Source organism: Poeciliopsis prolifica, unplaced genomic scaffold (assembly GCF_027474105.1).
Source record: "Poeciliopsis prolifica strain line A6 unplaced genomic scaffold, Auburn_PproV2 SCAFFOLD056, whole genome shotgun sequence".
Taxonomy (NCBI): Eukaryota; Metazoa; Chordata; class Actinopteri; order Cyprinodontiformes; family Poeciliidae; genus Poeciliopsis; species Poeciliopsis prolifica.
In genome coordinates this window covers 155,120-376,269 of record NW_026562431.1, presented here as the reverse complement: position 1 = coordinate 376,269, position 221,150 = coordinate 155,120, and the positions used below count along the sequence as shown (strand labels likewise).

General features: G+C 39.9%; 20 protein-coding genes, 1 long non-coding RNA gene and 2 pseudogenes across 32 annotated transcripts; 15 read left to right on the top strand and 8 right to left on the bottom strand.

Annotated features, from left to right (window-relative positions):
- Window positions 1–315: 315 nt before the first annotated feature.
- Window positions 316–6,000, top strand: LOC129379177 (beta/gamma crystallin domain-containing protein 2-like). Its single transcript, XM_055059827.1, has 6 exons — window positions 316–369; window positions 454–702; window positions 1,000–1,280; window positions 5,164–5,257; window positions 5,366–5,608; window positions 5,691–6,000. The coding sequence occupies exons 1-6, from the start codon at window positions 361–363 to the stop codon at window positions 5,967–5,969; spliced, it is 1,155 nt and encodes a 384-aa protein (XP_054915802.1). The 5' UTR covers window positions 316–360; the 3' UTR covers window positions 5,970–6,000.
- Window positions 6,001–8,872: 2,872 nt separating this feature from the next.
- LOC129379242 (gamma-crystallin M3-like) lies at window positions 8,873–9,698 on the top strand. Its single transcript, XM_055059939.1, has 3 exons — window positions 8,873–8,955; window positions 9,049–9,291; window positions 9,377–9,698. The coding sequence occupies exons 1-3, from the start codon at window positions 8,947–8,949 to the stop codon at window positions 9,650–9,652; spliced, it is 528 nt and encodes a 175-aa protein (XP_054915914.1). The 5' UTR covers window positions 8,873–8,946; the 3' UTR covers window positions 9,653–9,698.
- Window positions 9,699–14,013: 4,315 nt separating this feature from the next.
- On the top strand, window positions 14,014–14,859 carry LOC129379238 (gamma-crystallin M2-like). The gene is made up of 3 exons (XM_055059936.1): window positions 14,014–14,128; window positions 14,218–14,460; window positions 14,542–14,859. The coding sequence occupies exons 1-3, from the start codon at window positions 14,102–14,104 to the stop codon at window positions 14,818–14,820; spliced, it is 549 nt and encodes a 182-aa protein (XP_054915911.1). The 5' UTR covers window positions 14,014–14,101; the 3' UTR covers window positions 14,821–14,859.
- A 2,937-nt stretch (window positions 14,860–17,796) lies between these two features.
- Window positions 17,797–18,685, top strand: LOC129379234 (gamma-crystallin M2-like). The gene is made up of 3 exons (XM_055059931.1): window positions 17,797–17,896; window positions 18,038–18,280; window positions 18,357–18,685. The coding sequence occupies exons 1-3, from the start codon at window positions 17,864–17,866 to the stop codon at window positions 18,633–18,635; spliced, it is 555 nt and encodes a 184-aa protein (XP_054915906.1). The 5' UTR covers window positions 17,797–17,863; the 3' UTR covers window positions 18,636–18,685.
- Window positions 18,686–23,674: 4,989 nt separating this feature from the next.
- LOC129379236 (gamma-crystallin M2-like) lies at window positions 23,675–24,497 on the top strand. Its single transcript, XM_055059933.1, has 3 exons — window positions 23,675–23,770; window positions 23,843–24,085; window positions 24,179–24,497. The coding sequence occupies exons 1-3, from the start codon at window positions 23,738–23,740 to the stop codon at window positions 24,455–24,457; spliced, it is 555 nt and encodes a 184-aa protein (XP_054915908.1). The 5' UTR covers window positions 23,675–23,737; the 3' UTR covers window positions 24,458–24,497.
- A 4,630-nt stretch (window positions 24,498–29,127) lies between these two features.
- On the top strand, window positions 29,128–29,938 carry LOC129379235 (gamma-crystallin M2-like). The gene is made up of 3 exons (XM_055059932.1): window positions 29,128–29,203; window positions 29,289–29,531; window positions 29,620–29,938. Exons 1-3 carry the CDS (start codon window positions 29,171–29,173, stop codon window positions 29,896–29,898), a joined length of 555 nt encoding a protein of 184 aa, XP_054915907.1. The 5' UTR covers window positions 29,128–29,170; the 3' UTR covers window positions 29,899–29,938.
- A 3,027-nt stretch (window positions 29,939–32,965) lies between these two features.
- On the top strand, window positions 32,966–33,787 carry LOC129379232 (gamma-crystallin M2-like). The gene is made up of 3 exons (XM_055059929.1): window positions 32,966–33,063; window positions 33,144–33,386; window positions 33,464–33,787. The coding sequence occupies exons 1-3, from the start codon at window positions 33,016–33,018 to the stop codon at window positions 33,740–33,742; spliced, it is 570 nt and encodes a 189-aa protein (XP_054915904.1). The 5' UTR covers window positions 32,966–33,015; the 3' UTR covers window positions 33,743–33,787.
- A 7,556-nt stretch (window positions 33,788–41,343) lies between these two features.
- On the top strand, window positions 41,344–42,163 carry LOC129379233 (gamma-crystallin M2-like). Its single transcript, XM_055059930.1, has 3 exons — window positions 41,344–41,440; window positions 41,522–41,764; window positions 41,838–42,163. The coding sequence occupies exons 1-3, from the start codon at window positions 41,393–41,395 to the stop codon at window positions 42,114–42,116; spliced, it is 570 nt and encodes a 189-aa protein (XP_054915905.1). The 5' UTR covers window positions 41,344–41,392; the 3' UTR covers window positions 42,117–42,163.
- Window positions 42,164–43,215: 1,052 nt separating this feature from the next.
- On the top strand, window positions 43,216–43,969 carry LOC129379176 (gamma-crystallin M2-like; annotated as a pseudogene).
- Window positions 43,970–46,227: 2,258 nt separating this feature from the next.
- LOC129379247 (gamma-crystallin M2-like) lies at window positions 46,228–47,051 on the top strand. The gene is made up of 3 exons (XM_055059944.1): window positions 46,228–46,317; window positions 46,399–46,641; window positions 46,726–47,051. The coding sequence occupies exons 1-3, from the start codon at window positions 46,270–46,272 to the stop codon at window positions 47,002–47,004; spliced, it is 570 nt and encodes a 189-aa protein (XP_054915919.1). The 5' UTR covers window positions 46,228–46,269; the 3' UTR covers window positions 47,005–47,051.
- A 2,207-nt stretch (window positions 47,052–49,258) lies between these two features.
- LOC129379248 (gamma-crystallin M2-like) lies at window positions 49,259–50,077 on the top strand (annotated as a pseudogene).
- A 1,670-nt stretch (window positions 50,078–51,747) lies between these two features.
- LOC129379237 (gamma-crystallin M3-like) lies at window positions 51,748–52,589 on the top strand. 2 transcript variants are annotated; one of them, XM_055059935.1, is made up of 3 exons: window positions 51,748–51,827; window positions 51,925–52,167; window positions 52,261–52,589. In XM_055059935.1, exons 1-3 carry the CDS (start codon window positions 51,798–51,800, stop codon window positions 52,534–52,536), a joined length of 549 nt encoding a protein of 182 aa, XP_054915910.1. In that variant the 5' UTR covers window positions 51,748–51,797; the 3' UTR covers window positions 52,537–52,589. The 2 variants fall into 2 exon arrangements, with proteins under 2 accessions (XP_054915910.1, XP_054915909.1); XM_055059934.1 differs by having other exon boundaries at window positions 52,258–52,589.
- Window positions 52,590–54,396: 1,807 nt separating this feature from the next.
- LOC129379241 (gamma-crystallin M3-like) lies at window positions 54,397–55,273 on the top strand. Its single transcript, XM_055059938.1, has 3 exons — window positions 54,397–54,500; window positions 54,611–54,850; window positions 54,941–55,273. Exons 1-3 carry the CDS (start codon window positions 54,486–54,488, stop codon window positions 55,214–55,216), a joined length of 531 nt encoding a protein of 176 aa, XP_054915913.1. The 5' UTR covers window positions 54,397–54,485; the 3' UTR covers window positions 55,217–55,273.
- A 3,768-nt stretch (window positions 55,274–59,041) lies between these two features.
- Window positions 59,042–59,974, bottom strand: LOC129379240 (gamma-crystallin M1). The gene is made up of 3 exons (XM_055059937.1): window positions 59,905–59,974; window positions 59,544–59,795; window positions 59,042–59,457 (listed from the first exon to the last, which is right to left on the bottom strand). Exons 1-3 carry the CDS (start codon window positions 59,911–59,913, stop codon window positions 59,182–59,184), a joined length of 537 nt encoding a protein of 178 aa, XP_054915912.1. The 5' UTR covers window positions 59,914–59,974; the 3' UTR covers window positions 59,042–59,181.
- Window positions 59,975–61,452: 1,478 nt separating this feature from the next.
- Window positions 61,453–62,350, bottom strand: si:dkey-57a22.15 (uncharacterized protein LOC795575 homolog). Its single transcript, XM_055059825.1, has 3 exons — window positions 62,317–62,350; window positions 61,942–62,207; window positions 61,453–61,789 (listed from the first exon to the last, which is right to left on the bottom strand). Exons 1-3 carry the CDS (start codon window positions 62,348–62,350, stop codon window positions 61,517–61,519), a joined length of 573 nt encoding a protein of 190 aa, XP_054915800.1. The 3' UTR covers window positions 61,453–61,516.
- A 2,542-nt stretch (window positions 62,351–64,892) lies between these two features.
- On the bottom strand, window positions 64,893–67,769 carry LOC129379130 (gamma-crystallin M2-like). Its single transcript, XM_055059742.1, has 3 exons — window positions 67,734–67,769; window positions 67,394–67,636; window positions 64,893–65,883 (listed from the first exon to the last, which is right to left on the bottom strand). The coding sequence occupies exons 1-3, from the start codon at window positions 67,740–67,742 to the stop codon at window positions 65,611–65,613; spliced, it is 525 nt and encodes a 174-aa protein (XP_054915717.1). The 5' UTR covers window positions 67,743–67,769; the 3' UTR covers window positions 64,893–65,610.
- A 1,236-nt stretch (window positions 67,770–69,005) lies between these two features.
- LOC129379127 (gamma-crystallin B-like) lies at window positions 69,006–71,238 on the bottom strand. Its single transcript, XM_055059739.1, has 3 exons — window positions 71,144–71,238; window positions 70,820–71,062; window positions 69,006–69,474 (listed from the first exon to the last, which is right to left on the bottom strand). Exons 1-3 carry the CDS (start codon window positions 71,216–71,218, stop codon window positions 69,202–69,204), a joined length of 591 nt encoding a protein of 196 aa, XP_054915714.1. The 5' UTR covers window positions 71,219–71,238; the 3' UTR covers window positions 69,006–69,201.
- Window positions 71,239–72,065: 827 nt separating this feature from the next.
- Window positions 72,066–73,369, bottom strand: LOC129379128 (gamma-crystallin M2-like). The gene is made up of 3 exons (XM_055059740.1): window positions 73,164–73,369; window positions 72,711–72,953; window positions 72,066–72,446 (listed from the first exon to the last, which is right to left on the bottom strand). The coding sequence occupies exons 1-3, from the start codon at window positions 73,173–73,175 to the stop codon at window positions 72,171–72,173; spliced, it is 531 nt and encodes a 176-aa protein (XP_054915715.1). The 5' UTR covers window positions 73,176–73,369; the 3' UTR covers window positions 72,066–72,170.
- A 5,719-nt stretch (window positions 73,370–79,088) lies between these two features.
- On the bottom strand, window positions 79,089–81,650 carry LOC129379125 (shugoshin 1-like). Of its 2 annotated transcripts, none has more exons than XM_055059737.1 (3): window positions 80,273–81,650; window positions 79,998–80,112; window positions 79,089–79,457 (listed from the first exon to the last, which is right to left on the bottom strand). In XM_055059737.1, the coding sequence occupies exons 1-3, from the start codon at window positions 81,555–81,557 to the stop codon at window positions 79,361–79,363; spliced, it is 1,497 nt and encodes a 498-aa protein (XP_054915712.1). In that variant the 5' UTR covers window positions 81,558–81,650; the 3' UTR covers window positions 79,089–79,360. The 2 variants fall into 2 exon arrangements, with proteins under 2 accessions (XP_054915712.1, XP_054915713.1); XM_055059738.1 differs by having other exon boundaries at window positions 79,998–80,109.
- A 10-nt stretch (window positions 81,651–81,660) lies between these two features.
- On the bottom strand, window positions 81,661–83,454 carry LOC129379129 (uncharacterized). The gene is made up of 4 exons (XR_008608147.1): window positions 83,394–83,454; window positions 82,406–82,476; window positions 82,158–82,293; window positions 81,661–82,082 (listed from the first exon to the last, which is right to left on the bottom strand). It is a non-coding gene; the product is annotated as an uncharacterized LOC129379129 (long non-coding RNA).
- Window positions 83,455–84,818: 1,364 nt separating this feature from the next.
- Window positions 84,819–117,259, top strand: pikfyve (phosphoinositide kinase, FYVE finger containing). Of its 9 annotated transcripts, none has more exons than XM_055059851.1 (43): window positions 85,259–85,505; window positions 86,401–86,597; window positions 90,289–90,456; window positions 94,142–94,251; window positions 94,881–95,052; window positions 95,208–95,415; window positions 95,711–95,737; window positions 95,894–95,983; window positions 96,951–97,107; window positions 98,026–98,183; window positions 98,279–98,390; window positions 98,483–98,630; window positions 98,703–98,867; window positions 100,772–100,834; window positions 100,932–101,061; window positions 101,713–101,893; window positions 103,159–103,233; window positions 103,372–103,479; window positions 103,560–103,700; window positions 104,257–104,383; window positions 104,447–105,264; window positions 105,364–105,771; window positions 107,028–107,128; window positions 107,203–107,274; window positions 107,345–107,516; window positions 107,603–107,781; window positions 108,906–109,019; window positions 109,114–109,222; window positions 109,298–109,452; window positions 110,318–110,414; window positions 110,784–110,841; window positions 110,931–111,059; window positions 111,142–111,262; window positions 111,427–111,522; window positions 111,602–111,682; window positions 112,270–112,361; window positions 112,458–112,517; window positions 112,903–113,079; window positions 113,166–113,269; window positions 113,354–113,482; window positions 115,480–115,741; window positions 115,828–115,902; window positions 116,916–117,259. In XM_055059851.1, the coding sequence occupies exons 1-43, from the start codon at window positions 85,462–85,464 to the stop codon at window positions 117,029–117,031; spliced, it is 6,306 nt and encodes a 2,101-aa protein (XP_054915826.1). In that variant the 5' UTR covers window positions 85,259–85,461; the 3' UTR covers window positions 117,032–117,259. The 9 variants fall into 9 exon arrangements, with proteins under 9 accessions (XP_054915823.1, XP_054915824.1, XP_054915826.1 ...); XM_055059850.1 differs by having other exon boundaries at window positions 86,398–86,597; XM_055059848.1 differs by lacking the exon at window positions 85,259–85,505 and adding an exon at window positions 84,819–84,966 and having other exon boundaries at window positions 98,483–98,867.
- A 1,333-nt stretch (window positions 117,260–118,592) lies between these two features.
- On the bottom strand, window positions 118,593–183,388 carry raph1a (Ras association (RalGDS/AF-6) and pleckstrin homology domains 1a). 2 transcript variants are annotated; one of them, XM_055059787.1, is made up of 20 exons: window positions 183,187–183,388; window positions 158,390–158,441; window positions 144,388–144,522; window positions 144,193–144,301; window positions 143,940–144,076; window positions 143,611–143,844; window positions 143,269–143,421; window positions 142,968–143,129; window positions 138,305–138,379; window positions 132,458–132,535; window positions 131,143–131,217; window positions 130,598–130,682; window positions 127,125–127,246; window positions 126,984–127,049; window positions 126,735–126,878; window positions 126,541–126,651; window positions 126,244–126,342; window positions 125,718–125,838; window positions 125,280–125,410; window positions 118,593–123,637 (listed from the first exon to the last, which is right to left on the bottom strand). In XM_055059787.1, exons 3-20 carry the CDS (start codon window positions 144,520–144,522, stop codon window positions 121,325–121,327), a joined length of 4,350 nt encoding a protein of 1,449 aa, XP_054915762.1. In that variant the 5' UTR covers window positions 158,390–158,441; window positions 183,187–183,388; the 3' UTR covers window positions 118,593–121,324. The 2 variants fall into 2 exon arrangements, with proteins under 2 accessions (XP_054915762.1, XP_054915763.1); XM_055059788.1 differs by lacking the exon at window positions 138,305–138,379.
- A 30,116-nt stretch (window positions 183,389–213,504) lies between these two features.
- On the top strand, window positions 213,505–217,828 carry cd28 (CD28 molecule). Its single transcript, XM_055059974.1, has 5 exons — window positions 213,505–213,634; window positions 214,614–214,861; window positions 215,707–215,863; window positions 215,943–216,100; window positions 217,151–217,828. The coding sequence occupies exons 1-5, from the start codon at window positions 213,562–213,564 to the stop codon at window positions 217,253–217,255; spliced, it is 741 nt and encodes a 246-aa protein (XP_054915949.1). The 5' UTR covers window positions 213,505–213,561; the 3' UTR covers window positions 217,256–217,828.
- The last annotated feature ends 3,322 nt before the right edge of the window (window positions 217,829–221,150 follow it).

Sequence of the window (221,150 nt, the reverse complement as noted above, 5' to 3'; positions counted from 1 at the left end):
TAACTATAATAGAAATAATGAGACTTATAAATTCAAACTATGGAAATGTTATTTTAATTTCTTACAGTGCTTTTTATCCCGTTGACAGCAGAGTCCCAGCTGATACATTTTCTGTTGTCACCCACCTGTATCCCATAGGGCAGCTGCTGCAGTTGGCACTGCACCAGATGCATACACACTGGAATAATAACCATTTAGAGTGTGATTTAGCAATCATTATAGCCCTGTACACTACGCTGCTGAGTAAGATATTCAAAACAATGGCTCCATAGATCATTTAACCATGATGATGAGTATAAAAGTGACAGAGTTTGCTTTGCCCAAGTACCACTGCAATCAGGGACAGGACTGACTACCAAAATGGGCAGAGTAAGAGAGCCTGTTGGACATTTGTTACAACATAAGCAGTTAATTTCCTACCAGATCATATCTAACACCATTTTTTGCTTCCAGATAATCTTTTATGAGGACAAGAACTTCCAGGGTCGTTCCTATGAGACCAGCAGCGACTGTGCAGAGCTCACCTCTTACCTGAGCCGCTGCAACTCCTGCAGGGTGGAGAGCGGCTGCTTTATGGTCTACGAACGCTCCAACTTCATGGGTCACCAGATCCTGGTGAGGCGAGGAGAGTACCCTGACAACCAGAGGCTCATGGGGATGAGTATGAGCGACTGCATCCGCTCCTGCCGCATAATCCCCATGGTAACAACCCATAATCACACTCTGCATCGCCGTACGTTTATGTAAGGTTAAAGAGCTTTCTCATGTGAATCACATTTTGATAGACAATCATGCACATTGTCTATCTCAATGTGCGTGAGATAGACACGCACATTGCTATGTTCTCCTGTGTATTTGATATGTTGTCAACTAATCATTCAACGTCCTATACTTCTAAGTGACCTTTAGAAAGATATTTATTCTTCTTTATGCCTGTTTTAATTCAATTTGCACTGTGAGTAAAATATTTCCTGAAAGTAATCGTGCTTCCTCTCACAGCACAGAGGTCCATTCAGGATGAGGATCTATGAGAGGGAGAACTTTAGTGGTCAGATGAACGAGCTGATGGACGACTGTGACTCCATCCAGGAGCGTTACCGCATGTCCGACTGCCAGTCTGTCCATGTGATGGACGGCCACTGGCTGCTTTATGAGCAGCCCAGCTTCAGAGGCAGGATGCTGTACCTGAGACCCGGAGAGTACCGGAGCATGAGGGACATGGGAACGGGCCCCATGGACATGCGGATCGGCTCCATCGGACGCATCATGGAATCCTGTTAGACAGGACAGAAAAGCTCGTGTTGATAAATTGACTCAATTCAAATTCAAGCCATTTGAGTTTACTGGGATATTTTGGCTTCAAATCTGAGATAAACCCACGAGAAATGAGCTGTTTATGTCAATAAACAGTTGATTCTGCAGTGAGTCCTGATTATTGTATCAAGCAAACTAAGTAACCTAATTCACCAAACATTAAAAAAATCTATAAGTTTAAAAGCATGTTGAGATCTTTTTTTTAGTTTCTAGTTTCAAGAAGTATTTTTCTTTGTTTCTCTTTACTCCCATTCTGCCATCAAAATGATGACGTTTCACTTCAGCGGATTTTGCAGATGTCAGTGCAAACTGTGAAGTGATTGTATGGTTTCCTTATCTGAAGGAGACAATGAAACCCAACAAACTACTGGAAGCCAAAGACAACAAGATGAACTCCTAAAGGATGAACTCATTTCTTTTCAGATTCATTATTTCTGCACTTTGATCTGTGAAACAGTCAAGCAGTATCATGTTAACAGTCTCTTAAGACTAACAAAACACCACACAGCTGACTTCACTTCTGGAGAATCTAGAGGAAAACAACTGACTTACAGTACAAGTTGATCAATCAAGTCTAACAATATTTTTGACAAAATGTCAAACAACAAAAATGGTGTGCAGCTGTAAACCACAAATACATCACCTTTGAAAAACAATTGCTTTGAAAAAAGGACTGGTATTTGCTGACTATTTTGTCTTTTACTTTGCAGTTGAAAGCAAAACCTTTCAAATGCGTAAACTCAGAGCACGCATTCCCGGTAACACTGTATTTGAAGGAGTGTGCATAAGACTGATATAACACTCATAAACATGAAGGAATTTTCATTAATGTCACAAACTCCATTACTGTTGTCATACTAAGTTGTAATAAAACTTGCATTAAAAGTGTCAATACATCACATTTTTAAAGTAGACTAATGCTATCAATCACTGTTCTCCATGGCAACACTTTTACTACAACTACCACTATTAATTCCATCTGCTAACTCACCACCAGGTGGGTGGAGTATGTGTCTGAGTAAAATGCTTTTATACCCAAATGTGGGGATGCGTGATGAAAATCTATCCATCCTAACATAAAACAGCACAGTTTTAATCAAACAGGAAAGTTCAACGGCTCAGACACTGTTTGATCAAAGAGGGAAGGACTGAGACAGATTTAGGAAAAATAATGCAGCACTAAAACATTTACACAGAAATGTCAAAATGTTCACAGCACCACACAGACTGGCCCAGATAATCTGTTTAGACAGTTTATCAGGAAAAAAGCTGATTTGGGGTCAGATTCACATTAAGCACTAAACAGGCCACCTGGGATTGCAGAACAAGTGTGAGATAGTGATATGATACTGATCTGAGACAGGAACAGCTGTTAAGTTCACATGTGTACAGAACGATACTTCACTGTCTGTCTGACATGATTAATGTAATGAACAAAGGAAAGTCTTGAGGATTGTGCACAAGATGTTTTCTTGTATTTAAAGTAATACATTTATTTTTATTGAAGCCACATCCACAAATCCTGAGCAGGGCACATAGGTAAATATTGAAGGTTATAAGCCACCAGGAGGTTTCACTGCAAAAGTCAAAAGATCTTAATAAAATTCCTGCTTACCAGGATGTGATCAGTTTCTACCTTTGAAACCTGCTGTGATCTAGGAGCATGCCTGTCTTACTTTACCAGCAGTGGTAATGTTTCAATATAAAATCTTGTTCCTGATTAATTTAAGTAAAATCAAAGCTTGCTCAACAAGCAAAAGACAGGACAAAACATGATGCTCAAAGCTTATACCAGATAATTTATTTATCCATGCCACACTGCACTGATGCAGTAATTCATGAACAAGTTTTACAGAAGCCAGACATTTCTGTTTAAAGATTCCTTTTTATGGATTTTATGTAATATTTTGAGACAAATAATTCTGGCTGTAAGCCATAACTATCAAAATGAGAAGAAATAAAGGCTTGTCAAATTTCTACTCAATGTGAATCCATAAAATGTGACTTCAGATTTGAGTGACAATATTAATTTAAAATATTGAACTTCTTCGGGACAGTTTTTGCAGCTGTAGCTAATTGTATTTAAAACAGATGTTCTTGAAAATATAATGTGATTATTAACAATAGCTAGATTGCTCCACAAAGATTCAAAAACTTTAATTTGTGTTTAGTAATATATTTCCAAGGCACACGCAGAAAAATGTTAAAAGGATCCAGGATTAGTTGAACACGTTGGTCTAAATATGTTGCAATTTTTCTATTACATAAAAAAATTGCTGTTTTTGATACACCAAAACTCATAGTTACTTCAAAAATGTACATCTTTTGTTATATTTATAGCGGTCGCCATTTTTTTAACTGATGGCTTGATGACATTATTAAGTCCATTCTGTACTGGAATTTACGGAGTAACCACAGAAAGGCTAACTTTACCCAAGCAGTTGCTCATCATATTACGTTTGACTCGTGTCATTTTAGATAATGCCACACTGTGTCACTATTGGCTGTAATTTTCAGAAATAAAAATAAAAATTGAGGCGAATCTAGATAACTTCCCACATGAAAGAAAGGAGAGCTCAATAAAATTCCTGCTTACCAGGATGTGATCAGTCCAACGAAGGACTTAATCTAGACCCTGGATATTTCTCCACAACAATTTGAGTCATTTATACCAGCAGAACTAACAATAGTTTTTATATCAAAAATAAATCTTTAAAATATAAGGTCTATTTTTATAACTAATTGTGGATTTCTTTGACAGTTATTCATTCTCTTTTCTATCTTTTCTACAATGCTTGTTTCAATCTGTGTGTTGGCAGAGGCTTATGAAACGTGGCACACATCATTTATGTAAAATGGAGCATTTTGTGAAATACACATTTTGTTTGAGCAAACACCTCCTACATATTTATTCGTAGCAACTTGAATGATTAATCAGTTTTTAAGGAAATGAACTGCAGGTCATATGCACCTTGGCTCTTCAACAAAGTATTTAAGTGTGCCCTAAAATCAACCCTAAAATCAGACTTTTTGTCAAAACAAACACCAAATACAAGGTGAAAGCACCACCAAACCTTCTGTCCATTATCACAATGCACTCCTGAGCACATCTGTGTCATCATTGCCAAAATTTTGTCTATGTTCATTAAGGTCAGGAAGACATATTACATATTAAAGTGGATGAATCACTTTAACCTTATTAAATGACAGCCTTCTTATCGAACAAAATGACGGGAAGTCATCCATTTTGGATTGTAGTCTCAAAGTTTAGGTGTAAACTCAAGGAGGTGGCAAGACTTGAAAAAGCCAGAGTTGCTCTAGGCCTGCAGATTTAAATTTGCTGCTAAAAATTCCATTTACATACTTCTTGTAATGGCTTTAAAAGTAGCAATATCTGATTCCATTTGGTTTATTGTTTTGATTTGTCAGTATGAATTGGTTCAGCCAGTTCTCAATCCTTAAAACGCAGATGCAATCTGCATGGTTTTCTTGAAATCTCATCATGGATGTGAAATATTTAGTTTTATCTCTGAAGTAACTGAAGTGAAATATTGTTTTGTTTGAAATGTATTAAATGTAAATATTACATTCTCTAGTCCAGAGTTTTGCTTTGCTCATAAAAATATAACATAAAGCAGTCCAGGTGTCATATTAGGTTTAGAAGCTTCTCGTTATTTTTCATTATGCCTAGCAACAATGCTGTACGTATGCAGTGCATGCATTTCCACCAGAAGAGCGTAGTGCTGGATAATGACCCTTTAATGCCCTGGCAGCGCTATAGTCTTTTATGGCATGTTGCTGAGTGTGGACTTTACACAATAGAAGCCCAACATACATTTTTATTTTCAGCAAGTATAAAAGTAACAGTAGCCAGTGCCAGGACCACACATCAGCCACAGTTCAGTCCTATAGGAACCAACTGAAGTGTAGGATCATGGGCAAGGTAAGTTGATCATAAAAATGATCAACATGTTCAATAAAATGTGACGATGCCAAATTTATATTTGTATTTTTTTTTAACTGATTTCAGTTGATGATTTTGTCTTCTCAGATCATCTTTTACGAGGACAGGAACTTCCAGGGTCGCTTCTATGAGACCAGCAGCGACTGTGCAGAGCTCACCTCCTTTCTGACCAGGTGTCACTCCTGCAGGGTGGAGAGCGGCTGCTTCATGGTCTACGACCGCCCAAACTACATGGGAAACCAGTACTTCATGAGGAGGGGCGAGTACGCTGACTACATGAGCATGATGGGAATGTCTGACTGCATCAGGTCCTGCCGTATGATCCCCATGGTACTGCATCTCATTTCTACACAATGTTTTATTTTTACTGGCAAAGCATGATCTAATCTGGGTTTCTCAAATCCTTTTACAGTACAGGGGATCCTACAGGATGAGGATCTATGAGAGGGAGAACTTCGGTGGTCAGATGCATGAGTGCATGGACGACTGTGACTCCTTCATGGATCGCTATCGCATGTCCAACTGCATGTCCTGCCATGTGATGGATGGCCACTGGCTGATGTACGAACAGCCCCATTACAAAGGCAGGATGATGTACCTGAGGCCTGGAGAGTACAGGAGCTTCAGGGAGATGGGATATGGAGGAACCAGGTTCATGAGCATGAGGAGGATCATAGATTCCTACCACTAAATTCCAATAAAGTTATCCATTCTCTTTTCTATATTTTATACAATGCTTCTTTTTTTACTTCTGGAAAAGTTGCAAGGAGGGTACAATAAATCCCTCTTTGCAACCTCAAGCCTCCTTCCCTGCATGTCTAAAGTATTTCCTTGCTACCACATAACTGATATAAATAACATATTGATTACCAGGCTTCAGCAGAACTGGATAGAATGCAGAGGAGGTCATGTAGTCTTTAGAATCTTCTGGAGAACAGAGACACATTTAAAACACATAGGTCAGTGGGAGCTCAGGACCAACCACCACATTCAATCAATAACCCAACTCTGTCTCTTAACGGTTAAATAAACTGTTTAACCTTAAAAATAGATGATAATTTTGATCTAATAAATGCTAATCTTCAAATTGTCTGCAAATCAAATGACAGAATAGATTCTTAATAAAAATTCTTTTCTGCTCACTCCCTTGCAGACAAAGATTAAAGAGTGATTCCCAATGTTACTGTCTATCCATTATGTACATGTCATCACCAGGTACATACCTACATTAATTCCCTAATACTGATGTGTTTCCCTATATTTACTTTCTGTTTTATGAATTAAAAACAGCGATCTGACATTTTCTTACAAATAAAAGATCAACTGCTGTCAAATTTAACCTTCAAATTACCTGCTAATTCTTGTCATTCAATATTGTATTTACATTATGCTTAAGATACATTGTTGCAATAAGACTTTGAAAAACACTTCAATATTGATCAAATCTGAGTTGACATGTTTGGAAAAGGAATCCCAAACTGGAAATTATTCAGCCATCCAAACCAGAGTGGAAGAAGAGCCTGGAGACAAGGGATTATAAATATATACTTATAGTTTTATCTAAATATTTTGAGCTTTGCTATGATAGAGGCAAAAATGACAATACAAAGTGTCTAAATTGTCAAAATCTCCTCAGCAATATATACATAAGCCCTTAAAAAATATTGTTCCAGGTCATTGTAATATTGCGACGCCTGTTAAAATAAGAAGCACTATTAAAGCTAAACAACACGATAAGGGCAATCAATCCTATTGTGGTTTTTTTTACTGTAAAGTGACCTTGAGTGTCCCAAAAGGTGCTTAAAATAAAATTTATTATTATTATTATTATTATTATTATTACCAAATGTATTAACTTTATCTGGGGCAACATTGGCTCAGGACGAAGGGGTTCAATGTGTCACTCTTAGGTTGGTAGGTAGGTTCAACTTTTGTTGTAGTTGTTTCTCTCTCTCTCTGTAGGTGACATTATAAATCTCTAGATCATCAACATGAGAAAATAGAGTGAAATTAGTGACTCTAAAATGGTTCATATGTGTGTCGCGTCACCTGAACTGTGGTGAGGTACATTTGTATCTTTATAACTAGAGGTAAAGATAATGTACCCTCAGTTATAATTAAAACAATATGGGCTCATGGGTTTAATCCAGGCTAAAAGGATCAAGTTTTTAATCAAACAAACATATTGAAGTGATTTATGGCTAAGCTTTTGAAGAGTGGTTTGAAAACAATCCGTCTCAAAAATGTATGGCCTGTCCATTCCCATCTAACCTCTGTTGGGTTGCAGGGCCTGGACAGTAATCATGAACGATTACACTCAGAGACCAAGAATAGAGAGAGCAACCTCTTTCATAAAGAGAACATGTAAACTCCACACAGAAAGCCAATGCCTGGGATTCTATCACAGTTGTTGTGTTCTCTGGTTGTTTTCTGACCCACATGCAGAATAAAGCTCAGGCCGCAGACTAAAATACATAACAATTTACAATATTCACAAAGAAATGTGCATTGAGGGTGTTTATGTTTGAGACATGTATGTTTGAGACTTCCGGTGTAAGTCAGTCATCAATCACTGAATGTTTTTCTGAAACGTCTTATTTCCATAGCAACATGATGGTGGCTACATCCAATAACAGGTATCCTCTGAACTGTAATATGATTCACACTCAACTAAAACACATTCATATTTAAGGGTCACAGCAGTAGGACTATCACCCCAACTGCTGTAATGTGTATATCTGATTAATTTAATGTTTTGTTTAATTCTGCAAACAAAGTTTGAAAAAATTAGAGTCAAACTTATTTAGTTTTTATAAATGTTTTATTGCTAGCTTTAGAAATTCAGAAAGTGACTTGGTGTAGATTACAGGGACCTCAATTAACCTGATCCTTTTATGATCTTATATTATCAAAATATTAAAATCTTAGTGGAACTTTATGTGAAAATTGTTTGCACCCAGAAGCAGGTTGGTTGTTCAAGATTTTTTCTTCTTTTTTGCTACATATTCATAACATAGCCTATTATCCACATGGTAGGGTGGTAGTCAGCTGTTTCTCTGCATCAAGGTCAACCAGTCCATTACTAACATTCTGAAAACATCACCACCACTTACAGATATAACCAATTTGACTTTTTATTCATTCTCTATTGTTCCTCAAAGATGTGGAAAAACTGTAACAGTTTAAAAGTCAACTCTATTAGTCATATCAAATTATCTTGATGCATGTGAGCTATGCATCAACATACAGTGCTTTTGTACAACACCTAATATCAAAATGCATTTAGTGTACAAACAACAGATGAAACATGTCTTTCTCTATTTACTGTCATAAAATATTAATACAAAAGCAATTTCTATTTTTCTTTGCTATTAGGAGTAACATCAACATCATTCATGAGGTCATCAACTTCATACAAACACAATTGTCAATAAAAAAATTGTTTTCAAAAGAAATTGCTAAACAACGTTCATGGCCCCACTGCTATATGTGTAAGCAACTCAAAATGCTCTAAGGCTTCAATAGTATTTTGCCAGGTCAGGAATTTGAACAATAGAGGGGAACACTGTCTTTGTCTACTGTCAGGTATAAATGTAAGATACTCAGCCAGGCAGGGTATCAGTTCATCTACAGTACTCTGAGTGACCTGACAAGCCACCACCACCACCATGGGCAAGGTAAACATTTTTACATCAATGGTAGATTACCTACAAGACTCATCTAGTGAGGCTTAATCGCTGTGATATCTAAAAAAAACTTTTTGCTCACAGATAATCTTCTACGAGGACAGAAACTTCCAGGGTCGCCACTATGAGTGCATGAGCGACTGTGCTGACATGTCCTCCTACCTGAGCAGGTGTCACTCCTGCAGGGTGGAGAGCGGCTGCTTTATGGTCTACGATCGTCCCAACTACATGGGAAACCAGTACTTCATGAGGAGGGGCGAGTATGCTGACTACATGAGCATGATGGGCTGGAGTGGTGGAATCAGGTCTTGCCGTATGATTCCTTCGGTATGTATTAAACAATAAGTTATTAATTTCTAAGACTGGGGCAACTAGAAACTGGATTCTCATTATGTTTATATGCTCCAAACAGTACAGGGGATCCTACAGGATGAGGATCTATGAGAGAGAGAACTTCGGTGGTCAGATGTATGAGATGATGGATGACTGTGACTCCATCATGGATCGCTACCGCATGTCTGACTGCATGTCCTGCCATGTGATGGATGGTCACTGGCTGATGTACGAGCACCCCCACTACAGAGGCAGGATGATGTACATGAGGCCTGGAGAGTACAGGAGCTTCAGGGAGATGGGATATGGAGGCATGAGGTTCATGAGCATGAGGAGGATCATGGACATGTGCTAACTGTACAATTTTAATGTCATAAAATAAATAAAATGGTACACATTTATTGATATGCCTAAAATGTTTTGATTATTGTTAGTGATAATTATTTTCATCAGATCTGGGCTTAATGTTGGTGTGATAAAAGAAAAATTATCTTAATTTAAACTTTAGATTACAGATTTATGTGAAATTTGAACTTCAATTTAAAAATTGTTGTATTTACAAAAATGTTTCTTAATTCGAGAAGTTTGATTTTTAATACTTATCACCTAAAGGTAAAGGTAATTTTATATATGTAGAATATTTTCACCAACAAGGAAATTAAAATTGCTTTATGGGCTTTAAAAGGAAATACAAACAAAATAACAAACCAATAGAAAGAGTAAAAGAAGAAAAAGCTGATAATGTTAATCCAAAGTAAATAAACTAGATACTAGATATAGATATTCAAGGTTTCTAGATAAGTAAAAGTAAGTATCCTCTGGCCTAATATCTACTCAGCATTGGGGAAAAAGTTGTCTTCCAATATTGCCCTGTGTTCAGTTCCATCCATTTTCCCCATCAACTCTGCTGAAGAAAAGCACACCCACAGCATGATGCTGCCACCACCATATTTGACAGCTTGGATGGTGGGTTCAGAGTGATGTGCAGTGCTAGGGTTTTACATTTCGGCTAAAATTGTAGCTTCTTCCACATGTTTGCTGTGTCGCCAACATGAGTTCTGTCAAAAACTACTAACGGTTTCCTTTTAATAATGGCTTTCTTCTAGCCACTGGTCCATAAAGACCACATCTTTGCAGTGAAGGCTAATAGTTGTCCTGTGGGCATATTCCCCCACCTGAGCTGTGGATCTTTGCATTTGGTCCTGAGTCATCAGGAGCCTTTTGGTTGAATCTCTAATCAGTGCTCTCCTTTCTCAGCCTATAAGGATGGCCTCATATTGGTAGCCTTACAGTTGTGTCATACTCTTTTCTTCTCCGGATGATGGATTGAACAATGAAATGTTCAAATCTTGGAAAGATTTTTGATTGCTTAAGACTTCTTTAAACCTCTCCACTGTTTTCTCCTTGACCTGACTGCTTTGATCCTTGGACTTCATGATGCTGTTTTGTCCTCAATTTTCTCTTAACAAACCTCTGAGTCATCAAAGAGCCGCTGGATTTGTACCAATATTAGATTAGACAAGCGGACTCTGTTTAGTCATTAGCAATCACTCAGATGAAACAGCTGAATACTTTTGCACACTTTTCAGTTTTTAATTTTTAAATATTATTTTAAATCATGAATAATTTTCTTTCTACTTCATAATTGTATACCACTTTTTTGTTGATTTTGTTCATGTTAAATTCCAATAAAATATATTTATGTTTGTGGTTGCAATGTGAAAAATGTGGAAGAGTTCAAGGGGTGTGAATATTTTGCAAGCCAAGTTAGTTATGGGAACATCACTGATTTCATTTATATTTCAATGATACATTCTAGTTTTGTTATTGAGAACGATTGATCTTTCTCAGAAGACTGAGGTAGTCATGAAGTTCCACAGGATTTCCTTACCCTGTATGCTCATGTTGAAGTAAAATAATTTGACAGCTGAATTCCCTACTCTACTATTGGCAATACATTTCTATCCTTCCATTTTCTGACATGGTTATTCCTTTTGGGGCTACCAGGTGTGCTGATGTCTATCTCCATCAGTGAGCTGGTGAGGCAGGGCAACACATAGACAAACAGGACAAATAATCATACATGCACTCACACCTAAGGAGAACGTAGAGATCAATCAACCTGACAGTCATGTTTTTGGACTGTGGGAGGAAGTCGGAGTACCCGGAGAGAATCCACGCATGCACAGGTTAGTTCTGTGCAAACTCCAGGCAAAAATTTAATCCATGACCTTGTTGCTGCAAGGCAACAGTGCTACCCACTGCGCCACTGTGCAGTCCCCACTTTGCTAGCCATCAATCCCAATAAATCTTCGGTACTATAATGACAAGCATTCCGGAACAACATAAAGACTGGATGATAGTTATTATGTTGAATCATCTTAAAATCTTATGCAAACTGTCCGGTCCTGTGATATCCAAACTATCTATTCATTTTCTGTTTTCTAGTGGTAATGTAGTTTAAATGATCAGAATAGATCAAATGGTAAAAGAAAGAGTTAAAAAATAAAAGCATTTAAGCTAAATAAGACAGGTCAAAATAATAAAACTACAACCTTAAAACATTCAAATATGTGAACAGCGTGACTTTGATTATAATTTTCTGTCAGACTTTCAAGGTACTAATGCCCCAGTGGCAAAGTTGAAATGCATTTCTGTCTTTGAACACAGTAAGAAAAATCAGTAAAAGTTCTCCTTCATCATTACTATGGTTGATTGCAGTAAGAATGTCATTTGAAATTATAGAGAACTAAAGTCAAGAGGTAGGCTCATCAGATTTATAATGATGTTGAGCCAGGGATTCAAATAGTCATATAGCTTCTACAAGGTATTGCACACAGAAGAGGAAAAAAAAAACTCCACAGGTTATTTCTCCAACCTTCCCACAAAGGCAGTCCTTAGGACTTCATTGGGAGAATCAACGTTAAGACATTGAAAGGTTCAAATTAATTTGGATGTTCCTGATATCTTCCAGTCTTCAGCACATGCCACTGCACAGCTGGATACAACTGGTTTGATTTAAGAAACAAAATCTGGGATGGCCACAAAGACGGAATGGAAATTTTAGTAGGGCAAAGGAATGACTGATAGAATCTATTTCTATCAAAGTAAGAACTTTTACTTTGATAGAAAGTAAGACATTGTAAGACATTGTTGCAATTATACAACAAAAATTAAATTTAGCTGAAATCTGTTTATTTTGATAATGAGAACGGGTTTTGGCCCGATGTTGATACTGGGGTGATGTGCTCTTTCTGGTTTTAGCAAGAACACAAGCAGCTGAGCTCTGAATCAGAGCTGTTTTATACAGAGATGCAAGACACTTGTCATTATGCAACAAACATTAAATGCATGGATGTGTTTTTCAGAATCATCCAAACATCCATTTTCTTACACCCTTGTCCTGAGAGCAGTCAGGAGGGGTGCTGGTGCCTATCTCCAGCGAACGTTTTGGGTGAGAGGCAGGGTCACCCTGGAGAGGTCGCCAGTGTGTCACAAGGCTTTATAAGAATCATTTGAGGGCATATTCTTTAGGTGTCCATCATCTTGGTAAGAGAGACCCAATCGCTAAGCATGTCTGGTCCCTTCAGGTTGAAATATCAGACAGCCCAACTGGAGTTGTAAAACCCACATTGAATCATCTAGTGGTGTCCATCACCACTGCAGGGGTTGACACAGACAGTAAGCAGGTTTGGTCCCTTCCAGTCAACAGGCCAGCCAGGATAGTAAAAACGACCCTTGTTCCCTCATTTTACACCTTTAAATGGCATAAAATTCTGAGTTTGTGTTTTTCCAGACAAGTTAAATTGATGTCCAATTCTCAATTTTCCCAGGGCACCATTCCTGCCGGGAAATAAACCAGAGCACAGGACACAAGACTTACAAGAATAACACGTAATGTGAAAAGGCCAGGCCCAGCTTTCTCCAGAGCAAAATTACTGCTGGGATTTAAATCAGAACACAAAACAAAATTAGACATGATGGGACAACCAGACTTGGCCACCAGAGATTTAAACAAAATAATCAAGACTTACATACAAAAGTATGTATCTGAGTACTATGGAGTCACAACAATACACAGGCTAGCAAATTTCAGCTTCCAATTGAAGTTTTCCAAGAATACAAACTGCCAAAAAAAATACAATTCCTTTCAGTTTATTTATTTAGTGCCAATTCACAACAAATATTGTCTCAAGGCACTTTATGAAAAAAATACAATTTAAATATCAATTCAATCAATTTCAATTGATCCCAGTTTTCAAACAGTATATTATGCTCAATGTTATTAGAAGATTTAATGAAAACAAACACATTACATCAAGTCATGACCTTGCAGAACTCCTCCTGCATGAGAACATAGCAACAATTGCTTACATTGTGTTGTTGATATAAAAAATATTTCTATTCCTTTTGTGTTCTATCTATGACAGAAAATTCAAATCAGAATCATCAAAACAAAATATGCCACCATTAAACACAAGAAAGAAATTTTAGATTCGCCTTTAACTTTATAAACTAATAAAGGTCAGATAACCCCTATGGGCACATTATGTGCCATAGGGCTGGAACATGCAATTTTTAACAGTCACATGGCTTAGTCTATTCACATGTTACAGTCACGGTCAAAATGCTGGACGTACATACATGATAGGAAGGCTTTTCCAAAGAGAAAAAGGTTGCTGAGTTGAGAGTTTTACAAAAGGGGGTCCAGTAGTTCTCTACATTTGCTCAGGTATAAAAGGAAAACGTTTAGCCAGGTAGGAATGCAGTACAGGAGCAACACAACCACTCATCAGCAGCCAACATGAGCAACATGAACATGAGGGGCAAGGTACAAAATCTTTAGTTAATTAATAAATGCAGTTTTCATTTGTCAGTATTACGCTGTATGATTTCAAAATACAATTTTCTCTTACCCAGATCATCTTCTATGAGGACAAAAACTTCCAGGGTCGTCACTATGAGTGCATGAGTGACTGTGCTGACATGTCCTCCTACATGAGCAGGTGTCACTCTTGCAGGGTGGAGAGCGGCTGCTTCATGGTCTATGATCGCCCCAACTACATGGGAAACCAGTACTTCTTCAGGAGAGGAGAGTACGGTGACTACATGAGCATGATGGGCTGGAATGACTGCATCAGGTCCTGCCGTATGATCCCCATGGTAGGAAATTTCATCTCTACATAGAATATACTTTTTCTAGCTACAAACCCAATCTGATGTTTGTTTGAAAATGTTTTACAGTACAGAGGATCCTACAGGATGAGGATCTACGAGAGGGAGAACTTTGGTGGTCAGATGCATGAGTGTATGGATGACTGTGACTCTTTCATGGACCGCTACCGCATGTCTGACTGCATGTCCTGCCATGTGATGGATGGTCACTGGCTGATGTACGAGCACCCCCACTACAGAGGCAGGATGATGTACATGAGGCCTGGAGAGTACAGGAGCTTCAGGGAGATGGGATATGGAGGCATGAGGTTCATGAGCATGAGGAGGATCATGGATTCCTGGTACTAAATGTGTATTCTTGAATATCAATTAAATTTTTCCAAACTACTAGTATCTTTGCTGTGGTTATTTATTAAGTGAAGGGCTATCATAGCAACAGTATCACAAAAATACGTTTATTTTCTCAATGATTAACCACACTTTTTAGGACTTCACGTTATCTGGCTGCATCTAGAACAAGACATTAAAATTTTGACATCTGAATTACAAAGGAAAGACTACAGACTCAGTTGGACAAGATGAAGCAAGTGAATTTGTCTTAAAAAGCAGGATGTGCTCTTATCAAAGACACATGAAATAATAAAGTTGTTCTGTTGCAGTTATGTTGCATATCAGGTGACAAGTAAGAGTTACAAAGCAATTTTGTAAGATGTCAAGATGACAAAATCGAGAGTGACAGTCATTATCCAAACAAGAACATTCATAGAGCCAGCATATAAAACAGAAAATGAAGGACTCCACCGGAGTTCACCATGGCAAAACAAAAGGAAAAGACTAATTGTCAGTAATCACAAGTGCTTGGTGAGAGCATTTAGGGTTAGGTAGCAAACACTTTTTACTGTAGGGCATGGTGGATTGCTTTTCTCTAAATAAATGTAAAAAATTCAGAAAGGCACTTTATACTTACTCTGGTTATTTTTTTTTTACTTAAAATTAATCTTATGAACGGAAAAAATTAGGTGTAACAAAAAGTAGAAATCTGAAAGAGAACAAATACTTTCTCACAGCATAATATTGACGTTCTTTGAATTTTTCCATATTTTATCACATTACAGCTAAAAAGAAAAGCATTTGTCAGACAAAACACAAAGTGCTGTGAAGTCGAAGGAAAAATTCACATACTGCATCTTTCAAAATCCATGCCAATCGAAGAAAAATAAGTCAACTCAATCAGAATGGATTGGATTGAGCTATGTCAGTGGAAATTCAATTTAAAGCAGGAGAATGAAGAAGACAAACCTGCCGAACCGCATCTATAAATGAATGCATTTCCTTGCTGTAATTACTGTATTTCCACAATCTCCATCCAAGCCAACTACCTTCCAATGGAGCATAGGTATCCATGTCAGATACCTGTAAAAATATTTATGTTACTGCAATATGAATGAAGTAAATGAAGCCTTGACATAATTAAGAAGTTAGCTAAAGGGCAAGTCAAGAACATCACTGAATGCATTTGGATAAAATAACAACAATAATTATAATTATAGCCAAAACATGCAATACAGTTATATCCTCAAGAAGTCAGCTAAAATCTAGCACACAGAGCCAACATAAGCAGAAGACTCAATTCTATTATCAAACCAATGTTCAGGACATCATCATCTACACACACAATTCATGTCTAAAATAAGCTTTTGTCATTTTATTAACAGCTTTGTGCTTTGCTGTGTACTTAGTTTCCATAAAGAGAAGGAACTCACCCCTCAGTCAGACAAACTCTTTTGGGAAACTCTTAATAATACTGGATGTTGCTGAAGTACTCATCCATAAGTGGTCTGTACGAATAGACTTTCCCCCACTTTACTGGGAACATTCCAGAGAAAAATAAAGTTTAACCAGACACTTCGAAGGGGCTTCAATGGCGGAGGTTGATGTAAGGAATTGTGTGCATCAATACAGGATAGAATCCAACACTTTGATTTGCCTCCTTGCAACTTTGACATAACTGAACTCGGACTACAAAATTGCTGCAAGGTTAAAAATGGCGGATTAGCAGAAAGTCAAGACAATATTTAGCAGTTCCATAGCAAATGCACTGACGTCAAAGACAAGAAAACATTATAGAGAAAAATGAACAGACTGAAAAATGAAACCCAAAAAGTATATGAAAACACTATCGTGCACCGGGGGCAATAAATGTCTTTATTTTTCTCTTCTGGAAACTCAAAATACTGAAAAAAATCTATTGAAGGGCTGAAAATAAAATTTTTGTATGGTATGTCCCCCTTAACACTGAAACAAGCAATGAGAAAAAAATCTAAACCAAAATCATTAAAAAAGACTTCAACAATCCTTGAGTCTTTCCCACAGTTGACAATCCGCCCTGACTGTAGCATCTGAACTCCATACAAGCACAACCTGTAATGAATTTGCCAATTTCATTACAAAGAATGTTATAAAAGTAGTGTTGATGCTGATCAACAACAAGAAATTCAGAACTATGAATTATATGTCCAATCAAAACAAATGTACACAAATTGACAATATTATACTAACTTCGCCATAAAAACTTAAAAAAATATAGAAATCAGTTAAGCTCTTCTTTCTGCTGTCTTGATACAACAAAACTGAAGTTATTTTATCATGTTTGTTTGATTTAACAGGGAATGATCAATTGTCAACACAAAGCTCCAGCTACTATTGCTATCTGGAGCCTAACCCAAAAAATGGATTGAGTTATGGACTCACACCTGACCCTTCAGAGAGACATACAGACTATACATATATATAACACTAAAATCCTACTTTTAATCTATGCTACAAACACTCCTAGACAATACTACCATCATATGGCAATTGAACTGTATTCAACCTTGTTAAAAACAATGAAATTAAATTATCTAAATTCAAGATACTGACGTGAACTTCAAAGTGTGTACAATGAGATGAAAATAACATCGTAGCTTTTTTTTTTTCAAATTACCCAAGACAATAAGACACATAAACATGTGCCTCCAGAGCATATTACACAAAACATGGTAAGGTATAATACAAACCTAAAAATATGTGAAGTTTGAAAAAAAGTCTACTAACAAAAACACAAAATAAAAGGCATTAAAAACTATTCTTTACAGTCCCATGCCTAATTTCCATGTTCTAAGCACTGTTTAAAGTGCTATGTATATGACTGACAGGTTTTTCTAAAGCCTAATGACAAAACCAGGCATGTAACCTCGGCATACTGTGCAGCTCTATGGTAAGTTACTGAGTTGGCATTTCCATAAAAGGGGGCCACTTACTCTTTACATTTGCTCAGATATAAAAGCAAAGAGTTTAACAGGTAGAAAGTCAGTTCAGGAGCAAGAGCAACCACTCATCTGCGGCCATCATGAGCAACACTGACATGAACATGAGGGGAAAGGTGCACAGTCCATTCTTAAAATTCAAATAATTATTTTACTTCTGGTCACTCAGGTCATTTTTCCATATATTTATTTTTATGATACTGATTCTTTAACTAGTATTAAGTTTATAGTGCTGATGTTATTTCACTCTTTTTCAGATCATCTTCTATGAGGATAGGAACTTTATGGGTCGCCACTATGAGTGCATGAGCGACTGTGCTGATATGCAATCCTACCTGAGCAGGTGTCATTCCTGCAGGGTGGAGAGTGGCTGCTTTATGGTCTATGATCGCCCCAACTACATGGGAAATCAGTACTTCTTCAGGAGAGGAGAGTACGGTGACTACATGAGCATGATGGGCTGGAGGGACTGCATCAGGTCCTGCCGAATGATCCCCATGGTAAGTTAGAATTTAGAATTCAACTATGAACATAGGGACATCAGTTATTAAAATTTGTATTCCAATCCTTTTACAGTACAGGGGATCGTACAGGATGAGGATCTATGAGAGAGAGAACTTCGGTGGTCAGATGCATGAGTGCATGGATGACTGTGACTCCTTCATGGATCGCTACCGCATGTCTGACTGCATGTCCTGCCATGTGATGGATGGTCACTGGCTGATGTACGAGCACCCCCACTACAGAGGCAGGATGATGTACATGAGGCCTGGAGAGTACAGGAGCTTCAGGGAGATGGGATATGGAGGCATGAGGTTCATGAGCATGAGGAGGATCATGGATTCCTGGTATTAAATGTTTATTGCTCAGTGCCACTAAATAAAACCATTCTGATGAACTAAAAATGCCGTCAGTATTGTTGATGTGAACATAGTATCACAAAGTAGCATCACACAATTTACTTCTGTTACTTTCTTTGTTTAAGTATTTTTAACATATAATTATTCTTCTGCTCTGAGTTTTCGCATGAAAACATTCATCCCATTATCACTATTCTTTTGAATAGTCACCTTTTCATCGTTCCAGTCACCAACATGACTGGAACGATGTTGTTTTACCAAAATGTTTTTATGGATGGGTACCAGGTCTTATTGGCATTTTGCTATGATTGATTATTAAAAAGAGGGCTAAACAAGCTAAACACCAATTATCACACTTTGAAGCACTTGGTAAATTTCCACTAAAACAAAACAAAGTATCCATTTTTAATTTTGAGATTTACAAAATCTCTTAAAGGACAACAGAATACATCCAACACACAACTTGCTTCCTAATTGGTTTTTGGTTTATAAGATCTTCCAAAACATTTACAATTCAAGTGTCTACAAACAGCTGTGAAAACAATGTACATAGCATACCGGCAAGTATAACTGTTGTGATTACACAAAGGAATCTGCATGCCTTCAAACTGTTCATATAACAGTGGTAGGTGGATACAGTGTGTTTTGAAACGTGATAAAGGGATTATTGTCTGTCACTACGTATTGTCTATTCAAATTTCCTCATTGTGTTGTCTTACATAAGTCTTCTAGGGGATTGTGTCACATGGAAATGTGCCACATAACCCTTTGGACTCTTTAGGCCTCCATACCATGATGCTGAGTCAGGGATTTATACAATGAGAGCCACAGATTCTTTGAGTTAGATCAGGTATAAAAGTAGCAGTTAAAACAATACAGCCGCTAATGTAGCTTAACTCCATTCTCACAAGAATCAACACTCCCACCACAACTACAGGGAAGGTCAGAACACTTGCCCTTTTTCTACTTTCCACCATTTATGAAATTTCCCATATCTTATTTAAAATTGATAATATTAATTCACTTCTTCCTAGATCATCTTCTATGAGGACAAGACTTCCAAGGCCGCTCATATGAGTGCATGAGCGACTGTGCCGATATGTCCTCCCTCCTGAGCAGGTGACACTCCTGCAGTGTGGAGAGTGGCTGCTTTATTGGATATGATCATCCCAACTACATGGGAAACCAATACACAATATTTTCAGAAGGGGCAAGTACGCTGACTACGCTGAGTATGCTTAGCATGATGGGCATGAGAGACTGCATCAGGTCTTGCCGTATGATCCCCATGGTAAACTTCTGAGGATTTCTAAGGTGACTGTTGAGAGATTAAAAATGAAATCTACATGTGATGTATTATGTTTTTAACGGTACAGGGGATCCTGCAGGATGAGGATCTATGAGAGGGAAAACTTTGGTGGCCAGATATATGAGATGTAGGAAGGATGATGTACATGAGGCCTGGAGAGTACAGGAGCTTCAGGGCGATGGGATATGGAGGCATGTGGTTCATGAACATACGGCGTATGGTGGAAATGTAAAAACAAGTGTTTGTTATTAACACTCAATAAGTAAATTAAAGTTTCACAATGTTCCATCTTGGTTTATTAGATTTAATTTTAATACAAAAAAATAAAATATAAATATATATTGTGCCCATAAAATATAAATATATATTGTGCCCATATTGGCTGCTCTTCCATGGAACTCCAGAGTGTCATACAACAGCACGGTAGAGGTCCTTGATGCTCAAGACTATATAAGCATGACTTTTCCAAACCAAAACAGCTGTCCACTTCAGCAACAAACACAACTCCCTTTTCTCACCACAGTAATATAGGATTCAGACCTATAGTCCAATCAAGACTCTCTTTCTTTTGTTAACTCAAAGTGTGTTAACTGTAGAATGTTTGTTAACTGTATCAGCCCAGCCACCTGGCTTGCATCCCCTTTCCTCTCTGTCGATGGTACAGCAGTGATGTCAGGAACTGAAGGCTGAGTTATAGTTTCTTTTAACAGTTCTGGTTGAGCGTTTTTGAGCCAAGACATTTTGAGCCAAGGGGTTTATAGTTAAGGTTGCACATGGTGCTGCAACACGTTGTTCATGCAGCATGTGCTCTGCGTACCATTTTAACACCCGCTACTGTGTGCTCAGTTCAACGAGTCAACCATATGCACCCAGCTGCTGCAGTTGCTAGTTGCTCCAGGCTCTGAGTTGAACTTGATAAAGTGCCAAAATGATCTGATCGCTCTCCGTGGTTTTGAACTGATTTGAATTTGTAATGGTTTATCATTAGTGACCGGTAGCCTGACGTTTCTGTTGTTCTCTTGGTTTGTTGTACTTCATGTCAGATGGATTTCAGATATAGTTGCTGTCCATGATGTTGTCTATGGGGCATGTCTATGTTGTAAAGTTAAATTATCATGAACTTTATTATTTGGGTATAAAGGGCCCGGTCATTAGCTCCCCGGCCCAACACCGACTTCTTCCGCTACTGACCCAGTGTATGAACTCACCTGTAATATCCAGCCTCCAATCTCATAGGCTACAGAGATGGGATGACTGGTTGGTCCAGTTCACAGTCATCAACACCGAAATCCCAAACAACAATCATCAAATAAGTCTGTTGAAAAGAATTAATTTAGTTTTTCAAACTAATTGATTATATTATAGATTAGAAATAAGTAAACAGCAAAGATATAGAAACCAGAACGAGCTTCCTGTTCAAGATTTATAAGACAAGGGCTGTTGTTAAGTGAAAAACAGGGGTGTCTTGTCTAAATAAAATTGCAGATTTAGATTTTATAAATTTGAATAAAATATTGTCACAGGAATGTTGCTCAGGCTGCAATGCATTCTGGGTAAATGGTGTTTAAAGGTCCAACTGCCTGGCCCCTCCAGCCAAAGCAGTGAGGAACGTTATTCAGCCTTTTTAATTTGAACTGCAGCTCTTTAAATAGATTGGCTTGTAGAAATCACAAGCGGTATTGAATGTGAGGAGAACCAAACTGAGGAAATCGATAGAGTTGGCCGAGGTAATGATGATGAGAAGAAGCGGACAGAGTTGGCCTTAGGAGCTGGTGTTTTACTGCTGCCTACATCTTCATAAATGAAACAATGATTGACACTTACCTGACCTGTGAGATCTGGTAATTCTATAGCTTTGTGTCTGGTTCAACAACAGCTGTTGAGGGTCCAAACTTTGTCCAGTGTTGGTTGTAGTTTCACATTCAGGACCGGTGTTCTAGCTCCTTCAGCTAGAACAATAGTGATAGCTCCATTAGCGCTGCTTGTATTTGAATAATCCATGTGTCTGTCCCATATTTGTATGACATTTAAAGGATCTGGAACTTTTGTTGTTTCAAAGCACTGGTTTGCACAGTTAATCCCATATGGGTGAAATTTTATGGATGATACTCTGATGTCCCATTCTCCTTAAGGCAGCATGGAGTTCCACCATCAGAATTTGACAAACACTGAAGAGAAGTGTCATGATTGACATAATTGCAGTTCTATCCATGTTTTAATATTGCAGAACACTCTCTTTTGTAAATGGTTCAAAGATTTGCTGTACATTTTTTATCTGGTCATTTTGTGCCAGATTTAACTAACATAAGAAAATTGAACAGAACAGGAATATTTTTTTTCCACTCTGATTGGCTGCTGTCAGGCTACCGATTTTAAGTGGAATCCTCATTCATTACATTTTTGGTTAAAATAATTTCTATTCATATGGCTTTTTTGTTCTCTGGGAAATTATTTTTAATGATAAATACAGAAACAACCACAAAAATCAAGACACCAACAATAGTGACAGTAATATTACTAGTAAAATAATATTCAGTAATATCCTACATCTTCTTTGATGGGGGGCGCTGATGGACCTGGATAATGGATGGGAGGGAATGGCCCAAATAAGGTTGAGAAACACTGATCTAAAGAATTAATTGAAAAATGTATTGTCAGCTTATAAAAGTTTATAACGCTTATAAAAGCTTGAATAGTCTTTCTCCCTTGTTGCTCCAACCGTATCTTATCAGCCAACTTGCTGATAAGATAATTGGCTGCTCTTATCACCCGTTATCAGCCAACTATCTTCTTTTAGTCGATCCAAAAACAAGGCAAAAGTTGAAAAGAGATAAAATCTTTTCTGTTGTGACCCTCAAACTTTGGAACAAAATAGTACTAGACATTGTACATGCATCTTTGCTTTCCTTGACTAAGTCTCTTTTAAAAGCAAATTTTTTCCATTGTCTTCTATTAGCTGTGGCTTGAAATGGCCTTATGTTTTCTCTGCTCTATTTTTGAATGTTTAAAATATTTGTGTATTTTGTTTGCTTGTCTTTATTCGTTTTAATATGAGGATGTACATCATTTTGGCAAACTTGTTTTTAAATGTGCTTTATGAATACACAATTTGGATTTGAAAAGCCCAGCAATTTTTAATTTTTTTTTTATTCTCATATCTTTTGTGACAGTAAACCATGGGGGTAGCTTATGTCGGCTATGAGGGAAATATTAGTTAAATAATGATTTCTTGTTATTGTAGCCAACTTAAATTAAGACAAAGTAAATAAATTAATTAACATAGCATTTATTCATCAATGATTCCCCCACTGGTTGACTGTTAATTCATTTAGTCCTTATAATTAAATACATATTTTATATAATATTAATTTGTGATGAGTGGATACTTTTCTCCAATGAATGTAAATTATAAAATGTTTTGTTACAGTGTTTTCAATATCACAGCAAAACATAAATTTTAGAAAACCACTGAATAAACATGATATACCTTACATACAAGATATAGACACATTATTATTAAGTCACATGATTCAGCCTATTGACATGTTACAGTTTCAGTTCAAAATGCTGCTTGTTCATAAATGACAGAAAAGCCTTTCTAAAGTCCAAAGAAAAAAAAAAGCTAAACATAACCTTGGCATTCTGTGAAGCTCTATAATATGTTGCTGATTCAGTGGTTTTGTAAAGGGGCAGTCACTGGTGCTGTACATTTGCTCAGGTATAAAAGCAAAGGGTTAAACCAGGTAGGAAGGCAGAGCAGAAGCAAGAGTAACCACTCATCAGCCAACATGACCAACACCAACATGAACATGAGGGGAAAGGTAGGGAATCCTGAAGAGATGAATTAAATATATATTGTCAATTGAGTTAAATGTTAATTCTTTCTTTCTCAGATCATTTTCTATGAGGATAGGAACTTTATGGGTCGCCACTATGAGTGCATGAGTGACTGTGCTGACATGTACTCCTACATGAGCAGATGTCACTCCTGCAGGGTGGAGAGCGGCTGCTTCATGGTTTATGACCACCCCAACTACATGGGAAATCAGTACTTCTTCAGGAGGGGAGAGTACGCTGATTGCATGAGCATGATGGGCTGGAGTGGTTCAATCAGATCTTGTCGTATGATTCCCATGGTGGGTTAGAACACATCAGGTTTGTAAAATTGACCTGAACTGTGATGATACTGAAACAAACCTTTGATATTTATGATGCAATTCATTTTACAGTACAGGGGATCCTACAGGATGAGGATCTATGAGAGAGAGAACTTTGGTGGCCATATGCATGAGTGTATGGACGACTGTGACTCTTTCATGGATCGCTACCGCATGTCTGACTGCATGTCCTGCCATGTGATGGATGGTCACTGGCTGATGTACGAGCACCCCCACTACAGAGGCAGGATGATGTACATGAGGCCTGGAGAGTACAGGAGCTTCAGGGAGATGGGATATGGTGGCATGAGGTTCATGAGCATGAGGAGGATCATGGATTCCTGGTATTAAATGTTTGACTTCACTGAATAAAAGTAATTCAAGCAACTCAGATTGTTGTCAAGATTATTGGGCTACTGAAGGGTTAACTGTAAGAAATATGAGGCACACATCTGAACTATTTTTACAGAAACAAAGGTATTAAACATAACCAGGAAGGGCAGAGATAAAATGCATGGAAAATTTATCAGAAAGTGATATCTCCCAAGACTCCTTGTCAGTGCCACTGAATATCAGTTAGTTCAGTTCGAACTGATGGCCTATAAAAATGCGTCTTTTACCAAGGTGTCACACAAGGAACATCTCATAATAAGCAAAAGCAAAGAACTCTGTCAAGATATTGATCGATCCATCCATGTAACCATCTGTTTTCTTCCTCTTACCGAGAGTCGATTTGTGGGGGCAGCAGCCCAAGCAGGGAGAACCAGACTTCCCTTTCCCTGGCCACATGGGAAATCATAAGATAATTCCCAGGCCAGCCGAAAAACATAGTGCCTCAAGTGTATCTTTGGTCTTCCAGAGACGCAGTCCTAAAGCTACCAAAATGAATCACCTCAACACCTTGACTGCACCTAAAAATTCTGTTCATAAAAGTTATGAACAGCTTTGGTATTAAAGGTCAATCTTGGTAGAGTCTAATTCTTATCAGAAACTTACTGCCGGCAATGAACATCAAGCTCTGACGTTAGTCATGCAGGGACATCACAGTCTGTATCAAAGGGCCTAGTATCCCATGCTCTTAGAATGTACTTCACATACCCCAGAGGGACATGGTCAAACGTCTTGACCAAGTTCACAAATCACTAGTAGACTGGTTAGGAGAACTTCCATTCACTTTTCAGGAACCTGCTGCAGAGGTGGTCCACTGTTTATGACCAGAACAAAAAACACACTGCTCTTTCTGAATCTGAATTTCAACTAACCAACACACACTGCTCTCCAGAACTCCTGAATAAACCTTACCAGGAAGGCTTAAGAGTGTGACCCTCCGATTGCTGGAAAACACCAACCTGGTCTGCCAATCCAAGGGAACTGTCCATGCACTATTATGTGGACAGTGGATGTTATGAGCCAGCACAAACCCATACAAAAGAGATTGGCTCTTTTTTCCCTGAGTAAAAATGAGCCAATCTTTTCCACCCCCAGGACTGAACACCTGGGAACCTTCAAAGATATGCTTGTGAGATTGAGGAAGTCTTCAAAGTTTTGTGCCCAACGACCCACAACATCATGAGTTGAGGTCAGTGGCACACCATCCTCACTATAAATAGTGTTGGTGGTGCACCAACCCCTCTCAGGGAGATTGGTTCCAAAACCAGAATCATGTGTCCAGGTGAGCCAGGCTATTTCTGGCTGGAACCTCTCAACCTCGCACACCAGCTCAGGTTCCTTCCCAACCTAGCTCTTTGGACATTATATCTCCCAAGAGTCACTATTGGTAGCCAAGGATCAACCCACCAAATTCCCTGCCCTTGAGGACCATTGTGTGATCCCACATTGCAAGACCTTAGAAACCTTATAACTGCAAAACCTTCTGATGGCATTGTTAACAGAAGGATTTCTAAACTTTTGATCATTCCTATGAGCACTGTTTGGGCATCATGCAGAAGTGGAAAGTATGAAATTTTTACCATAAACTGGCCATGACCAGGTGTTCTTCACAAAATTTGTGATGAGTGTCAAATATTATCAGAAGAGTTGTCCAAGAGCCAAGGACCTGTAGTGAAGAGCTGCCAAAAGACATGTAAGTAGTAATTGTTTTAAAGAAGACAATAAGCAACTCCTTCAGCAGTCTTAGCTTCTAAAAATTGCATGTACGGTCACCTGCACAACTCCATCACATATTGAAGCTTGTATGACATTGCTGCATTTGGACAAGTCTCTAAAGTACATAGTAATTTCAGATGACAGCAAAATTGAAATCTTTGGATGCCGTAACACCAACCATGCTTGAGTGACACTATCATCACATTGTCAATGAATGCATTAACTTTCATTCATATACAAGTCAATACATTGACAGTACACCATCCCCACTATAAACGGTGTTGGTGGCACACCAACCCCTCTCAAGGAGATGGGTTCTAGAGCCAGAATCATGGGTCAACTATGAGTGAATTGACTTGCATCGATATGCAAGCCAATGACTTTATAATACCAGGAGGCCTACAGTTAAAAACAAAGAAACAACATACTTTGTTTGCAACACAAGAAAAAAAATTTTATAAGCCCACACATTTTTATAAGTGTAATAAATAAATTAGAGATCTTCTATCTTGGGCTGAGCAGCTCCAAACGAGTGTAAAGAAATGCCAGATGAAACAATGGCAAAACATAAAATGAAATTCTGTGGTTAGTGTGAAAATTTATCATGTACAATTGTGTTGAAAAATGTATCTGAAACAAAGATCCTACAGATCAAGCATTAACCAGGGCTGGGGGTGGTTAGTACAAAAAAAAAAGAAATCATAAGACAAGAAGGTAAGAATATATACTTTTACAAACATTGGTCTGCATAGCTTGTAAAAACTGCATTCATTGAAATTATTCAGGGTATTTTTGAAAGATATAACTTTTGGTTTATTGAACTTAAGCATTTAAGTGTAATCAAAACTCAAAAACCAAACAATTCTATGATTTTTTTTCATTTTCACAGTGCTGTGTTTTTACCAAAAAATATTCAAATTGACTATATTTTTAAATTTTATCCTACAATTTTAGTTTAGAAACACAATTTTATCTTGTGTGAAACATATTTAAACATATCTTGACTTGTGTGAAACATATTTAACAATAATACAGTTAGGGCCAGAAATATTTGGACAGTAACACAATATTTGTGAGTTGGGCTCTGCATGCCACCGCATTGGATTTGAAATGAAACCTATACAACAGAATTCAAGTGCAGATTGTAACGTTTAATTTAAAGGGTTGAACAAAAATATGTGATAGAAAATGTAGGAATTGTACACAAACACTCCACATTTTAGGAGCTCAAAAGTAATTGGACATATAACATAACCCAAACAAAAAAGTTTCTCAATATTTTGTTGTGAATCCTTTGGAGGCAATCACTGCCTTAAGTCTGGAACCCATGGACATCACCAAACGCTGGGTTTCCTCCTTCTTAATGCTTTGCCAGGCCTTTACAGCCGCAGCCTTCAGGTCTTGCTTGTTAGTGGGTCTTTCCGTCTGAAGTCTGGATTTGAGCAAGTGAAATGCATGCTCAATTGGGTTAAGATCTGGTGATTGACTTGGCCATTGCAGAATATTCCACCTTTTTGCTCTCATGAACTCCTGGGTAGCGTTGGCTGTATGCTTGGGGTCATTATCCATCTGTACTGTGAAGCGCCGTCCAATCAACTTTGCAGCATTTGGCTGAATCTGGGCTGACAGTATATCCCGGTACACTTCAGAATTCATCCGGCTACTCTTGTCTGCTGTTATGTCATCAATAAACACAAGTGACCCAGTGCCATTGAAAGCCATGCATGCCCATGCCATCACGTTGCCTCCACCATGTTTTACAGAGGATGTGGTGTGCCTTGGATCATGTGCCTTTCCCTTTCTTCTCCAAACTTTTTTCTTCCCATCATTCTGGTACAGGTTGATCTTTGTCTCATCTGTCCATAGAATACTTTTCCAGAACTGGGCTGGCTTCTTGAGGTGTTTTTGGGCAAATTTAACTCTGGCCTGTCTATTTTTGGAATTGATGAATGGTTTGCATCTACATGTGAACCCTTTGTATTTGCTTTCATGGAGTCTTCTCTTTACTGTTGACTTAGAGACAGATACACCTACTTCCCTGAGAGTGTTCTGGACCTCAGTTGATGTTGTGAACGGGTTCTTCTTCACCAAAGGAAGTATGCGGCGATCATCCACCACCGTTGTCTTCCGTGGACGCCCAGGCCTTTTTGAGTTCCCAAGCTCACCAGTCAATTCCTTTTTCCTCAGAATGTACCAGACTGTTGATTTTGCTACTCCAAGCATGTCTGCTATCTCTCTGATGGATTTTTTCCTTTTTTCAGCCTCAGGATGTTCTGCTTCACCTCAATTGAGAGTTCCTTTGACCGCATGTTGTCTGGTCACAGCAACAGCTTCCAAATGCAAAACCACACACCTGGAAACAACCCCAGACCTTTTAACTACTTACTTGATTACAGGTTAACGAGGGAAAGGCCTTTTGAGTTACTTGCAACCTTTGGAGTCCATTGTCCAATTACTTTTGGTCCCTTGAAAAAGAGGAGGCTCTGCATTACAGAGCTATGATTCCTAAACCCTTTCTCCGATTTGGATGTGGAACTCTCATATTGCAGCTGGGAGTGCACTTTCAGCCCATATTATATATAAATTGTATTTCTGAACATATTTTTGTCAACAGCTAAAATAACAAAACCTGTGTCACTGTCCAAATATTTCTGGCCCTAACTGTATGTTTCACACAAGTTATGCACAGAATTCTTAATGGTCACATGGCTCGGTCTATTGTCACAAGCACTGTTCAAAATGTTGCTTGTAATAACAGAAAGACCTTTCTAAAGACTAAAAGACAAAGAAAAAATTGTGTAACCTCTGCACTCTGTGCAGCTCTATAGTAACTTGCTTAGTTAGTAATTCTGTGCAGTGAGGGTCAGTGGTTCTTTACATTTGCTCAGGTATAAAAGGAAAGGGTTAAACCAGGTAGGAAGGCAGAACAGGAGCAAGAGCAATCACTCATCAGCCAACATGAGCAACACCGACATGAATATGAGGGGCAAGGTAGGGAATCTTTAGATGACAGAAAAAAAATATATTTTGCCTTTTACCAATGGTGCATTTTAATGGATGGTTTTCTCTTTCCCAGATCATCTTCTACGAGGAGAGGAACTTTATGGGTCGCCACTATGAGTGCATGAGTGACTGTGCTGACATGTCCTCCTACATGAGCAGGTGTCACTCCTGCAGGGTGGAGAGCGGCTGCTTCATGGTCTATGATCGCCCCAACTACATGGGAAACCAGTATTTCTTCAGGAGGGGAGAGTATGCTGATTGCATGAGCATGATGGGTTGGAGGGACTGGATCAGATCTTGCCGTATGATCCCCATGGTGGGTTGGAAACTTAGGGTTTTATTGGTCATTTGAATTGTAAAGCTTAAACAATAGCGTGTTACTTTTAAAATATTTTCTTTTACAGTACAGGGGATCCTACAGGATGAGGATCTACGAGAGGGAGAACTTCGGTGGTCAGATGTATGAGATGATGGACGACTGTGACTCCATCATGGATCGCTACCGCATGTCTGACTGCATGTCCTGCCATGTTATGGATGGTCACTGGCTGATGTACGAGCACCCCCACTACAGAGGCAGGATGATGTACATGAGGCCTGGAGAGTACAGGAGCTTCAGGGAGATGGGATATGGTGGCATGAGGTTTATGAGCATGAGGAGGATCATGGATTCCTGGTATTAAATGATTGACTTCACTGAATAAAAGTAATTCAAGCAACTCAGATTTTTGTCAAGATTATTGAGCTACTGAAGGGTTAACTGTAAGAAATATGAGGCACAAATCTGAACTATTTTTACAGAAACAAAGGTATTAAACATAAACAGGAAGGGCAGAGATAAAATGTATGGAAAATGTATCAGAAAGTGATATCTCCCAAGACTCCTTGTCAGCGCCACTGAATATCAGTTAGGTCAGTTCGAACTGATGGCCTATAAAAATGCATCTTTTACCAAGGTGTCACACAAGGAACATCTCATAATAAGCAAAAGCAAAGAACTCTGTCAAGATATTGATCGATCCATCCATGTAACCATCTGTTTTCTTCCTCTTACCGAGAGTCGGTTTGTGGGGGCAGCAGCCCGAGCAGGGAGAACCAGACTTCCCTTTCCCTGGCCACATGGGAAATCATAAGATAATTCCCTGGCCAGCCGAAAAACATAGTGCCTCAAGTGTATCCTTGGTCTTCCAGAGATCCAGTCCTAAAGCTACCAAAATGGATCACCTCAGCACCTTGACTGCACCTAAAAATTCTGTTCATAAAAGTTATGAACAGCTTTGGTATTAAAGGGTAACCTTGGTAGAGTCTAACTCTTATCCGAAACTTGCCCAATTTACTGCCGGCAATGGTTCATCTGTTCCTTGTAAATAGTAATCAGATGTTATAGCATATATGTAGATCAATAATAGACATACCAATGTGTAAGTTCTACATGCAGAAAGAATCATTTAAAACAGACATCCTACTTTATATGTACACAAACATTTTTTTTGTCATTCACAGATGTGGCACTATGAAAGAGGTATGAATGAAAATACTAGGACCCTATAGTGAGAAACTACCATTAAAATGTTAATTTCTTATTTTTACCCTAGGTCTAGTCATTTTTTTGTGTGTGTGTGTATGTGTCAGGTATTTTCTGTACTAGGTTATCATGTTTCTTTAGTCAAAGTTATTCTTTAGTATTCTTATTTCCTGCACCCCTGTGCCACTTTCTCTTCCTCCTCTTCAGCCTGGCTGCTGCTCTCACTACTCACAGCTGTAATCAATTAGCTTCTCTGCTCAGGTCTCTTGTCTAGCGCCCAACCTCCCAAGTATTTAAGCCCCTCATAGAAAGACACAACTTGCTAGTTCATCTTGTCACTCAAGTCACCTCTACTTGTAGATTCACAAAAAAAGACATACAAAAAACAAATTGTACAATAAAGACAAAGTAGGAGCATTGAAATTATGTGGAGTAATTATAAACAGTGTTATCCAATCCTAAGAAATCTGCATCTGAGTAGGATATCTTCAGAAAATATGCATGTGATTCAGCAATAAAAAATAAAACAGACTTCATGTTTCAAATGACTATGTAGGCAACCATAAAATATACTAAAAACTCAGCATAATGTAAAAATTAATGGAAGAAGAATAATATTGGTCCAAATTGTTAATACTCTACAGTTTCTGAAAAATAAGCTAAAGAGTTACTAATAAACTAGAGTCTCTGGATTCCAAGTTTGTTCTAATTCCTTTTCTGGGTTAAAAGTGAGTACTCCACAAATTCTAACAAGTAATAAAAAATAAATAAACAAGAGGGAAGGACACATTATATAAGCATGTAGTTCAGTGTTCCAGCATGAGTCTGATATGATGGTGTTATCAAGGAATATGTCCTTGGTAGTGCCCAGCTCCACAGTCACGTGGCTGACAGGAAGATGGGGTGAGGTTGAAAGGCAACCTGCCGCTGTATTGGTGGTGTAGAGCAACACAAAATACAAACATCAGATTTGACATTAGATGCCAGCATGCAGCCAAGTGAACACAGTGAGCTAGGTCCACCGTCCTGACGATAACATGGAGGAAGCCACCCTTCCTGTTGCAGTGTCAGCATGCAGCCAAGTGAACATAGTGAGCTAGTTCCACCATCCTGACGATAACATGGAGGAAGCCATCCTTCCTGTTGTAGTGTTGGCATGCAGCCAAGTGAACACAGTGAGCTAGTTCCACCATTCCAGATGTAACACAGAGAAAGCCAACTTGATCCTTGTTATGAACTAACACCATCACCATAATGCATAACAGTAAGCCAACAGGTTGTGTTATGCCAAGCGGGGTCTAATACATCCCCACCATCACACACAAGGGTTAAGAGTATGATCAAAGTTGAACATAAAGTAAATAAGATTTGCAACCACATTTTCACAAACATCGCTTTGAATAACTTGACAAAACAGCCTTTTCTATTTCAGAGCTGATATTTGCTCCCTAATACATTTGGTCCTTGGATAAAGAACATGTAATTGGAACCTACAATGAAATTATGAATCTCTCTTTTTTCCAGCAAAAATAACATGTATCACGTAAATTAATTTTCAGTATCTTAGCAGTACTGTAATGCTCGCAATAAAAGACCCAAAATTTCAGCCAGCACGAAGTAATGCTGGCTGATGTAATGAATGGTTTATTGAGAATGGAGGTGTGGGATGACCAGTAGCTGGATAAGGAACCTTTTCTCAGGAATTTGCAGGAAGCCGAGGACTGTCCTTAGTTAGTCGCACCAAAGAGCTTTCAAAAACCTGGTGCTGTCTGCCCGTATGAGACTGACTATAACTGTCGGTCTGCAGGTGGATGGTATGAATCTGATTGCACTGCAGCATTGTAGTGTTCAGTTGGACCAGATGAGCTTGATTCCAGCAGAGCACGCAGACAGGCCAGAATCATAACAAGTACAAATATATTTTCTTGTTTTAGAGCACGAAAGAATGTAAAAGTCAAAGAAAAATTAGGTTACTGATAGCCACAATGAAAAAATTTTTTCACACAAGTAGTACACATGGCTCAGTCAATTGTCACAATCACTGTTCAAAATGATGCTTGCAATAACAGAAACACCTTTCTAAAGACTAGAGAGAGGAAAAAAAAACAGAACGTCACCCCCGCATTCTGTGCAGCTCTATAGTAACTTGCTTAGTTAGGACTTCTGTGAAGGGAAGGTCAGTGATTCTTTACATTGACTCAGGTATAAAAGGAAAGGGTTAAACCAGGTAGGAAGGCAGAATAGCAGCAAGAGCAACCACTCATCTGCAGCCAACATGACCACCACTGAGATGAGCAAAACTGACATGAACATGAGGGGCAAGGTAGGCAATGTTTAGGGATTGAAAAATACTTATTTTGTCTCATAGGAATTGATTTCAAAAAATGGTTATCTCTTTTCCAGATCATTTTCTATGAGGAAAGGAACTTTATGGGTCGCCACTATGAGTGCATGGGCGATTGTGCTGACATGTCCTCCTACATGAGCAGGTGTCATTCCTGCAGGGTGGAGAGCGGCTGCTTCATGGTCTATGATCGCCCCAACTACATGGGAAACCAGTACTTCTTCAGGAGAGGAGAGTACGGTGACTACATGAGCATGATGGGCTGGAGGGACTGGATCAGATCTTGTCGTATGATCCCAATGGTGGGTTGGTGATTCATGATAATTTATTGCTGATTTCAACTGTGAAACTAACAAGAGTATTTGCCTTATTTTTACAGTACAGGGGATCCTACAGGATGAGGATCTATGAGAGAGAGAACTTCGGTGGTCAGATGTATGAGATGATGGACGACTGTGACTCAATCATGGACCGCTATCGCATGTCTGACTGCATGTCCTGCCATGTGATGGATGGTCACTGGCTGATGTACGAGCACCCCCACTACAGAGGCAGGATGATGTACATGAGGCCTGGAGAGTATAGGAGCTTCAGGGAGATGGGATATGGAGGCATGAGGTTCATGAGCATGAGGAGGATCATGGATTCCTGGTACTAAATATGTCAAGGTCAATCCTGTTCAATAAAAATGTTGAACTATTAAGTTGTTTATGATTTTTTTATCAAGTGAAAACTATAACAGCTGGTAAAAATATACACAAAAACAGTAAACATTACTGAAGTATATGTGTGACACTGTATGTGCACAGTATGCATTTAAACCTAGATTCATACTGACATGTAGTAAAAGTGTTAAGTTTGAGAAGAATGTATTAAAATGTAAAAAAAAATATATTGAGCCTTTAAATAAGAATATATTCTTGGGATATTATCCAACATGCCCTTTACTGAATTTATAAATCACCGAACACAAGGAAACACAAACACTTAAGAAAAGGTGAACATTCTGTTATAGTTTCCATTTAATGACTTAATAAAGCATGCTTTGCCAGCTCAGTAACCTTCATTGACAAACACAATATTGTCTGAAAGTTTTTTCAGGCAGGTCACTCCTACTTAAGCTGAGAAATGACTTTTCACTGATGATCTTTCAAAGCTGTTAGCAAAAGTCTTCTTAAATAGATCACTGTCCCTGCAAAGATTGTAGAAGGATGAGCACAAAGCCAGCAGACTGTACCCAAACAAACTGATACAGGGGGAAACAAAGCTGGTGTTGGCTTCGTCACCGAGCTACCAAAAAGCATGTTTCACAGATAAAATGACATCTGTTCTCATTGCTCAAAAAGCAGAACCACCTGGCTCTGATTCCCCATAGCTATAATCATTATGCACATCAGTGGTTTGAGATCGGGTTTCAGAGAGTTCTTCCTGTCTTTCTCCAGAATGTATCTGGCATCTCGGCAGTACGAAACAAGATGGTACCTTTATGGCTCACTAAAAATGTAGCAGTCTAAAATGAAACCTCAGATACATCCCCTGTCTAAAGCAAACTCAAGTTCATAAACTATCTGAAATAAAGTCACTAAACCAGTTAACAGCCCATAACAAAATCACCAAAAACACCTGAAATGTATACCCAAATTAAATCAGCTGATGTCACACCATACCAACTTTATTTATGAAGCACTATATACACCGGCAGGACCAAAGTGGTATACACAATCATAAAATACAATTATAAAATAGAAAAGATCAAATATAAAATAGATATTAAAATACAGACACAATAAAACAAAGTGAAACATCTTGTATTGTGCCAAACGGCAAAGAAAAAAGATGGGTCTTAAGAAGGAACTTAAAAACAGTGAGTGAAGAGGCCAGTCTTATGCCCAAAGGAAGATTATTCCACCCAGGTCTTCAACTCTTCCAGACATAAAAACAGAGACCAAAGAGAGATGGATTCTGCGTTCTTTAGTGGTAAGTATATCTGTGTTTCATCTGCATAACAATGAAAAGCACTCCCATATTTTCTAAAAATAGAGCCAAGAGGAAGGAGGTACAACAAGAAAAGAAGAGGGCCTGAAACTGAACCCTGTGGGACACCACATGTCAGTGGAGCAGAGGGGGGCCCATGGGCATCAAGACAGACACAAAAAGTACGCTTGGCCAAATAAGATTTCAACCAATCCAGAGCTATGTGACTGATGCCCAACCACTGTTCCAAACGGGAAAGTAAATGCCATGATCAACTGTATCAAAAGCAGCTGACAAATCCAACAACACCAAAACAACACAGTCACCAGAATCAGTTGCTAATAAATATTATTAAAAACCTTTAAAAGAGCTGACTCTGTGCTATGAAATTGTTTGAAACTGGACTGAAAACCTCTAAAATATTATGTTCATTAAGATAAGCCATCCGATGATTATAGACTACTTTCTCAAGAATTTTTTAAATAAAAGGCAGTTTAGAGACAGGTCTTTAATAACAGTAGCATCCAAAGTTGTTGTTTTTTTAAGTAGAGACTGCAGAACTGCATGTTTCAGAGTTTTAGGAACAACTGCTGCTATTTACAAGAGCAAGAACAGAAGGACCTATAGTAGAAGCTGTGTAAAACAGCAGAACAAGGTACAACGAATGAAGGGTCATAAGCAGGGGGGATGAACTGAGCCCTAATATAAGCAACTTTCTTGTCAAAAAAGTGTAAAAAGCTTTCACATACAGTAGGTGAAGTCTCCATAAAATCACTATGTGACTCATTTTGAACAAGGTTAATAGTTTAAATAAGATAGGAGGATTATGACTGTTTGGTACAATCAGACCCGGCAGGTGCCTTTTTGGGCACCTTTTACAATCCTCTGATAACGCCACCAGCATTCCTTCAATATTTTGAGTGACAAATGTAATTTGTCCTTTTTCCATTTGCTTTCAGCTCTGTGCAGTCTCTGCTGGCAGCCTGAGTGATCTCATTTAACCAGGGATCACGCTTGGATTCTTAGTTTTTAAGTGGTGCCACCACTGACTTTAGATGACTTTACCAGTAGAATAAAACCAGTTGATGAGTTCCTTAGTGTTATTTCCCTCAGCTTCTGGGATGGTACAATTCTGATCAAAAACAGAAGAAAACTGACCAGCAGTAGAGGGGTTAAGAATATGACAGAACCAAACTGCAACGTGTGCTTTAGCTTTAGTACAGGACAGCATTATCTTAAATAAAACAGGCATATGATCTTAAAATAATGAGTCACCAGTCACTAAATTAGATGACAGGGGCATGAAAACTGAATGGTGCTTTTCCATGGTTGGTTCTGGTTTTGGGTATGCAGGACAAAAAACCTCAGTGGGTCTGGAAGGCCTACACAATAGGTCTTTAATACATTTTTTAATTCTAAGACTCTCAGTGATGTTAAAACTAGCAAAAGTATTTTGCTAATCTGTAGCTCTGAGCATATTCTCAGACCTACAGAAAGCCAGTGTACAGACTTTAGAACTGAGCCCTAACTGAGCTCTATACTGAAGCAATATGTACAGTTAGGGCCAGAAATATTTGGACAGTAACACAATATTTGTGAGTTGGGCTCTGCATGCCACTGCATTGGATTTGAAATGAAACCTCTACAACAGAATTCAAGTGCAGATTGTAACGTTTAATTTAAAGGGTTGAACAAAAATATGTGATAGAAAATGTAGGAATTGTACACATTTGTTTACAAACACTCCATATTTTAGGAGCTCAAAAGTAATTGGACATATAAACATAACCCAAACAAAAAAGTTTTTTCTCAATATTTTGTTGCAAATCCTTTGGAGGCAATCACTGCCTTAAGTCTGGAACCCATGGACATCACCAAACGCTGGGTTTGGTGATGTTCTGGAAAATACTTTTCCAGAACTGGGCTGGCTTCTTGAGGTGTTTTTGGGCAAATTTAACTCTGGCCTGTCTATTTTTGGAATTGATGAATGGTTTGCATCTACATGTGAACCCTTTGTATTTGCTTTCATGGAGTCTTCTCTTTACTGTTGACTTAGAGACAGATACACCTACTTCTCTGAGAGTTTCTGGACCTCAGTTGATGTTGTGAACGGGTTCTTCTTCACCAAAGAAAGTATGCGGCGATCATCCACCACCGTTGTCTTCCGTGGACGCCCAGGCCTTTTTGAGTTCCCAAGCTCACCAGTCAATTCCTTTTTCCTCAGAATGTACCCGACTGTTGATTTTGCTACTCCAAGCATGTCTGCTATCTCTCTGATGGATTTTTTTTTTTTTCAGCCTCAGGATGTTCTGCTTCACCTCAATTGAGAGTTCCTTTGACCGCATGTTGTCTGGTCACAGCAACAGCTTCCAAATGCAAAACCACACACCTGGAAACAACCCCAGACCTTTTAACTACTTGCTTGATTACAGGTTAACGAGGGAAAGGCCTTTTGAGTTACTTGCAGCCTTGGAGTCCATTGTCCAATTACTTTTTGGTCCCTTGAAAAAGAGGAGGCTCTGCATTACAGAGCTATGATTCCTAAACCCTTTCTCCGATTTGGATGTGGAAACTCTCATATTGCAGCTGGGAGTGTGCACTTTCAGCCCATATTATATATAAATTGTATTTCTGAACATATTTTTGTCAACAGCTAAAATAACAAAACCTGTGTTACTGTCCAAATATTTCTGGCCCTAACTGTATTAGTGAAAATGCGAGCAGTAGGGTTTGAAATCAGTTGCAGACTTCTGATTTTTTAGGCAGATCTGTGAAGACATTAATGCAGTAATAAAATACGACTAGAGATAAAGATATGGATGAGTTTTTCTGGATCCCTGGGAGATAATTTCTTTAATTCTGCAGTTAAAGACCCTTCAAGTGATGGAAGACTGACTTTGCAATTAACCTTTATGAGTCTATGAAGATTCAGGTTTGAGTAAATTACGGCACCAGATTTCAAGCCTGATCTCTAGTTTCTAGCTGTAATGACTATGTTGATTCTTGATTTTTCCTCTTTATGTCAAAATATAACCTCAGTTTTTTTGTTCTATTCAGTTGGAGAACTTTACGGCACATACACACATTGATTTTTTCTAGGTATCTATTCAATCAATCAATCAATCAATCAATCAAATTTTATTTGTATAGCACATTTCAGCTACAAGGCATTTCAAAGTGCTTTACATCATAAACACAAAGGCATGCAACATAGAATAAAATACCAACGGTTTTTTTTTCTTTCTTTCTTTTTTTCTCCTTTTCCCCTTTTTGTCTTCCCCTTTCCCTTTGTCACGGAATTTAAGCGCCTGTTACCGCCGGACTCCGCCGTCCGTTTAACCACGGGTATTCGCCGGGCCCCGTTGCCCACAACAGGAAAAGGTCTCAACCTTTTGACACGGAATTTAAGCGCCTGTTACCGCCGGACTCCGCCGTCCGTTTAACCACGGGTATTTGTCGGGCCCCTTTGCCCACAACAGGGAAAGGTCTCAACCTTTTGACACGGAACTTAAGCGCCTGTTACCGCCGGACTCCGCCGTCCGTTTAACCACTGGTATTCGCTGGGCCCCGTTGCCCACAACAGGGAAAGGTCTCAACCTTTTGACACGAAACTTAAGCGCCTGTTACCGCCGGACTCCGCCGTCCGTTTAACCACTGGTATTCGCTGGGCCCCGTTGCCCACAACAGGGAAAGGTCTCAACCTTTTGACACGGAATTTAAGCGCCTGTTACCGCCGGACTCCGCCGTCCATTTAACCACGGGTATTCGCCGGGCCCCGTTGCCCACAACAGGAAAAAAAAAAAAAAGATTACATACATATCCACAAATTCAAATCCATACATATTACATTTCAAATACAATTCTAAACAGGTGCGTTTTTACTTGAGATTTGAAGGAAGTCAGGGTTTCCGCTGTTTTACAGTTTTCTGGAAGTTTGTTCCAAATTTTTGGTGCATAGATGCTGAAAGCTGCTTCTCCTCTTTTGGTTCTGGTTCTCGGGATGCAGAGCAGACCAAAACCAGAAGACCTGAGAGGTCGGGAAGGTTGATACAACAACAGCAGATCTTTGATGTATTGTGGTGCTAAACCGTTCAGTGATTTGTAAACTAACAACAGTATTTTAAAATCATTCTTTGAGCTATAGGGAGCCAGTGGAGGGACTTTAAAACTGGTGTTATGTGTCTATCTTCCTGGTTCTAGTGAGAACGCGAGCAGCAGCATTCTGGATCAACTGCAGCTGTTTGATTGATTTGTTGGACAGACCTGTGAAGACGCTGTTGCAATAATCAATGCGACTAAAGACAAACGCATGGATGAGTTTCACTAGATCTGGCTGAGACATTAGTCCTCTAATCCTGGAGATGTTCTTCAGGTGATAGAAGGCTGATTTTGTTACTGTCTTTATGTGGCTCTGGATGTTCAAGTCTGAGTCCATCACTACTCCCAGGTTTCGGGCCTGATCGCTAGGTTTTAGTTGTAATAACTGAAGCTGTGCATTGACTTTAGATCGTTCCTCTTTAGGTCCAAAAATAATGACTTCAGTTTTGTTTTTGTTCAGTTGGAGAAAGTTTTGGCACACCCACACATTTATCTGTTCTAAACATTTATTCAGTGATTGGATGGGTTCAGCGTCACCTGGTGACATCGTAATGTAGAGCTGAGTATCATCTGCATAGTTATGGTAGCTAATATTATTTCCTTTTATAACCTGAGCTAGTGGGAGAATATAAATATTGCATAAGAGGGGTCCTAGGATTGAACCTTGGGGTACCCCACATGTGATCTTTGACCTCTTTGATGAGAAGTTTCCAATTGAAACAAAGAAATTCCTGTTCTTTATGTAGGATTCAAACCAGTCGAGCACCGAATCGGAGAGTCCAACACAACTCTCCAGTCGATTCAGTAATATGTCATGGTCGACAGTGTCAAAAGCTGCACTGAGGTCCAACAGAACCAACACCGTGGTTCTCCCACAGTCCGTATTTATATGGATGTCATTGAATACTTTTACAAGGGCAGTCTCCGTGCTGTAGTGAGCACGAAAACCAGACTGGAAAGTGTCAAAGCAGTTGGTCATCATGAGGAAACTATTTAATTGTTTACACACAGTTTTTTCAATAACTTTGCTGATGAATGGGAGGTTGGAGATCGGCCTGTAATTCTGCAATAACAATTTTTCCAGGTTGTTCTTTTTTAACAGTGGTTTGATAACTGCTGTTTTCAAAGCCTGGGGGAAAACGACTGATGTGAGTGATGAGTTTACGATTTGGATCAGATCAGTAGCAATAACAGGCAGGACTTTCTTAAAGAAATGTGTGGGTAGGACATCGAGACAGCAGGAGCTTGAACTTAATTGACTTATAATTTGTTCTAGAGTTTTATAATTAAGTAGTTGAAAATGGGTCATTTTTTCTGTATTTGTTTTGTTTTGGTACAGCAATGGTTCTGGCTTTGAAGTTGATGTGCAGATTAATCCTCTGATTTTTTGGATTTTCTCTGAAAAGAAATCAGAAAACTTATTACAGGCAGCATTAGATTGGAGTTCAGGTGGTAACATCACAGGAGGGTTTGTGAGCCTGTCAACTGTTGCAAATAAGTCTCGAGCATTGTTGATGTTTTTGTTTATGACATCTGCAAAGAAAGCCTCCCTTGCATGTTTTAGTGTTAAGTGATAGTTACGTAGTTTTTCTTTGTAGATGTCGTGATGAACGTAAAATTGAGTTTTACGCCATTGTCGTTCTGCCCTGCGGCAGACTTGTCTTGCAGACCGAACTATTTGTGCATTTCTCCATTGAGATTTCTTTCTACCAGTCAAAATCTTTACTTTAATTGGGGCAATGGAATCAATGATATATGAAACTTCGATAGGTTCCGAGTCACCCATTGACACTGTAATGTAGAAGTGTACATCATCTGTGAAATTAGTGTAGCTAATCGTATAACTTTTTCCAACCAGAGCAAGTGGAACCTTGTACATGGAAGTGGTTGAACATTGTGGCATGCCACATGTGATGTCTATTCACACCAATGAGAAGTTACCTACTGAAACAAAAAACACATCATTCTGAACATTCACATTGCTCAGTCTATTGTAACGAGCACTGTTCAAAATGCTGCTTGTTAAATCTGAAAGACCTTTCTAAAGACTGAAGACAAAGAAAAAAACAGAACGTAACCTCTGCATTCTGTGCAGCTCTATAATAACTTGCTTAGTTAGGACTTCTGTGAAGGGAAGGTCAGTTGTTCTTTACGTTCGCTCAGGTATAAAAGGAAAGCGTTAAACCAGGTAGGAAGGCAGAACAGCAGAAAGAGCAACCACTCATCTGCAGCCAACATGACCACCACTGAGACGAGCAAAACTGACATGTACATGAGGGGCAAGGTAAAGCAATGTTTAGGGATTGAAAAATACTTATTTTGTCTCATAGCAATTGATTTCAAAAGATGGTTTTCTCTTTTCCAGATCATTTTCTATGAGGAAAGGAACTTTATGGGTCACCACTATGAGTGCATGGGCGACTGTGCTGACATGTACTCCTACATGAGCAGGTGTCACTCCTGCAGGGTGGAGAGCGGCTGCTTCATGGTCTATGATCGCCCCAACTACATGGGAAACCAGTATTTCTTCAGGAGAGGAGAGTACGGTGACTACATGAGCATGATGGGATGGAATGACTGCATCAGGTCTTGTCGTATGATCCCCATGGTGGGTTGGTGAATCTTTTTGCTAACACCTGCATATTCATTCCCTTTACATTTGTTTGTTGTTCCTTTTACAGTACAGGGGATCCTACAGGATGAGGATCTATGAGAGAGAGAACTTCGGTGGCCATATGCATGAATGTATGGACGACTGTGACTCTTTCATGGATCGTTATCACATGTCTGACTGCATGTCCTGCCATGTGATGGATGGTCACTGGCTAATGTACGAGCACCCCCACTACAGAGGCAGGATGATGTACATGTGGCCTGGACAGTACAGGAGCTTCAGGGAGATGGGATATGGAGGCATGAGGTTCATGAGCATGAGGAGGATCATGGATTCCTGGTATTAAATATGCCATGTTTAATGCTGATGAATAAATGTATTGTTAAATTCTGATCATTTTGTCATGATTGTTTATTAACACCTGGTCTAAAATATGAATCAACATATAAAACATCAGTGAAATGTAATGCAGATTTATTGCCTAGATTCATATTGAATTGAACTGGGTCCTCTGTACCCATTCCTCTGCACTATTTTACAACTATTTGAGGAAGTGCTATGGAGATAATTCTTATGCAGATGAGTGCAGTCAGGGACTTTGGCCAATTGCTCACAGTCCTTTCATAATTTAGTGTGGCAAATTATCTATAGGACAGAGATTGGAGCTTTGTGAAGGAAGTCATGGATTCATGACTTTGTTGTCATCAACCCACTTTATAACTCCTTTGGCTGAATGGTGTCATTGTTAGTATAGTCGTTTTGGAAAACTAATCAGCATCTGAGCTATTACTTCCAGGCTGGTGTCCTTAGATTTGCTTCAATATTTAGACATACAGGTTTTTCTCATATTTTATGACTGCAGTAAACAACCCCAACCAACACACAATCCTGGCACCTTATGCTTCACAGTTAGGATGGTATAAAGTTCAAAGGTTAAATTCAGTCAAAAGTTATAAGCCAAATAAATTCCCCATCCTTATTAGGCCTTAAGAGTGAAATGCTGCCATGATGTGCAAAACTCTCCCCTCGCTTTGTGGGATTTTTCTGCCATAATCCAAGAGCAAATATTTTCGATCTGAAAACGAGATTTCATGTGTTAGGTTTTCAAAACTATATATACTTTTGCTGACATTTTGATTATGAAAGTAGGACCTTATGTCTTTCTGTTCAAAACTTGTAATGATTGTACTCAAAAACTTCTCCTGGCGCTCACACTTTGTATCTGATATTTTGAACCAAAGTATGTTCACCTCTGAGACACAAAATTTGTATCCTTCCTGTGGCAGCACATTCCCATCATGTCTTTACTTCCTCATGTATAAACAAAAGAATTTGGTACCTACATTGATCTGGATATTGTTTGCATGGTCAAGGTTGAACCAGACTTGTGCAGCTACACAAGACTCTTCCTGAAGTCCTGGCCCATTTATTTTGACTTTCCCATCATGTCAGACAAGACAGCAGTATGGTCAGGTCTGACCTTAACATACATCCACAAATGTTTTAGCAATTAACTCAACTGTGTTAGTTGATCTGTCATAGATTCTAAAGCCATAACATCACCATCTAGGCTTTTCCTATTTCTTAAAGACACAATGTGACAAGAATTGTAGTGGAGACGTTTGGAGGTTCTCGTACACTATGAGTGCATGGGCGACTGTGCTGACATGTACTCCTACTTGAGCAGGTGTCACTCTTGCAGGGTGGAGAGTGGTTGCTTCATGGTCTATGATTACCCCAACTACATGGGAAACCAGTATTTCTTCAGGAGAGGAGAGTACGGTGACTACATGAGCATGATGGGATAGAATGACTGCATCAGGTCTTGTCGTATGATCCCCATGGTGGGTTGGTGAATCTTTCTACTAATCTGAACCTTCAACTGCTTATTCATTCCCTGTACATTTGTTTTTTGTTTCTATTACAGTACAGGGTACATCTCTACAGGATGAGAGAGAGAACTTCGGTGGCCATATGCATGAATGTATGGATGACTGAGACTCTTTCATGGATCGTTACCACATGTCTGACTGCATGTCCTACCATGTGATGGATGGTCACTGGCTAATGTACGAGCACCCCCACTACAGAGGCAGGATTATGTACATGTGGCCTGCACAATACAGGAGCTTCAGTGAGATAGGATATGGAGGCATGAGGTTCATGAGCATGAGGAGGATCATGGATTCCTGGTATTAACTATGCCATGTTTAATGCCGTTGAATAAAAGTATTATGAAATTCTGATCATTTTGTCATAATTGTTTATTAACACCAGGTCTAACATATGAATCAACATATAAAACATCAGTGAAATGTAATGCAGATTTATTGCCTAGATTCATATTGAATTGAACTGGGTCCTCTGTACCCATTCCTCTGCACTGTTTTACAACCATTTGAGGAAGTGCTATGGAGATAATTCTTATGCAGATGAGTGCAGTCAGGGACTTTGGACAATTGTTCACAGTCCTTTCATAATTTAGTGTGGCAAATTCTCTATACGACAGAGATTGGAGCTTTGTGAAGGAAGTCATGGATTCATGACTTTGTTGTCATCAACCCACTTTATAACTCCTTTGGCTGAATGGTGTCATTGTTAGTATAGTCGTTTTGGAAAACTAATCAGCATCTGAGCTATTACTTCCAGGCTGGTGTCCTTAGATTTGCTTCAGTATTTAGACATACAGGTTTTTCTCATATTTTATGACTGCAGTCAAACAACCCCAACACACAGTCCTGGCACCTTATGCTTCACAGTTAGGATGGTACAAAGTTCAAAGGTTAAATTCATTCAAAAGTTATAAGCCAAATAAATTCCCCATCCCTTTTAGGCCTTAAGAGTGAAATGCTGCCATCATGTGCAAAACTCTCCCCTCGCTTTGTGGGATTTTTCTGCCATAATCCTAGAGCAAACATTTTCAGTCGGAAAAGGAGATTTCATGTGTTTCGTTTTCAAAACTATAAATATTATTGCTTACATTTTGATTATGAAAGCAGGACTTTATGTCTTTCTTTTCAAAACTTGTAATGCTTGTACTCATAACTTCTCCTTGCGCTCACACTTAGTATCTGATATTTTGAACCAAAGTATGTTCACCTCTGGACACAAAATTCGTATCCTTCCTGTGGCAGCACATTCCCATCATGTCTTTACTTCCTAATGTTTAAACAAAAGAATTTGGTACCTCCATTGATCTGGATATTATTTGCATGGCCAAGGTTGAACCAGACTTGTGCAGCTACACAAGACTCTTCCTGATGTCCTGGCCCATTTATTTTGACTTTCCCATGATGTCAAACAAGACAGAAGTCTGGTCAGGTCTGACCTTAACATACATCCACAAATGTTTTAGCAATTAACTCAACTGTGTTAGTTGGTCTGTCATAGTTTTCTAAAGCCAGAACATCACCATCTAGGCTTTTCCTATTTCTTAAAGACACAATGTGACAAGAATTGTAGTGGAGGTGGTTGAGACAGAATGCAGCAGACTCAGGTATTAGAAAATAAGTGGTGTTTAATGGAACAAAATCTGTCCAAGAAAACTCCAACAACCAGTCTGAGCAGAATCCAGGGCTCAACGCCGATAGCAACTGGACGGTACGAATGTACAACAGCAACACATACTGACGCTCACAAGACAACAAGGACCCAAGGAGGAACAAAGGACAAAGGTGGGATTAAATACACAGAGGGTAGTCATGGAGTGGAGACACACCTTGGAGGAATCAAGGGGAGACGGGACAACTCGGAGACTCAGCGACACTGAAAACTGAGAATAAACAGAGAAAAACACAGAACATGACACAATGTACATTCTGCATGTAAACATCTGAATTCAAAGCAAGTTACAAAAAGATTTCTAAGAAAATTTTCTCATTAAATTTTCTAACATTTAGAAAATAGAAAAAAATATATAATTTCTTATTGACCTAGACCAAGAACATTATGGCCTGATTTAACAGACTGTCTTTTTATTCAGTGCAAACAAATATCTTGTTTCAATTGAAAGTTTCACCCCAAACCAAAATTAATATTTTTCTCAAAACACGGTACACTCACAGTACTGTTATTACCGCAGAAAAATAGATTGTTCCAAATTTGTTCATACTGAGAATCTTGAGCAGAGAAATAAATTTTCACTTAGTAAACCCACCAAAAACAAAACATCATTATAGTTTAGGTAACCACTGTTGAAATAATGTTTGATTCAAGTCATACACTAAATCTTAACAGTCATATGGCTAAGTCTATTGTAACAAGCACTGTTCAAAATGCTGCTTGTTAAATCTGAAAGACCTTTCTAAAGACTGAAGACAAAGAAAAAAAACAGAACGTAACCTCTGCATTCTATGTTGCTCTATAGTAACTTGCTTAGTTAGGACTTCTGTGAAGGGAAGGTCAGTTGTTCTTTACGTTCGCTCAGGTATAAAAGGAAAGCGTTAAACCAGGTAGGAAGGCAGAACAGCAGCAAGAGCAACCACTCATCTGCAGCCAACATGACCACCACTGAGACGAGCAAAACTGACATGTACATGAGGGGCAAGGTAAAGCAATGTTTAGGGATTGAAAAATACTTATTTTGTCACCTAGCAATTGATTTCAAAAGATGGTTTTCTCTTTTCCAGATCATTTTCTATGAGGAAAGGAACTTTATGGGTCGCCACTATGAGTGCATGGGCGACTGTGCTGACATGTACTCTTACATGAGCAGGTGTCACTCCTGCAGGGTGGAGAGCGGCTGCTTCATGGTCTATGATCGCCCCAACTACATGGGAAACCAGTATTTCTTCAGGAGAGGAGAGTACGGTGACTACATGAGCATGATGGGATGGAATGACTGCATCAGGTCTTGTCGTATGATCCCCATGGTGGGTTGGTGAATCTTTTTGCTAATCTGAACTAACACCTGCATATTCATTCCTTTTACATTTATTTGTTTCTTCCTTTTACAGTACAGGGGATCCTACAGGATGAGGATCTATGAGAGAGAGAACTTCGGTGGCCATATGCATGAATGTATGGACGACTGTGACTCTTTCATGGATCGTTACCACATGTCTGACTGCATGTCCTGCCATGTGATGGATGGTCACTGGCTAATGTACGAGCACCCCCACTACAGAGGCAGGATGATGTACATGTGGCCTGGACAGTACAGGAGCTTCAGGGAGATGGGATATGGAGGCATGAGGTTCATGAGCATGAGGAGGATCATGGATTCCTGGTATTAAATATGCTATGTTTAATGCCGATGAATAAATGTATTATGAAATTCTGATCATTTTGTCATGATTGTTTATTAACACCTGGTCTAAAATATGAATCAACATATGAAACATCAGTGAAATGTAATGCAGATTTATTGCCTAGATTCATATTGAATTGAACTGGGTCCTCTGTACCCATTCCTCTGCACTGTTTTACAACCATTTGAGAGGAGTGCTATGGAGATAATTCTTATGCAGATGAGTGCAGTCAGGGACTTTGGACAATTGTTCACAGTCCTTTCATAATTTAGTGTGGCATTCTCTATACGACAGAGATTGGAGCTTTGTGAAGGAAGTCATGGATTCATGACTTTGTTGTCATCAACCCACTTTATAACTCCTTTGGCTGAATGGTGTCATTGTTAGTATAGTCGTTTTGGAAAACTAATCAGCATCTGAGCTATTACTTCCAGGCTGGTGTCCTTAGATTTGCTTCAGTATTTAGACATACAGGTTTTTCTCATATTTTATGACTGCAGTCAAACAACCCCAACACACAATCCTGGCACCTTATGCTTCACAGTTAGGATGGTACAAAGTTCAAAGGTTAAATTCATTCAAAAGTTATAAGCCAAATAAATTCCCCATCCCTTTTAGGCCTTAAGAGTGAAATGCTGCCATCATGTGCAAAACTCTCCCCTCGCTTTGTGGGATTTTTCTGCCATAATCCAAGAGCAAAATTTTCAGTCGGAAAAGGAGATTTCATGTGTTTCGTTTTCAAAACTATAAATATTATTGCTTACATTTTGATTATGAAAGCAGGACTTTATGTCTTTCTTTTCAAAACTTGTAATGCTTGTACTCATAACTTCTCCTTGCGCTCACACTTAGTATCTGATATTTTGAACCAAAGTATGTTCACCTCTGGACACAAAATTCGTATCCTTCCTGTGGCAGCACATTCCCATCATGTCTTTACTTCCTAATGTTTAAACAAAAGATTTGGTACCTCCATTGATCTGGATATTATTTGCATGGCCAAGGTTGAACCAGACTTGTGCAGCTACACAAGACTCTTCCTGATGTCCTGGCCCATTTATTTTGACTTTCCCATGATGTCAAACAAGACAGAAGTCTGGTCAGGTCTGACCTTAACATACATCCACAAATGTTTTAGCAATTAACTCAACTGTGTTAGTTGGTCTGTCATAGTTTTTCTAAAGCCAGAACATCACCATTTAGGCTTTTCCTATTTCTTAAAGACACAATGTGACAAGAATTGTAGTGGAGGTGGTTGAGACAGAATGCAGCAGACTCAGGTATTAGAAAATAAGTGGTGTTTAATGGAACAAAATCTGTCCAAGAAAACTCCAACAACCAGTCTGAGCAGAATCCAGGGCTCAACGCCGATAGCAACTGGACGGTACGAATGTACAACAGCAACACATACTGACGCTCACAAGACAACGAGGACCCAAGGAGGAACAAAGGACAAAGGTGGGATTAAATACACAGAGGGTAGTCATGGAGTGGAGACACACCTTGGAGGAATCAAGGGGAGACGGGACAACTCGGAGACTCAGCGACACTGAAAACTGAGAATAAACAGAGAAAAACACAGAACATGACACAATGTACATTCTGCATGTAAACATCTGAATTCAAAGCAAGTTACAAAAATTTCTAAGAAAATTTTCTCATTAAATTTTCTAACATTTAGAAAATAGAAAAAAATATATAATTTCTTATTGACCTAGACCAAGAACATTATGGCCTGATTTAACAGACTGTCTTTTTATTCAGTGCAAACAAATATCTTGTTTCAATTGAAAGTTTCACCCCAAACCAAAATTAATATTTTTCTCAAAACACGGTACACTCACAGTACTGTTATTACCGCAGAAAAATAGATTGTTCCAAATTTGTTCATACTGAGAATCTTGAGCAGAGAAATAAATTTTCACTTAGTAAACCCACCAAAAACAAAACATCATTATAGTTTAGGTAACCACTGTTGAAATAATGTTTGATTCAAGTCATACACTAAATCTTAACAGTCATATGGCTAAGTCTATTGTAACAAACACTGTTCAAAATGCTGCTTGTAAAATCTGAAAGACCTTTCTAAAGACTGAAGACAAAGAAAAAAAACAGAGCGTAACCTCTGCATTCTATGTTGCTCTATAGTAACTTGCTTAGTTAGGACTTCTGTGAAGGGAAGGTCAGTTGTTCTTTACGTTCGCTCAGGTATAAAAGGAAAGCGTTAAACCAGGTAGGAAGGCAGAACAGCAGCAAGAGCAACCACTCATCTGCAGCCAACATGACCACCACTGAGACGAGCAAAACTGACATGTACATGAGGGGCAAGGTAAAGCAATGTTTAGGGATTGAAAAATACTTATTTTGTCACCTAGCAATTGATTTCAAAAGATGGTTTTCTCTTTTCCAGATCATTTTCTATGAGGAAAGGAACTTTATGGGTCGCCACTATGAGTGCATGGGCGACTGTGCTGACATGTACTCTTACATGAGCAGGTGTCACTCCTGCAGGGTGGAGAGCGGCTGCTTCATGGTCTATGATCGCCCCAACTACATGGGAAACCAGTATTTCTTCAGGAGAGGAGAGTACGGTGACTACATGAGCATGATGGGATGGAATGACTGCATCAGGTCTTGTCGTATGATCCCCATGGTGGGTTGGTGAATCTTTTTGCTAATCTGAACTAACACCTGCATATTCATTCCTTTTACATTTATTTGTTTCTTCCTTTTACAGTACAGGGGATCCTACAGGATGAGGATCTATGAGAGAGAGAACTTCGGTGGCCATATGCATGAATGTATGGACGACTGTGACTCTTTCATGGATCGTTACCACATGTCTGACTGCATGTCCTGCCATGTGATGGATGGTCACTGGCTAATGTACGAGCACCCCCACTACAGAGGCAGGATGATGTACATGTGGCCTGGACAGTACAGGCTTCAGGGAGATGGGATATGGAGGCATGAGGTTCATGAGCATGAGGAGGATCATGGATTCCTGGTATTAAATATGCTATGTTTAATGCCGATGAATAAAAGTATTATGAACTGAGATCTTTGTCATGATGTTTTACTATTTATAAGGCTATGACGCCTGGTCAAAGATATACATAAACATATGAAGCATCATTTTTTTGAAATGTAATAAAACTGGTCAGTTAAAGACTTATTTCTAAGAAAAATTTTAAAGTCATGGCATGTTTGCAAGTGATGGTGTGAACATAAAGACACTTCGACAAATTTAGGGCATCATGTACAATATTGTTGGCAGTGCTCTTTTTTCTTGTAGTGAAGAACAACCTGAGACTAGAAGTAATGTTTATAAGTTACCATTGAATCCTGAAATATGACTTAAACCAAAATACAAAATAAGGGATACATGTGGCTGAAGGGAACATTCTCTATCAGGAGTCTTGGCTGAACCAAAAAGCTGAGAATAGACTTCACAAGCCTCTGCATCGCAACAACTGAGTTAAGGACACAATTGGGCATACTCAGAAGAAGCTGGACGGTCTGCATTCCACTTCTGGATTTGGGACATTATGGAATCCAGAGAATGAACTGAAGATGGATGCTGAAGACAGGGATGTCTGGATGTCCCTCCCAGTCCCATACTCACAACCTGGACTTGGATAAGAGGAAAGCAATAGATATATGGATAAGTGAAATGTGATGCCAAATTCGAGTCACATTTTGGCCAATGAATGTAGTTGGTCTATGATTATTTTTACCTGCTTGGTACTGAATTTAATGCATATTGTTGGGGGTTGCGCTTGGAAAACTACCATAAAGATCCTCCTTTGAATAAGTCGACGCGTCAATGTTTTGGCGTGACAATCACAAAGTCCTTATCTCAATCCTACAGATCAGTGGTTCCTGGTCCTGTGGTCCAGCATGTTTTTGGTTTCCCCATTCTAGCACAGCTGATTCAATTGATTGCATTACCTTCTTTGCATGCCTCTAGTTGTCCCAGAAGTCTCTTAATCTTTATTCAGGCCAAGTGTCCAGCAGTAGGGAAATAAATAATACAATCAGGACAGTGGACCCTGAGGACCATGATGTGGGATCTCTGCTTTATGGCAGATCTGAAATGTATGTAAACATGTAAAGTGGATGGTCACTTTGAGGACATTGATAAATATCTGATAAAGTCTCACTTTCAACAGTGTGGCATTAGAAAAACTAAATTTTAGTAATTCAAACTGGCCTAACATAAAAGGTTTGGCCTCATTTAACATCTGACAGTGAGGAAAACAGATGTGTATGAAAACTTCTGGTTTCAGGACATGTTTGTTGTGGTTTTTTGATATATTTTAAACCAAATTCTAAAACATGTCTCCTTGATCATACGATGTCAGGCCTCATTGCTCTTTATAAATCTCTGTTGTGTTTTTATTGGATTCTTTCTGACCACGGTGACATCCTCAATACTGAAATCACTGACGGTTGATTTTGGAATCAAAAGACTTTTACATATTTTCTCTGAACAGCCTTCAATCCAACTGGGAGGCCAAACTTAGGATTTCAAAAAGGGGCTTTGTTTTAGCTTGACAAAGGATTTATATTTGAAGTCTTCGAGGGCCCAGGCATGTGATTACAGTACAGGACCACAGTCCAGTAAATGGCTCTATACCATGCTGCTGGGTCAGGGATTTAAACAATAGGGCCCCACTGACCCTGTAGTGTATGGTCAGGTATAAAAACGAGGGTTAAACTGAACAGAACTGTAGTGCAGCAGAAGCAGAACCAACATCACCATCTCACCAAGAAATATGTCCACCACTGACATGAGCATGGGCAAAGTAAGCTTCACAATAACCCTAAGTATTTATTAAGTCATAGATGGTTTTAAAAAAGGTGTTTTTTTTCAGCTTGTAACAATTATGCCTCGTTTCTCAGATCATTTTCTACGAGGATAGAAACTTCCAGGGTCGCTCCTATGAGTGCATGAGCGACTGTGCTGACATGTCCTCCCACCTGAGCAGGTGTCACTCCTGCAGGGTGGAGAGCGGCTGCTTCATGGTCTACGATCACACAAACTACATGGGAAACCAGTACTTCATGAGGAGGGGCGAGTACGCTGACTACATGAGCATGATGGGCTGGAGTGGTGGAATCAGGTCTTGCCGTATGATCCCCATGGTGAGTTGTAAGAGAATGTTTTGATGAAATGATGAGGCTTGTCAAGTCATAAAACGCTGCATCTATTAATTATGTCATAATGTCTCCAAGCAGTACAGGGGATCCTACAGGATGAAGATCTATGAGAGGGAGAACTTCGGTGGTCAGATGTATGAGCTGATGGACGACTGTGACTCCATCATGGATCGCTACCGCATGTCTGACTGCATGTCCTGCCATGTAATGGATGGTCACTGGCTGATGTACGAGCACCCCCACTACAGAGGCAGGATGATGTACATGAGGCCTGGAGAGTATAGGAGCTTCAGGGAGATGGGATATGGAGGCATGAGGTTCATGAGCATGAGGAGGATCATGGACATGTGCTAGAAATGTTTATTTTCAAAAAATTATGTAAAATAAAGACAGAACAAAAATCTAAACTGTGGGTTTGTCCTCAAGTAAATGAAAGAATCTCGCAAACTGTAGGAGTTTGTGAGATTATTTATTTTTTATAATTGTTAAACATGGTGGCAGGAATATAATAGTCACATGTTTTAAATAACCACTGTAGAAACAACATGTTTCATGGAAGTCACACACAGGAGAGGGAACTGTGAACAGTTGCCAAAATCCTTGACGATGAAGAATCACAGTGAGTCCAAGCCAGTGTACCACCTCACCCGACACCAAGTCCAAACCAAGACCCTACCAGTGTATCAAGAATATGACAAGACTAAGACTTTTAGGGTCAGAGACCAAAACCAGCGCCCCGGGCTACACAACACAAAAAAAAAAGTAAAATATGATAAAACTGCTTCTCAAATTGATCTGAAAGATCCACATTCTCCTTAAAACACCTAGAAATGAAATGCTTAAAGCTGAAATAAATTATAATTAAGCATAATAATTATTATTACAATGAATAATAATTAAATAATCTAAAACAGAGATATGAAATGCTTAGAGCTGAAATAAATTATAATTATCAAATCAAACTCTTCTTTGTTCTGCTTTGCTTCCATCTCTGTGTCACAATCTGCAGAGGTCTCACATCGCCCCTAACAAGATAACGCCCTGGGTGGTTGCTCATATTGCCTATGTCAGAAACCACCACTATCTGCACCATTAAACATAGCAATCATGACAATGCACTCACGGTAAACAGTCAACAATGAAAACAAGACAACCAACAACCTGTTCTGCTCTCTCCCTGCATGAAGCCAGGTAGCAGATGACAGCTGACGGACATAATCAAAGAGCAGTGAGCATGAGCATTGTTATGTTAAGCTCTTGTATTTTGTTTATTTAATGATCAAAAAATATATATTTCAAATAAAATAATAATACCTACTGCAGAGCATTGGAAAAACACAGAGCGGTCCCCAGTGAGCCTCCAGTCCTATCGTTCAGAGTGAAGAGCCGTTCAGAAGAATCGGTTCGTAAGTGAATATCTCGTCACTATACTGCAAACTTTGGTCACAGCGTTGTCACACATCTGCAACGCGCCAGTCAACATCTCCGCACAATAAGCTTGGCTTTTAATCGTCATGTTTTGTATCCAGTGAAAACAAGGATGTTGACAAATAGAATGGACAATATGCTGACAATTTAATAATATTTCCACAGCTGTGGTTGGAGTGGAAAATGTTATGGTTACTATGATTATCAGTTGAATCAATGCATAAAAGTATTGTGATTCTTGTGTGATGCATGAGCTCATGAAAAAGGCTCATGAAGCAGGTTCTCTGGCCTTGCCAACACAAAATACTCTGTAACCAAATAGATTATCAAACTATGTGACTGGAATGAAACCCTCCCTATAAAACTCTAAGCTGTGTTCTGCGTGAGGCTCTTCCTCCTGACTGCGATTAGTGAGCAGAGTCTTTATTATAGTAAACTGAAGTCACTGATGCCTCCTGTTTTAGCAAGCAAGGCATACTTACAGGATGTGGAACATTTTTAAGAAAAAGCATAAATATGTCTGGTTCAATGTTTCTCATGTAATATATTATACATAATATTTTAAAGATTTAAATAAAGATGCTTCTGCAGAAAACACACTATCATTCAGTAGCAAGTACAATACAAAATGGGGCCTCAACTAACAAATGCAACTGCCACAAATCACAATCGATTAAAAGGTCTCTTTGAACTGAACAGGGCACGGGCTGCAGGGGTGAGGGGCTGGGGTGGCTGCTGCTCCATATTGCTCTGTCAGGAATTTGAACAAAGGGGTCATATATCCTTTTGGATGCAAGGTCAGGTATAAAAGCAGTTGGAGGACATGGATAAAACTGTGGCAGTCCTTTGGATCCAAAACAGTTGCCAGTGCAGCCATGACCATGGGCAAGGTGCTCTCTTCACAGCTGCATTTAATCTTTAGTTTGTTCATATGCTGAAAGTAAATGTGGATTAGAGTGCTGCGCTGTGATGCCATAAAGACTCTTCTTTGTTTTCTCAGATCATCTTCTACGAGGAAAGAAATTTCCAGGGTCGCTCCTATGAGACCAGCAGCGACTGTGCCGACATGTCCTCCCACCTGAGCAGGTGTCACTCCTGCAGGGTGGAGAGTGGCTGCTTCATGGTCTACGACCGCACAAACTTCCTGGGAAACCAGTATTTTGTGAGGAGGGGAGAGTACTCTGACTATCAACGCATGGGCATGAGTGACTGCATTAGGTCTTGCCGCATGATCCCCATGGTATGGAATTTGAAATACACAAGAAAACATTTGAAGTGATGAGATAATTGAAAATATCCCCATGTATTTGTATTTATTTTTAATTTACAGCATAGAGGCCAGTTCAGGATCAGAATTTATGAGAGGGAAGACTTCGGTGGTCAGATGCATGAGTGCATGGAGGACTGTGACTCCATCATGGATCGCTATCGCATGTCTGACTGCATGTCCTGCCATGTGATGGATGGTCACTGGCTGATGTACGAGCACCCCCACTACAGAGGCAGGATGATGTACCTCAGACCTGGAGAGTACAGGAGCTTCAGGGAGATGGGATATGGAGGCATGAGGTTCATGAGCATGAGGAGAATCATGGATTCCTGCTAGTAGACCCTCACTGTTAAAACACAAGCTGTCAAATAAAGCATAGAAGTTCTCTTTAAATGTAGTTTTTTTTCTCCCATTGAAACTCATAAGATTCTTTCATCCAATTGCAATTTTTTATTTCACCATTCCAAAAACTGCTGTATTTGCTCAGAAATACCAAAGTATAGTTATTTTGATATGAAGAAACATATAGTAAATTACCTTCTATTGAAATTATTGAACGCTAATCTATCTACTTCTATAATTTATAAGCAATTTATTGTTTAAGTGTTTAATACAAAACCTTCCTTTATAGATCCTAATCCTCATATGTAACATGAAGTAGACTAAGTTCAACATAGACAGTGAACTGTTCAGAAAAAATCTGTTCCATTTTATTTCACCATTCCAAAAACTGCTGTATTTGCTCAGAAATACCAAAGTATAGTTATTTTGATATGACTATATGCAGTGAGAATCACGAGAGTATTTCTTATCAGTGCAAAATAGATTGGATACTCAACACTAAATTCATGTATGAAATTATATTGAAGCATTTGCTTGATTTAAATCTAAATTTTCATAACACAATATTTTATGAATGACTGATGCGACAATACTAAAACTGAAAGGAATGACAGAGGAACTGTATTGTAGGAATATATAAAAGAGCATTTTCTGCCCATGCTATTGTGCTATACAGTATGTATAGTGGAGTGTTCTGTTTTGCTGGAAGTCTTTGTTGTTCCAATTCATTAAATAGAACAACTGTCATTTTGTGGGAGCCACAAGACTTTTCCATGCTGTTTTTGTAAAAATACTGCAAAAACACCAACTTTTCTCCTGATAGCTGATTCAGTCACTGTTGATTCAGCTGCTAAGTTTGTTCATGCATTTGACTAAGAATGTAATTACATGTCTCACACTTTTAGTAAACAGTATTTCAATTTTATAAATATCAGAATGCACATATATATATCTATATATATAGATATAGATATATATCTATATCTATATATATATATATATAGATAGATAGATAGATAGATAGATATAGATAGATAGATAGATAGATAGATAGATAGATAGATAGATAGATAGATAGATAGATAGATAGATAGATAGATAGATAGATAGATAGATAGATAGATAGATAGATAGATAGATAGATAGATAGATAGATAGATAGATAGATAGATAGATAGATAGATAGATAGATAGATAGATAGATAGATAGATAGATAGATAGATAGATGTGCATTCTGATATTTATAAAATTGAAATACTGTTTACTAAAAGTGTGAGGACCCAAGTTCAGAGGATAAGAACCACCCGTGGTGGGTGAGTAGGGAAATTTATATATATATATATATATATATATATATATATATAGATAGATAGATAGATAGATAGATAGATAGATAGATAGATAGATAGATAGATAGATAGATAGATAGATAGATAGATATAGATAGATAGATAGATAGATAGATAGATAGATAGATAGATAGATAGATAGATAGATAGATAGATAGATAGATAGATAGATAGATAGATAGATAGATAGATAGATAGATAGATAGATGTGCATTCTGATATTTATAAAATTGAAATACTGTTTACTAAAAGTGTGAGGACCCAAGTTCAGAGGATAAGAACCACCCGTGGTGGGTGAGTAGGGAAATTTATATATATATATATATATATATATATATATATATATATATATTATATATATATATATATATATATATATATAGATATAGATATATTTATATAGATATAGATATAGTATCTTGGCTGTGCCAAGGACTGCACATTTCTGGACTGAGATGTCTGATGTTGTTCCTGGGATCTGTTGTAGCCACTGCTCCAGTTTGGGGGTTACTGCCCCGAGGGCCCTGATGACCACAGGCACCACTGTGGTCTTCACCTTCCAGGCCCTCTCCAGTTCTTCCCTGAGGCCCTGGTATTTCTCCAGTTTCTCGTGCTCCTTTTTCCTGATGTTGCAATCACTTGGTATTGCTACACTACCACAACGGCTTTCCTCTGATGTTTATCCACTACGACAATGTCTGGTTGGTTCACCAATATATATATATATATATATATATATATATATATATATATATATAGATAGATAGATATAGATAGATAGATAGATAGATAGATAGATAGATATATAGATAGATAGATAGATAGATAGATAGATAGATAGATAGATAGATAGATAGATAGATAGATAGATAGATAGATAGATAGATAGATAGATAGATATATATATAGATATAGATATATTTATATAGATATAGATATATATAAAGAGAGAGAGAGGGAGAGATACATATCACATTTTAGTGAGGTTTTTTTTTTAATGTTCAACACATTTTACTGCTGATAAAAAAAAAAGCATTAATTATTTCAGTGTATTCAGACAAACTAGGTTATAAAATGTAACCAGACACTTCGAAGAGGCTCTGGTTATGGGGAATTGTTGGATTCACAAAGCTGATTAGCTATAAGTCATAACCTTGATTAGCATTTCCACAGCAATGCAGTGATGTCAAAGACTAGAAAGTGTTGTAGGATATAGAGAAGTATGAACAGACTGAAATATATAACCCAAAAACAATATAAAGATATCTACGAACCACTGGGAAAAATTAAATAAAAAAATTATGCACTTGTAGACACTCACAGTGCACAAAAAAAGTACTTAAGCTAAAAATTTAGATCTTGTATGCTGTGTCTCCTTTAATGGAAATAACCCTTGATGAACTTGCACTGGAACAGGTTTACATTGCTCAGGACATAAACATAGTTTTCTGCACATATTTTGATATTTTATGATGAAATACTCACTTCTAATTATGTTTTTAAATGTGCTACAATACACAGAGGCAAGATGCTTGGTAATTGCAGGACTTTTCAGGAATGATCGTTCTATCTTGGAAGGTGCTCAAAGAGACCCAGCTTCGCCAGGCAAATAGGCTTCTTGCTGTTACTGGCACTTTCTGTTTCTTGATAAGTCTGGCAACGGGTCCAGGATGACGCCGCCTCTCACCCACTGACCGCTGGAGATATGCACTAGTACCCCTTGCCACCCACTCGGGATAACCGTGTGAGAAAATTAATGAATGGATGTTTCTTGATAAATTGCTGGATGTGTTTTATTGGCTAACACTAGTTAGTGCTGAGAGTTATTCTGGGTTAATAGTTGCAAAACAGTGCTGTTTAGTACTTTCTGGTTAGAGGAAGTGGCTTCTAAGTTTTGCTACAAAACCACTTTTTCATCTGTTTCTTCTAAGCATCTTCATGGCTTAAGTAGTTCAAGTTTCTATAACTAAAACCTTTTTGTAATAAATTACTGCATATAGTCAACACGTGCATTCAAATTCTGGTGAATATTGTTCATGATTGTTAGCTGTGTTTGGAAGAAATAAAGCTAATTTTGCATAGTCAGTTGAAATAAATAGTTTTTTTTAAGTTGTGATTTTTTTAGCTACAGTTCTCTCACCCGTCAGACAGATATGTCATACTGCCAAGAATTTATAGAATAGTGAAAACCTAAATGCTAATCAGATTGACCAAACATTTTACTTTATTGGTGGTGAAACAATTTCTATATTTGTTCAAATCCAGGGGATACCAGTATATTAATGAACCCTCATGTATGCTGTCATGATAGTTTGAGCCTGCCAGCTCCATCAAATTACCTCATTTTTCTAAGTCCATAAAAAGCACCTAGGAAGTACAAAAAATATATTGTAACTTTCTGATATTTAGATAAAGCAGAAATGTTTCAAATGATCGTAGCACAACAACAATTATTGGGCTCATCAAATGTTTACATATTTCATCAATTCATTTTATTTTAGAATATTTCTAAAAAATATATCTGTTTGTCTATAAGCAGTAGACAAACAGAAACTGAATGTGTGGCAGTGAATTACGTCATTTTTATTTGCTCATGTGACAATAGAAGTCTAACAAATATCAGTGATCCTCCTCATGCTCATGAACCTCATCCCACTCATGCCCATGTTCATGAAGCTCCTGTACTCTCCAGGTCTGAGGTACATCATCCTGCCTCTGTAGTGGGGGTGCTCGTACATCAGCCAGTGACCATCCATCACATGGCAGGACATGCAGTCAGACATGCGGTAGCGATCCATGATGGAGTCACAGTCGTCCATCATCTCATACATCTGACCACCGAAATTCTCCCTCTCATAGATCCTCATCCTGAATGATCCTCTGTGCTGCAATAAAAGTGTAATAATGGTGTGTCAGTAAGCACCTTTAAACGTTAAATGAATCAAATTAGAGCTTATTCCAGTGTGCTTACATGAGGGATCATTCTGCAGGATCTGATGGAGTCGAACATCATACCCATGCTCATCATACGCTGCATGTCATGGTATTCTCCTCTCCTCAGGAAAAACTGCATGCCCATGTAGTTGGGACGCTCATAGATCATGAAGCAGCCGCTCTCCACCCTGCAAGACTGGCACCTGCCCAGGTAGGAGGAAATGTCAGAGCAGTCGCTGAGGCACTCATAGGAGCGACCCTGGAAGTTCCTCTCCTCGTAGAAGATGATCTGAAACAATGCAAGAGAAAGCTCAAAATCACAAATTAAGTTTGTGGAGAGAAAAATCAATGATTTTTTGCTTTAATAATCTGTAATATATCTATATGGATATTTTTACCTTGCCCATGATTGAGTCTTAGATTGTTCCCAAGGGAGTGTTTCAATTTGATCCGCAACCTCAATGATTTCAGGCCCTTTTTATACAAAATCCAAGGGGCCATGATGTGTTGTTATTCAAATGTGCAAAGCTGATGAATTAGCAGTATGACTTTTGCTGAACAGGGGCTATAAAAGTGTGACAATAGTTCCCCATCCATACATTTCTGTCAGCAGTCATCTGCATTGTTCATTTTAAGCAGAAGCTTTGTGTGTATGACATGCGCAGTGAGAAGGTTCTCCACATACAGTAAAGTCAGATCATCAGTGTTAGAAAAAAACCTACACATAAGATGACATCTCAGACAAAGCTATGAAAGACTGAAGATCTTAAAGAACAACAGATATATGTTTGCATCTCCATAATGCTAAAATACGGTTTTTAAATGTTTAACTATCTATCTACAAGAGATTTAAAGTAAATCCCAGGTCCCTGCATTGTACATTAAACACCCCATATAAGTTATTAATTTGGACAAATGACTCTCTCCTTCTCTCTCTTCGAACTATATTTATGTTTAAAGAAGTTCTTTTTCAATAAATGCATAAATCTTAGAAAAAACTAGCGAAATAATCATGCAACAATCTAAAATGCCAAAACTTAAAATGATCCAAACAAGAATTTCCCAGAGAATTTCCTTATGTCAGAGTATTGTAAATACTTATTTAGTGTATCTGAGTTGAATAGAATCACACTAGAATATCAGCATTTTCTTTTCTTGTTTGTTTGCAAAACTGAATTTCTAAAAATGTAAACTTTATCTAGGATAATCAAGGAATGCAATCTTCAGATTCAGATTTCTCTTCAGAGATAAGCTTTCATTTGGAAAGCAGGTATGCACATCGGTTCCATCATGGAACCGCTGTGCATACTTGCAAAGCGTGATGGAACCGCTGTAGTGGGGGTGCTCGTACATCAGCCCGTACATCAGCCAGTGACCATCCATCACATGGCAGGACATGCAGTCAGACATGCGGTAGCGATCCATGATGGAGTCACAGTATTTTTATAATGTATGCACATCATGAAAATAAACATCTCTTTCAGCATTTCCTGCCATTCACCGGTCAACTGCCTGCGCTAGCTCCATAAGAGAAATATGAAACTAAAAGATTTTAAATCAAGTTTGTTGAACTAACACTCAAAGGAAATCACTAATAATAATTAGGTATTTTAGTTCTGAATGTATTGAATGCTTTGATATCTATTCTTAAAATAATCTTTTATTAGTTCAGTAATGCCTTTAATGAGGTACTTATGATATTAACATTAGTAAAAATATGCAAATTATGGAGAATGTACAGTTGTGCCTGTGAGTGCACAGTTCAGATGGTACAATACGTATTTTATTAGTATCGTACTTTATTAGTAAATTAACTTAAGAATTTCACCATTGCTGGTGTTACAGTTGATGAGTAATTGGAACATTACATGTACATGTACAAGACAATCAAAGTAACTGATATCATTTACAATTATACATCAATAAAAACTCCTTCACATTGTTGGTTAAAAATTCAGTACCTTTAATAAACAAAGTGTTTGATATTTACAGCAAGGCTTTTGTTGATGGCTAAAATTCAGTGACCCTCCTGAAGGATCCGACGATGGCACAGGTGGCACACCAGTCTCGGTATCTCCTATATTCCCCAGGTTTCAGGAAGTACTGTCTACCTCGGTAGTTAGGGTACTCATAGAAGATCCAGTAGCCATTCATAACATTGCACGAGTAGACATGGCGGTGATGAAAACGGTCAGACACACAAGGACAGTCGTCCATGAACTCCATCATGTGACCGGTGAAGTCGGGCTTCTCATACAGGCGCATTCGGTAAGAGCCTCGATACTGTGTGGCATCGGAAGACAACAAATGGCCAGAAGGTTAACACGAAACAGATCTAGCAAAGATCTGCCTAAACGTCATCAAAAGAGGTCTCTAAGAATCTCCACATTCAGGATGTGGAGATGTGAAATTTATGTGTTAGGTTGGTGTCCTACCGCTGGAATCATCCGGCATGAGCGAATGCTGCTACTGAAGCCCATCCATCTCTGATAGTCAGGGTACTCTCCCCTCCTCATGTAGTACTGGTGGCCCATGAAGTTGGGTCGCTCATAAATCATGAAGCAGCCGCTCTCCACTCGAATGGAGTTACAGCGGCTGAAGTGCAAGTGAAGGTCTGTGCAGTCATTGCTGCACTCATAGCTCCGACCCTGGAAGTTCTTGTCCTCGTAAAAAATAATCTGGAGTAGGAAGACATTGAATCATCATCGGAGTCAATCTTTGCTGTGTTACAGTGTTAAAATCAAAACTGTAAAACATGCTTTGCTTTTAATTTATAGTCATTATAAGCAAAGTAGATAAACAGCACTCACCTTGCCCATGGTCTCCGTTGGAGAGATTCCCCATGTTTTCAGGGCTTTTTATACCACCTCTTGACAAACAAAGTATTGTCATTCAAATTCTCTCAGCATTATAACTAAAGGCTACTGGCACATGTTTAGCTTTTTGTTGGAGCAAAAACATTGGGTCAGAAATATGGATTTGTATTTGAAAAAAGGATAAATAATTAACTGGTTTGGTGTTTTGACTTGCATGGACAAAGGAAAGGACTAGTATGGTATCCACACTTCCAGTGAACAATGGCTACAGAACAATATGGAACAGCTCTTTTACATTAAATATGTTGTCTAACCAAGCAGGAAGCCATTCACTCTATATGCTTCTTTACCTGAGCAACCCCACTGTGGGGAAAGAAATGCTGGTTGGTACTCTTGATGAAAAGACATCATTTGAACTTGTATGTGCCTATAAATTCTGTCCGTGTGCGGATGTATGATACACTCTGACCTTGATTTTAGATCCTGTGAAGCTCTTCTTTACAGAATTCACTTTAATTAGTTCTATTCTAATTTCAACACAAGTCACTGACACTACTTGTACAGACAAGAAATGGTCTCCAAGATTTAACGGGGCCCTGTTAAATCTTGATGTCAAAAGAAAATGGAAGAATCAAATGTATGACAATGTTTTAAATGGCTTGTCCTTAGGTTTGTCACTGAACCCTAACTTACCTCTAATAAGTTAGGGTTCAGATGTTTAAAAAGAAAGCAATTGCTTTGTATGTATATATGCCTTTATATATTTGATAGTGATCGCTTTATGATTAGTATGATTTTCATTGTTTTATGCCATTGTTTTATATTAAATATATTTGGTTAAAGTGTAAAGCCTGTTCTTTAAGTACACCAGGGTAATGATGGTAATAGCACATTTCAGTGTGAAAAAATTTGTCATGTTATGAGATAAAATATGAATGTTTTCCATGTGATTCCTCCTCTTTAAATTTACATCATACTCTGTATTTTGGTTCATTCAGAATCTGGACCCATCCTATCCAGTTTCTCTCCATACCATTAACGGCACCAGTGATCAGGATCATGTCTAAAACCACAGACATAATTTAATCCCACCAGACTGGGAGAGGGCAGCATAGGCATTGTCTGGTATGGTATCCAAATGCAAAATGAAGATTAAACTATGCCAGAAGCTATTGTAGATACTATGTTGAGACTATGGCTTCTAGACAGTGATCATTTATTGTTTTTGTAATCTCTACTTTTTTCTATTTGGGAGTCTCTTTCTTGAGACAATACAGTGACGTTTTGGGTAACAACAAATGAGAAGATACAAAACATAAACAGGACAAGTTAAAGGACTTATTCAACAATTAAAGTTTATTGACTTCAGTTAAATCTGTTATTCTCCTAATTAAGCCAACCTTTGGATTGATGTCTCCCCCATCGCCTCATCTGTGGTTCTCTCCAGGTTTCAGCAAACTCTGCCTTTATAGTTTGACTGATCATACAGCAGCCAGTGGTCATCCATAACATGGCAGACGCTGAATTCAGACATGCTGAGCTTCTGCTGGACATTTGAACTGTTAGCCACCAGCTCATGCATTTGGTCAAACATAGCAAACAGCTTGTAAATTCTCAGCTTGCAGGAGCCATGATGCTGACATGTAGAAAGACTCACTGCCTCATTCATTGAAACCACTCCCTCAATGTAATACTTCAGCTTTAAACATCTCTGAACAAATTCTTCATTTTGTCTCATTTATGACCTACCTGAGGCATCAAAAGCCAAACTCTGATACAGTCACTAATCCCAACCACTTTGATTGTCAGAGTAGTCTCCTCCCATATGGTAGTACTGGTTGCCCATTGACCATTAAGCAGCCATGATGGAGTGCACCTTTTGAAGAACATGAATACATCGCTGAGGTATTCATGACGGTGGCCTCGGAAAATATGATCTATGAAAGCAAACACAAATAATGTTTCACTCAAGTAAGAAATACATAGGTGAAGATTTAAAAAAAAAACTCAATGCTTGGTTTCCATTACCTTTTCCATGGTCTTTACAACAGGGTATACTACCCTGCTGTCTAACAGGGTATACTACCCTGCTGTCTCTAAGTCAAACCATGGTGCTTTATAAAAAAAATGGGAAGCTGTGTGATTGCACAACATTAACCATTGTCATGCAAATATTTCCCACAGAGTGATGATGGATCTGGGATGGGGTTCTCCATCCATGCATCCCATATTGTACTTTGTCTTTTGTTCATCACTATTTTTACTGAACATAACAATGTACAACAGAAAGTGTTTGCAGGAGCATCAGAAAGAAGAAACTGACATTCAGTCGGGCTGAGGTAATGTTCTGTATCATCTACCTGCTGATGTGGGCCATCATAATCTTGATAGAAAAGCTTACTCAGATCAAGTCCACCCCATGAAATCATTAAAAACAGAGGAGAAAACGTCTGAACTTCCTGAAGCCTCGGTCACAAAATGTTAGGTGTTGCAATAAAACATGTGCCTCACGTGGGCCTAGATGAAAATTGTAAACAATCATATGTGTCAGTTTTGCAATTTTTTCAGTTTTGTTCTTTCAGGACTGGGTGGTCACAGACTAATTTTATTTTTTTTTTCTTTCACAATTAACATTCTGGAATCAATGATTTCGCCTTATACAGTCTATTTTTGCCCCTAAGTAGTTAAATAACAGTTATCTTTATTAATTTGATCAGTGCAGATAGAACACATGCGCAATTTGACATGAGATTAATGTTAGAACTGGCTCTTTGCTGAGCCTCTGCATAATTTTAATTCAGTGAGGTATATTTATTGTTGATTGTACTTGGCAGCCTGGCTTAGGTAGAACTGAAACTGTTTGTAGTACAGCATCTGATATTGGTGATGGTGGTGTGTCATTGTTCTATCGCTGTGTCTTACAACACTATTAAAAAACAAGGCCGATATCAACATTATGATAGGACTATTAGTAAAAAAGAAACTGATGAGATGTTTAATAACTGTGTTTTTCTTTAGTATTCCCTCTTCATTGTGGTGGTGGTGGCTACAACCTAAGGGACATTGGAGACTCCTTTTTGTAACTGCTTCGTTAGAAGTGAGATAATGTATGATGATAGGTGAACATATTTATTATTTGTTTGTTGCTTTTGTTGAAGTTTTTCTCAATTCAAAGAGACAATGTTCTGCATTATACTAGTAAAGTTTTTTTCTGGAAATTAAGGCTAAAATGAATATAAATATGACAAAAAACAGTCTTCTGTGCTACCTATATTCCCCTGCAGTAGGTCAATAGTCCATAATGCGTCTGATGGAGCCAACTCTGGCGCTCCTGCCGCCCCACTCACTGAACCTTTTATACTCTCCAGGTCGAATCAGATACATCTTGCCTCGATAGTGAGGGTGCTCATAGAAGAGCCAGTTCCCCTTTCGAACATTGCAAGAGAAGATATTGTGAATGTTGAAGCGGTCCACTACACTGGGACAGTCGTCCACCAGGTCCATCATCTGGCCACCAAATTCAATCCTCTCATACAAGCACATATTGAATGAACCAGGCTCCTAGGGTGGAAAGGGAGTGAAATTATATATTACATAATGTCATCATAATCAAACAGCAAGTAACCAAATGTTGCTTTAAAGATGGCAGCACGTTGTAGTAGCTCTGTTGCTTTGGGACAGAGCAGACTGTACTTCTTGAGGAAGCTGAGAGCCTTCAAGATTTGGAACAAGATGCTACGTAAATGAAGACCGTAATATAGTCTGTCATCGTCTTTTGCTGTCGCAGCATCAAAAGCTGGGACTAAAAAGGCTAAGGAAGATAACAATCAAAACAAAACATAAAATCAAAGACTCCTTCTGCTCTGTGAACATCTGAATATTATTATTATTATTATTATTATTATTATTATTATTGTTATTATTGTAATGGGAAGCTGAATTATTTATAACATCAAGAAAATTACAGAGAATCCTGAACATCTTCTTCATGAGACAGTGAAGAAGATGAGTATTTTCAGTCAGAGGCTTCTTTGGATTGTTGTAATACAGACTGCTAGAGGAGATCCATCCTGACAATAGTCATCAGCATCTGCATCAACTCTGAAGAAAACTGGACAATATGATTCACGTCAAATTTCTTTGTACAGCAGAATTCAGGCAGTTCAAAGTGCCATAAAAACATCATACAGTAATCAATTGTGAAACAAGCAATAAACCTTACATTTTGTCAAATGCCATCAGCAAAATGATCAAAATGATCTTCCCACATCAAATATATTGATCAATGTTCCAGTTAGGGTATTATAAATCAATTGCAACTCCAATCAAACGGGTTTTTAGTCTTGATTTAGAGGAATTCCTGGTTTGTAATTTTCTGGAAGTTGGTTCCAGATTGTTTAGAAGCTGAATGCTGCTTCTCCATGTTCGGTTCTGGTTTTGGGGCTGAAGAGTGGACCAGAATCAGACAACCTGAGAGGTCTGGAAGATTGATACAACAACAGCAGATCTTCTATTTAAAGGGTGGCTCTTTCCAGGAAGTCTTTTGATCGAAACAGTTCAGTGATTTCTAACTGAAACATATTGCAAAGCCTATTCTCTGAGCTCCAGTGAGTCAGTGGAAAGACTTTAAAACTAGGTCATCTAATCAACTTCAATATGAAATTCAACTAAAAGTAATCGCTTGAGGCTGCCTGGTGAAGTATTTGTTAGCAGTGCTACCTCCCAGCAAAAAGTTCTTGAAATTTAAATCTCAGGCTCATCATTTTTAAATAAATGTTTTCAAACATTTAAGGACTATATTTTTAGAATAATCTGTTCAAGGTGAACTTAAAGGTCAACAGACCTATTTACAGCTTCTAAAGTTTTGATTATGTTTTTTTTCTACTGTTCACATTGTAATAAAAAGTCACTTTCTATCCCACCTAGTTTTTGTTTAGTGAAACTAAATACTAGTTACTAAATCAGGAAGTTAGTTTCCCACAGTGACACATATATCAACTGTGAGTGCATCATTTTAGCTGCTGGACAATGCAGTATGTTATGTTGACTTTCCCCTCAAACAGCAGCTCACCGTGTGGATGTGGCGACAAGAACCGACAGAGTCGCTGACACCCATCCAGTGGTGGAAGTCAGGATACTCTCCTTTGCTCAGGTAGTACTGGTTCCCAGTGTAGTTGGCTTTTTCGTAAATCATGAAGCAGCCGCTCTCCACCCTGATGGAGCTGCACCGGCTCAGACTCCTTAGCAGATCTGCACAGTCTTTGGAACACTCAAAATGGTGCCCAGCGAACTCCCTGTTCTCATAGAAGACAATCTGCACGTGGAGAAAACAGGATGACTCACACTATCACGCAAAAAAAGAGAGAAAAACTTCAAACAAGTAAAATGAAGGTAAAATTGAAGTTCTTTACCTTCCCCATGCTGTTTGCCTCACCTGCCCTGCCTGCACCAAGCCTCATGTGATCTAGGCCAGCATTTGAGGACGACCGTCTGAATGTAAAATGCAGAGTCTGCATGTGGCATTCATTTTGTTCCAGCCAAGAATCACAAGTTTTTGTCTATCCCTGTTGTACTAATCATATGTTTTGGAATACGCTAAAATAATATGTAAATGTATGAAATATGTGTTATATAAATTTGTGCCTGCAACCAAGTCACTTTGTAACATGTGTTGGGTTATTGAGCTCATGCTTTAAACTTTTATCACCAGATAATCATAAAGTGCTGCATATGCACAATATTTGGCCCTTCATGTTTATTCTGATTTCCTTTTTAGTTACCCTTCTGAATTTCAGAACATCAACCAAACTGGCTCTTTGCTAGAGCCAGTTTGGCTCTCACAAAGTACAAACAAATGCACCAACCTTTTTTGTCCTCCTGGATACATGAAGGCCACAAACAGATGAACAGACATTCTTTTTCCAAGAGAGCAGAAATCATAATTTAATAACTGCTTGGACTTACATTGGAGCATAGAATATTGCTTTCTGAGATCTTTTTGCACACTTCATGTTGTCAGACAGGTTCGATTTAAGTGATCTCTTGTTTCCACAAGTCAGACAGCATAATTATTTGTAAAAGTAAATGTAATTTTCAACAGGAACATGTTTCAAACAAATAGAAATTAAGACAGGCACTAAGCAATGCAGTGTACATAAATTGTACAGTGCATCTGGAAAGTATTCACAGCGCTTCACTTTTTCTGCATTTTTGTTACGTTACTGCCTAATTCAATATTGTATTAAATTATTCTTTGCACATATGTACAGTCTTTGGTCTTCATGATGGTCAACAAATTTTCTCTATTGTACATCTGAGAATTTTGAAGAATAGCTGGAATCTTACTTAGTTAAATTGCAGACAGAAGACTTTTTCTCATATTAGTAGCCAAATTAACTTTTCCAGAAATATTACATGTAGAACTGATGGCAAAGAGTTGGCACTATCAGAGTAACTTTGAGTGTAACTCATTCTACAAATTAGTCAGGATCACGCTATAAAATCAGGTAAAGAAACTCTCCTAATTATATATTTTCATCATGAAGTGGAATTAAGAACAAGAAAAAGCCTTCATCTTGATTTGGATTTTTCAGTCATCCACCTGTCTCAGTAAAAGGAGTCTGGCATAAAGTTTTCTGCTGAAGACACCGAATTTCTACAATAGGTAATGCTTTAGAACATGATATGAGTCAATCCTGGGAGTATTTTATTTAGTGCTCTGGTCACAGTCAGAATATCCAAGCATGTTACATCTTCCTGGAAGAAGTCGCCCTTCAAATGAAAAGAGCAAGAGCAAAATTGAATCCACTTGAGCACTGACGCCATTTTCATCAACATGTTAAATATGGCAAAGAGTTGGCATTTTATGAGAACCCTGTCTTAGAGATCCATCAGACGTCTGATGGAGCCAATCCTGGAGTTTGCGCCTTTCCATTCACTAAAGCTCTTGTACTGGCCGGGGCTCAAGTAGTAGTGGCGCCCCCTGTAGTTGGGTTGCTCATACACCAGCCAGTGGCCGTCCAGGATGTTGCAGGAGTTGAAGTTGGCAAGGTGAAAGCGACCCATGAGGTTTGGGCAGTCATCCGTTAGCTCCATCATTTCACCATCCATGTCGAAGTGCTCGTACAGCTGCATCCTAAAGCTGCCTCTGTGCTGGGGAAGCATGTTGGATGGAACCAATAAGAACACATTCATACTCACATTAAGCCTGGAAAAAATCGACATTTCTGAAGGTGAGAGGTCTTCACTGTTTCTGAGAGACCATTAAAGCTCTTAATAGAACTAATATTGTATTCCATTTGAACCCAAAAGGTGGATATTTTCCAGATCATTGTGCGTCATTTGCTTCGAATAGTAAACTCATCTGGGTGAAACCTGTAGCAATGAACTCTGACCTGAACCTTCAGAGACACATAAAGATAGTTATGTGTCTCTGAAGGTTTGGAATGCTGCTGCTGTTTTTCCTAAAAATAGGAAAAGTAAAGTCCTTACTCAGGCTTTAAAATACTGCCGTTAGTTTATAAATCACTGAACTATTTAGCACCACAATATATTAAAGACTGGAGGCAGACAGCTCAGGTGTTCTCGTTCTGTTCTGCTCTGCATCCCCACAACCAGAACCAAACAATATTCAGTTTCTATGTCCCATTAAACTGAAACAAACTCCCAGAAAATTGTAAAAAAATAAAATAAGTAAAAAGACAAAACAAAACACACAACAAAAAAAACCCCGCTGAAACACTGAGTTTCTTGATGGTAAGATTTGACAAATTATAATGTTTACTATTTGTTTCATAATTAAGTTTATATAGTGAGATACCTTATTGCTGAAATGTGTGATACAAATAAACTTTATTTGACTAAAGGTTGCGTCATATAAAATTATCTGGTACCTCCATAAAGATACGGATTCTGAAACACATTCAAATTAACTTGAAAACATCAGTTAAAATATATCATTATAATTATGATTCATCTTGGTTTTGGTAGATATCAGGCCTGCTCTGGGTGCAGATTGTAGGACAGATGTCGGGTAAAAGAGTCATACAGATCATTGTCCAGATTCAGTCTCCTAAAGTTACTTTGGCTTCAACAGTTATGGAAGCCGCTGCTCCTGCTTCTGAAGGGAGATAAGACTTCATCTAGAAAACAAATTTCTTTCTAGAAAAACAAAACTAGTTTTGTTCCATATTTTTAAAACAAAGTGACAATTTTTACCCCCATACTTACTTTCTTGCTGTCTAACTAAATATGCCAAAAGTTCTTAAGAATTACTGAGAAAATTGGATTTCTGGTAAAATTCTTATATTTGTTAAACGGGAGTAAAACAGCCCGGTTGCTTTGATTGGCTGGTACGGGCACCACTCTGCATCATCTCAATTGGAGTTGAAAAAGGAAATATTTTTCACAGCAGAAAATAAGTAATCATTATAACCTGATCTCAAAGCCAGCCTGTGGTGTATAAATCTACACCTTGCTGGTTTAAAAGACAGCTTACCAAGGGGATCATGAGGCACGACCGGACACAGTCATTCATGCCAGTCATGCCCATGAAGTCGGAATACTCTCCCGTTCTCATGAAGTACTGGTTCCCCATGAAACCGGGTCGGTCGTAAATCATGAACATGCCGCTCTCCACACGTATGGAGCGGCAGTGGTCAAACATTGAGTGCAGGTCAGCACAGTCGCTCATGCACTTATAGTGATGGCCTCCAAAGTTTCTGTCCTCATAGAAGATGATCTGATGGAGCAGAAGAAGTCATCCTGTCAGCATAATCACAACATGTCATCGAAAAAGTGGGTCTTCAAACTGAACACAGACCTTTCCCATGATGGCTACTGTCAAAACCCAAAAAAATATCTTTTTATACCAGGAAGTGTCCAACTTTATATCCATGGGGAAGGATGTTCAGCTGCATGTTGTGATTCAAAGCAGGTCTGATGTCAGCAGACCACAGGAGTCTTTTCGCTCCTGTATTCAGCAGAAAGCAGGTTCTAGCAACAGCCACAGCATGGACATGCACTGGAACAGTCACTGCAGCTTGTTTACACAGCCTATGTTTGCTTTGAATACATTGTCTCCATCACAAGTTAAAAAAGAACTGTGGAAGGCCCTCTCCAGTTCCTCCCTGAGGCCCTGGTATTTCTCCAGTTTCTCGTGCTCCTTTTTCCTGATGTTGCAATCACTTGGTATTGCTACATCTACCACAACGGCTTTCCTCTGTTGTTTATCCACTATGACAATGTCTGGTTGGTTCACCCTTACCATTTTGTCTGTCTGGATTTGAAAGTCCCACAGGATCTTAGCTCTGGCGTTCTCCACCATAACAGAGACTAATGAGCTGATCTACAACTCAGCATCAGGGATCCTTGAGATCCTTGAGATGCTTGGCTATAAAAGCAACCATGAGACCCAATAATATATATATATATATATATATATATATATATATATATATATATATATATATATATATATATATATATATATATATATATATATATATATATATATATATATATATATATATATATATATATATATATATAAGGATTTATCTCCACAAGCCTCTTCTTATGGTATGAAGAAATCTCAGAATTACAGCAAATCAAACAAGTTTAGGGAAACAGAACTATGTTGTGTTGTGATCAAAATAAATGCTGGAAATGCACAAAATTCCTCTTTGTCACAGATGTAGTAAATCAGATAATTTTGAGACATGTATTCACCATAGACAAGAAAATCATTTACAGCAGCTCATTTTATTATTTTTTTTCTAACAGCATCCAGCACCTTCGTCAGGTCAGCTCTTAGCACATTCTGTTGTTCATATTAGTAACTCAAAGGATTAAAACTCTGTGATCCTGCGGAAAGAGCCAGTGGTGGCGCAGGTGGCCCCCCAGTCATTGAACTTGCGGTACTCGCCAGGACTCATGAAGTACTGCCGGCCACGGAAGCTTGGGTGTTCGTAGAGGGTCCAGTAGCCATCCAAGACTTTGCAGGAGTAGATGTCTCGGCTGCGGAAGTGCTCCTGCACGGACTCGCAGTCCTCGCTGAACTCCATCATCTGACCTTGGAAGTTGGGCCGCTCATAGATACGGATGCGGTAGGGGCCCTCACTGGTCTGCAGGTGGAAGATAGAAAATGAAAGGAGCCTTTTGGGTCTGTGGCTAACAGCCTGACAGTCAATCATCATGCTTAGTCATCAGCCAATGTTTATCCATTAATTACCTCTCCAGGTAAATCCACATTGGTTTAAAATGTTGGAAGAATAAACAATATTGTTTTTGCTTTCTAAATTGAATATGTGAAAACAGGCCAAAATACCTATTTTGACTCCTAACAGCATAAAAACAGTCATCAGGTTGAGCTCTCAAAGTAACCTCACATAGGAGAAGGTACGGCAGGAGCAGATGGTGTCATTGTAGCCCATCCAGCGCTGCTTGTCAGGGTACTCTCCTCTGGTCAGGACGTACTGGTACCCAGTGTAGTTGGGCTTCTCGTAGAGCACCCAGCAGCCACTCTCCACCTTAATGGAGTTGCAGCGGGTAAAGTGGGGGTTCATGTCAGGGCAGTCGGAGTCACACTCATATGAGTGGCCCTGAAAGTTACGGTCCTCGTAGAATATAATCTGAGTCCAACAAGAGGAGGAAGAAGAGGAAATATTCAGATCAAACGTGCCGAATATGTGTTTTTTTTTTTTCATATTGAGTTTTCTTTCATTCTACACTCGAAACACCAAATTATTTCTTCTATGTGACATGAAAATCCACAGGACAGCGTGACAACATTGTATCTAAAGCAAACAGAAAAAGACAAGAGATGAATGGGAAGCTCTTACCTTACTGCTCATCCTGAAAAAAGTGCTGGAGCCGATCACCAGCTGGATATGGTGGTCTCACAAAGCAGGAGCAGAGCCCTGCTATATAAACCTCAGATCCTGCTTTAGCTGTTTTTTCAATGAGCTGGGATTTAACGAGCTGGTACTACTGCCAAAAATCTTGATCCTGGCCATAGAACCAAAATCCCTGAATCATCAGGACAAAAGTCCTAGCAGGCGAATTACTGACCAACTCTGACCTCTTTATTGATACCAACATCAGGAACACATTTTATCCACCCATCTAGCACACAGGAGTTTAATCTTTGTTGGAGAACATGCCAGAGGTCAACAATAACTGTGCAGCTGGTGGAGTCCAACAGAAAATGTGACTTTGGTGACATGATATTAGAGAGGTGCTGTGAGTACATTGCTGTTTGTTTATTGCTCTACATAGAATAAATTTAGACATTTTGTGTTAGTCTTTCATTGGGCCACACAGGGTAGATGTAAGTTTAGCTCCATTATATTATACAACAAGTACAGCCATTTTTTTTATTTAGCAACACTGAATCTGACTAAACAGCTACTCTAAGCAATTGGGGAAAGACAAAATGTTGATGTGATGGGTTTGTACGCTTCTTAGACTAAAATATCAAAGTAAATGTCAAATATCCAAATTCTGTCCTCTGATTGAACAAATCTGAAATTTAAGTGTTTGATCATTTACATGTGATGAAAAAAAATTGGGGGATTTTGCAAGAACTCAAATGCAAAGCATGAAGTGACAGCATGATTTTGTGGAGGGACTGGTGCACTTCACATAGGAGACAGGGTCATGAGAAAACGTTATGGAGAAAGCAATATCTAAAGACATTACAACTTGGATGGAAACTGATGACTCCAATGCTCATCAGCATTAGTCACATTTTGGCTTAGAGACAACAAAGTATGGAGTAACTATAACAAAGCCTTAACCATAGTCCAATAGAAAAAATGAGAGCAAAGCTGAACGTGTGTGAAAGTGAAGTGATTCTAGATGTCTGACTTAGTTACATCAGTTCTGTTGGGAGGAATGGGCCAGAATTACAGAAAACCATTGTGAGGAACATTCAACCAAAGTCACACAGCTGGATGGCAGCTGCAGTCCTGCAAAGACTCTTGTGAACCCTCATAGTGCTCAGCTGCTTCCTGATGACAACCACTGCTTTCCTGTGGGGTAGAAAGCAGAATGAACTGTTTACACCAGCAGAGGACAGCAGAGGACTGAACTGTGAAGTGCTCACGCTGAGAAAGAACTCAGCCAAAGACGGAGATGAGGATAGTGGAGGAACGGGTCTCTTTGGGGCTTTCACTTTTGCTTGCTCAGACAAGCAAAAGTTCAGCTGATCTTTTCAGCTTCTGATTTGCAAGATTTAGAAAGAGATATTGTAACATATTTTTAGATCAGTTAGAGAATATAAAATCAACATAATGTCCTCATGAATGGAAGTCTTCTTTCTTGTTTCTCTAATTTCAAAGGGAAGTTGTAATAATTGTTTTAGTACTGACAAATTTTGAAGATGTATTTTTCTTGATCTACTCTGTATTACTATTCCTTTGAGAAGTCATCCTGCCAAGCAGCAAAGGCTCTCAGTAATCACAAGCATCTATTTGTTTTTCACTGTTATTTTCCGTTGTGCAGCTGAGATTATAAAGCTTGGATGGGTTTGGTGCAGCAGCAACAGTTATCGCATGTAGTAGCTCCACAAGGAGTGGAGGGCTATAAATACTTTTACTCCATTAAAGCTGCAGTATGCAACTTAAATATATATGGTAATGTCATGACATTACTATGTCATCACAGTATATTATGAGACAGATAATCTGTGAAAAGATAGATTTCCTCCACCTCTTAGAGCCATCAATGCTAAGTGTGCTAATGGCAGAGAAGCGACCCACCGTTACAGGAAAACCGTTTATCCGCTGTCATCAGTGGTCATGTTAACTACCTTTATAATTCACATCAAGCTCTGCTGACAGGCAGAATCTGTAGTAGCAGAGTACAAGTTGGTGTAAGGGAGTGCTGCGCACACACAAACATGACTGACAGTGCTGAGACCCGCCTCCTGGCTCTGAATGATTGTTTCTCTGGAAGAAAGCAGAGGAGCTTAATTTTTTTCATGCATTATCTGTCTCATATTCTCCTGTCACAATATAGTGACAGATATGTTTTTTAACAAAAAAAACCCAAACATTTTCATATGACCCAACTTTAATAACTCGTTATCACAGGTTAACTATTCTTAATATTAAATTAAAACTCGCTTGTTTAAGTTAGCTTGTGGTGTTGACCTCTGCTTTATATTTTGAAGGCAATAGAGTTTCACAAGACTTATGCAACAAATCCCTTTCATTTCAATCAAATATTTATAAACTAGCCAACAAACAAATAGAATCAATAAGTCAATACATGAAAGTCAATACATGAAATAAAATGAGCTATAACATTCAGACGTACTATGTCTCTTGGCGTGTTGTACAGCCTTGTAAGATCTGAGCATGGCAAATGGATGCTAGGACAGAGTGAGGGGGCATACAAAAAAAACATTTTGTACGGCAGTACAAAATGTTTGACCCCTGTGGTTCAAAAGAAAAAATAAGGACTGAGGATTTTTTTTTTTTACTAAATAAAAAATAAAGCTTTCTAATTTTCTATTTTGTATAAATGTTTAAGTAACATCAGTGTGAATGTAAAAATTATCCAGAACATATTTTGTATCTTGGACTGATGGCTAGGGAACAAAACAGCTGACTTACATCTGTACAGAGCCAGGCTTTTCTCCACTGGCAGTCGGCTCTGAAACGCACACAGTCCTCTCAACATGAACAATGACCTTTTGCTGCTGCTTGCAAACATTTATTTCTACTGTTTCTTTGCTGCCCACCAGCTTCACTGCACACTGCTGTGAATTCATGTTTCACAACTGATGGAATTTATTATAGACCGACCATGACAGATACAAAATTTATGTCAACAGTGACTGAAGGCAAACCTAAAAAGTTAGATCTTAACCATAAATCCTTATTCAGCACTGTACCAACAAAACAGTTTGTGAAAAGTCCCAAAGATCCAATTCAGTAAACTGTTTGGTTATATGGTTTAACATTTAATTCCTGATGCTTTGTTTCCTGTCACTGGTTTGATCCCTTACTGCTTATACACGAGTATGTTTGCAGCTTCTAGGCTATCAGATACGATGCAGTACAGTGACACATATATGCCTCTATGTGTCACTGTACTGCAATGAACCTTACTAAAGCAATAGGCATTCTCTCTAAGCAATTTTGGTCTTTCAGACTAAAATTCCCCTAAATGTATTTATATGTAACAGCTATGTACTAATACCAAGCTCACCTCAAAGGTCTTTAACCTATAATTTTCATGTATAAGCTGATCATCAGGCCCCACTTTGTCACAATCAGTAAGTAGAACAAAAGGGTCAATTAAATATTTTTAAGTCTGTAGAAGATTATTTAAATTTGCAAGCAGATGGTCACATCAATCACCCTGACGGGTCATTCTGTTAATGTGTCTTATAAGTTAATAAATCCTATACTTGTTTGATGGCAGTTCATTTGATGTTTACTCAAAGTAGCATGTAAGGTGCAAATATATTTTGGCTAAGAAAAACTTTTAATTATACAAACTTACTTACCATAAGATGAGAGAATCATTGCTTCTCGCCATATGCGATTTGGATGCTAAGGACTTCCTAAGTTACATATGGCTCCACTGTGGTGGGAAGGGAAGGAGATGTTGTGTTTAAAAACTCAAATATATTCAGAGGCAACTTTTGCCTGAATTCTCCTGTCCTCACCAATAACAGCCAATGATCACCATTTTAAAAATAGTAAAGTATTGTTTAATTAGTACAACATTTTATTTATTTTCCTTTCATTTTACTCCCTCAATAATAAATATGAATAGCTCATGTAATAACTAAAATAAATCATGGATGAAAGACGCAGAAATAAGTATGAACATACATCTCCCCTCATTCACATAAAAAGAAAATCAGCTCTACAGCTCATAAGCCTATTCATTGCAAACATTAAGTCACTCATACTATCACTCATTCATATCACAAATGGTATATCAATCTGTTAGGCCACCAGCCTGTTTTCCCTGGCTGCTGGGGAAAAAAGCCAGGGAAAATAATTTTGAAGGAATCCCTGAATTTTAGTTCATGTATTTCCTTTATCTTTAAGTAAACTGAGTTTTAGTAGCCTGCCTCCTCCAGTTCAATTCTTGATGATGTATTTATTTTGCATTCTTCTATAGTCTCCTGAGAGATACCTGTCTTTTTTCCAGTTTTTATTCAATTGGAAACCTCCTGGTTGAATGAAAACAGTTTCAATTCTAATTTCCTGTTGAGATGAGAAGTTTTGGTGTTAACATGACTCAGTTATGTCATGTTGCTGGGAGTTGGAACATCAAGTGTTGGGATCAGAAGGATTAGAGGTAGAATCATGAATGGAATGATGGGTTATCAGGCAGTTGGTAGAACATGTGACAGTTGGTGACAACAGGAGGTGACCGACACCAGACACAACTTGCTTTGAGTTCTCCAGATCTTCTGACCAACATAATTACTTCTGTTTGGATGGCAGAAAGAATTTCACCCGTCATTTTTAATATTCCTGTCACAATATGGAGTTTTGAGATTGACTTACATGAGTAGTTGAACATCTCTCTTCAGTCACCTTGTCTCCATTTTCAGAGTGAAATGTTTATGCATCGGTCCTGCAGACACAGTGAAATGAAAACTATTTTTACACAAAGTGAGCAATTATAACTCCCTGATATTAAAATAATGGAACATTTTAAAGCAAGAATGTCCTGGGATTAAACACTTTTCTTTTGACTTTGCTTATTCTCCCTGTTGATTGAAAACAAGCCCCTTTTAATACACTTTGCTTTGTCCAGAGGGCCCGGGTTCTCAGCTATCCAGAAACAATTGTTTCCTGGAGGTCTGGACTCTGCTGAAGTTTCAAATTTCACTCAGTTGCTCACATTCATCAGTGACGTATGTAATCCACCAATTAGATACTATAAAGTTTGTCAAAAGTTGCCTGGAGATTAAACAACCATCATTCACTGTGAAAAGAGAAGAACAAAGCAGCCGAGTAGAACAAAGCAGCTGTTAACTTATTATTCTGAAGCTTGGCCAATATAGACTGAATAGTTTCCTTCACATCCTCCACTGTCATTGGAGAGGAGGAAGTAAAATACTCCTGTCTTTGTGTTCTATGTGCCATTTTGTTTTACTACATTGCATTGAATGTGTGGACTTACTTGATTGTTACCAACATCTAGTCAGAATTTCAGGTAAATGGCACAACTATAATATTTACTGAAAGAAATAGGGATGTATTCAAAATGGAAGAGGAATAGGACCAAAAACAAATCCTCTTTTGCAATTTAGTGCTTATTTTACCAGCTATAATAGTAAACATATAGACCGAATCAGAGACTGCTGCGATCTAATTGATGCTCAGGCTCAAACATAAAATGTAATTGCTGTCAGGTGAAATTGTACAAAGCTAAAAAAAAATACTTATGACTGAAATATTTACATCGAAAAGAAACAGGAACGTTTCTAGTCGCATATAATTAAAAATGAGCAAGAAAAGTGAAAGGATATGAATACTTCCTGAAGGTAAATAGAGTTCTGAGTTTAACAGGTAGGAGACCTGATCTCAGTCAGATAGAATTACCAAAAACAGCAACAAACTCAAGTTTAAGTTTTCTGATAAACATGTTTAATAATAGAAAAAAAAACTATACAAGCTTCAACAGATCTAATATGTTAAGATTTATACTCACAACACAAGCTGATGGACCAAAAAGTGGAGCTGGGAGATCTTCACTTAGCATGCTCACACAGCAAATCCTAAACATGGTTGGCTTAACTGAGACTTTATTCTGTGCAGCTGAACATCACAGGGAGTATCGGGTTATCAGCTTCCACTCAATTATTTACAGCTGGCCTCCCATCAGGAGCAAACAGCTGATACATCCCCAATGACAATGATGTAAAAAATCTAAAGTCTTAACACCACAAATTTGAACAAATTCTGAACTAGCATTCTCTGTAGGAAACTAGAACACTGGATTTATCACAAGGAAAAAGTATTTGTTGTTGTCTGTCCACAGCCCACCCCACTGTTTTCTTCTACTCCTTCGTCTTCTTCGTCTTCTTCCTCCTGCCTTTAAACACCGGAGAACTCAGAAATGTGGTGTCTGTGAAATCATCTCCACGCCTAATTTTCCTGTTGGGGGAGGGGAAGAAAAACAGAAATTCAGCACTGTGTTCCATTTTCTCTCTCTCTTTTCTTTTTAAAGACAAACACAAGTCTGGATAATATGACCAATCATAACACTAGTTCTAGTAATGATAGGTTGGTTATAGCTAACTTATTGATACAAATAAAACCTAATTTCAGAAAACAAATTACAAAAATGTTCAAAATTCATCAAGTTAAAATTAATTAAACCAGGGTCAATTTAGCCAGATGATTTATCACTGCACTCTTAACTGGCACGGTTTAAAGCTCAGTTGTGAGAACGGTCCAGTCAAAGTCCTGACATGAAGCCAACTGGAATTTGCAGAGAGACCTGTCCAAAGAAGTATGTAAATCTGGGTTGAAGGGGCATTACAGAATATCTAGAATGTTTAACCAGACCTGTGGTCTGCTGAAGCAAAAGTCAGAAACATAGACGGAGCTTTGAGTAACCAGCGTCACTGTAGCACTGATCACATAGCCTGCGTTGCTCTCTGAGTTCCTTTCAGTGGGACCTGACGTTCTCACCTGTTCAGTGGTGGCTCCTTATAGGAGACCACACAGTCCTTTCTCCTGCTTCTTCCTTTATTTTCACCATATGGGTTTGGAAATGTGTTGGTAACAGTTGTTAGAGTTCTTCCTGCTGCAATGCACAGCAAAGCATTAGCTGTCAGCTAAACCAAAGTCAGACAAGGTTAGATTTTGTGTTTACAGTATTCCCTTATTGGGGTGAGTCTACCCAGAGTTCACAGGTAAACTCTGATACCCAAAGAACATCTATTGACAGTGGAGGAGACACCCACCTGGTGAGGCTCTAGTTGACCCCTCAGTCACCACCAGCCTGCATGATGGGCTCCTTTTTGGAGAGTTGGGTGCAGAATTGGATTCTGGGTCCAGAGTGCTGAGCTCTGCAAGCAGCGATGGTGGATCCACATCCATTATCAGAAAGCTGACATCCTGATGATCCATCTCATCATTAACAACCGATGTCCTTGTGTTATTGCTTTTGTCCTGACATGTCGGTCTGTGGATGACAAATGTCTCCCTTAGGTTCTTGGTTTCGGCTGCTGTGTGCAGCTTTGTCTTCCTTTGTAGTTTTGAAGCATTCCTGCCTTTGGAGTCTTTAGGATCAGGTGGATTTTCACCAATGTCATAATGATCATGGCTGAGGAGCATCTGAAAATCCTCTTTACCTTCCTTCCTGACCTCCAGACTGTAAGGGCTGCAGACAAGAAGCTCATCACGGCAGATGGGATGCAGACCAGATTCATCTTCAGATAAAACCTTTTTACTGCTTTTCCTTGTTTTTCTCTTTCGCCTGGAGTCGTAACCATCAGCATATTTCCCCAGTGACGATATCATCCTGTTCCTGGAACCTCCTGCTTCGTCTCGTCTGGATTTTTTAGATGTTGGGTTCTCTGAACGGTCACATTCATCTGCTGGCAGGACTTCCATGTTATGCTTTGATGTTTCCACCAGAGGGCGCTTTGAAGTGCTGTTGGTCTCTGTTTGCTGATTTGCCTGGAAATATCCAGAACTCTGAGACAGATCGTCTAGCAGCTCCTCAGCTGGGCAGTGGGGCTCTCCAGGAAGCATCATGTCACAATCCAGACCCAGCGAGTTACTGTTCCTAGAAAGAGAGATGACAAAAGTTTCTCTGCATCTCGGCCTGTTCTGCGTTTTCCTCCTGGCTGCAGGAGGCTGATTCTCCTCTGACCCGAGACCTGCCTCCTCCACTGGATGGAATATGTATTCATATGGTGGAGGTGGCTCTGTTTTTTCTGCTTCCTCTTCATCATGGACCTTCTCCGGTTTGGACTGTTGGCTCTCGTCATCATGAGGCAGACGGACTGACGAGGTCTTTTGAATGACCATAGAGCGCCTCCTTACTTTAGTTCTCGAACGTCTGTAGGTGATTTTAGAACTTGGTGAACCTTCTTCAGGTTCACTGCCCCCAGCCTTCAACAAGGTAACTTTAGAATTGGAAAAATAATTATTTAAATCTTGTGAGACAGTGTCACAGCTGTCAGTATCGCTCTTGGATGTCTTCTGGTGACTGCCAAGCTTGGGGATGCGAGATGTTTTCATATTGTTGCCGCGTTTTTTCGGTAACTGTACCTCAAGAACTCTTGAGTCTTTATCTTCTGGTTTATTTTTCTGAGTAGAAATTTTCACAGGTTCCTTATTGGTCTGTGGTTGAAACCATTCTGGACATCTGGACTGGAACCCACCTGTTGACTCTCTGTGCCTTTTGTCTCACAGGAAGGACCTTTCTTCTTGGCTTTGGTTTCCACGGTGACAATTTCAACTGCGTTACTCAATGTAATCTCCATTGATGTATTGAGAAGCACTGTATTGTCAGTTCTTGCTAACTGAGACTCAACTTCTGAGGCTGACACACTTGGAGCATTACGTCACTAGAAAGGGATGTTGTGGAGTTTCCATGCGTTTGATTGTGCTGAGGACAGAGGACAGAGTTTATTTGAGAGCTGGACTGGGACAACACTCTGGACAGGCGCTCCACTTCACTCCTCAGGCTGCTGCGGGGTGGACAACACGATCCTGTCTGAGTGGGTTGAACACGTTGACTAAAACGCCTTTCCTCTGCGTTTTCTGGGAAAAGACATTCATTTATAGTGAGGCAGTACATATTTGAAACACTGCACTGAATGATGCCAAATTACCCACCATGAAAAATATCAGAGGAGTTGCTGCATCTGGTTAGGGCACTTAAAACATCCAGATGAGGGTTTCCTTTGAGCAGACCTGGTGTAGCTCTATGTTTTTGTTGTGACAGAAAAGATTCCTTAACATTTCAGGCCTCCTGTGTATAAGATAGAAATACAGAAAAATATAACTGTCAGATATCATTTACGTCCACTGAAACTACAACACCTACAAAGGACACAACAAAAGCAAACGCAGGAACTTCTGACCGCGCTGCTGCATCGTTCTCTTTGTTTTTATCTGTTGGGTAGTGGCAGCCCTCTGACAGTCTTGGAGAATCCTGAGGGAAAACACATTTTCAGCTTCAGCAGTTTCAACCTATTGGTCTTCATTGAGGTTTTGTAGATTAGAAGTCAAGCTTTGGGTTCCACTGCAGGGGAAATAAATAGACTCCTCATTGGCATTCTTCCTTATATGGTACTGAATACATTGAGACCAAACATTTCAAGTCATACAGTTTAAAAGATAATTATCTTCAAAAATAAATTTCTTCAAAACTTCTGTTTTTGAAGAAAGTTACAAAAAAAAAAATCTTGGGAAAAAAAATAAAAAAAGTCAAACGCGGAAGTTAAATTTCTGTCTGTATTCGGTGTATGTAAAGTTGTTGTTTTCAACAATAGTGAAAAATGACAGGGATTTTTTTGTGCTTTTCCACACATTTTTTTTTCTGAGTAGTTATAGACTATAAAATTTGTTCATTTTGACTTCAAAAAACTTAAAAAAACGTTTTACTTTTTTTTACTATGACTAGAAAATAACAGAGGAAAAAGCGTAGTCGGGTGAAATGTGGACGATTAACCTCCAGACACAGGCCAATCCATTCTGAGCATTTGGAAGCAACTTCAAGTTCCTGAGATCTACCTATGGACTTTGAGATGTATTTAGTCAGTGCCTCTCCTCAATGTAAGTGGAGGAAAATAATCTGAATTATTTCACCTCCACTTACATTGAGGTGAACAGACAATTGTGGAGTAAGTAACCCACCTGTTGTAAAAGAAAAGAAGATCTGAGTCTGGGAATTGGAATAAATCATAATAGTCACAACTTCAGTGTAAAAAAAACAAACAACCTTGCATGTCATATACATCATGACGCAGTCAAAATCAGAGGATGTAAATTTGATTAAAGTCACATTTAAAAAGAAAAACATAATCTTGTGGTAAAAAAATATAATCTGATTGGTGACTCGTCTCTTACGTCATCAGAAACTAGTTCTGCCATCATGTCCAGCTGCTGTAGAGTGTTATTATGGAGATTTCAAGATGAGCATCTGTAGGAGCAGAACAATAACAAGTAGTGAACCAGATAATGGTCAAACTAAACTCCACATCAGCTGATATATCACACTCACCAGTTTCCTTTGGTTGTGTTTCTTGGTAGCCAGCTGGAAGCAGAGATCTTTGACCTGTTTTTGCAGGAGCACCACCTCCATCTCAAGCTGCCTGCTCTTCTCCTTTTGGGCCTGCAGAGCGAGAGCCAGGGCCTTGTTGTTGGTCTTCAGGGAGACCTTGAAGAAGGAGGAGGTGTCTGGTGTGAAAGAAATACGGTGTTATCACTACTCAAAATCTGTGACAGCCGCAACACAATGAGATGGAGACTAACCCAATTCAATTTCAATTTATTGATCGCAAAAATAAATTAAATAATTAAACCTACTGATAATTTTGTTTTTGATCTTTGAAGCCACAGCTGACGTCTGCTTCGATGGTGTCATCGTTTTCCTGGGAGGCATCTTCAGACTGATGGATTAAAAAAACAAAAAAAAAAGGAAGGCAGAGGCTTTAGCTTATTTAGCAGTACTGAAACAAAAAGATACAAGACATGTTAAAACCATCAGACTCTAATGTTTCTTTTCTCATCTCTCCATTTAGCATTTAATATTCAGCATTAAAGGCTTTTTATGCACATTTTGAAGTATCGCGTTAAAACAACTGTCAAAGACACACCCAGAAGCACGAATAGCAACGTTTAACCAGGAAAGGTCCCATTTCACCCTAAATTAACACTCCACCATGGCTTGTCATAAATTAGCCAGCTGGTGGTTTCTGTCCTAACTTTGTCCAGCCTTACCGTCGATGAAAGTCCTCGAGTTGCAGCGCTTATCTTCTAAAAAATGAAAATCTTAGAAGGGAACGACACAAACTACTGTATTCAAGAATGTATCAGCTTTGCAAGCCTGTAATTGAAGACTGACAACTTTTTTCAAAAACAAACAAAAAATCCGCCAAACTTCCGAACATGCGCATTAACTAACTGACGTGAACTTCGCCATTATCTTTTTCTTGTTGCTGCCATTATTGTTGCACTACTATCATCGCTTAGATTTTAATATTTATTTTCCCTCTACCTCTCCAATGAGACCATTTTTAATTCAATATTTTTCTTTTTCCTTCTTTACTATTTAACTGAGCAATCACATTATTACCACATTATTTCCTATTCAAACTTTTTACCCCTGACTTTAGTTTAAATTCTTATTTTGAAACTATTTATTTTTAGTAATATTTCTGATAAATTACTGAATATTTTTAGGAGTGAAATGAGTAGTGCACCATTTTAGGGTTCACGTAATGGCTCTGAATGCAGCTGAAGCTGTCTGTTCTCAGGCTATAGTCTGTTGACGCTCGGTGCTTGATTAGTCAGGGCTGGGCTTGCTGCTTGTTGTTTTAAGGGAGTCGGCTTCTTCTTCCAAATGTTTGACAGCTGCAGCCACTTCAGGAATTGGAGTACTCCTCTGCTCTCAGTTATGTCAGCTTCATAAAGTTAATAGGTAACCTGCTTGTTTTACATTTTGCTTTTACTCTTCACTGACCAACGCAGATGCAGCTTCCCGACTAGTTAGCACTCGAAGCTAACCACATACAGCCTGATAGGCATCAGCGGCTGCTAACATTAGCCAACCCTCAGCTTAGATTAATAAGCTTTCTTGGCTGCTTCTGCGAATTATAAGCCTCTAAGTCATAACATTATCTTTAAGTTGTCATAAAAGCAACCCATTATGAAAGTCTGACACTTTCGTTTACTCGTACAAATCTAATTGAATCTGCCCCGTTTCGCTTTAGTGTCTCTGTTAAAAACCAGCGTGTGAGGGGTTTTCTGTCAGCTCCCCTGGTGACTCAGAGACCGTTCGAGCCGGGTCAGGGCGGTGCTTTCTCTTTTCCGGGTCTGGGACTTTGCTATAAAGCTTCGGTCTGTTTAGATCACATGATAAGGTGAGCGGAGTGTGATGCCTTTTACATCGGCTTTCTCTGCACTGTAATCCAAGATGGCATGCATTTCCAACTCCAGCTCTATTGCCTTTTTCAGAAGGTAAGCGCTGCAGAATCTCCAGGACACGCGTTTCCTTTTTGTTTCAGTCGAGCACACAGGGAGCAGGGGCATGAGAGTCTCAATTAACTGTCAGCCGACCGCTATTGAAGAGGGCCACCAGTTCCTGTCACGAGTTCAGATCATCTGTGGAACAAAAGGGCGACGGGGGGCCTTAATCCACGTGATGGGATGTGAGAGCGAACTGGATGGAAAACTGTAAAGTTGGAAAAATTCACTCGTTTCTCTTTGGGGAAATTGTTTTAAGGAAGTAGAAAAGAAATGTCACTGTTTTGAAACCAGACATGCCTTTGTCTAGTTTCAACACAGAGCTCATACTGGGCAAAGTGATTCCCTGCTGAACGGGAACATTTTCTCTTCTGGTTACTGCCAGATATTTCTATAATCTGGAAGCAAAATGTAGACCTGGGATGAAGTATTTCCTCCTAGCAGGGCTGTGGAGGATGAACTTTGTCAGTGATTCATGTGAAGCTGAAAATCAGCAGTCCTGCCAATGCCACGAGATCGAAATCTCTGACTACTTCTTAATAGCGAGATAGAGCTACTGTCTGGTGTTAATGCCATCTTCAAATATAAAAAAGTAACAGAATACATAAATAAACAACTGAACCTTTGCTCTGATTGCGCAGGTAAGAGCAGTACCAAATGCATATATGCTTCTTGTTTTTAAAGGTTTCCTATTATTGTTTGTCCAATTAACACACTTCGAGATTCTGACTGGAGCTCTTGCTTTCTCTGCTTCTGTAAAAATCTGGAATCTGATTTCATTACTTTCCATGTCTAGATATATGTTGAAAAAGTCACATTTCTGTCTTAGCAGTGCAGAGCAAAAGCTTGAACTTCTTCACAGCTGTGTCCCTGTGTGTTTCCTCAGCAGCCGGGGTGGCAGAGACATGGCTGCAGATGACAAATCCTCATCGTCTTCGACGGAGTGGAACATCGAGCCGCCGGCCTCCTCTCCCACCAGCCCCTCACACCTGACCCACTTCAAACCACTGACTCCGGAGCAGGATGAGCCTCCGCTCCGCTCCGCCTACAGCTCATTCGTCAATCTGTTTCGTTTCAGCAATAAAGGTAGGGTTTGGTCCCAAAGCTAAAGCTCAGAAAGTGTTTTTGGGTTCGCTTTGCAGCTCTGTTAACTCTTGCAAATGTATACAGACGATTTGGAGCTAAAAAGTAAAGTGCTCAATCTGTACAATGAACTGTAGAAACACACCTTCTACGGAGTTTCACCAGGACTGCAGACATATACACACTTCAATAACAATACATCTCAACTTTTGGATGGAAAAGGGCAAACAGCTTTTCCACAAGGTCCTGGAATGTCTCTGCTCTACAGAATGTCGTTGCTACCAGTGCAGCTGTTCAGCATCATCAGCAGGAGGAGGGTGTGAATTGATCTGCATGCACAGTAAGGTGAAGACTCATGGATCAGGGCCTTGTGACTAGGCTTTGAACTAGTCACAAAGCCATGACTAGGCTTTGAACTAGTCACAAAGCCATGACTAGGCCGGCTGACCCTCTACCTTTCCCTTATTGACCTGGGTTCAATATGGGAAACGTACTGCTTTTTTTTTTAATTATACAAAAATCTATAATATGATGCCTGGAATCAAGGGAAATATGTGATTATAATAATGTGGAAATATTTCTAAATGGTTTTGTTGAAAAGAGAAAAGAAACACTTATTCTTACTGCTGCTAAAATAACATGTTTTTTCAATTATAATATTATCAACGGCATTAATATAAATACTTAAAATATATCAATTCAAGTGGAATTCACAAAAAGAAAAATGTAGGAACAGTGTTCACAAATGTATGGCACATCAAACATTTTATTATAACAACCTGTTTGAGGGCGAATGCTCAGGTAGCTAACCTGTTGACCAGACATAGTGTTCCAATATTATGATGGTGTTTTTTGTGTTGGATATAATTTGAACAGCCAAATTATTTTCCTGTTGACAAGTAGCATTATTTGAGCCAGCTGACTGACAGTGCACAGCAATAGTTGTGTTACTCTGTGTTAGTCACTATACGTAACATAGTAAGTATATACACACAGTAAGGAAAGTGATTTACATGTCCTGCATTTGTAAATAACAGAGTATGTGATTTCCATACACAGGTTTTCTTTTCTGGCTCGGTCTTAATCCAGTCATGGATGAAGAGAGGAATCACAGAACAGAACACACACCACTATGGTGCCTTTGCAGGCCAGTTAACCTAACATGCATATATTCAGGTTGTTGAAGGAAACCAGAGTTGCTGGTTAGTTGGAACCTTCTTGCTACAAGGGTAACAGTTTTAACAACAACTGTTCACCATGGAAACAAGTTAAAAGGGTTTCTGCAACTGGCAAACCCTTCGGTCATGCACTTGTCATTCTCAGTGAGTCACTGCCTGGTTTTCTGTTATTCAGTGCTGCTGAGGCTCATATGGTGGGCAAGCTTCTGCTTTTTGGCACAGTTAAATTAAATCAGTTGTTTACATTTACATTATTGATTGAAAGCCTAATTATTGTTGTTAAAATGTTGCTTCGAAAATGCACTTTGACCTTAAAGCAGTGGTGGTTAACCTTTTTTGAGGTACTGAACCCAACAGTTTCATATACGCATTCACTGAACCCTTCTTTAGTGATAATTAAAATGATTTTTTTTTTCCCAAATTCAAGACATAGGCATATGCTTTTTTTACTCATTTTTTTTACAAAATGAGCCATGCATGAACATCACCTTGCTCAAAGAACAAAACCAACACAGTGCATAAACTCACACCAATTTACGGCACTACTTTATTTTGGCCCCAAATATATATTTCGGCACCTAAAATATTTTTTTTTCTATCTTACTAATTAAAAATAAATTTGGATTTTTTAAAGAAAGAATTTAAAATTTTTTAATAACTTAATTTTTTTTTGTCATTTTGAATCCACAAAATACTTTTTTACTTTTCTCCATGTCCATGCAGCTTCAAGAAGTGTTCCTTAAGTTTTGTCGGTGCGAGACTTGAGTTGTTCAACTTGGCATTGGATATCTTGCAGACGGGACGCTTACTTCCATTCCGTTCCGTGATACACGTGAATCCATGTTGTACATATTTGTCCGACCACTTTTTTTTTTTTTGCTCGACATGTTTAGTATGGATTAAAAAATTGAGAAAGAAACCACACGACATACAACTACGACAGCCGTTGACTACCGCGCGCACTAAATTCCCGGCAGCACTGATTGGGCAAGCAATGTCACGTGATCCTCTCCAGCAAGTGATGCCCAAGCGGGGCGTGTCATCACAACTTTACACAAGTGTGTCTTTACTTCTGCAGCAGAGGCTCCGCCGAACCCCTGAGACCAACTCAACGAACCTCTGGGGTTCAATCAACCCCAGGTTAAGAACCTTGAAGTGTCACTGAAGGAACTGAGATCATCGTCCATTAAACCATACGATGGCTGTATTTGTTCAACGTGTTGATATAAATCTGAGTGATTTAAATGTTCTGTTAAATTTTTATTATGTTCCCTCACTCTACATCATTGTTGTAATGGTCTCACTGGATATCTTGTGAGTCGTGATGCTTCTTTGCATCTGAATCCGGGAGATCTGAACACCACATGACTTATGTTTGTAGTCTGAGGTCTACAAACATAAGTCATGTGTCATGTGCATAGAAACTATGCTCAGTTTATATGCATTCTAAATCTGGACCAAACTTTCAGAAAACTGCAAAACAGCTGAAAGACTGAGTTTCTTTAAATCAAAGCTGAAAACCCACCGGCTTATAGCTGTCTTTGATGATGGCGGTTAACAAAGTGTAATGTTTATTGTTTCACATTTGGTGACTGTAAGATGTTTTTATGATGTAAAGCACTTTGAACTGCCTTGTTGTCGAAAATGTGATATACAAATACATTTGACTTGACTTGTCATGGAAGCTCAGAGTGACTCACCCCAAAAAACATCTGAACTACACTGCATCAAGTCAGCAACATGTAGATGCAAGATTTAGTTTTTCAGTTATTTATGAATCAAATTATACTGGCCTTGACCTGCCACTGCTCTTTTACTACTTAGATTTGTGTGCAGAAAAAGAAAAAGGAAAACTAAGAAAAACTGACATTCTTTTTAATATTTAGTTTTGTGTTTAGTGATTTTAATATTTCATTTTATATTGATGTTTTAAAATGAAAACATGGATGACTGTGAGAAAAAGGGGAAGAGTCTCAGGTAAAACAAAGTTGTTCTTACCACACAATTTATTTACTTCATCCATTATCAAGTTTCTCCTGGAATTCATGATTGTTTTTTAAACCAGCAGTGCATCAAGTGTAAGAAATACTGTCAACTGGAAATAGAAGTTTAGTCACTGAAACTCAATGTTTATTTTTTTTCCTGAAAATTTGCAATAATTTCACAATTATGAATCAGTATAAGAATATATAAATAAATTTCCACAAATTTGCAACTCTCCATTCATCAGTTTTACAGATTGATATTTGAAGCCTGACATACGTATCTCTCACTTAAAAGAAAATGTTTGTTTTTAAATGCTAAAGAATGACTTGGAACTCCAGGAGTCTTGATTTATAAAAGTCTGAAATGTTTTTAAAAAGTGTAGGGACCCTGCAGGATGCAAACTGATAGAAATTTTTCCTCTCACCTGGTCCACAAACATGTGACTGTACAGGAGGGTAAAACACTTTTTCTTTGCCTGTTTTTTTTTGTTTTCATGTGAAGTTGTGTGTGTATGTGTTGTCTGTGTGCAGAAGAAGGTCGTCCTGCGGTTACAGTTTCCGAGAAGCCTGACGTCCCGCCTCCTCGGCGGCAGGCAGAGAGACGCAGCTTGTCCTCCAGTCCTTCCCACTCTGTCCACAACTCAAGGACACACCGGAAGCAGCATCCCGACATCCTCAGACGCACTTCTACTGTCTCTAGTAAAACACACACAGACACACAAATCAGCGATTTTTTTATTTTTTTCCCTGCAGCAGTTTTTTTTTCTTAACCCCATACAGCTGTGGTTTCTAACATATCAGAAAATGGGAAAGTTTGCCATTTTTCTTTTGTAAACACTTTGCACTTTGCTGTATGATAAATGTAAGACAAACAACAAATATGATTGAATTTTTGTTTGTGACACTTTTGTTGTTTGATTTAGCTGTTCTTTAAAGCTGTTAGCCTTTACTCTGCTGACTTGGCATCAGAACCACTGGTAACCCTGTGCCTTTCTTGAGTCTTCAAGGCTTTGATCAGATCTGCTTTATAGATGTCCCAAGAATGTTTATTTGCCTTATTGAAGATTTCTGTACATGTTAGTTGTCCAGGTTCCTGGTTTTTGTATGAGGTTTTAATATGCACCTTCACAGTCACAGTTTTGATCAGGTATACCATTTCTAATTTTTAAGTCCTTATTGAAAAAAAGATGAGTGTTGTCAGGTTCAAACTGCCAACAGTTTGTACCTGTTGTCGTTATGGAACGAAGAGTCAGTTTGACAGTTTGACATTTAACACGCAGTCTGTGGTTAATGTAGCTGGGATGTGAAGACAGCAAGCAGAAAGACAGATGGTGGCTAAAACGTTTCAGTTTGCCTTAGTCTTCTCGGAACACAATGGTTCTAATTTGAACTAAAGAGTATGTTGTCTTGATGCTAAAATACAGTCTAAGAACATTCTGCTCTGGTTCCAAATTTAGATGAAAAAAATATAGAGAATATAGAGACTATATTTATCAGTGTTTCAAAATAGGGGTAGAGAAAATAAAAAGTCCAAATATTTCTGACCGATGCATGCGAAAGAGCTCCAACTTGGCATGAGTACTGAAGTCAGGTCCCGAACATCTAGGACAGGGGTACTCAATACATCGATCGCGATCTACCGGTCGATCGCGGGGAGGTTTTGAGTCGATCTCTGCAGCAGGTGACAAACTGAAGGCCTCCAGGACGCTGAGAGCAGCACTACCTCTTCTGACAGACTTTTTAAAATATTCACTAATACCCAAAACGTCTGCAGCTTCATTAGATAATAATAAAGCCTGGAAACCTGATATCGTAACGGACTGAACATTTTTAACGTAATCTTTGCTCGGCTCGCAGGGCGCAGGCGGTTACCACGGCAACGGGTGTGCTTAACGATAAAGAGAGAAAGAGAGTAAAAAAGTGCGAGAGGTTCTGAGTTGATCACCTGTTCGGGTTATTCTACTTTGTTGCCTTCGCTGTGGTTCATCACAGCCGCTGGAGTTTCTGAACGTTCAATAAATGACAAACTTGGACTAATTACCTCGTTCGTTTGCAGTAAACATCACAACCAACATCAAATAAGACACATATATTTGATTAAATTTTAACAAACAAATGGCTTCTACCACAATAATTGTGTCAAATTACATTAATTATATCCCAAATTCAGAAGATTTGCCTGTACCTTTGCAGAGCTCTTTGGTTCCTCCTACCAGTCCTGCAGTTTCGCATAGTGACGTCATCAAACCAAATTTTGGATATAACTGACTGACACCTGCTGGCCTCAGGTTTGCAACCAGCTGCTGACTGAGAAACGAGTAACCTGCTCCCAGTATCAGAATCTCAACTGAGGAAGAAAATGCATTAGGTTTTCTATCACTTTATCATTTCTGATATAACTGATGTATATTTGCATAGAAAATTAGTCAATAGGGTTTAATTTATAATTTGTATGTCTTCATGCCATGAGGTAGATCTCAGCCGGCTGGTGAGAGAAAAAGTAGATCTTGGTCTCAAAAAGTTTGAGCACCCCTGATCTAGGATCTGTGCTCCACTTCTGCACCCATTCTGTCAGGACACACTATGAGGAAACCTTGGTGTGTCTTGTCAGAAGTATGCATGAAGAATCCAAAAGGTTGATCACAACAAGGCTGTAAAATTTTGAGTCGTGTTGGTCTGCCTCAAAAACTGCAGCATTTAAGTAGACTAGTAAGTACTTTGATCTCTGATGTTCCATCAAGAAGTTGGCTGGTGACTGGAATTGGCCGATTCTTTCCCCAACTTCAATGCCAGATGACAACTTGTTTTATTTTCTGTCAGCGAACGCATCATCCTGAGTGCTTCAAGGTAGAGACACTGTCACTTTTCAGTATCAGTGATGTGTTTGAAATGAATTCAGAGAACCTACCAGAGATATAAGTAGCTATTTGAAAGTTAAGTGTTTAATCACATCTCTGTCATTCAGACTGGCAGAGAGAGAAAAAGCAAGGCAATTTATTTGGATGGCACATTTCAGCACCAAAGCCATTCAAATTGCTTTACATCACAAAAACATAAATCAATCATCAATTATGAAACAAGCAATATTTTTTTTTGTCAGAAGCTATCATCAAAATGCTTGTTTTAACAACAGCAGACCTTTAATTTATGTTGGTGCTTTGCCATTCAATGAGGTATAAACTAACAGAAGTATTGTAAGTATTGTTCTCCTCTTTCTCCTCATTGGTGTATGATGCTTTGACTCTTTCTGTGACGCTAAGAAAGAATGTACTCTGTTCAGTGTCCCTGCTACCAGCTCAGAAAAAACCTGGGTGCAATTTCGAGGTGTGTGTGTTTGCAGGACATAGAATCCAGCGTTTTCCTACATAAATGTCTGACATACAGAACTGAAACAGTGAGGTGATGTCTTTGTAGATGAGCTGATGATATGACAAACACACATTGCCTAGTGCTTATATTGGCATTGCGCTTTCCATTTTAAAGATTTTTTTCCTTTTGTGCCATGTTTCTAATTTCTTCGTTCCTTTCCATTTCCTTTTTCACCTCTAAATTGCTTTTGCAGTCTTCCTAATGCTTTTGCAAAGGCTCTTTCAACAATTTTCAGCTCCTGCTCCATTGTGTCAAACACAAGCTGTTATATTTTTGTGCCTGTGAGTCTTACATGCCTCCTCTGTCATGGACCTGGAAGCTTGGAGAAGCCCACCTAGAGACTGACCCTGCTGGTTGGTTGGCTGTTTGTGGGACCGAGCCAGAAGTTCAGCAGTAGGAAAATATCAACAACAGTACAGAGATAACCAATGACAGCATCACACTGGATGAGAGCAACTAAAACAGTCTGAATTATGGTTATTTTGAAAAGTATTGAAAGATCGTGGTCCAGGCTGTAATGTCTCATATCTTTGTTTTTTTGTTTTGTTTTGTTTTTTTTAATTGCAGTGGATTGGCCAGGTGAGGCTTTTCTGCACTTTGTGGATTTACTAAGATGCTTTTCGGCTGTGTGTGTGTGTTTGAGTACATGGAGTATGTCTGACATTTGCACTTACTACAAAGCTTTCTATTAGTGTATGGTTTGCCTTAAAGTTTTTTTTCTTAACCTGAGAACTAATTGTATTGTTATGATTTTTAAAGCTAACATTTTGACTCTACGTGCTTATCCAGTCTAAACTCTGGCTTTTCTTATTTTGTTTCCTTTTGCGACTTTTAGGAAAGCTCTTCACTGGTTAAAGTGCATTGTCAATTATTTTTTTGCTCATTACTTACTGCATTGCGATTTCAGATTAAATATATTCAAAATGTTGACAATGCACCAGCAAAAATTCTGTTTATATGAAAGTATTTAATTTTATTTGTGTCAATTTTTGAATAATTTCTTGCATGATTCCAGATGGCAGCAGGAAGACTGATACATCTCTCAGCAGTCATGACCCTCGCACTGCTGTACAACTTCGTACCGCACTGAAGAGGCTGAAGGAGATCATGGAGGGAAAGAGCCAGGTACCAAACCCAGCAGAACAGCTGACAGTCAGTGTCCACAAACATGGTTTTCTTTTTTCCTCACCTCCCTTTTGCTTTTAGATGTCTTGAAGGATACACATATATCCGTCAAGATATCATGCAACTTTCTTCCATAAATAAGAAAAAACTTTGTTTCTGGAAGAAAGTTGTGGTTGTTCTGCTACTATCCATTGCAAAATATGTTCCCTCAACTTTCAGAGTTGGTGAATGAATCTTTCTAGAAGCATGGTCAAAAACATTGCAGTTCAATTGAAAAACATTTCATTTCTCCCAAGATAAATTTAATGTAGTCATAGCTCATGTAATCAAAGTGTCCTCAAAGAGTTATTCCGGATGTCGATGATGGGCAGGAAGGATCTCGTGTGGTGGTCAGTCTTCCAATGTATATGAATGTCTTCCAATGTATATGAATATCAAAATCTGTGCACCAAAGACTATATTTTACAGTATCATGACAGACAGGTTAGGGTTAGGTTTCTCCTACCCTTAACTGTGATTAATTGGATGAGGAAAAGCAGAAATGGACTTTAATGTGACAGAATACTAAACCACATCTCATGTTGAAAGGATAATGAAGCAGCCTGTTCCTGGTCATTGTTCACCTTCAGGACAGCGATCTGAAACAGTATTGGATGCCCGACAGCCAGTGTAAGGAATGCTACGACTGCAATGAGAAGTTTACCACCTTCCGCCGCAGACACCACTGCAGGCTGTGTGGCCAGATCTTCTGCAGCCGCTGCTGTAACCAGGAGATCCCTGGAAAGTTCATGGGTTACACAGGTGAGCAAGATCTTAGTCTTTAATCCATATCGCCAGACATGATTTGATCAATTCAATATTTTAGAGATCAATAAAATAAGTAATATTGTTGTTAGTGCTTTTTCTTATATCTTTGTTTATTTCATTTGAACTTTTTTTCCCCTCTCCCGGTGCAGGAGACCTTCGGGCTTGCACGTACTGTCGAAAGCTAGCACTAAGCTACACTCACTCTGCAGACTCCTGCTCCATCGGTGAGGACCTGAACGCCTTGTCGGACTCTCCCTGCTCTGTGTGCGTGTTGGAGCCCAGCGAGCCTCGGACACCAGTGGGAGGACGCAAAGCCAGCCGGAACATCTTCCTCGAGGAAGACCTGACCTGGCAAAGGTGAACTCACTCTGAAAACATAAAAAATCTAACACATTTCCAAAGAGTTCCAGTTGAACATTGATAAAAGGACTGAGATGCAGCTTTTTATTGTTTAGCAGGTGTCTATTTTTAAAAACCACAAAGCTGTGAAGCTAACCTTTTGGTGCCTTATGTAACAGAATTAAAAAGGACTAACATTAACTCTACCTCTACTGCATTCTCTCCTTGACTCTCTTTTCCGCTCTTGCTGTTTTCAGCTGTTTTGCTTTCTATCGACTTTCCCTGTTAACTTCCCTCTTTCTTATTGACATAGAAAAACTCCTATTGGGATGAGAAAGAAGTGAGTCTTGTTGGTTTTTCTTCATTTTTTCCCCACATCTGCCTCAACATTTAGGGCTGATGCTCTGTAGCTTTGCTCAAATGTACAGCTTATAAATCTGACTTGACATAAATAAAGCAGTTCAAAGGGAAAATGAACCACACTGTCTGTCATTAGCATGATTCACCAAGAGCCTCAGAGCACCGGCCTTGCCTCCAGACTCTCCACCCTCCAGGAGGATGTGGGGAAGTCACCAGCGAGGAAGAGGTCAGTCATTCGCTCCTTTATCTTGTTGGTAGTTCTGCTAAAACAAAACTTGTTTTTTCTATATCAGGTCTTCATTTTCTTAACTTTAGCTTATTCCTTTGTTTCAAAAGATATCTAATGTGTTCAAAATACCAATCTTATGAAGTGTGAGTCCTCACACTTCCTCACTAAATCGAGCTGTTTGTGTTCTGGAATGTCTGTTTTGTAATTTAGAAGTTCCAAAATAACAGAAAATAGTCATTTCACCTGGATGGACTCCTGGACTTTCTTTGAATATTGTTTCAGAAATTCCTGACGTGTCGTTATTGTAGTCCCGAAGAAACACTTCAATTTCTCCAAATGTGATTGGTTCATTTTGTATTGATTCTGACCCAATTGAGTATCTTTGAATATTTTTTTCTAATATCAACTATATCAAGATATCAATTGTTTTGAGAAGAGTCGAGGGCAGTCAACCTCATTGGTGCAGACAGAGCACATGCAGAGAGTAACAGGAGATGAAATATTGTTATTATCAGGACATTGCTGCGATAGATGTAATTTACTGTATTATGTTTTACAGTCGTTGGACTCATACTGCTGGTGGCAACTTAGCTGGTGTTCCATTTGCATAGACTATAGTATCAATATCTGCTTCTTTCTGTTTTTCAGTTATTACCTTATAAATCTGTGCACACTGAATTCAAATTTATTAAATTTGTGTCGTGTAAGGGTCAATAGATTTCTTACTTTTTAAATTAGGATAAGTTCATACCCTGATTATTTAGAATGGTGATCAAAGGGAAATAAATGAGCAAAACTAGTTCAGAGCAACTCCCAGACAAGAGGGGAGACCAAATAAAAACTAAAACTTGTTTAAAGTAAAACAATTTTTTTGAGAGGAAATTACATCATAGTGATCAATAAGGTTTGCTTTTGACCAATCTGTAGCTGATGTTTTTGTGAACTCGTATTTTGTCCTTCTGAGGTCGGCCAGTGTGACCAACCTTTCACTGGACCGGTCTGGATCCACCCTGGTTCCGGCCTACGATAGCTCAGTCAGTCCGCCCACCAGCCGGGCCGTGGCTGGCACGAAGAGCGGCACCAAGCTTGACCACAGTGAGGAGGAGAGGAAGATCCTGCTGGTGTGTGCTTTGGTCTAAATGTCTGGTTGTGAAGTTCACAGTGTCAAAAAGAGAGAACTAACGGAGTCTGAGGCTGCGTATGGTCTCTTCTGGGGGCCCATAGTCTGGACTTTTGACTCTGGAATACCCTTCTGTCAGACTATTCACCCTGTGAGCCTTAATGGGCTTTTCAATAAAATCTTTGTCAGTTGAAATGAGAAAACCATGTGCTTAATGGGATAGTTTGGATATTTTTTAAAAGTGATGTTATGATCACTCAGTATCTTACCTAACCTAGATGACTTCTAAACATCTTATTTGCGTAAATGTTACATTAAAATTATGTTAAAATGAAAAACTCAAACAGTTCAACTGAACCTTTGTTCATAGAATTCCCTGCTGCATTATTATCTCTTCAGATGGTGTCCCTGGCAACCCATGCTTATGGCCAAATCATAACATCCCTCTACAACACAGATCGAAGGTTATTCTCCCAGACTGTAACCCTAGCATAGTTTTTGTTGTAATTAACCTGTGACTTCTGCATAAATAGATGTTCAGTTCAAAGTTTAAATGATTAAAGTGTTTGAAGCTTAGTGATGATGTTTAAAGTTATGCTCCGTTATGATGGAAAAAATTGTAATTGCCCTAATCCTATCGTCTCTAATCCTGTTCAGCTTCCATGATAACCATACAAAACATGGATAAAGAAACTATCTACCTCGGGTAAGATACTGACTGCTCATAATCCCCTCCTATTGAAGACTTAATGGAGCTCACAGAAGAGAACATGACCTCGCTGGATGTCCTAGTTAAATAAGCTGGTGGTTTAAATTCCAAACAGTGTTCTGGGTGGGTTTAGGGATACTTCTAAGCTGTCAGTCAAATTATTCAAAACGTTTCCTCATGATGTCTGACATCACAGAAACTTTGTTCCAGGATTCTTCCCAGCTCAAGGAGCTTTGGAAGAAGATCTGCCACAGCAATACAGGTATGGAGTTTCAGGACCACAGATACTGGCTGAGGACCTACCCCAACTGTATTGTGGGAAAGGAACTTGTTAACTGGCTGCTGAGGAATGGTACCATCTCCACCAGGTAGAATGTCGTTGGGCGTAGGAACGTTTAAGGCTTTCTGTCATCTCTCCAACTAATGTGAGAAGAGAAACACTTGCACTGTAATCTATGTGTAGGGCCCAGGCTATTGCAATAGGCCAGGCATTAGTAGACGGTCGCTGGCTTGATTGCGTCACTCACCATGACCAGCTGTTCAGAGATGAGTACGCCCTTTATCGCCCCCTGCAGGTAGGAGTCCATTTACTTAACACAAAGGAATAGAAAAAACTGAAATGTTTTTTTTTCCTCCAGGATATTTATCGTCTCTCCATCTGTACCAGAGCACAGAGTTCTCGGAAACGCCCTCTCCAGACAGCGACAGTATCAACTCCATCGAGGGACAGTCAGAGCCATCCTGGTTCAAGGACATCAAATTTGACGACAGCGACACAGAGCAACTTGCCTATGAGTCTGACTACACCGTGCCAAGTAGGCATGACACCCGACAGCTTGGTGAGGCTGAGTGTGTTGGTGTATGTATTAAAACCTGTCTCTGTCCAGATTCTGCCAGCCCCAGCAAGAGGACATCGGTAAGCAGCTTCCATTCAGCGGTGGACAGCGACTCCGCTGCCTCCATCAACCTCAACATGGAGCAGAACAATGTGAACTTTCACATCAAGAAGCAGTCAAAGTACCCACATGTGCCACCTCCTGCAGACCAGAAAGGTAGGAAGATATGTTTAAAGATCTTCTACATAGATTCTGTAGAGCAATGATGCCCACAGTGGGTTCTTGAGGGCTGGCAACCTGCATATTTTAGTTATCTCCCTGGTTGAACTCACCTGGATCAAATGATGATCCAGGTGTCTTCATGCTGAGAAAGTTGTAACTACCACCAGGGAGAGAACTACAACATGGGCACCATGATTTAAAACTACATCATGCAACTTTTACAAAAAAAAAAAAAAATGTGCTAAAACTGTCACTATGTTGGGACAGTCTAATATGAGACAGATAATCTGTGAAAAGATTGGTCTGCTCCACCTCTTTTATCCTTCCTAAGCTAATATTGCCATCTGAAGAAATGCACTGCTAATGGGTGCTCAAACTTTTTGAGACCAAGATCTACTTTTTCTCTCACCAGTCGGCTGAGATCTACCTCATGGCATGAAGACATACAAATTATAGATTAAACCCTATTGACTAATTTTCTATGCAAATATACATCAGTTATATCAGAAATGATAAAGTGATAGAAAACCTAATGCAGTTTCTTCCTCAGTGAGATTCTGACATTGGGAGCAGGTTACTGGTTTCTCAGTCAGAAGCTGGTTGCAAACCTGAGGCCAGCAGGTGTCAGTCAGTTCTGGTAGATCCAAAATTTGGTTTGATGACGTCAATATGCAAAACTACAGACTGATAGGAGGAACCAAAGAGCTCTGCAAAGGTACAGGCAAATCTTCTGAATTTGGGATATAATTAATGTAATTTGACATAATTATTGTGGTAGAAGCCATTTGTTTGTTAAAACTTAATCAAATATATGTGTCCTATTTGACGTTTGTTGTGACGTTTACTGCAAACGAACGAGGTAATTAGTCCAAGTTTGTCATTTATTGAACGTTCAGAAACTCCAGCGGCTGTGATGAACCACAGCGAAGGTAAACAAAGGTAAAATAACCCGAACAACTCAGAACCACTCGCACTTTTTTACTCTCTTTCTCTCTCTTTACCGTTAAGCACACCCGTTGCCGTGGCAACTGCCTGCGCCCCTCAAGCCGAGCAAAGATTGAGTTAAAAACGTTCAGTCCGTTACGATATCAAGTTTCAGGCTTTATTATTATTTAATGAAGCTACAAACGTTTTGGATCTTAGTGAATATTTTTGATAAGCCTGTCAGAAGAGAAAGTGCTGCTCTCAGCGTCCTGCAGAGATTGACTCAAAACCTCCCCCGCGATCGACCGGTAGATCGCGATCGACGTATTGAGCACCCCTGGTTTAAAACAACCAATAAGAGCCAGGAGGAGGGGCTTAGAGCTATCAGTCAATTTGTGTAAGTAATGCTTAATGTGCTAATGGTGGAAAACAACTTAATGTTCCAGAAAAGCAGTTTATCCACCATCATCAATAGCCATGCTAACTAGCCCTAGCATTCATGACAGGCTATGTTGTAGTGAACCAGCTGTAGCTTAGCAGAGAGCGAAGGGGAGGCTGTGAATAACACATACATGAGTGTGATTGATGGTGCTAAGACCCTCCTCCTGGCTCTTATTGGTTGCTTCTGATCGAGCAGTTCATTTGTTCAGATGATGGCAGAACTGTAGGAGAAGGCAGGGGAGCCCAAACTTTTCATAGATTGTCTGTCTCATACACAAAATAGTGAGAGTTTTTACAAATAAGTCAGAATCGTACTTTTTATAAAAGTTGCATACTCTAAAACATTGCTGAATATAGCAGAACTTTTCTAGTTGAGAATGTTTTGGGGAGAAATTTTTTTTCCCGGCCATCGTTTTGCTGCTTCCTCTAGTGCAGCATGCTGATGCTTTGCATATAGTGCATACTCACTTTTTACTTTGAAATAATCCCTATTGCGTTCACTTCCATTAAGCTTGTTGTGCACACTCTTCCAGCCGAGTTTCTCATTTCGGAGGACGGAGGGCAGAACATCATCATCAGTGATGCCTTCATCAAAGGTAGGGACTCATCGCTTCCTCATTCTGCAGTCTTGTTGTGTCACATGAGCAGCTCCACAGAGCTCTTCCTCTTTTTGAGCTGCTGTTTGTGATACAGAGTCTCTGTTCAACCGTCGCGTGGAGGAGAAGGCCAAAGAAATGCTGTTCACTCCGCTGGGCTGGCACCACAGCTCTCTGGATCAGCTCAGAGAGGAGAATGGGGAGAAGATGGCCATGGAGAGGCTGCTGTGAGTGGAGGACCATCTGTGTTTGTGGTTCATGATTGCTGTGAGAAGCTGGGATTGAAGTCAGGGCTTCTTGTACCTTTGGTCCCTAGCTGCTCATGTCTGTAAAACCAAGAAGACGGTGTATTTAAATAGATTGTGCTTTTATGAACAGTCCACAAACTAACACTAGTTGTGTAGTAACTCAGAACAGATTGATTTGCTCTTTTTGAACACTCGTGACTTATAGGCTGTAGTAAATAATTAAACTAGATTCATTGTCTTGATGGATGGATTTACTTCAAATAACCTTTTATGGTGTTTGAAAAAATATTGTCTTTTTGCAGGTAGATCACATCCATGAATATTTTCCAGGCACATAGTGCTATTTTATAGCACAAAGTCAAGCAACTATGTTACCTTCAGTTGCTACATAAATCAGATATGACTTAAAAAAAATTAAATTGTGATTTAAAACTTTGAAATTGGGACTGTGTCTCTTTAAAAACTCCTGCTTTTTCTGAATCTCTACCTTCAGGAATTTATTACAACATGACACACTGTTCTTTAGAACCCCTTGAATATATTTCTGGCTGTTCTGAGCAAAAATGATCAGTTTTTTGCTCTTCCTTCATGGATTCAGTGACTGACAATTAATCTGGCTGATCTTTTCAGCTCAGCCAACCACAGCCACATGATGGCGCTGCTGCAGCAGCTGCTCTACAGCGAGTCTCTGTCTCTGTCCTGGAGGGACATCATCGTTCCTGTGGTTCGGCAAGTGGTCCAGACTGTCCGGCCCGACGTTCGCAACTGTGACGACGACATGGACATCCGACAGTTGGTGCACATCAAGAAGGTCAGACTAGCTCTTTCACCTCTGTGTTTGGGATATTAAGAGGGAATTTGGACAGCCTGTCAGTTATTTTCCAAAACTTCCAATGGTTCATTGGAATTAGCTGAGACGTTTGAACTGAATGAGCTCTCCAAAAAGCTCAGCTCGTCTAGTTTCAGTTTTTGAGGCAAGTAAAACCATATGATAGAACCATGCATGATTTACCATACTGGCAAATCAGATTTAGCTGAATGGTAAATCAGTATCCTGTTTTCACAATAACAGTGCTTCCTGAAAACAGTTTGAAAGGAAACTGAAGATGTTTTATTTAGCTTTTACTTTAAGTTGTCTTTACACAAGTTTATGAGAAAAAAATTATTTAGTTTTTATATTTAACAATGTCTATAAATGAGGAATTTATTGAATATTTTTCCATCAACATTTTCATTTGAGCTATTTTATCCTTTCATTACAACCATAAGACATAGTTCCCCAACTAGTCTTATTAAAATGTATATATTTTATTTAGTTATGAATAATTTCTCCTTTTTATTAATTTGTTTTTATATTTTGTTTATATTTAGAAGTCTTCACACTAGACTTGTTTAATTTTCTTTTGAATATTATTTGTATCTGTTAGTTTATTTATAATGTTTTGTGCATACAATTGATACTAGAGGTTTACATACATTCAATAAAGATGCACCTTTTATTTCTCTCTGTCTGAAACTTTTCTTGTTTTAGGTCAGGTAGAATTACCAAAATTATGTCTGTTTGCTAATGACAGAAGACTTGGCGAGAACAATTTTGGGAATTGTTTCTCCCTTAAATTCAGAGGTTTATATACAGAATTTCTGTTTCTTTAAAAAATAAGGGAAAACCCAGATGATAATTTCACAACTTTGGATCTTTCTAATTGATGAACTTAGACATTTAAGTCTTCAGATTGTTCTTAATAAATTCACTTCAGACAGTGAGAAACACAAGAAACACAAGGGCATGTCTTTTTATTCAGTATATGTAAACTTCTTGTTTTGTCTGTATATGGAGTAGAAATTCCTTTAGTTTCCTGCACCACATTCATGCTCCTGTGTGATGTTCAACAGATTTAGTCTCTTTTGATGTATTTGACAATGTTTGTAGGGTTTTCATCCATTTGGCACAGTGGGGCATTGGTCATTTTTTATCCTGTAAAGCACTTTCTGTTGCACACCGTTGTATGAAAGGGACCATAAAAATAAAGGGGAAATGATGGGGTTGAATAAATCTCACCTATCTTTGTGGTTCAGATTCCTGGAGGCAGGAAGTTTGACTCCATGATGGTAAACGGCTTCCTGTGCACCAAGAACATCGCCCACAAGAAGGTAAAGGCATTCTCTGTCTGGCTAAAGTTTCCATTGTTGAACATTTTGCACCAGCACAAATGCAGAAAAAGGTTCTGATAGTCAAAGTATTCATAGTCATAGTGCTGTTATTAAAGTGTAATTCTCACCTGAAATCAGATGAACTCCTCCATCAAGAACCCCAAAATTCTGCTGTTGAAGTGTTCCATCGAGTACCTGTACAGAGAAGAAACCAAGTTCACCTGCATTGAGCCCATTGTGCTCCAGGTGAGGCGGTTATTCTGACACAAAGATGCATGAGTCACACCTCTGTTGTGAAACTCATGTTATTGCCACCTCCGCTACAGGAACGGGAATTCCTGAAAAACTATGTTCAGCGGATCGTAGATGTCCGCCCTAACCTGGTGTTGGTGGAGAAGACGGTGTCGCGTATCGCTCAAGACATGCTGCTGGAGCACGGCATCACTCTGGTCATCAACGTCAAATCGGTCAGTGGGACATGTTTCAGCTATCAGGTGGTTGATAATGCCCTCTGTAGAAGATAAGGAAGACAGATGGTACTCGTATTCCCTCTTCAAACACATTATATGCATGCCCTGTGAGTAGTTATAACCTTCACAACATCAAATGGTATCGGCCAAAATAAGAATCATTTCTAACTTTCTGTCATCAGAAAGTGGCACTAACTGAGAATGTTCAGGTGAAGAGGTGAGAGAAATAAACCTAACCTATGTCTCTACACACATCGCCCTAAAATCACTGGGAAGAGACGGAGTCAACACAGGCTCAAGTCAACTGCAGAAGGAAAAGATTTGTGATGGCAGAAAGTTAGAAAGTTGATCTTTAAAAGGTCAGGCCTTTTAAAGATCAGGGATTGGCCAGAAAACTGCAGTGGTTGCACCCTGAATCCTCAACATAAAAAGTTATTTTCTCTAATTACAGTGAAATAGAATGGCAATGCATGTTTTGGATAAAAGCACTATCCCAATTTGTTCTTTATAGGTTAATTAATAGGGATTATAACTTGTTCTTTCTCCATGGTAGCAAGTCTTGGATCGAGTGAGTCACATGACCCAGGGGGATCTGGTGATGTCCATGGACCAGCTCCTCACCAAACCTCGCCTGGGAACCTGCCACAAGTTCTACATGCAGCCCTTCTCCCTGCCCAACAGTAAGACCCTCTGTCAGCTGCCGTCTGTCGGACATGCAGTCATTCCTCTCTGTTTTTTTCCAGACGAGTCAAAGACTCTGATGTTCTTTGACGGCTGCCCGCCTCACTTGGGATGCTCCATCAAACTGCGCGGCGCACCAGAGTATGAGCTAGCCAGGGTGAAAGACATAATTATGCTGATGGTGTGCGTTGCCTACCACTCCCAGCTGGAGATCTCCTTCCTCATGGACGAGTTTGCTATGCCCCCCAGCTTACCCCAGAGTAGCTCCTTTCCATGCCTCCTGGAGTGCTCTGCTCCCGATGAGGAGATGGACGGAGACAGCATGGAGAAAACGGCAGTGAGCGATAACTCTACGTTGGGGGAACAATCTGAAGACGCACCTTTTCCGGAGCCTTCAACTAAAACTGAAGATATAGATATTCTCAGAGTCACGCAAAACCCCCAGCCGGTTCTGTTGTCCGTCCAAGAGGAGGCTGGAAACTCTGAGACCAGGACTTCTTCTCCTTGCTCCAGTCCTCCCCCCCCTCCTCTATCCATCTGTCCTCAGTTCCTTGTTGGGGAGGAGCAGGAAATGGGCTCAGACACTCTGGTCAGCACCTCTGAGGGGGAGACATTGGGAGAACTTGGTTTGGAGGATGAGGAGCGCTCAGGTACCCCCACCCCTAAGTTATTCCGAGACCCCTTGCAGGACGACACAGGGATGTTCATTGCTGAACACGTGGACTCCTCCGACGACCGCCTTAAGTCCATCTCTGCTGTGTTTAAACATGAGCTAAAGGACATCATCCTGTGCATTTCCCCCTTCATTACTTTCAAAGAGCCATTCCTCCTCACACCAGGGGGCATGCACTGCCCCAGCAGGGACTACTTCCCTGAAGAGGTACTGCTGTCTTGACTCAAAGCTCAAGATTGGAAACTAAAGCTTCTCTAGTTTGTTGTTATCCCTTGTAAGTGTTGTAAGTATTTGTCTCTCCTGTAGGTCTACCTGTCTCCTCTCCTCAGCAAGGACCTGAAGGAGCTAGATGGACGCAGAAAACGCCAGCTGCTCAAAGACTCAGCTCCATCCTCTGCGGCCAGCGGACAGACCAACGGCACCACCCAGCCCAGACCCACCGACGTCCTGCCCTGCCACGGCCTCACCACCACCCGCATCGTGGATCACCTGAGCAGCAGCCAGGACCTGGCCAGAATGTTGGCAGACTACAGAGCAAAAGGTGGCCGGATCCGGCAGAAAGAAGCAAGCGACGCTTTTGGCTCTGCTGGCCCTGCTGCTGCAGGCAGCAGCAGCCAGAATCGGGCACCAGATGTTCCGGTCAAGCCGCTCGGAAAGGCTGAGAGCGAGGAGGAGAAAACAGGCAAACAAAATGACGTGAACTGGACCCCAAAGGTACAATTTATGGATAAGACACTCTATCTTTTAACCTCCTTAAAATCCTGAATTTCTTAATTATATCTGGACTGTCTTCAGCCAGTCTGGACAAACCTGGAAAATTACTGTGTAGGTCTGGATTAATACTTAAGAAGGAAAACTTCAATGTGGGAAAACATTAGATTTTATTTGTTTTTTGCATTTTCTGCTGCTCAAAACTAGAGCTGGATGACATGGCTGTAAAACATCTCATGATATAAATGTTTCATATTAGTCATTAGATAATTATTAATTGGTTATTTGTTTTAATATCCTAAATACTGGTGATAGGACATTTCCTGTTTTATACAGTTTCCTTTTAAGCTGTTTGATTCTTTTTCTTCTTTCACTCCACACCATTGTTTTCCATTTATTACCAGTTGTGAAACTTGGTGGCAAAACATGAGTTAAATTATCAAAATTCTACCATACATACTTTCTATAGAGTGATCATTTGTTTTTGTGTAAACACAGCGAATACATGCACAAATTGACTGCAGAAAAAGTAGGCTGGCCTTTAAAAGCTCTCTGGTTTGCCATGGGTACCTACATTAGCTAGCATGCTGTCAGGATACTACTAATGTTTTATCACAACATGATAAAATAAGTTAGGAGGCAATTTGCTCTGGTGGCAAATTGTAAATTATCTACTTTTAAGTAGTTAAGTCATGACTACTACTAAGTATACATGACTTAACTACTTAATGCTGCTTCTTGAAGTGCAGCAAGGTTCCATAAAGACATGAAACAAAGCTGTCCTCCTTGTCAACTTAAAAGTTTTCAGGGTGTCTGCCTCACAGGCTAAAACTGTGAGCTGGTTCCACAGGTGACGAGCCTGATAACTAAAGGATCTGTCTCCCTGTCTATATTTTGACAAGGTTCTAGGAACTAGCAGTAAACCTGCAACCTGAGAGCAAAGTGCTCTGTTAGGAACATCTGGACCAATCAGGTATCTGATATGTAATAGAGCTAATTAATAAGGGCTGTTTTGCAAGAAATATATTATATTCTATTCTGGATTTAACAGGGAGCCAATGAAGAGAAGCTAAAATAGGAGAAACATAATCTTTTTTTTTTTTTAATTTTCATCAGAATTCTTGCAGCAGCATTTTGGATCAACTGAAGACTTCTCACTTCCTGACTGTAAAGAACTACTGGTAGAAGTTTCAGTGGTTAGCTTAGCTAACCAAATCAGAGGTGCTGATTTATAAATGGTTCTTCTTCTCTTTCCTTAGCTGGACTGTTTGAACCCGACCAACCATCAGAGGCTCTGTGTGCTGTTCAGCAGCTCCTCCCTTCAGTCCAACAATGCGCCCAACCCCTGCGTCAGCCCCTGGTAAGCTGCTCACACGCAGAATGTCTGAGTCAGAACCATCGCTGTTTGGACTCAGTGTGTGTGTCTTTCAACAGGATCGTCACCATGGAGTTCTATGGCAAGAACGATCTGTCGCTGGGTGTGTTTCTGGAGCGGTATTGCTTCAGGTGAGACTCGCTTCAAGTGGCTGTAGCCGGTTTTAGGGTCCGTTGGCTTCAACGGATGTTTGCTCTGCAGGCCATCGTACCAGTGTCCCAGCATGTTCTGTGAGACTCCCATGGTGCATCACGTACGCCGCTTCGTGCATGGCAGCGGCTGCGTGCAGATAGTGCTGAAGGAGCTGGACTCGCCCGTCCCAGGCTACCAGCACACCATTCTTAACTACTCATGGTGCCGTGTCTGCAAACAGGTGAGCCACATATGAGGTTGGGTCTGCTGGGAAATCACTTCTGCTGCTGTTTTCCCTCCCTGTTAACTCTGTGCTGCCCTCTGCAGGTGACTCCAGTGGTGCCTCTGTCCAATGATTCGTGGTCCATGTCTTTCGCCAAATATTTGGAGCTTCGCTTCTACGGCCACCAGTACACCAGGCGAGCCAACGCCGAGCCCTGCGGACACTCCATCCATAAAGACTACCACCAGTATTTCTCCTACAACCAGATGGTAGCTTCCTTCAGGTTGGTCTCCTCCTGCTCACTGCCTTCTGACCTCCAACAGATCAACACGAATATCACCTTTTAAAGGGCAATATTTTGCAAAGTTGACTTTTTAAAACTTTATCATGTAATACTCGTATTCCCTCTTCAAAAACATGGTGTGGTGCTTGGATTTTTTTTTTCATGAATGACTGAGAAATCCTTGAATCTCCCATGGCAACCATTTGGGGTTGCCTAAACATTTGCTTTCAATTTAATTCAAAAATACTTTATTCATCCCAAAGATAAATTAAATTATATCACAACACTACAAAACTCCTTCTTGGAGGTCCAGTCCCCAAGCTGATCATCTGCTTCACAGGGCACCCGTTTTCTACTTACCTCCTTCAGACTAGCCAGCTGAAGGAGCTAACCTGGTGTTTGCTAACCACCAGGTTATCAAACACCTGGTGGAACTGAACATCAGCTGAAATCATTATAGGATATATTTCAGTACAACCGCCCTTAGGTGGTTGGAAATGCCATGATGTAGAAGCGCTGTTGTGATGACTTCCTGTAAAAGTGGGGTGATGATGGGGGTAGGAACTTTTTAAAGAGACAGAGGTCCAATTTCAATGCACCTAATTGCAAAGTCAAATGTCTTGAGTAGTTTTATATTTACAGCATTTCTAAAAGTGGAAGTAACGCAGTTACTTTATTGTGCTATAAAATCACATTATATGCATGGAAAATGCATAATGCAATTTAAAAAATCCTTTATTGACCCACAAAGGGAAAATTTATTTTCAGAGTGACGGGCAATAACAGCAAATAGTCTCACAAAGATAAAATAGATGTAAAAACAAGATGAAGAATAAAATACTGTGCAGTTAAGGCAAACTTTCAATGTAAATACTTTATAAAAAATACTCCAGTTCAGAGGAATGCAACTGAGTTGGATCAATAAAAAATGTTTGACACTTTGAGCCCTAAAAAGACAAACTATTTACAATTAGTGACAATAAAAACTGAACAAAAATGATCAAACAAATATAATAATGCCCCTTTTTAGAAGAAATTGGTGTAGAAGAGAATCTTGTGTTGAAGCATTTATTCATCAGAATTCACATCTCCTTCAGTAAACTGATTAATCTATACTTGTGCAGCTACACCTCTGTCCGGCTGCTGGAGATCTGTCTTCCTCGTCCCAGGATCTTCATCAGGAATCTGGGCCCGTCCAAAGCCAACCTGCAGCAGGACCTAAAGGACTTCTCTCAGAAGTGAGTGGATCCGTTCTTCTGGTGTCGCTCCACTGTTCCTGTTCCCACCCAGAACAGACCAGGTGCTGTTCTGACCGGTTCTCTCTCTGTGCAGGGTGGTTCAGGTGTACCTGGCCATCGACGACCGGCTCACCTCCCTGAAGACCGACACGTTCAGTAAGACCCGGGAGGAAAAGATGGAGGACCTGTTTGCTCAGAAAGATGTAGGTGATGGTCCTCACCCCTCACCCAGAGTGTCTGGACCCTGGGTTGGCCTCATGTTTGGTTTCTGATGGCAGATGGAGGAGGCGGAGCTTCGCAGCTGGATTGACAAGCTTCAGGGGCGCCTGCAGTCGTGTGGCCTGGACTCCCCTCAGCAGCTGCAGGTCGTCATGGAGTCACTGGTGGTGAAGAAGCAGAATCTGTGTGAGATGCTGCAGTTCTGGAACAGCAGGTAGGAGCCGACGCGTTCAGTCCGTCTGTAGAACCTGATCTGTTGTTTCAGCCAGCATGTCTGAAACAACTTCATACGGCTTCACCTAGTGGTAGAAAATAAAATGTTCAACATCTGTAAAATTTAGTCTTGATGTCAACTAAACATCAGACTAGCAGGTTCTGCTAATGCAGGGGTGTTCAATATGTGACCAGGGTCCAATTGTGGCCCTTAAAAAAGGAAAAATTTGGAATTTGTCTATAGTTCTTGTACTAAGGTTCAGAGCCTTTTTTGTGCCGGATCTCGAATGATACACATATTTCATTAAAAAAATGGTTTATTGTTGCACATGTAAGCAAAACTTAAAAGAATCAATCTCATCATCTAATATATGCATTTTTAATATAATAAATTTTGTGGCCTGACAGTAGTTTAAATTTGCCAGTTTTGGCACCCTGGGGAAAAGGTTTTAACACCACTGTCCTAATCAAAGTAACTGATGATCAGATCTACACAAAAAACATAGTAGTCTGTTGATCAAACACCATGGAGAAGCTATTGTTGGTAATAAGACTATGGCAAGGGTTCAAAAGTCATTTTCAAACCAGAGTGTAAACATTTCAAACAAATGCAACTCACTGACTGATCACCAAGCAGGAAAGATCTCAGCAATGACCTCAGAGCAGATGGGAACTCCAGGATTCTACACTGAGATTATTAAGGTGCAATTTATGCAGTGCATTATTCATTCATGAATGTAAAAAATAAAAGTGCATAAAAAATAAAAACACAGAGAAACTGCACTTTGAGGCCCATGACAGCACCCTAAGAAAAACACTGAAGCATCTTGTGCTTCATTAAAGCTGGATGTTTTTCACTCCTGCAGACTCCAGGACCTGTTCCAGCAGGAGAAAGGCAGGAAGCGTTTGTCCGTCCCACCGAGTCCAGGCAGACTCCGACCCAACACCACTGACGACACCAAGGTACGTGTCGCTGCTGTGCTCAGACACCACTAGCTGCTCTAGCCACAAGCTCTGGTTAGCTCTGCTGAGATGTAGAAATGCTGCTCTTGCCTCCTCTGTATCTTATAAGCTGGTAAATCATCCAGTTTACCAGCTTATTATTAAGGAAGGAACTATTTTTGAAGTTTTTCCTGATTGAGCTAGCTAGTTTTTATTTTTTAGTATTTTGATATTCCAGCTCTCTGGTTCCTCACTTCCCTTCTAACTGGACAGAGGAAGCATCTGAAATGAGACCATGTGTTATTCAGCTGACCAACCCTTGTGAACCCTGTCCAGAGTGAGCAGCTGCAGTGTTTTGGCTGCTAATCCTCTATGTTTTTGTGTTTGCAGAGCGCTCTGGACTCCTCCCCTCGGAACCCGTCCCCTGTGGTCCAGAATGGGGAGAAAGGTGGGTTCAAATAACTTCCACATTCTTTGTCCTAAAAAATGGTTTCCTGCAGGTGGTGGTGTGTGAAGCTGCTGTTTTTTTCTCATCAGAGGACCGCCACCTGTGCCCGCTGCCCTCAACCACCTCGTCCTTGCTGCCGTCACCTGCAGACCCCGGAGCTGATTCCACCACAACTGGACCAAGTTTCAGTGAACCGGACTCCGTCAGCATCCCTGAAGGTTCACAGATTCACTCTGACATGTACAGCCACTTTATTTTTTCTGCTTCTGCTCTTCACATTTTGATTCTGTGGCCTTCCAGATGTGTTTGACGGCCACCTGCTGGGCTCTACCGACAGCCAGGTGAAGGAGAAATCCACCATGAAAGCCATCTTGGCCAACTTTCTGCCTGGCAACAGTTACAACCCCATCCTTATCCCGTTGTAAGTGTCGTGTCAGAGTTAGTTCCTGAGCTGGAAGACGGCCTCTTCCAGCTCAGAATTTTACAAGAGATCTGGTCTCTTGTTAAATGTGGCGTTTTGTAATTGAAATGAACCCTGCAGTTAATAGAAAAGTACTTAATGAGACGGTGGTGTGAGTGTTACAGTGATCCAGATAAACACTACCTGATGTATGAACATGAGCGGGTGCCAATCGCCGTGTGTGAACGTGAGCCGAGCTCCATCATCGCCTTTGCTCTCAGGTGATCTTTCACCCCCATTATCCTCAGATTGCTTCAGCTCAGCGTTGCTGACCTGGTGTTTTGTTCTGTTGTTGTCCAGCTGCAAAGAGTACAAAATGGCGCTGGATAACCTGTCCAAGTTGTCCAGCACAGCCGGAGAGGACGCTCCGCAGCCTGTCAGGTACTCAACTTTCATGTTATGTGAACGGCTTCGGCAGGTTTGATGTCACCTTGTGTTTAAGGCAAATGGGCCCATTTGCCTTAAACACAAGGCACGTGGGCCTCTAGACTCCAAATTACATGAACAAGTCTCTCCAGCTTTTCAACTAATCTGCAAAACTCACTCAAAGTTCACACAAAGTTTACAGATTACAACATTTTTTCCAGTGCAAATGTTTCTCAAAATTGGCCAGACATATTGAGTTAAAACGACTTCTGCCTCAGCCTTACTTGATGTCAAGTCCGTGTTTGATATGGGGATTAATAAAAAGTCACATTTAACATCATTCATGAGTACAAATTTCATAAAAAGTCCTTAAAACAATTTCTTAATTAGTGCCACAAAATCTGTGATTTTGATTGCAAAAAGAACCACAAAAACAATTGCAAAATCTTATTCCGGTGGCTGAACACAAGTTTAATACTTTCTATTGACAAACTGCCTGAAATAGTTTGTCAGGTAGTTCTGAGACTACCCGACTAATGTCAGTGAGTCTCACAACAGCAGCTGCAGCAGGTCTGACCTCTGATTCCTCTGGGTGTGTTCAGTGCAGAGAATCGGGTGAAGAGCAGCCCTGCGAGGCCCAGTGAATCTCTGGCCGCGCAGCAGAGTCGCATCAGCGCCGAGGGCGAGCCTCTCAGTACGGATCCACACATTCTAACGAAACAAAAGCAGCATTTCACTGCAGACTGACAGATGGAAAATACTTTAAGCTTTCTGATTTTCTTATTTTCAGAAGATGCTGATTCAGCAGATAAGCAGAAGAAACAGACGGTGAATCCACACGTCGAGCTCCGTAAGTCTCTGTTTTCTCGATTTTCTCTGGAACAAACAGAATCAAATATCACACTGCTGCTTTTATGAATTGGCTGGATTTGAAATACATTTTTGGATAAATTTAAGAAAAGTAAAATCATATAGTGAACTATCTTCAAGCTTTATGTTTTTGCATAAATAAAGACATGAGCATCAGACCCTGTGGGACTCCATAAATTAATAAATATTATGTCATAACTGGAATCTCTCAGAGAAATGTGATGAAAATCAACTAAGTGCTACTTATCAGCTTAATCAAAATCCAGCTCTATGATCTAACAGGTGTAGATGCTATGAGGATATTCTTTCTCTGGGCTCAGATGACACATCCTGTAAGATCTGAGCATTTTTCATTTCCTGCTCAGAGTTTTCAGACGCCAACGCCAAGTTCTACTGTCGGATCTACTACGCTGAGGAGTTCCACAGGATGCGAGAGGAGATCATGGAGAGCAGCGAGGAGGACTTTGTCCGCTCGCTGTCCCACTGTGTGAACTGGCAGGCCCGAGGAGGGAAATCTGGAGCCGTCTTCTACGCCACTGAAGGTTAGCCAGGAAGTCTCTAGAAGGCTGCTCTATCTGCTTAAATCTTTGGCTAAAAATTCAAACTCCCGTCTCCTTGTCTCCTCCAGACGACCGCTTCATCCTGAAGCAAATGCCCCGGCTGGAGGTCCAGTCCTTCCTGGACTTTGCTCCGCACTACTTCACCTACATCACTGGAGCCGTGCAGCAGAAGGTATGCCAGCAGCTCCTCTTTCTGTTTATCTGAGGGTTCCTGTTTCTCGAAGCAGTTTAACGTTTAACCAGGTTTGGTTCACAGCGGCCGACTGCGCTGGCCAAGATCCTGGGAGTTTACCGGATCGGATACAAAAACTCCCAGAACAACGCTGAGAAGAAACTTGACCTGCTGGTTATGGAGAATCTCTTCTACGGCCGAAAAATGGCTCAGGTGGGTCAGCTCACAGCCGGGTTGTGTTCTGAGGTCTGCTGAAAGTACGGTGCCCTTAAAAGGACATTAAAGAAAAAAATAAAGACCATCTTAAATGATGGAGGTTTTTTTTGTTTGTTTTTTCTTTTGCCTTTCCTCACAATAATGTACTGATAGGTTTATGTGGCGTAACTGAATACTGAAAGTCTGTCTTATGGTGGCCACCGTACTTCCTGCTATTACACTGTGTTCCAAATTATTATGCAAATTGGATCTAAGTGTCATAAAGATTAAATTGTGCTATTAAATTTATAGATGGTATTGTGTGTCAGGGCTCTTTAAATCACAAAAATTAATTTCAGAGAGCTATTTGATTAACGAGCAAGCTGGTCGGCCCCTTCAGAGGCCCTGAAGGTGTGAAAATGACCTCAGCAAAGTATATGGACTTTCTGACTGATCACTTTCTTTCATGATTCAAAAAGAACAGCTGTACCTTCAATAGCAAAATCATCTTCATTGATGACAACGCACCATCTCATGCTGCAAAGAATACCACTGTATTGGCAGCTATGGACATAAGAAGGGAGAAACTCATGGTGTGGTCACCATCCTCCTCTGACCTCAACCATATTGAGAACCTTTGGAGTTTCCTCAAGCAGAAGATCTGAGGGTGGAATGCAGTTCATATCAAACAGCAGCTCTGGGAAGGTTTTCTGATATCCTGCAAAGAAATTCAAGCAGAAACTTTCCACAAACTCACAAGTTCAATGGATGCAAGAATTGAGAGGGTGATGTCAAAGAAGGGGTCATATGTTAACATGTAATGGTCTGTTAAGATGTTTTTGATTGAAATAGGTTTTGATTTTAGTACATGTGACCAGTTAATGCTGCACATTCAAAGAATGACCATTTGCAGTTCTTTATAATCCATAAAATGTTTAAAAAAATCTGCTGTGCATAATAATTTGGAACAGTGCATTTTGAGGTTTTTATATGTTTGAACAAAATACTGTTCTCATGAGGAGCTTTGTTCAGTAACATTTGATTTATACTGTAATAGTTCATGACTTGAAAATTATACTGACCATTTGCATTGAACATTTAGGAAAATCTGAGAAAATGTAATATAATAATTTGGAACATGGTGTGTATAAGGTTCTCATAAGGTTTTTCCATGTGTGTTAGTAATGTTAATATCTTAAAGAAAACATTTTTGGGTTTTTTTAAGGCCCCAGTGGCCTTTATTTGATACTTGACAGGAAAGAGGGTAATGAGAGAAGGGGAAGACAGGTCAGGAATCGAACCTGCGACAGCCACGTCAGGAATCGAACCTGCGACAGCCACGTCAGGAATCGAACCTGCGACAGCCACATCGAAGACTAAAGCATCCATTGTGGGTTGTGCTTAACCCCTGCACCTCCACAGCACCCCACAGAAAACATGTTTATAATGTTTATATGTTTTTTTTAACTCTTTGGTGCAAAAAACTGATCGAAAATCGATTTATTCACTACGTTTGTTTCTGTAAGGCTGAGATGGAACTACACATGAAAACGGCCTTTGTTACCAACACAAAGCAACACAATCAAAACTATCAGATGACCTTATCCTGTGATAATAACTCAGAAATAGTCCAAATAGTTTGGATGTGCATTTTCTTTCATTCCTACTAATATAAAGTTTTGCGATGGAAAGCCCATGATTGATTGATTTTGCTTTTACAGTTTGCAAATAAGTTTGTGGTGCATTTCTACCCCAAAGAAATGGATATAAACTTCCAGATATCTCACAAATGAGATATTAACATACATAGATAAACCTTATATTATAGCAGAAAGTAAGAAAGACTTTCAATCTTGCGAGGAAACGCAATTTTTTTTTTTCCCCCATGTCCTTTTCTCCGTAGTCTGAAATGTATCTGGTGCATGTGAGTTTTTTTGTTGTTTTGTTTTGGGGTTTTTTCCTTCAATATCCCTTCAACCCTCTATGAAATTGCTGACCACTGAGGTTTCCTGTAGGTGTTCGACCTGAAGGGCTCTCTGAGGAATCGGAACGTGAAGACGGACTCTGGGAAGGAGAGCTGCGAGGTGGTTTTGCTGGACGAGAACCTCCTAAAGCTGATCCATGACAACCCACTCTACATCCGCTCCCACTGCAAGGCCATCCTCAGGGCAGCCATACACAGCGATGCCTACTTCCTGTCCAGCCACCTCATCATCGATTACTCCCTGCTGGTGGGGCGGGACGACGCCACTGACCAGCTGGTGGTGGGGATCATAGGTGAGTGGGAGGCCTCAAGTGTGGAGGCCTCTGTGTTGTGGGTCAGAACTAAGTGTTGATGGTACTTCCTCTTCCGTCTGCTCTAGATTACATCAGGACGTTTACCTGGGACAAGAAACTGGAGATGGTCGTCAAATCCACTGGAATTCTGGGAGGTCAAGGTACTTCATCAGACAGATTTTCTGTCATGCTCATGGGGTGCCGTTTGTAGTTGCAGTCAAAAGTTACCAGCAGTAATTTGGGTTATTTATTGTGGGTTAATTTGGTTATTTGTTAAGAAAGGAACAATGTACAGCTCAAACATAAAAGTTATTATTTGATGTGCTGCACCAGATTATACTACAAGCTAATGCACATCTGTATTCCCTTAATTTGGCCTAACAGAAAAAATGAGTGTTCAATTCTATGCTGTGTTCATTTGGTGTCACAGTTGCAAATATTTGAATGTTATTTATTTCATAAAGGAGACAATTCATCTAGTAAATTAGCCAAATTTAGCCAGAGGCTAATTTTAATTTGTAGTTTCCTAACAGGTTAATAGGAAGAGTCAAAAAAAAATAATACAATTATCATGCATATCATTCTTGACCTGTGAGCTAACAGATTTCAGTGTGTTGTGTAACTTAAAGTAAATATTTATCAGAGAAGTAAGAAAAAAACATGTAAAACATCAGTTAATTTTAAAAATATTCAAGATGGTAAGCATTGCTAAAATTATTTCCTGAAAAAATAAAGCAATAGTCCAAGAATCTGAAACCTGAACAGAAAATGGATTGAAATAACTTTACCTAGAGTATTTTACAGTCTCTCACACTAACTGCTCCTGTAGTTTAGTTTGACTGTAATTTGTTTACAAATTGAAAAGTCAAACAAACCATGACATACCTCATTTTCAATATGAATGTCTGAATACATTTAGCTAGCTTATTTAATTAGTCAGCCAAATGTTTCATTAATATTGTATTTAGCTCACTAGCTAAATATTTGGTTCCAAGCTAAATATTCAGTTCCTAAACTAAATGTATAATAAAATAAATGTAGGTTTAGTACAGCAACACTACTTTAAGATTTTAAGGGGAAAAAAATGTTTGAAACATGAGGGGTCTAATCTGTTCCGATTCTTCTGAGCAAAGTTCTTGGATGTTCTTGGTGAACTTCTGGGTTTGCTCTGCAGGGAAGATGCCCACCGTGGTTTCTCCAGAGCTGTACAGGGCTCGTTTCTGCGAGGCCATGGATAAATACTTTCTGATGGTGCCGGACCACTGGAGCGGCCTGGGGATTAACTGCTGAGCCAGACACCCAGCAGTCCAATCCCAGCTCGTCATTCCACAGCATTTATTCTGCTTTGCTTGGACACACTGCGGTGACACTCTGGACCCCCTCGTGTTCTGGTTTTCTGTTTGGTTCCATTATGTCCATGAGTGGACCTTCAGAAACATTCAGCTGAACAAACCGCTTCCAGTAATTAATGTTTGTATTTGTACAGAGATATGTGACTATTAAAGATTATTAGCACTATGGACTGTTGTATTCATTCATGTAACCTCCAACTCGAAGTTGGTCTGGTTTTATTAAACTCATCCTCAGAGTTCTGATCTCCCAGAAACTGTTGTGAATTTGAACGCGTCCTGTGATGTATCAGCTATTCTTGTTTGAGGTTGGTGGCAGCATAAGGTTGCAGGTATTTCTCTTCATCAGACAGAAAAGCTGATCAAACTCAATAGATGGATGGAGCTATCATGGCATTATGTTTAAAGGCTGTAGTAGCCTTGGGGAGTGGTACACTGAGGAGTCCATACTACCTCTACAAACTCATTAATCCAGTTCCACAACACAACAGGGCTGAGGTCATCTCATGAACATAATTGCTCCAGGTCAGGTAGGTCAGATTGTGAGGGAACCTGAATCCTTTAAAAGCCTCGTTCCACAGCAGACAATCGACTTCATCAAGCGGAAACTGAACTGATGCTCAGGGTCACATGAGATGTTTAAATTCTGACATTTTTCTAGTTGTCTCCACCACTACAGCTTTTGTTTGTTTTTATTCAATAATTTAATGGAGATTAAGAAACCACCATTGCATTCCTCAACTTAAATATTACTTTAATATTAAGTAATATTTTAAAGTGAAATTTTTACATTTCCCATCAGTCTGTGCTGACTCCTGGCGTATCACCTTCAAATTTTTGAATGTATTTTGCTCAACAATCCTCTGAAGGCAGCAGTTATCCCTGTGTATGTCTTTTATAATCTAATTTTCTAAGACACTAAATTGTGGGCTTTCATTCTCATTAATGTAAGAAGAAATGGTTTGAAATATGCCCCGTTTCTGCAACTCAAACCTGGAAGAACTGAAGTGAATGTGTGTAAAAACTCAACATGAAGCAATTCTTTGACTTTTTCCTCCTTTATTTGAAATGCATCAGCAGGTTTCACATGAGCAGCAGCAGCAGGCTGTTCTGCCCCGTGCCCTCAAAGGAGACGCCCAACAGTTTAGAACTGTGTTGGTGTTGGCAGTCACCTGAACGCACCACTGCATGTGCCAGATGTGTTTTCCTTTCAGTCCATCAGAAGCTCTTCTTAGAGAAAGTCCGCTGTCCAACATCAGAGCAGGTCTGATAGAAAATCTTCTAAACCCTGGAAATAAATAGTTCATAAAGAAAATTGCACATAAAGGGTTTAAACTGGGGCAGTAAGTTGACATTTTTGGCTTCTGTGCTCTTGTTTTGGTGGTGTTGGTGTCATGCAGGATCATTCTGAAGCAAGGTCAGCTGTGTGCAGAGGAAGATTAACCTTCATCTGAACCGTTCATGGAACAACCTGAAACGTTTTCTCCTGACTTTCAGCTGAGTGGGATTTCTGGCACCAGGTTTTTTTTTTTTTTTTTTTTACCAAGCAAAGGGAAGGTGTGATTAAACCTACAGAACAGAGGGATGAGGATCAGTATGGGGTCACAGTGTCACTGAGGATCCCTTACCTGGATCAGACCTGGAGGTTCTGCTCCGGCTCTGATCCAAATGTCTCCTTTAAAACAAGGCACCTCGGTTCAAAGTGTTCAGATGGAGCTATTTCTGCACTATATCCAATAAATAAGATTCACCTTTTGTGTAAATTACTAAAGATGTCAGAAGTCCTTCTGGGTTTTGGTCTAAAAGAGTTTAATTCTAATGGATTATGGTGTTTTAAACAGCTTGTCAAATTAAGAAAGTATTCCCCTTAAAAAAGTCTGTTTTTTTCAGCAGTTTTAACCTTGTTTTCTGGGGGATTTTAAATTACTGTGCCATTTTCTCAGCTCATTGAACAATGAGGGCTCTTTCTCAAAGGATAACATATAAAAAATACATATTTTATATATTTTCCAGGCCACAATACAGTGGCTCCAGTTATACCTCCAGTCAGCATTTTACTGTCACCTCCAGGCCTGTTTTCAGGGTCAGATAATCCCTTCAGACGTGTTTTTTGTCAACTTCCTGTCCTGAAGACGGAGTAACGCAAAGAGAGCATTTTCCCTGGAAACGGTTCAGGTTGTTTTTCCAAAAACAAGAAAGTTGTCTTTGAGCCACGCTCGAGATTCATGTGACCCTGCAGTCTAACGCAGACCTTCTCTCTCTAAAGGTCACAGTCTTAAAGGTGAGGTTCAGCTGGTTCAGGCTTCCAAAGGGGCATGTCCTCAGCATCCAGAGGGGCGTTATCTTCAGCTGATATGTGATGATTCCACACTCCTGCCAGCAGAGGGAGCTGTTTGTTTCCAGGCACTTGTTCCCAGTGCATTTCTAGAGCTGCTACACACTAAAACTAATTAATGATGGATCTCTGAAGCAGAAAGCTGCCACCAGGTGGTGCTGGTGGTGGAACTCAGCCAGAGTTAGACTGCGGTGGTAGAGGTGCTGGCACCAGTACACCTTTCTGGCAGATGTTGAATGCCTGCTTGCTCTGCCACTCGTTGTAATCTGCCTCTAGCTGTTGGTTTGGGCTACTGCAGCCTGTCTGGGGTGAATCGAGCTTCCCAGCTTGGAACAGGTTCTGCCCCACATAGCGGCAAGGGAAGACATAAAAACTGGTGTAACACTACCAAATGACGCAGAGGGTAACGTGGCTGACCTTACCGGCTGATATTATAACTGATGTTTAAAAAAAAGTGTTTGTTCTGTACATTTCAACATTCGGACCAATCCCAGCCTGTCCCCTGGAATCTTCTTGACACCAGGATGTGGTTGACATCAACAGCACCTTGAAAAAGTTTTCACGCCCCTTGAACTGCTCCATATTGTAAACATTACAAAAATGCACTTGAGATGGTCACATTGGATTTAACACAAGTGAATGCATAAATGAGAAGTAGAAGGATAAGTCAGTCCTGCACATGATCCTGAAGACATAATGAAACCTGGTGCAGGCAACATCATGCTGAGGGGCTGTTTTTCTCAAGTCGGATCAGGGAAGCAAGTGAGAGAAAAAATACAGAATTACTGAATTAATCTAAATGTAATTCTACAACGTACTGACCCGGTTTATTCAGAAACAAAACTGAAAACCATGTTTTCCTTCCATTTTAAATTTATGCACCACTGAGTTTTGGTCTGCCACAACAAATCCTAATGAACATGCTGCAGTGTGTTATATAGGATGGAGTATTGAGGCAATGCCAAGAAAATAATAAAAAAATAAAATTACCAGAATAAAGTCATAAAATCACAAGATTTACGAGAATACTCAAATAAAGTCACAGTATTAAGTGAATAAACACATATTATAACTTTATTCTTGTAATTTAATTGTTTTATTTTTTATTAGTATGGCCTTATACTCCATTGTAATTACATGACAAAATTGTGAAAAAGTTCAAAGGGTGTGAACAAACAAAAACTCTCTGATGGTGGGAAACAGATCCAGGTTTGGGAGGAAGGAACTGTCAGGGCTCAGTTTCACCAACCAGCAGATCAGCCGAAACGCAATTTGATCAAATGAAAGTGGGCGCCTGGTAAAGCAGGTGCTCTTAGAAAACAGTCACATGTCCAATCAAACTCATTCTCCTCTTCCACTTCTTAAAATTCAAAATAATTATTACAATATTTTTCCAGTATTAAATAATTTGATATAAAAAACACGCCAAAGAAAAAAAAAAAAACAACAGGGTGGAAGAAATGGCAATTTTCCCAATGGGATTGCCCCTCCCCTACACACACACCTCCCCCTTCAACTCACAATATACACTTCTATACACATCATCATCATTGACCATTCTCCTCTGTGGTTCCTTCCCCTAACTCCTTGGTTCATGCAGTACCTGGTACATTGCAGCCAAACGTCACTTCAAGTCTTTCCTATAATGCAAAGCTGCAGAGATGTGAGAAAAGCTGGAGGGTTAATTTTCTGTCTTGCTAACTATATACATATACATATTTATATATTTAAATTGTTACTCATTTTAGATTAAACATGTAACAATGGGAATAATGAGAATTAATCTGAGATTAGGAGTAGCTTCGCCACTTGCTTGGAATCCAAAGGAGACCGAGAAGAGGTGTGTTTCCTCGCCTTGGACCTGATTGGTGAATGAGCTTCAGTCAAAGTCACTGCCTCCTACCACTCACTGGTCAGTTTGGTGCTTTGGTCCCGTTTGGGAGGGGCGGGAGGCGGGCCTCGCCGCAGCGTTGCATAGCCTGAGATGTTGCCATGTTTGGCCGATTGGGAGCGCCCGTGGTGCCGCGACAAGGTGTGAGAGTGTCCCCGGACACCCTGCTGATGCTGTTGTGGCAGGAGTTCTGGGGGGGGAGGCGGCAGGAGTGCCATATCGTCCATTGTGCCCACGGGCTCCATCTTGGAGGAGGGGATCAGGTGGGAGGAGGTGAGCGAACCATGGCGCGAGACTGACTTCCTCTTCAGCGTGCGGTTCAGGTCCTCCAGGAAGTGAGGCTTGAAGGCCAGGGAGGCGGGCCCTGCTGACTTTGGGGAAGAAGGGGGTATAGGGGAGGAGGAGGAGGAGTAGGACAACAGGGAGGGAGGTGGGGTTTGGGACAGAGGGGGAGGCGAGAGAGGCAGTGAGATGGTGTTGTCGTACTGAGCCGTATTGCTACTGCGCCGGTTCATCGCCGGAGGAGGCACCGCCCCCTTTTTCAGTGAGCCTTGCTTCCATGACGACGAGGAGAAAGAGGATGTTGCCGACTGTGGAGGAGGCTGCATCTGAGGCTGGGGGTTCACAACGGCAACCTTGGGAGGGTGATGGAACTCAGAGGGGTGAGGCGGGGGAGGGAAGAGCTCCGATTCAGTCGGCGGGGGAGGGAAAAAGTCGGCTGATGAGTCCAGGTGAGGATGCTGGGAAGGAGGAGGTGGAGGAGGAGGCGAGGGGAACTCAGACTGATGCTGCTGGCCGCTCTGCAGGCCTTGCATGACCAGAGGCAGGTTGGCCAGGTTCAGCTTCCCTGGCTTGGGGAGCGGTGCCGGAAGGGAGGCGGAGTCTTTGGAAGGCGATCCCGTTGCTGAGGAAGAACACGACGATGTTCCTGTCTGGGGGGCCTGACCAAATTTACTCAAAAGACTCTCCACCTTCTTGGGCCGCTCGTCCTGAGGGTCTTTCATGGAGGAGGCCCTTTGTGGGGTCGGGGGAGGCCCACGCTTGGCAGACCCCGTGGAGGAGGTCGAGGGAGACTTCTTGATGGGGGAGCCCGACTTGGATGAGGAAGAGGGCGGAGGAGGAAAGTCTCCTAAGGAGCTGTCAGGGGGAGGTGGGGGGAACTCAGGTGACTGTGGTACTACGGTGCCCCCAATTTGCCACTTTGGTTTGGCCTTGACTGCAGGAGGGGACTGGGGAGCGGAGCTGGAGGAGGGTAGGGGGGAAGTGTTTCCTGGGAACTGATTGACGATCTGTTTGACCAAAGAGGAGGTAGCCGCGGCGATGGAGACGGATGAGGAGGAGGCGGAGGGAGAGATAGCCAGGTTCTTGGAGGATAGACTGTGCTGCTTGGGCAGTGTGGGAGGGGGCTGATTCGGGGAGTGTCCCGTCGAGAAGCTCTGCTGCTTCCTGACAGGGCCGTGTCCAGAAAATGGCTGGGTGGGGGACACCGGGGAGAGGGCGATGGGGAGGGAGGAAGGGCCAGATGGTTTTGGGGCGGTCAGAGGAGGGAATCCACCAGAGAAGGTTTTGGGAGGAGCAGGTGGGGGGGCATTGGGAGACAGAGGCCGGAGGACTTGTAGTGATGCTGGGGGGGACAGTTCTGTGAGAGGTGGAGGGGGAGGGGGGGTACCGTCCTGCAGTGCTGCGGGGGTGAAGTCATACACCATGTTGGGGAACTTCTGTGACAAGAACTGCTGCAGGCCTGCATTGGAGAGCTGGGGGCAGGGGTTGGGGAGAGGCTCTGGAGGGGGAGGAGGGGGCAGACCATTGGCATCCAGGCTCTCTGGAGGAGGGGGAGGGAGGCTGTGTGGCTCCAGTGCCTCCTCTGGCAGAGGCGGCGGCGGGAGACAGTTGGGGCTTGGCAGACTGAACTTTAGGGCGGCCATGGCTGAGCCAGGGGCAGGCACCACAGGTGGGGGAGGAGGAGGGGGCGACGGTGGGGAGGTGCCGTAAGAAGCTGGGAGGGTGTTGTAGTTCTGCAAGGGAAGGGGAGTGGTACCAGTGCCAGTCCCCTGCTGCGTTCTAGCCTGGTTTTGGCTCTGCAGGCGAGCCAGAGTGCTGTACTTCACGTAGGAGGAAGAAGGTGCCCCTTGGTGGCCCACACTGGCCACAGTGGGTGAAGGGGGGGGAGGGGGTGAGGGTGGGGACGGAGAAGAGGAGGAGTCCTCAGATGGGACGAGCCCATCAGTGTAGCTGCTCCGGGAAGGCGGAGTCTGAGGCTGGGGGGAAAGGCTGGGGATCTGGACCGGGATGGGCCTACTGATGGGGTCCATCTTCATCATCTGTGGGTAGAAGAAGAGGAACAGAAGTGAGAGAGGAGAAATACAATAAAATGTACAATTTACTAAAAACAAACGAGATGCAAGAAATCCGACACCAAACCAAACAGAGGAGAATGATATTTGGTTAAAAGTTATAAGCAGTTAATAATGCTCCTACTTTCTTCATTCAGTAGAAATTCAGATTACTGATAATTACATCAATTTGTCACCCCAGGTTTTCGCGATTCTACAATTGTGGAAATTCACGCAAATCAACCAGTCCCTGCCTTTTTACATGCTAATTGAGTCCATTTTGGGTCCATTGCATTTTTCTGCAAACATGGTCAAACCCATAATTCAAGCAATGATAACTCTCACCTGCAGGTGGCAGTATTTCTTACTTCTACTACCTGTACTTAATGTCAAGTTATAGTCTGAGTGGGATTGATGTGGCAATTAACAACAAGTGACATTTAACGTCATACATAAGCACAAATATTTCAAAATTTCTTGCAAATATTTGTAAATTAGCACCGCAAAATGTGACTGCAAAAAGTAAATCAAAATTACAAAGTGAAAAGATGCGCAATATTTCATTTTAAGAAGTACTTATCGAATGCAGACACAGCTTTGACCCTTTGACCTGATCCTTCGAGACTGTACATGATCCTAATATGGCCCAAAATCAAAATGAGCTTGACCTCTTTTTGCAGGTCTCGAGGCAGACTTCTGCTCTCTCTGTCCTTCTTTCCCTTTAAAATTGTCGAATTTTTATAAGAACATTTTACAAAAATCAGACTGTTTTTTTCTGATTAGTTTATTTGCTTAACAATTCAAAGTTTTAAATATTACAATAACATTTTTGTGGGTATTAGAACACATTTTTTGGCCCTTTGATGTGAAAAAGTTTGGACAGCCCTGATTTAAGAAACAGGAGATGTTCTGAAAATAGATCCTGTTTCAGCAAGCGGAGCCATAAAGAACAATAAGCTAATACAGAAAGTGAAGACGGAGCAGAGGACGTGTTGAACTCTGTTCAGCTGGGCCATCACTTTCCCGGTCCCATTCCAAACACATCCTGCCATCAATGACAAGTCTGGTGTGGAAAACAGCCAACTGCTGGCATTTCCTCAGATCAGATCTGGACGCTGATGTTTCACTGAAGCATCTGAAGTAGAGAAGCTGTGCAGCAACACGCTCATTATCCACGTGGGAATGCAGTGAAGCCGGTATGCTGAGTTGTCTTTAGTCCCATGATGTATCTGTTCAGCTGGGATCTGACGCTCTGCTTTTTAATATGGGAATTCTTTAGTTAGGCACCTTTTATAATATTCTGAATGTAGTATTTGTAAATAATGTCTCTTATTTCTGTCTCTTTATTTATTTGCAGATTTCCCATCGTTCCCAGTTTGCTGCTTTAGTCCATCTTCACTTCAAACACAAATGCCACACAGACAGGCTGTTAAATACTTCACATGCTTGTTACATCACTTCCTGTCTAACCTCCACTGCCTCCTCCTCCCCCCACACAGAGAGGGACCATCATTCGTCCTTTCATCTTTAAACGCTGCTAGAAAAGCAGAACAGGAATTGTGGGAAGAGAATAAAAATGATGACCAAAGACGATTTTTGTGTGTGTGTGTGCATATGAGTGTGTTCACACCTCTCCTTGCGTTCCTCTCCTCCAGGCGTCAGAGAAGATGGAGCTGACCACACTTTGGGAGCGGGTGTGTCCAGATGACGTCAGCTCTGACACACCACTGTCTGACTGACTGGAGTGGTTGGACTGCGACTCTGCAGGGTTCATCAGGAGGTCAGAAGTTGAGTCGACAGCAGCCTTATTAGGTCATGATGCTCAGCGTGGCTTACTAGGACTAAACCAATAGTTTTAAATTGCATTCCTCAAGGGCCAGACTGCTGCCACTTTGTCCCATTGCTTGAATCAAACAACTACTCTGCCTCATCAACATGCAGTCAGGCTCTTCAGAGCTCTGCTAACCAGCTAACACTGGAGCCGGTGTGCTGAAGCACACAGACACCTGAAGTAGCAGGACAGCAACGCTGAGGACTGGAGTTTGAGACTGAAGGATCTGAAACAGACCTGGGAGGCTGGATGAGCTGGAGCCGGACTTGATGGAAGAAGAAGAGAGGGAAGACCAATCGTAGGTGGCCTCTGTCCTCCTCATGGACTCCTGGAAGTTGATGTACAGCTGCTTCCCGTACTGACAAACACACACGCAAACACACATGTACAGCTTAAGAGCCATCTCACTCTCCTGTCCAATGTTGCTTCAGCTCACTGAGGCTTGTGGATGTTTCTTCTACAGAGTTATCAAGCTTTTCAGCTCTGCTGAGGTGTGGAGTTTGACTAGGCTGTTGGAGCTGCTTGATTCTCTTTGTTTTCAGCCACTCCAAAGTTGAATGGATGTGAAAGTGAAAGTGAAGAAAGGTCTGACCATGTGAAGTGGGCCCAGTAAAAACAGTTACCTCAAATTATTTAGCTATAAGGTCAACTTGTTTCTAGGTAACAGGTGGATGGCTTCCCAGGTGACTGTCATCTCCAGTCTGTAAGCTAGCTTAGAGATGCAGGACATAGATGTTACTATGTGCTGCATAATAATCAGTACCTTTGCAATGCGAATACTGTTGATCCATTGTTGGAGAGTTCTGATGTCATCACAGCACAGGTACTTTATATACTGAGACTTCTTCTGGATCTGGGGGTGCTAAACACACGCACAGTTAAAATTTCAAACATCCATCTGTGTGTGATTAATTGTGGCTCACTTAGTTGTAAAGTTGCTAATATAAATTTAAATAATACAATTCATTGAATAGGTCTGTATTACTACTTTAACTTTGGAGTGTAAAGACAGTTTTTGACCAGTAGGTGGCAGCTGTCGACCATGACTTGAACGTCTTACCTTCAGCACCATGCAGAAGTCAGTGGGAGCCTTGTACTTGCTCTTGTAGTCATGGCCCAGGTAAACATTGACGTGATCCAGCTGGAGGAAACACAACAGGTCCCTGGACGTCTGAAAACAGGCCAAACGGAGAGCTCTTGCTTTACTACACAAACACAGATGGTCCCTCCACCCGGCCTCCATCCGTCACACACCTTGGCCTTGCCCTTTGGGACGTAGTAGATTCCAGACGCTCTCAGCAGGAAGTAACGTTTCTTCCATGACTTTTTGCCGTCCTCTTTGAGCCACAGCACTCCCTCCATCTCAGGGACAGACACCGAGCTGCCTCCGAAACACTCCTGGAATGCAAATCGAAACTTTCCCTGTCAGTCCATTGTCTCTGCCTAAAGATTTGCAGGTAAAAAAACATGGGAGTGTATTCGAAGAAAGCCGAACTAACCCACCTCTAGCAGAGCTTCTTTGTTTCTCTCCGCCATCTCGCACGTCTCCTTCCGCCCCAGTAAGTAGTTCTGCAGCAGACGGGAAGCATGTGAGGAAAGAGGAGCAGGTTTCCAGATGTGGGCAGATGTGTGTGTTCTGTTTACCTGTGGGTTTTTGAACAGGGCGTACTTCTCGATGCGCTCTGTAAACATGAGGCGGTTCTGGCTGTCTCTGGTCCAGTTCAGCAGGTTCTCCACCAGGTTCTCGTGATCCTCGAAGATCCGTTCTGCATTCAGGGAGACGCATCAAGACATGAAAATCAGAAAAAACTGATTATTAAAATGATTTTTTTTTACATTTTCACAAGATTACCATCAAATAAACACGCAATATGGGGAACTAATACACCAAAAACAAAAACTGTACAACTGGATTAAATGAAAGCTTTATGTCAGCATTGTTCAACAGGAACAAAGTATGTAGCTTGCTCTGTGTTGACCTGAATAACTCACATCACCAATGCTACGTAGTTAGCCACAGTTTTTAGATAGCACATCACTAACAAGTCAAACCAGGCCAAAGCCATGAAGTCTACAGCAGCAGACATGTGGCCCCAGTTCAAAACACCTTTAAAGAGACAGAACCACATCGCCACAATCCCTCATCAGATTTATAAAAGAAGGTAACGGCTTCATGGCTTCACCAAAGCTGCTGCTGACTGAACTAATGATGCTAATGCTAATCCACGACTTGAATCCATTAGTCAGCAAAGGTTTGTTTATTTCTTTTCACACAGATGGTTCTTATTTGCTCAGTATCCTGTTACTTCATTCACATCAGAATAAGGTTAAAAAAAAAAAAAAAAAAACAGAAACATTTGTCTTTCCTTTTTTGAGAAATGTACCAAACTGGAACTACATAGGCTGCTCGGAACAAACTAACACTTTAAAGTGTTTCATTCTAAAGTGTTAATTTAGGAACAAAGTGTTTGAAAGGCAACAATGTTGAAAAGAAATAACTTCTGTAAAATAATCATATTTTTTGAGTCCCACATCCAACACATTAGATCTCATGACTTGATTCAGGTTTTAAACCCTAAACAATCCAATAAGAAAGGTTTTAAATAGACATTTTAAAACTAGACATTTTATGATAACATAATAGGATTTTAGAACCAACATAATGATATAGACCAAAAACAAGACAAATGAGAGCCAGAATCCATGAGGACCAAGGCAAGCCAGTCAGAGTCATGAATCTGAAGACAGATAACATGAGAAGCATGAAACAGTGCTGGTTATTTTCCCACCAGGTTCTGGTTGTTTTGTTCCAGACAAGCCCTGAACAAAAACAAGGACACTTCACACTGACTATGAGTCACTTTGTATCCACCTGGGGAATGTTTCAAGCCAAACAGAGGACTTAAAGTCATTTTCTATAGTGGCAGATTATTAATCTTCCAAAAGAAAAGACTCCAAAAAATAATATCTAACATCATAACAACACATTCCTGAGCTAGTGGCTGAATCACATTGTAAAGATTAACACTACAACAGGGGAAACCATAAACTAATGGAAATAGAGCACAATACAAAGTTTGAAAGTACAATGCACAATAAAACAGATTATAATGGTAATTGTAATTATGAGATTTTATATCCATATCCATTTTGCAGATACAAAATGAATGAAATGGAATTCTATTGGTCAAAACAAATTGGAATTAAGAAAACTGACCTGGAGCTACATGATGCATATCTGCTGATTTATTGTTTTATATGCTCAGCTTTTTCTGGCTTTGCAAAGACAACACCAACCTAAAATATGTAATTTAATGTTAACATGAACATTTAAAAAGAAGATAATTGCTGCTCTTATGTCCCGCAGGGGAAATAATTACAGTTCGAAGGTCATAATCTAACAGGAAACCAGTTTAAGTCCAGGAGTCCAAAAGCCCCAATTCTTCAACTCCATATCCAACTGAGTCCCTTCACTACCTGAATGCAGGTTTAAGCTCCGCTGATGCAGAACTGTGGCATGTAGCTCAGCTCTTAGCCTTCATGCTCCTCCACTTCCTGAAAGCTGGCATTCAGCAGGAGGACCAGGATGTAGGTTAAGGCTCACAGATGGCTGCATCAGACCTACACTAACACAATCAGTGCTAAGCTAGTGCTTGTAATACATTGTGTGCCACAGACACACATCTCAGCCCTTTAGCATAGCTCATACTCTGTGTCTGAACAGTGTGAGTCACTGCTGGAGCTTTTAGCTCAGCTGCATTTACATAATGATGGAGACTGAAAGTGTCACTGGCTCAATAAAATCACTTACACAATTTAAAAAGATGAACTACTGTGCCTTCATTCTGTGTACACAAAAGCTTATAAATATTTGTAAACAATGTTCCCTCTAAACTGCGCGCCTGCGCAATCGCGCACTGCTCACGTAATCTCAGCGCACAAGAAAATCTATGTAGCGCATAAAATAAAGTCCGACGTAAAGTGGACATTGAGCTCAGACATCAGTTTTGACTATGGACCAATAAATTTTTTTTTCCGTACTACTTTGCGATCGAACTCAGTGAGTGACATGAATCCAGCCAATGATACGATACGGTTCACTTTCGCTGATTGGAGTGTACAGCCAATCAGCATGCGTTTAGGTGCCTTGGTCATATGCGCCGTGCAGGTGAGAATAGTGCGGTAGAGTTAAAAAACGTGAAAGCCATCACCTTATGTCTACGTGGGACATCCACTCACCAAGCCAAAGTAAAAAAAAAAATAAATGCACTTCTATTATCAAATGGAATCAAATCAAATGAAAGGAATGGTCTGCATTTGATATTGAAATGTTGAGTTCAGACTTTTGACTATGGATAAGCAGACATTTGTACACTGGCAAAGAAGTATGAGGCCATTCTCCTCCACCCACAGATTATGGAGGCCATTAACAGTCAATATGCTGAATTCAAGTATATAAAGCAAGAAGCAGACTGACCCATCAACCTGGGCTAAGTGAACAACCACTGAAGAAGTGAGAAGAAGTGAGAAGGGCAGACGTGAAAAAAATTGTAATTAAATATTTTACAAGAATTTATACTGCATCACAAGCTACAGAAAACATTTCATTGTGCAAAATGTGAATGTTTTAATATGAACAAACATTTATGTCTGAAAGGTGTAATGTCTCATTTCTCACCCTGGCTGAAGCAGGACTCTTACTTATAGCATGCATCTCATGAACAGCAATGTTTTCTTTTCTTTTTTTATGTTAATTGAGCAAATCACTTAAATTAAAAGCAAACAAATGAAAATTGCTGATGTAATTTGATTTTTTTTAATAAGCCATGCAACTTTCTATGATCCCAGATTTATGATACTTGTGCGTGGCCACGCCGTGTACACTGATGATGCTCACAGTGGTCCTCAGTGTGCTCAGGAAGCTTGTGTGTATGCCCAGACACATGAAAAATTAGAGGGAACATTGTTTGTAAATACTACAAATTTACAAATTTATAATGTCCCAGTTTTTGTCTATAGCAACTGGATCAAACTCAGTTGTGTGAACATTCAGTCAGCAACACAGCTGATTATATCTGAGCTTCACATGGTGAAGCTGTGTGGAGGTGTGCACTCACCCATCTGCAGCTCTGTGATGGTTTCCACCAGGGACCAGTCTGGACTGTAACCACAGTGAGATTTATCCAGCAGACTGTCCAGAACCTGAAGCATAGGAGACATAGTCAGGTCCAGCCATGCCGCCATAAGTCCTGGACTGAGCTCAAAACAACTATGGCTTCAGATTAGGCTGTAGACTGGTATTAATAAAGACACCGAATGACTGTGAAAATAAAAAACAAAAACACAAAATACAAATAAAAAAATAAATAAATAAATAAAAAGTCCCATTAGTAGACCTGGGATTAAATTTAAGGTCAATTTACGTTTTAGATACATGAGTGTAAGATTTTTGCAGGAACGTTTTTCATAGATGGAGATGAGGATTATGTCTGGAAGGATGAACTCTGGACAAAAAGCTCCATGTTCCCACAAAAGAAAAACATTTACCCCTCCACTAAAAACAACTATTCCTGATCTCAAACTTTATAAAACAAAAAAAAACAAAACAAAACAAAAAAACACCAGAATCTGTGGTGGTCCTATTGGTTTCCAGAAGGTGTACCTGTCGGACTGTCTGTCTCTCGTCCACCATCATGGTCTTTGAGCTCTCATCTGACAGATGAACACGGATCACCAGCTGTGAAGAAGATAGTTGAGCAGAGGAGGTCAGTCGTCATGTTCAGAGGAGCAACGCCTCGCCCAATCAGCTCTTAGAGCTCTGACTGGGATCCAAGGCTTCATATCACAAAACAAGAAGAGGGAGCAGCTTCTGACATGATTCCAACAAACTTTGCTTTACTTTGATTGTTTGAGTCAAAATGTGACCCAGAAAAAGAAGGAAGTTCAGGTGAAGGCGATCCATTTCACTAAGCCCAGTCCTCTTATTCTGCAGCATTGCCCTTTACTGAATCACATGCATGAGTGGAATACTTATGTGTTTTCTAGGCACATGGTGCAATTTTATAGCACAGTCAAATAATTATCCAGTTGTTAAATATCAAATATAACTTAAACCAGAAAGACCAGAGGACATCCTGTTCCTCCTGGAGAGCCGTGACATCTTTCCTCTCCTTCTTGTCCAAAAGTTTAAACCTCACCGTGAGTTTAATTACATGGCTCCAATTCACAACACGTCATCTGAAGACGTCATTCCACAGGCTTAATGTCAGTCTGTCTCATCGATTCTAAAACCAGTTGTGATATTGTGTCTCCTCAGATAAAAGGCAGTCAGGAAATTCATGTAAAAAACATTAACCACAATTATGAAAAGTCTGCTGGAACCTGGAGGATCCTGGGAGTTCAACAGGATCCTCCACTTTCTGGACACAGTTAGACAGGACCGGAAATGTCTGAGCTTTTCAACCACAATGACAATGTTGGGATGAGACTCAGTGAGGCTTCAAACATAAGACTGGAAGTGAAACACACTCTGGCTTCATCCCGATCCAGTAACTGAAAACAGAAACATTGCATCAAATCTCATTTTCAGTTGTGAGCCTGAAGGAAACCTGTAGAAAATCACTGTCCAACATGATCACTTTTATCTCTGAGAGCTCTGAGCAGAATCAGTGCAACAGATGATTTATTCCCAAACACTGACACACACAGGCTGGAGTCCCTCTGTGTGTGTATAGTAATTCCAGGTTGTTAATCCAGTCTCTTTGGGATTTTAGTTGCAGTGTTCATTATGTTGAGTGGCGTGTGTGTAGTTAGTGTGTGTGTGTGTTGACTCCAGCTGTTATGATTGGAGCTTTTAAAAGTGTAGTAACACTAACCTGACCCAGAAACCCGCTACTCCCAACACATGCACACACCAGCAGAGTATAAATATACACAGTGTGTGTGCATATGTGTGTGTGTGTGTGAAGTTGACTCACCTTCTTCACCTGTGCCTCCTTGATCTTCTCCAAAGCCACCCGGATATTCTCCGCCTTTAGCTTGGCAGCTTGCTCCTCCTAAACACCCACATACACAGATCACAGTTGAGAAAATGCAAACAAACTGCTGAAAGACCTGCTCTCCTACCTGGTTCCTCCAACAGGAGCTCATTGTGATAAAATCTCTTGTTTCTACGTCACATCAAATGAAAACTGGGTGATGTCGTTGATCTAGTTGCTCTTTGACTTTGACAGCTGGATGAGTGGCTACGCTTTGTCCCACAGGGATGTCACCCTGTGCCCACCCTCCCCAACCCAGTGGAGGAAAATCCTGTAAATGTTAGTCTCAGAACACACGTGCACTGGCCAGAAAGACCTAACTGTGAGGAAGCATCTCCAACACCTCACTACCCGTTCTTCTCCTTCTGCCCCTGTTCACAATCACCATCTTCACCGTCTTCTCCGTGTTTGCACAGGATTGAGACTGGATTAAAACAGCGGCTTCACTGCGATCCTGCTGAATGAGGATTATCTGAAGTGACAGCGTGTGGACCTCCGCCGGACAGCAGCACCTCCAGATCCTGCTCTGCTTCAATGGCAACCAGCCGATCTGTGATGGAAAACCACCGGAGTTTCCAGACTCCAGTCCCGTCATATCCTCCCTGGCCAAGAGAGACGGAAGAGGAGATGGGAGGGAAGGAAGGTTGGCTGGGGATGGGGGAAGGCCAATGAGCTGTTTATCTGGAGCTGCCGTGCCCCTTCCTCCTCCTCTTCCTCCCTGTCTTCAACTCTTCCAGCCGTCCTTCTCTTTGTTTTCTCACTCTCTCTGTCCAAATCAGCTCAGAAGACAAGCATGTGGCCAGCTGCCTGATGTCATATAAAACGCACACCAGCACACATCCTTGTACTTCTAGAAAATGTCTGGGTTATGTCTAACCCAAACATTTTCTCTAATCCTAACTCCTACTAGTATATTCCTGACCCTAACCTTAACCAAAACTTCATTCACATCACACCTCTAAGCCTGACTTGTAGAACTGCAAAAAGTGAGGAGCAGGAAAACATCCTCCATCAACAAATAAATACTGTGAAACTAGTGCTCTATATGTAGCAAATACAAGTACACACACACATTAATACTTTGTTCACTGTATGGACCCTTTTAATCAGGTGGCAATAGGTGTACACCAAGCCTCCATAAAATCAAAAATATACCTAATGTCATGTTCAAGAAGAAACTGCTGCTGGAGTCAGTTCTTAATTGCTTCCAATATAGAATGCAGACAAAAAAAAAATTTTTATTCCAACCATTGAAAAACTAACTCTTAACTGTTTCTCAATATTATTCCATGTCACATGTTTTCCTAAGATCATGCAGCTCTACTTTCAGTGCTGCTGCAGAATGTAACAACTTTAGAGTCAACATGCTGTTGTGACAGTGAGCCACACTTAGTTTGTAAATATTTGTCCTGTTTGAAATAAAATTCGGCAGCTGATGTGGTTTTGCACATCTTGGTCTTTGCTCTTCTGTTTACACAGCCAGCCATGGCTTCCATCTTCTCCAGCTGCAGCCAACATATTCATCTGACCTACATTATGAAGCTAAAATTAGATTCTGTCCAAAAAACATTCAGCTCCCTTTGAAGTAGAGAGGAATTTGCCCCTTTTCAGCTGCTGTAGGCCAAAGAGTAGGCTGACGTGAATCACCGAATGCTGCAGAAGTGTAAGTAGGCCAGCAGTGTGTGTGAGAGAGAGAACTATTGTTTCTGCAGAGGCAGTGTAACACTGACACAGAAAGAGTATTTTAACACACACACGCACACAGCAGCACCCTGAAGTCTCTCTAATGAGAGCAGATAATTACACTGTCAGCCTAATCACGGCTGCTGGAATTAGACCGGCCCCGAAGCTCATAATCTGCCGGCAATCTCTAGGTCCATTGCAGCCCTGCCCTCCCCCTTCTAATCTGGCACCATAAATTGAAACAAAATGATGTTTTTTTTTTCTACTTTGACTCAGGAGTCAGAATTACTGGAAGCAGGAAGCGTAGTGAAACGGCGATCTGCGGCTTGATCCAAAGTGGTAAAAGCTGGATTTAAAGTAAATGGATCTTGGAAGGATGACATCAGAGTAAAAGCATTTGTTTGGGTTTGATGAACTGGCTAAGACTGAGATCCAGAGCCAGCTCTGGACTTTGCTCTAACAGGTGCAACTCAGTGCAGGTATGATTTAATCATACAATAGGAGCAACAAGCTCTGTTGCTAAGGAACATCCTTTTTGCTTCACTGCAACAACACAAAATCTTACCGAGTATTTTGTCTAGTTTTTGGAGCAATATCTTCATTAAGGTGAACTAAAACTAACCTAACCTACTAATAACTTTTCAGATGGTGATAGGACCATGCATTACATCAATAATTCCTTAATATTGATGAAAAAAACTAGTTCCACAGGTAGATTATTTCACTTATAACATGGAAAAAATGTCTTGTTATAATTGAAATAATCTGCCAGAGGAACTAGTCCTCTTCATCAATATTAAGAAATTATTGGCTTAAAACAAATTCCTGTGTCTGACTGAAAAGTTACTTGTAAGTTAGTTTTGTCTTATTTCAACTGAACTAAGATATTTGCACTCGAAACTAAACAAAATACTTAGTAAGATTTTGTGATCAGGTTAAGTGAGGCACATTTGTTTTTATCAAAAAGGAAAAACCTTAGAACTTGATGGAATACTACCTGCTAGATGCTCTCCGTGTGTGCATGTGTGTGTGTGTGTGTGTGTGTGTCTGTGTGTGAATCTGTATGCAATGCTTTTGGGAATCTCCACCTTTTCTCCAAAGAGGATTATCCATTTCACACATTTCTGTGACGTCCAATCATTCTGCCTCCTCTGTTGATCATCCAATCACATCTCAAGCAATTTTTATCCAATCAGACCAAAGCCTGCTGACTTACTTCCACACTGAAAGAAACCTTTGCCCTCTGGCTGTTAAGAAGCCAACAGCTTCACCTTTAGAGCAGCTGCATGATCACGGTCGCTTTTGGAGCTCTGCATGGGGATTCACTTAGATTAATCTGAACTTAATCTGGCCTCAGAAGTGCCCTGAATGCATTAGAAAAATTAAAGTAGAAAGTTGTTTGTTGCTGATAGTAGACTCTGGCATCTGCCAGCAAACAGAGAACAACAAGCATCACAATAAGCAGCAGCTAGTCCCGTTATCTCAACTGATCTGCATTATCTTCAACTTTACCTGCTAAGCTTCATTATTGCCATTGGCTCAGATCCAGGAACTGATGAGGTGACTGCAGCGTATGACCAGAGATTAGAAGCAACAATAAACTGAGGACTGAGGTCAAACATGTCATCCCTAATTACTGATGAAGTCACTGGATTAATGCAGCAGCTATTCGCACACACACGCATGCACGCATACACACAGAGACATACACACAGAGACATACATAACACAGTGTGTTTGTAAGTCCATTCTAAGACTTAGAACTTGATCGCATTATTTTGATAATAAACCCCAAAAGGCATTGCCAGTATTAGCACCAAACATAAATATTGTTTTTGAAATGGGCATCTTCATAACGCCGTTTACTTTAAGAAGTGATATACAGAGGTGAACTGCACACAGTAACCATTTTTAATCAAACTTTCAAATTTACTGATATTTATTGACGTTCTTGTGGAACTGTGGAGACACACCAACATTTCTGATCATACTATCAGTTTTCTTTTTTAATTTACCATCAATAACTGAAGCTTTTAACAAAGATGAAACAAAATTCATATCACAATTTTTACAATATTTATGATAAATGATAAAACGGCACGATAAATGCAAAATCCTAACTTCCATTTATTTCTATAGCCAAGCTCAGACTCTACACCTAGAGTCTGAGCTTGGCACCTAAACTACACCTAAACTTAATCCACACCTTAACTCTGAGCCTTACCCTTAACCACTAACCCTTGACCCGTAATCCCTAACTCTTGACCCCCAAGCCAAAAGCAGCACTTCTACTTGTGGAGCAGTGGATCTCCACAACACATAGTTTGTGTTAGGAAAATCATCCCTACAATGTATCAAATACAAGGCCACACACACAGACTTAAAGGGCTTTCAGTGTTTAAACTTACCTGCTGTTGGTTCATTAATGACAAACCTTATGGAGAAGTGTGATCACAAAGGGGATGTCCATTATTGAACTTCTTAGGTTTTAAATTTTGTCTGCCTCTATTGAACTTAGTTTTTAAATTTTGAATACACTAAAAAAGATGTGTTTGTTTTCAATGTCCAATATTAATAACACAAAACTTCTCCTGTTTTCAGGTAGGATTATTAAAATGATTGAGATCATCTGAATACCAGAATCACTATAGAATATTTCAAAGAATGTTTTTACGACTTTCTTCAAAGTGTAAACTTTACAAACATGAGGATCAGTACACCTCTCTACTATTTTAAAGGCCGTCTGATGATGTCACGGCTTTGCAATCTTCTGATAGGTTAATTCACAAACTGTGACTGAATTGGTATCAGAGTTCAAGACAAAAATTAATTATGTGTCCCTGAGATGAATGTGTTTGCCCCAAGTCAAACTCAAACAAAAGTACAAAAACCTAAAACCTGTATTGACAAGAGCTGAAAGGCCACTCACAGAGGAAGAAGCCATCACTTAAAAGACCACAAAAAGAGAGTTAACAATTTAGGAATTTCATGTGATCTGATGAAATAATGAAGAAAAAGCCTGAGAACGTCATCCCACCTATAAAGCATGAGAGTGGCAGCATCATGTTGTGGGAGATGCGGGTGGTCTTCACAAAGCAAATGTTTCCACGGGGAAAAGGCATCAAGTTACATCTGAAGCCACTAAACAGGAAGTTGAAGTTTAGCCACCGACTTGAAAGTGAACGTTTTGAAGTGGCCATTAAAAAATCCTGAACGTGTCCCACAGAAAAGGTGTGGTCAAAGGTGAAAATAGATGAGTTGGACCCGCTTCACCTGGTCTGTCAGGAGAAGCGGGTCACAACTCAGAAAACTCTTATGAGATCATCATGGAAGCAAATCCAAAATGGATGCATTTAATCAAATTTTGTCATTAAACAATGGAGAAAATAGTAAAACTACATTTTTTATATATCATTAATTTGAATTTGCTGTGACAAAGACAAATCTGAATTCTTATAATGAGAAACACATAATAATAAATAATAGATGCTAAATGATAAGCAATGTGGTAAATGCTCACCTTTAATTGTTACAGACCTCAAACTGGAGAAGTTTGGTCAAACTTAATGTCACACAATGACAACAAAACATTTGCTGCACAGCAGGCATCTGCTGTTATCTGTGGATAAAACCAACATGATGATTATGATTGCTAGCTAGCTGTTGATTAATCTGTACAACTCCTGTGTGATCACATATCTCACACACTCTGCAGCTCTATGAGCTGTCGGAGCATTAAAACACTCTAAACATGCACTTCCCATTAACTCCCAACAAACCATCATGCTTCATAGAAATGAGCTAAATGACCTATTTCAAAGCAATCCATCAGTTCAGCACACACACCATGTGCTTAAAGGAGATCTACACACATTTGCATTGTGTGGGTTTAACTGAATTATCGCACAGACACACACAATGTGGAGGTTTATGACAGATGGACAGGTCTGAGGACAGACACACAGCATACTGGACCAGGCTCGGGGGAGAAGGAGTGTTGACATGCTCTTAATGCATCATGCAGGAATCAAATAGGAGGAAAAGTTGAGAGGCTGGCATGCGAGAGGAGAGGAGCATGGTTCAGAAGTGAATGAAGAGAGTCACCTTGGTCAGAAGGTGGGGGGGCTTTCCTGCAATGTTTCTCAGAATCAGAGAGGTTTCCCTGTCCAGATAGGAGTGCTTTAAAGAGACACAGAGAGTTCCTGTGAATGAACGGGGCCACCTGATTGGCTGAGTGAGGCGATTTGGAGCAGAAAGCTGGTGGTGAAACAGAGGTCAGTGGAACCAATGGAGTGCTTAGAGAACTGAAACCAGTGAGGAAGAGAATACAGGGCTGGTTCGCCTGCAGGATGGAACAGAATCGTTAGGTCAGACAGAATCAGAAAACCCACGGGCAAAACCCAGTCGGCGCTTCACACTTCCTTTCTCTGAGGGACGCTTGTATGGAACACGTCACTTATTAGTCAGGAAAATTATGAGCTAATGGAACATCAGCTATCTGACACCCTTAGCGGGGAGTGGGGCAGTTACCCAGAACAGCATTAGTAAGGGAGGGCGCTAAAGAACCAGAACCACATATAACTTATCTGTCAGTTGGACCTTAAATAAGTTTCCCATTGCTTTAAATTTTTTATCAGATTTTTAAAAAATTATTATGCAATGACAGTATAAGACAAGCAATCTATGAAAAAAAATAGCTCCTCTCCCTTCTCCCAGTCCTCCCAGTACCACCTGCTGAAATATACCATTCAGTCAGAAACAGCCAATCAGAGCCAAGAGGAGGGTCGTAGTGCTGTCAAGCAGTCTCACCTTCTCCCCATTGCTCTCTGCTACACTGCAGCTGATTCACCACAACAGAGTCTGTCACCAACCCTAAGGCTAGTTTGCCTGGCCAATGATAATGGAGGATAATTTTTTTTCATGTAACAGTAAGTTGTTTCTCTGCCAACAACATATCGACCAGCGAACATGAGATGGACTGACAGCAGTAAGACCCTCCACCTGGGCAATCTAGCAGTCAGGATCTCGAGGATCTATACTTTTTCACAGACAAGCTGTCTTATACCATACTGTCAGGGCATAGTGAGAGTTTTAACAACAGTGTAAAAGATATATTGTTTTATAAAAATTGCATACTGCAGCTTTAAATAGCAGTTTTGGAGGTTTTAACATGGTAAACAAGGCAATTCTTCTGAAAAATGTGGGGACGGTTTTTTCACTGAATGCCAACATTCAGATGGTCATATCTTGATTTTTTTTTTCTTTCCATGTTGTTGATATCAACAGAAAGCTTCAAATCCACACTTTCAGAATTTGTAAATAACCTGAAATACTCTGAGGGAGACGTCTTTCTGGTTTTCTCATGGTAGGACACGCAACAAATAGTTATTTATTTATGCTATGATGGAGAGAATAGCAAGAGAGAATTAGTGGTGAAACAGCTTTTCAAAAATGTTCTCAGTTAATGTCCACTCATACTTTATAACCTGACTACATTTATCTTTTAACCATCTGATGTTTATGTTTAGTTCTCGCTCTTATCTTTTTTTAAGCTTCTGCTTTGGCTTAAATCACTAGAAACCATTTAACAGAATGTATTAGATTTCTTTTGATACACACAGATTAAAAATAATATTCAGGTCAAACACAGATTCTCACACTGATGTGAATCCAGAATCCAGTCAGATTTTCCCTCCAGGAAAAATATGACTGCCTCAATTTACTCAACTCTGAACTATAAGCTATTTTTTAGGGAAAAAAACACTGCCTTTTTATCAATTATTTCTAATTTCTAAATATTAATAAAATGGGATCTGTCTTTTGAAAAAAGAAAATAAACTGTATAATCACAGCGTCTGTTGTGAACAACAGTCAATGCTGTTAAAATATTTTTCTTAGTTGACTTTTATTTTGAAAAGAGAACAAATGAAGTGAGCAGTTCTTTCAAAAGTTTGACTAACGGGTGAATGTTAGCTGATGGTTCAAATCTCAGCTATGTGGGATTAGCATGTCCTCCCTCCCTAAGATCTGTGTTTATGCTTCCTGCATGTCCAATCGGAGGAAAGGGGCCTGAAAGCAAATAAATACTACACTTCTCAGATATTCTTTTCAAAAAAATGTAATAAATAATACTATGAATCCTTCACTCTTATGCAAAACATTGCATAAGTCCAGAAAATCATATAGAATCCCAATAAACTTCCTGCTTCCTAAGAAGCAGGAAGTGATGGAAGAGAACCTCGCCTGATTAGAGGCCTCATCTCCCGACTGGAGACGGATTTCTCTGGGGATATTCCCAGAAGCCTCTCAGGGATCCAGCGCATCCCAAACTGCAGTTATTTTCTGATGGCCTTAAATGGAAATCAGAGCAAGAGCGCAGAGGACAGAGCAGTTCCTAATGAGCTGGGAACGTTGCTCTGGCAGGACAACATTCCCGTACATGATCCTCTTTCTTTGCTCCGTCCACATCCCCTTCACTCCCTCTATTTATTCCCGTGTTTCCTTCCTGTGTACATTTTCTCATCTCTTAGACTCGCTGTTCCAGCTGAGCCGTCTGCCCCCGTTCTCCAGCTCCGGTTGTGCAACTGAAGCCTCGGTCCGATTGAACTCCGTGACCAGAGACTCTAAGCTGCTTTCCGGCTTGCTGAACCCAGATGATGCTCAGCAGCAGACAGCCTCCTAAACCAAACAGCAACTGAATGGTTCCCTTTGAATTAATGAAGACTGCTTAATGAAAGGAAAACGCTCATCTAAGCTGATTTAGCTTTGTGTTGACTAAATTTTTGCTTTTAAGCTGGTTAGAATTAGACAGTCTTTCTTTTTCATGTAAGGAAATGTTTAATTTTTTGTTGAATATAAATAAGTTGTCCAGCCTCACATGTAACAGGGAAACCAAAAGCTAAGAAGATGAAGAAAAACTTTATTTTGTTCCAGTTATTCTAGCGGACTAGTCTACCATTTCCCCCTTCCAACTGACTGGATCACTTTAGTTCAGAATGTTTTGCTTAGATTTGCTGCTAATGAGAAACAGTCACAATTCCAACATTTTTCCACAAACAAAAAAACCCCTGAAAGGTGCGGATTTGACTGAAAGAAGAAAAACTGAATGTCAATTGTCAAGTCCTGATCTTTATTAAATTTAGGCTGTGACTTGGTTTGATTGGAAGCTGTTGGAGAAATTGTGATATTATTAATCAAATATTGGTTATTCTCATAATCTTATAGTATTATCTTCTTTTATGCTTTTATTGTTTAATCTCATTATAGGATTAAGAATGTTTCTATATTGTTGATTTGCTCTGATTCCTTTCTTAGAAGGCCTCACTGATGGAAAGCAGAGACAGTGTTTTCCTGAAGGGTTATCTCTTGGTGAAGAGTTGCCGGATTGATATAAAACTGCCACTGTGAAGATTCACTACATATTCTGTTAGACTTTGTGTCTGGGACGAGATTATCTAATGCAGATAACACTGTCTTAGTTAGTAAATGATAACTGGCGCTGTAGCTATGTGATAAATTGGTTTCCCCTCCCTTTAGAGTTACAGCGTCCTTGTGATTTGGGATCCTGAAAACAATAAAAGGAGATGAGCAGACAAATATGCTTCAGAGCAGTAGGAGATTGTAACTGAAAGCACATCTCTGTCTGTTCTCCTCGCGAGCAAGAAAGAATCTAAGTCTTTTGTCTTTCCTGTCTTTATTAATATGTGTTTTATAGGTGTTTAACCCTAATCTCACACCTCAGGTCTTTTTGTGTGGAAGTGTGTTACTTATTTACCTGGTGCTGGTTTTGCTTTTAATTTAGTTTCACTTCAGCAGCTCTTCTTCTACTAAAGCTTATATGATTGAATAGATTCCCAGTAGTACAGAGCTGAGAGAAAATCAAGAGTGAATATTAAACTAAATGGTAACACTTTATTTGATTGGATGTACATAAAATTGACCTGACACTGTCATAAACATGACATAGCAATTGTTATGAACATGAAGGAGTTTTTCATGAATGTTTATGACTGTTGTCATGAAGAGTCATTTTGCAAATAATGACAATTTTTATGAAAAGTTGCATTAAAAATCCATTAATAGCGTTACTTCAAATAAAGTGTTACCAACTCGATAAATCTGACATAAAGTGTCATCCTTCGTGTGTGTGTATGCGTGCGCACGTGTGTGTGTGTGCGTGTGTGTGGCCGAGCGCTCCAGCTGTTCACAGCTGTGTAATCCTTCCACTGTGGCGCTGCCAACTCCTCATGGAGGAACTGAGAATCAGGAAAATGAATCCAGACCTTCAGGACCAAATCCATCCTCCATCTTTTATTTTTATTTTTGCATTCAAAGTTTTAATCTGTCAGGTAATCAGTTTGACCCAGAATCAGAACTGCAAAGCTTTTCTTCCTATTTATGAGACAATAAATGTTTTCATTGTCATATTGATTTCTGTTCATAGCGCGCCCCTTAGCGAGCTTGACATGTTATCAGAGATAAGGGTTAGTGAATGTGACAGCGATGCTGTCACTGTTTGAGCAGCAGCTGTCCGTGCCTCTATCCTGTGAGTCATACAGGCTAATATGGCTAGCTAATCATTTTTATGAATGATTAGCTAATCAGCTTGACGTAATCCCAGTTTGCAGACAGGTGTCGACGAGTCCTGCTGGTTAAAGTGTGATGGTGCATGGAAAGAACCCGGACTGAAGCGGAGCAGCTACATCAGGATCAGGAGATCTCAGGCCCAGATTTGGACCACACACCAGGAGTTTGTGTTGGTCCATACCTCTGTGCTGGGATGCGCCTGACCCGATCCCTCTGAAGGCTGCAGGCCATCGGATTCGGAGCGGAGGACACTGTCCAGCGAATCCATGGAGGACGCAGAGTTGACTGAAATGCCGGATGCCGAGGTGATGGAGGAGCGAGACGAGTGGACGAACGAGCGCACCTGAGGAGGACGGAACCAGGGAGTGGAGGGGCAGGAGGAGCACTGCTGTTAGATCTGCTGCCAGTTTTTCATGAGACTGTTTTCCTGTTGTTGATCAGCTGATTGACCCACAGCTGAGCCGACCGGATGGGTTACGTACCTCGTGCTCGCTGACCGTTCCCACTGACCCGGTCCGTCGGTGCTGGCGCTGAGAAGACCCTGGCCGTCGCACTGAGGCTGACGTGTAGGAAGAGGCGGAGCTAAGAGAGTGGGAGGAGGTCTGCCGTGCAGCTTCATCCATGCTGAGAGACGCCTGACAGAGAGACAGAGAGGAAAATATGATGTCTGGACAAATATAAAACAAGATTCAGTTTATAAATATAAACTTTGTGTTTTGTGGACAGCTGGCAGCTTTAGGAATCATTTGTAACAAACATGCTTCAGTTGTGCTGTGGAACAGAAAAGCTGACAGGTCAGAGTTACTATAGCAATAGGTCCAAACCTTCTCTAGCTGAGCCGTGATGTCATCCAGGCTGAAGTTGGAGGCCAGCGGCGGTCGGCCCTGGTGCCCGCTCGGCGATCTAATGGTGCCGGCTGGAGACGCCCTGGTGCTGCTGCTGCTGCTGCTCGCCCCGCTGCTGCCCCCCCCACCCGACACGCTGTTCCCAATGCCGCCACCGCTGCCCCCTACTGACTGCTGTCTGCTGCTGCGCCCAGCAGGAGGCTTCTGTCGTACCTGCACACAACACCAGATCGTACAGTAGAAGCAAGCTGGCAGAATGATCGATGGATCAATGAGTCTATAAATCAATAAGTCACTGCCATGGCCACCTTGGTGTCTGTAAGTCCCTGCCGGGTCATGCTGCCACTGCTGGACTTGGTGTTGATGGTGCTGAGCTCCTGCTCAATGGAGGACAGGTCAGCCATGAGGGCGTTCAGGTCAACGTTCTCTCCCTGATTCAGGGCCTCTGCACACAAACAGCATAATGTGGGTGGGAGGTTTCAGGGGGAATGGGGCAGCAGTGGTCAAGGGGGTTAATTGAAGGGTGACCCCCTTCAATTCAGTAATGGAGCACCAATTCACCGTTAATGTTGTAGATGGAGAATCTATAGGAGAAGTTTGCCATGTTGGTCTCCTGCCTGAGAGGGGCTTTCTGCTGCGGGGGGCATTCTGGACGACCGTCATCCAAGCTCTGAACACACACACACACACACGCACACAGAGGAGAGTATGACACATGTATCCATACACCGTCACCATAGTGATCCAACTCCATACTTGTGTGAGTTTGTCCAGTTCTCCCAGCCAGGCTCCAAACATTTTATCCAGGTCCTGGTCCTCCTTATCGCTGTCCTCCTCTTCCTCATCCTCCTCCCCCCTCACCTCCACCTCCTCGTCTGAAAGCTGATCCATCTGAGGAAGAGGAGAACAGTAAACAAAGACTATTAGAAACTGTCTTTCATCTCCATCTAGTGGCCAGTAACGTGTACTGCAAATAAGTCAAACAGGCACTTTGAATTTGTTTTGTTGGTTATGACTGAGGCGTACTGAAGCAGCGTTTAAAAACTTCCAGTTGGGCGGAGCGGCTAAGTTTACATTCAGTCAACTCTTGACAATTCTGAAAGCACTGATAGTGGCAAAACATTATTCTGAGAAATTTCTCTCTCTGAGGCTGAATATCAACCAAAATTTGATCACCAATGTTATGTTACAGGCAGGAAAACATTTCTGATGATAAGGAACACTGCATTGTAAAAATACAATCAAAAAATGTGATAACTGCTAAAGTTTTGAATCATTAAATTTCTTTGATTTAGGCTTTGAAAGAAAATAAATCTACCTCTCTAATTCCAACTTAACTTTAATCATTCATTTGGATGATTAGGATTGGGGTTTGTGAAACAATGTGAAATGATTTCAAGGTTATTGTAAAGCCATAAACTCATGCGATGGAAGCCTACTCTTCTAGATTACAAAAGCAATTTCAAGGTCACCGAGCAGGAATGAATAACCAGCAGGCCTTCTGTTGTCCCACCAACTGAAAACACAACCTGTTACAGGTGGCTGCTTCAGTTCTTAGTGTGAGTCAACAGTTACTCTACATCTGTAGTTTTTTCAACTGGTCTTGATATCCAGTTGTCCAGGATTTTAAATCAGTCCAATTTTATCCCACTAAAGCATAACAAAGTGTGTTGGACCAGTGAAACTACATCAGCATTACCGGTTCTATCCAGACAGTGAGGTGTAAAGACTTCAGACTGAAGGTCAACTGTTGTTGTAGTTCTTTATTTCAATGACTCCCAACTTTATCTCACAATCTGAACAGGAGCTAGATCTTTGAAACTTCTCAACTACTTGGGCCAGGCGGAGTTCTTGAGTCTAAAAATAATCTTCAAAACATGATTCATAACAAAGAATCATAGAAGCCAGAACAGATTTAAAGGAACAATTCAGATTAATGTGGACAGTGTGTTTATATATCCACCATGTGAAACACTCAACAAACACCCATGGGGGAGAGACACTGTTCCTTTGACTGATGATAGCAATAACCATCTTCTTTCCTTCCCTCAGACTTCTGCCTACACGGCCATTCGCACACACACGCGCGAAAATAAACTGAGTCCTACTTCATTTTTAATGTAAATATTTTATACTTTTCTAAACTCAATTTTCCATATTTCATAATCCTCGAGCTTGATTTGAAAAATACTAACGTACCCTATGAATGAAGAAGGAAGGAAGGAAAAAATTATGGAAGTACTAAAGGAGAGAAGGAAGGAAACAAAATGAAGGAATGAGCCAGGTAAAAAACATGGGACACAAGCAACTGAAGACAGAAATAAGAAAGAAGGAAGGAATAAAGGATAACTTTTAGTTGATAGGGAATGCAAATACTTTTCCATGCTTATCTAGAGCTGGATAAACTGAAATCAAATTCCAGGCTGCATAAGAAGTCTGTTCAGATCAGAGGCAAAGACACATGGCAAATTCTTTACAACTAACAGCAGATAAGTTCAATCTAAAACTAAATAAAAACTGTAAAGTAATGTAACGAGATAAAAAGCTGCCTCAACATGTGTCAGTTTTTAAAATATTTGCTCTTTTAAAAGAGATAAAAGACATGCTTAGGAAATATGAAAAGCATTTTTAATTCATACCTTCAACTATAAAACAATTTAAACCCAGCTGTATGGAAAGGCTCATGTCACTGTTGACAACAGTTTCCATTGGTTCCAGCAAAGGGCGCTCTGATTTGACACTGAATAGAAACTAGTGTGTCTTTTGCTAGCATGAAAAGCTTTACGTGCTTTTCTGGTTACAAACATGGAAAATCATGATTATGAACATTCAGAGGAGACACATCCACAGCGTTTCTGTATTAAAACAGAAAAAAACTAACGTATAACAACTGACAATCTAAATGCTTTTATTTATGCAGAAAAACAAGTGCTGCCCAAAATAATATCTCATTTTGATGCATTACCTAATGGTAAAGAAAATTTGAAAAAAAAAATTAAAAATCACTTTAATTGATACAGCTAAATGTTGTTGCTGCAGTTTAAAAGCTGAGTCGGTTTTTCCTGGACTCCAGACATTGTTATTGCAGCTGGTTTCTGCTAAAGACAATGTATTCTAAAAAAAAGTTTGAATTTTATTCCAACCTTTGGATTGATGGACAAAAGAGTAAAAGAGTGACAAATTATATTAACCAGCAGCTAAATATGAATAAAAATTAAATATTTTAGGCTGTTCAACCTTTTCATTCAGAAACTAGTCAACATTAGATTAATTCACTGGGTTAGCTGCCCATTACTAGCCAGCAGTAGGAAGAACGCTGATAGTGTTGTGACAAGATCACAACAATATGAAAGAGCATAAAAGAAAAAAATTGCAACTTAATGGAGTCCTGACTGCAATTTGGTAAATAGCTTTGTACATGCATGTGGCTCCAAGGACACAAAGACAGGTGGAGCAGGGATCGAACCAGCAAACTGCAGAACTCCAACCACCCTCTCCACCATCACCCCTGTTCTTCTGTAGAGAAGTGTGCATGGATGAAGTCAGAGCTAAGAGTGGTGGGACTGGGATGTGGAACGCTTCAGTGACACTGATCTCTTTCAGAAGTTTAGAATTAGAATTTGCAGCCATTGTTTACATCCTGATTTGCTGGATTTTGCTCTGGTGCAGTTATGATGCAAGTCTCACATCAATGAAATAAAAGTCAGATGAAATTCAACATGACGGTTCAGATCACAGACACTTTGAAAACACTCAGATATCTGATTCAGTGAAATATACGGAGGTGGCACAAAACGGATTTTGTTTGGGTGTGAAAAAATCTGAACTGAGCTGTTCAGACTGCCATCATAAACTTGGCCATAATAATAATAATAATTTTAAAAAATATCTGATTTGGGTTGCATTTACCTGCTGTGTGAAGAACTTAGCTAAAAATGTGTTTCATCTACTGGGTTTCTATGCAGTGATGGAACACAAGTTGCCACATACATTAGGCATCTTATCCCAGAAGAGGTGTTGCTGGTGGGTGATGTGCTTCATACATTTGTAAATGTAAAAAAAATCTTCCCACAGTGAACTGATAATCTAACATAGCTCATCATGGCCTATTGGCCTTTTCTGGCTCCTACTCGATTCCTTCCTGCAGGTGACCCTTGATTCTCACCCAGGACAAAGTGTGTTGTTCCTGGGTAGCTGCTCAGAACATTCCCCCCCTGGCTTCCATGGGGATTTATACATACACGCATGCACGCACGCACACGCATGCATGCACTCAAACAAGATTAGAGAGCAGAATGGAACACACCCTTATGCAAACATACGGAAAAACACAACATACACACAAAAAGTTAGGAGCAGCGCTACAATTAGATCCCTGTGGTTCATGAGGTCTGTTTTTATGCTGGAGGATAGGCTCAATGTGTGCATGTGTGTTATGTGTGGTTTGTGGATGGCTGAGAGAGAGTGCAGGAGCTTTGCAACATTCAGCTGTTTCCAGCTGTTGCAGTTTGGACGCAGACCAACTAATGAAGTTTTTCTTTCCAGGAACGGTCCGCCGTGCTGGGCAGCCTTCACCACAAACATCAACCTTGGAAGCCATTTTTGTGCAACACTTTGAAAATGTCCTTTGTATTAAGTCGGGTTCTTTGTTGATTTGGTAACTTTTGGAAACATGTTTTAAGAAGACAGAACTATTCATTTTCTGAGGTCTGGTTTGTAAATGTTGAGTCTGTTTTTCTGTTTCAGAATTTTTAATCCTGTGATTGTTGGACCTGATTTCGGTGGATCCATGATCTCTTTTCAACATGAAGGAAATAGAGCAGCTTGGCCGTCTGCAGCTTCTTTTCAGGATCAGCCTGTCAGACGCTGCTCACAACGCAGCAGAGCTGAGACAACAGGTTAGAGTGATCGACTCTAAGTGCAATGCGTGCATGCGTGTGTGTGTGTGTGTGTGTGTGTGTGTGTGTGTGTGTGTGTGTGTGTGTGTGTGTGTGTGTGTGTGTGTGTGTGTGTGTGTGTGTGTGTGGGTGAGTGTGTGTCCGTCCAAAGTAAACAGTAATTACTTTGCTCCTGCAGCCACACTCCTCGTGTCTGTCAGACTGAAACCATGCAATCATCCTCCTCTCCTGCATTCCTCCTCCCACCTCTGCATCGTTTCTCCAACATAATTACCCTTCTTCACTGTTTTCTCTTCCTCCTTTCTGTGTTTCTCACTCCTCATCTGTTCCTTCATCTCTCCAGCATTTTCATCACAGTAGAAGTTTGATTTTCTGCAGCCGTAACACTAACACCTTCAGTCGCTAGAGCTGCACCAACTGTAATTTTCTGGCCGATAACTGATCTATAGAAAGGCTGATCTGCTGATTCCGATTAGAATGAAGATTAGAAGGTCTCTGCAGATGAAAAGAACTTAAATATGCAGGACACCAACCCTGGTGGAATAACTCTGGACACCCCTGGGTGAACCCCGTCTGCACAGTGAGAGTCCAACTGGAGATGGAACCCTTCTCCTGATTACACCAGACCATAAAATAGTGTTCTGAACCACAGCAACCTGCTGCAACCCGCTCAGTGGAAACTAATCAGTCGATGAGGAGGAGATCTGATCACATGATCAACAGAGGTCATAAAGCAACATGATCCTTCAAGATCACACATTTCCAGAAACATGGACATGTAGAGAAACCACATTCTGCTGAGTCCAAAAGCACGACAAATGAAGAAGAGGGAACGGAATCCACCTCCACACACTCATCCTGTCACTAATGCTAGCTCGTCTAAAAAATTTTATTCTGTCCCAGCTTTTTCGCATCCACCACGGTGGAAGTGTCTCTAATTTTCTGCTGAGTTGTGGATCTTTTTACTCCTCTTCAGTTCTCCAGGGGAATGTGCTGCTGCATGGTGTGTGAGGAGCAGCTGTCATTCAGAGAGGGGCAGGCGAGGGGAAGAGAGGAGCAAAGGAGGGAGAGTGGAACATATTGCAGTCTGTGCTCCTCTCGGAGGAGGAGAAATGAAGACGTGCAGGGAAGAAGACAGACAAGCAGAAGACAGACGGGGACATGAGGAACAGACGTGGATGAGAAAGAACAGAACATACACACTGTTAGAAGTTCACACACAGCTCTGAAAGGAAAGCTGGAACCATGTCACCTCCCTCTGGACTCCAACATCTGCTGCTCGTGTGCCTTTGAGCAACTTCCTCATGAGTACTGGGCAGCTCCCAGTAACCCACACAGCCTCAACTGGTCTGTGGCCACAGCATAGCAACAACAGAGAAGGCTTTAAAGTCCCCTCGAGTGGCATTGAATGTGGCCCATTCCCACGGCTCTATATCAGGACACACACGCACACTACGGATGAGTATTTTTAAGCTCGAATGTTAGCTTTTTTGTAAAGCAAAGCTATAAATCAAAACCAAGAAAGAAAGGAGTGTGGAGTGATGTAGGTAGCAAGTTGAGATGGTTCCCTTTGATTCTCACACACACCCTGCAGGGTGACCGTTTTCTGAAACCATGACAGGCTTTTAGTCCGTGCCTTTCAATCCTGTCTCAGTTACGCTGAAGCTGGAATTGGTGCTCTGTTTTATCTGCAGACACGCAGAATCAAAAAGTGACAATATGATTTGAATAGTTTGACTTCCTCTTAGTTCTGATTTTAGACTTAGATGGAAGTTATCAGATAATCACATAAAAAGGCCAGAAATGTTGTCATACCCAGTATGAGCATGCTCCAGTTCCAAGAAAAGTATTGTGATCAGTGAGCAGGCGAGCTGCTGTTAGCAACACGGGCAAATGTAATGTACTATAGCCTTCTAAAGTCAGAACTTGAAACTTTTCCCATTATACCACATTATAACCACAATGTATTTTATTATGTTCCAAAATTATATCACAGCTTTGAACAGAATCTTCAATCCATCATCTGAAAACATCATTATCTCCCACCATAATGTAGCCATAAAAACCCTGGTCAGCATCTGGACGTTTGTGCAGTTTTTATTCTGCTTCATAGTCCGTACCTTTGGCTAAAACATCTACAGTCAGTTCAGACTGAAGATGTGAGCTTCTGCTGTAATGCTAAGACGGCTTCCATTGTGTGCATTGAATCTCAGTAAGGTATATTTGGTGTTTGAACAATTAAAGTAGGCAGGTATAAGTGTTTTCTTATGCTACTAGAACCCTGGCAACTTCCTCACTTGATGACCCTCCATGTTGTTGCTGACACTACAAAAACAGTCTAGTAACCAGTCAACATGGTGTTCAATGATTTCCCCTGCTGAACCAGACTCTGTAAACACTCCACACATGGTGCCTGTGCTGTGTTGTGGTGTTGCGACAGGTTTATAATTAGCAAAAAGATTCATACTGTGACACCCAGACATTGCTGTGCTCTGTGGTGTGTATGCATGCAAGTGTGTGGCCTGCCAGGTCCCACAGTGAATCTGTAGCAAAAACCGTTTCATGCACACTGTTCTCCTCTGCTCTGCAGGAAGCAGGTTTTGTAGTGTTTTTTTTTTTTTTTTTTCATTTTCCCCAGCAGAGAAATGTGAACGTTGGAGATGACAGAGCATGGCTTTAATTACAGTGGAGATGATTTTCTGACGCACAGTTTCAATCCTGCCCTACTGTTGTAGCGATGCAGCAGTGAAGACTGTCGAGACACAAAAAATTAAACAATATATCTCAATATCTGAAAATTTATGTCTGCTGTGCTTTTTCAATTAATTAATTAATTAATTTTTTTTTACACCATTTCACTCAGTATAAAGGTGGGGCTTTCTTTCAGACAGGCTGAATATTATTCATCTAATCTAAAATAAAACTGGATAATAAAAGAAAACCCATATTGGAGATTTTCTGTCTGAAAATGCTAAGTCATATATTAAGTGATATATTACTATTTGAATATTTATTCTAGATTTCTTTTAACGCACATATAGACATATAACACCTGAATATGTCTATATGTAATAAAGGCACACAAACTGTTTTCCTGTTGTTTTTGTGTATGTCGGTAGCAAGGCAAACAATGACATTTTATTTTCAAGTTGGCTGTTGAGTCTTTATGCAAGGACAATAAAGTAACTCTACTGATATTCATATAATCTGAGTGGTATTACCAAAAGTGTCTTATTCAAACTCAACATAATGTCCTCTTGTCTTATGTGCTGAGTGTAACTAAACGCTCTGAGATTTTATGTTAAAAACCCTCCAAACTGAAGCTGTGTTACACTGCTCCAAACTGTGAATCCAAATGCGCTTCAATGAGTAATAACTCAACTGTTGTGATGTCAGAAGTAAGTTCAGCAGCAGATCCAGTGGTGTTCATCCTGTTGGCCAGGCTCACATATCACTGCAGAATGTGCATGTCTTCTCACACAGGAAGAGGGGCGGGGGCACAGGAAGCTGAGACTGAGTGAGGAGCTGCCTGGTGATCCAGGCACCATTATATCACTTCCCCTGAGACTTCCATCTGGGATTACATCATTTCCTGTTGGTTTCCCCTCTCTGTATCGACATCTGTCTCCATCTCTCAATACAAGGAAGGGAGAAAACACGTCTGGGATGATTTTATGTTTCACTATGCTGGAGCTCAGCTGACACACAGCGAGGGGAAGGATCTCAGAACACACACACACACACGCACACCCACACACGCAGACACACACCCGCGTGCGAGCCGACCTGCACAAAAACAACACACTGCTGTGTGTTTGTGTGTATTTGTCCCTCAGCCCAAAAAACCCAGCAGATCACCAAGATACTCAGCTGCTGCCATGTAATGTGATACTAACACACACACGCACACACACATACACATTTACAGACAGAACAAATGAGTTCTATTTTTACTTGAACAGAAACAAACAGGAGGCAGCAGGAAGTTGATACAGCTGAATGGATTTACAGAGAGGTGCGGACGGCGCCCCACAAACCCCTCAGCCGCCCCCACACTCCACACCTCCCCCAGACAACAGTTTGGTTCTGTTGGGCTGAAGAATCGGGCCTAGCAGGTCAGCAGTACTGTGAGTGACCAGGCAGAGCTACATGATGGAGGGAAGCAGGAAACATTAAAGCTGCTCTCACATTCTTTATTGCTGTCTCTATAAATATGACAGACAACTTAGAATAATGTAGGTAGTTGGTTACCAGCAACATGATGAAAGATGATGCATGTCTCAGGTCCTGCATCAGACTGGGTTGGATTCTCACCCACCAGGGCAGCAGCTAGTGGCTATGTAAGCAATATTAGTGCATTAATATATTAGTAAAACATCCATTATTAACATTAGGAATTTGATACATAGTGCCTGTGAAAGGTTTTCACCCCCTGGATGTTTTATTCCTACAAATCAATCGTGATTAACAAAACTGGAATTGTTTGACAAGAAAAATATACAAAAAAAATTAATTAAATACAAATATAATTTGGAAGTAATTGAATGACAAAATGTTTTAATCTGAATTGATTTGTACAAGCAATTAAAAGAAGTAAAACATTTAAATGTATACACAACACTGTTCAACTGACAGGTTATACAATGTGAAACATTATTTTGATTTCTATTTTTTTCTCTATTAATTTTCTGCTTATCCTGTACAATTCAACTGAAACATGAATGTCTGACCAGGGGAAAACTGTAAAAAATACAACAGCTTGGTTCATGAGTATGCACACCCTAATACACTAATAACAACAATACTAATACTACTACTAATAATAATACATGTTTGTACATTCTGTGATTTAAAAAAAAATACACATATTAAAATATGAGGAATGGTTCTCAGAATTATTTTGGTCTAAAATTAGTTTTATGTGAACTTTTCTGCATTACATCACTACGTCACTTTGTAATGAGCCAGTTTTCTGCCTGATCACCAGACCGGGGAACTGGCCTGAATCCCATCAGCGTTTATTGTGACTGAAATTTTGATCAGACGATCGATTTTGCTTTGCAGTCAGTGGGTGTTGCTTCACTGACCCAAAGACTTTTAGCAGGCCTGATGCAGATTTTGGTCGGACATGGAGGCTTTTCTAGCTGCGTTTTATTTAATCATAAAATTTTGCACATTAAAATTACAGGAATAGATTTTCTTAATGGAAACACGGCAATTTAAAAAAACATATACCTATAAATATATATATTTTATTTATTTATTGATTTATTTTTTTAACAATTTTCTAACTTAACTTAGCAATAATTCAGTTAGCTTAAATAAAGTTCTACAACAAGTTAAGAAAACTATAATCTAAAACTGATTTTGGAGCATTTTAAATAGATTCAGAATTCCCAGTACTACAAATTGCTATTCTCTAAAGAATAATTCTTTTTCTGCACCTCTAGTGGATTATTGTTTTTCTTTTTTTCAAGAGTGTCAAACAATAGCAATGTTTGTTGAAAAACTTCTAGAAAATAACCTTTGCCAGATGTAACCACCAGGTTAGCAAATAGAAAGAACAGTCTCAGCTCCTGGTGTCAGTGAAACTAAGATAGAGAAGCCGGTCAGAAAACCGTCAGTCCAGCTGTGTACAACCTGCCAGACACAACTAGTCCTGATAAAGAACAAACAGAGGCACTCCTTCACCAAACCCCACACCTCCACTCTGTGTGCACCTTCAGAGTGTTTGCTTTTGAATAAGCAGCTCTTTCAGTTTGAGGCTAAATCCATTACAGAGAAGAATAATTCCAAACACACAAACATTTCTGGCTGAAATGATCACGAGAAAAAACTTTGTGACCTTTGAACCTCTTCTCAGTGCACACACCAACACAGTGTGTTTCCGCACTGCTTCATTATTCACTCAGTGATGGCTTCGGGTGTTACAGCCTGTTGTGGCTGAATTGTAGTAGGTGTTACATGCCTCTCTCCTCCTCAGATATGTAACAGACTGTGACACACACACACACACACACACACACACACACACACACACACCCACACATCCCGTCTCAGCAGTAGGTACAAGATTTGCATCACTCTTTGTTTGAAGATGTGTGCTGCAGTAAGTGAAGTTCAGCAAGTCAATTAGATGCAGGTTTAAGCATCCCCAGGTTTGTTTTTGTGTAAGAGATTTTTCTTATTTGTGAACCATTTACTATTAAATTAAAGACATCCAAAACTGCCCTTATTAAAAGATTAATACATTTTTGAATTATGAAACATTTTACAATTTTAATTTGTCAGCAAAACTTATACATTAATTAAATAGAATATAAAGGTCTACCTGTGTCAGCTGCCTGTGTTGTTCTGCCAAATATGATTGAATGTTAAATTGAGGTTGGGGGAAGCGCGGCCCCTAAATCAGTCTAAGGGTTGGAAATGACTCCCAGGCCGCACTTTGGACAAACCTGATGTAAGGTCCTAGTTTCAGTGATCTCTCTCTGTAAACTGTTTCCAGACAATTTCTACATTCAAGGAATGAACAGACTCACTGAGCAGTGAGCAGAATCCACTCAGGTTTTTAAGTCTGAGTATCTCTGACCTGTGACTGGCTCGTTGGAAATAGCTAAAATCCATCTTTTTTTCAATCACTGAATTAACTATATCTAAGCACCACCATCCACTAAACACTAAAAGTGTAAATGTGGCTATGAAGGTGAATAAAACTCTCCGCTTGCAGCCGTCCGTATCAATGAAGTGTTTAAAGTGCACACAGAGGAAGAACATCCAACACATTTGCTATTATAACCATTTTCCTCTATTTTCACTTGATCTAGTGTGTCAAAATACTTGCTGATTGAATATACAGGAATCACACCATACCAACCTCCTGTTTACAACACTCGCACTCAGAACAGTATTATGTGGCTAGCTCCTGGAATCACAGAAACATTTATGTCTTCACAGAACTCAAGAAGAACGCTAAAGAGCAGACCCCCACAAGAGGAGGGATTATCTGAAAAACCTCATGAATGTGGCTCCATATACCTCAGTTAGAATCCGTCTTCTGGAACCACTTCATAGTTTTCCAACCAGCCAGCCAGCAGCTATCTGCTGACCAGTTTAAAACTGCTTTCCAGCTGAAATAATGACATTCACAATGTCAACAACATAAGAGTTATACTTTTGGTATTCCTCAGCTAAAATAACTGAAGCGTACTACCTGAGCCACATGTCTGCAGTTAATATAAAAAGCAGCAATTAGCATGTGGAACATAGGAGACCTGCCAATCTTAAGAAACTGAACTGGTTCAGGAACTGGTACCCAGTCATCCACAGGAAGACTGGATGTGATGTTAGGCTTCAAAGACTGGTTCACCGTTAGTCCAAACTTGAACCAAAATGTGTTGAACAGAAACGGATCATGGCTGGAGATTAAATCAGTAACAATATATATTGTGATAGACATGTGATCAATACCAATAAGTAATAGATTATTCAATATTTGGTATATGAATAGGCGCTGAACTCAGACCAAGAACTAAACAGCATTCTGGAAGATTTAGGCAGAAGAAAGGCTTTGGCTAAGTGGTGCCCAAAGCGGGTCCTGGAGGGGCGGTGTCCTGCATGCTTCAGTTTTCTCCCTGGTTGCAGTAACAACCTTTTCAGCATGTCAATGTTCTTCTTGGGCCTCTAATGAGTCATCATTAGATGCCGGGCCTCCAGGACCTACTTTGGGCACCACTGCTTTAGTTGCTCAAAATCTCACAACCAGCTATGCCAGGTTGGTGGAATCAACCTGGCATACTAGGTAACCAACTGCTCCTTGGTTACCTAGCAACAACCTGTTGATCAGGTTCAAAGACTTAAATCAGAAAGTTAATAAATTGATATCGATTGAAATGAAATGCTTATATTACTATAAGTTCTTCAGCCATATCATCCAGCCCTAAGGTGACTCATGCAAAAGGAAATGACATCACCCTAACCAAACATGGACGCAACAGTTTGCTTTGTGAAGTCTCAATGTGCATTGTTCCGAAATCCCAAACTGTAAATACTACAAGCACACACTCAGAACCTGATCACATTTCTGTACAGAGCATCCTGTCTGTATACTCTGCACAGAAATGATGATTAAACCCTTTGTTTTATATTACCAATCTTCAACCAGTCTAAAAAAGGAAGTGATCCCAGTTCTCTTGGTTCTGCTTCAGAGAACTAAGAACCTCCTTTCCTCATTGTGCTAATATCTGCTATCCCCATCAACTCTGCTGATGTTACAACACAAGTCATCTGTTGAATATTCTCTCCTCTGCTGACGACCATTTAGAGGCTCAGCAGCCATTAGAAACAAGTTTCTTCTTCTTATCTCAGCTGCTTCCCTTAGGGTCACACCACAATAAATCGTCTGTCTCATGATCCCAATAACCCTCTGTATGTCCTGCTTTACCACATCCTCAAACCTTCTCCGCAGTTCATCACTCATCTCCACTGTCCCTGGTCAAAATACCCCGATTTTGCCTCTCTACACTTTATCTACAAACAGTTCCCTCTGATGTATTCACTTCTAATCATGTCTATGCTGGAAAGCTCTACAGGAATTCTCTGGATCGCCATCTCCAGGTTCTGTTTGTCTTGGTACTGTCTCCGTCTCTGAACCATACCACACTCATCTCCATCCACTCTGCATGAACTATTTTCAGTTCTACACTGGATAGTCATCCTTCATGGGGGAATCAACTACCTTCAATGCCTCTGGCGCATGTAGCTTCACTGTTCCACCTTTCTCCCTACTGACTCGTTGCTCTCCTCTTCAGAGCATGCCTTCAATCCTGACTCTTCCAGCTGCCTCGTGTTTTCACCAGAGATATCAAGGTCATCAGCAAATATAGAACATGAAGACTTCTGCAAGACCTTATTTATCCACCTGCCCATCATTTCAAAAAGGGGGTAAGAGTTGATCCCCAACATAATCCAATCACCACTCCTGCCTTCCTCACACCTCAACACCATCTCACTATTCTTGTGGATGTCCTGCATACTTCTGACTGCACCAAAGTTGTTTTCTTGGGAACTTCACTATTCTTTACCATCAACACTCTAAATATCTTTAGTGTTCTTAACCTAACTTCCACAATTTATCTCTACTGTTACTACAGATGCACTGATCTGATATCAATATCCTATTAATGTAAAGTTGGTTTTACCAGTTTGACCAACATGGAAAAACAACAGCTTGTGAAGCTACTGGTGTATTTAAGTGTGCTGGTGCAGAGTTAGCAAATGCATTTGTAATTCAGTACATTTATGCCAGTTTTAAAAAAATGTTTTTGGAAATTTAGACAACACTAAACCTCAGATATCAATATTGGTATCAGAAGTGAAAACAGTGGATCAGTGCATCCCTAGTAGTTACATGATCGCTTAAGAATCAGAACCAGAACTCTCCAAACTGTAGTTATTCTCTCACTCAAGGATTGTGTTAAAAAATCTAGTTTATAAGTCTCCATGCCTCTATTTTGATAGGTGTGTTTTTGCTCTTCATTCTCCTCACAGCTCCCCTCACGTCCTGATTTATTCACTTCTCTTCTGTTTTGCTCCCACATCAGCTGCTCCTCAGACGACACTATGTTCTTTCTATATCTCATACACCATCAGCCCTCTCAACGTAAACTGGCCAGGTAGTGTTAGTGAAACTTTGATGAATGTTATCCTGGATTCTTCCGACAATTGGATCAGAGCAGTGGAGACAGAAACTGGTGCAGGTCCCAGGAGGAAGTCCTCAACCAAGTCTGTTGACGCTTGCATAAAATGTGCAACAGTAGCAGCAGTGTGAAATCCACTGATCTGTGTGGAGTAATGCTGCTCACCTTTGGTCTGCAAAAGGCTCAGTACAGCTCCAGGAGCACTGATTCAGTCACCCTGCAGACACAGAGCAGAGGAGAGGTTTCAACTCTACAATCAAGTTTCTTTAAGACAGAAAGTGAAATATTCCATATGGAGATGGATATTTTAGTAGAAAATACAATTGCCATTTTTTACATCACAAAACATGGTTCATTCTTAATCCTTATGTTTATGACCATGCTCCCTGAATTACATGTGTGAGGTCAGACACTGATGTTGGATGAGGAACTTTGGCTCAGAACCTCCACTCTATACAAAAGGTGTTCCACTGGGTTGGGCTTGAGACTCAGTGCAGACCATTCAGTTTGGTCTAAGCTAAACTTGCTCATGTATTTATAGACCTTTGATCTGTGGAGCTCTGCTGAAATGTCTCCAAACTGTTTCCAAAGAATCAAGAGAATAAAATGATCCAAAATATCATGGCATGCTGAAATATAAAGAAAGAAGAAAATGAAAAACCACCCAATATAAAATCCATCCATCCATTTCCCTTGTCCCTCAGGAGTTGCTGGTGGCTATTTCCAACTGCGTTCCGGGTGAGAGGCGAGATACACCCTGGATAGGTCGCCAGTCTTTCGCAGGGCAACACAGAGACAGACAGGACAAACAACCATGGACTCACTTGCACCTAAGGACAATTTAGAGAGACCAATTAACTTGACAGTCATGTTTTTGGATTGTGGGAGGACGTGGGAGGAAGTGGAGGATGTTTTTGGACTGTGGGTTCTCTCCGGAGTACCTGGAGAGAACCCACCATGCAAATCCCATGCAGAAAGACTTCAGACTGGGAATCAAACCCAGGACCTTCTTGCTGCAATACAACAGTGCTGCCAACTACTAGCCAACTGTGCAGCCTCATAAAACCCTTTGCACCAAATTGTACACTTGACACAATGCAGTCAACCAAGTGTCATTCTCCTGCCAAACACCAAACCCAGAATCACCCATTTCCTCTTTATTATGATGATCAGTCAACTGTGAAATGACAGGAAATTTAACAACAGGATTTATTCTCACTGAATTCACTGTGCTGTTAAAACTGGCTTTGCTAATGTTTTAGAGGCAGTCAAAGGCCATGACAAGAACGCATGAATTCAAGGATTTAGACGAGGAAGTCATTACATTTGGTTACATCACAAAAAATGCCAGCAGCAATGTTTCCATTGACCAAATAATTGTGCAATTTGACATTTCGAAAAGAAATTCGAAAAGAAATAATATTAGCTACCACAACTATGCGGATGACACACAGCTCTACATTACGATGTCACCAGGTGACTCTGAACCCATCCAATCACTGAATAAATGCTTAGAACAGATAAATGTGTGGATGTGCCAAAACTTTCTCCAACTGAACAAAAATAAAACTGAAGTCATTATTTTGGACCTAAAGAGGAACGATCTAGAGTCAATGCACAGCTTCAGTTATTACAACTAAAAACTAGCGATCAGGCCCGAAACCTGGGAGTAGTGATGGACTCGGACTTGAACCTCCAGAGCCACATAAAGACAGTAACAAAATCGGCCTTCTATCACCTGAAGAATATCTCCAGGATTAGAGGACTAATGTCTCAGCCAGATCTAGAGAAACTCATCCATGCGTTTGTCTTTAGTCGCATTGATTATTGCAACAGCATCTTCACAGGCCTGTCCAACAAATCAATCAAACAGCTGCAACTGATCCAGAATGCTGCTGCTCGCGTTCTCACTAGAACCAGGAAAATAGAGCACATAACACCAGTTTTAAAGTCCCTCCACTGGCTCCCTGTAGCTCAAAGAATAGATTTTAAAATACTGCTGTTAGTTTACAAATCACTGAATGGTTTAGCACCACAATACATCAAAGATCTGCTGTTGTTGTATCAACCTTCCAGACCTCTCAGGTCTTCTGGTTCTGGTCTGCTCTGCATCCCCAGAACCAGAACCAAAAGAGGAGAAACAGCTTTCAGCATCTATGGACCAAAAATTTGGAACAAACTTCCAGAAAACTGTAAAACAGCGGAAACCCTGACTTCCTTCAAATCTCAAGTAAAAACGCACCTGTTTAGAGTTGCATTTGAAATGTAATATGTATGGATTTGATTTTGTGGATATGTATGTAATTTTTTTTTTTTTTCCTGTTGTGGGCAACGGGGCCCGGCGAATACCCGTGGTTAAACGGACGGCGGAGTCCGGCGGTAACAGGCGGTAACAGGCGCTTAAATTCCGTGTCAAAGGGAAGGGGGAAGAAAGGGAAAAGGGAGGGAAAAAAAAGAAGAAAAAAAAAAAACTTGGTATTTTATTCTATGTTGCATGCCTTTGTGTTTTGTGTTTATGATGTAAAGCACTTTGAAATGCCTTGTAGCTGAAATGTGCTATACAAATAAAATTTGATTGATTGATTGATTGAACAGAAACATAACAATTTTGACAAGAAAAAAAGTGTTTTATCAAATGTTTTGCCGCTAGGATGAGGTGGTTTGGCCGTATCAAAACTGATTTATTTTGGAAAACTGCAATGGAAACACTTTTTTCTCCTCACAAAGGTCACATGATTATCAACCCAATGACACAAACCATGAAAAAGAAGACAACAGCATGAAGGAGGAGGATAATGGTGTGCCATGTTTTATAATGACTTGTCACAAAGATAAAAAAAACTACAACTCTAACGCTGACTAGTTCCCAAGTCCCTGATTCCCACTGGAACAAAGAAGCCAAGAGTTTTTACCACAAATTTTATTGCCAAGTTGAACTCTAAACTTTAATAGGAAGCTACTAATGTTAGTACTTCAAAAGTTGAAACTGTTGAAACTTCAAAAGCATATTGATTGCAGGCCTGGCTTTTCACTGTACACAACCACTCTAACCTTAACCCTGACCAGTTTATTTAAAACCCTTAAATAGAAGCCAGAAGGCTGTAAGAGGCCGAGAGGCTACAACAAGGTGGAGATAAAACAAGAAAATATTCTAATGTGGTAACAAAGATGTTCAGAGACACGCAGCTGTCTATACTCTAAATATACTGTCAGTAGGTGGCACCAGCGTGTGTTCCTTTCATGGTGACCGAGCTGGATGTGTGTGACCTAAAAATAAGTGACAAGCCACAGCGTTGTGTTGCCGTAGTTTGCGTCTCCATTCCCCACAGTGTGCATTTCTGACCCACTCCTCTCTTTTGAAGCTGCTCTGCAGGCTTTACGCCTTCAGCTCTGGTCTTATTTCCTTCTACATCTGTATTCACTTGTTCAGCTGATGTCCAGCTTAATCACCATTGCTCTCCCTGTCACAGCTTCATCAACTGTAGGCCTCTCATTTAGGAATTCATAGAGAAAATGGCAAACTGTGTGAGAGATGCTGTAATTATGTGTTTTCCAGAATTTTGCAGGGAGCGTCTCTGCAAAACACAGCCCTTTCTCTGTGTGTGTGTGTGTGTGTGTGGGGGGGGGGGGGGGGGCGTGTGTGTGTGTGTGTGTGTGTGTGTGTGTGTGTGTGTGTGTGTGTGTGTGTGTGTGTGGGTGTGTGGGTGTGTGTGTGTGTGTGTGTGTGTGTGCGCCATGTTTTTCTGTCTACAGTTGTGGGGACCACTGTTCCTTGTGGGCACAATTCCTGGTTCTCATGAGGGGAAATGTGAGAAGAGGGTCAGGTTTAGGTAAAGTGTGAATTGAGCTTTGATTAGGGTGTAGTCCCTCCACAAACTAACCAGGTTGTGCAAATGCATAAAAATACAATCACTTCACATGACAGGGGAGAACACACACACATATGCACAGCCCTACATATACTAAGATAAAAATATTAGCAGCTCTCATGTGATTGGTAGCTCAAGGCTGAACTAACAATAACAACATTGTCATAGCAAATGTACCTCTCATGAGCACATCAGCAGCCTGGAGTGATTCTCACTGTCGCAGTGAAACTGAATTTTCGATAAGTAAGGAAGGGGAGCCTTCTTCATCCGTTAACGGGGTTACAGAGACCAACCGGACCACACACTGGCAAAAACTGAGGGATTCACTATATATGCTAATGTGTACCACATAGTGGTGCTCTCGAACACCTCAAAGTATGTAGTAGTTGTCCCAGGAAACTGATGGAACTGAAGTCATGTTCAGATATCAGGGCCTGGTTGTAGTTGGGCCTGATGCAGGCAACACCAAATACTGGTTTCTGTGGCTCAGCTGTGGTTTCAATTTCAGCATCCTTCCTTAAGCATGGCATTTAACATCAACCTCCATACTGATCTCCCTACTGAAGCATACATCTTTAGGAGTGTGTTTATTATTTTTCACTGAAAATAAATGGAGATAAACTCTCACTGAGTGTTCTTATTGTCAAGTTCAGCTCAGTTCTACAGCAGATCACTGTGGCTTGTAAGTCATTATAACCTTTTGTTTAGTTATTATAACACAGCGTCATATTTCACAAATGCCAGATAACCAAACAACCATAAGATTTATTAAGATTCATTTGATTAGGTTGTATTAGACCAGGAATACATTTAATAGTTGCAGGACACTGACTGCCCTGAAGTTTGACCCCTGACCTCCAGGGAACCATGCTGGTTCAACTGCCACACAACAGATTCAGTTTCTATAGCAACGCAAATCCCACAAAGCCAGTTCATGGTGATGGACACTGCTGGACTGATGTGGCAATCAGTCCCCATCAGTTCCATCTCCCTTCAAAAATGAAAACGATGTGTCAGGATAACACTTCCTCATCCTGCTGTTGAAATTGATTACTTGACAGAAAAGTATGTGGAGGAATTGGTCAATTCTGTGGTTGACCATAATCTGGTGGTGTAATTCTTTGATTGAAATGTAGTAAGAATTCTCTGTAAGAATATGAATAAAATTTCAAGAATGTTTGAGTCTTTCTTAGTTTATCACTACATTAAAGGTCAATTTTTAATACAATTTGTGTGACATATTTTAAATGGTTAATAATTAATGCCCAGTTTTTCTCACATCTTCATATTTTCAGTAGATTACAGTCCATATAAGTTGCTAATAGTGTCGATATCCTATGTTTGATTTATTTTTCACCAGGAAGAATTAGCCTGAATAATGTGAGTCAGTCTTGGTTCTGGTTCAACATTTACCATGTTTAAGTTCTTTAAAGGACAAATCAGAGACAGTACACTTCTACATGGAAACCGTAGAGCTTCCCCAAGAACAACAGTTGCTGCATGACATCAGTCAGCTAATGTCAGAAAAACACTGAAACTGTACTTTCCCTCTATAAAAAACAAAAACAAAACAAACAAACAAACAGTCAGCTGTTTAGAAATATGTTCAGTCCTGAAAACACAGATGGTCAACCATAGAGACACAACTTCATATTTTTATTAAGGTAAAGGATCTTCAAAACAAATATATCAACAAGCTACAAGGTTTAGCATATCGGTCGGTGAATAAAAAACAGCAGACTACTTGGTGTGACTATTAAAGCTAGTAATTAACTGGCTAAAATAATATCGGGTGCAGTGTGCAACTTAACTTTGGAATGACTACAGCCTGACAGTAACATATTTAACCTCTGTGGTGGACTGGTTATGCTTTATTAGCTGGCAGCATCATTTTAATCTCACTACTTCAGACGTGTGTAGCAATGATCATCAAAATGTCTGTAACTAAGGAGTCTGATTTTTACTGGAATGTTTGTTCTTTCCCAATTTAATTTATTGTTACTTGCTTTTTTGTTGAGGTTTACCAATCACTGCCTTAATTTGTTGGTTTGCCTCCAATTCCTCATCAAGCTCAAATATTAAATCCCACCCTACTGAGGTCCTGGCCTTTATTTTATTATGTTGGTGGGAGCAAAAGTCAATCGTTTGAGGATGCCGACTTCCATGGTAACCAGCAACAATTACATAACAGAAAGAAATAATCAAAAAAATCTTTTTTTTTCCATCAAAATTGTTTTTATTTATACCAAAATGCTGGGAAAATAATATGCTCTTAATATTCATTCACTCCTCCTGTTATTGCAAGAGAGATTTATTTTATTTTTATGCAACCAAGCTGTAAAAGCTCTTTGTTGAGTCATAAGGAATATCTTGAGTTCCTGTCATGCATGTTTTCCCAGATTACTCCTGACCAACATGTCTGATCTCAGTTCATTAAATGGGTTTATTTTCGAATCTCTATTTATTAGTGTTATGTTTGTGCAGTGCTGCAGCCTGCCTCTCCTCCTTGGCAGATTGACGACTCTTCTATTACTCAACAGACCACTTGAAAGGATTTTACAAAAAAAGCCAGCCTGCCAAGACAAAGGCTTTTAACTCTCCAATTGGCAACAACAGTCTTACCTCTGTTAGTCCTCTTGTAATAAAACTGTGATCCTCTGCTAGAGGGCTGTGTTGGTAATACTTAGTCATGATGTCCTAGAAGTATTTACTTTAAAACTCTGTAGGGCATTGCTTCATATCTGATTCATTGCCAAATCATTTTATATGTTTCACTTCCATACAGCAGGCATCCGGGTCTCCACCCACTTAAAGAAACCCCTGCTATATGGACATGAGTCTTTGCTGCATCTCAGATGGACACAACCTGAGCAGTGAGGTGCAGCTAAATGTGTTTGTGGGGGTAAAGGGGAAAATTGCCCTCGTCAGGATATAAAGGACAGATAAATGGAGTCAACACAATACTCCAGAACAAGAACTTGTGTCACCGAGGCGGTATAGTTCCTACAACCACAGTTTATCAAGTTACTATCATTTTAAAACTATATCATAGAAACATTCTGCAGTTACAACTACCTGGTGTTTGTAGAGAGCTTCTTCTCCTGTCTTGGTACAGTGGACTCACACCTACTCACTGCTCAGATTCACCTATTTGTGGATTTTTCTGTGGAAAACTGACTTATTAGCAGAAAATTAACCTACATGCAGATTATTTTGTAGAGAATATCTAAATATTCAATAGAAAATGCAAGTTTATAAATCAGAAGTATCTCGGCATAATGCCAGTCGACATTATTGACTATAGTTTGCAAAGCAGCCAATCCCATTTGATTTCCTTGGTGCTGATTGGCTGTGCCTCCAAGAACAGAGACAAGGAAGACTGTAGATTTTAGTGTAAAGACAATTTCCTATATTAATGCACACTAATGTGTATCTGGAGTTTGAACTCCAGCAGGAAGTGTGAACTGTTTTTAGATCTTAATTATTCACAGATTTCAACCGTTTTACTTTTCCCAAACTTCTTCAGCTACTCTTTATCTTTTATCTAGTTAGCTTCAGGCTATTTTAAAACCCGTCAAAGAGCAGCTTATGTACACAAAACGTCAAACTGTGCAATTGACAGGATGAGTCACGTTTTTTTTTTATCTTTCATTTTTCCATTTAAATCCAAACCAGAACACATCTAGTGAAGCCAATTCAAACCAGAACACATCTAGTGAAGCCAATTCAGTCTGAATAATATTACAGTCATTTGTGACAAATTGTGATCAATAAACCAATCCTCAGCACAGTCTGTCAGCTCTGAAGCCTCTAGGTCTCCACATTGACTTCAATTAAAAGTCACAATTGTTTTCCCCAAGTCAATAAAGTGACCATGGAATTACCAACCTGCTGGGGAATTATCTGCCAAAATTTCCTTCTTTCTATTGATAACCATCCAAAAACAAAGACGCTGTGGCCAGTTTCTTCTAGACTTCCTAAAACTCTGCCTGCTTCTTTTAATACCGTCTCTGTCTGTTCCAGAATAACAATGAAATGTTATCATATGTTTATTATTAAGACTATTGCCTCCCAAACAACCTGATCATCTTTAATGTAGTTTAATCATAACTGGCCCACAATTCCTCATAAACTACCAACTCATTATGGTGTAGATGCAGTTTTAATTTTGATGTGGTTACATTTTGTATATTTAAATTAAAGGTATATTTCACTTGAACGGTGGGAGGTGGAAAAGGCAGAAGCACCAGTGTGTATCTGTGTGTGTGTGTAGGTGTGGGCGTGTATGCGTGTGTAGGTGTGCGGGGGTGTGTGTGTCAGGAGTTAGCTTTGTTGGACTGGATGGGAAGGAAACATGACGTATTTTAGAAGACCCCTCAAAACATGAAGTTGCCCTGATATAGAGAGGATTGTATAATGTTTACACTATTGTAACATTACAGCCTTTGTGTTATTCTGTGCAGAATAACACAAAGAAGTGCATATTTGTGAAGCAAAAGGAAACAATTTATTGTTATCAGATACGTAAAATGAGCATTTGCTTTTGCGCCCTTTACTCTTGTACCCTTAAATAGAATTCAGGGCACATTTTTGCATTGACCTCTCAGGTTTGCAGTTTGACCTTACAGTATGTGCCTTGCAGCGCCGCCAGTCTAAGCCTAAGTGAGCCTAAAAAGAAAAAAACATGCAGCAGATATCCCTCAGGGTGCGTTCACTCTGCAGCCTGTAATCTGACCTGACTGCTCATTTGGTCAGGACTGTACTGGTTTAGTTGGGGGGCTAACTGGTTACCAGGCAGAACAGTTTGTTGCTAGCCGAGCTGCTCATATGGAAGAATGTCCCTTCAGTGAAACTGTTGGCCTCGTTTCAGCTGCAGCAGGTGCAAACTGAGCTGTTGGAGCTACTCAGGGTAAAATCTTGTGTGTGTGGACGTCCTTCAGCTGATGCAGACTAAACTGTCTTCTTATAAAAGATGAGCTATTCTGCCCACGCACACACACACACACACACACACACACACACACGCACACCTACACACACACACACACTCACAAGCACAATATTTCCTCTCTGTGTGTTCCTGTTTCAGCTCTGCAGAGAACCACAGGGGCCAAAAGTAGAGTTTTTTTCCAACTGTCTCTAGAACCATATTTTGTTTGGATTGTTGCCCTGAACAAATCAGGCAGGAAGCGCATCAAGTTCTGGGACATTTTCTTCTTTTATTCTCCATGTATTTTCCAACACTTAGCTGATCGTTGGTATTTGGGGAAGGAAGATGAAACACAAGCTTTGTGTAAAATCAGCTTGTGGAGCGAGCTGCCAGGTAAACACTTGGATCATCACATGCTCTGGAAGGGAGTCGACATGGGCAGAGAAGCTGAGATAAATGTCCCCTTAACAGAAGCTCAGGAGGTGAAGCCATGCTGCCCTGGAACCCGTTGGGTACATGAGATGGTTTCTTCACCCGTTCCAGCGACACTGGGATCAGCCACACTCCAGAGCTGTCAGGAGGAATCCAGCAGCACTGCCTCATAAACCCACTGCAAGTTCACTGAGTTACTGGGTTGATATGCTGCTGCGATCAGGCCGCGTGCATGAGTGACTATTTACCATGTTGGACCACTGGCTGCAGTAGCTACACCTCGTCTTTCTCAAATGCTGTTCAGCCTGTTCAGATCTAACCAGTAGAATGCAGTTAAAGCTAAACTTTGTTGTTATTTAATGACTAAGCCAGGAAATAGTCCTAACCCTCCAGCAGAGTTGTTTTAAAATATCATTCAGTGATGGAAGAATGGAGCAAAACTCTGAGTTTACCTTTCTATCTACATACTAATGGTTACTGTTATCTTTCTTGGTTTTTCTTGAGGTGTGAGATTCCAATGCTGCTCACTTTTCTGTCCAAGAAATTTGTGGTATCGGCAACAAACATTAGTAGCCACACTTTCCATCAAAGTTTTTAAATGCAAATTTTAGAGCAATTCATTTGAAAAGGTTGATGGAATTCATTTGAAAAGGTTGATGGAAACAACAAAAATCAAACCAACTGCCTCAATTGTGCAAAGAAACATTCTTACACTCACTTGAGGTGTTTTTTTGGCTTCTCAGAGAAAGAGTCAATTTGCTGAATAAGGTCCGACAGAGTCCCTGTTGGGTCTGTGCCTTAGTAGAGGCACAAAACTCAGAGTCCAGATCTCCACTTCAGAGGTTTGGCTTTTCTGAGATGTTTGGTCTGTGCCATTTTGCAACCTCTACTTCCTGTTTATTACAGCCCTGTGTAGTGTCAACATTTGATGAAAATATGCATTCAGTAGCCTGATTGATTCGCTCCAAATCAGCAGATGGAAAAATGTCCAATATGTATTTTCCTTTCTCTACTTTCCTTTTTGGCTACATTTCTAAAGTCTGTTTCAAATTTGCATGAGAAGTTGATGGAAACACAACGACTGTGCTTTAGTTTTGCTGCTGCATGTTTTTCCACAAAAAAATCCAAATAATGCCAAAAGAAAATTTTCTCATGAGACTTATGCCAACTCATTTATGTATAATGCTGTTGCAAGTCAGTCAGTTAAAATCCTGTAGCGATCTAAAAATTGTAACATTAAATAGAAAAAAAAAGATGAACACTTTGAAATATTTACATTTTTCTAAAAGAAAAAGTAAATATTTTAGAATTTGAGAGGATGTGCTCATTGAAGAGCACATCCTCCTAATGAGGGCAATGAAGAAAATGTTGGAACTAAGTTTCATTTATGCCCTTAATGCAGCCCTCATCTGGAGCCCTGAGACTGAAGCAAAAACAAAAACAGGTTGTTCACAGTATCGGCCATCTAAAGCCTACTGTCCGTAAAAACTACTTGCAGTGACAAAGAAAAATGTCTAATGGTAAAAAAAACAAAAAACAAAAACAAAAAAAAAAAAACACAAAAAAAAACAAAGAATTTTCCAAATTTGAGAATGTACCAAACAAGTGATTAATTTAATGGAATGATGAAAGGCGTTCATTAAATGTAACAAAGAGGAAATAAAAATCCTGTTTTTTAAGGGTGATTGTTCATCAGTCAAAGGGAAAATATCTAGTTTTAATCACTGACAACACTGCTCCATCTCATTATTCAATATTCACACACGTTCTGTACATTGATAATTTATTTAGCCATTTAGATGGATGTGGAAATTCTTGAACAAAATTACAGTTGGCCATATTCTGTACATTCTTCAGCCAACTGATTTGATCAGTACGAAAATACTTTCCACGATATTCTCAGGATGCTAAGAACCCAGTAAAACGTCAGCTAAAGCTCATGTGATCAATTTGACATAAGGTCAGTAACTGAATGCAGTATTAATCTGATAATATTCCATCACTTTTTTATATTTACAATTAGAAGTGTGTCAGTGTCATCTAACATCTGCCTCAAATGAAGCTATACGTGAAAAATACCTTGTTTTCCAGCTGCTTTATTCATTCAGCATGAGAAACCATCATCAGCATGTAGACTGCTGCTTTTCTACTAAAGAGTAATGGTGTTACCTTTATCCATTCACCTAACCACAATTTGTTCCAAAGACCCACCACACTGATGACATGAACCCCCCCGCAAACAAAACTTTTCAAAAAACAGACCACTTTTAGCTACAGTTACAGGACTGCGGTTCAAACAGTAGAACTTTCCCCTGAAGCTACACGGCGTCACCCAAACATACTATTTCACAGAAATGGTAATAAAGCTTTCCACTTCTGCAGCGCTCCCTGCCAGAAACAACATCTGCAGTGGGAACCAGAGACCCGTTCTAATCACCCAGACAACAGGAAACAGGACAAAATGTGTTGGATTTTTTTTTTTTTTTGACAATTCTCCAAAAAACTTTTCGGATAACACAATCACTTTGGCTTTCACATAAATTTGGTTCAGACAAATCACTGGTTAGAGCTTCCACCCAGATTTACCACAGGCTGGATCCGACCAGACAATGCAGAAAAACAACCAACATCTTTGTACATCTCTGTCCAGGGCCATCTAAAAGGTTTACAATATGATTTTGTCTAAAGCGAGGAGAATCTGAGAACACTTCAGGGAATCAGTAAAGTGGGGAAGTTGTCACTCTCCATTCAGAGGAACTCTGGAAAGCAGAAGAAAAACTAAGGTCCTTCAAAATCTGTTTTATTTTCTAACTTCTACTTTTATTTATTTTTTCTCAACTCCACCTTCTCCATTTTAACCATATTTCTTAACCCAAACATGTGTATCTATGGAGTGAATGAACCAGGTACGGGAGCTGCAATGGCCAAAATACTACAGAAATCACTGAATATCAGCAAATTCAGTAAAATTCTGCATTTTATTGTGCATTACAATCCTGCAATTTCATCTGAGTTTTCTTCCCTAAAAATGTGTAGCAAAAGATACCAAGTATAAAATGATTTGAATAATTTCTTTGTTGGAGCATCGTTTATTCTCCTTGGCAATGACTGACTGCACCCCCAAGAGTGGAGATAATGAAAGCTTAGATGTTAGCTTCTGCTGTGGTTTCAGATGGTTTCCACTGCATGCATCACACATTTGATGTTTAAACTAAACATCAAATCTCTGCAGTTCTGAGTGTTTTTAGAGAGAGTCTCAGATATTCAGATTTTATCACAGAAGAACTTTTAGACTGTTTATTAAGACGATTCTGAATAAGACGCTGCATCAACCCTTTGAAAGCAGTGAGGGAGGGTTATGTTAGGCAACGTGTCTCTAAGGCCAATGTTAATTTAATGAGCCACACCAGTTATGACTCAGCGTTCCATATTAAGCTACTGGAAATTTGCTAGCATAACGTCTCTTCAAAATACGCAGTACACCCAGCCAGTTAAAACGGGAATTTTTTGTTTTGTTTTGTTTTAGTTGAAGCAAAAAGTGTTGGGCAGACTGGTCCCACTCAGAGACACCAACATGACAGACTGTGATGGAAGGCTGGAGGGAACGCCGATTTTAAAGGCGTTCAGTATGGAGCAAATATCCAGCATGATATTTGCTGGATATTTGCTGGATATTCACTCTGTTTTTACTGCACCAGTCCAAATAACCTCTGACCTCTCTGCCCTTCTTCAGCAGGGTTTGGACCCAGACCCACTGGCTGACAGAGGCCTCACATACTTTCCGTCTGCACTGGAGCGCTGCTGGGATGCACATTGCAGCCGAGGTTTGCTCTGGACCGGCTTCAGGATGGAGTTTGTTTTCACATGTGGAGGAGCCAGCGCCGAAAAACAGTGGCTGCTCCAGGCGTGCTGCAAGTCATCACAGAACCACAAACACCCACAGGTCCACGCACACACACTTCTCCACTCAACTGTTATTTCAAACCAAGCCAACCAACCGGCCAACAAACCCCATACACACTCTCACTTTGTTTCACCCACACAAAGCCATCACATCACCTTCAACGTACATCAGCAACTCAGACAGAAAGGCCTGCAAGGCAAAATTCAGGGCACAGTTTCCACTACAACATGACCTCAATGAACTACAAAGCAGGATTTGTTGTGCAGTGAGGTAACTTCAGGTTAGGTTAACTCTTTTAATCAGCCCATCGATATGTGGCTGGCAGGCTGGTCAGCGTTAACCTTCTGGCTCGCACACACTGCGATCCAACATCCATCAACTGTTGATCAATAAGAACAATTAAAGAATGTATGAAAAATATTTTCCTTTAACTATTTAATTTGTTTTAAATTAAAAACTAACTTTTATTCAGACAGTGCTCCGGTAGCCATGTGCAGGCTGAAGAATGTCAGGAAAAGTTCAGGACTGAAGTGCATTTGTGACGACAAAATTATAACATCAAAAAATCATCTGCCTTAACGCACACATTTACAGAAACAGTCCTGAGGTCTAGTTTCAACCTTCACTTTGAACAGAATCGACCAATCAAGAATCCCCACTTAATCACTTTTGGTAAGCTACAGTCACCATTGTCTTCGTCAGACATCTGAGGGAGTAGAAGGTTGGCGCTGCTAGCTAAAAAGTTTGTTATCTAATGTTAAAGCACTAAACTAATCCAATATTTAGCAAAAGCTGATGCTAAAGCGCCAACTTCAATTCAAATTATGTCTGCCCTTAGACGACTGTAACCCTCAAGCACCAATTTCATTTTGATGCTGTAATTTACATGTTGCATAATCCAACACAGTGACAGAGCTGTAAGCATTTGACATATGAACTGATAGGCTTAGAAGCCATACTAGTTCTGTGAAACAGAACCAATATGGCTCTGTTTCAATAAAGTGAAGACATTAACAGAGCAGCATGAAGGAAGGACAATATTTAAGGGCTCTGATGTCAACAGAACCTCACTGCAAAACCAACATGGTAAAACATACTTTGAGCTTGGATCTACATGAAAAAAGTAGAGTCTATGACAAACCAACATTTTTAGCATAATAATACAAAGATATAATTTATAACGTAGGTACTTTATGAAAGGGAGTATACAGTTGAATTAGCCAAGGACTCCAACAATGAGGATACAGGCATTTCTAGGGTCTCCATGTCAGGGATCCACATTCCTGTGGATTTTTTCAACAAAAATTGATAAGTTGACATCTCTTGTACTGTATGTTGTGGCTTAAAAAACCAGGGGAAAGGCAATTCTGCCTCCATTCAATGCAGGCAAACCGTCTGTCCTGATTTCCAGCTGCTCAGCCAGGACCTGCCTCTCCATGAGGGACAGACACAGTCAGACAGAAGAAAAAACAGACAGGGTGGCTTGGCTAGAGTGATGCAGCTCCAAGGATAAACACGGCAAGGAAAATTAAAAGAATAATAAAAGAAAAAATGGCTACAAAGACATGCGACTAGATTTTCCAAGAAGGAGGGCCGCGCAGTAATACGGCACCGGCAGCCAGAGGGACTTTACATCTGTGTGGAATTAAAGAGAGACAAACAGTTCTGCTGCTGCTGTGGAAAACCCAGGCTGGAGATAAAAAGAGACAACTAGTCCTGCAGAGCTCTGTGTCCTTGGTTGGTGCTTTTAAAAAAAAGTTATACAATCTGAAAGAAATGTTAAAAAGAAGATTTAATTTTTTTGTATATGGCATTTTTGTGATTAATATTTATACCTTCACTTGCCAATTTATTAGTAGCACTTGTTCAAATGGATGTTTGCAAAAATAGTGACTCGGCAAATCACAATTCAACTAAATAATCCTTTTATGCATCCAGGTGTGGTGAGCTGCTGCTCACTTTGAACTTTGCTGAAGTTCAAAGTGAGCATCAGGATGAGGAAGAAAGAAAATTTAAGGGACTGACCGTTTGTGCCAGACAGGCTGGTCTGAATATTTCAGAAACTGCTGATCTACAGGGGCTTTCAACCACAACCATCCCTCTGCTTTACAGAGAAAAATCTGAAAATGAGCAAATATACAGTGAGCAGCAGTTGTTTGGTCAACAATCCCTGATTACCAACAATACAATACCTCTGGTGTCAGAGGTCAGATGGAGAATCGGTAGGCTGGTTTAAGAGAATAAAACAGCAACAGTACTACATTGCAAATAACCATTGGTTGTAACCAAGGTATGCACCTGAAGTACCCTGAAGTACCAGGTGCCAGGTAGCACTGGGCTGGATAACAAACACTGTCACAGATCGACTCAGATTTGCCTGGTCTAATGAGTCTTATTTTCAGCAGCAACATTCAGATGTTATGGCCTTGCAACTCTTGTTCAGGCTGCAGCTGGTGGTTGTGTTATAATAATGTGGGGGAGATTTTCCTGCTACGCTTTGGGCCACTACTTTAAACACCAGAGCACACCTGAGAATTGATACTGACCATACCCATCCCTTCACGACCACAGTGGACCCATCTTCTGATGGCTGCTTCAAGCAACATGATCCGATCAGATCATCTCCTTCCAGTTTGTTGAACATAATAAGTTCACATTGAGCTCAGCTGGTTAACTCACTAATGCCCACCAGACTGTTTTGGTGGTTTAGTAAGCAGCAGACTGCAGGTTAACAGGTTGTTTGTTCATGTGACGGTGACAAGAGATGCAGTGCAGGACTAAAGGTGTTTAAGCAGAGAAGCACTGTCGGTGGTATGGTTGCTTTTTCACAATGTTAAAATGTTAGAAAAAAATACATGTAACCTACAATATTAGTGAATATAACCCATGACAGTGATGTTCAAATTGAATGTTGATATCACTCCAGTTTTCCATCCCTAATTATTTCATTTTGAAAACAGGGACATAATGAATACATAGTTGGCATTTAAAATTGCCTTTTCGTTATCCTGTATTAGTGATTAACATGGTTAGCATTTGTAGCTGTGGACATCCGTCTGTTTACTTGTCACACAGAGAATATACATCACATGCAAGATTTCCGAAAGACTATCAACATTTTCCAATGGAGCTCATTTTATGACAATCGGAAGCTGAAGGTTTGATCCTCTGGGCTGGAACCAATTTGTGTTCAAGTCCCACTTCCTGTTTAAAAGTAGCACCATGAGCCATATGCACTCACAGAGAGCAGTTTGCTTTTGGATACTTTTTTAAAGAGTTTGTGATTCTTCTGACTTATTCTTCCATATATTCTGACAGTATGAGCATCAAAGTTGAAAATGTATCTATTTAGGGCAGAACTGTGGAATTTTTAACATTTTTATTTAATTTGACATCATTTTGACATAATAAGTAAGACCTTTTCCTTTTCCAGCTTGCTTCTTGACCTGAAGTTTGCCCTTGCTTGACTTGTTCCTACTAAAAGTCTGGATATGCACAGACATGAACATGCAGTTTTTGAATTTTTTTAACATAGCCATTGTAGTTTTATTTGGAAAGGATTATAAAACAGAAACTCAAGGCACAGATGAGTTTCACCTTCAGACCCAGCATTCTCCCACCACTCCCCCATGAGCCAAAGGATAAAATTCTTTTTAATTGAATGGCCATCCTTTCCAAGCATGAGTTCACCACTTGAGTGGCGATGTTTTCCAGAGATGTTAAGATACTGCACTTGCTATGACTTCTTATGAGATTATGTTGACCAAAACATTAATGGAGCCATTGCATCTTTTGCTGATTCTCTGGTGATCCCTGGTTAAGTGACTAGTTACAAAAGCTGATCATTTGGCAATTGTCCAATCAGTTTTGGGTATTTGTCTCTGCGCTGTAGTGTAATGCCATGTTAAAAGTAATGCACTCATGTTAAAAGATCCAAACTAATAAGACTGTTGGTACAATCTTTGAAGTAACATGATCAGACATGACAGTAACAGCTGCTACCAGGCTACTGGAAAGCAATACAAGTATGGAATGCCATTGCCTGGCATCAAAACCAGGAACCCTGCAGTTTGTAAGGTTTGCAGTTGTGCATAAAATGCATTTGTAAAAACTGCATCACACTGAAACTGAGCTGTCATTGTTTGCTGAGCTGAAGCTAAGGGGAAACTGGAGTACTATTACCTCATCTGGATTCTCCATTAATCCAGTGTTTTTATGTCAATGTGGGTGCGTGTGTAGGAGTGAAATCCAGGCACAAACACACATGCAAAGGCTGAGTCATTGCATACAGCTGCCAGCTACCTGTTTCAACAGCAAACAGCAGAAAAACCATTAGCTGTTATAAGGATACACACACACAAACACTCTGTGGCAGTTTCTATCACTTCAGGGTATGTTAAATGTGCTTGCACCATTTTTCCTGGAGACTTGCATAACTTCGGGTTGCACAGTGGCACAGTTGGTAGCACTGTTGTCTTGCAGCAAGAAGGTCCTGCACGAAGTTTGCATGTTGTCCCTGTGCATGGTGGGTTCTCTCCAGATACTCCGGCTTCCTCCCACAGTCCAAAAACATGACTGTTAGGTCTCTCTAAATTCTCCCTAAGTGTGAGTGTGTTTGAGTGTGTGGTTGTTTGTCCTGTTTGTCTCTGTGTTGCCCTGCGACAGACTGGTGACCTGTCCAGGATGTACCCCGCCTCTCACTGGAACATTAGCTGGCGATAGCCACCAGCACCTCCCGACCGCACTAGGAACAAAGACGTTAGAAAATGGATGGATGGACGTGCATAACTTCCAACCAGCACAGCACGGCAGCTTCTACCTGACGTGTGAACCAGTGGCCCTGCATCTGGTTCTGACGTCTTTAAATAACACTAAGCAGTCTGGCGCATTTTAACACTTGTGTTCGTTGATTTTACTTTGACTTTCACTTCATGGTTCTCATGTGTTCAGAACTGGATTATGCAGCACTCCAAGATAATTAAACACCTAATTTTCCTTTGCTTTTGTTTTCCTCCATAAAGTAAGGGAAAAAGAACAAATATTCTTTTCTGCAAAATATGTGAGAACTTGACCACCTGGGTGAGTTGTTTGAGGGGCTTTGTGTGTCTACATACCAGAAAACAAATTTGTGCAAAAAGTAAAAAATTCAACACAAAGTCATGTTCATGCACTTGAAAGGATACGTGTAGCAAGAGCATAAAGAATAGTCAGACTTTAAAGGTGTTTATACTGGCAAAGAAAAAAAAAAGTCAACCAGCTGAGTTTAGGATCCGCTTAGTAGGTCATAAACCAACTGGTGCCTCAGTTCTACAGTTAAAAGTTGGAGAAGCTTTAATGTCTGGCAATCATTTCTGCTTCTGGAAGGAACAACATGATTCCCTGTCAGTTCATTTATTTACAGCGATTAATAATACACAGCTGATTGTTGCAGTCCTTTTATTGATGGTTATTAATGAGCTACTTAACTCTTTCTAATAACTATCTGCGACAGAAACAGCAGAGGAAGTAATACAATTTACAGCTTTCATAACAAATGTGGCCCCCAGATGTGACGTGTCTATGTCAGCAGAGGGTAGGTGGAGCAAAAGATGATGTAATTCAGGAGGAATTAACCACTGGGACTGGGAGGTAGGCCACCATTCACTTTACGAAATGGATGAAAACAATGAGAAGATCAGACATGCATGTTGAGTGTTTATAGAGTGGACTAAATGATCCTGATGAAGTCACATATTTGTGATTATGTATTTTAATATGTGGCCTACAGGTGAATCCCTGGATCCTAGCAGAAAACATATAAAAACATTAACATGCCACATATCAATTATAGATAGGACCTAATTAGTTTTTATATTTTCTAAAGGGGTAGTATTATGTTTTTTCAAGCCACATAGCCACTTACCACTTGTACTTTATAGCACAATCAAGTAACTATGTCACCTTAAATTTTTGGTAGAAAATTGCTGCACATGACTTAAGAGAAATTTGATTTTTCAATTTGACACCTTAAAATTGGGCCTTCTCTTTAAGAAACTCCTGCTACTTCTGACACTCTGCCTTCAGGACGTCATCGCAACATGGCTCATCTATTAACACGATCAACATTTTTACCAGTGTTGCACTGAGAATAGCTCCTCAGTCCAATGCTATTATCAACCAACAGATGTCCCACCAGGTGTTTGCTAATTGGTGCTGGCTAGTCTGAAGGAGCTGAGTGGAAGCGTTGTGAGGGAGGGCAGCTCTGTAAGGCAGAAGCTCAGAAGCTTGGAAACTGCAGCTCAGAGAAAGTACATCAGTTGTGCATTCACAACCATTCAGTTGTGAATGCACAACTGAATGGTTGCCCCAGGAGATTGAAATGTGTTTTTTTGTCTATTTTTATTCAGTAGTGTGAAGAAAGAAAGAAAAAAAAATATTGTGCGTATATACATTAACACGCACAATGTTAATTGTCTTTGCTCTACCACAGAAGCTAACCTCCACAGACTTCCTTATTTCTGCTCTTGGACAGACAGCCAATAAGCACTAAGGAAAATAAATGATGCTCCTGGATTGGCTGCTAAATTAAAAAGAGCTTGATCATTTCCATTCTGTCAATTGATATTTTTTGAAGAGCAATTTTGTTTACAGAGATTTATTAATTGATTGTCCAGCAAAATTTGCACACAAGTTTTCCTAACTGTAGTTCCAGAGCTCTGAACCTACATCACAGTTTAGTGTGGTTGGGTTTCTTGTTGCAGCACGTTGGGGCGTTTGCTTCAGACTTTTTCTTTCTGTCTCTTCGTCTTCATCTCTTCCAACAAGTAGAGGAAGATGGTGCAGACTTTGTTTTAGCCTTCTCAGTCATCTTCTGCCGTCCATGATTCTCTGCTGTGTTGTAGAGGAGCAGACCGTCAGCCTGAAGCGTCTTCAGTCCTGTTGCTAGTTAATGTTACGCTGTCTCTGCTGGCTTAGACCTGACACAGCAAAGCAGCTCGGCGCCTCTCCAAAGCGCTGCTGCTGCATTGAGCTCATTTCTGCATGAAAACTGGTTTTCAATCTAAAATTAAAGCACTGCCAATTTGAACTTTAGAAAGTCAGGCAGTAGAGGTGTTAGATGCAACACCTCTTTAAATGTCTTCAAAGAGGCCAAAACAACTTGAAGCCTCGTGTCGGTAGAGCTGCTAAACAACTTAAGCACAGAGGAAAAACTAAAAATGTAAGAGAGCAAACCTAATTGTCCCTCTGCAGAAGATCTGCTCTCTCACACCCGCCCTCTGTCTCACTCTTGGGACAAGGAGGAATTTCCTGTGAGAAGGAGGATGAATTTTCCATACACTTAGTGGGAGATAGACAGACAGAGAGAGGAAAAAAACACCCAACAACAACAAATACATGGGTCCCTGGCCTGGTTTGACCTATTCTTGCCATCAGTGATAATGTGGAGAAATTTGAAGAGCCCAGCTGATAGAGACGGAGGTTGATGTTCACAAGATGTCTGTAGTCTTTGTTTCTCTGCAGGCCTCCCCAGATGATTAAAATAAAGATTCCCACAACAGACATGGGTTCATTCCAGTGGTTCAGCCCCAAACAGAGAACCCAAACAAAAACATGCTGAGGATGAAGCTGAACTGTGTAAAAAATATAAAAATAAAAATGATTTTTTTTGTTTGTTTTACGCATTTGTTCAAACTGTCATGACTGCTTGGTATAAAATAGATAATTTCTGAAAAAAAGAATCAAGCTCCTCTGCCTTCTCCCAGTCCTAACTAGAAATGACCAATCAGAGCCAAGATGCGGGTCTGTCAATCACTCGTCTGTGTGGCGCTGCTCCAGCTTGGACGGCCTGAGGCTGAATGCTGAGGCTAGTTAGCATAGCCACCGATGGTGACAGATAAACAGTTTATCAACAGTAAGTTGTTTTTCTGCCATTAGCATATTCAGCAGCGAGGTCATGAGGATGACTGACAGCACCAAGTATGTAAAAAAATGATTTTATTGAAGTTACATACTGCAGCTTTAAATGCTTTGGTACCTTAAATATTCCAGCTTTACTGAAACAAACAGTCCCTTGCAAATACAATACTGCACATTCTGAAATTGTGATGACAAATACACCATCAAATCATTGAACAGCTGCTGCATAGTGTCACTATCTACACTAAGGTTTTAGAGTTGAAGATACCTTAAATCTACAAGGAGTCGAGTTCCTGCAGGGTGGGATGAAGGGAGGATTTATGAGTGACCAAAATACACAACACTGAAATAAAGAGTAGGAGGACTAAAGGTCAAAGTGAATATCTGACGTCTACAAAACTGGAGCTTGTGTTACTTTAGTGCTAAAAGTCTGTTTTACAGCTAAACTACAGGCTGAGTTGAAGTGAGCATGATGCAACAATCTGTTCTGAAGTAAATTAATTTTATCATTTTAAAGCAGCTTACAAAGCCTGCAGTCAAGACAAGAACCAACACAGAAAAGCCTAAACTGGACCAGACTCTCACTGATCAATGCTGCTCTAATGGAAAGTGATGTTTTTATTGCCAAAGGCTGCAGATAATCCAGTTCAGTACAATATTTAGACCAAAGTCATCTATATTATGAAACAACTTTGGAAGATGTTTTTTTTTTTAAACACCATAATGTAGGACAAACAAAATGACAATGCCTGATTTCAGTTTTTAAGCCCTTACTGGTCAGAGGCCAACAACATCTTATCACTTAGGTTATGATATCTAGCTATCATGGATGTTCTAGAGAATAAGTCTAAGAATTAAAAGTCTTAATTATCAGCTTCATTTAACAGTTTGATTAATGCTACCTTAGTCTGGTCTTGTGTCTTTCAACGACTCCACTAGGCCATTTAAAGTTTGCTGGATGAGCCAGATCTGAGTGACATATGTCAGAGATTTGGAAATGCCAGGAAGGTACGAAGTCCTTCTTCGATAGCTGGGTTGTAGTATTGGTCTGGTTGGATTTAAAAGGTCCCAGCTGCTATGAAATCCAATCAGCTGCTTCATCGGCTCTTCAGTTGGATTGGTGCAGCATCTGCCAAAGAAAGACTGGACAGAGGAAGCGTCTCAGGTCCAATCTAACTTAACCTTCAGCCCTAATCTGGGATTTCTTCTTCGTCTCTCTGGGTTAATCGCTCCACTTGAAATGACATTTGGTCTGGCTCATCTTTCTGGCTCCCCTGAGGTTGAGTTGGAGTTAGAGGAGGTTATGGCATGATTAAACTAACACTGATAAACTTTTTCTATACTATAAAACAGTTGCAAAGGTTTTTTGAGCTGTGGCAAAGAACTGTACAGTGGAGCAGTTCCTGGCCTTTTGCTTCAATAAGGCTCTCTCTTCATGTTCACATTTTCTAAAGCAATGCAATACGAATAAAAAAAATATTGAAACATGGCTACTGGGGTGACTACTATTGACTGCACACATGCAGACATGACATGGCAGGCGGGTTTTTCAGTCTGCCTCTCTCATGGCAGAGCACAAAGGGACGGTGGCTGAGGTAAATATGATTAATGCAAGTAACAGTCGATCGTCAGTCTCCCAAAGACTTCCTAAAGATTCATTGCTGCAGCCACTTAATACATGGAAATTACCGGCAATACTAACAATAAATCACAAGCCTTTCAAGGCAGTCAGTTGAACAATTTGTGCCATTTATTACAATTTCAAAAAATAACTGGTAGAGAACCACAAACATTACGGTGTGTTAGAAGCAGATTGGTTGGAAACGAGAAGCTGTTCAGAGCATCAGAATAAAAAAGGAAAACAAACAAAAGAAATGCAAAGATTACACCAAACAGTTGAAGTGGTATTAAATGAAAGCCAGAGATCAATTGACAGGCTTGGTGCAGATTTAATCAGCCAGTTGTAGAAGTAGGCCAGGAGGGATTTTTATACTCAATTTAACCCAAGCAGAACCAGCAAGAGGAATTGAGTTCTGCCCCAATTCACTGAGCGTGTTACAGAGCTGGGTCATCTCAACACTGTCAAAATGATCACGTTTCAACTTCACTGGGTTCGGTTACAGACTGCAGCACAGAAAGACTGCAACCCTGAGGAGCTGCAGGTAGCATATTTGTTGCAACCAACAGTAATGAAACAATGGAGGAAGCTGTGAAGATGCAATACTCTGGTACATAAACACTGGAGAAGTCTTCATCACTTCAATACGACGTTTCCAAGATGTTCTGAGTCTCGTCTGTTTCATCACCTCTGGTTCAAAATCCAAAAGGCCTACCTTGATAATTTAGTCATTACAAAAACAATGAAGTTTCCATCACAATACTAGTGGCCTGAAATAAGGGTGGGAATATGAAATAAAGATTTTATCACAATATTTTATTATGATTAAAAAATGCAAAATGCATTTCAAGCTTCTTTCAAGCAACTGTCACTCCAGCCGAAGCCCCTCAAACACAAATACTGCTCTTAAAGAAACAAACCCACTTTAAAAACAGGCTTCTTCTGGACACCAGGGAGTAACAGAAAAATTGTGATTCTTATCACTGAGGTGCCAACAGTAACAACATATTGTAATATTTTTCATTCTACTGATGCTCTCATGGAACAAGCAGTAGAGAAAACAGTAAAAATAACAATCCTGACAGCACAACCAGTTTTGAGTGCGAGAGCTTAAAACAAGCAGGCCACAACGATTTATGGTGTATCGCTGTCACAATAAATCAAAAATGATTACAATAACAGGTAATTGTCCACCATAACACCAAATAATATGATAAATGCAAGTCCCTGGAAGAAAACTGTGAATTGCCAGCTAGTTATGAAAATGTAGTAACAGAATAATCAATCCTGAGCAGGATAATTCCATAGAATTATGAATGTAGTTCAGAATGCAGTTTGGCATTAATATACCTTTATTCTGATTGTGAAAATATAACACTAACATTTTAAATGCTTTTTTTTAAACAAAACATAAAACAATGGGGAGGGTTTGTAGTTTTCACAGAAATATCTCTAAAGTTTGAGCTTATTTCTGCATATTGTCCTTGTGTCCCTCCAACCCGTCCTCTGCATCACTCAGAAGGCTTCAGGAAAGACGCACGTTATGGTTAATCAGTTTCTTATTCATGGTGATGATTGCCTCCTGAAGCAGGAGACACCTGGACAGACAGATGGAAGGCCTGCATGCCTAATAAGGCTGCATTTTAAAAGAGTTCTGGGATCGACCCGGATCACCAGAAACACCATCGAGGGGTCACAACTGAGCAACTAACAGGACCTGATGGGACTGGACATGTTAAGAAGTGATTTGTGAGCTAGCTGCGGGACGAACACGCCTATGTGTGTGCGTGCGTGCGTGTATGTATTTGTGCTTAATGCTGCCAGGACGCCACGCCTTACTTGTGTCAGCCAGCCCGGCCTCTGTCAGCCGGCTGCATCTCCCCGGCGAACCTGCGCCTCCACGCCGGGAGGGAGCCCATCCGTAGGCCCCGCGGCGCCAAATACAGCCTCACCCCCATACATACATCCACACACACATATCTAATGAACAACAGTGTTCTAAGGCAGCAATCAGGCCTTTGCGTCCACATCTGAAGCCGCAACTGAGACACATTAAATCAGCTGAGGTGAATGGCAGCCTTTTCTCCGTCCCCCTCCCGTCCTTCCCCTGCATTCACATGCAGCCGCCCCGAGGCATTAATTGGCTTTTATTGCGGAGGATGCTAATTAAGATGATCCTCTATGTGTTCGCAGCACAATGCAGCTCTGCAGCTGGAGTTTGTTCCACGGGAAGGAGAAGCAGGAGCAGAGAAAGCCTACGAATCCCGGCCGATGTGCTGGGATATTTAGGTGAGGGGCATCGGAGCTACTTACTAAGCGGATCCAGATCCCAAGGAGATTCCTGTGAGGAAAAGGCGCAGCCAGCCGCGGGGAAACGCAGTAGAAGTTTCCGCAGGGTTTTGGTCGGGTTTTTCTGCCGGGGATTGGAGCCGGTTTGCTCACCGACTACCCTTTTTCCCAGATAGATCCCAGATTGTGCTGATTCCCCACTATGTCTGCTGCCAGGCACACTGGATCTCTGCGATGCTACAAGCTGAACAAAGGCAAGCAGACAGCTTCCGCTTTAGACCACCAAAATAAAGGCGGGACCCTGGCGCAAAAAATAAATAAATAAATAAAATAAAGTAAATAAATCTTATGATGACTTTGTTTTAGTGCTGCAACGTACCGACCGAAACATTTAGAAAAATACCAACCAAATTTATTCAGCGGGGAAAACTTCACTTGTTTAATTTCCATGTTCATGATGCCTGTGAGACCCACAGCATCATCGATCGTCTACTGTATTCATACTCAACACTTTGCCAAACCTACGAGTGAATTAGGGCCATTGTAGATATAAAAAAGAGTAAAATTACGCTTATTCTAGAAAAAAAATATTCTTTTTTCAGAAATGAGTTTCAAATGTCAAAGATTTTGCACTTTTGGAAATTTTGTATTTATAGAGTGGAAAATATACAAACTCAGAAATTACCTTTTTTTTGTCAGATTTTCTTGTAGATTTTTGGCAGAAATGTTCTTCTCTCTATTGTCCATCTACAATGGACCTAATCCCCCTGGACTGTTTGCTGTCAAAATTCTCAATGTGATTCTCATTCCATCAGATTAAACTCCCAGCAGAGGTAATCAAGTTATAGTGCATTCAGTATGTCTGTGTCACAAGACATGAAGAGAAAAACCCAATCATCTTCTACTACATTTAGCTCACAAAGTTATTGTTCTTTTTTTAACTCCCTCAAAATCCTGTTTACGATGTGTGTGTGTGTGTGCGTGCGTGCGTGCGTGCGTGCGTGCGTGCGTGCGTGTGTGTGTGTGTGTGTGTGTGTGTGTGTGTGTGTGTGTGTGTGTGTGTGTGTGTGTGTGTGTGTGTGTGTGTTGAAGCCATTTGAATACAGATCCTAATCCAGTTGAGTGGTCAGGGTCACATCATATATTCACACCAGAAAGACAGGAAGTCATGAGGAATTATTAGAAATGTCAGCTTTAGAAAAGTGTAAATAAAATAAAATTACAGAAATTCAGTTGGAATTGCAAGGAAATTGCATTGGGTGTTTTTAAAGTGGCTCTAGTTCTGAAAATCACTTCTCTGAGTGCAAAAACAAACCAGCAAAATAAAATGTATATTTTTCAATAGGGTAAAACTTTGTGAGTTCTGAAGTGTTTCGTTACTCCATCTCTCTCTCCATCTATCTCTCTTTCTTTCTGTTTTTGATATTTTATAGTGAAACTGAAGATGTTTAACTTCCTCAGTTCTGGACTCTCACTTTACACGTTTTATTTCCATTCCGGATCCCAAAAAACTGCCTCGTTTCCCGTCCTGCCCAACCCAGGGTCTCAACCAATCAGCTCCGATTGGCTCACTTGTTCTATTCTATTCTATTCTATTTATTCTATTCTATTCTATTCTATTCTATTCTATTCTATTCTATTTATTCTATTCATAGTGTGTAAGATACGAGGTGAAGTCAGCATCTGATCCCTTTTCAAATCTATATTACATTTAAGCCTGCCCTCTCGTGGCTGGTAAAAGCATTACACCTGGTTGTGTTCAAACTGCTGCTGCTGCAGTTACTAGTTAGTGGATTCAATTATTAGGCCCGAGCAGCTAAGCGCTGCGAAGGCCTATTGTATCTGTACTGTTTATTATTATTATTATTATTATTATTATTATTATTATTATTATTATTTTTCTTCCCACCTCTTTGGGGGGCTTTTTGGGGGCCTTATCATATTGGAAAACTCACCAAACTTGGCGGAGGCCTTAAGCCTGTTTAAAAATTTTGATTTTTAAGGTCATCACAAAAATCCCACAAGAAATGGCTCAATAGCGCCACCTAGAAATTTTCAAAGGACCCTTTGCTATTCACTTACTTTATCCTAGAGACATGAAATTTGGTACACTTGTAGAGCTCCCAGGACGCTCAAAATTTACAATTAATGTCATAGTGCAAGTATCACAGGAAGTCGGCCATTTGGATTGAAGGTCCAATTTTGAGGCCATTTTTGCCGTTTACAGCCTCCGTATTTGATCGAACTCCTCCTAGGGATTTCGATTGATCGGCTTCAAACTCGGTCAGTCTGTTCATAAGGCATGTCCCATCTAAAGTTATCAAAACTGTGAGTTTTTGAGTATGCTGAAGGGGGGTTAGCAGGGGTCAAAGTTCACCTACTCGCCATAAAAACATAAACTGCTATATCTCCTACACAGAAACTCACAGAGGAACCAGAGTTACTGTGATTAATCATCATTGGCTGCCCTACAATACCCTATGGTCGAATGATGACATCACTTAGACCACGCCCCCTGAGAACAGGAAGTGTCATGTTTTACTGAGAACGGTCGCTATCTGACCCCTTTGACCTCATCAACATGAAACTGTGCCCAGACACAGAGAACATGTTGGTGTGTTGAGGATTCCAACCCCGACCAGCTTCGATAGAGCAGGTGGGCATGGGGGCGTGGCGAAGTGACCTGTAACGCCATCGCCATACGTTTGGCTCTCAATTCCACAGTTTTGTGCCCAGCTGCTCCAAACTCACAAGGATGGTCCCTCATCAACTCCCCTACAGGAATCCATCACAATATTTGGTGGGCGTGGCCTAATTTCTCTATAGCGCCCCTAGAAAATTTTAAATGATCAGCCCCAAGCCATGCTTTGACCTACAATTACGAAACTTTGTACACATTTGTATCATGTCAGGACTTAAAAGAAAGTCTCTTGGAGCCATGGTCTAAACCCCACAGGAAGTCGGCCATTTTGGATTGAAGTTCAGATTTTGACCCCATTTTTGCCGTTTACAGCCTTCCTATTTGATCGAACTCCTCCTAGAGATTTCGATTGATCGGCTTCAAAACTCGGTCAGTCTGCTCATAAGGCATGTCCCATCTAAAGTTATCAAAACGGTGAGTTTTTGAGAATGCTGAAGGGGTTAGCAGGGGTCAAAGTTCACCTACTCGCCGTAAAAAAAACTGCTATATCTCCTACACAGAAACTCACAGAGGCACCAAAGTTTCTGGAATTGATCATCATCGGGTGTCCTACAATACCCTATGGTGGAATGATGACATCACTTAGGCCACGCCCCCTGAGAAAAGGAAGTGTCATGTTTTACTCTGAACGGTCGCTATCTGACCCCTTTGACCTCATCAACATGAAACTGTGCACAGACACAGAAGACATGTTGGTGTGTTGAGGATTCCAACCCCGACCAGCTTCGATTGAGCAGCTGGGCGTGGCGGCGTGGCGAAGTGACCTGTAACGCCATCGCCATACGTTTGGCTCTCAATTCCACATTTTGGCCACAGCTGCTCCAAACTCACAAGGATGGATCTTCATCCACTCCCCGACAGGAATCCATCACAATATTTGTAGGGTGTGGCCTAATTTATCTATAGCGCCCCTAGAAAATTTTAAAAGATCAGCCCCAAGCCATGCTTTAACCTACAATTACGAAACTTTGTACACGTGTGTACCATGTCAGGACTTACAAAAAAGTCTCTTGGAGCCATGGTCTAAACCCCAGAGGAAGTCGGCCATTTTAGATTGAAGTTCAGATTTTGATCCCATTTTTGGCGTTTATAAACCATTTCAGTAATTCGCCACTTGGGGTCAGTATTGCTCCACAAATGAAACAGCAGTTAAACAGGATGAAGAACAATATCAGTATTTCGCCAGTAGGTGTCAGTGTTCCTCCACCAATGACAAACAGATCCACGGGCGGATGGGCGTGAAAACTTTGTGAGAGCGTTGCCATGACATTTCTAAAAGGATAGAAATGTCTCAGATAATTTTTTGTTGAATTAAATCATGCAGTAAATGTAGCGTTTTCTTACTTCTTACAAACCATTTCAGTAATTCGCCACTCTGAGTAAGTATTACTCCAACAATGAAATAGAGTGCTTTAGAAACACAGCTGAAAATGATGAAAAATGACGAACAGTAGTACTTCGCCATGTGCATATGATCGGCTGTAAATGACACGTGGATCATCCGACTGACGACAAATTGGATACGTATGACCTTTGTTGACCTCTAAAGAGAACAACAGCATTGAAATATATTTTGACTCCACTGCGCGTCCTACATTAATCCGCCAGCTATATTTCCTCGCTAAACCAATGAATCTGCACCACATTTTTTGCATCGTCAAGGAGCGCCTCCGAACGCATCAGTGCGTACCGCCTGGTGGACGGGCGGAAACTGCGCAACAACTTCTGTGTTAGCAGGTGGCCAGCGTTGATGGAAACTGAGCAACAGCTTCCGCGATGCGGGCGGAAGAGCTGAAAACTGCGTGAGAGCTTCTGTGGTGGCTGGCGTGAGGCGCCGGTTGCTAGTACCCCGCGGTGGCAATAGGCCGGAGCGGCGCTTGGCTGCGAGGGCCGTTCGAGGCTGCTTGCAGCTTTAATTTTTCTTATTTTTTCAGAATATTTTAGAGGAGTCTGCAGCAGTTGCAGACCTTGTGGTAAACTAATCAAGTACTCACAGTGTCCTTACACATTTTTACATTACGTCACAGTTCACACACTTCCCTGTATTTTGATGGGATTTTATATGATAGAAAAAAAAGAGTGAAAAATAGATTTTTATGTTTTTCTTTATCAGGTTTAGTCAGATTGTTTGGAACAGATATGTTACAATTAAGTCACAGATTCCCAATTAAATTTAGATATGACTTCACCATTCTAACACATGGATCTGCTTTAATCTATGAAGTTAAGTATTAATTAATTAATTAAGTAAGTATTAAGTATCATGCAGTCTATCCAAGAGTAAATCCGATATCTGCAACATCAAAAACATCAACACAAATCTTTTACTGGTAAACCTCCAGCATCTTTCCACATAGTGTTCATCTCCAGATGAAGCTGTGTATTACTGCAGGACCAGCAGCTCCTGTCAACACCAGAGCAGTCACCTTCAGCCACTCATCTCCCTGTTCACCAATTTGCTTGACCAGATGAAGGCAATCTGGTGGTATTTTAAAAAAGTTATAATCAAATCACTCCTCAAATAAAACACTCTTGACCCAGAAGTCCTTTGCAGTTACAGACACATTTCCATCTGAGAAATGGTTGCTGTAATCCACTGTCTGACTACCTTAAGACATTTCGTTTTAGCAACATTTTTGGCTCACTTCTTTAGATATTGGTTTTAATCTCTTTTATCTATTCATTCTTATCCATTGTTGTCTTTTGTAGTCCTTTAAGATCTCGAGACATAAAGGGCATAAATAAAATTTATTATTATTATTATTATTATTATTATATTATTATTATTATTATTATTATTATTATTATTATTATTATTATTATTATTATTATTATTATACCTGAACCATTCCATGGGTTCTGGATCCTCTAACAGGTTTAGGTTCCTTCATCTTCTCATCTATTTCCACCAGCTTAATTTCCCAGTGGAAGGAAACAACAGCAGCTGCCACTCTCTATGTTTTATATTTCACAACATTCTCCCTGCTGATTTACTACTCTGAAAACAGGTCATTATGTTATATAGGAGTTGATAGTTGAACACAAATCACACATTTTCTCATTTTTTTATACCATGATCTGGTCTTATATGATAATTATTTAAAAATGATGCCTCATTTCATTTTATAAAATGAGGCATTGTTTTCCTACCCCTTCAAAACTCTTGTTAAATGAATCATTTTTATTGTAACATGACAGAAGGTCACCATAGTGGAGATTTTTGGAAGTTTACTGTTGAACCAAACTGCAATTATCAGTCCTGCTTCTGCCGATGCTCAGTGTGTTACCTTCAAACCAGCAAAACTAATCACTCACATGTCAAATGAAAAGCTGAATCAGGAAATAAACTTAAAATAACAATAATAATTTTTCTATTTTTTAGGTTTTAATATTTCCACAGAGGAGGAAAGAAGAGAGACATGATAAAAACTGCAATTGTTTGTGTGTCTGCGTGCATGTGTACGTGCGTGTGTTTGAGTATGTGTGTGTAAAACCTCTAGGTACAGCAGTGGGACGTCCCCTGTTCGCTTACAACAGATCGCTGATGGAAAAAGAAATTGAATTTTTCCATCCAGTCATTTTCTGTTTGACTTATTTTCATCATTAAACATCTTTTTTTTCCTGCATCCTGTATTTGTCCTTTTCTGCCTCATCTCAGACTCTGCCTCAGCATGAAAGCCTTTCCACTTTTAACTGATCCTTCAGTTTTTAGTTTTACTGTTAAGACAAAGAAATCAAATAAAAGGGCAAACATAAGAATAACTTGCCCTAAAGTGCGGCCAGGATGCTTCATGCATTTTAATTCAACGAAACATTTCCTTCTGTCGATGTAAACGATTTCTCTGAGATTCATCTGCACAGACTAATCCTTTTCTTGTTTTACTGACCCTCGTGGTGAAATGGATTTAGACTCCTGAGGCACTGAAATGTGCAAGGAATTAAACACAGAGTTAAATGGTGAAAAAGCAAGCAGGATTGTGATGGGAGCATCCTGATGTGGAGGTGACTGAAGCAGAAGATGCTCAGAGCTGGTGGGATGATTTACAGAACTGATGGTGTTACTGTGGAATATCGTCTTAGCTGTTTGGATATTGAGCTGTTAGCATGTTATGGGAGCAACAGTCTGTCCAGTCAGAGGTTTCTTTAGATTCACTGAGATCCTTCCTTCCAGCAGCAACACCTTCTGCAACGATGCTTTGAAGATACCTGAATGATGTAACTTCCACATTTAAAAGAGGCAGCATCATATAAAACTGACTTTTTACATCTTGTTATAATTTTATTCCCTCATCAGCAGTGTTACTTTGATTATTTCATACATGTTTTAGAAATCCTTGGATCTCCCGCAGCAACCATGTAGAGGTGCCTAAACACCTATGCTCACCAACTGCTGCCTTTTCACTCAACTCCTTCATACTAGCAGCAGCAATTAGCTAATATCTAGTAGAACTGCACACCACACCAGCTAAGTCTCAGTCCAGAGCTCGTAAAAATGTTGTTAAGGGGTTAATGGAGGAATGTTGTTGTGATGAGAGACTCAATTTCAAGGTGTCAAATTGTGAAGATAAATTTCTTTTGAGTCATGTTTGACAAATATAGCAATTTTATAAAAAATAAAGTTGACAGTTTTGTTATTGTGCTGTAAAATGGCACTATGTGCCTGGAAATTACATGGTACTGCCCTTTTAATTCTCCCTTAGGATAAATAAATAGAGGATTTTTGAACTGAACTGAATCACTGGAATTGTAAGCAGACTGAATCTTTGAACCGTAAACTGTCTGAAGGGTCAGACTATTGTCTGGAGGCAAAGCCAGGTAGGAGATGAGAAGTACAGATGGTAATCTGCTTCATATTGCCCACTCTCTTTTTGTCAGTCTTTATTTTTGATATCATTATGTTGAACTTTCACTTCTTGTTTCTTTGGAAAGAGTTTGTGGAAATCACCACCTCCAGGTACAGATCTGAGAATGCTTTGGCTGAATCCTCCTACCTGTACTGTCAGCCCCTCCACCCCCCCCCTTCCCCACCCCCAAAGAAAAAACACCACTCATATGTCAAAACACTTTTGACATCACCAGGTCAGATCCCCCTGAGGTGCACACACTTCTTACCTCATTTCCTGCCTCTGCAGCTTCCTGCCTTTGCAGATCAGTGAAAGCTGTGACGAGTGTGGGTGATGCTGCGGTTTCCCCTCCTCTGACCCTGTTTGGGTGTGCAGAGAGTGTTGTGTCTGCAGCTGTGCTTTAATTCAGCATGCATGGTGCAGTTGGACGCAAACTCATGTTTATATGTCGATGCATGGCATCTTAGAATGAAGTATTACAACTTCTTCAAGGTAGTATGACTGTCTGATTCATTCTGTGCCCTGCTGCTGCAGGGGATCTGCAGAGATGCTATTGATTTCAACATGATCAGCAGAGGAATCACAGTTTCTTCTGTGCAGGATGACTGGGCCTCCTGGATGGTGATGGTGGATTCATCTTCTCTGGAGCAGCTGCATGATGCTTGGGTAGGAACACAGACACTCAACCTGAGCCAGTGGAGTGGCAGTGGAAACTCTACAAAGATTATATCAATCAACAGAACTAGCAGTATAAGTGAGATCCCATGCACTATGCAACCTGCAGAGGGTTTACATGCACAGTCTGCTGCAAGGGAAAGCACTTGCAGGATGCAAACTCCCCTCAGGCTCAGCTCTGTGAAAAATGCATCAGAGTGAAGAAAAGGGGATTCAGGGACTAGTATGAGACCTGGAATGGCTCTGAAAAGATATAAATAAATTAGACACTTATAAATTGTTTCAAAGCCTTTCTTCCATATTACCTGGAATGGGGAATTCAAGTGAAAAACAAAGTGATCCATTAGGAAACAACACAAAGCTAAAAAGCAGCAGTGGTAACCTGGGACAGGTGTGCATGCTGATGCTTTGTTGAAACACCTTCTGGTTCTGGTTCTGGTTCTGGTTCAGGTTCAGGTTCTGGTTCAGGTTCTGCTTGTCTTTTTTTCACAGATTCAATCACAGAATCTGATGAACCTGAAATAAATTCAGCTGGTGATGCATGTTGCTTGTTTCATAATTTGTTACTGTATTATGGTTTTTATGGCATAAAGTCCTTTAACTACCTTTTCACTAAAATGTGACATAGAAATAAACTTTAACTTCACCATAAAAGTAGGATTTTTCTCACAGTAAGCTATAGTGTGCAGAACAGGTGTAATTAGTCTTAACTTAAAAGACATGCCAACTGATTGGCTCAAAGTGGTTTTAGTCTTCATTAATTAACTGACTGTTTTAACTTGTTCAATGTTAGCAAATTAATAGTAAGTTAATTTAATTGATGTAGGTATATTGTAATTATATATAAACAACACCCAAAATGTACTTTTTTAGTATATGTAAGTAACACTCACAGCCTTCTGAACACTTCTAAAAACTCCAAAAGCATTGTTGCAGTTTCTTTTGTTAATTTACCAATACTTGTACAGGAAATAAAGAAAGCAGCAACATTGAATTATTCATTTTCCAGTTGAACTCCACACCCTCAGTCAGTATAGGGAGGAGCAGCTCACTGACGGTGCGGTCCCCACAGCGGCGACAAGGTGTGGATGTCTAACTGAAGAGTTCATGAAGAGTTATGGTTTCTGTGCCAAACCAACAGCCAGTTAAAACGTTTAAGTAAAGTAGAGCAAAGCATCATGGGAATTTCATCTCTACATTCCTAACTGGAAACTTTATAGTTGAAAATAGTGGAAATGATGCGAAGTCTGCAGAAAACAATGAAAAATATGATGACTTTCAATCTGGACTAAATTAGGCTTACATCTACATCCAGTCCTAAGAAAATCTGTACTTTGCTTTAAGCGAAAGTGTTCTAATCATTACAGGGAACTGTATTAAAATGTTGTTGTTAGTGTGAAACCTTAAAACCTGAAACGTCTGATGGGGAAACATCAGACTGACGACACCAGACAAATCTTTTAACTTAACTGAATTTCTTGGACTTCTTTCAAAGGAAAAGTCCAAGTAATTCTGAGCATCTGTCAAACCAACAGAACCCGATCAACAGTTAGTTCACAAACCACAAAGTTCAGCATATCCCACTCTAAGCTGCTTCTGGCAGCTTCCAAGTCATCAAATTCAAATCCAAATCAAATTCAAATTCAAATTTTATTTGTATAGCACATTTCAGCAGCAAGGCATTTCAAAGTGCTTTACAAAAGCACAAAGTCATGCATCATGGAAATAACAATACATTGTCACACATTACATTTCAAATACAATTCTAAACAGGTGTGTTTTTAGTTTAGATTTAAAGGAAGTCAGGGTTTCTGCTGTTTCACAGTTTTCTGGAAGTCTGTTCCAAATTTTGGGTGCATAGATGCTGAAAGCTGCTTCTCCTCTCTTGGTTCTGGTTCTGGGGATGCAAAGCAGACCAAAACCAGAAGACCTGAGAGATCTGGAAGGTTGATACAACAACAGCAGATCTTTGATGTATTGTGGTGCTAAACCATTCAGTGATTTGTATTTTAAAATAAAACAGTATTTTTTTATTAAAACAGTATTTTTTTATTAAAACAGTATTTTAAAATCTATTCTTTGAGCTACTGGGAGCCAGTGTAGGGATTTTAAAACTGGTGTTATGTGCTCTATCTTCCTGGTTTTAGTGAGAACATGAGCAGCAGCGTTCTGGATCAGCTGCAGCTGTTTGATTGATTTGTTGGACAGGCCTGTGAAGACACTGTTAAAATAATCAGTGCGACTAAACATAAATGCATGGATGAGTTTCTCTAGATCTGGCTGAGACATTATTCCTCTGATCCTGGAGATGTTCTTCAGGTGATAGAAGGCCGACTTTGTAATCGTCTTTATGTGGCTCGCAAAGTTCAAGTCCTTGCAGCCATGTTCTGCACAGATAATCCTTCAAAATGGACCCAGCATTGTGGATCCAACAGGTCTGGTTTATGGCTCAGCAGGGCTGATGTTCAATCGTCACATCTTCCAAACTACAGAATGACCCCATCACGATCAATCCAGTCCTTTTATGTCTATCTTCCAGACACTTTTTCTGTTGCCTGGTCAACAGAAAGCACTAAACCTAAGTTGCTGTTCTAACTTGACCTGGTTATGGGGTTTGGAGGACATTGGACATACACTGTGTCCTCTCTGTTCTGACTCTATGGACTGATTAACTGGTTAAATGATTGATTATGATTAGAATATCAGTGATGAAAATTATTTTTATCTGCTCCTCAAATCTACCAACTCCTAAAACTCAAAATACCCAAAACAACAAATAGTGAAACGCTGACTTGCTAAAAATATACTATTTTAATTTCTACTGTGTTTATTTTCTTACCTTAGTTTTTATTTCAGTTCTAGTTGTGCTCATTTCACATGACAAGATCACAAAACAAAAGAAACAATTGGAAAATCATAAAAATAATTTTTTGTTATTTTTCTCTTGGTTCCATATTGTTGATTATTCATCATTAGCATTGTATCTCTGTGATACAATGCTAATCACAGAGATACAATTAGCATTGTATCTCTGTGATACAATGCTAATGTATACTCTAACGTATACTTTTATTTAGAAGTATACGTTCAGAGTGAGCGGCCAGTCATTGTGAGGTGAGAATCCCCTGTGGGATGCCTCTCCTTTACGGGGGCCGACACAGAGAACTGAAGCCATGCATACAGACTCCTGTTAAACCGGAATATTTATTTTCTTAAAATGAAAGAAGAAAAAAGAATAAAAACAAAGATTCAAACTCCAAACAAAAAGCTCTAACAAAAGTTCAGAGATGCAATCTTGTAGTTTTAGGATGACCAGTAAAAAGCACAACGGCACCTAGTGGCCTTCATGTGTTCTTATCCTCCTTGATGAACCCTCTCTCATAAGAGTTTAGAATAAGATTATTACAAATTAATCTTAAAATTAATAAACATCCAATGAGAGCAGGACTGAGTCACAAGTTAATTTCAATGGATGAATTCAAAGTTTAGGAGCTGTGAATGTGAAGCCTGTTTTCCTGCTGTTTGCTGTTTAAAGTTCTTCGCCGTTCTGTCGTCAGGATGTGGTTGGTACACTCATACAAGGGGAACAGGAGACAAAAAGTCACATGTAATTAGATGATGTCACACAGCTCTAATTTTAGTTTCCTGATGTGAGGCTAGTGGAGTCCAAGTCTGTGAGAATCACAAAAACCTCCCAGTTTCTACATTCTCTTCTGACATAAAAAACACATCTCTACATTCATTTGCAGTCCTGATGGAATTGTGTAAAAAAACAAAAACAAAAACAAAAAATCCATCTTTCAGTGACACAAATTTCCATTACCAATATTTAAAAGGTCATATTTATACATTTATTTTGTGTAGAGAATGTTTATAAAAACAGTTTTATGATAGATTTATTTATACCCAAAAGCAAACAAATATTGCAGCTTTATTTATATTTTATTTTCTACAAGTTAATCAGAATATTTCTGTACTTTTAATTTTAATTTATCAGTTACTTGTGTAAATATGATCTCTGACCCACCTGTGGAATCACCAGCTTAATGTCAAAAGCACACTTTTGATATTATACAAAAAAGGAATGTAAACAAAAACAAAAAGAAAAAAAAGTCAATTTACAACAAATTTGATGCATATCCAACTGTAGATAAACATACAAATGTATGGATTTATGCCTTAACTATAATTAGATGCAAATGTACACCTGGGATATCCCCTCAACCAAAGAAGCACCAACGCTACAACTACTAGTTTTCATGTCTCAGCCCTCACTCTTTCCCTCTCCCTACGAACCATTTGCATCATTTTATAAGTGATCATGTCACAATTATTTTTGAAGCACTTCTTTTGTGCATAAATGTAATATAGATGAATATATGTATCTATTTTAAGCATCTATTTTAGAAAGAAAACAATTCTGGAGTACTGTCCTCGTGGGTTCTTCCCTCACAGGATGAGGAAGACTCCAGAAACAGTATCTGTAACTGCACAGTTATTGAAAACAGCATAGTAAGATTCAGATAAATATTCATTTATTTGGTGCATAAAGAAAACATAATGATTTTCATCTGTACTCAAATCTGCCAAAATGTAATACTCAAAATAGCCAAAGTGACAAATATTATGACTTTTCAACCTCAGAATTGCTAATCTTCTGTTTTATCTTCTGGTATTCATTTATTTATTGTTTAAATAACTTTCAAAAGGTGAAGAGAACCTAACAAAAAGGTAAACACTTCCATAAGGTTTGTTAATAGAACAAAAAACAATTCTAATTTTAAGCTTCTTAAAGTATTTTCTCACATAAAATATGTTTATTATATTAAATGAAAGCTTTTCATCATTCCATATGTCCAACTTTCAAGAGGTCACCCTTTAAATCATCAGACTGAAATATTTCTAGATTGTCAGTTTTTGATGAAATAAACTTTGTAAAATTTTCTGGGCAAATTTCATGTTTTGCCCAGAAACATGAATGTGCTGCTAGTTTCTGCAAACGGTTTGGTATCCTGAAATTCGATCTTGAAGATGCTTCTCGACGTCATAGAAAAGTCCCTGAGGAGGAGCGTTTTAGTCAATGGAAATGATCCAAAGCCACAGGAGACACTAAAATCTGGTCGAATGCTTATTTACGCTCAATCTCTAGCTCGTGTTATGCTAGAGGTTGAGAGTGTACTAAATTCGTTTTTTTTTTCTAAGACAAATTTAGAGCATTTAAAGTTATTTTCTTTGACTGGAGCTCAGTCTGAAGTTCTTGTGCTGCAGAAGGAGCAGATGTTTACATGACTGCATCATTTGATAAATAAAGTCATTAATGCAAAAACAACTTTATATATATATATATATATATATATATATATATATATATATATATATATATATATATATATATATATATATATATAAAAAATTCCCTTCTCACCCACCGCGGGTGGTTCTTATCCTCTGAGCTCGGGTCCTCTACCAGAGGCCTGGGAGCTTGAGGGTCCTGCGCAGTATCTTGGCTGTGCCAAGGACTGCACATTTCTGGACTGAGATGTCTGATGTTGTTCCTGGGATCTGTTGTAGCCACTGTTCCAGTTTGGGGGTTACTGCCCGAGGGCCCCGATGACCACAGGCACCACTGTGGTCTTCACCTTCCAGGCCCTCTCCAGTTCTTCCCTGAGGCCCTGGTATTTCTCCAGTTTCTCGTGCTCCTTTTCCTGATGTTGCAATCACTTGGTATTGCTACATCTACCACAACGGCTTTCCTCTGTTGTTTATCCACTACGACAATGTCTGGTTGGTTCGCCATTACCATTTTGTCTGTCTGGATCTGGAAGTCCCACAGGATCTTAGCTCTGGCGTTCTCCACCACCTTTGGGGGTGTTTCCCACTTTGATCTCGGGGTTTCCAGTCCATATTCTGCACAGATGTTTCTGTAGACTATGCCTGCCACTTGGTTATGTCGTTCCATGTACGCTTTCCCTGCCAGTATCTTGCACCCTGCTGTTATGTGCTGGACTGTCTCAGGGGCCTCCTTGCACAACCTACACCTTGTCTATCTGGTGTGGTAGATCTGGCCTCTATTGCTCTGGTGTTTAGGGCCTGTTCCTGGGCAGCCAGGATGAGGGCCTCTGTGCTGTCCTTGAGTCCAGCTTTTTCCAGCCATTGGTAGGATTTACTGATATCAGCCACTTGGGTTATTTGCTGGTGGTACATCCCATGTAGGGGTTTGTCCTCCCATGATGGTATCTCTGGCACCTCAACCTTCGTTCCCTTTTGTCTGAGACATTCACTGAGCACATTGTCTGTTGAGGCTTTGTCCTGATGTATTTATGGATCTTAGTTGTTTCGTCCTGGACAGTGGTTCTCACACTCACTAGTCCTCTGCCTCCTTCCTTGCGGCTCGTGTACAGTCTAAGGGTGCTGGATTTGGGATGGAACCCTCCATGCATTGTTAGTAGCTTTCTGGTCTTAATATCTGTGGCTTTTATCTCCTCCTTTGGCCAGCTAATTATTCCAGCAGGGTATCTGATTACTGGCAAGGCATAGCTGTTTATCGCACGGATTTTGTTCTTGCCATTGAGCTGGCTTCTCAGGACTTGCCTTATTCGTTGGAGTATTTAGCTGTGAATCCTTTCCTTGTGACCTCATCGAGGTTGCCATTTGCTTGTGGTATACCTAGGTACTTGTAACTGTCCTCTATATCTGCTATTGTTCCTTCTGGGAGTGAGACCCCTTCTGTGTGGATGACCTTCCCTCTTTGTGACCAGCCAACCACATTTCTCTAGTCCGAATGACATCCCAATGTCCGTGCTGTAGATCCTGGTGGTGTGGATCAGTGAGTCGATGTCTCGCTCACACTTGGCGTACAGCTTGATGTCATCCATGTAGAGTAGGTGACTGATATTGGCCCCATTTGAGTCTGTATCCGTAGCCAGTCTTGTTGATAACTTGGCTGAGGGTTCAGGCCTATGCAGAACAGTAGCGGGGACAGAGCATCTCCTTGGTATATGCCACATTTGATGGACACTTGTGCAAGTATATATATATATATATATATATATATATATATATATATATATATATATATATATATATATATATATATATATATATATATATATATATAAAATTCCCTTCTCACCCACCGCGGGTGGTTCTTATCCTCTGAGCTCGGGTCCTCTACCAGAGGCCTGGGAGCTTGAGGGTTCTGCGCAGTATCTTGGCTGTGCCAAGGACTGCACATTTCTGGACTGAGATGTCTGATGTTGTTCCTGGGATCTGTTGTAGCCACTGCTCCAGTTTGGGGGTTACTGCCCCGAGGGCCCCGATGACCACAGGCACCACTGTGGTCTTCACCTTCCAGGCCCTCTCCAGTTCTTCCCTGAGGCCCTGGTATTTCTCCAGTTTCTCGTGCTCCTTTTCCTGATGTTGCAATCACTTGGTATTGCTACATCTACCACAACGGCTTTCCTCTGATGTTTATCCACTACGACAATGTCTGGTTGGTTAGCCATTACCATTTTGTCTGTCTGGATCTGGAAATCCCACAGGATCTTAGCTCTGGCGTTCTCCACCACCTTTGGGGGTTTTTCCCACTTTGATCTCGGGGTTTCCAGTCCATATTCTGCACAGATGTTTCTGTAGACTATGCCTGCCACTTGGTTATGTCGCTCCATGTACGCTTTCCCGCCAGTATCTTGCACCCTGCTGTTATGTGCTGGACTGTCTCAGGGGCCTCCTTGCACAACCTACACCTTGGGTCTTCTTGGTGTGGTAGATCTGGGCCTCTATTGCTCTGGTGTTTAAGGCCTGTTCCTGGGCGGCCAGGATGAGGGCCTCTGTGCTGTCCTTGAGTCCAGCTTTTTCCAGCCATTGGTAGGATTTACTGATATCAGCCACTTGGGTTATTTGCTGGTGGTACATCCCATGTAGGGGCTTGTCCTCCCATGATGGTATCTCTGGCACCTCAACCTCCGTTCCCTGTTGTCTGAGACATTCACTGAGCACATTGTCTGTTGAGGCTTTGTCCCTGATGTCTTTATGGATCTTAGTTGTTTCGTCCTGGACAGTGGTTCTCACACTCACTAGTCCTCTGCCTCCTTCCTTGCGGCTCGTGTACAGTCTCAGGGTGCTGGATTTGGGGTGGAACCCTCCATGCATGGTTAGTAGCTTTCTAGTCTTAATATCTGTGGCTTTTATCTCCTCCTTTGGCCCGCTAATTATTCCAGCAGGGTATCTGATTACTGGCAGGGCATAGCTGTTTATCGCACGGATTTTGTTCTTGCCATTGAGCTGGCTTCTCAGGACTTGCCTTATTCGTTGGAGGTATTTAGCTGTGGCTCCTTTCCTTGTGCCTCATCGAGGTTGCCATTTGCTTGTGGTATACCTAGGTACTTGTAACTGTCCTCTATGTCTGCTATTGTTCCTTGTGGGAATGAGACTCCTTCTGTGCGGATCACCTTCCCCCTCTTTGTGATCAGCCGACCACACTTCTCTAGTCCGAATGACATCCCAATGTCAGTGCTGTAGATCCTGGTGGTGTGGATCAGTGAGTCGATGTCTCGCTCACTCTTGGCATACAGCTTGATGTCATCCATGTAGAGGAGGTGACTGATGTTGGCCCCATTTTTGAGTCGGTATCCGTAGCCAGTCTTGTTGATAATTTGGCTGAGGGGGTTCAGGCCTATGCGGAACAGTAGCGGGGACAGAGCATCTCCTTGGTATATGCCACATTTGATGGACACTTGTGCAAGTGGTTTGCAGTTGGCTTCAAGGGTGGTTTTCCACAGCTTCATCGAGTTTGCAATGAAGGCTCTCAGAATCCTGTTGATGTTATACATCTCTAGGCATTCAATGATCCAAGTATGAGGCATTGAGTCATAGGCTTTCTTGTAATCGATCCAAGCCATGCACAGGTTGGTGTGTCGGGTTTTGCAGTCTCGGGCAACTGTGCGGTCTACGAGGAGTTGGTGTTTGGCTCCTCTGGTATTTACACCGATAGAGGAGCCATATATATATTATATATATATATATATATATATATATATATATATATATATATATATATATATATATATATATATATATATATATATGATCCCAGGAACAACATCAAACATCTCAGTCCAGAAATGTGCAGTCCTTGGCACAGCCAAGATACTGTGCAGGACCCTCAAATTCCCAGGCCTCTGGTAGAGGACCCGAGCTCAGAGGATTAGAACCTCTGAGCTTTTTTATTTTTTTTAATATATAAATATACATACATATGGTGTTGGTAGGGATCATTCTCAATGCAGCCCAAATGCAAATGCAGCCCAAATGAATCAGCTGCTACAAAGTGCGACTCACCCTGAATGGTTAACTGAAGGGCGGACAATCCTAATCCAGAAGGATCCATCAAAGGGTCCAGTCCCACCCAACTACCGACCAATAACCTGCCTCTCCACAACCTGGAAGCTCATGTCAGGCATCATAGCGGCCAAGATAAGCAAACACATGGATAAAAACATGAGCATGGCACAGAAAGGTATCGGTGTAAATAGCAGAGGAGCCAAACACCAACTCCTCGTAAACCGCACAGTTGCCCGAGACTGCAAAACCTGACACACCAACCTGTGCATGGCTTGGATTGATTACAAGAAAGCCTATGACTCAATGCTGCATACTTGGATCATTGAATGCTTATAGATGTATAACATCAACAGGATTCTGAGAACCTTCATTGCAAACTCGATGAGGCTGTGGAAAACCACCCTTGAAGCCAACTGCAAACCACTTGCACAAGTGTCCATCAAATGTGGCATATACCAAGGAGATGCTCTGTCCCCGCTACTGTTCTACATAGGCCTGAACCCCCTAGGCCAAATTATCAACAAGACTGGCTACGGATACCGACTCAAAAATGGGGCCGACATCAGTCACCTTCTCTACATGGATGACATCAAGCTGTACACCAAGAGTGAGCGAGACATCGACTCACTGATCCACACCACCAGGATCTACAGCACTGACATTGGGATCAATCAATCAATCAATCAAATTTTATTTGTATAGCACATTTCAGCTACAAGGCATTTCAAAGTGCTTTACATCATAAACACAAAACACAAAGACATGCAAAATAGAATAAAATACCAAGGTTTTTTTTTGTTTTTTTTCCTCTTTTTCCCCTTCCCTCTTTTTTCCCTTTCTTCCCCCTTCCCTTTGACACGGAATTTAAGCGCCTGTTACCGCCGGACTCCGCCGTCCGTTTAACCACGGGTATTCGCCGGGCCCCGTTGCCCACAACAGGAAAAAAAAAAAAAAAAAAAAAAAAAAAAAAAATTACATACATATCCACAAAATCAAATTCATACATATAGGCATCAACTGGGCCTTTAAACCTTTGGTACTTTAGTCAAGATATTATTTGACAAGGACTCCAACCTAGAATTTATGGTACTTTAGTCAAGATATTATTTGACAAGGACTCCAACCTAGAATTTATGGTACTTTAGTCAAAATACTATTTGACAAGGACTCCAACCTAGAATTTATGGTACTTTAGTCAAGATATTCTTTGACAAGGACTCCAACCTAGAATTTATGGTACTTTGGCTAGAGAAGTGTGGTCGGCTGGTCACAAAGAGGGGGAAGGTGATCCGCACAGAAGGAGTCTCACTCCCACAAGGAACAATAGCAGACATAGAGGACAGTTATGTCTGCTATTAGCAAATGGCAACCTCGATGAGGCCACAAGGAAAGGAGCCACAGCTAAATACCTCCAACGAATAAGGCAAGTCCTGAGAAGCCAGCTCAATGGCAAGAACAAAATCCGTGCGATAAACAGCTATGCCCTGCCAGTAATCAGATACCCTGCTGGAATAATTAGCGGGCCAAAGGAGGAGATAAAAGCCCCAGATATTAAGACTAGAAAGCCACTAACCATGCATGGAGGGTTCCATCCCAAATCCAGCACCCTGAGACTGTACACGAGCCGCAAGGAAGGAGGCAGAGGACTAGTGAGTGTGAGAACCACTGTCCAGGACGAAACAACTAAGATCCATAAAGACATCAGGGACAAAGCCTCAACAGACAATGTACTCAGTGACTGTCTCAGACAACAGGGAACGGAGGTTGAGGTGCCAGAGATACCATCATGGGAGGACAAGCCCCTACATGGGATGTACCACCAGCAAATAACCCAACTGGCTGATATCAATAAATCCTACCAATGGCTGGAAAAAGCTGGACTCAAGGACAGCACAGAGGCCCTCATCCTGGCCGCCCAGGAACAGGCCCTAAACACCAGAGCAATAGAGGCCCAGATCTACCACACCAGATAAGACCCAAGGTGTAGGTTGTGCAAGGAGGCCCCTGAGACAGTCCAGCACATAACAGCAGGGTGCAAGATACTGGCAGGGAAAGCGTACATGGAACGACATAACCAAATGGCAGGCATAGTGTACAGAAACATCTGCACAGAATATGGACTGGAAACCCCAAGATCAAAGTGGGAAACACCCCCAAATGTGGTGGAGAACGCCAGAGCAAAGATCCTGTGGGACTTCCAGATCCAGACAGACAGAATGGTAATGGCGAACCAACCAGACATTGTCATAGTGGATAAACAACAGAGGAAAGCCATTGTGGTAGATGTAGCAATACCAAGTGACTGCAACATCAGGAAAAAGGAGCACGAGAAACTGGAGAAATACCAGGGCCTCAGGGAAGAACTGGAGAGGGCCTGGAAGGTGAAGACCACAGTGGTGCCTGTGGTCATCAGGGCCCTCGGGGCAGTAACCCCCAAACTGGAGCAGTGGCTACAACAGATCCCAGGAACAACATCAGACATCTCAGTCCAGAAATGTGCAGTCCTTGGCACAGCCAAGATACTGCGCAGGACCCTCAAGCTCCCAGGCCTCTGGTAGAGGACCCGAGCTCAGAGGATAAGAACCACCCGCGGTGGGTGAGAAGGGAATTTTTTTTATTTTTTATATATATCTGTTTTCTTTCTATATATATAGGAGCCAGAATTCATAGAAATTTATTTAATACAAAATATTAGTGTTTTGTTACCAAGAAAGTCAGATTTTTACTTAATGTAATTGCAATTACATAAAATTAATTAATGGCTTTGTAGATATTGTAATCCAGAGCACTGATTGGGTGGTGTAGTTTCTTGCAGAAAAAATCTTCTGTGATAATTTTGAAGTTTCAACTTAACGCAGTGGAGCTTAAATTTTCAAGGAGCTTATTTAGAAGGGTGTAAATAACCCATTTCTTTATGATATTCTATCAATTTGTTTATTGATATCACAACGTCGTTAAGATATGATTTTTTTCAGCTTAATTCAGAAGTCACAAAATGTACATAATGCGATGTATCCTCATCTAACACTCATCTATAACTCCAACTTCCAAAAGAAAATCAAATATTTTACCATTTTATTTCTGTTATTATAGGCATCAGACACTTAAATTTAAATAATAAATAAATAATAATTCCAAAATAAAAATGTATTACCTGTTCAATATAGTCTCACATTTCTCATGTTTGAGTAGTGAACTAACTTAAAAGTGCCCACCATGACCTTTCTGTCTTTAAGACTCAAAGAAAATAAATAATTTTATAAATTCACATTAACATCTGAACTGAGTTTTAAGTCACATTTTCTGTTCTTCTGTCACGACCCAATTTTCTTCCGTTCTTCAAAAGAAACACTCAGTTATCATCGCTGATTCCTCTGGTGTGAAACAATCATTTTTGTAATTTCATCTTGCATGCATTACTGCTGTCATAATATTGTGCAGAGAGCGGAAAACAGCAAATTCTGCGCGCGATGTCTGTAAAAGTGCTGATGTTGAGACATTTGCTGCACTGCAGACGTCACTTGTGTGTTTTGCCTGGAAACTCTGGGTGTGGGGGTTAAGCCCTGTTTTCACAGAGCTGACTGAAGTTACAGTCAGCGGCGCGGTCGGCAGTCAGCCTGGAAATGGTGGCATGTTTCTGCTGCTGTCATTGTTTCATGGTGGTTTACTATGCTGCAGCAGAATGTGATCAGATACTCGCAGTATCTGTATGTGAAGCTGGTTTCAGTGGTGCAATGAATCCAGGAATCTCAGAATCTCGTGTGTTACTGATGTTATCATGCTTTGGTGAGTAAGCACAGGGCCAGATGGAAGAAACGAAGCAAATCAAAACATTTGGGGTTTTTCGCTTGTTTGTTTGTTTTTTTTATTTCACAAAACATGATGAGGGAATTAGTTTGAACCTTTCACACATTTTCATGCCCAGCCAGTCATTTCTTTTTCTCGTCAGGGCATGAATGGCAACATTTGGGGTTTCTGATAATCCACTCAAAACGTTCTTTTTTTTTCGAGCATGAAAAATTATATTGGAAGAATAGAAAATAATAAAAAAATTGATTGCTTATTTACTTAAAGTAGTGACTGTTACATATAAACACTGAAATACACACCTAAATATACTGCTGTAGTGTTCTTATAACTGGACTTTATCAAGGCCTCAAACCTATCAGACAAACCAAAGGAATGCCTGCGAGCTTTCCTTTGGTGAGGAATGCTGTCAGGCTGAATAATGAGTCCTATTGTGCCCTTTTGGGCCGTTAGACCCCAGAAGCACCTGATGGGTACCGGCAGTCCAAGCGGCATATTGCTTGTGTGGTTGCTGAGGCAAAAACACGGACATATGAGGAGTTCAGAGAGGTAATGGAGAAAGACTTATGCACGGGTTCAACCATCAAGCATCTCTGGAGGGGGCAGTAGTACAGCACCAACCCTGTTTATAGTGGTGATGATGTGTTGCTGACCTCAACTCAGGACGTTGTGGGCCAGTAGGCAGGATACTTTGAGGACCTCCTCAATACCACCAACAAGCATTCCATTGAGGAGGTGGAGCCTGGGGATTCTGGGTCGGGCTCTCCAATCTCTGGGGACGAGGACATCAATGTGGTTAAAGAGCTACTTGGTGGCAAGTAGCTCTTTGAGATTATCCTGGAACTCCTTATGGCTTTTGATGTTGTAGAGTTGTGTTGGTTGTTGCTTGTTCCAACAGAGGAACAAGCATCCTTTTGGGGGCAATTCCTCTGGATTGGCAGACCAGGGTGGAGGTCCTCCTGTTCAAAAAGGGGAAAAGCAGAGGGTGCTCCAATTATAGATGGGTCACACTCTTTAGCCTCCCTACTGAGGTCTATTCAGGGGTCCTAGAGAGGATCGTCTGTCGAATGGTTGAACATCGGATTCAGGAAGAGCAGTGTGGTTTTTGTCATGGTTGTGGAATGCTGGACCAGCTCTACACCCTCAGCAGGGTCCTGGACGGTGCTTGGGAGTTCACTCAACCAGTTGACATGTATTTTGTGGACATGGAGAAGGCGTTCGACCATGTCTCTCAGGCAGCCCTGTGAAGGGTGCTCCGGCAGTATAGAATACCTGGCCCATTGATACAGGCTGTTAAGTTCTGTTAGGCTGTTAGGTGCCAGTCTGGTCTGCATTGCCGGCAGTAAGTCAAGCTTGCTTCTGGGCAACCTTGGTGGAGTCAAACTCCAGTGAGGTCTTTGACTCTGCCAGGGCTGCCCATTGTCACCGATTCTGTTAATAACTTTTATGGACAGAATTTCTTGGTCCATCTAAGGTGTGGAGGGGATCTGTTTTGGTGGCCCTAGGATTACATCTTTGTGCACATGATGTGGTCCTACTGGAGACGGGATCTACAACTTTCACTGGAGCAGTTTTCAGCCGAGTGTGAAGCAGCCAGGATGAGGATCAGTGCCTCCAAATCTGAGGCCATGGTCTTGAGCCGGAAAAGGGTAGAGTGTCTTCTTTGGGTCGTGGAGAATGTCCTGGTCCAAGTGTAGGAGTTTAAGTATCTTGTTCATGAATGAGAGAAACATGGAACTGGAGATCAACAGACGGATTGGCACCACATCTGGAGTGAGGCAGGCACTGTACCGGTCTGCTGTAGAGCAATGGCGGAGCCAGAGGGGTGGCCGGGGTGGCACTTGCCACCCCCAACAGAGCCCTTGCCACCCCTACCGCCACTCCACTGGAAATGGTCATTTTAAAATATAATACTTATGAGATAGGCAAAGATTTGCCAGGAAAAATGTAATTTCCGACTGTCCCTGAAGGCAGCCCGATGCCCGACGCTGTTCAGTGGTTAAACTGACATGTGGGACCTGGTTGATCCAAAACACACCCGCGGCTTTAGAGTCCACCGTTGAGGAGTTTTGCAGGTATTTACATTTTACCGCTCAGCAGTAACCGCTGTTACCTTCCTAATGAGAGGCTGCACTTGTCATACATTTCCAAAAAGAAAAAAAAAATGGTTGTGCACCGCAGCGTAGTGCCTCGTTTATTATATTAGCCATGCTATTGCTGGTAGGTCGTGTTTTAGACAGATTCTTTTAACACATGTTTTAGTGCACATGCTGCCCTCTAATATTTTATATCTCCCAGCTCTTGCTTGAAATGTGTGTGGTAAGAATATGTGAAAAACCATTAAGTTTTATAATGACTGAAATGTAAGTAGACTATGTCATATGAAAGCTTTGAATTATAACCTAACTAGTTATATTAATTAATTTTAATCTAAAGGAAACAAATATTTTTTTTTTCCTTTTGTTCCATGGAACGGTCCATTTGTATTATGGACCCCTCTGATAAAGCCTTGCTCACCCTATGGCCACCCCTGGGAAAAAAGTCTAGCTCCGCCACTGCTGTAGAGAAGGCAGAGTTGAGTCAAAAGTTAAAGCTCTTGATTTACCAGTCGATCTAAGTTGCCATCCTCATCTATGGTCATGAGCAAAAGAACGAGGATATGAATACAAGCAGCTGAAATGAGTTTTTTTCCGTAGGGTGTCTGGGTTCTACCTCAGGGATGTGTTGAGATATGGAAGAGACTCAGAGTAGAGCCACTGCTTCTTCATGTCGAGGGGAGCCAGTTAAGGTGGCTCGGAAATCTGGTTAGGATTCCTCCTGGATGGCTCCCTGGTGTCCAGGCGCGTCCCACTAGAAGGAGGCCCCAGGGAAGATCCAGAACATGCTGGAGGGACTACATTTCTCAGCTGGCCAGGAAATGTCTTGTGATTCCCCAAGAGGAGCTGAAACAAGTGCCTGGGGAGAGGGAAGTCTGGCCCTCTTTACTTTGCATGCTATTCTAAAAATAGTAATAGACACATTTGAAATAATCTATTACGACAGGAAGGACAACTCTGGTAGAAATACAAAACAGAAAATCACTTCATAATGATTGCTGAGAAATAAACATCAACTGACAATCGGCAACATTCCCGTTGCAGTAAAAGCACAAAAACCTGGTCTCAAAAGGGAAACAATGGTTTCTCATCGACCTGCCTTCAAAAGTCGGAGTATTAAACTATTGTGGAACCACATTTAGTAAGCAGTGGTGCTCATGTTGATGAAGACGTCAATCAGGCTCTTGCAGACGTTGCAGACATTATATTTTCTGTAATGGCAGCAGAATCAGCACTTTTATCATAGATTAAAATTTCCTATCTCCATTTCTTGGTAAACCGAATACGCCTGAGACATTTCTAAAGTACATGGGATGTGATTTGACTAAACATGAAGGAAGATTAGTCATAGCTTCTGACATTACCCAAAAAAGGAAATTCATTTTCAGCATAACTGTTAACCCTTTATGTACCTCTAAAACAGTCATAGAGAGCACATGACTATGATGCTACCTTACTCCTGGAAGAGAAAAAAGATGTTGTCTATCCTGTGAATGGGTCATCCAATATCAATGTGCAAAGTGCTTTATAAAACAGTTTATTTATTTTATCTTTATTTAATCAGGATGCGCAGACAGCATCGCTCCTTCCACAGAGAGCATAGCAAGCTGATGAGGTGAACTCAAACTAAACTATGGTAAAATAAACTACAAACATACATTGGAAAAAAATGTTTAATCAGAAAAAGACAAATCTGCACAATTACGTTAGTCAACAACCATCTGGCATGATTCTGACCTTGATTGTTTGATCCCTGTTACTGGTGGGACTGGTAGGATTTATTTGAACTGGTTGGTAATTGTTGCCACATTATAAAAATTTAATTATGGAAATCCAGATGAGAATAGAGTGATTCATCTCAATAAATTAGAAAATCATTTACAAGTTTATTTATTGGATAAACTCATTTGAAAAAGTTTATTTCCAGTAGATTTAACACAAATAGAGTGATACTGTTCATTTTGATGATTGTAGCTTAAAGTTAAGAAAAACTCAAAATTCTTGTGTTTATTAGAACTAATATAATTTGAAATTGCACACAAAACCCATAAATCTTAAAACTAATACATTGATATATGTGGGCTACAATTTTAGAATCAATTTCCTTAAATAGAACACCAATTCAAATAAAGAGAAACAGCAAATAAAGCATTTAAAATACAGATCAGTTCTTAAAAATCACTGACATTTGAAATAAATTAAGTCCTAAAGAAAAAAAACCCAATATAGCATCAATTGGATGGACTAAAGAAAAGTATTCTATTACTATTATTAATAGTAATAGATTCTATTACTATTATTAATAGTAATCGAATAATAGAAGTATAATCAAATGAAAGGCTTCAGATATAAATAGGTAATGTTACATCTGAAGCATCAAGAGATGCAGTTCATGTCTAGGGCTCTATTTTGCACTGGTAGGTATAAAAAAAATACCCACTAAGATCTATTACTTTTGTTTGATTTTAAGAGATTTGTTTTAAAAAATTGTAAAAAGTGAAATATTGAGGCTTGATTTATTTATTCCTGATGAACCCATTTGTTTAATAATGGAACAACCCCATACAGAGACCCAAACTGTGGCACTTTTTATGTCTGTAAAAGAAAAGTTTGTTCTCAAACAAAATGAAACCAAGAAATTTATGTCAAAGTCTGGCACCTTTTATTGAACTAACTGGCACCAAACTAAATAATTAGATATGTTGTTGAATTAAGTATTTACTTCATAACTGTGAAGTTAAATTAACAAATAACAATGGTGAAAATACTACTTCAAAAAGTGGACCACTAACCTACATTTTGTACTGTTGATTTTTTTTCTACATAACTGTATAAATGGCAGCCCACGCATATTCACTTTTTCTAATATAGTTCATCAGTCCAGAGGCGGTGCAGCTGAAGGGCACCTTACAGCCTCCTCTGCTTGTGGCTCTGCTGGAGCCACCGTTACACTTTAGTTTGAAAATGTTGAAAAAGGAGGTGATGTAAGTTGATGGATAATTTTGTACACAGCACAAGCATGTTGAATGTAATTCTATGGGCTAAAATGTAATTATGACCAGAATATCTGGTATAAAAAACTAATTTTGTGCAGTCTGAAGATAAAGCCAAATTTTTTTTTTAATATGTTGTTTTATCTTTAAAATGTGAAGTAGCATATACTATATAAAATGCAATTAGCCAAAATTACAGCTTGTGGCACTTTTTATGCCCAATATGCTTGGGCTGCCATTTATACAGTTATGTCAGTTGTTCTCCTAAATTGGAGAAAAACTGACAAAACTCTTTGGAGAAAGTTGAGATCACAAATCATATTCACAACTGGTTGACCTCGCTAGAATTCATGGCAATCAGGTCTTAATTTTCTGAATTACAAGACATGTCTTAAGATGAAGTCTGCTCCATTTTGAGTCAAATATGTAAAATCTGAAATTGTATATCTAAAGCATATCCTGATTATCGGTGTGTTTTTTGACTTGCAGTACTACTAAAACATTCAAGATACTAAATATCCCAAAACTCTGAGACAGATTTTTCTAAGGAAGACGAGAAGAAAGATCTGCAAATAATTTGTAAGTTATATTAGAGCTGAGACCTGACTATAAATCAGAAGACATGGAAGATTTTAAACATTTCACAGCATAAAACCTGTACTGTACTGCAAGTCAACAACCCAAACACTGGAACAGTGTTTCCACTAGACACCAGCGGTTATAGTTTGGTGTATTCCATAAGGAAGGGCAGATTTAAAAAAAAAATAATAATAATTCTACTCAGACAAAAACAAAAACATCATCGTTTACAGTGAACCAAAACCCCAAATTCAGTTTCTTAGAAAACAAACAAAAAAATATCAAGACAGAAATGTTGGCCTACTGAAAGTTCCATGTACCATGCAGAATGCACAGTATGCACTCAGGGCGTAGTCAGCACTGCTTTGGCATGAAATACTGAACCAGTAATGCATCAGTGCTGCATCAGGGCTGCGCAGCATGCAGATGATTACCCGGCTGAGGTTTCAAGGAAACCTGGAACGTTGGCTTTGGCTTTGACATCGGCCCACAGACGGTCTGTTGGGTTGGGGTCAGATCAGTGAGGGGAATCCAGCCGTGTAACACCCTGGTGATTAAATCAGGTATTGTTGTGTTTGGCAGTATCGGCAGGTGCCACATCCTGCTGCATAATTAAATCAGCATAGAACTCGTCAGGTTTCCTGGTTGATGCCCTAATAAAACATAATGAACCATCAACAGCTTAGCATCTCAAATCATCTCTGACTGTGGAAATTTGACTTTTCAAATGAAATGCTATATGAAAAGACAACTTAGAGCCTCTCAGCAACAGTTGACTTGTTTTCTCTTGGAATGGGACACTAGCTGCATTTCCATTGTAAATGATATTCCACTAATGTCGAAAAAACTGAATTTCGTAACTGCAGTGTTTCTATTAAACTCAAACATGAAATGGTTTGTTCACTTGATATGTTATTAAAAACATAATGTGCCGTCATCCTCCTACCACTTCTTGTCGTCTTCTTTGTGTTTTTGCTAGTAGTAACATGTGGTTGTTGATCACACGACTTGTGTGATGCAAAAATTTCCATTGCAGTCTTAAGAAATGCACAAAGTTTGATACCAATGAAGATCCACCTCATCCTAATGCTAAAACATACAACAAATTTGAATTGTTTTTTTTTTTTTTCAAAATTGGCATGTTTCCAATAAGCAAATTAATTTTTGTAATTGGAATGTACATAATTTTATAGTGAATGGATAGAGTAGTGCATGTCCTCTTGAATCCTCTCCCTCTTTGGGTTTCTGTTGCTTCTGCAAATTTTTCTGCATTTCTACTGTCACCTTTCTAAAACAATGTCCAATCGTCTTTTTTTTTTTTTTGGCAAAAAGTGATATTTTTCTTCAAAATATCTTTTGGAAAGAGAGAGGTGGAGATTATTCATTTATTCATGTCTTTATTTATTTATTTAGCCAAAATTACTTCTGGCAGAAAATTACTTTGTTTTAGGAAGACGACTCTTAGGTTATGCTGACCTGAGGCTGCTATAGGAAGTTTACTCATACAGTTACATTCTCCTGCTGCTCACCATTTATGCTCTATCTGCAGATATTGGTGCCTTTTGCTCTATCTTGTCTCTGTGTCTATGTCTCTTTAGAAGCTCCTGACTGGAGTTTTGTTTTACAATGTCACCTTCTAGAAACAAATCAGTCAGGCAGAAACTATTGTTGCCAATAATTTCTGTAGATTGTACTTGCCTTGTCTTCTGCTAGATGTAGCCAGTAACACAGCTACCTTTGTTGTTAAGTCTCAGAATTCTTCTTTTTAGTATAGAAAGTCTTCCTGCTGAGTTGGTTCTTCCCACTGTCGCCACATGTTTGGTTAAGAGTTACCCGATGCAATTGACTTTTCTTCAACACATAAATAATATTTTACCAACTGTGATCATAAACCGAATTAGAACCTCAGTATATTAGAATAAGGATTAATGATCAATGTATGTTTGCCAATTTGAATTGTATTAAACTGATTCAGTTCTTTGTTTCAGGATATGAATCGGTCCTGTTAGTCCTGTGAGTTGTCTAGAGACGACATCTATTGGGAATTGACTAAATAAATACTGAAGATTTAAATAGTTTTCTTAATTAATATGTTTCTTATATTTCTGTTGTCAAACTCACACCAGATGATGTTAAAAAAAACAAGTAATATACACATATCTGCTGGAATCAAACAAGATTTTCTGTTCTGTCTAATGATGTTCTGCTATAAAATGTGTCCCAGGCTCACTTTTCCTGCAGATATTACAATGTTTTTCTTTTGCCTGTTAAGTAGAACAGTTTTTGAAGGAGCTCATCTTCAGAAAAGACAAGATCTCAGTGAAACAATAGCTCTCTGTCCAGTATGTCTTTGAAATTTCAAGTTACTTTTTAAGTTTTCACTGTACATCCCACTCAGCACAAAATAACTCTGCATCTCAAGCAAGCAGAAAACATTGACTTGAAATCTGTAACTTTTGGAACCATGGGCTACAAAAGCTAGTAAGAAAAATAAATATAAAGGTAAAAATTTATATAAAAAGACCCATATTTAGACAGAGGCACACCCACTTTAAACAATGAAAAAACATTAGTGCTGAAAACTGCTTGCTTTAACATCTTTTTTTGTTTGTTTTGTTTTTTTGCTTAAGGAAAATTCAGAAACCACAAAATTTCTAAGTATTCAGCCAGTAAAAGTTTCCACATGATCATGTGACTTGTGTTCATTGGTTTCCACTCAACAGCCATGTCTCAAAAGTTCTGAATTTGGTTCAAAATGTATATCACAAACTTTGAGTTGTGTTTTAGGAAGTTGTGAACGTAAAACCTGAACAGGGATGAAAGAAGCAGCAAATGATGAGTGTGAGCCATGCAGAGTGTGCAGGAGACGATCACAAGTTATGGTGCAGAAGCGCTGAATATAAGTTTCACACTCATCTTGATTTGCATATTTCCCGTACAACCAGAAGACACTTGTTACTTTTGCACTTTGAGAGAATTTATATTCAACTCTATATTTTCCTGTCTTTATCTTCTTGTTTCTTCTTGTATGAAATTTATTTAAACTCTGCATATTTTTCAAAAATCTGATCATCTACTGACAGCAACCGCTTCATGAAAATTACAGAAATTTGTTCTTGTCTGCGTTCCTATAGAACCACAGCCACTAAAAGTTGTCTGACTTTACTGGCAAATTGCTGTCATCATTTCCTGTTCTGCCACACTGTTTCCATGACGGCTGAGAAAGACTATAAAGGTGAATTCATCTGGTTCAGATGTATTTTCATAAAATTTGGTCATCAGGTTAGCTGGGGAGTGGGCTCACCACACTTTTATTATTGTTGACTTAAACATTTCTGCAACATTTTGTGAAACCCTGTAGGATGTTCCTGACTCATAGTATGATGGGATGGAATGTGTTGGCAGTGCTCAGCATCAGTGTGCCTGTGTGGAGCTGTGAGTATAACCCGGTTTTAACCAATAGAGTGATAGATTGAGAAAACACTTTAAAATATTTGGATGTTTCTGTACAGGGAGGATATTTGTTCAGATCTGGTAAGAAACAGCTAAAACAATAACTGCAGTAATTACACGGTATCTAATATTAAACCTCTACCAGATAGTATATTATAACACTATTTTCAAAAGGAGAAAATAGGTAACTTTTATCAACACTATTCTGGTATATAACAGTCTAATTTTGAATATGTTGCTAATGTCTAGGTTAATGCAGATCCATTTAAAACATAAACAAAAACAGTGGGAAAATCAATGAGACCTTTGTGTCAAACTCAGTAATATGAAAAACTATAGAAATGAGATGGGTTGCTGATGAGCCATATATATATATATATATATATATATATATATATATATATATATATATATATATATATATATATATATATATATATATATATATATATATATATATATATATATATATATATATATATATATATGAAGACTAATTTCTCTGTATTAGATTACATTGTGTAACAGAGTGGAAGTTCACTGCAGGACTGTTCATTGCTGATAAATATAAGTAGTTCAGTTATGAGATAAGCTCGAATGTATCCAAGATATTTTTGAGTTTCATCAGACTTATATCTTGTTCATATGTGACCTCTGAAAATAACTTGACAAGTTTTTCCCACAGACTTGGACTAGAAGGAAACTATCTGTCTGTGGCTCTAAATCTAAGACTTGCTGTGAGATTTACGAAAGTAATTAGTCACCCAACACAGTAAATCAAAAACGGTTGATTTTCTCTAAAGTTTCAGTATTTCTCTGCTGCAATGTCTTGGAACCAAACTGAACTTTGAAACAGTTCGTGTGTTTTGATCAACTGGTTTCCTTCTTCACCTGTAAGACTACAGGTGAACAACCCAAAATGTTGTTACTTCATTTCTTTTTTACCTTTTCTTTGTGCCAGCTGTGAAGGTGACGCAGCCCTACAGAGTAATGAGCACCAACGGAACTGCACAGATCCACTGCATCATCCACTCCAGAACTGCCGCCTCCCACCTTCGACCCGGCCAGCCTCTGGAGAATCTCTTTTCCAACCTGGAAGACCTGCAGGTGGCTCTGCTTAGAGGTCTCCATGGCAACCAGAAAATCTGCTCCTCCACCCTCAGTACCTCAGAGCATAAGAAGGAGATGCAGCAGGAGAAAAACAAAGAGGTAAGGCTGCTGATAGAGGGCGCTGTTATTCAGGTTCTCTCTGTTTGGTGTGAATGTTGAACTTCATAATCTGATGCTGCTGTCAATGAGGAAGTGAATCAGTGTAAAATGAAAGAAGGCTCGATCAGTGTGCTGTACGATGTTTTATGTTCAACAAACTGAAATGATCCTATTGTTAAATTATTATGTACTTTTTATACAAAACATGTTTTTTTTTTACATATTTGTTAAAAGTATTGCTAACAAATAATTAGTTAGTGATAACTAACAAAGTATACATTCAGTATACTTTTCCTCTGCTTTCTCTCAGTACTAACTGCAGAAATACACCACTCATTCAGAAACAACCAATCACAGCCAGAAGGAGGGTCTTAGCACTGTCAGTCACTCTCATGCTCAGCCTCTCCCCCTTACTCTTTGCTAAGCCATAGCCTGCCACACAGCCTGCCTACTGATGACAGAGGATAAAATAGGTTTTCTGGAATGGTAAGTTGTTTCTCCTCCATTAACACCAAGGATACCTCAGCTCTCAGTTGATAAGCTTGATTGACAGTGCTAAACCCCTCCTCCTGGCTCTGATTGGTTGTTTCTGAGTGGTGCATTACAAGAGACATATTTCTTGTCTCATATCATTCTGTCACAACATGATGGCTGTTTTAAAAAAATATGAAAACAACAGATTTTTTTTTTTTTACGTTTTTTTAAAAGTTCTTTTTAAAGCTGCTGGAAGTTTGCTCTGAGCAAAATCAGTTGGATAAAAGCAATCATGAAAAAAGTTAAATGGTCAAAGAATCATGTAAAAGTGCCGAAAGGTTTGATGAATCCTTGTTTAATGTCTGTTTCAGGGACAGTGTGAGATTCAGATGAAAGATGGCACTGTGGTGGTGACACTATCCGGACTGAAAGCCACACACACAGATATCTATCGCTGTGCCATCCAGGTCTTCTACCCACCGCCCTACCAGCAACTTACAGGCAATGGCACACTTCTTCATGTCCTGGGTAGGTGACCTTAAAGTCAGTTTCACCTGCTGACTGAAAGGTTTCCCTTCAGCCCTTCACCCTGTTGTTTCATCCACAGAGGACTCCCCCTGCCCAGACCCGGGTCCCCAGAGACAGCAGAGTGAGGAGGAGGGGGAGGAAGAGAAGAGCAATGAGACAAAAACAGCAGTCAGCGTTACTGTGGTAGTTCTTGTGATAGCCATCATCTGTGTCCTCATCATCATCATCACTTTGCAGGTAGGAGTATGGAGAGTTTTCTCAGGTGTTGAGAACTTCTTCATTGACCGCCGGATTAGAGACCACAACCATCCAAAAGCAGCTACAGCTCAGATGCCGTCAGAAAATGTTTATAACTGCCTAGTTCAACACAAAATACACATTAATATGCATTAATATGCACTGTGGGAAGCATCACAACGCAACAGCAGCAGCTGGAATATAATTATTATCTCTGCTCTGACTGACGGTTCAGCCAATTAGCACCAAGAAAACTAAGCAGCCATCTTGGATGGCTTTGCCAACACCAGCCAATAATGAGTCTAATATCACTGTTCCTGGATATTTCAGCTTTCTAAGCTACACTTTTTATACATATTTTGGATACACTCAACAAATAATTCAGAGTTATGTTCAATAGAAATATCCACAAATATGTTCTTTATTTTATTACTGTACATTTTGTTGTGAAATGTGTTTATTCTGCTTTACTGGTGTCCAAACTTAACTTACCGACTGCACTCCTAAAGCAGAAGCATAAATGCAACCCCCAAAAACAAAAACAAAAAAATTACATAAATAAATGAAGAAATTAATAAATTATGGACAATATCAGAATTTACAAAATTTTGATTTTGTGTTTGTGTCTTCATTGCTTTTTTAATTTCATGTTCCATTTCTGAGTTTCTGAACACATTTTAACCAACTCTAATTATTGCACACATCAATCAAAAGATTTTTTTACCATCCATAAGTATTGTAACTATTTTCACCAAAAGTTTATTGATGTGGCTCTCTTTCAGAGAACCAAACCTGACTAAACATGATTTCATCCTATCTGCTGTACAGGACAGACTGTAGCTTTAAGATTACACATCAAACTACAGATGTGAGACTGCAGATTAGAATATAAAAACTGACTCTGTTCATTAGCCAGTTCTTTAGTGCATCTCTACTGTAAACATTTCAAGCCAAAGCAGAACAATGAAATAAAACCCAATAAAACAAAACCATAACAAAAAAAGTGTTCCTACAGAGACGTCTGTATAATATCTGTGCTTTGATCTGCAGACTCTCCAGTGTGAGCGAGGCAGAAGGGAACCTATCAGGATGCCGCCGAACGTTTTGCTTCACAAAGTGGATACTGTACCATTTTCATGTGGAACCATGGCATAGAAATCTTCCAAATGATAGTGATTATTTCGCTGTCTGTGCTTTTGTACTTCTCCAGTGCAAAATTAATGTTTACGTTCTCGTAAACACACACATTGTGTTAAAGCTGTGGCTTTGATTCAGTTAAGTTTATTTGACTTGAGTTGCTGAAGCACCTGTATTGAGGTGAGAAGGCTAGTACCGCTGGTACTGTATACAAACTGTTGATGTGAGTAAAGCCTTTTTGTTCAAGCTGCTTTGTTGCAATGTTCAGCATCATTATGGCTTTCTCCATTTTATTGTTTTTTGTTTTTCCTGTATATTTTACATGTTGTTACATATAGAATTAAAATAGAGTTTTGTGTCACGTAGTAAAATGTTCTGAAGCCTCATTTTCTAAATGTAGTTGGAGGGGATTGCTTTACACTGAGCCAAAATGAATCTGTTTGCAATGTTGTTACGCATGTTATCTTTTCTTTGTCCTTTGCTAAACTGTATAGCAGACTGTTGGTAATTTTACACTGGCAACACTGTCATTAGTAAAAACTGGCATAAAACCTGATTTTCAAACAATGTTTCCCACCAATCAAGCACAAAACTATCATAACTGGTATAATAAACAATAGAGCCATTGTTGAATCTGGAAATAACTGGTTTTGTGAACTTGACAACTTATAACATCAGAAACACAAGTATAGTTATTGGTGTTTGTGATTTTATAAGTTTGACTGATACATTTTTTGCATGTTATTTGTTCATTTATGAATGTCACAGTTTCAAATCAAGTCAACCAAAAAAATATTTAGTTAACAGCCTGAATATTTAATTTATTAATTTCATGTTCAGTTAGCAAGACAAAATGTGCACTTAATTAACTACAAGTTACATGTTCAAAGCTGAATATAATATCATAGAAACTAAATATGTATCTCCAACCTTCATATTTAGTTAGCGAGATAAATAGTTTACTGACTAAATATTTATAGTTAGTGTATTGACTGAATAACAGTGAGCAAGCAAAATTTTTTGTTTGAATTCAGATATTTAGCTAAATATTAAGTTCAGAAAATAAACATTTATCTCTAACTTAAACATTTACTGAGCACACAAAATATTTAATACAAATTTAAGAATAGTAAAAGAAGAAAGTTGCAAATTGAGGAAAAGGGGTCAGTTTGTCCTCCAGCAGCACACAGAGAAACTTAGGAGAACCAAAACCTCAGGCCTTCCCTGCGACAGACTGGCGACCTGTCCAGGGTGTACCCCGCCTCTCGCCCGGAACGCAGCTGGAGATAGGGACCAGCACCTCCCGACCCCGTTAGGGAGAAGGGTGCTCAGAAAATGGATGGATGGATGGAACCTCAGACCTTAGCATGAGGCAGGATACTTTTTGTCCAGCAGATGTCAGTAGAGCACATAAAGTCACTCAAAGCAAGGAGGAAAATGACAGCCTGTCTGCGAAATACTACATACTTACAGGAAGAAGTGAATATTAATGCATTAAAATAATATTATTTTATGACATTTTTATTATTAGACGTTATTTTGTAGAAATGAATTTCTACAAAATATAAATATTGATATTAAAGGGTTTTTTTGTAAATTATGTTGATCATAAGTCACAAAAGGTAGCAGATGGTTCATTTAGCTCTTTATTAGCTTTATTTATTCTTTATTAGCTCTGTGTTTCTGTTCAGATTATAGATCAAAGTCTAAGTTTTAAAAATTCAAGAGTATCTTTGTGTTTTCTTTATTTATGCATAACGACTTTCACTGAACTTTACTGCAGTCTTGAAATCTAAGACATGACTTAAGGCCTTTTTCTAGACTGACTGATGTGAAAAAGGCATGGCGTGTTGCTCTTAGCCTATTTTAGTTTATGAGACAGATTTTCAGTTAATTGTGTTTGTGATTCTATATGTTTGGTGATAATCAAGTTAAGGGGTGGCTAAAGAAAATAAACACAAAAACAAAACCAGTTAAATTCCAGATTTAACAAGGACTCTATTACTTATTTTACAAATTATAACTGTTTTGTGCTTGATTGTTATAAAACTATTGTTAGGGCAGCAAACTGTATGAAACATTTTCTCAGATTGAAAACATAAACCAAGGAAAACTGTGAGATCTGCATACACAGGCTGGTTTGGTTTTAGGTTTTAGTGCTGTAAACACATCACTGGTGAATTTGGCTGAAAAATAAGTGATTGGTCTAAAATCATATTCAGTATGCAAAAAATGTGATCTCATAATTAGCTGCTGAATTATGAGATCACAATGTGTCTGAGCTTGTGGTTCATTTGTGTGTGTGTTTTTTTTTTTGTGGTAACTGTGCACTTGTTTTCTCAGTAAGCAATCTTTGCAGAAATGAATGTTTATTCACAGCTGGGTCAACATCTGAGGAGCGAAGCCGACAGAATTATTTGATTGAACCAAAACTTATAGCAATTTGAAATTGTATGATTTTCAAAGGTCATTTGATTGCATTGCATGGTCAAAAAGGAGTTGGCTAAGATTCACTGTACCCAGCAGTCTGCAGAAACAGATAGCCCAGAAAACAGGAACTGTGCATGTAATAATATGTTGGAGAGCCATCACTGTCCTAAACGTCTGTCAGGCCAGGAGCCCATTCATAATCATCTACAAAATGAAAACAATGTTGTAAAATGATCTCAAGACCTTACAGATTCATCTCATACATGCCTTAGTTTTACATCCATGGAGCTGCATTATTTATAGACATATTCTCCTGTGCACAAATATTATTTATTTTCCTGAAGGTCTCCACATCGTCATGTTACAAAAAAAAATTCTTTATTATTTTTATTGGGAATGTATTTTTTTAAATATTTTTTTGTCTCCGAAGAGCTTTTGCAGCACTAGTGGCTCGTATTTTCGACAGTAGGCAGACAGGAAATGGGGGAAGACATGCGGCGAGGGTGGGGTGTGCTAACCCCTGCACCACCACAGCATGCCCCAATTTTACTGGGAATTTATGTGGCAAAACTACAGAAGAGGATTAGGGGCACTGGAAAAAAAAAAAAGTCAGAATTCTGATTGATGGGCACCAGCAGCAACCACACAGATGCCAGCTGTGGCAGACAGCCGATGTTCTAGAGAAAATGTCTGATTTAAGCAACTTTTTACGTGCCAGAAGAATACCAGAAGCGTCCATTGCACTAATGGAAGAAATAAAAGGCTGCTGCTGGCGCCCAACAATTCTAACTTTTATTTTTTCTGTGCTACTGATTTTTTATTTTTTTTTCTGGGTCATTGAGTTTTTTTTTTGTTTTGTTTTTTCTGTGCCACTGATAATTTTTTTTTTTTTTTTTTTTTTTTCTGGGCCACTAATTTTTTTTTTCTTCTTTTTTAACCTTTTCTGAGCCACTGAGAAAAAAAAAAATTCTGACATTTTTTTTTTGGGCCCTACTCTTCCGTACAAACCATAACAAAGGTTAGTAAAAAATATTACGTAAACTAAAACTACAGACTCACCAAAGCTTCATTCATACAGTTATTCAGACTTAATATCAAACCCACAATCATCTGACTGTTATCAAAACAAGAGAGCATTTGATACGATCAAATCAATGATCAAAGTTCTGAATTTGCTCACATTTTATGTGTCAGTTCAAACTTCACACATTAAATTACCCCAAAATCTATTAGAGTAACATAAGTCTTTTTTTACATTTTGATATATTTTCAAATTAAGAAGAAGAAGAAGAAGAAGAATAGCATTTATTGTCATTGAACAGGATTCAACGAAATTTCTATTGCAACTCCCGTGCAAAAAGTCAAAATATACAATATTAAATAAACAAACACACAATAATAATAATAATAATATATACAACTAAAATTAACTAAAGGCACTCAACCACACCAAGAAGAAGCAGCAGGTCCAATTATGGTAAAG

Excerpts from the sequence above, each read along its gene's own strand:
- LOC129379236 (XM_055059933.1), top strand. The coding sequence starts at position 23,738 with ATGACCAACACCAACATGAACATGAGGGGAAAG. Across the intron at positions 23,771-23,842 it reads ACATGAACATGAGGGGAAAG|ATCATTTTCTATGAGGATAG; the intron begins GTAGGGAATCCT and ends TTTCTTTCTCAG. Across the intron at positions 24,086-24,178 it reads CTTGTCGTATGATTCCCATG|TACAGGGGATCCTACAGGAT; the intron begins GTGGGTTAGAAC and ends TTCATTTTACAG.
- LOC129379125 (XM_055059737.1), bottom strand. The coding sequence starts at position 81,557 with ATGAAAACATCTCGCATCCCCAAGCTTGGCAGTCACCAGAAGACATCC. Across the intron at positions 80,113-80,272 it reads GTCAACTAGAGCCTCACCAG|CAGGAAGAACTCTAACAACT; the intron begins GTGGGTGTCTCC and ends TGTGCATTGCAG. Across the intron at positions 79,458-79,997 it reads AAGGAGCCACCACTGAACAG|GAAAATTAGGCGTGGAGATG; the intron begins GTGAGAACGTCA and ends CTCCCCCAACAG.
- pikfyve (XM_055059845.1), top strand. The coding sequence starts at position 85,462 with ATGGCATGCATTTCCAACTCCAGCTCTATTGCCTTTTTCAGAAG. Across the intron at positions 95,984-96,950 it reads AAGTCACCAGCGAGGAAGAG|GTCGGCCAGTGTGACCAACC; the intron begins GTCAGTCATTCG and ends TGTCCTTCTGAG. Across the intron at positions 104,384-104,446 it reads GCCCTTCTCCCTGCCCAACA|ACGAGTCAAAGACTCTGATG; the intron begins GTAAGACCCTCT and ends GTTTTTTTCCAG.
- LOC129379242 (XM_055059939.1), top strand. Across the intron at positions 9,292-9,376 it reads CTTGCCGTATGATTCCTTCG|TACAGGGGATCCTACAGGAT; the intron begins GTATGTATTAAA and ends TGCTCCAAACAG.
- LOC129379128 (XM_055059740.1), bottom strand. Across the intron at positions 72,447-72,710 it reads CCTGCCGTACCTTCTCCTAT|ACCAGTGAGGGCCCCTACCG; the intron begins GTGAGGTTACTT and ends TTCCACCTGCAG.
- LOC129379130 (XM_055059742.1), bottom strand. Across the intron at positions 65,884-67,393 it reads CTTGTCGCCACATCCACACG|GAGCCTGGTTCATTCAATAT; the intron begins GTGAGCTGCTGT and ends TTTCCACCCTAG.
- LOC129379127 (XM_055059739.1), bottom strand. The coding sequence starts at position 71,218 with ATGGATATAAAGTTGGACACTTCCTGGTATAAAAAGATATTTTTTTGG. Across the intron at positions 71,063-71,143 it reads CAGTAGCCATCATGGGAAAG|ATCATCTTCTATGAGGACAG; the intron begins GTCTGTGTTCAG and ends CTGCTCCATCAG. Across the intron at positions 69,475-70,819 it reads CGTGCCTCATGATCCCCTTG|CACAGAGGCAGCTTTAGGAT; the intron begins GTAAGCTGTCTT and ends ATGCTTCCCCAG.
- LOC129379235 (XM_055059932.1), top strand. The coding sequence starts at position 29,171 with ATGAGCAACACCGACATGAATATGAGGGGCAAG. Across the intron at positions 29,204-29,288 it reads ACATGAATATGAGGGGCAAG|ATCATCTTCTACGAGGAGAG; the intron begins GTAGGGAATCTT and ends TCTCTTTCCCAG. Across the intron at positions 29,532-29,619 it reads CTTGCCGTATGATCCCCATG|TACAGGGGATCCTACAGGAT; the intron begins GTGGGTTGGAAA and ends TTTCTTTTACAG.
- LOC129379247 (XM_055059944.1), top strand. The coding sequence starts at position 46,270 with ATGACCACCACTGAGACGAGCAAAACTGACATGTACATGAGGGGCAAG. Across the intron at positions 46,318-46,398 it reads ACATGTACATGAGGGGCAAG|ATCATTTTCTATGAGGAAAG; the intron begins GTAAAGCAATGT and ends TCTCTTTTCCAG. Across the intron at positions 46,642-46,725 it reads CTTGTCGTATGATCCCCATG|TACAGGGGATCCTACAGGAT; the intron begins GTGGGTTGGTGA and ends TTCCTTTTACAG.
- LOC129379238 (XM_055059936.1), top strand. The coding sequence starts at position 14,102 with ATGAGCAACATGAACATGAGGGGCAAG. Across the intron at positions 14,129-14,217 it reads ACATGAACATGAGGGGCAAG|ATCATCTTCTATGAGGACAA; the intron begins GTACAAAATCTT and ends TCTCTTACCCAG. Across the intron at positions 14,461-14,541 it reads CCTGCCGTATGATCCCCATG|TACAGAGGATCCTACAGGAT; the intron begins GTAGGAAATTTC and ends AATGTTTTACAG.
- LOC129379237 (XM_055059934.1), top strand. The coding sequence starts at position 51,798 with ATGTCCACCACTGACATGAGCATGGGCAAA. Across the intron at positions 51,828-51,924 it reads CTGACATGAGCATGGGCAAA|ATCATTTTCTACGAGGATAG; the intron begins GTAAGCTTCACA and ends CTCGTTTCTCAG. Across the intron at positions 52,168-52,257 it reads CTTGCCGTATGATCCCCATG|CAGTACAGGGGATCCTACAG; the intron begins GTGAGTTGTAAG and ends AATGTCTCCAAG.
- LOC129379232 (XM_055059929.1), top strand. The coding sequence starts at position 33,016 with ATGACCACCACTGAGATGAGCAAAACTGACATGAACATGAGGGGCAAG. Across the intron at positions 33,064-33,143 it reads ACATGAACATGAGGGGCAAG|ATCATTTTCTATGAGGAAAG; the intron begins GTAGGCAATGTT and ends TCTCTTTTCCAG. Across the intron at positions 33,387-33,463 it reads CTTGTCGTATGATCCCAATG|TACAGGGGATCCTACAGGAT; the intron begins GTGGGTTGGTGA and ends TTATTTTTACAG.
- si:dkey-57a22.15 (XM_055059825.1), bottom strand. The coding sequence starts at position 62,350 with ATGGGGAATCTCTCCAACGGAGACCATGGGCAAG. Across the intron at positions 62,208-62,316 it reads CAACGGAGACCATGGGCAAG|GATTCAATGTCTTCCTACTC; the intron begins GTGAGTGCTGTT and ends GACTCCGATGAT. Across the intron at positions 61,790-61,941 it reads CATGCCGGATGATTCCAGCG|TATCGAGGCTCTTACCGAAT; the intron begins GTAGGACACCAA and ends GATGCCACACAG.
- LOC129379241 (XM_055059938.1), top strand. Across the intron at positions 54,851-54,940 it reads CTTGCCGCATGATCCCCATG|CATAGAGGCCAGTTCAGGAT; the intron begins GTATGGAATTTG and ends TTTAATTTACAG.
- LOC129379234 (XM_055059931.1), top strand. The coding sequence starts at position 17,864 with ATGAGCAACACTGACATGAACATGAGGGGAAAG. Across the intron at positions 17,897-18,037 it reads ACATGAACATGAGGGGAAAG|ATCATCTTCTATGAGGATAG; the intron begins GTGCACAGTCCA and ends ACTCTTTTTCAG. Across the intron at positions 18,281-18,356 it reads CCTGCCGAATGATCCCCATG|TACAGGGGATCGTACAGGAT; the intron begins GTAAGTTAGAAT and ends ATCCTTTTACAG.
- LOC129379240 (XM_055059937.1), bottom strand. Across the intron at positions 59,458-59,543 it reads CCTGCAGAATGATCCCTCAT|CACAGAGGATCATTCAGGAT; the intron begins GTAAGCACACTG and ends CTTTTATTGCAG.
- cd28 (XM_055059974.1), top strand. The coding sequence starts at position 213,562 with ATGTTCCTGACTCATAGTATGATGGGATGGAATGTGTTGGCAGTGCTC. Across the intron at positions 213,635-214,613 it reads CAGTGTGCCTGTGTGGAGCT|CTGTGAAGGTGACGCAGCCC; the intron begins GTGAGTATAACC and ends TCTTTGTGCCAG. Across the intron at positions 216,101-217,150 it reads TCATCATCATCACTTTGCAG|ACTCTCCAGTGTGAGCGAGG; the intron begins GTAGGAGTATGG and ends TTTGATCTGCAG.
- LOC129379233 (XM_055059930.1), top strand. The coding sequence starts at position 41,393 with ATGACCACCACTGAGACGAGCAAAACTGACATGTACATGAGGGGCAAG. Across the intron at positions 41,441-41,521 it reads ACATGTACATGAGGGGCAAG|ATCATTTTCTATGAGGAAAG; the intron begins GTAAAGCAATGT and ends TCTCTTTTCCAG. Across the intron at positions 41,765-41,837 it reads CTTGTCGTATGATCCCCATG|TACAGGGGATCCTACAGGAT; the intron begins GTGGGTTGGTGA and ends TTCCTTTTACAG.
- raph1a (XM_055059787.1), bottom strand. The coding sequence starts at position 144,522 with ATGGATCAGCTTTCAGACGAGGAGGTGGAGGTGAGGGGGGAGGAGGAT. Across the intron at positions 127,247-130,597 it reads CATCACAGAGCTGCAGATGG|AACGGATCTTCGAGGATCAC; the intron begins GTGAGTGCACAC and ends CCCTGAATGCAG. Across the intron at positions 127,050-127,124 it reads CCCTGTTCAAAAACCCACAG|AACTACTTACTGGGGCGGAA; the intron begins GTAAACAGAACA and ends CGTCTGCTGCAG.
- LOC129379177 (XM_055059827.1), top strand. Across the intron at positions 5,258-5,365 it reads AGTGTAGGATCATGGGCAAG|ATCATCTTTTACGAGGACAG; the intron begins GTAAGTTGATCA and ends TTGTCTTCTCAG. Across the intron at positions 5,609-5,690 it reads CCTGCCGTATGATCCCCATG|TACAGGGGATCCTACAGGAT; the intron begins GTACTGCATCTC and ends ATCCTTTTACAG.